This window comes from Chroicocephalus ridibundus, chromosome 1 (genome assembly GCF_963924245.1).
Source record: "Chroicocephalus ridibundus chromosome 1, bChrRid1.1, whole genome shotgun sequence".
Classification (NCBI taxonomy): Eukaryota; Metazoa; Chordata; class Aves; order Charadriiformes; family Laridae; genus Chroicocephalus; species Chroicocephalus ridibundus.
In genome coordinates, this window is record NC_086284.1 from 211,858,035 (window position 1) to 212,132,181 (window position 274,147).

The following is a 274,147-nucleotide window of genomic DNA, read 5'->3' on the forward strand; positions in this document are numbered from 1 at the left end:
TTGGTGTGATCCCGTAACGCAGTTCTTAGAAAGCTATTTCTGTTCCCAGGCCAGGTTCTGATACCTGTCACCACAGGAGGTGCTGCTTCCACACCATAAGAAAGCTTCCAGGGCATAATCCATCTAGAACCCGTGCTTTGGGGATCTTCTTATTCCTCTTTTCTTTTCTCTCCCGAAACCCTTCCTCCACAACAGTCCAAAGACCAGACCTTTTAGAGCAATCTGTAAAGTTAAGCCAGGTGACATAAGGACATACTACGGTGAGAGGGTTTGATGTTGGTTGCCATTTATTACTTGGAAAATTAAGTATTTTTCCTTCATTAAGCCTTTGCATGGAAAATTAGGATGTGTAAATGGAATTACTGTCATGTATCCGCAGTCAGACTACCTGGTACTGATGCAGAGCCAACACTGGCGGCCCCCTCTAATAGGAAGTCTGATCAAAGTCCACCATCTCTAGCAATTATCTGCAGGTGATTTCAGCCTTCCCTTAGCTGTGAAACAGGGAAGAAAGACTCATGGAGATATGTCAGAGATATGTTAATTGTCTGGATGCATAATTTCAAAAAGATTTAGTCACTTACAGTAACGAGTCTAAGAAAACTATATTGCTCTCCTAGACAAACTAGAACCCAGTAAAACCCAACAGCTGGGAGCATGGACGTAAAATAAGGTGAGCAACAGCCATTATCTCAAGGTATAATGTAAACTATTCAGAAAGTGCATACCTCCTACATGTGAAAATCAGACGGTCAGAAGCCACAAACAGTTTCAGGTTGTAATGCTTATGTTCCAGCCATGAAATGGAAATCCAAAGCACCAGCCCTTACTTCAGGAATGTAGTAAAACTAAATGGGGAAAAAAAAAAAAAAAGTTTGCAAAACAGTTGGGTGTTTTGCTGGAGAAGAAATGGACCATTCTCTCTCTAACGCAGGGTAAGGATAGTGCACCGTATACAGGGCAGAGTCACTGAGCAACTCAGAGAAATCAAACTATTGACCAAGTCCTATTTCTTTAGGGTGCTGAATGTGTCAGGATTCTCTGAAAAAGAAAAAAGATAGTATTAAACCAATTAAAGAGTGTACCAACATGCACATGCACAAGGGACCTGAATTAAGATTGCACTGTCAATATTAATTCTCACATTTCCTAAATTTGGTTTGCTTTGCAACCTTAAGTTATTCTCCTAATCACATTTACTGGTGTACAATTTAAATAGAACAAGTTGAAGAAAAACATACAGCTTTCTCAATTTGCGTGTATTTCCTGTCTTTTCTTAAATTAGAGAGGACAACAGCGTTCTGACAAAAAAAAAACCAAACAAAAAATGGCATTCAATAAAAGGCTTTAAACAGCCGAGGTGCTATTTTTTATCACCATCTGCTCAATTATATTTTGTGCTAATAGCAGTTTTCCAAGCACAGGTATGTCTTCCTTGTTGGAAAATGGTTTATCTTTGTTAAGGGAAAGTTGAGATCCTTAGCTTGTGACTGGTCTGGAGTTATTTTTTTTTTTTTTTTTTTTTTCCCCAGTCTCATTTCCAGGAACTCAATTCCTTTTATTTCAACTTTCTAACTCTGGACTGACTGTTCCTTTCAGGAGTGCTAGTAAAATTAAAAGGTTGGGAAAAAGAAAAAATAATAATAAAAAAGCAGCAAAACACCACCAACAAAAATCCCAGCCAAAATAAAATCCAGAATATCTTTCAGCACACAAACACAATAAACTTCCTGTTTATAAATTTAGCCATTCATTTTTAACCAGTGGCAAAGCAGAATCTCAGCAGGAAATTTCAACACTAGTATATCCAGATGGATTCTCAGTGTGAAGGGAGTCTGAAATACACTCACTGACAAAATAAAAACAGAGTTTTCAAGCTCGTGAAGCAGTGGCACAGGGGCTGTGAGTAAATTTATTTCACAGGAAGCCCGTATCTTGAGCTAATGGGAAAATGTAGATCTTTTGCCTTGCTCTGTATGTGGTAGGTCATAGATATGAGAGGATTATAAAGGAAATGGATCTATGTGCCCCAGCCCCTGACAGCACTGTGCTACATTTCTTGGCCCGTGCCCTAATTCAGAGTCGCAAGCAATCCCTTCTATCAGGCAGTCAATGCTTTAAGTGGCTCACAGCTTGACTCTGTCGCATAACCCCCCAGGGGCAAAGCAAACTTGTCAATAATTCCTAAGCACCTTAAACAAAATATGTAAATGCAGTAATTCCTACAGAGAAGAGAGATGGGGGAAGGGAAAGCATTTCAGAAGAGAAGAAGTGTTATTAGGGGATTTTCAGGGAGGAGGAGGGAGTAGTTTGAAGAAGCCAGATTGCTAGCAGCTGAAATACTAATAAAGATAATAATAATGCACAGAAATGTAAAGGTGACTTAAGTCAAAAGCAAGATGTGTTAGATGATTCCGGTATCTGGTACCCAATTATTCACATGGTAGGAAAAAGAGATAACTGTCAGGATTTTGTAGAATGGTATTAATTTAAAGAATATGGCAGAGGCTGGAACGTGCTACTGTGCCATGCCCTCTCCCCTTATGAGGAAGGCGCCTGCTCCTTCTGGGAGAGGCAAGTCTCCTCTCAGAAGACAAATATCACCTCCTGTACCACAGACTTAGGGAAGGATGGAGTGAGAGGAAGCAGGCTGGTGGTGGGCCTCCAGAGTGACGAGCAATGGAAACTGGAGGTGGTTTAAAGTGTGATGCACGTATCGGGCATACATCAGGCAGAGCCTGTGTTATGCTCATCCCTGCACCTGCACAAACTGCAGTAGGATTTTGGTTAGGGAAAAGTTGTGGGGTGCAAGTGCAGTGCGTATACTTGTATATCTGGCAGAGACCTGGGGGGAGATTTGCCTGTTCGTGTATTTTTATGAAGGAGCCCCACTTGGACAACAGCTTGGTGTCATGTGTGTCCCCAGCAGTATGTTGGGAAACCTGATTTCTGAGAAAGAAGCAGAGGGAGAAAGAGGGCAGCTAGTTCCCACAGTGAAGCCAGACCTTTTCCCCTGTTGTAGCTGATGAAGATGAACAACAGCTGCTGGGTTTTTTCCATGGAATGAGGTCTCTTTGCTGAGAAGGGGCAAGGAAATCTTGGGGTTAACTGAAGACATGGCCAACAGGCATGAGCAGGCAGCCAAATATCTAAAGAGTAAAGGAAAAGAAGGTGAGAAAAGCAGAGGGAAACTGAAGGAAATGGCAAGGTTTGCTGGAGACAGGGGAGCTGAGGAGAAGGGGTAGGGTAGAGACACTGATGGTCATGAGAAGTGGAGGCAGAAGGGAGGATGCTGCTGCATGTGCACAGACAGTGTTGAATGCAGTCTTCCTTCCATGTGCTGTATCATACCACGTGAAACCCAGGGCTGTGTTGTGTTGAGCCTTGTAGTCAGAGTTTCTGCTGTCCTTGTGGCTGAGAAAGGCTCAGGCTGCCCAAGAGATGCCTGAGCACATCATGGCATATTCTCCATGTTAATGCTAGGCCAATATCCTGTCATTCAGCCAAAAAAGTCCTCACTGGACATCTGACAGGAAATAACAACGTTGCTGAAGTCCCAATGGGTGCCACACAACTCAGCTGTAAGAGGCTAAGTGTTGTTAGGAGTAATGTACATGGGGACTTTTTGCACTATGTGTGTTGACCTAAAATTTCTTCAAGCCCACTTAACAGCAAGAAAAGAAGGCATTTGATTTTGATGATGAGCTTCATGATGAAGTTAATCAACCATCAGTGTTGTTAAGAGAGAAGAAAGCGCATACGTGTGCCGGGAGAAACTTGCTAGATTGCCACTTCTTGGTACAATGCATAATTTTTCATTGTGATCCATGAGGTCCTTTTGTATGACAGAGTGACATCCCTTCACTTTTCATAGCTGCGGATCTCCCCTTGGAATTACCAAATAGGACACATGTCCCTCTTAAAGCCCTGTGCAGCTGGCTGTTCCTTTGGAGTATGTCAGCGTCGCCTACAATAGGCAGGTAGGGATGACCCGAACAGCGTGGGGCTTTGTAGATCTCTGCATCAGCCACTAGGAACTTTTTGCCTTTTTATCTCCAAAGACGGAGACTGCTATGGTCATAGTATTGTGAGGACACATCTAGACCCCTGTGACTACCCAAAAATGGGAGAGTAGCCCTCCTGCTCCATCAAACAGGTGTTTTGCACCCTGAGATGGGCAGACTCCCAGGAAAACACTGTATCATCTCTAGGTGCTGCTGACGTGTGCCCCAAACCACTGAGATGCGCCAGGCTTGGTCCTGTGGTGATAACCACAACTGTTAGCTCAGGACAACTGCTGCAGAATGGGATTATGCTCAAGTCACACACAAAGGAAGCAGCTGCAGAGCTGTTGGAAATCAGGTGACAGGGAGCAATTTGCTAGAAAAAACTCATTGATCCATGGCCCTATTCCCCGTCCATTTCTATAAGGTCCCCAGGAGAGGTGGAAAGATCATAGGCCTCATGAATTATTCAGGTAGGCTGGACCCAATCCATAGCTCGCTCACTGGCTGTACATGCACACTTGCAATTTTTCTAAAGCATTGCTTTAGGCTTTAATCTGCAAATAACTTGAACGTGTCTCAAAACAGCTGCTTACAGCAAGTCAGGGAACCCTACAAAGTGTTTTGATGGAACAGTGTCTTGCCATCAAATGTGAAATTGGAAAGTTCCCAAGTGTACAATCTTGAAGCTCATGCGAAAATTCCATGTAAGAAAAAGATACTCATCTGTTTATTTGTGGTGGTAAGCCTGTTAATTAATCACATTCACGAATTTTATAAAAACAAATTCTTCTCCTTATCAAAGCTTTCTACAAAATCAGTTTGGTGTGATGTGGGAACTCAGTTTGAAAGGAATCTCTTTTACCTTGCTATAACTAATATTTCACTGACAGATAATTCACAAAGGCAAAATATTCCCATTTCAGAAACTTTTACTGCTGCTTTTATATCTTTGTGTCAGAGACAGAAGATAAATAAATAAACACGTAGTAAGACTCCTTCTTTGGATCCAGGTCAAAGACATTGAACGCTGTTGATTGTTTTCTCAAAGCTGTCCCCTGGCAGAACTTATACTGCCTGGTTGCTGTGTCTAAACATGGGTATATCTACAATCAAGCGTAGCATAAGGTGCACAATTTAGCCTCAAGTGAGTAATTTGCCTAGTAGCACCCAAGCACAGCTTATCACAGAGCTTCACTGAGATCTCTGGATTGCCCTGCACGGTACCACTGTGTGTACCTCTAAGTCTTAGCGTCTGACTGTCTGAAAACAGATGCCCAGTATGGGACTGCATCTTCACAACACCCTCTGGATGTAGCACATGCTATCCCAAAAGGGAATCGAGGCACAGTTGTTTTCCCTGCAAAAGAAAGAATTTCATATTGAAATAAGATCTCCAGGATCCTGCTTTGGCAAGATGGGGGTAATTTTTCTTGTGGCTAAAAAAAGACCCCATTGTGCTAGAAGAACCAGCTGAGGAAGAGCACCTACAGAAAATGGGAATGAAACCCTTGTGCCTTTGCCTACAGCTTGGTCAGCTGGTCAGGTTTGTTTCCCTGCTTCTCAGTAGCCATAAATCAGGTGTAAGTACAAGTAGTAGCAATGTTAGGGACCGCTATCAGACACTGCACAGCAGCAGGCATGGAAAAAGAGAGAACCACTAGTGCCAAGGATGCTTCTCGAAGCAAAGGCATGAATGACCAGGTCACCTCCTTGCCTCTAAGTGGCCTGCTGAAAATCATACAATATGTCTCAGCCAAATTTCACTTGGTGCCTGCGGTGACCAATTTCATACACAGTGGGTTTTATATCCTACACAAACAAAAAGTTACTTTCATACTCACTTTGAGCCATGACGGCTGTGTACAAGGCAATGCAGAATGAGATCCTTCCTTCCACCAGTCTTTCCTGGCAATCAGCCTGCAAGACTCTGAAACAAAACAAAACAAAAAAATTATTCCAGACCTGTTTGTCAAATCGTGCTATGATTTAAAAGACACAGAACTGATTTCCTATCCATTCCAGTTTGCCCTGATGTTATTGCAGTGTCTCGTGTACATTTTAATACAGTTTGCAGTACAGTAACCCTGAGAGGAACTGGGCTTCCTCATTTTGCTCCCTGCTTAACTTTGAAGTCATTAATGAAACACTTTAACATGCACATCTTAGCAAATGTCCTTGGCTTCCAAGGAAAAAACTCTTATAAAATTAGCCAAGTAGCTCCAGTGTAATGGGTAGATCACAAAAGTAAACAGATGTTAAATAACTTAACATAAAACATTAAAAAGCAGAAACAGATTTTTTTTTGTTTTATTTAATTTTAATTTGGCTTAATTCCTAACTGGAACCAGGGCTGCCGAAACAATAGTGGCCCCATGTGAGCTGCCGGATTGCAGCTTCTGACTGCAGTCCCTTTTTCGTTGCTTTACCCAAGCACTGATGGTATGGGAGTGGGGAGCATGGCTGGGGGCAGGTCCAAAGCAGGGGGGAAACATTCAGGGAGAAGTGGATGATGGCTTTCTCCCTGCTGAAGAGTCAGAGGCGAGAAATTCACAGTATCCCAACCGGAGCTATGATGGAAAGGAAGGTATTGGGATTTTATGAACACCCTTTCCATACTATGCTCGACCAGCAGGAAGCAGCTGCTCGCTGTTGCCCGTAGCAGAAAATGAGCAATGAAGCCACATGTAACACCAGCGGTGTCCCACACAGCACAGCTTAAACTCACCCTCTCTGAAGTCAGCGCATCCGCCCTCACTGACTGCTACAGCACACTCACCTCATGGTGTTTAATTCTCTCTTTAGGACCACGACCTCCTGTTAACACTCCAGGTGATGTAAGCCTTTGGTTTTCAGACATATATAACACGAAACATATCTTTCTTTTTCCCTTTTGCATCCAGCTTTGCTGCACTCTGGAGTGATCTTTCCCCAGTAACTAGTTTTCTCCTGCCTTCCCATATGGGAGGGTTAGAATATAGAGAGATAACATAGAGAATACCGATAGCATGTATAGAATATATATGTTTATTTATATACATCTATACATAAATACATATATGTGTATATTTTGTATCTATAGATAGATAGATACATACATACAAAGACATAATTTTTCTAGAAGATGTAGAGCAGAAGCAAATTTATCAAGCCAGCTGGCGGAGAGAAGGCAGGAGGACGGTGATACAACACCCTGAACTGCCTCGGCTCTCCCGTCTGCTCTCAGTCCCCCCTGCCCGCTCCCGGCTTTTTGAGGATGCGACAAGTCGCAGTGCCAGAGCGCAGCATCCTCGGAGAGGCGTCCCCCCCCCACCGGCCCCGTCCAATCAGGGCGCTGGGGGAGGGATGCTCGGGGCAGGGATGCAGGGTTGCCAGGCGACAGCAGCGTCCCCGTGTCCCGTCCCCCCGGCTCCCCGCTTCTCCCTCCCTCCGTGTCCTCCCCCCGGGACCGGGCTGCGCTCCTGCCCGCGCTGCCGGCGCAGTTAAACAGCCGCGGGGAGCTCCGCGGCGCGCAGCCCCGCAGCGTGGGGGACAGGGCTCCCTGCCACAGCCCCGCTCCCGGCCGTGCCAGGAGCAAATAGCCAGGCTTCAAAGTTAGAAGTAGAAACGCTGTAAACGAATAAAACGGTAGGAATTAAGCCTGAGCCAGCCCCGCCGCGCAGCGCCGGCTGCGGAGCCGCCGCAAGCCCCGAGTGCCGGGCGAGGCAGCCTGCAAATGCCAGCCGGCTCCTCGTCTGCAACTCTAGGTCGCCTCCCAATTTAAAGCTTTGCACCAATCCCCTTTGCCCGGAAAGGAGAGGAAATCTAGAAAGATGCCAGGCTGCGAGAGGGGACCCCAATTAACAGCGCTGGTACCAGGCGCTGCCTGGCCAAGGAGAGCCAAAGTTGCTCAGAGGAAAGGGAAGCGGGTGCTCCAGAGGAGAAGGGAAGGGAAAGGGATCATTGTTTGGTGATCGCAGTCTCTCCCTCCCGTTGCCCCCTTCTCCTCCTCCTCCTTCCCAGCATTACCACTGACCGCTTAGGAGGCCTTGACGAGTTTCCATCGGGATCCGATCCAAGGTTGGGGGGGAAAAAGCGTGATTGTTCCTAGAGGAAGCAGCTCAAACAAGTTTGGGGGGTGAGACTCCCCTGTGGATGTTTAAGGAGCATATCGGGAGGCCCGCGATGCCCGGGAGCCGCTGGAGACCCTCGCTGGGACCCACCTTCATTGCACGGTAAGGAGCTGGGCACTGGTATCCCGAGCCCTGGTCCCTGCATCCCACATCCCGGTCTCTGCATCCTACGTCTCGGGTGTGTGCATCCCGGTCCTCCCATCCCTGCATCCCGCATCCTAGTCCTCTCATCCCGGTCCTCGCATCCCACACCCTGCAGCCTTGATCCCTGCATCCCGGGTCCCTGCAAGCCCGCACACCCCCGCCCCCCCGATCCTGCCCTCCCGACGAGCTGCAGCCGCTGCCCGGGGGATTGCGGGTTCTGAAGCCCGGGAAAAAGTTTGCAGTGGGGTTTTGGACGGCAGTCAGGGGCCAGGAGATGTGGCGCGGGGGGGCGAAAGGGCTGTCAAACCTGCGGAGCGCAGGTAGGGTGCAGGAAGACCCCTGTAGTCCACAGCTGGGGGGGCGGGGTGGGAGAGGGGCAGAAAGGGGCTGGCTCGCCCAAGGCAAAGCATCTGCGTCCAGATGTTGCCCAGAGGTTCCTGCTCCCGCAGAGGCAGCTTTGGGGTTGAAGGGAGGAGATCTTGAGCTCATCTTCCTATACCCTTCCTTAAGGTGGGCTGAAAAGTGCCAAGCCAGCAGCTGGGAGAGCCGTGCTGGGTACCCAGCACATCTCCCTGGATCTGCTGCTGGGAGAGAGGGGGAGAGAGGCAGGGAACCTGAAGGGAACTGGAAGTGCTTTGCTCCTCCTGAGGTATCTCCCCTGCAGGGACCTGGCTCACTCCAGGATCCTAAAACCGGAACGCTTCACAAAGAAAGGAGAAATTAACAGGGATGATAGAGCCAATGTAAACTCTCCCTCTTATATGCCTGTATATCTATCTGTCCATGTGAGTATGCATCCAGCTGTATAGGGATATATATATATATATGTGCTTCTAGAGTTGTCTGTGCCTATGTATGTGCCTTGCCTGTGTTCCTGTGTCTCTGGGTGTGTATGTGTGTAGATCTATGCTTGCCTTGGCTCGGATGCATATAGATGTATTATATGTATAGATTTGTAGGGATGTGTTTTCATTCCTAGACAGTGTTTATCTAACTCTGTGTGGACCTAGAGGTGTTTGGGTACATACGTTTCATCTGTGTGTGTGCCAGGCACACGGACCTGCTGAGATACACATGTGGGTGTGAGAAAGTGTATCTCTATGCAAGGTGTACGCAGGATTTGGTGTGGGGGGGCGGGTGTTGTATTTGGGGGGCTTTTACCCCCCAGGTTATCATAGTGTTTCCATGGATCATTTTATGCATACATCCCTGTATTTCATCAATCTTGATAAAAACCAAGCAGTTCTTGAATAACTAGCCATCTTATCAGTACTGCATTGAGCTAAGGATTAGCTGCTAGTTTGTGAGTTCTTTGGCATTTTCTCGGTTTATGCCACCTGCTGAAGATGATTTTAGCTCATTTTTAAAATAATTAATTCAGCTTTAAAAAAATCTCTGTCAGAAGACTGTGAAACAGAACCGCCTGGAACACAGACTGGTACCTATTTCAGCTTGCATAAGTATATGTCTCACATTGATTAAATATGCATGAAAACAATTTAAAAAGCACACAACCCACCTGATCAAATACATATTTTAGGAAAATTACTTTTCTTCATTTTCTTCAAATCCATTTAAATCATTATGACTTCTTCTGCTGTTTATGCTGATAAATGCAAGTATTAGAATAAAATTTAACTTCCCCAGTTATATTGGGGGAAATGGCACATTGAGTTACTTTTATTCACACTTAGGGTAACAGAAAAATTGTACTTTTTTAAGGTTCACTTGGAGTGAATTCGGTAACAACCCATGCAAATCCTCCTTAATAAACTGATTAATTGAAGAGCAATGCAAGCTAATTTGTCCTCTGCTAGGATATTTCATACGTCAATTTTTGTGGCTTTTTGCTTGTTGCTTTCTTTTAAAGATTGATGCCGTCCACTGCTACTCTCAATATTTCTGGAGTCCTACATTATATATAAAACATAAAACACACTTCAAAATAGAAAATCCACCTATCGCTTTACTATTCTGTAACTTAAAAACAAGTAAAATGGCATTGTTAGCAAGTACATTAAAATAAGCCTTTCTTCTCAGAGCTGAGATGCTTTTCTATCACTGTTGGTGTTTGTCTGGGTTCCTTGTGCTGATGACCTACTTATAAGCTTCTACAAATAAAGTTTTTAGGCAAATGTTGACACCTTGTCTAAGAGTAAGATTCTAATTTTGTCACTGAAAGAGCGAATCTAAAGCAAGAAGCAGGGGTAAAGTACCTTTCTGGGTTCACTTAATGTTTTTATACTTAATTAAATTGTGACAAAGCAAAGTACTAAATCAGGCTGGAAAGCCCAAAGAGAAGAAATACATTACAAATAGTGGTAACATTCAGTTCGGTGGTCTGCGTTACATAAGTGGAGCTGAATTTGGAAATGAATAAAGCGTAAGGAGGTGCATTTAAAGAAAGAGCTATTTGGATGTTTTCTGCAAACCCAACTCTCCCGTGGAACTGTCCCATAGAACAGAAATTATTCTGAAGCTCACAGAGTCCCATATAGAAAACTATAAGACCTGAATGACCTGGTCCTAATGTCACTTATGTTGGGGTCACGATGTGTTTTTTCCTTTAAACCTGCTGAGCCAAATTCTCTGTTGGTCTACAGGAATTCAGTAGGGTCATGCGAGGTGTGCACTCACCAGGAGTCCGGTTTGGCAGTGTGATTTGAGTATCCAGCCTAAAGCTTTTGCAGGGTATGAGAACATGCCTATGAGGCTGTTGAACTTGCCAACAGTGTCATGCAGAAGGGGCTTCACTCTCTGTTCAGTTTTTAAAAGCTGTTTCCAAAGCCCTATAAATTTTTTATCATGATTTCTGTACCTTGTTTCTTCCGACTTGTTGTACTATGGTTATTGATCAGTTAGTATGACTTTTTCTGGTTGATAAAATGCTAGGCGTACTATCACTGTCAGGATGCCACAGAGCACAGAGGAGTTTGACACACTCCAGGATCAGGCAGCATTACTCTTCCTGTGTGAATATGTATAACTACAGTAAGCTACATAAGCCCTTGTGAAGAAGATCATGTAATATTGACTGGTTTTTTTTTCTGCTTGATGATATAAAACTGACAGCTGGTTTAGAGCTTAGTCAAGAACTTGGTCCAGGTCAGGGAGTTAAAGAGAAGATTGTCTTCTTGCTCTCTACTAGTGTGGAAAATAAGGTTGTGCTTTAATCCCTGAATGTCTTGCATTTGCAATGGAGGGGTGCCCACAGCCAGCGAGAAGGGGTGACCAGAAGGATGATGAGCCACCCTGCCCCTGCACCCAGCGCTGAATCTCCAAAGCACAGCTGTGGTGGACCTGGGCTCCAAAGGTGGCAGGGAAGGAACGTGGTCTTCAGCTGGTACCATCTTCCTAAATCTCTGCCTGTGACAGTTCCTGACTATGAACTTAATAAAGCCAACTTTCACCGTGATAATCTAGCCCTAAACTGGCAGAAAAATCTGGGACACATTTCGTTTTATGAAACTACAGATTGGCTTGAAAATCATGAGTTTATTTTAGTAGTTGGAGCGAAATGACAAGAAACAAAAAAAAAAAAAAAAAAAAAAAGGAAATGCTCCTGGGCACAATGATGTCTGGGTACAGTCTCAGTGCAGTTGTCAGATATTTCCACCGAGACAAAAACACAGTTCATTGTTAGAAGTGTTTTAACTATTACAGATTAGAGTATTTTTTTTCTTTTTTAAGGTAAGCCCTGAATCCAGCACGTGACCTAAATGAATTTCCTGGTTTATCTATTGTCTTATGAGGGTTTTGGACATTTTATTTAAGGGATGTTCAGTTTTTCAAAAATACTGCAAGGAGTATGCTGTCTTTTTTTCTAGCTGTCCTTCTATAGCAATGCAGCAAATTTTCATAGGGGATAAATCATTATGAATCTATTAAAGTCAAAAAGAAGAGAATTTACTAGAGCTATAGCAAATTACACAAAAAAAAAGGCGGTAGAACTATATTGCTTTTATCTCATATTGTCCCTCTCAAATATAAATGATTTAGTTGGAACTATTATCATGCTATTGTTCATAGCTATGCTGAGATTATGGAAGCATTTATGTAGTTAGCAATTGTACTGCTTATATAGGAACATGTGGGCTCCTCATGTAAATCAATAGGTTGTCTCAAAAACCTAAGTAGCAGTGTAGCAGCTTTTCCAAACCTTCTAAGACCCAACTTTTCCACATGCAAAGGCATGGTCTTAACTCCAATTACTGAGGCACTCCTCCTTCAGAGTGCTTTGAAGTCTAGCAAGTGGCTTGACCTTGATAGTATTGATGACCTTGACCTTGAAAGGTCCTTTTCCCAGCACATCCAAAGGGATACAGGATGATGACCAAGTATATGAACTGTATCAGATATGCATCAGACAAGGTGTGTACGGAGGGAATGGCTGATGAACATTTCACGGATGAAATGCAAACTTGGAGCAAACTTTTGGTGGATGCTGTGAGACCTTGAAGTTCTCGATTAAAAAAGTGAATAGAGAAGACAAAAGGTTGTGAAGACAAAAAAGGGTTGAGGAAAATAGATCTGTAGGAGACAAAATTGGAAAAATAAAGAGAAGAAAATAGCTTGATAGGAAAGGAAAGAAAGAGCAGTAAAGACACTCAGACGAGTATTCAGGCTAGAAGAAAAGTAAATGGAATGGTAAGTCAGTTGAGGGATAAAGAGATTGTAAAGCCGGTGAAGGAGATGAAGACGACGCTCTCATGAAAGAGATTAGAAATTATCCTGTGATCCAACTAGCAGGGCAAAAATATTGCACATATTATGGAAGTGGTAAATGCAGAATTTAGCCAGGCAGAGGATTGCATTCAGGCATACTGGCTAAGAAAGGGAACAACATCAGAGATGTAGGAAAGGGTGAGCTAGTAGAGAAAATGTCGGAGAACTGATTTTTTCCATGGTAATTTGAAGTAATAAGAAAGATAAAGAAGCTAGGTGGAGAGGTGGAATGTCAGAGAATTTTAAAGTCAATTGTGACCAAGAATTCTTACCAGGTATCAGCATACAGTGAGCACAAATGACAAATTAAGCATATCCTTGAGAGAAGGAGGGAGGGGAAATTTGTAATCATGCATGGACTTCTGGTAAAATCCAGAGACAGTGCAGTAAAAACAAAGGAGGCAGAAGCAGATTGATGGGGCCTCTTAGGAAGTCAATGGAGAGATTGTAAGATTCCAGAGGAAAACCAAGCAAGCACACACAAGGGAGAATGAAGTCAAAAACTCAGTGGGTGACCACAAAGTCAGCAAATTCATAGGTCAGAACTGTATTAGGAGAATTAGTGTGTTAAAAGGAAGGTATTTGTGGGAAGAGGGATGAATAAGTTAGCTTAGAGTATCTCTTAAGGAATGGGGCATCTAAGAGGAGGGCCACTGAGAAGGGGAGGTAGAGTACGTTGGTGAGAAGAACCAGGACTGCTCTTGAGAAAATGAGGGGTGCTTGAGGAGAGGACAAAGGGGAGGAAAATGAAAGGGTTTGGACTGAGATGAAATTAGAGGAAAAGCACAGAGAAAAGTGGGAAGCAGGGATTGCCAAAAAAAAAGGGGAAAAAAAAAAACAGAGGAGCAGAAGGGGTGGGTGGTATGGGGAAGTCACCTCCCACTGGTACAGAGGAGGAGGCCGTGCCTGGGCTAGCCGGGAGGAAGGAGTTGAAGGCAACCTGAAAACTGTGAAAAACCTTTTTCTTGAAGATGACAGGCTGGTGGAAAACAGAGCAAAAAGAAAGTGTGCAGGAGGTAGTGACCGTGTGCACCCTCAGCTGAGAAATATAGTAAGACTCATATATTAGCTTCCATTCCCATGGAAAGCTCCGCTAATGAGTCCACATTCAGATCAGAGACAATTTCTGTGTTACCGAAGTGTTGCATCTGGAGAGGTTAACATAACTGCATAATCTAGAGCTCTGCAAAGCCTCAGCCTCTCTGGTTTGTGGTGGCTGGTCCTCAAATGCACATGTTGTTAGACTGACTGAGATATTTGCAGTCTGCGAGGGAGGATGCTGCAGGCAATTTACTGAGCCCGAGGTTTGGCAGCACCGGGACTCTTCTCTGGGATTAGGCCCGCAAAGAAGCTGGCTGAGATAAGCGGCCAACAAGGGGCTGCCTGATTGTATGGTGTGACTCCATAAACATCTCCCAGCAGAACTAGCGTGTGGGATGCCAAATCTAGCACTTTGGGACACCAGCGGTTTACAACAGTCACTGAATACTGTGTGGTCAAACCAGTGACCATTATGCCTACCTACAAGTATAGGATAGGACACCATTTGAAAAGGGTTTGAAAATCTTACAAAATATTACAAAATACAAAAACCCCCCTGCGCTGACAGGGGGGTTGGACTAGACGATCTCCAGAGGTCCCTTCCAACCCTATGATTCTATGATTCTATGATTCTATGAATATTGTTTCCTCCCTAAATTCCTAAAATTTATCCCTAAATTTATTCATAAAATTTTTCATCCCTAAAAATCCCTAAACATTGTTTCACCAGTGGTGTAGCTCCCTGCTCCACTGACGTGTAACCGTGGGGCTGAGGTGGTGCAGGAGCTTTCAGGCAACCCCAGTCCTCTGCTATGGGAATAAAGGGATCCTGCAGGCTAGATATACTCTTCCTTCCTGGTGAGGAATGGAGCCCTGTAGAAAGCTAGTCTGTTCAATGAGAGGCTCCTAGACCTTTCTTGGCCTTGCTGGCCTTGGCCATCTGATGTAGGGTATGCATTGCAGTTCTTCACCGTTTTAAAGCTCCCTAGACCCCACACTGGCTCCAGCTTGTATGTACCATGCCTTCCTGATGGGAGACTTGCAGCTGTGCTTGAGTGAACATTTCTACGTGTATGTTTTATAGGAGGTCTTCAGCTGAGCTGGTTTTTGATCTGGTACTTACTGTGTAGCAATTTCTGTATTATTTATAACTATTATGTATTGATATTGTTATTGTTCATTTCATTCACAGTGGTTGCATCATCCAGGAAAGAAATTATTAGGAAAGCACGAGAAGACATTGTTCTGCTAGGGTTAGAAAATATTACATTACATTTGTGATGCTTAGCAGAAATTGGCTGTCCTGCTGTTAGAATCTCATATCCAAAGAGATCTGATAAAAATCAAGAAGTAAATTTTGGGGGTGTTTCCAGAACTCAGAGGATTTTTATTTTTTTTATCACTTATATGTATTTTTTGTGAGAATAGGAGACAGATAAACAGACAAAAGGATGGAGGTAAAGAGAAAGAAAAAGAGGAGGTAAAGGGAAAGAAAAAGATATTGTGCAGTAAGACACATAGGATACAGTGCTGAAGTGCTAATATTGTTTGATTACTTGGATTGGCTCACATGGCTAAGAAATGACAAAAATTATCTTTATCTGCAAGAACATTTAAAAATTGGTAATTTATGCAAAAATATAATTGGTTTTGCCATGCCAAGGGAGTTTTCAAAAAGCCTCATTATAATTTTTGATGAGATTATGTATTTAATTGAATGTTGAGTGTCACCAGTTGAGAATATGGCCAGAGACTTTCTGGCTTTTTGTCATAGATTTTTAATGGCATTTTTACTAATGTTCAGTTAGTCAGAAAGACGTCTTCACTGTATGTCAACTGACACCAAGTTTGGTTCCATTGTAAAATATTCCAGATATTTCAGTATACAACAGATGAAATATCTTGATTTTACCCTACAGCAGATATATTTTGCCAGTATTTAACTCTTTTCCTTGTAAAAAGCAGGGGGAAAAAACAGCCACATAGGACATCAATGTAGTAATATTGGACTTAACTTTAGCAAAACTGTGTGAAGAGGATACCTTACAATGATGGTCTGTGCAGTATGTTATGTGCATAGACAGCAATAAGGGTCTGCTTTTTGTCATTATGAAATACATGTCCACAAAAATGCTACCACAGAACGACTTTTTACGAGAAAATTTACGAGGTTTGTAGGAATCCTCTTAGCATTTTTTTTCCAAACACTATAGGAACACACTAAAGTACGCTTGTCAAATCTACCTTGCAACTGTTTCCAGTGTATTCCCTTGGGCTACCTTAATTGCGTTTGCTCGCTTTCTTCCTTGCAGCCACCAGGGCTTTAGAAGAGCCTGACGATAACAGACAATGAGATCAACAGACAATGCATTTTCTTAAAAAGGTGCAAGGCCATCCTACCTGGGACTGAGGTACTCCACAAGAAGGCCATCCACAAGATGGTAGGGTTCACCCATCCACAAGAAGGGCCGGAAGGAGGATCCGGGGAACTACAGGCCAGTCAGTCTGACCTCGGTGCCTGGGAAGGTCATGGAACAGATCCTCCTCAGTGCCATTACACGGCACATGCAGGAGAACAGGGTGATCAGGCCCAGTCAGCATGGGTTTGTGAAGGGCAGGTCATGCCTATCAAACCTAATATCCTTCTATGATAAGGCGACCCGCTTAGTGGATGAGGGAAAAGCTGTGGATGTTATCTACTTGGATTTTTGCAAAGCTTTTGACACTGTTTCCCACAGCATTCTCCTGGAGAAACTGGCTGCTCATGGCCTGGACAGGTGTACTCTTCGCTGGGTAAAAAACTGGCTGGATGGCCGTGCCCAGAGAGTGGTGGTAAATGGAGTTAAATCCAGTTGGTGTCCAGTCACAAGTGGTGTCCCCCAGGGTTCGGTGCTGGGGCCGGTTCTCTTTAATATCTTTATCAATGATCTGGATGAAGGGATTGAATGCACCCTCAGTAAGTTCGCAGATGACACTAAACTGGGCGGGCGTGTTGATCTGCTTGAGGGTAGGTTAGCTCTGCAGAGGGATCTGGACAGGCTGGACCGATGGGCTGTGACCAATGGCATGAGGTTCAACAAGGCCAAGTGCCGGGTCCTGCACTTGGGACACAACAACCCCATGCAGCGCTACAGGATTGGGGCAGAATGGCTTGAAAGCAGCTCGACAGAAAAGGACTTGGGAGTGTTGGTTGACAGCCGGCTGAATATGAGCCAGCAGTGTGCCCAGGTGGCCAAGAAGGCCAACAGCATCCTAGCCTGTATCAGGAATAGTGTGGTGAGCTGGACTAGGGAAGTGATCATCCCCCTGTACTCGGCACTGGTGAGGCCCCACCTCGAGTACTGCGTTCAGTTTTGGGCCCCTCGCTACAAGAGGGACATTGAGGTGTTGGAGCGTGTCCAGAGAAGGGCTACAAAGCTGGTGAGGGGCCTGGAGGACAAACCTTATGAAGAACGACTGAGGGAGCTGGGGTTGTTTAGCCTGGAGAAGAGGAGGCTGAGGGGAGACCTTATCACCCTCTACAACTACCTGAAAGGAGGTTGTAGAGAGATGGGGGCTGACCTCTTCTCCCTGGTGACAAGCGATAGGACGAGGGGAAACGGGTTCAAGTTACGTCAGGGGAGGTTTAGATTAGATATTAGGAGACATTTTTTCACTGAAAGGGTTATTAAACATTGGAATAGGCTGCCCAGGGAGGTGGTGGATTCACCATCCCTGGAGATGTTTAAAAAAAGGGTAGATGGGGCACTGAGGGACATGGTTTAGAAGTGGCTCTTGTCAGGGTAGGCTAAAGGTTGGACTCGATGATCTTAAAGGTCCCTTCCAACCTCAACAATTCTATGATTCTATGATTCTATACTCGGCTGAGTTCTCAGGCTAGTCTTTGCTCTCAAAAGTTGAGAAAAGGGTAGCAATTGTCTGTGTGGGAATGGTGGATCAACACTGAAGTCTGTTGAAGACCACAACTCTCAAAGCATCCAGCACACGCTTCTTTATCTTACCATTATTACAGGATACATTTACCTTGAAAAAGAATATTTTCTTCATAAACAAGAAGTAAGCTGTCTGCCTCAGGGTCTTGAAAGCAGAACAAAAACAAGTGCTGTTCCAGCAAAAGCAACATGTAGTCCATGCCCTTTTTCATCCATTCACTTGTCAATGTGCCTGTCAATAAGGATGCATTTACATATGGCCAATCCCACAGTCGATTCATTAAGATGATTTTATGAGTGAAAAGGAAGATGACCTAATGGGGTAGCTCCAGGAATATAAATGAAGTGAGATAACTTTCAGAGAATAATAATTTTGCTTTCTGAAGTGGACTTTAAGTCTCCAAGAAGAGAATAGTCCTGCTTAAAACAACCTTTTCTTCTTCACTCAGAAGTGATCTCCGATTAATTGTGCAGTTTAGCTGAACTTTGCTTTCCTTGGTATCCTAGGAGAAAAGCTCTGACAGACTGGGAATTTTAACTTGTTTGTAATGTAAACTCAGTATACTGGTGGTGCTTTTTAACACTCCAGAAACTGTTTGGGAGAAAAAGAAATAAATAAAAAAGCTTTGATCCTCTAAGCAAACAAAGAGGGGAGAAGGAGGTTAAGAGAACCATCATTTGTGAAAGGCAGAGAAGGAAAATGTGGGAAAGGTGTCTTTATTTTAACAGTTTCAGTGACTATTTGAAAGACTATTGGAAATATCAGGCACTTCAACAGCACTAGAGCCCTCTAATGAGTAGGGAAAGATTGATTTCTTTTCATTGTTTCATTGACATTTTCAATGGTTCTAAGGACTTTGAATTTCTCAATGATAGCAGTCGATATGACCAAGATTTTTCCCAGAAGCTGATTATCCAGGACAAAGCTTAGAGATTAATGTTACTGCCTTGACTATCAAGCTCAGATAAGCATATTCCTAGTGGCATTAGTCAGTATGAGAAAAGAAGGAAGACTCTAGTCTGGAAGTAACGCCAGCTCCTGGGAGCTGGGAGATGACTTGAAGCCCACGTTTCTTGATCAAAGGGTGAAACGTAAATTGAAGCATTGCCAGATGTAGCAGCAGAGAGATGTGTGACACAGCAACGCCCTGGTGCCTGCTTATTTGTGAGAGATGTTCCTGCTCCATAAAATGTCACTGATTCAGGTATTTCGGCCAGTAGGTAAGAAGGTGGAGCCAAGACTCCACATACTCCTTTCAACCTGCCTCTCTGTTCCACATTTGACAGTTTTAAGGAAGGAAGCAGACAAATAAGTCCATTTAGGCCTAGATACCTTAAATCAATGTCCACAGAGCAGTTGCAGAGAATAATGGGGTTTCTTAGTCCCTGTGATTTCCTGGCAAGGGCACAAGGTCCCAATTAGAACTTATCCTGAATGGGTGCAGTATCCATTAGGATAGAAATGGATAGAAAGAGGCCTTTTTGATGTAATCTTCTTCATTTTCAGATTGTATACAGCGTTCCATTTTCCTGCATGCAGCATTTATAGTTCCACAGATAATGACACCCGTATGGACTTCATCTGATCCATCTCCCCCTCCAAAGATGACGTAAACTCTAATCTCTAAATCTTTATTAACTAATATTTGTTGAATGATTCCCTTAAAATCTGCAACAACAGTTTTCACAGCCTCCTGCAACAGCACATGCCTGTGCTTCATTGTTCTTATAGACAGAAGATCTCCAAAAGTTTAACTAAATCCCACTTTTTGCAGCCAAGCTTATCACTCTTGTCCTCTCTGCTATTGAAATTAGAAGCAATTTAGTACTTTCCTTTTCATTCCAGCATTTTATATAGCAAAGGGATTGGATTTTTGCTTTTTAACATTCATTTACGTAATGTTCCCCCCAGTCACCTCCTCTTGACTCAATGAAATAACTGCTTTTCTTTTAGCCGTGTGCTTTTTTCAGAATCTTGTTATTCTTGCTGTTTTCCTTTGGACCTTCTCCAGTTGCCCATTTGGACCCATACCCAAAAGATAAGTACAGCTGATGAATGGCTTGACTTCATTTGTCATGAATACAACTTTCCTCAAAGAAATCCTTTGTGCTAGTTCTTTGTTCTATTCTCCAAGCTTCACTCCAAACCAGCATTTTGCCGAAAGAGCCCTCAGGAGCCTCACAGGACCACAGTGATGTCCTTGTCCCGTCACCTTCCAATTTGCTACATTTTTTTCTTGACTGCTTCTGGTCATTTTTAGTTCACAAATACATATGACTGCAACCAAACAATTGCATTCCTCGAATCCACATTCACATATCAGAAGAAAAATTCTTAGGTAGTTTGAACAACGTGTTACTTTGTCTTTGCCAGAGGGGTCTATACGGGCAATGGCTTCTGTTGGTTCGGTGATTACTAAACAGAGGGATGCTTAATTGCGGCATTGTCTAGCATATATCATGTGTAGCATGAAACATGTTTAGCATGTTTAGCACGAAGTGATCATCATGTTCACTAACTTCAGCTAGCAGCCTGATTGTCCACAAGTCAGAGAAGAGCTCCCTGGGAGCGTTTGTAGAGGGGAAGCCTCCAGGCCAACTCCAAGCGTAAAGTATAGCAGTGAATATTGCGGACCTGAGCGATGGATACAAACATGGGATCAGTATTCATTTGGGTACTCCAGCTATAGGCCTATGAAAAGGCAGAAGCGGCTCATGCTTTCAGGATCATAACTACAGAGCAATGCGGCAGGAAGTCTCAGATGAGAAGTTCGACTTTGCTGCTGGCAAACCCACACAGAGTTCATCTACATTAAGCCTGATGAATGTGGCATTAGGAAAGAATCCAGAACTTCATGCCCCCGGGACACACTTTCTGCCTCTCTTGTTTAATTTCTGTTATTAAGACTCAAACTTTTCCCCGGCCAGCCTAGAACGTCTGGCTATCTGTGCCTTAGCCTATCTGGCAAGGGCACGGATAACAGCAGAGGGGTGCTGATGGAGCTGCCACAGCTACTTGCCCCAAAGGCTCCTTATAGACCCTTTGAAGCTGTTATGTTCATGTATATGAGAGTAATAGTTACTATCGACCCCGAAAGCCTTAGAAAGGAAGAAAAAAATAAAAGGCATTCACTCAAGTATCTGCAGTAATTCATGGATCACCTTAGCATTAGAACCAAAAAAAAAAAAGTTCCCTTTAGCCTTCAAACTAATCAACATGATGTTTTAATATATCTCAGTGACTTAAAACACATCCAGTCCATCTCGTTAGTTCCTGACCATTAACTTCCAAGCATTCAATTCCCACTGAACAGGTAAGCAGCTGCTCTGAAGATCTGACTGGGGCAACTCTATCAGAGTACAAACCACCATTATACACGAGAGTAGTCCCCTTCCTCCACCCTCTGCCTAACCTGGTCAGACCAGGACTTCTAAATAAACACTACTTGGATGCACTGAGAGAAGGGGAAGGTTGGTCTCCATGTAAGAGAGAACTTTTTTACAGTCTGGGGGTACATTCTGAAAATCAGTGCGATGCAGCTTGGTGTTTTTTCCCCCCACTAGTAATACACAGATTCAGAGTTTAGCAATCCCAAATGCTCCTCTGATATGTTGTCTCTTGAACCTAGATCATGCCAAGTAAGTTAAGTATCTAAGATACGCAGTCCGATCATGGTCAGCAGAGCCCAGCATTGTAATGCTACTTTTTAACGATTAACAGTCTGTTTCGAAGGCCTTAAAAAACACCTTCTGTGTAAAAGGTCATCCAGGGTTAATCAACAGGAGTCACCTCAGCTCTATTTTAGTGCTACAAGTTTTTTGCAACGCTTTTTTTTAAAGCATCAAGTGGTAGGTGCTCTAGCTTGTCCCATTTTTGTCCTTTCCCATTTATAACAGTTTCCATGCCAATGATTACAATGTAACACTAATATGAGTAGTTTCAAAAATAAAAGCACATTTGGAATCATGGTGTTTATCTTTAGAGAGTAAGAGCTGCAAGAATGAATGGATCAAGAGGGATTAAACACTAGGCTAATTGTTCATTAGGCAACCTAAGACTGATTAAGTGCGCTAATCCATTTAATATTTTTTCTATTTGTTGCCATTATTATCCCTGCCAAAATTCTTCTGCATGTATTAATTTACCTATGTTTATTTATTAATAAAGGAATTCACTTGAAATGCAGGTCTTGAATCCTATAGTTCTTTCTTAACCAAAACTTCCATGACAGCAGTAGCAGAAGGACTTCAAGGTGTGACTGGAACTCTCTGTACTGCTCGTTTCCTAAAATAAAACTTAAACTCTTTCGATAAGGTTAATGTGAATGTATTCTCCATCTGTATTGATTCCAGATACTCTCCGTGTTTAGTTAAGAGATATTATTCTGGAAAATTATGCATAGTTCTATGTAATGTCCAAGGAAAGTGGTCTTGATCGCACCTGACCCAAAAAAATTGTTCTAAAATTGATTGCTGACTGCTGACTACTATTATGTATTAATTTTTACATTATTTTGATGCGTAATTGACTTTCTGTTTTGCCAGATAAGTAGAGGACAGAGAATTATTGATAGCTAACTTGATTATCATGTCTTCCAAGTTCCAAAAAGCAATGATTTTTTCAGATCAACTACACTTTAATATTGCCAGACTCTGGCTCCCAAAATAACACTTGGAGGAAAGTAGATTTACCATAAAATTATTCACATAGGTGTTACAACAAGTATGGGAAGATGAGCAACAGGCCCAGCAGCAGTTCAGCAAAAATGGATCTAAGGCTACAGAAAGTCAGAAGCAGAGCATGATTCAACACCATGGTATTACATTGTTGTGGAAAAGGGAAATTTCCTACTGGGATTAATAAACAGAAATATTGTCTGCAAGACATGGAATGCCAACTCAACACTAGTAGGGACACATTTGTAGTATGGTGCCCAGTTTTGAGCATTATGTTTTAAGAAGAAATATAAATCATTAAGAGTCCAGAGAATATAATAAAAAAGAATTAGAGGTCTGAAAAAAATGGTTTTATCACAGGTAAGTAACAGGCTTAGATTGTCACCTCAAGAAGACTAGACCTCAGGAAAAGCTTTTAATGGTAAGGGGAGTGAAGCAACAGAATAAACTGCTGGGAAGTCTAGGAAGTTCCTATCACCACCGGTGTTTAAAAACAAGCTAGCCAAGGCATGAGTTAGATAGACACAGGTTAAGTTGATCCTGATTTGGGTAATAGCAAAGGAAGATCAAGATCTTTCAGGGTCCCTTCCAATCCTCTTCCTCTCTAAGTGACCTGAACATCACTCAGGGTTCCTACTCTAGGATCTTACAGCATGACACTCTGTATTGCAAGCATCTACCTCCCTAGGAGGCAGAATAGACTTCTGCCAGCACTTTCACTGCTCCCTCTGTGAGGTGAAGCAGAGGCAGCAAGAGAAGAGAACAACATGCCTCTTCTGGGGAAGAGGGGAAAAAATGGACAAACTTCAGGAGCAAATAAGGTTGCCTTGCAGGAGAGAGCTAAGTTCTGCCATGCAGAGGCTGAGCATGCATGTATGCAGGGAGGGAACACATGACAAGTCTCTGCTTAATTCATGCACAGGCTCATTATGAGTCTCTATTCAGCTCCTGCTCTACCCGAGGAGCAGCAGCACGATAGCAAAATAGTCTGTCGTGTAAAGACCATTAGCATTCCTGCCTCTTATTGTAGGGACTGTGCAGAAGTGTATGTGCCTACAAAAACCAACATCAAATGAGCTCTGATATTAGGGCAACAGAGAAGAAAGAAAGGAAGGAACAGCACAACTTGCACTGTCAACTTTAAAGTCTACTTTGCGTGTTCATAGGCTTTGATACCCTCAAGTGTAGGCAATACGCTATATAAGGTTATAAAGTAATGTATGTTTTTGGAATATTTGCATAAGGAAATGAATGCAGTAAATCTATTGACGTCGTCAATGCAGAACTACTGTAACTCTAATGCTTTCTGCACTGCAGTAATGATTATGAAACTAGTAGGTATTTTGTGTTATTAACTCAAGGCGTCATCTTTAATAAATACTCATAAAACACATTGGCAAAAGCATAAACTGTAGAAATATGAGTAGGAAATTTGTGGCATGTTCCCTATTATAGACAAATTGTTAATACTGTTACCTGGTAATTATTTGATCAAAAGTATACTTAAGGAAAACCTGAAATAACTGGGAGATTTCAGTTGTTAGAAATAAGGGCCCTATCTTCATGTTAATTACTGAAGCAGGGTTAGAGTATATTTTAATAAAAGCGTGAGACAGTATTGAAATTCAAATAACTCCTTGGAGGTTTTATGGCTCATACAAAATGCAAAGAAATTCAGAAAGAAGATTTTTCAAAATTAATAACTTTCTTAAAGAGAGATAAATAATTATATGTTGTCTTCTAAAAGGACATTAAGTTTTGTCGTGAGTTTGCGAAAAAAATGTATTATTCATATTATTGATGGAAAAGATATTTAGCCTAAATTACGCTCTCTCCTTTCTACCCTGAAATTTTTCTTCCATTCAAAAACTACTGTATCTTTCATCATTCAAGGCCCCTCTGTATTGACCCTGGAGAATACTGAAATACTCCTTTTATCCATCCTAAATCAGGTGAACAATAAATAGGTATTGATTTGTCGTACAGTATAAATAGTTCACGAATATATAAAAATTTAATTCAGGATTCTGTGGGTCAAGTCCTAGACTGTGATAAATTAGCAACAAAGTCAATGGAGCCGCCCCATGTTGCACCAACTGGTAATGCTGTTCAATTTGTCAGGTGTACTGCACTTCAATCATTTAATACCTTCCAGAGATCAATAAGATCTGCAGTTTCAGGTTTTCAAATGTCAGCCTGCTTGCTTCCCGTATGCTTACTCAAACAGTAGAGAGGACTTTGCAGTAAAATCCTTGCCTTGCAATAAAGCGTTACCTTTGGGCACGCTCACTAGCCCGTCTAATTGAGACTTGGTACTGAACTCTTGACTCTGAGCTTGGTCGTCACTGTTGGGAAGCTGCTGAGGAGTTGATGGCATGAGAACATGAGTCATGAACACGTTATCCCAGTCCCCCCAACTCGAGTAAACTGGTGTAACTGTAGTGTTAGAAGCTCCAAGGACAGAGACAGCTTGTAAATATGGTAAATATGGGGGTTGTGCAACATATATAAGGCTGTAAGTGACAATAGAAGGTCATTCAGTTTAACTCCTGCCCCAAAGCAGAGTCAGGATTACTGTGTCATTTCTGAAAAAAAGTTTGATTATGTTTTTCTTGAAAATTTCTGATGGCGGAAACTCCATGGCTTTCCCAAGCAGCAGGTCCCAGTGCCACGTTACCTTTATGATCTGAACATTTTCCCTAATAACAAGCATAAACACCTCTTTTTGCTGTTGTGTTCATTTCTGCTTTAGTTAACAACTGCAGTCAAAGTTCTCCTTTCATCCCAATTAATTTCTCACGTCCTGAACCTGCTGCAGCTTTGCTTACAATCTGGTCTGGAACCTGAGACTGTTGATGTGATCTGGAAAACTGTGAGCCTCAGGCTAGTCTGGCTGTGATTTCTCTAGTCTTCTGAAAGTGGCCCACCTCTCAGTCTGAGACAGCTTCCAGTCTGGTGAACTGGCCATCAATCCATGAAACATTTATTGCCACTGGAAAGGCTCAAAATAATGCTTGTGGAAGAACTACAGTCATAAGATTGTTGGGTTTTTGTTTTGGTTTTTTTTTCTAATTTGTCACCTATTACAGGGACATTCTGTTATGGGTTTTAACATAAGAAATAGAAACCAAGACATGTTTTAGACTCTTTGTGCAATTAGTGTGGTGTGTTCCAAGGGAAAGTATCTCTTTCTGGTTTTTGGCACAATCTCATCAGTTGGATAATGTTTCCTTTATAAGTTGTAGCACCAAATAATCTTATGGTCCTTAATGAGATGATAAACTTCAGCCCATGCACTGAGTGTTTTTCAAATGTCACTGAGTTCTTTTTGCATGATGGTTCCAACTAATGATTAACATGATTCATTGTCATCTCTTATGCTCATTAAGGAAAATATTTAGATTCTATTAGAGTAAAGGACTCAGTGTTTGGTGAAGGAAATAATACTGATTTGGAAAGAAAATAGAGTGTAAGTAAAAGAAAAAGCTATTACTGGTGAAAAGGGATTAATGAAAAAGGTATTGAGAATGGCAGAAATGTCTATTTTTCTCTGATAATTTTTTGTCTATCAGTGGACTATTCTGCTATGATCAGTAAAACCTCCCAGGCTGACTCAGATGGTTTAAAAGCCACTGTGCTTCCTAAAATGATTATTGGAAAGAAAACTGATCAGTTCAAAACCTTTTCTGAGTAAACAGTTAACAGGTAGCACTTCATCCTCCTTTTCCATTGTTCTTCGCTAGGGCTTGGTCTTCTCTAGCAAAGCTACTTCGAGGCAAGCAGCCTTGGCCAGCCCTCAGGCTGGTGGGCATTTCTTCACTGAGGAGACTCACTACAGTATTTTCCTGGCCCACGCTCAGGTGCCAGGGCCTCTTCGTTTCCCTTCTGCTGGGAGGGAGGGAAGGATCTTTGCACTGTCTGGTGGCCAGAGATATGCGCACACTTTACAGAGCCTGTTGTCCTCGTTGCTGGCTGTCAGACGTGCTCTAGGACCTGAAGATCTTCCTCTGCCTAATCCTCCTATTTCTCTGCTGAAACCTAGGCACACAGATTAATGACATCCTTCAGATGCTTACAAGGCACTTTTCTCCGCAAAATTTTCTAGGAGACTCCAGACTATGGACAGACTGTCTACTAAGTTCCTTTCAGTCTCCTGCACCTTCAGGAGCTGGTCCTCTCTAGCTTCTAACACCCATGCTGACCTTTTCAGAGTGACAGCAGAGAAGAATACCTGAAATTCCAAAACAGGCTGATTTCCTCAGCTCAGACACATTCTTCTGGAGTGAAACTACAATGTGCTGGAGGACCTTTGGGCCTATAGAGAGTACAATATGATCTGGATCTGTGCCTGGCACGTAAGCAGTTGTCTCCTCGCTCTTGCCCACAAGCCTCCCGCTGTCTGTAGAGCTGGGAACCTTGTGCCCTGAGCCCTTGGGGTCGTGTGTGACTCCGGCCCAACCAAGTGTGTGAAGAGCAACTGCAAAGGCTCAGTTGATTGCACAACTATGCTAATTGCTTTGCCTTTAGGTCTAAGCTTCATATCTTTTAGTCTCCCTGTGAACTCTTTGCAGTTAACCAAATAGTTGCATTTCATAAAAACTTTTTCTAAGCCGGCAAGTAATCCTTCCCCCTTCAAATGAAATAAATGTATTTATTTTGAATCTTTCTGTTTGTAATTAATACCAACAGTGAAGGTAATATGTAATTTGCGTCACATCCTTCACGAAGACCAAAACTGCCTTGACTCCCACTGAGACATCTGGAACAACAGTCTTTCCACTGCCCCTTTCTGTGAGATAATGTTCCTTTCACCAGATCAGGAGGAGTGTGTGGACTTCTTGGTGGAAAAAATAGGGAATATCTGTTATGATCTGTTGCACTTTTCACCACCTCTGTGGCTACCTAGGAACTGAGTCTTCTTTTGGTGATTTTGTTACACAACTTCATTCTTTGTTCAAATCAAGGAAAAGAGTGGGATTTATCCCAGCAGACATAGCGGGAAGACAGAGACAACCACAGTGTGGAGGTCTACATCTTTAGAAAACTGTATTTCATGATAAAAAGAAAAATAACACTTTTAAGGAGTGATTCATGAGACCTATTTTAGACATCTAATACAAGAAGAAAGCAATCATGTCCAAAAAATTACTATTTTTTCCCCTATAAACTGACTATAAAGGGACTTTTCACTAACCTGATCACATGTAGGAAGATATAATCTGGCTTTTTGATTAAAAGAATCTCACCTAAATGTCCAGGGTAGGACTCCAGCAGACCAGGCTTAGTTTTATCTGTGTTTCTTGCATGATTGAAATTTTAGTCATAATTTTACTCAGAGCCTGGTCTGTGACTGACCTCGAACAAAATGCCACGTCAGCAACCAAGGAAAACCTGGTGCTGCTGTTTTTTCCTCTGGTCTTTGCCAGATTGTCCTCCTTCATTTATTTACATAAGACTCTGCATCTCTTTGAAAAAAGAAATCTCTCTGCAACACAAGATCCTCAGTAGGAGGAAGACAAAGTGTGTCTGAGACCCTACCATACCACCTTTAGTATTCAGAGATAAGTTTATCTTGCAAAGAGAATTTTCTCCCTCAGAATTCAGAGTTTGCCTTTCCACTGAGATTTAACTTTTTTACCACACACATAAGCAACAACTTACTTAAGCTGATGGGGAATTTTTGGCACCTGAAACTTTTAGAGACACAAAGTTTTTAAAAAACTTGTCATCAAAGGAAGTTACCAAGAGGATCACTATATATATGGATTGTTATAACTATGCTTCCCTGAGCGCACACTGATGACTTCTGTCAGAAAATGAATATTAACAGACATGGGCTACAGAGGCCTTTGCTTTAACACAGTCCAAAGGTTCTTAAATTCCTAGTGCTAAACTGTTAGACTTGAAGTGGGAATTAATCCAGGGAGGTCCTTTTGCTTGCTTTACATGAGACATCAAGCTTGAAGGTCACTATGGCCCCTATTCCTTTCAAGTCAGTAGATCTGTGAATTAGCTATTCATAATCTTCGGGGATGCCAAATTGAAATTGTGCTAAAGTGAGGAAAAAAATATTAGAAAACCTGGCAAGCATTCAAGCCTAGGCTCACTGTTCATCTTGATCTTGTTGATTCGAAAGGTTTGCATTTCAGACCTTTCTGGTCCAATATTAAAGTATTCAACACTCTGGTCCAATATTAAAGTATTCAAAAATGCAAATTCTTCTCAGTTTATACACCATGCATATGTGATAACTTTCATCTTGGTTATAATAAGGACCGAACCAACAACTTCCTAAGCCAAAAACTTAACATTCTTAAACTAAAACACTGCTTCCTGTTCTTAAAGCTGAATTAGGCTGAGAGGCTGAATTAGGCTCAGAGCTTCTGTGGTTTGAGTGTGGAGGAGGTTGCACTGCACAAATTAAAGAAAATATACTTCCTTCCAAGTGATGCTGTCAAAAAGTGACTTCTGCTAGACTCAAGGTTTTCACATAGAGGCGTTTGCAGTATCATAAATACCTGCTCTTCCTCCTCAAGGCAAGAGTTCCTGAGACCTCGGGTCCCCTGATTTCCTTTTTGAGCACAGATTCCCTGACAGGGTTCACCAGAGTTTAGTTTAGTTTAAATTCAGTGACTGGTGGGTTGAGTACTTTCTTTTCTTTCTTTAGCCTTTGCTGTCTACTCTGTTAAAAACTGTCATGCATTTGGAGCTCTCTGATAAAAGGCTAGACTTTGTCCCTTCTGCATAAAACAGCATGAATCTGAGGCCTATAGCCCCCAGGAGTGGATTCTCATGATTTCCCTCGTGTACTCCTTTCTCCTCCTCAAAGCTACCTTTTAATCCTCCTCCCCTGCTGCACTTTGCAGTGTCTCTCATTTGGATTTTGGCTCAATTAGGGCTGGGGAAAGTCTGTCCTGGGGCTGTCAAAGCTTCCTGGAGATTCCCATGTAGCATAATCTTGCAAAGATTTCCCCACCTGCTTGATTTTCTCCTCTGAAACTAAGTCAGCTGACTTTAAGCCCCCAAAGACAGGACTATTAACAGGATCAGCACAAGGCCATTATAACATCCTTTAGATGAGTCTTCACCGCAGTCAGAAATAGAATTGCTTCCCTGATATGACTTGGGTTAATATGGTTCATTCCTTTACATATTCAAATTGTCCTACTTATTAGTTCAAGATGGTCCTTCTGACTTTGAGTGACATAACCAGGTAATAGCAACAGTTATAAGTACATTCCCCTGCTGAACCTCAAAAGGATGTAGTATCTGCATTGTTCAGTCATAGAATCATGGAATGTTTAGAGTTGGAAGGGACCTTAAAGATCATCTAGTTCCAACCCCTCCCACTAGACCAGGCTGCTCAAAGCCCCATCCAGCCTGGCCTTGAACACCTCCAGAGATGGGGCATCCACAACTTCTCTGGGCAACCTGGGCCAGTGTCTCACCACCCTCACAGTAAAAAATTTCTTCCTGATATCTAACCTATATTTTCCCTCTTTCAGTTTAAAACCATTACCCCTTGTCCTATCACTCCCTGATAAAGAGTCCCTCTCTGCCTTTTCTATAGGTCCCCTTTAGGTACTGCAGCGAGCTAGATCTCCCCAGAGCCTTCTCTTCTCCAGGCTGAGGAACCCTAACTCTCTGTTTGTCTTCATAGAAGAGATGCTCCAGCCTACTGATCATCTTCATGGCCCTCCGCCGGTCTCGCTCCAACAGGTCCATGTCCTTCTTGTGTTGGGGGCCCCAGCGCTGGACGCAGCACTCCAGGTGGGGTCTCACTGGAGTGGAGCAGGGGGGTAGAATCACCTCCCTTGCCCTGCTGTCCACACTTCTTTTGATGTAGCCCAGGATGCAGGTGGTTTTCTGGGCTGCAAGCACACATTGTCAGCTCATGTTGAGTTTCCCATCAACCAACGCCCCCAAGTCTTTTTCCTTGGGGCTGCTTTCAATCCATTCTCCAACCAGCCTGTATTTGTTCTTTGTCCATGTAGCCTGGGTTGTTCCTGTGCTTTGGGGTTCAGGGATTTGGAGACATTTTTTCCCTTTTTACCACTTTATGTCCTGTGCTTGTATTAAAGGTCTATAATCCACCCCACACACCCCCTTCCATCAGTATCTGTTAAAGTGGCAGAAGACTAGTTACAATACAGGCAGCCACTGGACCTACACAGGGACTGCAGGTAGCCCTGCCCCGCTAGTAGTGGTCCCCAGCACTGACCTTCCAGGATGATGCTGTTGCACTGGTGGTTTTGATGATTTGGTTTTCCTTCTCTAGGACTGCATTACAAAAGTTGGAATTTATTGTTAGCACATTCCTGCTGTGTTTAGGAATGTCCATTTTTGATAATGTCTTTACAGCTGAAAATGTCGCTCCAACATAAAATTGAAAGATGTCCACTGATTTTCACTGAATAATTTTTGAGTTACGGCACCATAAACACGAAGGAAACAGACCAAGTTATCCTTTGTAATATTTGCATTAGCAAATCCACCAGCACCAACTTTCTTGTGGTCATAGATGTTGCTAAATAGACTAAGGAGGCTGCTTTGTAAACCTTTGTTTATGTCTCATCAGGCTGCATATTTGCTGCTTAAATCAGTTAAAAAAAACACTAACAGAACAAGGAAACAACTCTCCTTATGACTCATATATTAGGAGGTCCAAACTCTTCTTAAACTGCTCCAGTCCAGATTTAACATACTTTTAAAATAAATCCCAACTGCCAATGGATGACTAGAGGTACAGAACTATGTCTAAAAATTATTCAGTTCCAATGTCATGTCATGTTAAAAAAAATGTGTGATATTAGGCTAGACATTTCATAATACTGGACATCTGTCTTTGACAAATAAATATGTCATATTCAACCAAAACAGCCCTGGGAGAATATTAAGGATGTTACTGATCTTTTTGAAAAGAGAAGAACATAATGAATTGAAAGAGTTAAGGCCAGGTTTTCCACAAATACAGATGAACAAGTGGCTAAAGATTATTAAGATGACATCAAAGACTGTAATTTCATAAAGTTTTATCCGTAGCTTGTATCATACATCTGAGCTCTGCTATTTTGATGCCCCCTCCATGATTTACTCAAAGATGTGGATTTTGCCTAATTGTTCCCACAGACCAGGGGGTTTATCCAGCCAATTAACGTTCTTTTTCCTGGATGATTTTTTGGTTTGGTTCGGTTCAGTTCTGAGAGTTGAAAAATGCCACAGATATTAAGCAGAGCGCACAACCTTTGATCTCCAATCCACCTGCTAATTCTCCATTGGATATCTAACATAAATTTCTTGCACAGAGCTGCCACAGAAAGGAACAGCAGCTCAACTTGCAGCAAGTGAGGAATACAGACAAAGCCGAGGAGAAAGCTGGCTGTTGTTCGCCCCTGACAGGCTATTTTTAGCTCACAGCCTGTTATTCCACTGAGTAAACTCAAGTCAGGTAAAAGAAAATGCACTTTGCAGGCTCATCTGCATAGAACGCTGGATCAATCGGAATTCTCAATACCTTTAATGTGCTCATATTTTTAACACTTGGCTGGCGATGTTGTTGTCTGGCAGATTGCTGTGGCAAATCCAGCAGAACTTCTTCTATAGACTATTCATCCCGCTGTATAATAAAATGTCCCCAAAATTTACATTGTGCTAAAATAGATGCCATGATCATCTAAAAACAGCTGGCCAGCAACTTGCAGGGGCCCATGGTATGTTTAGATTGTTGCAATAAAAATGGCAGTCAGCACTTTCCCCTTCTTAACTGCCTCTTGCCACCCCCCTGGCTTTCTTCCCCTGTCATCAAGGGTGACGATAAGATTTCAGGTCTCCCATATCTCAGAGCAAAGGGCCGTGACTCACGCACCAGGTTGGAGATTTAGGCCACAGCCTAAATCGCCAATTCCCAGTGATCAATTTAGCAAGTGTGACTTCAGTTCAGCACTTTCTGTGCTACTTTCTTTGGGCAATGACACTGTCATTGTCATTGACAGTGTCAATGACTGTTGCCATCTAGCTTCTCTGCCTTTCAGTCTTTCTTGATACAAGTGTAGGTGGTCGTCCATTAACCAGAGTATTTCCATTTTTTAAAAAAAGGCCATGGGAATCGCGATATCTTTTTCCTTGTGTAAACTTAAAAAATGTTCTTTATGTACCAGTGGTTTTCACTCTTTTTCATGTTGCTGAACCCTTCCTATTTCACCCTGTGGATGCAGATTCTGCGCTAAGTGTATTGGCATTAGGGTCGCTTTTCTCAGAAAAGTAGAAAAGCATGGACATTGTGAAATTAGTCCTTGGACCCATGCGGATTCACAGGCTGCAGGCTGAAAACTGAAATTTTACTGTTATTGGGAAGTAGTATTAAAAGTGAAACCAAAAACATTATCTACAAGCAGTCTCTGGTCTATCAGATCACACAGTGAAAACCAGTGTTTCCGATAGATCTCTTGTTAAGGCTTTGGAAGAGCAGACAATTACATGGATTAAGTTTTCTTCACCTAAGTGCTTTTCCACAGTACTTTCTTCTACGTTATCCTATTGAAGTAGGATCTTGCACTCTTGCCTCCCTAGGAATGCGCCCCTAACCCAAGGTTTTAGCCAATTCATCTTTATGCTATCATTCTCAAAAACAACATCAGTATTATTTATGCTGAAATATATTAGAAGAAACGTATCTCACCATGGTGACAAACCCTGCCTGTGTTCTCCGTTCAGCAGGTAGTGCTCATCATTTTCCTGTCACCCTGACAGCTACATCTCCACAATACCAGTGTCCTGACACATAAGGTATTCTGGTTCGTGATAAGTGTATGAGATGTCCTATGCATTTACCCAGTTGATGCTCCAGAGATGGTGTCCAGTTCTTATTCTGTTGGTTCATTACTGGACAAAGTGAAGCAGATCTCCCTTTTCATATCAGTGTGACCACTTCCCACATCACTTCTTTCAGCTCTTTTCAACCTCTTAAAGCAGAATGATATACTGTTCATGAGAGGGCAAGGCTTCTCCGGTTTGTTTACCTGCTTGAAGATTTGTGGCAGCTATTCTCAAACCCCTCGGTGATATTAGCTCACACAGGTAACTTCCCCTTAGGCTCATGCAGGTACACAAAATGTTTACAAAGATGATATATAGGTTTTTGAGCATCTTGAGCATCTGGTACAACTGTGTAGCTCTGCTTCCAACACCTCACATCTGCCAGAGACACTTCCAGTGCATCTAGCAAAATCCATGAGCTGCCTCTTGTTATTAAACAAATAGAAACGGCGTCATCTCCACTTCATTATACCAGAAACCACAAATAACTCTGCTAATCCTGGTTGTGCCATAGTGACCTTAGGCCATTTTCAAAATGTCTCAGAGAAGGACGAAGCTCCAAAGTGGAAGGGTTAGACATCCTGTCTATGTAAGACTGGATTAATTAGTCTTCTCCAGCTAAGGGAGAGGCAGGGTCTTCAGCTCCCTCCTTTTTAAGTATTTTTCTTGGGTTGGAATGAATCTCTCTCTCTTGAGGTCTCTGCATCTCTGCACTGATGAGAGAGGGATCTCTGTTGATATACTTGGCTAGGATCCAGACTTTTGGATGATTAAAATTAAATAGGATTAAATTCACCCATTTTGCTTATTTTTTTTCACCTATTGTAACAACTGGGAATAATTTGCCTAACCTTCTTTCTTCTCAGTAGCAGTTTGGAGGCATTAATTTTTCATCACTTTTAAGTTTCAGCTTTTTTAGCACAAACTACGATGTATATTACCAGTGGAAATATTACGACATAGTAGGGGCTTCACCACATGCTTCAGTTGTTTTTATACCCATTATTGCTGTGTCATCTTAATGTAATTTTCCTCAGACTCCCGTGTTATTAACCTGCATTCATCATTTATATCCCTCTCCTGAGGCTTGTTGTAAGATTCTATAGAAGAAGATAAACAAATTACAGATACAAGAATTAATTGCTGCCTCATTGGAGCACCCCAATCAAGGGATTTTAGGAACATTGGAGTGAAGCAGCCCATAGGCTGTGCTGATGGAAATGGTAGGAAGAAGGGTTGAACAGAACTGGAGAAAACGGTAAAAAAGAAAACACAGATAAAGCAGATATGAAAATGGAAGCCAGGGAAAGTGACAAAATGACTGTAGACCTCCAAGGAATAAGGCTTTGCAAGCCAGATGTTAAATACTTCTTCCAGCAAGGTTTGCTCCCCATTGCTCACACAGCCTTTTCTATAAACCATGTCACCTCTGCTGAGCTCGTTAGACAGCTCTGCTCCTTCTTCCTCTTTATTTCCCTGTACACTTAGGATCAGGCATAGAAATCCCCACTCTTTCCAAAGGGAAAGGGGTCGAAGTAGCTCTACCCTTCCTGGCAGACCCTTGCTGGTCCCTGGCCCTGGCCCCATCTCCACCCCAGGAGGGCTGCCCAAGGCTTGGCAGCACAGCCCTGCAGGAGGGCAAGGGGAGCGTGGGGAAAAGGAGGAAGAACCACAGTGCCGAAAAGGAAAACTGTGATAAAAGAACAGTACAGAGAGGAGGAAGGAGGGACAGAGGGGCAAAGTGAGTTCAGAGAAATCTGAGGGCACATCAAAAATGACTGTGTCTATTAAAGAAACATATGGTGCCTTGAACCACAGGGGAGCTGCGTTGTGCTACAGTGGGTAATGACACAGAGTAACAGTCCGTCCCTTTCCCTGAAAATCATGTGGTTGAAATGGCTAAAATACGTCAGAGGGGAAAGGAGCGACAGGCACAGCGATCCAACAGGAGCTCTGCCTCAGAGCCACCGGCAGCACCCAAGTTAGCCCCAGACAGGTGTGCTGGCAGCGAGGCACTGCTGCCCTTCAGAAGTATGGCAAGACGGGGGAAATCCCAGGAAATGGGACACAGAAAACTGTGAGGAGGCAGAGGGTATGAAAAGGGCAAGGGAAGGATGCAAAGTTTGGCTCCAGAGAGAATCAGGTTGGCTAGCCTGACCTCAAGTGTACACAGAGCCTGTGAGAGGGTGAGAGCATGACTGAGTTCTTTGCTTGGAGCAAAAATAGTGACTGTGAAAGAAATGGGAAAGAGGCAGGCAGACACAAAAGAGAAGAAAGCTGGGGAAGAAAGGAAAAGAACATGAAAACACTATCCTCAAAACCAAGGCAGACATGCCAGCCATATTAATTTCCAGAGCAAATGCCCTTCCTCTGCTGCCGCTCAATGAGGGATCTGATGACAGTTAAGTTTAAGTTCTGTTTTTTTAATAATAATAACAACAAAAAAGCCAATGCCAAGAAATAAAAGTCAAAAACTCAGCTTAATTCTGCAGGAGGAACATAAGGAGAAGCTTTGTATGGAGGTGAATTTGTTCTTCTCTGTCTAGGAGATTTGTGGGTGGTTTCAAGCAATTTCAGTGGTGCAGCTGATAATCCTAAAAAACAATCTCTTCTGTTATGTTCTATGGTTATTTTTTAGCCACAGCTATCAATCAGACCACTTTTCAGAGAAGGCAACTGTCAGTATCTCTGCTCTGTAGAGGCAGCACAGGGAGGGGAAACAACATGCCCATAGGCAGCCAGTATCAGCAAGGATTCCCGTCAACAGGGTCCCAGCCTGGCCCACGCACCCTCTGTGTCGCCTCTTGCAAGGGCTGGGGGGCTTTGGTGTCGATCTGCCAGTGTGACAGTCAGAAAAAGGCCCACACCTCGTTCCAAGCCACAGCACAGATTTCCATTTGCCCTGACTGCTGTGTGGCCAAAGGAAAGTGGTCATTTCTATGCCAGCGAGCTGGAGCAGATTATGGGAATCTATCGGACACATCCACCGGAATAATTAACTGCACGGGTGGAATTCAGGCTTTTTGTCGTGATTATAGTCATTCGGTATACGACAGGGAGGAAGCATTTTATGCTTTGGACAATGATATCAAAAGTCTGAAACAGGTACCTCTCTGACTAATTTTTGTCTTGCAGGCAGAAATTAAATCTACACAAAATAGCAGCCACAGCAATAACTGGAAATTAGGAAGATGTTTCCCCCACTTGTAAAAATGTAAACTCTGCAAATTCTCCTGGACCTTCCCCTGCAGCATCCAGTGCTGGCCACTCTCTGACACAAGATGCTGGGCTAGATTGGACTTGGGTGCAGTCCAGACTACAAATGTCTGTGTTCCTAAATAAGTTGTGAAGCATTCTCACATTCTGCTTCTCAGCCTGTCTCGAGAAGCCCAAATAAAGCATAATCTTCTCCTTCGAGAAATCTCACATTACATACCTTCTTATATTCCGAAGTAAAATTCCTTTCAGTGTTCTCTTCAAAGCACTTGTACTCCCGACAATGGTTTTGTAATGTGCTTATCAAGGCTTCGCTTTCCCAGCGGAGAGCCACAGTTAATTACTACAGTCACAGAGAGTTTGCAGCGGTGGTTTTTAAACACCCTGCCATCCTCAAAGGTGCCCGTTTGGTTCATTCTTGGAATGACAGCCTCGAATAACGGAGTTGGTAGAGATGCTCCACTTGCTTTGCAGATTTTAGTGTGGGATTATTTATCACATTTCCTACTTCCAATGTGCAGCTTGTTAAACCAGAAACACAAAAACAGGAGATGAAAACAGCTTTTGAATCTGAATTCCAGGGTCCCATGGGAAAATGTTTCTTTTTTGTGCTACAAATGGGGAATAGATGAAGAAAAGGTATTTGTTTAGGAACAGATTGGTGTCAGATTGGTGCATGGATGAAAGTGTTCACTTTCATTATCACTTTAAATTCAGATCAGTGTTCTTTTAATATACTTTTTGCAATTACAAAAGGGATCGTGCCTTTTATTACATGCATGTATCTTGCTTTGCAGAAACGGCATGCCTGCGTTCCTTGGCTGGCGCTGTTTCAAACACACTACATAACGAATAATCAGCGCTCACACTCCATTCTGGAGATGCACACTGTCCCAGGGCTCCGGCAGGCAGAATCCAGGATACGAACCACAACATCCAAAGAGCTAATGGGAACAGATGTGGCCACTTATCTTTGAAGGTCAGGCACAGAGCTCCTGCCCTATATAAGAAGCTGGCAGACAATGGACCCAACCTTGCAAACAGTGGTGAGCAGCCTGAGCTTTCAGATAGTTCTGTAGGAATGATGAGGGAAAAATCAAGTCCACGTAGCCAACGGTCTTAAGCACAGATAGCTTTAAGGGAATTCTTGAGCTGTGGATTTCCAGAAGCTGGGAGCTTTTTTAGAAAGAAAAATAAATCAGTAAATGTTTCCCCATTCTTGTATTTTGTGTGCTTCCATGCTGTTTAAGGAATTAGGTAACATACAGAGGAACAGGACAAAGAAAAACAACCAAGCCTCTAAATCCGTATAACAAGACACAGCAGAGAAAGCAATCAGCCAGATTCATCATCTTCAGGTCATCCAATCTACACCTGCTGTAGAGCTGACCCTTGTAGGAGAAGAAATACCCGGCAGCTATTGTCCAGTCACGTTAGGCATTACATTCCCTTCCCACAGACCACCAGTGGCCAATACATTGATTTTACAATCAGTCCAAAAGCAACATCTTTAAGACCGTGCTGGATTATTGCCCCTGCTCTGACTCAGGGAACATTTCCTCTAGCTCTTGTTTTCCTTGGAGGCCTCTCCATCGAAGCACTGACCAAGCTCAACCTCCTTTAGCTTTTGAAATATATCAAGATAATAAATCACAGCTGCAGGCGAACGGGGTGGCCGTGGTGCTGTAGTTCAGCAGGAAGGCTGTCATTACAGTGCCATGACAGCTTCCCACTTTGTGGCCTGTGGGCAGAAGTGTGTATGTCCAAATTATACCCGGAGGTCAATAGACAGCATCCCACCTGCCTGCCTGCACCAGGGTGGTGATGCGGAAGAGATACAGGTAGGAGAGACACAGTTACAATAACAGATTTTCAAAATTAATCTGGATGTTGCAGATTTCTCCAACAGGCCACAGGACTCCATAGACTCCGCCCTCCATGGATAAGCCCTTGTCTCAGGTGTCGGTAACCCATCTCCTGCCCTGCAATCCTCCAGGCTGGAGGCAAGCGGGCCGTAAAGCCCGGTGTTCAACAGCACTGCATTGCAGCAGCGGGCAAGCCCTATGAAACAGTCCCCATGTTCAAAGAGGCTACAGCAGGGGCATCTTGCCGCCCACCCCAGAAGTCTTTCCTCTCCCACATATCCCAGTAGGCATTACACTCCTTCCCAGACTCCTCAGACCATCACACTCTTGTTGAGAAATACGGAACTTTGAAGATCTGGTGCCAACCAACGAAGTCATTGGATGACTTTCAGATCAGTTCAGGGGATTTTTGTACAGTGGATAAGAAGTACCAGGCAGTGGACCTCTGCCCCACAGCTGCTTCACCGCCAGGTTCCTCACAGCAAGGCTGGGGACTCGCTCTCTAGCTGGCAGACCCCTGCTGAAAGGAGGAATCCTCTTCCAGGCACTTGCAGGCAGCACACAGCTGCTGCAACAGTTTTGAGGGAATCTGGCCCTCTACTGCCAGCAGCAATTTATGCACATTTGTGGGTGTGACACATTTGCTTCACATGACCTCTGGGAGGGCAAAAGCGTCGCCGTGAAAGTGTGTCAGTGATACCACTTAGCACTTACGTTTTCTACTTCAAAGTGTTCTACCAACATTAATGAAGTGAGCTTAAAAATAAGAGCTGAAAACACCCTAATAACATGAAAATATTGTCCTGGAACAAGTATATAAGCAAGAAGGCAAAAAAGCCATTATAAAATGAGGCTTTTTTTTTTTTTTCCTTTAATGAGCTGCCTTTGCCTGATCTATTTTAAATGTAGTTCATCTGTTTAGCTGAAACCCTCCAGCCATTTCTTGATAGCATGGTACTGTGGAATATAGCAGCAAGGGATGTAAAAATTCAGTTCCTGTGACCCTGGTGGCCTGGGAGAATATAGTACTCAATTTAGGAAGATCTTAAATTACTTCTCTTATCACTCCAGACTATTTTTCAAGATATATGTAAATGCATGATACAGAGTCCCTCAAAGACATTCAGCCCCTGTTTTGAAGCTCAGGGACTGAGGGACTCAGCTGAGATTTGATCGGGAGCTGTAGACGGTCAGAGGTGCAATTTTCTTCTGAAAGCATCATCAGGACACATGTAACTGTGAACAGATCAGAGGCATTTGAACAAAGCAGGCAAAATTGCCAAATCCAGGCATCTCTTAAACTAGTCTCCCATTGCTTTTAATAGGGTTAGAATTTTGCCTGCTGGACTGAATTCCCAGCTCTACACTGAGTTTGCTGTAGTAGAAATCCCTTAATCTCTCTGTGCTTCCTTCTCCCTGTGCTCTTTCCTATCTCCTCATCTGCGGATAAGGATGATACTAATGTCTGCCTCCATGGGTGTTATGCGAACTAATTAACTGAGCTTTCAGGGAAACTTCAGCAGCAAAGGCAAATTTTTCATCTGGAGATGAAACACATACACACACGTATAGATATAGTTATTTGTGTGTGTGTGTATATATATATCTATATGCATAAAAGACATACCTATCACCTGCCAGACCTTTCTCAACATCAAGGCTCTTCTTCTTTTTGCCATGTCTTTCTGTTATAATCCAGCTATTTTTAAATGCTGGGCTTTATTCCAAGTCAGTGTGGGAATGTCAGGCAGGTAGTTGCTAAAAAAAAAAAAAAAAAAAAAAAAGAAGAAGAAAAGCCTTTGCCTTCTCTTTTTTTAATAGCATTTTTGTTCTGTAACCATTGTTCCTGCCAGTCAAAAAAAAAAACGCTTGGTTTTTAATGAAAAATCCGAACACCAACAAATTGTAACCCTCCCTTTCAACACAGACATGCCCTTTGAATTTAATTATGCCTCAGGCAATGCATTATAATGGGCATGTGATAAGTGACACCAAAAATCTTACAACAAACACAGCAAATATCCCCCACCGGGCAAAATCAACTCAGTACCAGATTGCCTGTTTTGGTACCGAGTCACTCGGGGCCAGAGTCTGCCTGATTTACACCATATGGTAATCGGGTAAATCAGGACCCTGCTGATGCCAGGAGATCTGGACACTTTTAGCCATCAAGGGTCCGTTCGCTGCGCGCCCCTCGATCCCCAGCTCTGGCAGGAGGGGATGGCCGCAGGAAAATATCAATCCCAAGGAAGGGGTGGAGGAACCGACGCTGGGGCAGGGACATTCCTGTTGGGGTGACGGAGAGCAGCCAGCGGGACCCGAGAGGAGCCGGGGGCAAAGGAAGCAGAGGAGTTTGGGAGGTTTCCTTTCCTCCCAGAATAATTTCTCACAAGCTGTGTCAACTATCCGCAGTTAAACAAATACTTGAAATATCAACATTTCCCGTTTGGAGGGAGAGGCAGCACCAGTTACCTTTGGGTTTGTTGTCTTGGGAGCTGCAGCAGTCAGCAAGAGGAGGCTGCCTGGGATTTTTCTGGATGTTCGCAGAATAAAATTTGCTTTGAAAACAAACACCCACAGCCCTGCCTGTAACGCAACACCAGGGTCAAACTCTGTCCTTTGCATCCTTCTGGATGCTAGCATGGGATAATTCAATGCCCCTGCATTATTTAGATCCTCTGTCATGGCCAGCAACTCCCAAGCAGCAGCAGATCTATGTTTGCCACCTCTTTGTCAATGCTGGTGGCACACAGTGGCTGGGTCTGCTTATTATCGGCTTGCAAAGTATTCATATGTATGGGGACATAATAGTCGCAGATGCCTCCTGGCTGCTGGTGGGCAAATATCAAGACAAATTCCGTCTAACCTCAAAAGCCATACGGCTATAAACACAAAATGAAGCAATTGCAATCCTGGCAGGGAGATTCATTCTTTCAAAGTGGCTGCATTTGACCTGGTCGCTGTCTTTCATTCCCCTTCTCTCCTGTACAGGTGCCTTGGCTCACTGACATTTTAAGAGCAGCAATTTTTTTTGTTGTATGTGAGATATAGCTGCTGTGGGTCTGAAGACCCTTGCTCGTGTCAGGGGACTGGTACCCTGCAGTGGTGCAGCTCTCTCATGGGCTTCTGCCACAAGTGTTTTCACTGAAGTCTTAAAGACAAAAAGAGAGATAGTGCTTTCTAGAGGAGGGCTGGGACGCGCAATCAAGTTATTGCAGTTTAACGTGTTTCTGTGCAGCAGCTGAGCCACACCAGCCAGCTGGGTTTGCACCTTCAGCTTGTGGTTAATGCAAGATTTAAGAGACACATGTTACCATGGCCTGAGTATGTCTCTGGTCAGATATTCACAGTAAGTCATTACCTTTCTTGAGCACAATAACTCCATCACATTACTGAGTCCTCCAGGTACTTAAATGTTTAATTCCTGATTTCACCACTAACTTGCTCTGTAACCATGGATCATATCACCTCCTTAGGTTTCAAACTTCAGGTGTAAAATGGATATATCAGGAGTGCTTACTCAAAAGGGTATTGTAAGGACAAATACAATAAAGCCTGTGAGGTGCTGAGATATCCTGAATACCTCAGCTGGCCTAAGGGACATTTTACACACTGCTAAGTGGAATCGGAACAGCAGTGCTTTGCTTTTAGTTGTTCACAGCGCTCCTCGCTATTTATACAGCTGTGGAGCTGACAAATGATTTAGAGTCTTGTCTTTTGCTGCAGTAAATAGAAGCCAACAGGGCTGCGTTGCTCTACAGGAACGGAGAAGCTGGCTCGCTTTGTGGCATGTTTTAATGCGAACCTGCAAGTCACAATTCTCGTACCAAAGTATTTCCACATGTATCTCCTTTGAAAGGTGAAATTTTGGGACCTGCTGTCGTATATCCCCCATAAACAATGTGAAGGATAACATCAAACATTTGGAAAGTGTGCAAGTACACCAAAGGGAAATATGGTGATTTACTGAGCTTTAATCAGTTCAATATAATTCCATGAATTTTACACCTAAAGGACTTGGATTGCTGTAACCGTTACCTGTGAATAAAGCTTGCTTCTGGCAAGCGATAATTAATTCTTAACTCTTGGAAGCTTCTGAGTTTCAGAGACCCCTGAGCACATTTGTATGAAGATTAGACATTGTTTCTTTTCTCCTCTTTTCTTTGAAGTCTTTTCTTCAAAGATTGCAGCCCGCTGTTCAGACTGCATAAACCCTCTCTTGACAGAGACCACTTTTCTCTGTGCTCGCAGAAGCTTTGAGTCTGACTCTGCCCTCTTTTACTCCGCTCCGCACCCCTCCGACGTGTATCGAGAGACGCCAGCATCGCATCGCATCGCTGCACATGGGGAGGAGGATCAAACCCTTTGCCAAACACGTCAAGTGAATTGCTCACCCCCTGTGGGGAAAATTTACCACATAACAACGCAGTAATTGATATTGATGGTGCATGTTGTTCACATTTCATTTTTTCAGACACTTGTTTTCAGGGTTGTGAGAAGCCAGGTTACAGTGATCAAAGGTCGAAGCCCTAAGTTCCCCGTAAAACAACTTCCCCGGGGCTATGCTTAATGTGGGAAGAAATTAGTGGTGAGATTTGTACAAGGCACGTACTTAAGCTAAAAAAGACCAAAGGTGCTAAATTACAAGAGTGAGGTGTTCTTCTTATTTACATCCCTATGAATTGTAAGCAACTGCTCTGATGCTGAAGGAATGACCTCCTCCCCATTTTTAGTCGGAGTAGGAAGTGTGTGGTCCATAGCGAATGCAGATGAACTCTTATGTTCACACCTTAGATGAACTTCTTACTTCTGTCTTCTCAAGCTGTGCTCTTCTTGATCTTGTCACGAAAAAATATTTTGCAACTTCTTTTCTAATGAAAAAAAACACAACCGTGCAGTCAAGAAGTGTTTGGGTTTTGGTGTTCTTTTTTTCTATTCTGGGGAACTACTTTCTGTCAGCTCATTACTGGGGGAAGGGAAGGGAAGGGAAGGGAAGGGAAGGGAAGGGAAGGGAAGGGAAGGGAAGGGAAGGGAAGGGAAGGGAAGGAAAGGAAAGGAAAGGAAAGGAAAGGAAAGGAAAGGAAAGGAAAGGAAAGGAAAGGAAAGGAAAGGAAAGGAAAGGAAAGGAAAGGAAAGGAAAGGATTAATATAATACAAGAATTAATTTTTTTTTACATCTTGGGACAAATGACCCTCATTAGTAAGAAACTAGAAAACCAGGGTTGCACCTTTATAAATGAGAAACTATAAGGATGATTCAGTTATATGTATAGCAAGACTCCAGGATCTTAGTGTTAAACAGTTCAAATCTTCAAGGACTCCTATTGCTGCCAGTACTCTCAGCTGTCCTCCCTCAGGGACCACTTAACCACCACGACTGGTGTGAGGAAGTCACAGCCAAGGTGAATAAAGGTTGCTCTGTCCAGATAAATTCTTGTAGATTAATTTTCTACTCAAGGTAATCACAGTAATGACCCAAGACATTGGGAAAGAGCAATCAATGCTCTATAGGCTTGCCAAAATCGGCACCTTTCCATTCGGCGACAACACAGTTTTAGCCAAGTCACTGCAAGTCACTGCAGATGTGATGATCAGTGATGCAAGTGATAATTAATTCACATAGTGTCTTGCTCATTGGCAGTTGTCTTTTTAAAAAGTTATTAATAATAACAATAATATCAATAAAATAATAATTAATTAATAATTAATAAAAATTAATAATTAATATTATAATAATATAATAACCTTCCAGTACGTGAAGGGGGCCTGGAGGAAAGCTGGGGAGGGGCTGTTTGCAAGGGCATGTAGCGATAGGACGAGGGGCAATGGTTTTAAACTAGAGCAGGGCAGGTTTAGATTAGACATTAGAAAGTTCTTTACAATGAGGGTGGTGAGACACTGGAACAGGTTGCCCAGAGAGGTGGTGGAGGCCCCATCCCTGGAGACATTCAAGGCCAGGCTTGATGAGGCTCTGAGCAACCTGATCTAGTTGAAGACGTCCCTGCCCACTGCAGGGGGGTTGGACTAGATGGCCTTTAAAGGTCCCTTCCAACCCAACACACTCTATGATTTTATGATTAAACCTCTGTTAGGTGTGAGAAAATAGAAGTACCATAGAAGCAAAATGTCTTGCTCAAGACTTCACGGACAATGACAGAATCAGGGGTGGAACCCAGAGTGCTCACACATCCTATCTTCAAACCGTCCCTTATGTTAAATTACTTCCCAATTTATTGTCCTAACTGGTCTATTCATGCTGAGGCCTTCTCAGCGCTCTTGAGAGTTTGCTGTCATGCCATTTCATAGCGCACAGCCTGATGAAGAAAATGCTTCTAACTCTTGTATCTTTTTTCCCAAAAATTCAATGCACAGACCTGAAATTTTTGACCACTTCTTGAAATTGGCACTCCAGGCCCCATATGCCTTCATCACCCACCCTGAGCATGCGCAGCACTGCCCCAAGGTGGACCAACATGCCAAACACGCAAGTGCAGCTGCACCAGGACACTTCTCTCCAGGGGCCACAGGCCAGCTGAAAAAGAGCCAGGAGAGGAGGTTTATAGCTGAATATCTTTGCCCAAGGGAAAGCAGGCCAAAGAATACAAAATGTCGTCAGAGGGCATGTTGCCCTTGATTGAGTAGAGAAGGGCCCTTGCTGGCTGGAAACCCAGAATTAACAAGAACAACAAGAAAATTAGTAAGCCTTGCCAGCTGGGGAGAGACATCTGGCTAGTGATCAGAGGGGCCTGCGAGTCAATTAATCCATCTCTGAGCTGGATTAGCACATTGAAACATACTTCCCTTCACTGCTGCAGAGGGACCTGTTGAATGAGCTGTAAAGATGAATGGAACTAAAGAAATTTCATTTAGATGAAGAAAAATGGCTCTGAAGTAGTGGGTGGGTGGTTTTTACATGCCTTCTGTGCTGCAAGAATTAAGAACAGCTCAGAGAATTTAGGGCATGAAGCAGCCATTTGGATACAAAAGCTCTTGAATTTAAGATCTGATGGATTTAAAATTTGTATTTAGATATCTGCCTATTTATTTGTCATGCCTATAGCCTACCTAGGACAAAAGATACTGCAAACACAGTTAGGATAAATAGCTCTTTCAGACCATTCCTTCCCCAACCGTGCTACATCAAATCACCACGTGTGTCTCCACAGAAGCTATTCCTGAGCTCTTTTGCTATTATATGGAATGGCAGAACTGTTGTTCAAAGACATCATCCTTCATTTACCCTGAAGAGACTGAGACTCAGTTTCCACCTTCTCTGTCATTGCACATCAATGGGACATGGTCTCCCTAGATACTTTTCAGATCATCAGAGACAGATCTTGAAGGGTCTTCTTTGTCACTGACTTCAGTTCCTTCTGTCATGAGCCATCAGGTCATATAATCCCTTCCACGGATTTCTTAAACTCCCTCTTCAATGTTGTTTTTTTGTCTGTTATTTCTGCTGTTGGAAGGCTTTTCCAAAACTTAATTCCTCCGCTGTTTAGAAGCTTCTTCATAATTTCCAGTGTCCATTTATTCAGGACCAGGTTACAGCCATTTGGTCTTGTGCCAGAAATGTCTTTTAGTCTCCTCCCTCCTGAGTACTCAGCCCCTGGGGTATCTATGGATAGCTGGCAAAAAGTTGAGCTTTTCTTTTACTCAACTAAATAAGTGAAGCCGCATGTCTCTCCTCCCCTAAAACAGGCTCACCCGAACTCTGGTTATTGCAGTAGTCCTTTTCTGCACCTATTCCTATTTCAGTTATTATTTTCACAATAGTGCACAGATTATACATAAGTTTTACTGGTATCCTGTTCAACGGCACCAACACTGCATTGCACCTACAGAAAACACCCTCTATGCCCTGGGAGTTGTATTCACTGACCAGGTGCTGCGTGCACCCAAGCAGTCTCCCCTGTTGTTTTCAGCAAAGGACCTTTCAGCTTTAGGAAAGTATGAGGAATTTCTGTTAACACCTGGAATCTTACACTCGAGACCTCTTAGGAAGAGAGACACACGAGTTTTCTCATCCAGGATAGGAGGCCCAGGAACAATCTTGATGCAGCCATTAGCAAAGCAAATTCAGTGCTAGGGTGCATCAGGCAAGATTTCTCTAGCAGAAGTAGTGAGGACTGTCTTTGTGTATTACTAATGAGCTAAACAGTGCCAGTGAAAGGTCCTAGACGATATAATCTGATTGCCCATACTGAGAAATCGTTGGAATGGTCTCTGGCATCACAGAGTCACAGAGTTCCTTTGGGACATGACACTGGCTTGGGAATTAGCACATAGTGGGGATCATTCAGCATATACGTTTTCAATGTGGGCACCCTGTTTTAGAGTCTGACAGAGGTCAGCTGCACGAGTGCACATCACTGTGGGCCTAATGATCTCATTGCCTGAGAACGGTCCCACGTAAATTTAATTTCTGGGACTAGACATAGCTATTGACACCTATGAAGAGCTCCTCATCTGAGGTACTGTGCACAGTTCTGATCATTCGCATTCATGACAGAGGAGCTTGAAGGCTGCAACTACAGCTCTCAAACTGTGACAGACATCAGAATATGATTACCCACATCACTTAATTCCTAACACAGTCCCTGGTCCTTGAGTTTTGGCCAAGATAACACTCCCAAGACAACTTCTGGGAAGAAGCTGGAGACTGTCTCAGCCCCAGCAGCATTCAAAACGGACCCCTGGGATGTGCCCACCCACTTCTGAAGTGCCAGAGATTTCGGCTGTAAGGGTATAGCACAGCTGTGCCAGGTGGTATCTGGACCAGTGAGTGGTCCCTGACCCATCCTGTTTGCTAAAATAATTGTAGCCAAACTAGATGAGATGCAGAGAAGGGCTATTTGGGTGACCAAGAGAACACAAAATTAATTCTACGAGAGCAGGCAAAAGAGATCTTGAATGCTTTTGAAAAATTCCCTTTATACTCAAAGAGAGTTTTATGTACAGAAACTGTCCATAGCCCCTGGAAATTTGGTTCTCGATTCCTTTCACTGGAACATCCCGAATGATTTCAGCTGTCACTTGTCATATCTGAGAGACAGTCAGCTTTGACACAATATGTACCTTCAAATGGATGCAGGACTTCTCTGGGAGGCAATGACAATTGCTGAGCATGATTTCCTTCCCAATAAATATGAAAACTCCACAGGCAGCAGTCAAAAGAAATTTATTCTCCTTTAAGACATTTCATATGAATCCCCTTCTTTCCTCTCTCCCTCTGCTATCTGCCTCTTCTCTCAAGGAAACTGCCAATGTGGATAAATTCAGGGCTTACCCCTCTGAAAAACAAAGGGACCTAGAGCAATGAAAGTCCCAAACCGTGAACATCTGTACTTAACTGGGGTCGTATCAGGTTTGCAGATATCTGGTCCCTATTGCTACTGTGTCAGTCTGTGTTCATTGTCATAGAATCATAGAATTGTTAGGGTTGGAAGGGACCTTAAAGATCTTCTAGTTCCATTGCCAGCTATTGACTGTTATCCAACACAGCCAGTCCCAGAGGCAAAGAGGGAAGGACTTGCTCTTGGCACATGTATAAAGCCTACTGCAGTGAGTGTTTTGCCTTGTTAGAACTTCTAGTTATACTTACACAATGCTTAAACTACAATATTTGTCACAAATTCAGGTATCTCACCTGAGGAACCAGGGAGGGGATCAGAAGCACTTACCTACCTTTTTCTTTAAGTGCAAAGGAAAGATTCAAACCTGGTCCCCAGTTTGGGACATGTTCAGATCAAAAGTCTAACAATACAAAACCCTCTTTTTCTGGGGACCACCATCAGTTCTTCCTCCCCTGATGGTGTCTGAGAAGAAGTAAGTGAAATACAAGCAAGCTTTTTGGAGAGAACACATGCAAAGAGGGATCAATGCCATGGACTACAACGGTGCAGAAGCACCTCCATTCACTTCCTTGCAGCTCTGAGGAAGGTGCCACGGGACTAATCCAGCTGTCGTCTTGTCCCTCCCCACCAGCTGCAGGCACCCCCAGCTCAGTATGCCACCAGTCCAGCTTCTGTTCCAGGGCTCCTTGACTTTTGCTCCATGTGTGTGCAGTGATGTGTTGAGCACTGTGATCCAAGAGCCAGCGGCTTAGGGCTTTTGCTACAGGTGCTTCTCAAACATGTTTATCCACATGTTTCACCCAATTAGCAGCCAAACACTACTAATTTTTACAGTTTTGAGATACCTATATACTCCTCAATTCATCCGTTTCACGGTTGTGTTCTAAGCAGTGTGTCTTCTAAAACCTTTTGATCCATAAATCAAAAGGTAATCTAACGAAACAAGTGGTCATAAATAGATATGCATGCTTGAAAACAAGAATTTTAGCATGAAATGCAGGTAGACATAACTAGGAGAAAAATCTGAATTTATGAACTTTATAAGCATACCTGAATTTACTCTCACAGCTCATCAGCATGATAAAAGGACTCCAACTTGTCTCATATCGCCAGTAGGGAATATGGGATTCACAGGGGTGGAGAAATGTGCCTACAGTCACACTTGACACTGAACTGTGAATTCAGTTGGGATTTCCTGACCATCAGCTCATAAGTGAATCATGATGAGAGAGAAGAGTCAATTAGGACAGCTCTAGGAGCACGAAATAACTCTAAATATCCCTTTATAGCCATTAAGCCATGTTCCTTCAATATGGCACAGCAAGAGACACAGGGAAAGGACAAGGAAGGAAAAACAAGCCTGGTGAAGATGATTGTCACCCACCTAATCTCTGTCAACTGCAACGCTGCAGGTGTTTGCTGCCAGCGAATGCAAACGGCCAGCGTTGGCCATCTCTGAAAGAAGCAGTCCCTCATTCAAGAAGGAAAAGCAAATGGGTGTTTTAAACCTACCTGCAAACCACCCTGACCTTACACTCCTCTATAAGGAAGCTTGTGTATTATAAAAATAAAGAGTTGTTTAAAGAGAGATTATTTGCTTGTTGAAGAGCATGTCCAACAGAAGCTCTGGGAATAATAAGGATGCGTTTAAAGCAGATTGCCTGCCTCATTCAGATGTGTCAAGGAGCTGATCCAAAGACACCCAGGAACTTTAAAAGGCACTGGAGCAGGCCCATAGGTTTCTAGCAGTAATAGGAGCCGCGCTGTTAGTGCTTTTGCTTGACATCCTGTAAGAAAAAGCACTGGCATTTGGCTTACTCAGGAGAGATTTCACCATCTGTTATTGTAGAGACCCAATAATGATACAAAAAACAAATAAGCGAAAAACCCTAACACTCTGTCACCATTTCAAATTTAGTGAGGTCTTAAAATATTCCTACACAGGTAGAGGATTTTGCTGGAGGAGAACCAACACAGCAACGGGCTCAATTACATCCGAGTTTCCTGTGTAAGATCTGTCAAGCAACTCCTAACATCACATCTGTAAGTGAGTGTGAGTAATGGGTTTTATTTAAATTCATGTGGTATTTACTACCTACACTCAGACAGATAACAGACAGATAGCAGAACAATGATCAGCAAGCGGCTACCACTTAATTCCTGTTTTATTCTGAGGCTTGCCTGCCTTCATCTGTCTTCCCTTCTGAAGGAGTAAGCACGTTCCTTCTGTCTCAGATGGAAATGCAATGGCATATTATGAATTCATTGCAAGTTTTCCATTTCCCATCAAAAATCATGACTGTGATAAAAAAATAAAATCCCACAATATTTGTTTCCAAAAGCATTCAACTTCATGCGTACGTGTTTAGCTTTCTGCAATTGGATTTCTTATCCCCCAAAAGACACAGTCAACAAACAAACTTCTAAGTGGCAAATATAACATTTAAGAGCCTGTTTGCCTTTCCGAAAACAATAGGTACTAAGTATGGTGGTAAGGGCAGAGCATCCTAAGAAATATTGAAATAATCTGTTGACTTGCTGCAGTTCTATTGATTCCAGAAACACAAAGAGAATATGCTGAACAGGAGGAAAAAAACCCCGTTAAGTAGCATCACGTGAATGCGGTAGTAAAACATCCTACATACTCTCATTACTGTCAGCTTCCTGCAGGAAGAAAATATGTGTTCAGCCCTGAAAACTACCTCCTTTCAATACGAGTATTGGTACGCATCCATTTGCTCTAGCTATTTGAATTCCTTTGGGTTTAGTGAAGCTGTCAAAACCTTACAAGTGCGAATGCTGTTGTGTAAGTAAAATTAATGACTCCTTTTCTGCTTCCCATATTTTAAAGCTTTAAATGACTCAGTGCTGGGGGGAAAGTTGGGGGGGGGGGGACGGGAAGCGGAGGGGCTGTCAAAACGGAATTGTAAATCTTTTGGCGTTTAAAATCTTAGACCCAATTGACCTCATGACGGTGCTTCAGACGGGCATTTATCTTGGTGTTGTAAAGCAAGCAAACTATCTTTACCCAGGCATGAATCCCACTTCGCAATCTGTTGTAACTAACTAGGGTATGAGGCTCAAGTGGAACGCTCCAGTCAAGCAAGTAAACATCGGAAAACAAACAAAAGCATTTGCATTTGTGGAAGTATTAAATGTATTTATAGTATGCCCTTTGAGTGTGTGTAAGTGTTGGAGTAAGGGGACAGGGATGTGAACACAGATGTGAGTCAGTTATTAAAAAAAATTGAAATATATGAATAATTAATATCAATAATAACTCATACTTGCCAGAAGAGTGTATGCTGAGGTTTTAGTTGACGCTTGTCATGATATGGGGTCACAGACTATGGGTTGTTTGGGGAGAGGGCTTCCTCAGTGTCCAGATGCCCCAGCACATTGCGGGCTGCATCCTGAGCTGTAGTCTGGCTATTTTCAGTACAGCGAGGAGGACTTCCCAGCAGCAACCTGCTTACGGCTGCAAGATGAAGGCTGGCTTCGGAAAGCGCTGTCAGCCTGCCAAGCACCACTGCCTACCAACTGTCCATCTACGCCAGTGGCTCTATCCCAAAGGGAATTTAGACTCAACTCGGTAGAGGTTATGACACCCTCATATTTCTGCTGACCACACTGCACTCCCCCACAGCCATTAGAAGACTCTCCAGAAAGCACTTTGGAGCAGGAGGCAGACCCAGGTGCTCTCAAAATCCTATGAAGGAACATGCATGAGCCCAGAAAGGACAGGGAGCCCAGGAAAAATGGTTGGATTATGAATTTTTCTTTACTTGCAGAGACAACCCCACATGCCTTGTTTAATTGCTCTTCCATCAATCGATTCAGAGGGTGCAGGAGATACAATGCTCTGGAGGGTATCTCCTGTTTAACCAGGGTGTGTGCTTCCAGTTCCTGCTCAACATACCAACATACTCTCTCACAACCCAGAAAAAATCTTTCCTTGCAAGTCACAACGTTGAAGTCAGGTCTGAGACATGTCATCAGCTGAATGAAATCTGGCTGAAACCTGGAGAAGATGGAGTTAATGTTGCTACCCAATGGGGCCAAATTTCTGCTGCCGCTGGAGGCATACCTAATTTACCTCCATGCGAAGAAGAACAGAGGCTACCCACTGACTAGACTACGATTCACTGAAGGTGCATGTAGCACACAACAACCATTAATTGTTAGGACGCAACCGCAAGGTCAGAAAGTAATATTATCCCTATTTATATAGGCACAAAGAGATGGGCCAAAGATAGAGATGAGACTGGAACCAAGTTTCAGTGTACTGTTTTACTTACTGGACTGGAGCCTTTCCAACAAATGGAAGAGGATTTTGTATATTGTATTGTGAGCCCAAAGCCAATAAAAAAATTCTCATGCGTTTTAATGAGTTGACTGCAGTAAATATGGGGTGTACTGTCGGGGCGGCCAGCGGAAAAGTACATGAGTTTCCCAAAGAGATTTGGGGAAGTCAGTGTTTAAATTAGAGATTGTCATAAAGTCAAAAATTGCTGAAGGACACCTTCACAGAAAATGCCAGGATTTTCTCCTCATAAACAAAAAATGAGCATTCAGGGCACTTTGAGTGGTTCTGATCTAATCTTGTAGAGCTCTTTTCTCTTGGTTCTGCTACTGATTATGCAGTCACTTCCCCATTGAAATTCATCACCTTTCTGGACAAAGAGCTTCGTAATGGGTTAGTGCTGTGGCTGTTGTGGTCTAGTTTAAGTGAGTCTTAAGTGAGTCTAGTCTAAAGAGAAATGGAAATTCAATTAATGTTTTTGAGGAGAAATGAATAAGCTTTGGATAATGAAGACCTGAAAAAGAATTTTGGTACTCTAAGTGGCGTCTACTTTTTGCAGCCATATCAGTCTTTTAAGAGGAAACACTTCTTGTGTATGGACTGGGCCGTACTGAAGGTGATACCCCGCTATGCCTCTAGCTGCTTGTTCTCTTCATTGTTCTTAGACACTGATGATCTCTGAAAGTTAGATCCTCACACAAGGAAAGAAGTGATCTTTGCTTCTTCTGCCATTGATTCATGCCATGCTTTTTTTTTCTCCATAGCTTCTTACTAGTAGAGTCCAGGGATAGCACTTATCTCCAATCATAGAGATTTGTATGTGGTGGAGAAGTACAAAATATTCTTGTTTACTAGCTCAGCTAGTGAAAAGGAGAGAGCTGTTCACAACTCCATGAGAAAATATTTCTGAGTGTAAGGGTTAGGTGTTCAAAACAGAGAAGTAGCCAAAAGAAAATGAGGTGTGTTGCAGGTTTACTTCCCTATTGCCTTCCTGAGCCATCCGGGGTACTAACAGTCCCCAAGTGAAGACCGTACCACTACTTTTGACTCATGATATGCATTGAAGCACAACTAATGCTCTCCTGTAATTGTTTCCTGAATGCTGAAAGCAGCCAGAAAGCCCACATGCATGCATACATATATATACTCATTGCTACTCTTAGGCTGATGGAAATTTTATAAATTGCTAACCCTGTCTGGAACTGTATTGCTTCCAACCGAACATCAGCACATTGATTTGAGCAGCAGATCTAGGAGTTGAAAATGGGTTCTCTGAAACAGCAGGCTTAACAGCTGAAAGCATCAGAGCTCTGAGCCTCCATGCTGGCCAGCTGATGAGTTTTTAATTTCTTCTCTGTGGCTCCTGAGATGTAACAAATAAACAGGAACAAATTTGTAAGTTGACCTTTAAGTATCAATGGAGAAAGTTTGCACCTTCTATCAGAAATGAAGATAATCAATTGATGTATTTATACGGACCTCTAATAGTCATGTTAATATGGTCGATGTGCTCATTTCGCAGATCTGTTTGTTCCTATACTCATTATGTTTACAATGAGGACCTACACACGCTTGCAGCAGTCACTCAGGGGCACCAGCATAAATCTGGCAAAATTGATTAGGTCACTTGCATGTGTGTCAGGTAAACTGCTGCCCCAGGCAGTGAATGCAGGTGTGTCTGTATACCTGAGGACAACATCCAGCTCTACATCACACGTAGATATCTATTAAAGCTCTCTGACTTTATTACTACACCTATTCAAATTCCATGTGCTTTGTACCGGATGCATCAAACAAGAGAGGGAAGGAGGGAGGAATTTAATTTTTCCACTTGAAAAATTATAGATCTTTCATTTCTATGCCTTCCCACATAGCACTCATATTTAATTTAAGATCTTAAGGGGTTCTAAATAAGCTCCTAAGATTCAGTTTAAGCACAACATATTCATTCAGGATAAATGAATAATTCTGAATAGCTGGAACAAGAGAACAAAAAAGGTTTTAATATTGACAGTGGGTCAGATCCATCATCGTGGTAACTATGATGACACAAATGGAGTCTCTTTGACAGGTACTTAATTTGTCCAGTGCATTGCACAGTTGTTTATTCCCTTGATTACAGTCCTAGCCTACAACAGTCTGTTGGTACCAGAGAACTCAGAGCTCAATCCTATAATGCTCCTGACTCAATGAACTAGTGGAACCAGTCAAATGTCTTATGTCGAATCCGCAACTGACACAAATTCTTGAAATCAGCTTGAAAAGTGTACGAGTTTTCTCTCAGTGTAAGAGACACTCTCAGTGATGCCTGTTGCTAAAACTGTCAAAACGTTTCCCATCCCGTGGCTCTCTCGAGCCCTAGTTGAATGGGAATGCAGGGTGTGATCAGCTCAAGGCTCAGTTTAAGGTGACCTGGGAGTGGCCTGAGGATGAGAAAGTTTCAGCCTCAAAATTTCTTCACAAATGGAGATGGAAAGACTGCTGCATTGCCTTTAAAAAAAAATTCTAGCTAGCTTTTCTTCAAAAAGCAATTGCAGTTGCTTATGCTCTGAAGCAGGACACTGAGAGTGAGCACAAGAGTTATTTGGTCGAGACTTTTGCTAAACCTCTGAGAATATGCTGAAGCCGGGCTGTTACCAGCCCATCACCATAATCACCGCTTTACACATACTCAGAAAAACCTTCTTAAGAGACCAGTAGCTGAAGCCTTTAAAAAACCTGTCCTGGCTGAAAACATTTGAGCCTCTCAGCGCTTCTAGTGCCATCCAGAATAATCCCGCACAACAGAGAAGGAGGCTACATTGCTTCACTCTGTCTGCCTGGGACTGGCTTATCCATGCAAAGAATGCCAAAAGCACCGAGGCAAAGCCAGGATTTTACTGCAATTGCTCTTCACAGCAGCCAGCCATGGTGGGGCTGACCACCAGAAGAGCATCTTCTCCGTTGTCAGCACAGTCAGGTAGAAGGAAAGGAAAAGAAACATGCTACCGAAATGTTAAGGGCATCCAAAGTGTCTTGCAGTGTCCAAATAACCTGGGAGAATGAGGCTGCCAGCATGAAGGGGAAGGCTTGGAAGAGGAAGACAAGGAGATTGCAACCGGGAACAAGGAGTGGGATACGCAGCAGCCTGAGAGCTGCTGAAGGACTGAACTGAGCAGTGATCGATGAAGGGAAGAGTTCACAGACTGAAGAAATGGGACTTCTAGCATTTGCAATCCTACTGTAAAAAGCAAACCTCCTACAAGCAAGCACCTTAACTGCAGAGTACCAAGTTAACTCACCATGTTTGTGCTGGACTAACTGGGGCATGCTGTAAAGATAATAAGAGCATTTATCCATCATGCATGCAAGCTTATAGATTGATAGATCATTTGATCTGTATGACTGTATTATGGATTTGCCATTAGCTTTCATCTTCAGCCATGCTGACAGAATCAAAAACCATATTTATTACACTTGGTGGGTTTTAATCGACTTTGCATTTTCCTGTGAGCAGAGTTGGAACACGGATAATCTGCAAAAGACACTGACAATCTTCCAGTTTATTTTGGTTTATTCATATTTTTCAAAAATCAACAAACCAAAAAGCATATCACAGATGTATTCCCCTGTAAAAGCTTTACATAAGATTTGAAGGAGAATAAGCTAACATTAGCTGTACAAGAGAGAAAGATACAGAGCAAAAAAAGCTTATCCTCTGGGCTTGATGAAGAAAACAGCTCGAAGCCATCAAATCAATGATCCCAGAATGAAACTGAAACACTGCCCATAGAGAGGATGGATTTGCAAAATGTGAGTTCTTCCTATTTCATATGGTATTGCTCCTACTCACAGAGGGGGGCTTTTTAGTACTAAGGCACAAGTTCTGATGCTATCAAGGTCCGATAGCATACAAAAAATGTGACTGAGGGAGCGGTCTTTAGCTGTATCAAAAAGCTGAGAGTGCATGGAGGGGAATCCATCTTATCTAGACATCTTTGTCGTAGACGTCTGCATGTGCACTAACTGACTTAACATGGATTTTATCAATACGCTCCATAGTGTAGAGTGTGATTCAGCCTAAAACAGATGTCTCTGGCGAAATGAATTGCACGCTGACCTCTTTTGGCTATGCTGACCTCATTGACTAAATGGAAGTCTAAAGAGTTCATTCAGTGCAGAAAAGTCCATTCTCTGGCTCCATGGGCCCTGTTCACTGTCAGTAGAGACAAATAGATACGGTTGGGTGTAAGTTATTTCGTCCTGTTCCAATGTCTAAAGTATATCAGATGAATCACATCCTATAATTGACTAATTCCAGGAGTAAAACCATGCTATTGCCTTGTATAACAATAGGAGAGGTTTAAACATTAGAGCTTGGGACATCACAAGGATAGAGGAGTGCTCAGAGCATGCTCTGATCTTTTGAAGGCTGGTTTCCTAAGGAAACAGGGCTTATACAATTACATTAACTGTCAATTCCAATAAAGTTTGAATGCTAGCCAGTTTCAACGAAGTTGTGGAAAATAAAGACCTCAAAGACATTCATTTGCTACAGGTTTGCTTTTAAGGCAAGGAAGGTGGCTGAGTAAAGGAATGGAGAACAAGACTAAAACGCCACTGAAAAAGAAAGGTTGAAGAGTGAGCTCAGACACAAAAGCAGACACTGGAGAATCCTCCCTGGAGAAAACCACAGGAAAAGAGACTTCCCATACAGTCCTTTGCTTGGATTGGCTATATCACTGCTGTAACCTGTCTTACCATCATCTGGAAACTGCCAGACAATGTGTCTATCTTGGAAAATATAAAATGCCCTGGCCTTACACAATGTCAGAAAGAAAACACCCAAGCTGTGACTCGAGTGTCATCTGGAGATAGCCCACGTTCAGGTGAAATCAGAGGAAGTTTGCCTCTGAATTCAGCAAACCCCCATCTCACACCTTGCAGCCTTGTTTTAAAGAGGCAAGCTACAGGTAGGGCACACTCAAAGCATCCAGTAGCTTACCCAAGCCAGCAAGAAATCCTTAAGTCAGAATGACTGACCATCTCTGACACCTGCTACTTCTGCATGAGATACTTTCGTATTGCGGATGAAGGTGTCTGTTCTGCGACCCACTAGGATGTACTGAAAACATGCAGCCTATGATAAAATGTAGGCTGTTTCTCAAGTATTTTCTCTGTATTATATTTGGGAGAGACCATAAGATTTACCTTTTTAAATATCGTCACCTACTTTCACAGGACTCCAGTGTTTTGGAAGTCTGTTTTTCATTCCTGTGTGTAATAGGAAAAGGCAGAGCATTTTGGCCACACAGATTTTGCTTTCGTGAGAAAAACTGTGCCAGCACCCTCCATAGACGGGCAGCTGGGCCTGAGCCCTGAGGGGGGGATATTTCACTGCTTGTTGCCAAACTGAGTGTGATAGCCCTAAAAGCGCATAAGGTCATTTAATTTAAAACTCTGTGAACTGGAGTTCTATTCCCCTGCAAACCATTGTGTCACATAAAGGTCTAGGATTTTGTCAAAGCTACTACCATTCTGTCCCAGAAAACAAATTTCAGAATTTCCCCTCATAATTGCTTCCCATTTATGGGGTTGTTCTCCTTCTACAATTCCCTCTGCCCAGGTGCTATTAGCGAAACCCCCAGAATTTTTCCCCAGGCAATGGCCTGACCTGACGCTGATCTACTGCTGGAGCAGAGCCACTTCCAGGGCTGCTGTTTGCTTCCTGGTTTCTCTCCTTGCTTGAAGAGACCTCTGCAGTCCATCCCCTGTGATGTAGGGTCCTCCTCCTCTTAGAGCCATGGGGCTGGCACAGGGGGTAACACCACAGCCCGAGCCTCCCCCTGCCCATTTGCTCCCCACACATCTGCACGATGGGAAGAAGAGAAGATCTGCAGAGATGGCTCTTCTCCGTCATCTCCCTGCCCCATGAAACAAGCTGTGGATCTAGAGGCATATGCCCTTGTGGGGAGCGCAGCCTGGATCACAATCTGGCATGTAGGGTTCCTAACCTACTTTCTTCGCGTGCACCTGCTCTTGTGGCTTCTCAGCTGACATTTTTCAATCACTGTACGATAAAAGAAGTTGGGGCAATTGTCACAGAACAACATTCATTGTGCGCCAGCTGCTGCGTGGACATTTCTGCTGGCATTCCTGTGGTCGGTAGAAATGTTGGCAGCCATGGAGCTTCTCCCCAATCAAAGCTGGAAAGTGCAAGCAAAGCAATGAAATCCACACCTCCTGTTCAGTTTTGTTAACAAATACAAGTAGTGACTCTTGGCTGGTTCCTGGATTCTTTAATAGGATTATTATGCATTCACGCTGGCCTCAGTGAAATTTAGGAAACAAGTATTAATTTTAAATTGCGATGAGAATTGTAATAACAGGAAAGCTTGTTATTACAAGGCACACGGGCCACACAGAAAGAATATGCAGCCCTGGCCCTCCCAAAATAAATCAGATCTAACTCCTCCTGGAGTGAGGGAGGAGTACATCCCTAATGTGGACTGTACCTTCCAAGAAATAATAAACCTCTATAAACAGCCATGCAAAACAGTTTTAACTCTTCCTTGACCAAAATTGGCTGGCTGGCTGGCTCCAGTAAGGGATGAAAGGAGCACAGTTAGGACCTAGATTCATCCTGCTTAGCTTTCGGCCTCTGAGGCAGTGAAATCAGGGTGGTTTTCGCCCTAAGCTCCTGCTTTCCGCGGTGGAGGCAGCATGCAACCCACTGCCTCCCCACACACTCCCTCCCTCCTGTAGCAGAGGAGGCAGTGAACGGCCATCACCCACACCTTGCCCAAGTCCACCATGAAAACAGATTATCAGCAGAGCAGCTTTCAGCTCTTGCCAGCCAGCAAGGAATGGTTCACTTCTGCATGCCTGCCTTGTTGCCATTCTAGCTTTCACCCCAGATTAGGGAGCCATCCCACTGGTTTCCTTTTAAAAGCAGGTTTACTCTATTCATCTCCAGATTGCATCTTCTTGTACCATTAACAGGATCCAAAACACGTATAACCTCCACCTTCCCAAGAGTAAATCCACTCCCAGGATGCTCAGCTGCAAACAGAGCCTTTTTTTCTGTCCATAACTGCCCACTCTTCCAGCCTGTTTGAGGTCCTAGTAGGTTTGGCATCCTTATGCACTAGTTGTCTGACTGGATTTCAGGAAACGATTTCCTAAGGACTTTTTATGAGGAAGGAACTTGGTGGCCAAAATGTCTTTCTCTGAATAGTTTTTACCAATTAGTGCGCTTCATCCAAAGAGTGAAGAACGAATAGGGACAGCTTCATCTTGCCTTATATAAGATGTGGCCGTATGTAAGAAGAGAGGACAAAGTTCGCACAGGTTTAGAAAGACGTGAGTCTCCTAAATTCACTAGGAGTTGTTGAGATTATTCATGTTGGCCCTTCCTCAGCTCTATCATCGTGTCTGAGATTTGGCATCGCGGAGCAACTCCTTGCAAGGAGTCACAGGCACGCGGTGTGCTTTGTCCTACAACTCAGCCAGGCCCTTCATCTGCTGCCAGGCATGCTGATGCAGAACAGTAGTACAGTTCAAGAGGCTCTAAATAGGGCCTGTGTCTTTCCTTGCCTTCATTAGGAAGGAATTTCCCCCTTGTGCTATCAGACCATGAAGTATTCTGGCAGAGGTATTGAGGACCAGGCTGGGCAGCCTGCGAATTCAGTCCTGTGGGTGATCAGATGGCTGAAATGCCATTTATCGTCAGCACAGAAAAGAATAAAGACAAATCCAGCATTAGAGAAAGCTGTTTCCTGCACCACGCTGAGCAGAAGGTGCCAGACCACAGGTGGCAAGGTCCCCGGGGTGTCCTGGAGCAATTGGCGACTGGAGCCACGGCGGGCCATCAAACAGTGGCTTTACACAGAACACTGTCGCTTCCCTTCTTTCATAATTTGTGCTAAGTGCCTCTCTAAATTTTGAGTTAAGCAGTTGTTGCCATAGCAATGGCCACTTAGAGCAAGAGAAGGCAGCGAGCGTGTTGGGGATGTGAGGTTCTGGCTCTTCACGTAAATATATATATATATATGTATGTATGCATGTACATACACTGCTGGGGAGCTGCATGACAGGAGCCAAGCAAACAGCTTATACCAGATCTGAGGGATGGACAGAGGATATGGAAAAAAGAGCTGCTTGCTGCAGCTGGAGGTGTTTGTTCCAAGGTTGTTTGTTCCAGGATACACCTTCGCCTACAAAGAGAGAGGTCCAAAATACAAACAAGCCTGAGCAGTGACTGACATAATTGGTTTCTTACCAGTAGAAGACACTCCCTCAGTCAGGATGAGGCAAGTTTCTTACTGCCTTTTTGGGATACATCTTTGCAGAAACAGAAAAAAATGGCTTGTATGGGTTTATTTTTATTTATTAAAAAAAAAAAAAAAAAAACCCAAACCACTAACCCTTACTGCTAGCTCTTTAGCAGGAAATGCTTTTCAGCAATCTAGTCCCAGTGTTTATACTAGTTTATTTGCCAGGGCACAGGCTGCCAAAAAGTCAACAAATAATGCAGGTATTGTATTACCTCATCTTAGGGCCTCTTCTAAGATTTTTCTGCATGCCTAGCGCTAGCGTTTCTGGTGTTCACGGAACTCCTGGGTTTTATTCCTCGCTTTACGCCACCTCTCTGTGGGGTGAGAAAACTCTATGAGCCTAAATACCTACAGCCAGGGCAAGATCCTGCCCACATACCTAAGTGCATTTCGCTGGGGATTTTGGCAGAGTTTGATCTTCCTCTGACCAAATTTGGTTAATAAGTGGAGTTAGGTGTCACCTTGATCAGCAAATGCAGGCAGTGCCTGAAGAGAAGTGCTTTGGGAGTTCTCAGCCTGAGAGTGAGTTTTAGATCCCCGAAGCACTAACTGATGCAGAAGAGCAGGCACTTTGCATCACTGGCTGGGACCCGAATTGTGTCAAAGTCCCAAATTAGACTGATTGTGAATGGCTTTTTTAAAGTCCATAAATCCATTGCAGGGCATCCAAGTTTGAAAAATGTAGCCATAAACTTACTGTGGCATAACTTGTCTGTCCACGAGCCCAGACAGGGTCATGGATCAGAATTAAACATTACCGGGTTCCTATAAGAAAGCTCGATTTAAGGTTTGAGAATAATTTTGGGCCCAAAAGAGGGAAATAAATCTGAGTATTTTCTAAGTATAGCTCTGTATTGTTGCTTGTTTCTCAGCAAATACAAACCACCAGCTCCTCTTCCCTATCGGTGACACTACCTGCTTCTAAGGGCAAGCCAAGTGAATGGCAGGTAGGAGAGATGGAGGATATTGTTTCCATCAAGTTCCCAGTGATACTTTCTGGCCGAGGCAAGGCAGTCTCACACCTTTCTTTGCTGACTGGAAAAGAAAAACACAAAGAGGATCTCTAAGAAGTCAGCAAAACCCACAAGTCTCAGTAGTTTACTGATTTACAACAGCTGCAAATCAAGTTCGGTAAAATTTTAAGAACCCAGTTCCCATAGATAGCTGAGGGCAGCTTTTATTTCCAGTAAACTTCTACAACATTTGTGATTAAAATTATAATGGCATTAAGCACAATTCACAATCAATTATGTTTTATTAATGGTTTTTTAATACACGCCACAGCCCAGTAATCATGAAGCTGTTCAACAGCGTTGTTCTAAAATCAGCTAATAGCAGGATGTAATTTGCAGCCGTCTCTGCTCACTTACAAAACACTTGCTCTGTTAATTGTGATTTCACACTCCGCTGAATGCTGTAGCCTGGAGGTAACATTCATGTGATGGAAGAGTTACCAGTCTGGGCTCTGGGAGAGGGGGGAGAAAGGATAATTGCGAGAGAGGCTACTGTTGTTAAATTTTTAATCCTTTTATGTTAAAAGACAAACCCCCAACAACTCAGCAGCAAAAAGCTACAATCCACTGCTAAAAAATCCTTTCCTTTCTTCATAAACCTGAACAGCCTTTTCCTGGTTTGATCCCTTTCTATTGCTTTGTGTTGTTATCAATAACACAACAAAGCCTATGACCGGCAGGTGAGACCCTGTTCGTGTAGCTGGGTACCTGCCTTGATCTCACCTCGTAGATGTTAGGTGAACTAGTCTTCCTAAAGCAAGTGCCTAAGTTTTCATTAGCAAGATTTTTGTGCCTTTGGGGTCTCCAGAGATACCTTGTGTCTTTCTTAAATCAGAATAGGCCCGAGATAGAGCCTCCCAGGGGGAGGTCAAAGGTGCCTAAAATGTTGCCATATGTTAAGTATGCAAGTTAGGCAGATTGAATCTCATCAGTAAATGGTCAGTGGTGATGAGACACAGTTCAGCACTGAACAGCCATGGGCAAGGCTACAGCTCCTGCTCTGAAGCACCTCCAGTGCATATGTCAGAGAGAGAAACATTGCCTCGTTTGACAAATGATAGAAACTATCTTAGCTTGGAAAATTCCCAGATGAGTGTTTTGTTCTGCTGTGGGAAGCTGGGAGATACAGCTCAGACCGGACAGGGATGGGAGCACCAACCTGGTAAGACTTTTATTTGATTTGTGAATAAGTCACAGGGGGGTGAGAAGGAGCTATGCAGGAGCTGTGCCCTCTGCTGTCCATTGTCTTTGCTATTCCAGTTTCTCTTATTGTGAACAATGAGGTAGAGGGCACCAGGACAGGTTTGAATGCCACTACTTAGGGGTCCAGGCCAGGATTAGATCACATTTGGGCAGATTAGGTGGTAGCAGAAGTCATAGAATCATAGCATGGATTGGGTTGGAAAGGACCTTTAAAGGTCATCTAGTCCACACCCCCTGCAATAAGCAGGGACACCTTCAACTAGATCAGGTTGCTCAGACCCCCGTCCAACCTGGTCTTGAATGTTTCCAGGGATGGGGCATCTACCACCTCTGCGGGCAACCTGGGCCAGTGTCTCACCAACCTCATTGTAGAAAATGTCTTCCTTATATCTAGTCTAAATACACCCTGTTTTAGTTTAAAGCCATTACCTTCTGTCCTATCGCAACAGGCCCTACAAAAAAGTCTTTCCCATCTTCCTTATAAGGTATTGAAAAGCTTATATTTCGGTATAAGCTTTTCAGTATTGAAAGACCACAATAAAGTCTCCCTGGAACCTTCTCTTCTCCAGGTTGGACAACCCCAAGTCTCTTAGCCTGTCCTCACAGGAGAGGTATTCCATCCCTCTTATCATTTTTGTGGCCCTCCTCTGGACCTGCTCCAACAGGTCCGTGTCTTTACTGTGCTGAGGGACCCAGAGCTGGATGCAGTACTCCAGGTGGGTCTCCTGAGAGTGGAGTAGAGGGGGACGATCACCTCCTCTGACCTGCTGGCCATGCTTCTTGTGATGCAGCCCAGGATGCGGTTGGCTTTCTGGGCTGTGAGCACACATTGTCAGCTCATATCCGGCTTTCAAACCACCAGTACCCCCAAGTCCTTCTTGGTGGGGCTGCTCTCAATCCCTTCATCCCCCAGTCTGTATTGATACTGGGGGTTGCCCTGACCCAGGTGCAGGACCCTGCACTTGGCCTTGTTGAACCTCACAAGGTTCACACAGGCCCACTTCTGGAGCTTGTCTAGGTCCCTCTGAATGGCATCCCATCCCTCAGGTGTGTCAACTGCACCACTCAGCTTGCTGTCTTCAAGTTATCCCACATACAGATGGAGAAGAGAAAGGATGCACACTTAGCTGCTTTGCAAGGTCTGTATGACTCCAAGGCCGGCTGTGCTGGCAGCCAAATTGAATCTCAACAGAAGCAATAGTGAGAAAGGACTCTCTGCCCTCCACGTATGCAGAGGCTCAGCCATACTTTGGCCCTGTTGCCACAATGTGAGGGAAATGTTTTGGCAGAGGAGTGATGCGAGTGAAATCTGGCAGCTCATGCCAATGCCATTCAGAGGGAGCCAAGAATGCACAGGCAGAGCACCTCGGCTGAGCACGGGCAGAAACTCACAGAGAGATCTGGGCCCAAGAAAAACCCTGCAGATGTAGCAAAGACCTGAAAAGTGATTATTAGCACAAGACAGAAATGAAGGCAGAAGAAAATAGATGCTTAAGAATCAAGTAGGAAGGAAAGTCCAAAGACCAAATGCGCAGATACTCCTTGGGCGGTATACTTAGGTTTATGTTAACTTCACTTGGCTAAGCTTCGCCTGCATTAAGCACAAGTGTTAAAGCTCCTCTTAGCTAAAAGTTTCATCCCAGGACGTGATGCTGAAAATGCCACGGTTCACTTTGTGCAGGACAAATCTGCACTTATGTCATTACCTCTCTCACCCAGCCTTTGACTCTGCTGACCTTAGCCTGGCGATGGCGTCCCTGCACGACCTAGCAGGAATAGTTGCTGTGACATCCACAGGCCACAGAATTCAGCTGCTTCTTTGTCCCCAAAGTCTTTATACTCCCACTTTTCCTATTCCATGTCTTTCTGGGACCACACAGGGAGACTGAGACTAAAGTCGACTAACACGCAATCAATAAGCAGACAGCACTTGTCTGTTCGTTGCTGTCTCTGCTGGTGTGCTTTCAGCTGCCGCCAATGCCTGGAAGAAATAAGCAGATGGATAAAAAGCAGTAGGATTCAGCTCAATCCAAAAAAGACAGACGGGAAGATGGTGGGACTTTCAAAGGTCTAACCCTGCATTACATCAAGACCATTACACCACAAATTGTCCAGATGGTGCAAAGCCTCAGGCTCATGGCTGGACTTCTCAATATACTTGAATATAGTTATTGTCAAAGTACAGAAGAAACTCTAACGAGTTAGGAGATGGCACAGCCTGACCCAGATCTCTAGCTCTGGTGGTATGCTCATTGCAGCTTTCTCTCCTGAGACCAAACTTACTACAGAAGGACTCAGTGCCAAACACGCTTATTTGATGTAACAAGTAGCAAAGACCCATATTTCTGCACCACACTAGTGTCCGGTAATGTCCAGGGGCTCCTTGTTCCTCACCAGACTAAATTAATAGGTCTTGTTCTAATCTATAGAGTCCTTTAATATCTAGAAACTTCAAGAGTATCACGACAGAGACATCTGTTTTCCTGTGTGATTAATATTTTAAACTCTTTTTGAAACAGGATGAAAATATCATAGATCTCTGAGGAAAGGGCTGGGCATCTGTTTTATGTTGACATTGTAGAAAACATAAAGCATGACTTGTTGACTCTGACAGTACGGACAGCAGTGCAGTGTTCTGGTTTTTCTTCTTATTCTAAAATAAGTTTGTATTTTAAGAGGAATGGTCTCCTTCTGCACTGGCATATCTTGTTTTATATATCATTCTTTACGTTGAAATTGCCAGTAAATTTTTAAGGTTCTCCGAACTCTTCTACAATATGCTATGCATGGGATGAACATCTATGGCTTGTAGTCTCATGCTGCTGCCAGTGGTAATTGTATTAATTAGTGTTTTTCATGTATGGATTTCCAAGTTGAAAGGAAAGGCACAAATTCACCTAGCTGTAAAGCCATTTTTGACATTTTTCCCAAAGAAAGGAAAAAAAATATCTGAGGTACAACAGCCAGCAATTCAAATTTAAAGCACTTCGATTCATTTTCACCAAATTTATGTGTCAGCACCTGATTAACATTTCATGAAGGAAATTTCTCCATTTCCATGGAAGAAATTTACTTGTTTTCTCTAACTCACCACATTTTCTGCAACTTTTTATGCTTTTTTCAGTTCTGATTTAAGCTATCAGATTTCAGCCAGCCGTAATCAAGATGTGAGCAATTTGTGTACGTGGTACCTATCTGTCACCGTAAGGCTTGTGTTCCTTTACAAATATTTCTCTTCCAGAGGTGATGGCATCTCTAATTATAATTGGTAAAAAGCCTCGAGCTTGTCCATCACTTTTTTCCAACGAAGTGAGACATCTTTCAGTGCAGGTCTCATCAGGCATTAAGGTCAAGTTCTGGCAGAACACATATAAATGTGCCAAATGTATTGGATTAGCAAGGCTGCTGTGCAAGTTATCCGTGATCTCTGAGAGAAAGAAATCATGGCATTTAACTTATTACCTCAGTCTTGAAAGATGTGCCAGAATTTTGAGACAAAATTGGAATTGTTTTAGAAATCTGCTTCCCTAGCCTAAGATTTGTAGGGCACAGCAAGGGCTTGGGGAAAGATAAGTCTATGATGGGCTGTCCTTGGAGATGGATATATTGATAGTACTATTAACTTCAATGTTGTAACGTGCCATGAGCACAATTTTGGGGAACCTCCCCTGTGACCTTCCACTAAACACAGGCCTCTTCCAAAGAAAGTTTAGTAAGGGTGGTAGGTGATACCAAGTTGACATATGGCTCCAGGCACCACAATATCACATTATAGTCCTGAATAATGCAGTAAAAATCCATTACTGCCAAGCAGGAGCCACCTACAATAAAGCTAAACATAATCTTCACCAGCACCCACGTCAGCTCCTGTTGCATCCTTTCTCAGGAAGCTGGGTACACAGATGAGCCCTGCAAAATACTGCAAAGGAGAACAAATGTGGGGGAATTTATGATAGCGCAGGGTAGGGTTGAGGGTAAAACTTTCCAGAGTTTTAGCCCAGTCACGTAGATTGTCCCACTTGCTAGTTAATGGTGTTGAAAAATAGCTAGGAGACCTGAGATGCCTCAGCTCTCGATAAAGTTTCCCATTCCATCCTTATAAGTAGAAAACTGGAAAGTCTACCGCTGTTGGATAAACTGCCAATGCCAGCCATTGGTGCTGATATGGTGGAAGGTACCAACAAAATTGACATTGATGTATGAACAATCATACTCCTTTTATAAGTCATCCAGCTAAATGAAAGATTGAACTGCACTTCTTTTCAGAGTTTGACACCTAGAAAAATAGACTGACAAGAGATTTAGCCTGTTAAGAGTTCACCCCTGAACTGATACCACAAGGGGAGCTACTCTGTGAGCTGAAAACAGAAAGCCTGCAGAAGATCAGAGCTGTCGTGTGAATATAGCTCTGGAACAAAGCCAGGAAAGACAGGTTTAGTTTCGGAACGATATCAGTGGGATACCAAATGTGGAAAACCCAGACGTCCTCTTTCTCATTCTTGCTGCTTTCACAAAACTGAGAATGTGCACATCCTTTGTAAATAAGCGAACTCACACCAAGAAATACTGGATTTGTACAATCAACTTTTTAGAGGCACAGAAATAGTCCACTAAAACCGATTGTTCAGATCAAGAGACAAGGGTATTTTCAACAAGAGCAGCACAGCTGCCATTTAACACAAGTGAGTTGTTTTTACTGAGGGAAGTGCTGACAGTGTCCCTCAAGAGCAGATGTAGGTCTCCCTTGTGGACCTTTGCTGGTGGAAAGAGAAGGGGCTCTGGAGTGCTGAGTGATGTTGTTTCACAAGCCAAGTTCTGCTGGATCATAGAATCATAAAAATCATAGAATCATAGAATAGTTTGGGTTAGAAGGGACCTTTAAAGGCAATCTAGTCCAACCCCCCTGCCATCTTCAACTGCACCAGGTTGCTCAGAGCCCCATCCACCCTGACCCTGAATGTTTCCAGGGATGGGGCATCTGCCACTCCTCTGGGCAACCTGTGCTGGTGTTTCACCACCCTCATTGAATAATTCACATAGGAAAGTTCTGGCAGAAGCCTCCTGATCCAGACATGGAAACCTTTCTCCTTGTTCCTGTTTGTTTTTCATTTTGATATTTGGATCACTCCTACACCTAGTTCTGCGTCTATTTCCACCAGGGATCCAAAGCCTATGGAGTTGGAGTGTACATATTTTTAATATTAACAAAGCACCTAGAACAATATAACCTTCCCTGTAGCTGGAGTTAAAAGATTAAATACAAATGAAAAATGGAAGATTTGCAGCTTGATCAACAGGTACTTCTTTGGAAACATCCCAGAAACATGCTTTTAGTAGAAGTAAATTTGGTTCGATTTGTTCAAATTATAGTTCAAATTGTTCAAATAAGTTCAAATCGCAAATTTGGCAAAGCCAAATTGGCGTGGTTGGTGTAGTGAAATCACTTTGTGTAGGAAATGGCAAACCTCGACCCTGGGGTGCTGTCTTCACCACAGTTAATGGGTGTAATACGGGCTGTATTAGCCTGGAATAGGTAAAAAAAAATGTTTGTATATATAGCCATGAGTTATGCAAGCTGCAGAAAAAGCACGTGGGAGGTGCATGGCAGAGTGAACAGGAGAGAAATTGAGTTGCTAGCCCGTCTTCGTGAGCTGCTTTAAAATAACCTCTCTTCTTCACATCAAGCTGTCTCTTCAGTGTCACCATAGTGATGCTGCTCACCGGCCACCCAAATCTGCCTCGCAGCTTCCTTCAGGAGTCCCACCACTGAGAGGCGGTTGCTCCTGGAAGCATCCCTCCCTCACCGCCCTGGAGGGGAAACCTCCTCTGACAAACCAGCCTTTGCGTTAATGCCTCTGCTCACATCCTGTGCATGGCACCCTTATTCTTCTGCAGGACACTGCGATGCCGCTACACGGGTAGCAGTGCACAGGAGTCTACAGGAGAGAAGCACATTTGACACCCAAAGCTGTGTTTTTAGTAACCGTCTCCCATTTGTAAACAAAGGACTTGAACATGTGAAATGGGATGATCATGTTTTCCTGGAAATCAGAACTCTGCATGTGTGGTGTCTCCCTACAGTTTCAAAGACTGTGAGAAACTCAGAGCTTCACAGGAATTGCCAAGTGGGGGAGGCTAGGGTGGTTGGTGTAGGTGGGTGGCTCCCACCCGTGGGCATCCCTTTACCAAGTAGTGTGTCCCCTGATAGAGTGGGAACATAGGACTGAGTCATCACCAACCCAGGTGGGGTTCCCACCATGTCTTCTCTTCATATCCCTGGACACCTTCAGACAGGTACTCCCAACACAAAGCGGCAAGAAAGAAGCAGAGAAATGGTCATGTCTATTCCCAGTCCTCACCTTGTCCAATCACTCCTTGAATTCTGCTGGGACTGATCCTCTACCGTACTCTACTGTTTTGGTTTCCTTCAGCTGGGCCACTGTAACAAGCTTAAGTGATAAAATACAGAAATCCTTTGCATTCTTTGCAGGGAAAACCAGTTCTCTCTATAGCATCATTCATTTTACATATACACTTTTTATGTGCAATGTCGAAATAATTGTCAGTACCTTTCTAGCCTTTATTGCTATGTATCAGAGCCACATAGATCCCTGAGATACAGATGTGATACAAGGTGGAGGGTGATGCCGTTTGCAGGAACTAGCAGCTTTGAAGGAGTCAGGGGGATGAGAACAGCCTCCTTGCTGTTCAGGGTAAACCCACTGTAGCTCTAGGCATGTCCTGGGTAGGTTTTAGAAAACCTTATAGAGGACCTCATTACAAGCCTTTTCTTCAGCAAAGTTAGTTGGTCTTGGTAATGTTGAAGGGCTGTTGAAAACAGGCTGGTTTTAATATGACCTTATAAAAGACTCATATAAAAGGTAGAATGAGCAATGGGAAACAAGGGAGGTTTATTGTTAAGGTATCAGAGGAGCGCTGGAGAAGATCAAAGTCTGATTCTTGGCTGCGCTGATGACCTTAGGTAAATCATTCAGGATCAGGCTTGGAAGAGACACCAGCTTGCTTAGGAAGTTTTTCAGAGTCGGTGCCCCAGTGGGAACCAGGGGATGCAGGGCACGGTTGAAAGCATGTTCTTCAATTCCTAAAGGGAGGCAGAGACCTTTTCAAAGTTGGATAGTGATTGTGAGGGCTGAGCAAATCAAATTCTGAACTTAGACTCTTCTGAGAATCTCATTTCATCTTTCTGTGCCTCTTTTTCCCCAAGCATGAAACAGGGAAAATAAATATTTTACCACTGTTGTAAGGATAAATGTATGAATATTTGCTGAGATACAGTGGTGACAGAAGCTACAGAAATAAATTGGATGGATACTGTATTAAAAATAAAAAATCCCAAATCCTGTTTTAATACAAAACGTGGATTAGTGATGAGAACAATGGAAGTCAGTCCAACTGAATTATTAACCACACAAACATTCATGTGACAAATGTCACCTTTTTTCCTGATAATTATTTTCAATGGGATAGTATCACCATTTTATATGCCCTGTATGTACTTGAATAATATTTGGTAAATTGTAGTATTAAGTCTGACACAGAAAGTACTACTGCATACAGTTACTTCATTATTCCTGCTAACATTACCAGAAAATATGTTTTCTGGACCTGCTTAATAAACCACATGTGAACAGCAAACTTGCTTACTTATAGATCACTGAGAGGCGATGAAGCTTGTTTTCCATTGACATATCACTTATTTCTGAGTGGAAAAATTCTGCTGAGACAGCCTGCAGCTCAGACTACACACATGTTACTAAGACTGCAGAGAAAGACCTTTAACAGTGCATATGACACATTACTGATTTATGAGAGAACAATGTTGGACTAAATATGAATAAAATGCTATGCTTTCACACAATTTGGTAGAGCAACATTGAAATTGAACTGGGATAAACAACTGCCTTTCAATAAGCGTGCTCATCCATCATTCAGTGTTAAATATTAATTGTTGCTTATTCCAATTTCTTTGTGTTAAGTGTTTCTAAATTATAAATAACCCTGCAACTCTAATAATAGCATACACTCTCTTAAGGAAAAAGCAAGTACAGAAATAAATTATTAAAGCCATCTATTTAAATACTACCACATTTGACTTATCTGATGATTTGGAGATCAAGGCAGCCGCTGTCATATTTGAAGAGATAGTGACATGGAGTCTACGGACAAATCATGCATCTACGTTGCATGAATACACTTTTTGTATGCATATTTACTTACAAAATTGTTACTAAGGCTTGATTTTTCTCCTTTTAAGGTCACTGGCAACTGTCTTGACCTTAGTGAGAGTAAAATCATATCCTAAGTACACACATTGCTGTTCTGTTCTCCCCTTGATCTGAGCACTGAACTGTGATTAACATTACAGAGAGCACGTCCAGCCGTAAGCATTTTCATGCCTTTAGAAAGCATCAAGTACTAAGCTCCTCCTTGCCATGTCTCTTTTTTTTTTTCTCTTTCATCTGTCTCTTTTGTTTTTTTGACTTAATTTACTTGCAAGAGAATCTTTTGTGCCTTAAGGACAAATGGTTTTGTGATTAAGGCATTTGATGGAGAGGCAGGTTCGATTTCCAGGACTTCTACATAATAACTAGCCTTGGTAAGTCACTTAGTAAAACTAAACGGACGATGGACCATTCTCCATTGGCGATGCCAACCAGCATGAAATGGCTGAAAACACTGTGGCCACATCAAAAGTGGTCATTGGAAATAATCTCTGGTCTCTGCTTGTCCATGAACCACACCCAGGCGCTGTTTTGTAGAGCACTACTAGGAGCATGCTAACAGCTAAATGGGATGACATGGACTTGATCGCTTTTCTATTATAGACACAGCCTTCAGTTCTCACCTGGTGTAACAGGGCTTCTCCCATGTTTCAAACATTTGTCACAACCCAAAAATAGATGTAAAGCCCCAAGAGGTTTCTCTCATCCTCTCATTGCCTGCACCAGGTGAGCAAGCTAGTAAAAGAAGGCAGGGCGGGTGGACTTCAGCAAGAGACTTTGCATCTGAAGGACAAATGCTGAGTTCAGCAAAAATCAACAGCAAAGAGATAACTCTGTGACAGTGCTATAGCTGAAGGAATAGTAAGCATATTGCAATCAACAAAAAAAAGAGAAAAGTTTATTAAGGGAAGGCTGGAAGCAGCTGGAGACATGGTGAATGAGAATACATAAGACTCCAAGTCCAGAAAGGAGACAACAGAATAAGAGAGGGTGGTGTGAAAAAAATGTCAGAAGTGGTCTCTGTCTTTGGAAAATGTAAAACATTGTTGAGCAGTGGTCAACATCAGATATATTTCCCCATATGTCTGTGGTCTTTGTGCATAGCTGTCATAGTAGATGCTTAGCCTGTAATCAGTTATGAAGCAAATGGAGAAAAGTTCTTCAGGACAATACAAGGCAAATGCATTTCTCACTTTCTATGCTATCCAGCAATCCTTAACACTGCTCTTGAATGTTTTATTGATAAAAGTTTCATAACAGCTCACATCTCCTTTTGCCTTTTCTAATTCCTTCCATCTCTTCTTTAGAGGTCCAGTGGAAAGACTTGTTGGCTTGTTCATCACTGGCTTGTGGGACAGCACTTCAAATTTGGCAATGGATCAGAAGGACTGAACTACACTTTTGTTTCTATCAATGTTTCTTAGAGCTGCTAAAACAGGACCAATGAAGATGTTCACCAGACTCCAAGTCCTTGCGCTAGCTTTATTTTCCAAAGGAGTTTTCCTTTCCCTAAGTGACCACAGCTTTGTAAGGAAGGAAATTAAGATAGAAGGAGACCTGGTCTTAGGTGGCTTGTTCCCAGTCAACGAAAAAGGCACCGGAATAGAAGAATGTGGGAGAATCAATGAAGACCGAGGCATCCAGCGCTTGGAGGCCATGTTGTTTGCCATTGATGAAATCAACAAAGACAACTACTTGCTGCCTGGAATTAAGCTCGGAGTTCACATCTTGGACACATGTTCCAGGGATACGTATGCCTTAGAACAGTCTTTGGAGTTTGTCAGGGCATCTTTAACTAAAGTGGATGAAACAGAGTATATGTGCCCCGATGGCTCATATGCCATTCAAGAGAATTTGCCATTACTCATTGCAGGAGTCATAGGCGGTTCCTATAGCAGCGTCTCCATACAGGTAAGTCACAGAAGCCCCATCAGGTGAGAATCATTAATCTGCAATTCCTGTGAGAGAACCACTGCTTACGTAAGTTTGTCAATAAAGTAAGTCTTAGCTCAATCACTTTACCCTAGGGGTCAATCTAGCATATAATTTTTACTGAATTTATATTAGTTTGAGTTGCTCTTTAAAATGCTTGTTGTAGTTTAAACCTCTGGCAGCTGCCCACTTCCTCTAATTATGGTGTATCCTGAGGCCATATGAAGTTTCCAGAAGTCTTAGCATTTATTTTGAACTTTGGATTCTGTGAGACTTTTACAACCGTAAGTTCAGATCTCTGCTTTCACATCAATAATAAATTATATCACATATATTCTGAATATATATATATGTCTGTCATGCTGCATGTACATAACATTTGTCATTTAAAGAATAGAGATTTAAAATGAAAGAAGTAATCCTTGTCTTACTTCCAAGTTGAAATAAAGTAAAAATGGCAGACCAGCCAGAAACTTAAATTGCACCTGACCAAACACTTGCAGATTTTTAGTGTCTAATTAAGCACACAGAAGGCAATGAAAATTATTCTGCTGACTTCAGTCATTTGAGCGAAGTTTATTTCTGAGTGTATTCTGAGTCTTTCCTTTTGTTTCCATATATAGTTCATACTAAGACAGTTTTTGCCAGGAAGGGTTGCCAGGAAGAGTGCAGTGTAAGTACTGTCACAAGTCCAACATAGAAGACAGATGCACTCAGCATATCTTGCTCCTTTCTTCTTGCACATTGTAAATGCAGTTTTTGGGTTTGCAACATTGGTCTCAACTAGGGTCTCAGTAGGATTTTGGAGAGTACTTAATGACTTGCAAAGGTATAAAGTTGCAGGTGGGTTAAATGCTCCATGTATCCTTCCAACTATGGTTTCATTGCATGCTTGGCTTCAGTTCCAAGGGCTAAACATCACGTTGATTCCTTTTGGTCTTGGTTTCACAGTTTTTATAAATTCATGATAAAACTTCAATTCCTTGCCATTTTTTTTTCCATGAAATGAACATGAAGAACATATATGCCCTCTTTTTTAGCAGAACTTCTTTATTTCTCCTCTCCATGGTAGGTACTCCCGTGGTAGTGCAGCCTTGGATATTCTGAAGTTCCCCACCACTGCCAATGTGCACTGTGCACGAGCAAAAATGCCCCCCAGCTTCACTGAAGCTGCCAAATGTACACATATCTAATTTTTGGAGGTTAAATTAAATAAGCCAGTCCACCCACATCACTCATAACAACAAGTGATTGGTGTCTTAAGCCCAGATTCAGGTAGGATAAGACACTGCATCTAGTATTTCCTAATGGTCAGCTGTAGGTTTCCAAAGGCACCAAGCCTTGACTGTGCTGGACATGACTGAAACAGGCCACTGGAGTCTTACGAGCAATATGGTTTTTCCAGACTGAATACAGGCCCTAATAACTACATTTAGCGTCTAGGGAGAAAAACATTCTTCTGTACTATGGACCATCCCAGCAGTGACAGAAAGCTCAGAGAGCTCCATTTACCTGTTTCTTAAACAGGCCAAGAGTTCATTCAACGTTCATGTCAGTCACAATTACACCGGGGAACTGGCTTCTGCTCTTGACAAGTCATTAAATCCCATCAGCTTGGGAGCAAGTCCAGCTTCCATCAAACGTGCATGAGCACAGGAGCATTTTAACAAATTACATTTTATTCCCTTTTGTGTTCCAGTGTGTGGCTTGTCTGTGTAATCGTAGTGGGAAATATATGGGCAAATGGTTACCCATACCACAGGAGAATAGTTTCTGCAGAACAGAACCTTAGTCATCTCTCATAGTAGGAGTTGTTTTGTCACACTGTAGACCAGCTAGCGTGGCAGGGATGGATCCTTCACCAGGAAGGGTCTGATCACCTGAAGCACAAAGAACGAGGAAGTTCCAGAGCTGGAAAAGAGATATCTGAAGAGCAGAAATGACAGCTACAAAACCTTAGACAACACAAACTGTTAAGGAAATCATGATTCATTATCTCTCCCAATCAGACAAAGGGTACATTGCGTGAAACCAGCAAATGGCAGGTTGTTGTGGATGCTAAAAACTAAATGAGTTCAAGAGCTGTCCAGAAAAAAAATTGGAAATTCTGTATAGATACCACCTCTGTTTCAGCAATTCCTAGAGCTGCAAGCATCTAAAGGCTGGTAAAATATTTGAAACATCATGTGTTTGCCCTATGCCACAGGCGGAGCGGTGGCAGTGGTTTTGCTGTACCTTTGGTGTGGTCGTTTGTGGTCAGTCTGTTTCTCAGTCCACCCTAAACTCAAGTGTATCCAAAGGATATGAAGTAGCCTGAAAAGCACATCCATAAAAGTAATTACAGCTGAGGAAATGGCACAAATATTTCCTTCCCTCCCAGAAACCCTGAGGCAGGGATGCCAAACTCCTAAAATGGCCTGGGGCCTCTTAGTCAACATCTGTCAATCTGTCCCTTTGAAGCCAGTCCCTGGTGCTCACTGCCGTAAGACTAAATGCATATCTGAGGCAGCAGATTGGATGCAGTACACATGGAATATACATAGTGTATACAGATGCCTCACATTGCAAAAGCTTGGGTTTGGAGCAGCTGTCAGACGGAAATTGGAAGTCCTGATAAGAGACTTTCTCATTCAGAACATGAGAAAAATGGCGTTATAGCTGTATGCATATCTGCATGTCGCCCAGTTTGCAAAACTTATGAGGGCTAATGAAACAATAGTTATACCCGATATTTCTCTGTACATCTTCCCTATAGTTGCCAATAATTGTTAAACATAAGATCTTTCTTACACAGTTCTTCAGAAAAATAAAGATATAGGTTCACAAATCATTCAATGTGTCATTGAGCATTTTCCAGCTAGAAAAGTATTCAGTTGATTACTTTCCCTTGTCATAGATTGGGTTGGCCTTCCTTCTGTCTCCCTTTTCCAGCTTTCCTCTAGATTTCACACTATCTAGAAAAGAAGTAATTAAGCCATTCACTCTTCTGCTCATCTTGTTAAGATAGCCCGTCATGACTTCTATTTCAAAAGAAAATCCTTGTCAAGAATAATAGACGTTGCAGACTCAAGCCTGAAGATGTAAGGACTTCAGAGCATTAAAGCCACACATTTTGGTGCCATGCCAGGGGAAGAGACTAGCAGATTTCAGAGACAGTCACCTGTACAGAGTAGCTTCAGTAGCAACTGGAATGGCACCATCCCTGAACGTCAAACCACGTCAGTCAGCACATGTGCGAGGCTGAGCATCCCTGCTCCCCGCGCAGCGCTCAGGCTGCTGGGTGCTTCCAGCTGTAGCCCTGTCAAGCATTTCCCTTGTGCCTGAGAGCTGTAAACATCATGAAGTCCCCAGTGCAGTTTCTTAGCCTTAAAATAAACCATGCCGAGCTCTTCAGACAAGAAATTATTTCTGCCTCTTTTTTTTTTTCCCTCCTGTGAATTTGACGTTGTATTTCGATACTTTTTCTTCCCCTCCTTTCACCCTTCTTCTCCAGATTTTTGTCTGGACAGCTGTCTGCCAAATCACTTCATGATGCTCCTGCTGTCAGATTTCTGCTTCTTTCATTATCCTTCCACCAAGGAAAAAAGAATTTGCTGGTAAATCAGCAATGAACACCTTCCCCACTGAGTCAGTATGCGCAATAGGCTCTTTTTGCAGAGGCTAAAAACAACAAGAGAATGCAGAATGCTTAATTATTTTCTGGTCAGACTAGGCTATTATCGTTAATGATGATCTGGATAATTAGTTTTTGGATGTTGTGTTTAAATTAGCACTGAGCCCAATCTGCACAACATTTGATCCCTCAAAACCCAAGCCAGGATTCTCAGTCAACGGAAGGGCTCATGTAAAAAAAGCTGTTTTCATGAAATAAAATTCTGACCTGAGCTGAATCTAGGATCAGAAGGTGATTTCTCCAAAGTTTGGGGGACTTTATTTTAGGCTCATAGCTTTTCATTTGAGCCAGATTATCCACTCTCTCCTAGTTTACAACGGATATTTCAAACATTTTTTCCTTGGAGATGTTCAATGACATTGTAAAAAGGATAAGAAAAAAGCACTGTTCATTTGCACAGAGGAGAACCTGCACAGCTAATCCAAATGCCATGTTTAAAGTACTTAGATCAGCTTTGTCAGGAATATGCATTTGTAAGCAGTAATACAACTATTCAAGTGCTGGATTTGTTCTTCTCTCTTTCTGAAAACTGGACCCATCTTCTGCAAATGAAGACTGGGGTCCATTCCCTGCAGTCAGCCCTTAGAAACATTGAGACATTCCTTTAGGTGGGCTGGGCTTTGCATTTCCATATCCACTATATTCATGCTGACGTAGGGCTTTAGCCCTGTGTGAAGTTTCCTTTATGTTACCAACCCACAAGACCTCCAGAAAACGGTCATGAAAGTTATTCCCAAATTAGAGCCGCATCCCAAAAATATGGCAGAATAGAAACCAGCACCCAGATGTCTTCTCTTGAATTCCTTGCTGGATCTCAAGTAAACTGTAACAAAGCCAATGGAGAAGGTTTAAAGGTACATTACTGCTATCACAAAAGCTAAAGTCTCTCTCCTAAGGTAGCGACCATCTGGCATGAAATTCGGAATATGTACTCATTTACTGGCAATCTTTTCCTGGCTGTCGTTTCTCCTCAGCCACACAAGTCTGCCAATGGCTCATGGAGCCTGAAAGCTAATCACCTCCATTTCCTTCCTCCAAGAACAAACCATCTTCCGACCACAGTCTTAACAGCTCGTGACTTCCATAACCACAGAAAATAGTGCAAGATCCTTAGAAAAACTGTATGCAAAAAAATCTCCCATAGCATATGGGGCTCTGTCTCCCTGTGCATGGACCCAATGCGGGTATGGGCAGGAGAAACATGTAGGGGGCTTCACGGGGACCCCTGTAGGGGTTCACCGGGGACGACAGACCATGCGTGGCATTTAAGACGTGCTTATAGAGGAGCTTTGCAATCAACTGTGCAATGACAGACTCTGGTGATTTTGTGCTTGTAAAGCTAAACCACATCCTTATTAAAAGATCTATTCTGTGAGACAGACCACCTACCACTAGCGTTTAAGCTACACACACGCTTGCTGACTTCCTGGTGCCTCCTTTAAACTCTTTCCCTCTTTTCTCTCTGTTCTTCCTCTCCCTCCGCTACCACTCAGACAAATCCTTGCTCTTTGTTCCTCTCTCTGTTTCTATTCCACATTCAGAAACTGAACAGCCACTAGGTTGAGATGTTCATAGTGCCCAAACAGCACTGGACATGTCTTTCCTAGAGATTTCAAAGGAATGTGAGTACCTCCCTCTGGCTGGCTTCTTTGAAAATCCCAAGGTAACTGATTCCTTTGCAGACTTTCTGATTTGGGTTTGGGATTATTTTTTTTCTTTGGTGTGAGCATTTTCTCCTTTTACCATGGGGAAATTATATGATTTTACAGGGATGGGTAAGTAACCCATGAGATCACAGGTAAGAAGGAAGGAGCTCTACCATGTTACAAGTGGGAAAGGATGGAACTACAAGAGAAAGAGGCCAAAAATAGGAACTAATTAGGGCCATCTTGGCATCACCCACACTCGTTCTGTCCCTTCTGACTAGGACTTATGCATCAGTTAATAAGTCTCAAATAGCAATAGTTATCAAATAGCACTTTTAACTCCAGAAGCCATTTCATGCTTTTACAACCATCACCCCCAGATTTAGTCCCTTTTCCCATCATGTGTAAATGCGTCATGAGTCACTCACAGTCAGGTTTACCAAGTCTCAGAGAAAAGTTACACTCCTTGTCCAAAGCCAGGTCTTCTGCACAGAGCTCTTCTCATTGTGCCAACTTAGTGCTTAGCTTACTTCACTTCAACGGTTAATGCTGTATGGAGGCAGGGTGCTTATCCGACAGCTCACTCTGCTATCCCCTGCAGGAAAAAAGAAAAAAAAAGATTTCCAACAATTCTTCTCTCCGAGTACAATATTTCTCTGCATGTCCTTCTTGGCTTATTTTTATTACACAGGACACGCATATGAAAAGAGATTCCCGGGTCCTCTGCAGAGATCCTAGATGTTATTCTGACAGTATTCCCTATTTCTGATGTTCATTTCGCAGATGCAATTATTTCACTGTTCAAACACTGCTCCTTTGAATGTGACAGCTATTGAGTCTGCTGCAAATATTTAGCTATATTTTTCTCAGCTTCATTGACAACATTTTCAGGAGAAGAAAAAGGCTAAAAACAATGTTGTCATCTCCCCTCCTCCTGCTAACAAAAAAAGCCAGACATTTTTGTTTGTTTGGTAATGATTTTTTTTTTCCTGAGTTACCTTTTGGAAAGAATTTTGTTAAGGAGCAACACTCACTAACTACTAAATATCCAAAGAGAGAGGAAGCTAATGGAAACCCCTGCTTCAGTCCTGCAATGTTCCAGAAGATTACACAGGAGTACAAGCCAGGCTGGAACTCCTAAATAACTTCACTGCTTCTGGCTTAGTTCCTTGCAACTGACCTTTCACGATTAAAAGGACTGGGATGTTGGCTTTGCCGATACATTCCTGAGGCCAGACCTTGAAGTTCAGCTGAAGCCACATGGGCATTTTCTCTTGCAGGTGCTAACATAGCCCCTGTGTAGAGACTGTCTTCCATAGCGCTTACTATGATATCCCAGACATGACACCCACAGTTTAAAAATGGGCTATGGAAAGAGGAAGTTCCAGACTGATAAAGGTATGCCAGTTCTGGAACCAGTAAGGAACATAAGCTTCTAATTTCCCTTTGAAAACAAATCAGAGTTTGGAGTGGTTTTTTCTTAGGTCCGAGCTGAGGAGCTGCATTTGCAACACTGAGATCTCCTGCTCCCAAATACTCCCAAACTATGTGAGTATGTCAGCAGTGCCCAAGCTCAGTCACACTGTCCCCAAGGTGAGAGCCATGCCTTTGAGCCTACTGAATCCCAAGAGGACAGAGAAAGTTACGGTGGAGCCCATGTCTTCCGTGTTGTTCATATTTATTGCCAATGATGCAATCTGGCAGCACTGTAGGCTCACAACAAGCTGGGCTGTATCTACAGAAACATAGCCAGTAGATAGATGGAAATCATTATTTCTATTTATTCTATTTATTTCTATTTATTCTATTCTCCTTGGACCACATCTATGTCCAGCTTTGGGTCCTCCAATAAAAAAAAAGATTTAATAAATACAAAGATGACTGTGGTAAGGACAGTCTGGAGCACATACCCTACGCAAAGAGATTGAGGGATTGGGTGTGTTTAGCCCAGAGAAGAAAAGGTTTGGGGGGAACTTGATATCAGCTTTTCAGTATGTACAGGTCCATTCTCAAGAAAGCAAAGTCTTTACTGAGATGCATGACAAGAGGACAGAAGAAAATGGTTATAAGTTAAAAGAAGGGAGGTTCTAACTTGACATAAGATGTACAAGCCAGGAGCTGGGAGTGTGGGGAGGGTGTACAGGCCAGTGCAGGCAGTTGACTAGAGAGGTACATCATTTATTCTTTGCATTAGGCTTATGCCCACCACTTATCACACACCCACACTCCAGCCCATTCAGAACCAGTGTTTCTTTCCTGTCTTTCTAAAATGACACTTTCTGCCCAAAATTTGGCAAAATATTTTGGCAAAATATTTGAAAAATTAAAATAAGCAAAAAATAAAAATTATTTATTGGAACAAATGCTCTAGCTGTTTTTTGACCTGCAACCGCCCAGATAATAACAAAAAGCCCACACTGTAGCTTACCATCACTTAGGAACCAGATATAACATACACTGGCATCAGAGCCTTTTTCTTCAAAGCAAGGGCTCAGCCCCTGTGTATATATGTGTATAGCAATGATCTAGGCTTTAGGAAATCCTTGGGACATGGCTTTGCCATGGTCTTGCTGAGGGAATCCGGACAAGCAACTTACCCTCAGGAACAGAAAGACTTTCTCAGGAGACCGAAGGCTGCGACTGAATCTGCGTGAGGACAGATTGCAGTTCAGAGAGACAGGGATTTCTCCAGTTTCTCGGTGGAGACAAACCTCCTGTACCTCAGTCCTATTCTGCTCAGCAGCTTAATTTACTGTCTGTTCAAAACAGCCACAGGAGCTCCTGCCTGTCTCAAAGGAGCTCTGTGAAATTAGATTCATTAAGCCGTGTTAAGTGCCATGTTCTTGCGTGGTAAAATTTTAGAAGTGCAAAGAGCACCGTCATCTAACAAGGGGCCTCTGCCCAACAGATGTGTGATACACACTTGTGTATTGTGCTGAAGGAAACCTATCTGTTCTAACACTTTTGAGACTTTTCTTTTCCAAAGGGTTTCCTGTGCCCCTCAGCCCTGTACACATTCAAACAACCCATGTAACAGACTCTGGGTTGTTAAGAAGGGAAATTTTAACCAAAATCATCAGAATAAATCCTACTGCCAGCAAAGAAAGTCCTACAAAGATGGGCACAATATTTGATGGGATTCAATATATCCATATATGAGTTTGTGACGCATACAGGTGTTACCTACCTGACCCCATCTGTCATCAGCAGTATTGAATGGCCAGAAATACACTCAGAAACCAGATTCACATGTTTGATAGCTGTGCCTAATTCACTACTCCTTGCAGGAAGGTATTAGGAAGCCATTTTCAGTGTTTTAAACTAGATTGGCAATTTCCCACAGGCATTTGTAATGTCCCTCATGCACAGAGAAGTGACAGATGTGGCTCTAGCACCATGAGAGGGACATCAGTCTCCGCTGGCACTGCCTTGGACACTCCATTTGCAGGATTTGCTGGTGCAGCCTTTCCCTAAGGAGGGACACGGCTCACACCGGCCTTTCTGCCATGCTCGTGTTGGGCAGCTCCTTACGGATGATGCCCCATCCAAGCAGCTGGGTGAGAGCCAGGTTTGCTTGGGAAGAGGACACTTTAGCACAGGACAGTGGCTACAGCTAATAAACCCAGCAGCGTGAGGGCAAATAAAGTTTTCCCATCATGCTGGAGGCTGGCTATATCGACACGCTTTGTTCACAGCAAGCTGTGCAAAGTGGTTGTTTTTGGGTTGCAGCAACAGAACATCCAGCCCTATTTTCAAAGGTGCTAAGCATCTGCAAAACCCACTGGTTTTGACAGCAAAAAAAACAGACTACTACTGCTACTTAAGTGCCAACATATGGATTTCAGGCTCTAATTGCATGCACCATGGCTTGATTAAATTGCTGCCTGGAGCTTTGCCAGAATAGATTATTTCACTTAGCAAAAGCTGGATCTACAATGTAATTTTGAAGCTGTACCACACATCCCAAGGCAGCAAGCAATAGGACAAGAGGAAATGGCCTCAAGCTATGCCAGGGGAGGTTTAGATTGGATGTTAGGAAAAATTTCTTCACCAAAAGTGTTGTCAAGCATTGGAATAGGCTGCCCAGGGAAGGGGTGGAATCACCATCCCCGGAGGTATTTTAAAGATGTGTAGGTGTGGTGGTGAGGGACATGGTTTAGTGATGGTTTTGGCTGTGTTAGGCTCATGGTTGGACTTGTTGATCTTAAAGGTCCCTTCCAACCTGAATGATTCTATGATTCTATGGTGTAGGAGTGCCTCAGGTGGTTCAGTCTCGGTGCACATAATGCTGGTTCACATTGCACTGTCCTCTACTACACTGAGACACTGCAGAGTGGACATAACCTTAGCTATCAGCTCCCCTCCAGAACCTGTTACGTCTGCCCTTATCTTGTTACTCATTTAATCAGGATCTGATTTTCATAACCAGGTGTTCAGATCAGCATGGAAATGGCTGGAAAAAGGGACCTGAAGGCAGTTCTGAAACTGGGTGCATCAGCTAAGTACCTGAGACCTGAGCTCTTTTGAACAATGAGTCCCTAAAATCAAGATGTCACAATATTGCAGAAAATCCTCAACTTCAGAATTTCCAGAAGAGTGTCCCGATCTGAATTAATCATAGAATCATAGAATCATAGTGTTGGAAGGGACCTCTGGACATTCTCTAGTCCAACCCCCTGCCAGAGCAGGGTCACCCAGAGCAGGTTGCACAGGAACGCGTCCAGGCGGGGTTTGAATGTCTCCAGAGAAGGAGACTCCACCACCTCTCTGGGCAGCCTGTGCCAGGGCTCTGCCACCCTCAGGGTAAAGAAGTTCCTCCTCATGTTTAGGTGGAACTTCCTGTGTTCAAGTTTGTGCCCGTTACTTCTTGTCCTGTTGCCAGGCACCACTGAAAAGAGCCTGGCCCCATCCTCCTGACACCCACCCTTTAAGTATTTATAAGTGTTGATAAGATCCCCCCTCAGTCACCTTTTTTCCAGACTAAAAAGACCCAAGTCCATCAGCCTTTCTTCATAAGAGAGGTGTTCCAGTCCCCTAGTCAACTTGGTAGCCCTTTGCTGTCCCCTCTCCAGCAGTTCCCTGTCCCTCTTGAACCGGGGAGCCCGGAACTGGACATAGAACAGATACAACTTCACTGAGCTCCATGATCAGTCACAGTTCTTAGGGACGACTGGGTCACTATCCTCTATAATTAATCAGACTTTTTCATATTTTTTGATTTTTGGTCTATGAAAAACCTACCATCTGGAGAGCTTTGCAGTGCAGAGCGTTAGCAGCAAACAGCATTACCAGAGGAAAGCTTTCTTCTCCCTACAGCGCAGAAAGCAGAATTGTAGTGACACTAGAAGTGTAGTGACCTCCAAGGCTCGGGGCATCCTTGTAAAATGGGGATGTAGTTCTGCTTCCCCCCATACGGATACTTTTTCTGCTTAGACTAAAAGAAAAAAAAAAAAACAAACACAATAGAAAAGCTGCTATATTTGTTAGGAATATCATTCTGTGAGCTGAAGGCTCGACTACACCCTGAATAGCACTGTTTTAGCTAGAAAATGGACTTATTTTTTAGACAATTGGGAAATGCAGAATGTTATAAGTGCATATCCTTATTATGGTTTAGCTCAAATAAAATAATTCCTGCTAGAATAAACTGAGATAAGAATAGCAATTCCAGCCCACACCCTTCTGCAAGAAATGTTCCGGAATAGCTATAGGGAGGACATTCTTATTACCAAACCAAAGTGCTGTTTTTGCGTGAGGACATGTGAACCAAACCATGTGGATATGTGGGCATGTAATCAAAAGTTACAAAGCCACAATGCGCAAAGCATCCATTGTGCCGTGGTAACAAAACAAGCCGCTCAGCCCACCTCGTTGCTTTGGAGCTGTTCGTTTAAATCACCACAACGGAAATTAAATCCCGCATTTCCAGTATAAGGCAGTTTAATGCACGTTACCACCTAGCACGGTGGTTAAGAACTCATCGTCTCTTTCCTGAGGGACGGTAATCTGTTCAGCCGCAGCACTTCCCAGCCATGTGCCTACAACCATCGACAAAACCACAGGGCATTAACCAAAGCTCCCTGTCAGGATACTCCTTCCAAGCAAGGTAGAAGAGGCTTTATTTTGGTTTAAACTAAAATAAACTACTGTGAGGGATTTATTTTATGAAGACATGCTTCAGCTCCCCAGGTACAGCTGAGATGCCAGGGCACCCCACCTGCTCTTCCCTGGTGCCGCAGAGGGACAGTAGGACACGGGTCTCCTCAAGTCCCCTGTTTCAGATGGCCCAGGTGGTTGTGAAAGGCACTGTGGACATATGGTTAGGCAGCAGTCTGTCCCAGACAGGAGATTACACCAGTTTACACTGGGAGACAAGCCACAGAGAGACCCTGGTCCAGTGTCTACGTTAAAGAAAAGAGAGAATCTAAATCTGTAAAATCCCCAGAGACAAGGGTTGCCGAAAAGCAATAAAATTCTATTTTGCTATTGACATCTGAGCCTGTAAAATTTGCCCATTTTTTTTTCAAAAGAGTCCTTTGCCCTTGAACTCTCCCAGACGCAGTCGGTGGTCAGAGAAACATTTGGGGAAAATGTGGAAAATTAGTTGATTGGTCAATTTTTAATAAGTTTCCCTTAGGAATCTCAAGTACACTATTGCTTTTCATATGGTTTTGTCAGGCTGTACTCAAAGAGCAGCTTTAAATTTAATTTACTGGACACAACTTCCACTCACCAAGAGCAGAACTCCAAAGTCTTCCCTTTGCCATTTAAGAAGCAATCACAGGAAAAAAATGCCATAACCTTTCTTCATATCTTTCCAGATATTACCAGGAGCTACACTTCTACAAGAGTAACAGAGTAGATTTGGGAATATTTAAGCAAGGGACATAGCAACATATGAAAAAAATAACCACAAAAAATGGGACTCTGGACAATATAAATCACACAAGAAGGGCAATTAGAGATTATTAAAAGTTTTTATTATTTGTGAAAAACTATAGGTCAACATGACATTGTGCAGCACTCAAGGACTACTAACATGCAACAAATATGCCGTCTCAGGAGGACTGCAGTCAGAACAGCTCAGAAAAAAGAGTTTAAAAGTAAAAAGTGGGAGAGGTGGGGCCTCAGAGCTTGAATAAGTGGGGTCAGAAATTTCTATGAAAGGCCTGTACATTTATAGCTGTGATATTTGCATAAAAGAGAAATGTATGTCTTATTATTACCTTTGGTTATCAAATACAATGAGTTTTGGAGAAGGTGAATCACACTACAAAGAGGAAAGGCATGCAAGTCCCCATGCTTGGTAAGGAGCACAGGCTGAGACTGAAGAGTATTGTCCATTTGTGTCAAATTCTCTGTTTAAACTCCCAGTTTGGCAGAAATAAAAGGTCCGTTACAGTCCCAGTAGGACCCTGGGAATTAACTGGGCAGCAGGACAGCTATTCTGCGTATGTACAGTGCACTGTTCTCAACAGCATATGTTATCAACATCCTCTATCACCGCCCTTAATCTGTGATTGTCAGAACACCTCCTATTAAAAAACAATGTTTATGCCTTTCCCTAGACTTTTCTGTTCAGTTTTATAAATTCCACCCTTTAAAAATCTGTGTTCTCCCCCTTCTCTCTAGGTGGCTAATTTGCTCAGACTCTTCCAGATCCCTCAGATAAGCTATGCCTCCACCAGTGCCAAGCTGAGCGACAAATCCCGCTATGACTATTTCGCGCGGACGGTGCCCCCTGACTTCTACCAAGCGAAAGCCATGGCTGAAATCTTACGGTACTTCAACTGGACTTATGTGTCAACAGTTGCTTCAGAAGGAGATTACGGGGAGACAGGGATTGAAGCCTTTGAGCAGGAAGCTCGCCTCCGCAACATCTGCATCGCCACCTCCGAGAAAGTGGGCCGGTCCAACATCAGGAAGTCCTATGATGGCGTGATCAGAGAGCTGCTCCAGAAACCCAATGCCAGAGTGGTGGTGCTCTTCATGCGAGGCGATGACTCTCGGGAGCTCATTGCAGCTGCCAACCGCTTCAACGTTTCCTTTACCTGGATTGCCAGCGATGGATGGGGAGCACAAGAGAGTATTGTGAAGGGAAATGAGCACATTGCTTCTGGGGCAATAACCTTGGAACTTGCTTCCCATCCAGTGAAAGAGTTTGACAAGTATTTCCAAAGCCTCAGCCCTTACAATAACAGACGCAACCCCTGGTTCAAGGACTTCTGGGAGCAAAAATTCCAGTGCAATCTCCAGAACCGAAAACCACATAAAAAGGCTTGTGACAAGCACTTCACCATCAACAGTTCCAACTACGAGCAAGAATCCAAGATCATGTTTGTTGTCAATGCTGTGTATGCAATGGCCCATGCCTTGCACAAAATGCAGCGGACTCTGTGTCCAAACACCACCAAACTCTGTGATGCCATGAAGCATCTGGATGGCAGGAAGCTGTACAAGGATTATCTCCTGAAAGTAAACTTTACAGGTAATAACTTCTCTTTTGGTACATACAGAATGTCACTGTAATTAATGAAATGTTCATCAGTCATAGTAAGAGCCAGATGATTTCCCAGTAGCACCTATCATCAATGTTCAGACCAAGATAGTGCCCAAGCAAGGCAGCTCCTGTCACAGCAGGGGAGGAAGAAGAAGAGGGACAGGGAACGTGGTAAGAACCCTAAAAAATCCAACCTTGATGTTCCTCCTTTTTCCATCAGAAGGAAGAGGTGGAGGGTGGCAACAGCTGGTCTTGGAAATGTTACGTACCTCCACACACCAACTTCCACTTCATTCACAGCCAGTTTGGCTTCAGCTGGGCATCTCTGGGGGCCAATGGTCATTTCACCACCTGCTACACTAGGCAGCAGCCTGCCATGCCCATGCCAAGACTTGGCCTTCTTTCTTGTTTATTTTTATGAATTTACATAATAGCTGGACCCTGGTCAACGGCTAATGTCCCTGCAACAGTAAAGCAATAATTCCTGCCATAGAACCAGATCAGTATAAAATATTTCAATATGTGGGATAGTGCTATTACCTATGTTACAGATCTTTAGGCTTGATAACAAACTATAAAAAGGTAGATTAAACATGTGCGGGAGGCTTGTGGAGAGAGAATGGATGATCTGGCAATGATATAAGTGAACTTCATGGGGGCTGGCTGCGCAGCACATGACATCTCTTTGGTTTTGCCATCACATATGGCTGAGCTTAGGTTTGTTATTAATATTACACCATAGCAAGGCTAAATAGATCTACAGGGGAAACGAGTAAAGTGTAGAGCATCACATCTTTTTGTTGTTACATGTCTAAATTTCTTCTGAAGCATCTAGGTTGAGCTTGCATTTCTATGTATTATTAAACTGATATTCTCAGCTGACTGAGTTGATAGTAAGGAAACATCATGCTGTGCTTTGTATGAGAACTAGTTCCAAGAGGAATTGCAGGATAAATACGTATGTGAGAGAATATGCTCAGTCCCAAGAGACCCTCAGTAATGGCGTAACATAAATAACACTGGAAACTATGTGAAACTGTCATATCGGAGATTGAACTTTTCCCTCCTTCAGAGGTCTTCTCAGCATTGATTCAAACCGTCTCTAGATACGACCGACTACATCCCTAGAGCTTCTCTCACTCCGAGTGGGGTATGGCTGGTGTAGTCAAGCACCCCACTTTCTTGGGTGCATGTAGGCATACCTCCCAGCGCATGCTGCAGAGCTCCTTAGGACCCCTGCTTTCCCAGCATCCTGATAGACGACTTGTTTAGAGCACATCAGGGTCTCCTGCAGCCCACATGCCTGGATTTCTTTACCAAGGAAATCAAGGAGGGGCAGATGGGACCAGTTACGTCCTACATCTTAACTCGTCCACCAGGAAGTGATTCAGCAGGACCCAGGAGCTTGGGCATGCTCTGGTAATAGTGGTTTGGTTATAAAGAAAAAAATAATGCTCTCGACGAGAGCCGCTGACAGTTGAGAAGCTTCAAAACCTTCATCTGAGCATTGCATGCAATGCAGCTGAAGCAACATGCCTGGCCTGAGCGACATGATGCTTGTGCCCATCATGCTGTTTGGTCTCTTCCTAAAGACTGCCACGTCAGTAAAGATAGTCACATATCATGACATGTACAGATGCATAGGCAATGTATATATATCATATGTCATGCTGTAATTGTATTTGATTCCTTTATTAATTTCATGTGTTACAGTCAACAGCACAAGACAGACTGAATCAACTTTTTAGGCTTTAAGCCTGTGGAAAATAAGAACCATCATTTCTCCTCCCCTCCACACAGCACTTAATACGAAGAAACTATTTCCCCATTTGCCTACATTTATCCTTAGAGATACCAGAATGTCTTCAAATTGTTGAAATCAAAAGGTTTTAGGAGCCCAGCACTTCCCAGAAGCTGGGTCCTGGCAGAATGACCACGAGGGATGGCAATGGTGTGCAATGTGCTTCTGCCCCTTCTGTCCCTGCGAGACACTTCTGGACAGTAACAGCCTGCCCAAACGAGTAGGCAGTTCAGTAATTTAAGCTTCAACTATTTTGAAACTTTTTGTGACATTCCAGATATTTTTATGGGCTGAAATGCGTGCACTTTTGTTACACTTTTTGTGTAACAAAACAGTGCTTTACGTGCACTTTAAGTGACAGCTTTAGTCTGTCACTAAACAATCTTGGTTCCGGTACATGATTCCTAATCATCTTTGTATCGTGTAAAGATTTTTTAAGCACCCAAACATTTTTCCTCTCAGCATTTAGACACGTGGTCAAAATAACTATGATTTTTTTTTAACAAAGCCCCAGGAAAATTTTCATTTACATACAGACAGAAAAATTCATTTTCATTTTGATTGAAACATCTTTTATACTTTTTATATATGGGAAGTTGAAGATGTTCAAGCTGAAAAAAGAAAAAAAAAAAAAAACAAAACAAAAAAAAAACCAACCAAGAAAATTAATTCAAAGCCTGTCATTTTGCAATTCTGAGAACAGAAGGCTCTTTTTTGAACCAAATTTATTGGTTTTAAATTCAACATGGAAATCTTTGAAACTCTGAAGACCTTTATTTACAGTTAATTTTCATTTCCAATTTGAAACATTAAAAACACTGTCGAGTTCTTTTCCGATGGCTTTGTTCAGTGTATATTGTTACTAGTTTACAGTATGATTTGCTCATCTCCTCTTTCTTTGTTATCAGTTCTTCCATTATAACGTGAACCCATGTTTTAATGTCAGCGATTTTTTAAGCAGATGAGAGATTTTTATGTAGTGAGAGAAACAGCAAATCTCCCATGCCGCCTTCTTTTCAGAAAGGTGTGAAATTTTAATACATACAAGCCTTGTCATTGATTTCTATGGGACCCAGAATTCACCTTTGCTCTTTTCTGGTTCAAGAAATTCTCTGGGTGTGTTGTTAATACAAGGTCAGGATCCTGCAGCAGGGTACATTTGATCAGCGATGCTCTCATATTTCCAGCTTCAAATGTGAGAACGTATCCCCAGGATGGGGAGGGAGGATGGCATGGAAGCTGCCAGCCCACCAGGTACACCGCAACCAAGGCAGGTTGTGAATTTTCTCTCTTCTTTAGCCTAGGTAGGGATCCACACCCACCGAAAGGAAGCAGGCAAGAAACAGAACAATTATAACCATATTCACGCACACAAACAGCTATTTAAGCAACGCCTCCTCTGCTGAAAGGCAGAGATACAAATAGATGAGCTCTGCATGCATAAACCTTCAGCTTGCTGTGAAAGAAACCTGACAAATGGCCCTGAATGTATTCTCCCAGTTTCCAGGAACTGGTGATGGTGCATTTCAAACACACCAGTCTGAGTAAATGACAAGGTGCATTAATGCAACTGGTGTGGGACTGTGCAATTTCAGGCATTTACCCCACGCACTTGAATTAGTTTTGGTTAGTCTCTGATTACAGTTAATGGAGGGGATCAGCACTTACAGAGCGTGGTTCAGCCCGTGTGAGGTAGCCCACGTGGGATATGATTTGCCCCTAGATCTCTTGCTATTGACTACAGATGGAGCATAGAGCAGCTAAGACTCTCACTCGCCATTTAGCTGAAAGCCTGAAGTGAGACTCTCAGGCACAGCAATAATGGGATCTGTAGGGAAATACTCAGGGATCAGCAGGGTTGGAGTAAAGGACTGGTCAGGATTTGTGCGCTCTTCTGCTGCCACTGCTGCTGGCATGCTGTGTGACAGGTATTTCATTAACATCTCAGGGGTACTACTTATTTCTCCTTTTTCATTAAATTGAAATGACTCCATAGAACTCCAGTGTGGCATGAAGGCAGGGTGAGATTTCATTCCTTATTGTCTGTGAGATACACCAAGCACATAATTTTCTTGCAAATCAGTAAGACATATATGACAAATGTCGTGATATCTTGAATCTTTTCAGTAAGGGAGAAAAGTGGCGCCTATGCCTGATTCCCACTTCCAGCAGCAGGATCTGAGAATGCAAAGCCCAGCCCCTAGATAAACACACTCACTCCATCTCAGTGCTTGTTCGGCCTTTCAAAGAGATATAGGCTGGTTCATCTGCTTGATATTCCCATCCTCTCTGTTCTCTTGTGAGGGCACAAGTGCAGCGCTTGATTTTCTGAATCGTGATGCTCTTCTGCTGATAAAGAGATGCTGGTTCAAAAGGCTGTTAGCTTGTATTAGCAGAACCACAAAGAAGTGATGAACAAAAGTAAAGGGCTCCATGGGAGAGCACACAGAGTAAACTAAACTTCTCGCCAGCACCCAGCCATTGCTTGGTGGAGGGCAGCATGTGGAGAGGACTCTTGGGAGGCCTTTGAATCCAGGGATGAAGCCCAACACAAGGCAGAGCTCCACACGTCCAGAAGCCCCCCGCCCTCAGAGGGATGGAGGGGCCAGTGCTACTAATTGTTTTAAGTGTCTTTAAGCCACCAGGATGACACAGAAAAGCAGAGTTTTCATTGCCCGCAGTGCTATTGCGAGCCTCACGACATTTGACGTGTGCCAGGACGGTCAACATTAGAATGGGCAGTGTGAAAGGGAGTGAAAGTGAAGTCTGAAAGTCCATCATTTGGGATGAAGTGGCAGCATCCTGCACAGCTGTGCCCCACAGGTTGGTACCTGGTGTCGCTGCTCCTCCAGGGCGTTGGGTTCCAGCTTGGCCAGGGGTGAAGAAGGGTAGCAATGACGTTCAACCTCCACCTGGCCCAGGGCTGCTGAGCTGTCTGTGCAGGATGACAGCCTTATCACCCAAGGGCGTGGGACGGGGCTCCAGCTTTTCCCACTGCACAGTTATCAGGGCTGGCGGTATTGCAGGACTAACTGTCCTGAGTCTGGCGTGGGAGCGTATGGGCAGAGGGAGGCTGGATTTAGGGAGGTATGCATGTCCACCTGTATTCTGCAGCTTCCTAAATCTCCACAGTAAACGGTAGGAGGAATTTAGCTAGAGTAGTAGCCCTGGAAAACAGATCATTAAAAATTTTAGGCAACACATGTTTATAGCAGTCAGTGTTCTTTCCTATACCTTTCTTCCTCCACAGCCACAAGAGTCACTGTTGTGTTCCTCCCTGTATTATGTTCAGAAACCCAGCTCTTCTACAGCAAAACATACATCATCAAACCTAGCTTATACTGGGCAAAATCCTCTCCTGTGGCTAACCAGAATGACTACTCAAAATGCCAAAAGGGTTGCAAGTCAGGTCTGATTTGTCCCCTTTCATCCACTGGACTTTATGACAAAACCTTTATTCACAGAATCACAGAATCACTGAGGGGTTTGGGTTGGAAAGGACCTTAAAGATCATCTAGTTCCACCCCCCTGCCATGGGCAGGGACACCTCCCACCAGACCAGGCTGCTCAAAGCCCCATCCAGCCTGGCCTTGAACACCTCCAGGGATGGGACAGCCACAGCTTCTCTGGGCAACCTGGGCCAGTGCCTCACCACCCTCACAGTAAAGAATTTCTTCCTGGGAAAGAATTCCTGCCTGGTCCTAAGTTTGTGTGTAGTTTTTTCTTTCTTTTCTTCCTCCCCACTCTGCCCAAGTCAACGCAAGCAGACTAGGGATGAGGAAACTTCAAAGGCTAGGGAGTACCCATCAGTGGCTAAAGCTAGATCTTGTACCCCAGGGTCTGCAGCAAATGGGCCTTCTACTCCGTCATCTCACCTGATGAGCTCCTGCTCATCAGGCGAGATCCCCTTCATCTCCGGCACTCAAAGAGTCAGCTATAAGGTCCTGCTGGCCTTCCTTGTGATGCTTATTTGTAAAATAAATCAGAACAACTTTTTCAGCTGGAGGTAAAAATTTCATGGCCAGGAGGCATCTAATACCTTGTTAATCATAAATTTTTAAAAGTGCAATTCATGATGGATTTGTAGCCAATAAAACCAAGAAAATAGAGAGTGAATTCCCCAAGATATTCATTAAAAATATACATGAAAAAGATGTCTAGGATTTATAGGAAAAAATACTGCTTTTTTTCCTGGGGCCGCAAATGTGTCATGGCATTTAAAACCTTGAAAGCAGCTAAGGGACAGTCTCTGAAAACACGCTTGAGACTTGCTATTTCGGAGCAGACAAACAGTTAAACCTGCACAGTATTTTCCCATATTTCTCTCTATACTAGAGTTACACTGATATACACACAGCTGTAGTGGGATTTTGACAGCCTGGTCTTTCTGACGACCACCATTTACTTTCTGCTTCCTCCAGCTTCTTTGCAGACCTAGCTGTTTATGTGGATCTGCAGTTCCTTTCCTTTGGATAAATTTACCCCTCCAAGAGGTTCCTGGGCAGAAATTTCTTCTTAGCCCTTCCTGAAGCTTTTAATATGTGTGTATATTAATATATTAATGTACATGCATATTTTCATACACATGTATATTTGATTGCGTATAATATAGATTCATAATATATAGAATCATAAAGTTAAACAGTTTGGAAGGACCCTCAGGAGGTCTCTAGTCCAACCCCTGCAAGCAGGATCAGCTGAGAGATCAGACCAAGTTGCTCAGGGCTTTATAGATGTAAACTGGCTGAAATTAAAACACTATAGAACCTTTCCACCCCCTAGTTTCGGTTTGAGGTATCATGATGGCAAACAATCTGATCTGCACCCTGGATGCGTTGTGTGTCACAGAGTGCACCATGTAAGCTGGATACTTGGGCTGGCAGCAGGACACAGACATTGTCATCTCTGGGGTACAACTTCCAAATAAAAGTTTCTTTAATACTTTTCTCACCATGGTGGCAGGTCAGTGACCTACCTGTTAATGGTGTCTGCTGTCTAGCCAGAGATGATCATAAAATGCTTCTTTCTCATGTTTTCATCTGGTACTAATTAACAGTAATTGGCCTGAGTGAGCAGGAGCAGAGGTTGAATTGTTCTCTTACCTCTTGAGATAAGCTCCATCAGCAGACACCGAGGTGTGCTGGACCATTGTTTCCTGGCTGACTCAGGTACAAGGTACTTCTGCCTGCTGCCACCACTGCCACCACTGCCTGCTGTCACCTGTTTGACCTGGGCGCTGAGCTCCCATAGACAAAAAGATGAGAAATGCAGGACACAGAGCCACAGCAACTTTTCCTCATAGTCCTCAGGAAGGCTCTGGAAGTATGTTGTCCTTGGCCTTCACCCAGCTGGGTGCCATTCCTGGAAAGTCTGCAAAAATCACAGACCAGCCATGGCCCCAAACTTGCCATAGCAGTGTATGTAGGTGAAGGTGCTTTGACATCCCTAACATAGCAAATAGTTTTCCACCTCAGCTTCCTCTGCTTGAATATTTATCCAATCCGCCACTTCAGCTGAACTATGAAAAAGTAGTCTGTGCCTTGTATGTAATTTATAATCACCTGCTTTGGTCATATTAATAATGTAGCCTTCAGGCATCTTATACATCTCTAGACAGTGCAGCGCCCGTGCAGGTGTGTAGATGAGGATAAGATTAAACACGCTGTGTTTATGGGAGAAACACATGACTGGAAAACTGAGCAATGATTTTCTTTCAGATCACATATTTGAGAGACAGAAGGCTCGGTAACCTAATTTCTCTAAATCACGGACTTCTGTGTTTGCCTGCTGCTTGTTTTATAATAGTTATTATTTCATCTTTTGTATCACTGGCAAATGTTATGTGAATCCCAAACACCAGGGGCCTGCACAGTCAAAGTCCTCAGAGGAGCAGAAATAGTCGTTCAGCCTTTTTGTCCCCCAACCGTGGATGCTGAGTTTCCCAGTCCCACTGGTTTCTACCATGGGAGGACAACACAGGACATGCCATGGGGTTATATTATTATTCTTCATGCAGATTTACCTGGGAGAGGCATCCACGCGTAAATGAAAAGATGTCACGTCTGCTTCTTTCTCCTTGTGACCCAGATGAACAAGACACAAGAGAAAAGAGTTTGGTTCAGGATTCCTACCCCTTACATTTTAGCATCTCATTTGGCTCTGAAAAGCCAATGGGAGGGCCAGGTTCTGCTCTATTGCCTCCTATGGAAGAGCACTTTAGCAGTTCCAGAAGTTATCTCAGTTTGTCTCACTCACATGCCGAGGTGCTACTTTAGGGGCTGAAAAAGGCAAGAGGCTGTGCCCAGAACATGACCACGGCGGTGTTAACAAGGATGAGGACGAGGACATGAGGAGATTGCTTTGGGACACACAGGGCCAGCACGACACTTTGGGAAAATAAATTACTCTTTTGAGGAATACGGGTGTGTCCTGGACTTCCAGTGAGTCCCAGAGAAAATGAAGTTTTCAAAAGGTGATGAAGAAAATTACAGAAAGTCACAAACCCAGTTGCCTAATCCCAAAGATGACTAAACACTACATTATATTTTACCAAACCTCTACTTTTGTTGGCAGCTAACAATTATACTAGAAAGGTAGAACTGAAAGCATAACCTGCAGAAAAGTATCTTTTCTCCTGAAATAACCTTAATATCACCACATTCCTGGAAGACATTTGCTTCACTCAATAGAGCACAGTGCAAAGGTATTCCCAGGCTAACGCTGACTAAATGGGATCTGGTACCAAACCAGTACAGCGGCATTAACGTGACACTAACCTTCAGCCCAGCCTGGTGCTGCAAACGAGACATGGATCTTGGTCCGAATCCTACATCGCTCCCACGTAGCACATTTCCAGGCAAACCTGTCACAAGCTGACTGCTGTATTTGTACTTGATAAACTGCAGCCCAGATGAACATCAGAATCTATTTCAGCTTTCTGCAAAGCCTGAACTACTCCTTTCAAGCTTGTCTCTGCCCATTTCTGACTCCCAGTGCAGAAAGAACCTGCTCGGTGACGGTCGTGTTTCTGTCTCAAAGGGAGAAAGGAACTCGACCCAATCTCAGAACACTCCTTGTGTAAATTTTTGCACTAACAGACATTTTTCCCAAATATTCACAACCTTTGTGTAAATGGTCTCATGAATCAAAAGCAGTACTTAGGGCAAAAGTTTCAGAGCAATGCCTGAGAGGATTTGCAGATCCTATCACAAATGTAACTTTCTTATTCATGCAAATGTTAGGGAGTATTTTTACAAAAAAAAAAAAAAAAATTACCCAGGACAGTAGATCACACCTACCTTCTAAAAGATAACTCAAAAAGCAAGCAGCTCTGCACTGTCCTTGGGCAGAAACACCTTTTATGTATGAGTACTCTTCGCAAGCTGACCTTCTACACAATTCCCATCAACCGCAAACTGGATGGACCTGGCAGACAAATGTGTTCTTTCATTTCCTCATCTGTTAGAACCACATTTTTAAACACCTCTAAAAGCATCTCAGAGAATGTCTGCTTTGGCATCACTGCAATATTTATGGCTATTTTGTTAGCAGATACAGAATATAATGTAAAAAAATGTTTCATTGCTGTTATCTGGGTGAGTCATTTCCTTTTGTTTCCTCCTTCCTGCCATGAAAGTGTATTTTGTCTGAGGATATAACCAGCGAACACAAAGAATACTAAAATTCTTCAAGGCGGGGAGAAGAACACACATAGACATGCACAAGGGTATCAGAAGCAGAGAAATTTCTAACAAAAACGTCCACAGAATCCCAGCATGGCTCGGGCACAGGAGTGTCCTCTGATTTGCTTTCTCACCCCTTGCCCCAGCCGTGGAGCAGATCAACATCAACTCACCTGCTCACTATTGGGATGCACTAAGACAGAATGATGATATCTCCAAATATAAGTCCTTAAACTTAAGGCACGTAAATCATAAAATAATTACCAAGATATTTAAGTTGTCTTGTAGGGTCTCCACACCAAAACTCACCATCTCCTTAGTGCATGGGAAGAACAGCATAGAGCCAAAAGCAACGGTGATGGGAATGGTGGTTGCAAACACCCAGAAAACAGAAAGCAGAGGTTAATGTACCTCACACTCTGAAGGCTCCTGCCTCCTCAGTCTTGCATCGATCTTTCATCTCCGACAGTTTTGCTTCGCTTATTACAAGCCCATCTTTCTACTTGCCAATATGTGAATCATCTCATCCCTTCTAGACTAATGGCACATACATATCTAGCACTTTTCCTACAGAAGAAATTCAAGAGTACTTCTGAAGGCTGAGAGACATACACTTTCTAAATGTGTATGTGCAATTGCTCCTAAATTCAATACGGGTTTCATGCAGTACATTTTTCTATTTGCTGCTATACACACATTCCAGACAATTAGATGAACAACAGAATAAGCTAATGCAGCAATTCCTTTGTATGTATGAAATATTTACCACTTCTGTGGCTGAAATATGTGGCTCAGCTAAGAAAACACTGTAGTTTTGGCCAGGGGAGGAGCTGTACTGTGATTAGTGGAAATAGGGAAACTATTAGTGTAGGAAAGCTGCGCAAAGCACAGCCTTGAACAAAGCCCTCACACAGAGTGTACGTGCCACAGAACTCCCGTGTGCCTCTGCAGCTGAGATCGTATGGACTTTCAGGGTGCACCATGATTCCTAATGGCTGCGTCTGACATCAGTTTGACTCCATGACTCAGTATCTTGGGCCACAACAACCCCATGCATGGCTACAGGCTTGGGGAAGTGTGGCTGGAGAGCTGCCTGGCCAAAAAGCACCTGGGGCTTCTAATTGACAAGAGGCTGAACATGAGCCAGCAGTGTGCCCAGGTGGCCAAGAGGGCCAATGGCATCCTGGCTTGTATTAGAAATAGTGGAAGGAGGGAGGTGATTGTCCCCCTGTACTCAGCACTGGTGAGGCCACACCTTGAGGATTGTGTCCAGTTCTGGGCACCTCCATCCGAGAGAGATATCGAGGTGCTGGAGCGAGTGCAGAGGAGGGCAACGAAGATGGTGAAGGGCCTGGAGAATAAATCTTATGAGGAGCGATTGAAGGAGCTGGGACTGTTTAGTTTGAGGAAGAGGAGGCTGAGGGGGGACCTCATCACTCTCTACAACTACTTGAAAGGACATTGTAGAGAGGTTAGGGCTGGTCTCTTCTCACAGGTAATTAGTGATAGAACAAGAGGGAATGGGTTCAAGCTGCAGCAGGGTAGGTTTAGGCTGGACATTAGGAAAAAATTCTTCACAGAAAGAGTGGTCAGACACTGGAATAGGCTGCCCAGGGAGGTGGTGGAGTCACCATCCCTGAATGTGTTTAAGACTCGTTTAGATGTGGTGTTAGGGGATATGGTGTAAGGGAGAACTTTGTAGAGTGGAGATGATGGTTGGACTCGATGATCCCAAGGGTCTTTTCCAATCTAAATGATTCTATGATTCTATGATTCTATCAACCACGCAGTCATACAGGAGGGTTGGATCAGAAAATACACACACAGGCATGCACACACACGCACACTTGTACACACATACACACATACTCACAAGAGCACTGTCTCATTGTTCTTCAAAACTTGAATTTAATTAACCCGATTCTGCAGTAAAAAATATTACTTGATGTATGTTTTTGCAAAAAAAAAACCAAACAGCAAATCAAAAAGCGGCAATCTTTTTCTACCGACGGGGAGGGAGAAGCTCCCGGTGTTTAGATGCTGATGAGTTGCAGCATCCATAACCAGGGGACAGTCCCAGAATGATTCTTCTCTCAGTTTTCCCTTTGTTCCTTTTCTTGCAGGGGCTTTTACTGTCCTTGTGGCTTCTTGTTTATCTCTTTAATCTTTTCACCATCTGTACGATGTTTTGCATAGACTGTATACATGTTCATCTTTCCATTGATTGTGCCCTAAAAACAGTCTTCCCTTGTTGCCAAGGTTGAATTTCTGTAGTGATCAGTAGCAGTTTGTTTGTATGTAGCTCTGGAGCCTCAAGCATCTTCCTGAGCTTCTGCTACAGAACTCTCCCACTCTCTTCCTGTGGGAACACTTTCTCTGTGGCTCTTTGTCTTTTACAGTAGGTATTACATTTGCTACAAAACACTAGAAAATGCTTGATCATATGCAGAAGTGTATGGGATGGGTTTACTAGACTCTTTTAGTCTAAGCAGCAATGACATACTTGCCTGTAACAGCATAAGGTTGTACTCTTGAGGTCCCTTCCAAGTCTGTTCCTGTGGCATAAATAACTATACATCATGTGCCCCTACAAAAAATTTTTACCTATAATTTCCCTGAAAGTAGAGTTTTCCCCTGGTATTTATCTATGGCCCTGATGGATGGAGCAGCTGATCACTGCTCCAAGATCTTGATGTCAGCTTGGTGGGACCGATCTCCACCAGACAGTGGCAAATAAGACACCGTATGAAGCTGCTATTGGGAACTGATAAAAATGCGCTGAAAAAGTTTGTTAAACTTTCTCTACTACATTTGCACATCTATTTGAATAAATAGCTAATGGCTACTTAATGGTCCAATAACTGAAAGAATAAAAATCCCATCTTTAAAGGCTCTTTAGAGAAGAAAATACCTCAAGTCAGATGAAGGTTTGAGGCAGTGCTGTTAATGTCCTTTCTAGATCTCTGAAACACTTTATCAGGCTAAGCCTATCAATGTGTCTCTGCTTCCACCATTAAACAGGCAAATAAATCAACATTTCCTTTTTACATTTTCCCCCTGAGGTCCAGTGATTGCTGTTGCTGTTGCTGAACTGATTCAGTGGAGCAAAACATTAGCAAAAATGATTCTGTGCTCTCAGCTTTATCTTTTCTTCCTGAGAGCAGAAGAACTTGCAAGTGTTAATAGGACATGCAGCTTGCATGTTGTAGGATGATGCGCACCAATGAACGCTGACGGTGCTGCAAGAGGTGACGTGTTACCTTTGTAGCTGGTGTCTGATACACATGAATCACCTTAAAAGCCAGGAGTCCTTATCCTTTATCTCACTATCTTTTTGCTGAAATTCGTTGTGGTGGGTAGCCCACTTTCACCCCTAAATTGGCTGACTCAGCATTTTTTCATTCATGAGATATACTCTATTGAATACTGACTTCACCTGTCATCTTAGTAGATGTGCATTTCTAGCCATCACATTCTTACATGGAAATAAGTAAAAAGAAAATGCAGACTCAAACCTCTACATGAATCACAACTAATACATGTGGTGGGCCTTACTGAAAGCACTACTTTGATGATTTCTCCATCAGTGGTGAAAATTCAAGCCAGCCAGCTTTCATATCCTCTTTGACATACCCATTTTTCTGACGGCAACTCGGTTTAGCCAGAGCCCACCCTTGGATGTGTCCATTTCTTTCCACTGACTACAGGAGCTCTTGAAGAAAACTACACTCCCAATGTAGACACCCTAATTAAGTTAAGATAAAGAAATATAGGCAACTTTTTCATGCACATATTACATTCACAAATTGTGTCTCACACCATAAGATATCTGAAACATTTACATTTCCAGCTGAACTCCAAGTCTTTGTCTTCCACTGACATCACTGGATACCAAGATGATTAGGGGACTGGAACACCTCTCTTATGAAGAAAGACTGAGGGACTAGGGTCTTTTTAGTCTGGAAAAAAGACGACTGAGGGGGGTCTTATCAACACTTATAAATACTTAAAGGGTGGGTGTCAGGAGGATGGGGCCAGGCTCTTTTCAGTGGTGCCCAGTGACAGGACAAGAGGTAACGGGCACAAACTTGAACATAGGAAGTTCCACCTAAACATGAGGAGGAACTTCTTTACCCTGAGGGTGGCAGAGCCCTGGCACAGGCTGCCCAGAGAGGTGGTGGAGTCACTGTTTCTGGAGACATTCAAACCCCACCTGGACGCGTTCCTGTGCAACCTGCTCTAGGTGACCCTGCTCTGGCAGGGGGTTGGACTAGATGATCTCCAGAGGTCCCTTCCAACACCTGTCATTCTGTGATTTTGTGATTCTGTGATTGTGTCAGATATGCCAAATACTATAACAGAGCTGCATAACATGTCTGAGCATAGAAGTTCCTATGTGTGTTTCACCATAGCGTTGTTTCTTTATTCCAGCTCTGAATCATCCTACAACTCCTTTTTTTCCACAAAAGGTTCAATAAATTTGAGCTTCAGTTAATTCAAAAAGATGCTCTCCTTAGAATTCACTACTTATGGTTTTATTTTCCTACTGAAAATACAATATCATTTTGCAAATTACCTCATTATTAGCAATTTGTAGGGTGATTGCTGAGCATTTTCAGTAGCTCTGTAACAAAAATAATAGCATAAAGTCATAAGATTTGTAGGAAGAGGCAATACCTTTATTAGACTGCCCACGTATCTGGAAAAAACAGAGAAGCTTTTGGCATAACATCTCTTTGCCGTATCTTGTCTTGCATCTTGATCAGACCTTGTGTTTCTAAACTATATAGTTTTAAAGAAATGAACAAAAAGCTCTCAGCAATCACTCTGCAAACGGATAGTAATGAGGCTGTTTGCAAAGTGAAATTGTGTTTCCAGCAGGCAATAAAAAAAAAACAAAACTGATACACTGAACTCCAAGAAGAGCTGTTCCTTCACAAAACTGAAGGTCAAATTTATTGATCAATTTTTCTGATGACCTAATGAAGTGACCTTGTGCCTGAAAGCTTGTGCACTTCTTCCTTCCATAGATCAATCTAATAAAAAATATTGCCTTTCTTATGAGCTTGAAATTTCTTGAATCTTAGACCATCACAGCTACGCTATTACTACTAGTATTGCATTATAAGTAATTAAATATGTCAGCCTGCCTGATCTGGGAGTGTCTTCATATCAGGCCAATTAGGAAATAACAGCCAGAGGGTCTATTTCAAGGTTCATTTGGTTCTGATCTCTAAGGGCAAACTATCTAACTAAATTATTCAGAGCACTGTCTGGAAACACCTCTCTAATCCTCAAGTCCCCACAGAGGAGAGAATGTTTTAAGCAACTTCCTTTAATATCTTAATAACTGCATCTATTCATATTTCCTTCAGGCTGACAAAGAAGGACAAAAAATATTATTAGGTATTCAACACTTCCTTAGCCACCAGCTACTATACGCAATCTGGGGGTGGAATTAGCACATCGTGGAATGGTGCCTCCAAAAAGAGAAAGGTTCACGCCTTTGTGAAATAACTGAGTCACTAACTTACTTACTTAGTCCCAAAGTGAATTTTAGCAAAATTAAAAGACAGCTTCAACCTCCTTCAGCTGCACCCCAGACACACTGAGAAGAGAGGAGTAAGGCACGGCACCGGTTCCCAGCACTGAGGCTAAATGAGAACGTCCCTCACCCAGAAGTCCAAATCGGACATGTCCTAACCAAAACCTCAAGCTCTGAAAGCAATTTTAATGTTCAGCAACCGGCAGATAGCTCACTAGGGAACTCATTTTTTTCTCAGACCAGAACACTTCAAGAGATACCAAAGGCCAGTCTAGAACTTATAGTTCAGGCTTCCAGGCTTTTGTGTTGTCACCCCAACAGTGGCCATAATTCTTCGTAATGGGATTGGGTTCCCCTTGCTTCTGTTTACAAAATAGCTAGTTGGCCTGAGGGAGGAGTTAGGTAGTTTAAAGTCATGGTTTAATTTCCTTTGTAATTGCAAGTTGATTGCTAGCATAAATTACCTTGTGTGCATTTTACCTCTTGTGCCAGCCATTTCCTAAAGTGGATAATCTTAAATTAAAAGAACGGTATCAATTGAAAAGCATTGCTATGTTGGAATCTCACAAATCATTCATATCAATTATCAGCCTAGAAGATTTATTAAAATAAGAAAAACACCTTGGATGCTTTTACATGAATGTTTGATTTATTTTAAAGTTGGACTAATGCAACCTTAACCAAAAAAGTTCAAGAAATTTTCTTCATTTCAGAGGATATGTTTTGTATTTTTAAGGAGAAATATAATGCCTGCAAAATATTTACATGCTTTCTGCCTTCCATGTCTCAAAATCGAAATCCCTTATGAAATGAGAAATTCCCTTTTTAGTTCCTTAAATTTCCTTTTAGAAATAAGAGTGATTTCATAATTTCCTTGATGAAGGGAAAGGAAATACTTCCTTTCATATTTCCTTGACGTACCTTAGCATTTAGTTCATTCTCCCCGAATCCTAAAGGCCACACATATGCCCAAGGGCCACACAAGCAAGGGGACAACAGACACCTCAAAATGTAAAACACCATGCTCGGGGCAAGTGTTTCACAGGAAAGGCAGCTAGGGAGTTCTGCATTCAGGCACGACGAGAAGAATGGCAAGCTGAATGAATTCTTCTAGTCTTTTGGATCATTCTTCGCTTACTTTGCCAGTGTCCACATGACTTTTCTCCTGGACTGTTCTCTGCAACGGCCTCCGCAGCAACCACAGCAGCCTGTGCAGACAGCTTGCAAGAGACACCCCTTCGCAGGTGCCTTGCAGAGAGCTTGTACAAGTTGCTGTCACTTGGCACTCCAGCTGTGAGCCTCTCTGTTCCAACCACCTGGGTGATATTCATCTCACCTCACTTCAGATACCTCTGTTGTGGACGTATCTTAGCTAGCCACTGCCGTTGTGGTCAGCAGAAAAAAGCCAGGTACAGTTCAGTTGAACGATCCTAGATACCTACTCTAAGGTGAACCCCAGAAACACCCATTCTTTTTTGTAGGACAGGAGTTCGGGATAACTAATTCATATGCAGATACCCCCGTGATAGACCTTTGCAAGCGGGTATGGGGAAACATTGCTGTCTCTGAGTACTGCAAACCCTGGGGGGGGTCTATGACACATGTTAAAATCCCCTACAGCAAGTGAGTTCCTAACCTGAGAGGAGCCACAGAGCTGAATGGAAAATCTGTACATATAGATAGGAAAATTACATTTGTAGAAGATTAATCAGGGGTGGTTGTAGTCAGGTGTGACCCTGTGCCTCTCTCACAAAATGGCCTTACACCACTCAAGATTCTACACATTTACATGTTCCAGACCAACACCTCTTGCCCGAGCTGTTTTCAAGTAAAGCTGAGCCTAGGGTTATGGCATTCACAGTTTTGTGCATGTTTCTTGAATAAGAAGCAGTAAAACTGCATATGACCCAAACACATCCAGAAGCGGCGGTGCAGAGCTTAACAGTGACTACTTGTCTCTGTGAAAACTGACATTTTAAGCTCATTCATTATTTATTAATTGTGGAGAGGTACAATCTAGTGAAACTTCACTCTGAGCATTCCCTATACTAACTTTTAAATTGCCAAATTTCAGTGTCCCTTCTGACAACCAGGTGTGAAACCAGCTGCGTTATGCTGTGATAAAAAGAAGAGTGGGTGCATCAGGTCTGCATTACTCAGTCTGAATGTTCAGCCAAGCAGAAATAAGTCACTTTGACCTCAACAAACCATATCTAGCTAAAAATAAAATAAAATGAAAAGATATATGCATTCTCAGGGTCCCCTGTGATGCTTTTCCAGATAAGGCACCATACATGCAGATTAGCCCGTTGGACAAACACAGCATATCCTGTTGTTATATTATTATCAAAGCTCTTCCTTACAGTGCTTTAATAAGGCATTGCCCAGGACATGTAACAGGAAGGAGTAGGGGGCATTTAAAAAACTATATTTTTTTCCATTACATAAACAAATGTCTTGTTTTTCAGTCTTAAATCAGAAGTTCAGAGTTTTTGCAGCACCATCTAGTGAGACTAAAGAGGTTTTACTCAACTATTCAGAAATGCCAGGCTGTTCCCTCTTTATACTTGCATTTCTTTTTAATCATGATCTCCTTATAGTCTATTGGCTGAAAGTCTTTGGGGCCAACAAGCTGTTGAAGAAGGTGCCTTTGGTGCACACAATAGTCCTTTTTACGTTTCTTTCTGAACAGCATGAAATCCCACAGCTTTGCAAACTGCCGAGCTGAAAAACTGCAGAGCTTTCATCAAGCCTTGTTATTAATGAATTGCCTCCTAGCTAGTGAGCTGTGCCTCTGATCTGTACCTTGTTTTGAAAGAATACACTCTGCAAGCAAAGAACAGATGTTTTACTGGATACGAAGCATGTTCTCAGATGTAGGCATACCTGTCATCGTTCCTACCAGGAACTGTTGCTGATGATACTTCCTATAAGGCAACATCTATACACTCATCTCTGTGCCAGACACATGCAAGACTCTGTATGCAAAATACCCTTCCTGGCCCAAAGATGTTGCTGGCAAACAAAACTCAGCCTGATTCCAAGCCAGTTAAGATGACGCTCATCTTTTCCTAGGCTGCTCCACCTCTTAAAAATTTTCCTGTGCCTAATTAGGATTAAAAATGCTTTGTTTTCTTCTGCTCATTCCTGGTTAAAAAATCCTGGAGTACTTTCACCCAACGGAGGCAATGTGCAGAATCAGAAGGTTTTCAAAAAATATTTCCCTTACCACCTCTCAAAATAATATTTTTGACCAATAAGAAAACAAACCCCCTTCTCCAGCACTTTTTTTCTTAATTCTTTCCTGTCACGAAGAACCATACATCACTGACACACAAAATACTAAAGATTTCCAAATGAGAGCAACTCATCTGCTTCTTACAGCATATGAGCACATACTAGTAAGTTATGTGATGGCTGGAAAAGATGATTCCACTGTAGGAAGATGGAAATAAAATTACATAATTAACTGTATAAAATTTATGACAGTATTTTATGTTCTTATTGATATCTCCTACTAAAACAGTCATAAAACTGTGCATTTTTAGAACCATAGAATCACAGAATGGTTTGGGTTGGAAGAGACCTTAAAGATCATCTAGTTCCACCCCCCTGCCATGGGCAGGGACACCTCCCACTAGACCAGGCTGCTCAAAGCCCCATCCAGCCTGGCCTTGAACACCTCCAGGGATGGGGCAGCCACAGCTTCTCTGGGCAACCTGGGCCAGTGTCTCACCACCCTCACAGTAAAGAATTTTTGCCTAATATCTCATCTAAATCTCCCTTCTTTCAGTTTGAAACTGTTACCCCTCATGCTATCACTACACTCCCTCATAAAGAGTCCCTCCCCAGCTCTCCTCTCTTATCTGAAGCTGAAGGAGTTTGTCCTCCACTTACACAATGGCATCTTCTCCTCCAATAGGATTCCTTCAGTGAGCTGACAGAGGTGGGCTGCCGGCACCATGGCTCCATAGGTTTCTCTCTTCTGCACTCTGTGTACCTGAGTGTTTCTCCTGTTCTCATAAATGTCACTGCTGCTGCATCTTCGTTGCTGAACTGCTGCAAGCTGGAGGACAAAGCATCGCTGGTTTATCTTTCAGTCACTTTTAATTATCCTTTCTTTTCCTTGATAACTTCTTTTATAGAATTTCTCTTTGATAACTGCTTTGCATAAGGATAATTCACTTCATGAATCATAGAATTCATTAGGTTGGAAAAGACCTTTAAGATCATCAAGTCCAACAGTTAACCTAGCATTGCCAAGGTACTACTAAACCATGTCCCTCAGCACCACATCGAATCATAGAATCTGTTGCGTTGGAAGGGACCTTTAAAGGTCATCTAGTCCAACCCCTCTGCAGTAAGCAGGGACTAGATCACATCTACCCGTCTTTTAATTACCTCCAGGGATGGCAACTCAAACACTTCCCTGGGCAGCCTGTTCCAATGCTTGACAACCCTTTCGGTGAAGAAGTTTTTCCTAATATCCAATCTAAACCTCCCCTGGTGCAACTTGAGGCTACTTCCTCTTGTCCTATCACCTGTTACTTGGGAGAAGAGCACAACCCCCACCTCACTATCCCCTCCTTTCAGAGAGTTGTAGAGAGCGATAAGGTCTCCCCTCAGCCTCCTTTTCTCCAGGCTGAACAACCTCAGCTCCCTCAGCCACTCCTCATAAGACTTGTGCTTCAGACCCTGCACCAGCTCCGTGCAAGGGGAGGAGAAGATTCAAAGAGACTGCTCACAGGAGACAAAGTTTGTGTTGTGATTCAGATAGCCTCTTTGCTAACAGCATGGGTAGACCCAGCGAGTCTTGTCTCCCATCTCCCAAGGAACAAATCCAAAACAGCTTAGCTGCAACTCTGAAAAAGACCTGCCAGAAATACCTGTTATGAAGATTGTAGGTTCACTCTCAAAGCTGAAATTCAACTACAAAAAAATTCCCAGACTGGCTTATGACATGTCCTGACATCATCTCAGCGAAAATCATCTACCAATATGCAAAAATTATTCTTTTTTCTTATGTTATTACATTCCTGCCTATAAGCATCTTATTTTTATGATTATTATTAGATCATATTTTCTAAAAACATGAATTTTTGGAAGTGGTTCTACAGGATCTAGAATATGTTGATAAATATCTGTTAAAATACCTTAGTGATTTTCTATGTAATCAGTGAATATATTAATTGCTGCCACCCAGTGGGCTCATTTGTAGGCTTTGGCTCGCCATACTATAATTTGATACATCGTTGTTTGGTTAAATGATTTCACCCTCTCTATCTGAAGGAGTGTGATTTATTTTCCTCTGTCCGTAGCCACTGAAAACGAATGTTTCAAGCTACAAGCTGTGGTTGACTTAGAACATACCATCCCACAAAAACCTTTTCTTCATATTTTTAGTGTGAGAACAGCCCGTGGAAGGCAGCGTACACACAAGATTCAAGCTAAACTACACGTGAGATTACTTGCTTTGCGTTCTGGACCTGCCTCCAAATCCCAAGGCAAATACTTTGTGCTATTTAAATGATAAATATCCTATCCGAACTAAGAAGTTGTTAAAGATGTTACAGAGGGGGAACTCTTTCCCAAAAAGTGCTGGTGTTTCTGACCCTTCACATCACTTGCACTGGGGTAATCACGCGCTTGAAGTTATGCCCTTGGCAGAAGATAAGCCATGCAACCAGTTTGTGGTTTGTCTTGCTTACCTGCAGCTCCACCAGTGCCGGTACAAGTCACGGGCTCCCAGCACAGCTCAGGAGCTGGCCTGTATAACACTGGAGTGAAAAAATTGGCTCTTCAAAATGGGCTGCTGTGTTAACAGCTTCTACAATCTGCATAGGTGTTATGAATAATGAAATAAGACACTGGCAATGACAACACATTATTGAAGCGCTGTTAAGTAAGTGCTGCATTATGATTTCATTTTAACGCCGCTCCTGGATGAGAGAGCTTGCACGCCTGTGTGCGAGGAGGAGGAGGGAGAAAAGGGAAGCTGCTTAATATTCTTCTTGTTGACCTATATTTTGAACTTAGCTACCTGTTTAATTTAAAGCATGTTATTTCCAGGAGGACTGGCCATTTGAGGGAGTGTTATGCTGCCCTTAATTTTTGTGCACTCAGAGGTCTTGTGGGGCTAGGCAGCGGTGCAACTAGATGCCAACAGTGAAGAAAAAGAAAATAATCCTTTTACACATTCCTGAATTACCCAGACCTAGTCTGTAATGCTGCAAACCAGGGCTGTCCACTACTGTAGATGACACAGGTGAGGTGGTAAAGCACAGGAGAGGGCAGGGATAAGAACAGGCAGAGTCTTGGCTCAAACCCAGAAGGGACTATAGCTGGGCATAAATTATCTTCCAACCTTGCCTTAAGATAAGAAGAAAGTTGGGAAAGAAATACACTGCAAGTCCAACACCTTGGGAGGTGCAGGTTATGCATCAACCCCCCAATCAGGGCTTTTGTGACAAAAATCACTGTCCCTTTTACTGACCTTGGTGGGAGTACTGCAAAATAAGGTAACGCTCTGCAGGGATAACAGTGAAAGAGTTTAGCCTCAGTGCTTTATAGAAGCTAAATAAATTTACTGCAAGAAATTCAAAGTATCTGGAGGTTGAAGTGGAAGAAGATATTACATCCTTATATGATATTGCTCATGCTCAAGCACAGGATGGGCACAGATGAGGGGAAAAAAGATTTATTCCAGCAGTGACAGTGGAACCACTTCTGTAACCAAAGACACTGGGGAACGAAATCACCTTTATTGCTCATCAATGGAAAAAAAACAAAACAAAACAAAACACTTTTGCTTCCTGCCTATAAAGCTGTTCACCTTTGATGCTACAGAAAACGACCAATAAATCACATGGTAAATGCAATTTCCTCCTACATTTTTAATATTTCTTCATTCCCTGCATGAGTCTCAGCTGGAGGAAAAAACAAAAACTCTCCAGAGCTTACCAGTTGGAAGTGTTACAAAATTGATTTCACAGAAGATCACAGATTCAGTTTGTGTTTTTTTTGTCTATTCCCCAAACAAGATATAGGACCAAAGCAGCACATGCTGGGAACCTCAGACCAGACAAGAAATATCAGAAACTGATAAAACTGAAACAAAATAGAAGGGATTCAAAATTTCCTGCAACACAGGGAGAAGCGAAAAAGACATAGTAAGAAATTGTTGAGGACTTCATAGTTACTTGTCCATCATCCTCTAAATGAATCTTCTATTCAACTGCATTCCAGACTGTTGGCCTTAAAATTGATGTTTATTAATCTGACCATTTAAATTTCCTTATATCATGACAGCTAAATTTCACCAAATAATGCTGAGTCTCAGTTAAAAGCAAATATCTTTCTTTTAAGAGAAAATGTGAAAGGTAGCAGTTGTGAATACAGGGGAAAGTAATTGGAGAATTCATTTGTATCCAGGGCAAAAAAAGTAAGGACATTGGTAATCTAACGTAGTTCTCCACATTCACAAATATTTCTCATACTGTAAAGTGAAATAGAGTTCTACTATGTTAGTTCTTTTCTTCTTCCAAGCTCAAACAAGGCAAAAACTTTTCAAAATGAGACAGATACAGACCTCTCGACTTGACTTACCTGTTGGCACTTGAATGGGTTTCTGTAAGCTGTCAGGTGTCTGTGCTTGCCAAAATGGTGAGAAAAGTCGTCTTCTGTGTTGGAAATAACATTCTCTATTTCTTTTTTTTTCTCTCAGCTCCATTCAACCCTCCCAATTCAGCCGACAGTATGGTCAAATTTGATGCCTATGGAGATGGGATAGGACGATACAACGTGTTCAATTTCCAGTACACTGGAGGCAGATATTCCTATGTGAAGGTTGGTCACTGGGCAGAAACTCTGTCACTTGAGGTAGACTCTATCCACTGGTCCAGGAGCTCTGTCCCTGTCTCGCAGTGCAGTGACCCCTGTGCTCCTAACGAGATGAAGAATATGCAACCTGGAGATGTCTGCTGTTGGATTTGTATTCCCTGTGAAACCTACGAGTACCTGGCTGATGAATTTACCTGTGCGGACTGTGGGCCTGGAAAATGGCCCACGGCTGACCTGACTGGCTGTTACGACCTACCCGAAGACTACATCAAGTGGGAAGATGCTTGGGCAATAGGTCCTGTTACGATTGCATGCCTGGGCTTTATTTGTACTTTTATGGTCATTGCAGTGTTCATCAAGCACAACAATACCCCCCTGGTGAAAGCCTCTGGCCGTGAACTGTGCTACATATTGCTCTTTGGGGTCTTCCTGTCTTACAGCATGACTTTCTTCTTCATAGCCAAGCCTTCTCCAGCTATCTGCACTCTGCGTCGTTTGGGGCTAGGAAGTTCCTTTGCTGTCTGCTACTCTGCCCTTCTGACAAAAACAAACTGCATAGCCAGGATATTTGATGGTGTAAAGAACGGTGCTCAAAGGCCTAAGTTCATCAGCCCCAGCTCTCAGGTCTTCATCTGCCTGAGTCTCATTTTGGTACAGATTGTGGTGGTGTCCGTGTGGCTTATCTTGGAGGCCCCTGGCACCAGGCGGTACACTCTTCCTGAGAAGAGAGAGACTGTCATATTGAAATGCAATGTCAAAGATTCCAGTATGTTAATCTCCTTAACATATGATGTAATCCTCGTAGTCTTATGCACTGTATATGCCTTCAAAACAAGGAAATGTCCAGAGAACTTCAACGAAGCCAAGTTTATCGGTTTCACAATGTACACAACGTGCATCATTTGGCTGGCCTTTCTCCCCATATTTTATGTGACATCCAGTGACTACAGAGTAAGTCTTTGGATATCTGTTTCCATAAATCATGTGCATCACGTTAAAGGACCGTGTCGTCATTCACTAAAAGCTTCCTTCACTCCTTTTGTCCCCTGGATCCCTTGCAAACAAGCTCTGCCTCAATGCTATCATCTACCTAAGCATATTACCAAATTTTAGCTTATTTCTAAGAAAGCTGGTCTCCTTTCAAGCCGTGCATGTAGGGTTAGAGGTGGCAGGAATTAGTACTATCAGTCTGACTGTAATAGAGGCATAGAGTATGGATTAAATATTCATACTGGTACATCAGTATGTGAAGTCGTAGTCCCTAACAGAAAAATCTAGGAGATCGTGAGTTAGAATGAGTCATAATGAGTGGAGGTGGGCCTTAAATTAAAAACTGAACTAACTACTCTCCTTCTGCAAAAGAATCTGCCATTCAAATACGGTATATTCTTTCAAAGAAAAAAGATAAGGAAAGAGTTGCAAAATTTTCTATTAAAAAGGATTTTTTTTTAAGAAAACAATCTAACAAAGGTTATGCTTGAATATAGAACTTTTTATTCTTTCTGCACTTTGTAGGAGATAAAACACATATCTCACTGAGCAGAAAATATTGGTCAGCCTTCACCAACAAACTTAAAAAACATTAAATTGCTTAAATTGTCACATAGTGTTGCAAAGCTTCAAGTTCAATAAAATTGTATTTTTGGACAGAAGGAAATTGTCTCAGAAAAAAGATTCAGATCTGCTCCCCTGGAAATCTCACAGTTATTATGATGTGAGAAGTGACTGCTGGAGCTGGCCCTTACAGCGGTTTGCAGTGAATTAATTCAACTTTCTGCCCAGAAGAAAGGTAGATTAGTTTAGGGCGGTATTATTACCAGTAGTATGTACATGAAATAGCATGTAAACCTGTGGAGCTAATAATGTCACTAAACATGCTTTTGGTGTGACCACCCTGGACAGTATATTTAGTATTATTTTTCTCATCTTAGGAAAAGTACAGAAAACCTCAAGAAAACAGGGATACATAACAAACGACGCAGAGTGACAGTAAAAGAGCTAAATATATTTAGTCTAGACAAGAGTAAACCCAGGGAGACGTGATCACAGACTATAAATAATTTCGAGGCAACAAAAAGAGAGAAAGGGATTATTCAGTCTCAGGAGAAGTTAGAATGGCGAGTAATGGATTGAAGGTAATGAAGGGAAAGTTTAAGACAGGCACTGGGGAACAGCTCCGGACACCCAAAGCAATCAGGAAGATAGACATAGAAAGAGGGTAATATCAGTGCAGACAGTCACGTGAGCGGGCAGCACAGACACTAATGGTCAAGAGGAGAATGACTTGATTGCTCAAGCAGAATTTTTCAGCCTTATGGCCTGAGTGGGATTTTCGGAAGCAACCATAGGCATTTAATTTAAATACATAAGCCAACTGCAGTCCTACCAAATTGACAGAAAATGCTTTTGACACCTTATTTGATGCTTTCATGACATGTCAGGAGCTCTTTGAAAACCCCACCCTAGATGTTTAAACTTCTGGGGTTCCTTTGAAAAGCCCATCTTTAATTTCCATGCAGTGTTACATGTTGACTCTGAAGCAACCTGTGCGGTACCAATGTAGACAAATACTGGTGGTATCACCAATAAACAACCTTAGAAACAGAATAGTGACAACAAAAAAAAATAAATGATGACTGGCTTGAGATTTTGATATCAGGCAAAACCATTGCTTAGGATTCATTCTTCTGAAAAAAAAATGAGAGCTCCTGGAAATGTATCCAGAGATTTTGGTGTTGACCTCACTGTAGTATTTAAAAAACAAACAAACAAACAAAGTAGTTGAACATCATATTCCCTACCAATACTGAAGCAGAAATGTCCCTGTATGAACCCTGTATGGCAGGTGCCAGATATGCTGGGTGGCGTAGTACTGTGTGTCTTACAGATTCACCCACCAAATAATCCTGCTATTTGGCTAAGGCCTTGCCTGCTCTGGGGAGGGTTGGTGCTATAGCTATGCCTCCTGAACATACATGGGTTTTTTTTCTGCTAGGCTAAGCTTGCTTATATTGGCACGACTACTCTCTTCTCCCTGAATGGAATAAATTTTAGCAGCAAAAGGAATTCTGGGGGAAGAATGATTCAATCATGAGGTCAGCTGCAGGATTTTTCCATACACAACATGTCTTCACATAATCACAGAGGTTGTAAGAGACCTCTGGGGACTGTCTAGTCCAACCTCCCCTGCGCAAAGCAGGCTCACCTACAGCAGGTCACTCAGGACTGCGTCCAGTCAGGTTTTGAATATTTCCAAGGATGGAAACTCCACAACTTCTGTGGGCAACCTGTACCAGTGTTTGACCGTCTTCATAGCTTTCTTATGTTTAAACAAAATGTCCTGTATTTTGGTTTGTGCCCATGGCCTCTTGTCCTGTCACTGGCCACCAGTAGGTTAAGTCTGGTTCATTTGTAGTACCTTATGAGGTATTTACACGCACTGGTAAGATCCTCCTGAGCCTTCTCTTCACCAGGTTGAACAGCCCCAGCTCTCTCAGCCTCTCCTTATGTGACAGTTGTTCCAGTCCCTTAATCACCTCCATGGTCCTTCATCCAGTATGTTCGTGTTTCTCTTGTACTGGTGAGCCCACAGCTGGGCATAGCACCCCATGTGTGTGTCACCAGTGCTGAGTAGAGGGGAAGGACCACTGTCCTTGACCTGCTGGCAACACTCTGTGTAATGCATCCTAGGAGGCCATTGACCTTCTTTGCTGCAAGGGCACATTGCTGGCTCATGATCTACTTGTCCCACCGGGACCTTCAGGATCTTCTCTGCAGAGCTGCTTTCCAGCTGGGTGGCCCCCAGCATGTGCTAGTACCTGGGGTTGTTCCTCCCAACGTGCAGGACTGTTTTTTCCCTTTGTTGAATTTCATGAGGTTCCCGTCATCCTATTTCTCCAGCTAGTCAAGGTACCTCTGGATGGCAACACAGCTATCTTCTAGTGTATCAGCAGCTCCTCCCAATTCTGTACCATCTTCAAACTCATTGAGGGTTCACTCTGTTACAGCACCCAGGTTGTTAATGAAGATGTTCAGCTGCATTAGTCCTAATATCAACCCCTGGAACAACTAGTGACTGGCCTCTGACTAGACTTTGTGCCACTGATCTCAATCCTTTAAGACCAGTAGTTCAGTCAGTTTTCAGTCCACCTCACTGTCCACTTATCTAGCTTGTACTTCATTACCTTGTCAATAAGGGTATTGTAGGAGGCAGTGTTAAAAGCCCTACTGAAGTCAAAATAAAAAATATCAACTACTCTCTCATCATCCACCAAGCCAGTCATTTCACCGTAGAAGTCCATCGGGTTGGTTAAGCATAATTTCCCCTGTGTAAATCCATACTGACTTGCCAGTCATTGCTCATCCATGCAGGCCTCCTGCCACATTTGCTTGATTTCCTGCCCATTGGGGTGGACCTTTTGTAAGCTTGGTTGAGGTGATTCTTGAAAAACAGCCAGGTCTCCTGGACCCCTCTTCTCTCCAGGGCCATATTCCATGGTATTCTTCAAAGAAGGTGCCTGAACAGGTCAACCTGCTCTGAAGGGTAGCGATCCTACTTTTTGCCTTGTTTCCTCCTCTCCTGGAATTCAGAATCGTGAATTCCACCATTTGCTGGTTGCAGTGGCTAAAGCTTTCCCTTCCTGTCACACACCTGACAACTTACTTGTTTGTAACATGAGATCACGTGGAGCGTCTTCCACTATCGGTTTCTCAGTCACCCTTATTAGGAAGTTGACCTGCATGTGCTTCAGAAACCTCCTGCATTACTTCTGCCCTGCTGTGTCGTACCTCCAGCAGGTATCAGGGTGGTTGAACTGCCCCAAGAAGGCCAGGGCCTGCAAACATGAGACTTCTTCCAGTTGCATGAAAAAAGGCCTCGTCTATTTCTTCCTGATTATGTGGTCTATAGCAGACACCTACCACAGCGTTGTCCACTTCGGTCTGCTCACTAATCCTGACCCATAATCTATCAGCTGGGTCAAGACCCATTGCCAGACAGAATTCCATTCACTCCTGTTGCTCTCTCACACAGAGTCCAACTCCCTCTCCTCTCCCTGCTACCTGGGCAATGACCTGTGCTGTAATTGCAGATCTGTAAGTGGATCAGGAGCCATCTGCCTGCTGCCACAAGTCGCGGACTTCCAGCCTTCATCCTGATGGAAGTCTCCTTTTCCCAACTTAACAAACATAGGCTGCCTAGTTCTTCTTTAGTACAGACCAGGGTCTTGTACCTGCAGAGTGCCAGAGAAGATCTATTCCACCTTTTTCTCATCATGTCTGATGTTGCAGAGTCTGCTGAACTCCTCCTGTAGTTCCTTAACTTGGCAAGAGAGATCCTCCACATCTCACGGAGAAAAGAACAACCCCCCCAGCCCCTGTGAGAGGCCCCAGGCATCCCTGCAACCCCAAAACTGCAGAGCTGAATCGTCCCTTGGGAGCTCAGCCTGGGTCAATCCTGATATACCAGGGACAGTTGCCCTTGTGGGCACTGAGGACCGTGCCCTTTGGCACCCCCATTGCTCTGCACACGAACAAAACATTCAGCAAAATTCTAGCCCTCTTCTGTGCTCATTTCTGCATGCTGCTGAACGTCTTCGCTCTCCAGCACTACAGAGGGCCCAACCTTATCTAATCAAGAGTCAGCTCAGACAAAAGCTCCAGGCTGGTAAATGACAGCTGACAGAGCTCCTTAGGAGATGCTGGAGGTTCCTAGAAGTCACAGCCTCCTGCAGCAATCCTCTCCCAGCAGCAGCAACGCACCCTGACATTCTTTGAAGTGTTCGCAAGAGTCCTCCAATGATCCCAGAAGTTGCTCCCAGAAGACCCAGAAGATCCCAAAGCAGAGGCCAGAAACTGCTGGGCAAACTGCTGTGATTCATGGCTGACTCTGTTAGGTGCCTTGTAAAAAATTTAGAGAGATGCTGGAAAAGACATATTTCTCTGATGCCATTGATTTTCATGCAGAGATCCACATTGATTTCAGAATGAAAGACACAAAGAAAGCTGATATGATTAAATAAGGACACATGACAAATTCACGGCAGCTTCAATATCTGGCACACTTATGGGAATTTTCAACCAGATCACCTTAGACAAAATCTTAAGAAATGCAGTGATAACATAGGAAGGAAAAGTCCAGGTGTTAAACTGGTTATAATGAAATCAGTTGTCAAAATTCCTACTGTTAGATAGTTTCTCCCTACATTTTCTTTAGGGGTAATTCTGGCTGAAGGAGCTTGCCCCCCCTGCCAGTCATTCCTGCCTGGTCTAGCAGCACTGCCCCGGTTCTGCCAGCGCACCCATGTCCATGAGGCCGGGTTACACATCGAACCATTGAAGTGACCTGAGTTAAAAGAAACCCTGTGGGATGGGGCTATTTTTAACCCAAATCTTTTCATTGATTGAGTGCATAATTATGGCGGCACAGCTGAGCTGCTCCAAGAGGCACAGACCGTAAGAAGAGCCGGGGTGGTGGGAGGGCATGGTTAGTGAAGAGGACTTCCCTTGAAACTACTACCTTCATTTGTTCTTAGAATCATAGAATCGCCTAGGTTGGAAGGGACCTTCCAGATCATCTAGTCCAACCATCAACCTAACTCTGACAAAAACCGTCACTAAACTATATCTCTAAGCACTACATCTACCCTTCTTTTAAATACCTCCAGGGATGGTGCCTTAAGCGTTTCCCTGGGCAACCTCTTCCAATGCTTGACAACACTTTCAGTGTAAAAGGTTTTCCAAATATCCAGTCTAAACCTCCCCTGGTGTAACTTAAGGCCATTTCCTCTTGTCCTATCACCTGTTAATTGGGAGAAGACACCTACCCCCGCCTCTCTACACCCTCCTTTAAGGTAGTTGTAGAGAGCGATAAGGTCTCCTCTCAACCTCCTTTTCTCCAGACTAAACAACCCCAGCTCCCTCAGCCGCTCCTCATAAGACTTGTGCTCCAGACCCCTCACCAGCTTCATTGACCTTCTCTGCCCTTCTTGTTCTATAACAAAACTCCCAGTCCTGTTTTGCCAGTTCAAGACCCACCCAGAACCTTCTGTGGAGCCCTGTGGACAAAATGCAGAGAAGAGAAGGAGAAAGTGCACCTAAGGTGTCCATTTCTTGTGTTGTCCCTGTAGGGTCTTCCATGTTCGCTCACCCTGTGAAAGCTGAGAACTTTTTCATGGTGCTTGCCACATCTACCTTGGGTAAAGAGTGATTATTATATGATCACATTAATTATACTCTCTGCTGACAAAGCACTTTGTGCTCTGTCTATATGCATAAAGCAACAAAGTCCATTCCCTACTCTATTTTTCATTTTGCACCAATTATTTCTGACAAGGAGATATGAGAACCATTCCCATGGAAGAAGGCTAATCTCCAAGGACTGCAGGAGTGTAACTAAGGAAAAACGAGCCTTGTATGTATAATCATTCAAATTAAGCAGTAGACTTTAAAGCAATTTAATTCAACATCTTAATTAAGGAATCTGCTTGGAAGAAAAGAATATAAACCGAAAATGAGGCAGTAAACTGGCGCCTAGTTATACCACTGAACAAAAAGGAAGAAAGATAGTGCCAGCAAAGTTGCACTTACAAATTCCCCAAGGCAACTACTCTAAAATCCTGCAGCCTTACAATCAATTAATTTCTCAGCCCAAAAGCTTCTGCCTCCAAGTCAGGGCACCTTTCAGGCCCAGTGTGACAAATGTCCCCAGCTCTTATGTTTACTTGAAATCCCTCCTATGTTCCTGCAAGGCATTGCTCAAGTTCTCTGATTAGGATTGAAGTTGGAAGCTAAACTGATTTTCAAATGGATGATCTACATAAGGTATCAAATGTTAACCCACATAAAGTACAGTACGTGCAAGGTGGTTTCCACTGTAGCCAGCTTTGCCCAGTTGTTGCATGACAGGCGTTCCAGAGGATCTCCTGATCAATCTAGAGATCAAGGGCATAAGAAATGAGAGAAAGAGAGCAGCACTATCCTTTCTGTGCTAAACTGAGGGAGAACACACGCAGTCAAGCTCCCCTTGGTACGCAGAGACACAGGGCACCATCAGCACCGTGTACCTCACTCGTATGATCCTATGATTGTGGAAGATAAGGATGCTGCAGATATTCCAAGCCAGCCTGCATGAGTGCAAACCCCCAGGACTGTGGTTCCTGCTGTTGTATGATAATGCTGCTAACATTCTGCGTTTCAGAGCTTTCCGTACTGAAACACAGCGCTTTGCGCCCACTCTCTCCTAGGTGCAAACCACCACCATGTGCATCTCTGTGAGTCTGAGCGGCTTCGTTGTGCTGGGCTGCTTGTTCGCGCCCAAGGTGCACATCATCCTCTTCCAGCCCCAGAAGAACGTGGTCACTCACAGACTCCATCTCAACAGGTTCAGTGTCAGTGGGACCGGGACCACTTATTCCCAGTGTAAGTAATAAAACTGCCACCTTTCTATGTGGGGTTGTGGTGAGTTTGGGTAAAGACAAAATGGTGTTTTTACCAGCAACAGAAAGACCTCTATAGGCTGGGCTGTGTACTCCATGGAATCATAGAATCATAGAATGGTCTGGGTTGGAAGGGACCTTAAAGATCACCTGGTTCCACCCCCCTGCCATGGGCAGGGACACCTCCCACTAGACCAGGCTGCTCAAAGCCCCATCCAGACTGGCCTTGAACACCTCCAGGGATGGGGTATTGACAGCTTCTCTGGGCAACCTGGGCCAGTGTCTTGCCATCCTCACAGTAAAGAATTTCTCCCTAATATCTCATCCAAATCTCCCCTCTTTCAGTTTAAAACCATTGTGCCTCGTCCTATCACTACACTGCCTGATCAAGAGTCCTTTCCCAACTTTCCTGTAGTCCTTTTAGGTACTGGAAGGGGCTATATGGTCTCCCCGGAGCCTCCTCTTCTCCATCACTTGATTTGTGTCTGGAGAGAAAAACCCATCCCCTCCCAAGGGAATCATCTCGGAGCCCGCTCTGAAGCTCTCTGAAGTCAGCAGAAAGCTTTCGGCGGGCTCTGACTCCAGCCCACTGCACAAAGCCAGCAGAGCCCCTCGCTCCCTGTCACTCTCACAGCATCGACAGGAACAGATTGCCCTGGAGTATTCCTGTCAAAAAGACACGCCGGCAGGGCCTGGGCCACAATGCAGCATGCTCTCAATGGCTCTTATCACCGGCGTGATAAGGAAAGGTTCCAAGTCTGCAGCAAATGCATACAGGGGATGCCACAAGCTGAATCTGTATGCAGAGTGTGAGCAATACCCTTTTTAAGTGCCACAGCCAGGAGAAGCAATCAGTGCTCTATTGCCAGGATGGCTCGTCTGCTCTGCCTCCCTCCTTTCCTTCATCTTTAGTCTCTTCACCCCAAGCAAATTCACATCTGTGGTTTTGATTTGAGGCTGTTGCTCCTCTTCTGGGTGAGTTGCTTAGAGATTTTTTTGTGATTAAAATAATAAATTCACCTGTATGGGTGTTTTTTTTTCCCTTGTCAAGCTTAACTAGTCAAGGATGGGAGCACACCGCATCTTGTTCTTGGAGCTCTGCAGACAGCATGTCTAACCTGGAAAGCTAATTGAAAAAGCGCACTGCAACTAGAAAGAGGCAAGGGATAAGAAGCAGAGGAAAGGGGGGACACAGAGCAAGGCTTGCCAGCAAGTTCACACTAACCTAGCCTCAGGTTTTTGAGTATGATGTAAATTTCAAAATTGGCTAGAAACCTTTGGCACTTCAGATTTCAGAGAGAACATGGAATGAAGTTGGGACCCCACTGTGTATCACATTGGCAGGGATCAGAAGATAAAGAGGTCCCAGCCATCTCTGGCTCACCCATCCCACTCCCAAACCATACTGTGCCATGATTGCCCAGGTCCCTGAGCAAGAGAGCAGCTATGTGGCTCTACACTTCCCCATCTCATCAGTCAGGACTGCATCCAACCCTGACACCAGAAACCAAAATGTCCTAACTGTTTTGGGAAACTTAAACCAAGAGAGATGCGATGGCCCTAAGTGCCTGAAGTGCTGAGCACTACCAAAAGACCTGGATTTGCAAGACCAATGGATTCCCAATAAACTTTGGAAGTTTGGTCTCTTGATGAAATGGTAAGTCCCATGAGATTATTTTCATCCCTATGAATTTTGTATAAGTGGTCTTTCCAAGTTTTTTTATTCTCTCATGCTGTGGAATGAGCTTAGTCAGAAACCATTTTGATTCATGGATACTTTTGTACAGGATTGCATTTTGGAATTCAATATTTTATTATAACAGCTGGATAATACCTGTGTGTGCACAAGCATGCATACAATTGAAAGACATCTTCAGTGCACATCTTTACATTAAAAGCCTACTTTTTCACATCTAAGACATTAAGGAAAGTATAAAAATCCAGACTTACAATCTCTTGCTACTTCACTGTTTAGAAAGGTGGCCCCAGTCATTTCCTTTTCCTGCTTACACCTAACTGAATAAGGGCTGCTCATCTTTGTTGGTCTTTGCAGACCATGGTAAGACATGGACCTGGAAGCAGGACTAAAAGGCCCACCACATACAGTGGAAAAAGCCCTATAGTTTCCATCTAGGACAGTTACTTGGGAAAATAACACTGAGAATTCATTGTCTATCACAGCACCAATATTTGTAAGATGGAAAATTTTCCCTTACTCCCTTCCATTTATTTGTAAATTATTTTAAGTACATTTTCTTTTATTTTTTTAACTGCTTAGTCATTTATAAACCTCTGAAAAGATTGTCATCCAGATTGATTCTAATCCACGTCTAAAATATTCCCCTCATCAGTCTTGGGGCTGTCAGCTTGTTTTCATGTTGGTCTCGATGCTGTTTTCATCAGTCAGAAACTGCTTAATATGAGACTGACCAAAATTAGCTCCAGGGCATTGTAGTAACAGCAACATCCGAAAAGCCAGTTCTTGTTCATTATCACAGCCTTAAGGGACAGGAGTACCCGAGTGGCTCGAAAGGGCAATGTGTTTCCTATCTCCATGGATTCCTACTTCCATTGCATCTCAGGGCTGCCACCAACCTCCTTACTCCATCAGTCCTTAATGCCAAGAGTGTAGTGGGTCATGAACAGCAAATGACTCACACACAGTTCCTGGAACCATGAAAACTGGCCAAACGCTATGAGAAACGGTAAGTGACGCTCATGGTGCTCTGGGGTAGTGTTAAGTGTTAGCTCTAAATGTGTATCGCAGTTACATCCCTAAACAGAGCAGTGGAGGAAGAGCCTGAGTCAATGGTCAACCACATAAGCTGCAGAGCGGTCATGAGAGCTAAACTGAGCACCTCACGTAGTCACCTGAATACAGCTGCTCGTCTTTGCTACATGCTCTGCAGAAAGCAAGTAGAGGTGAATACTTTGCCACTAGGTGAGGAAACTTGTTTTAGAGGCACCAAGCTTTGATCATTTTGACAGCTGAAGTCTGGACTACAAAAGAATATAGGTTTAAGCTGAAAAGAGACAGGATATATGTGTACCTAGGTATATGACGTGTTTTGAAATTTATATATCTGTACACATTTATTTGAATCTAAAAATTCACTTTTGGCAGTGCTGTGTAAGTTCTGCTCCCCCTGAGTGTTTCCCCCATTGGGATGTTTCCCAGTTTTCCTGTGGCCTGTTTTATGGGTTTGGCAGAGGTTTTCTCGTAAGGTAGGAAGTCAGCACTCATAAAACTTCCCAGAGAGTTCAGGACTGATTTAAACACCTACGTGATTCAGGATGAGCTTTTACACACAGAAGGTATCATTCATGCAAGTTATGTCCACATGGAGAGCCACACATGGACTTGAGCTCCTCCAGTTGTCCTCCAAAGGGGTCAGAAAAAGAAATGAAGCTACTGTTTATAGCCAGGCTGGCAAATTTTCTCTTTCAGAATTTGTTTTCCCAGACCTTGTTCCAAACTAGACCTGATATACGGCTTTTATACATGACTAACTCAGAGTTGTCCATCTGTGAGCATGAGTGGAGGAAGTGGCACACAGACGGCAGGTTTGAGTCTGCCGGTTCCTCACCATGTAGGCACGCTGCAAGGTGCCCATGGCACTGCTGGGCTCTTGCATTTTACCTCCTGTTCTTTGCCTTGGATTATCTAAGAAAAATGAGGGACGACCAAGAAAGAGAAGATCAAAAGCATGAATTGCAGCCAGATCAAGACTTCTGGTCATGTCACACATTTTAGCTTGCCCTCAGCGCGAGGCAAAATGGAGGTGAATGGTCTCTAGCAGCTCCAGCAATATTTCAGGAAGCCCTTTGGCTGCTGCTGTAAGACACAACGTGAAACTCAGAACCCTGCAGGGCCAGTGATTAACGGTGCTGAGGCCTGTAAGGAAAAGTAAGATCTTTTGTTCAGTCTCAGAGAGAGCTGGATACTGAGTGTGAACGCTTTACTCCACCCGGCAGAGTTAATAACTGCCTCCCAGCACTACAAGAGAGGTACGTGCTGTGGAGGAAGCCTGGGAACTGAAAACACAAGGCCACTTGTTTCTCGCCTACCACCATATTTCTCTGTCCAACTTTGACATCCTCCCGACCCAGTTACCGTAGTATTTGAGCTATTCATGCTCTTCAATGTGTTGGGACTTCAAAAAAACCCCGAAGCTAAAAACGTTCTGGGTGGGTGACTGATGTTCACAGAAATGAAATGCTTTTGCCTGTACTCATACTGCGGTAGAACAGGGATTTGAATTGGGTCTCCTAAGCAGTACTGTTTTTTCTATTTGCCAACAATAAGTAGAAATAAAAAAATAATAACAATAATCAAAAATTCGGGTCGATGTCCTGCCATATTATACCCAGTTAAAAGTACTGGATACAAAACCTGATGGATAATTTTCACAAAATCGTAGACATGCTGTCCTGTGCCCTTTTAACTCCAAATGATTGCTTTCACATATGTGACTCACAGCACATATCCAGGTTATGAGAGATCAAACTCCATCTACCTAATTCAGAGACCGGTCTCATTTTTGGCTCTCCTGTTTATCAGGAATATGTCCTGCCCTCTGAATAGTAGGTTAGTCCAATAGGTGCCTCTAAATTTCTCTTGTTAAAGCAGTCCTGTTTTCCATGAAATATTTATTCGGTCAATGAAAGAATTAGAAATAGTAGCTGATTTGAATAAATAGTGATCTGCTCTGAAAATGATGCTGAGCATCTTTGGAGAACGAGTCTGCAACGGAGAGCGTAGCCAGCACCAGTTTTGGAAGACTGAGCATGCCCTTGTCAGCTGCATAAATTGCTTTTTACACTGGATGATTGAGTTTACTAAGTCATTGCTCGCTGTGTGTTTTCTTTGATGAAGGCATCACATTTCTCTGGGTCACTGTTATCATTAACCTAATGTATCTTTCAAAAAACGGCTTTGTGGTGCCATAAGCAGAGATGTCACAGAGTATCTGAAAACACATTCCTGATGCCCAATGGATAATTTTAACAAAGACGGACAAACCAGCTTGCTTGTAAATTGAAAACCACAAGGCTTTAGCAGAATGGTAATATATCCTACAGTCAAAATAAAATACATTTAGAAACACATTCTGGTACTCAGATCTAATCTTTTATCACTGAAGCAATGAAAACCTGATGTATAAAATATTAGGCAATGTAGACAAGGATATCAGAATCTGGCCCTCTCCTCTGGCTGCATATTAAACACAGCTCCTAGAAATTAAGGGTATTGTGGCCAGAAAATATTCTGGGATTAGGTGAGAAATAATATTGCTTTCAAATTCAGTTATTCAAAAATTTCGTCTCTCCATCCAACATGTACTTTGAATTCTTATTTTTTTTTATTAAAAGTAAATCAGCACACGGTCCCAATATGCAGAGGTAGATTCTCTCCTGGATTTAAAAATGCCTGTATTTTATTTCAGGAATGTCCACTCCAATTATGTGAAAGCTGAAAGGATCAGACCTGAGCATTTCTTACCAAAACACAGAAAAAACAAAGGTTCACTTTTTATTCTACAGGGATATTTTCGCACCACTCTAGCTATATTAATTCACACTACCATGCAAAGTGCTATAAAGTGAGACCCAGTGGCCCAGAATTATCCAAAAATATTTTCTATATTTTATTCATAGAATCATAGAATGGTTTGGGTTGGAAGGGACCTTAAAGATCATCTAGTTCCACCCCCCTGCCATGGGCAGGGACACCTCCCACCAGACCAGGCTGCTCAAAGCCCCATCAGCCTGACCTTGAACACCTCCAGGGATGAGGCAGCCACAGCTTCTCTGGGCAACCTGGGCCAGTGTCTCACCACCCTCACAGTAAAGAATTTCTTCCTAATATTTAATCTAAATCTACTCTCTTTCAGTTTAAAACTGTTACCCCTCATCCTATTGCTACACTCCCTGATAAAGAGTCCCTCCCCATGCTTCCATTAAGCCTCCTTTAGGGACTGAAAGGCTGCTATAAGGTCTCCCCGGAGCCTTCTCTTCTCTAGGCTGAACAGCCCCAGACACTTCTTGGAGAAGCTTAGTCAGCCTAAGCACTCTCAATGGTCAGCAAAGAGAAACTGGGTTCCTCCAGAGGATGCTTCAGCCTCGGATCTGAATTGCCTTGTAGAGGTGCAAGCAGCATCTCCATCAGCCCCACTGCTGACACAGTCACATACCGTGACTTTTCACTGGGCATGGTTAAGTTGGGTGAGACGGTCCAGATCAACACAAATTCTAATCCTACATGTTGTTGTAATTTTTTTGCTGCCATGAAGGCAGTTAATTATCCTCTCTCTTTCTCTTTCAGCATCTGCTAGTATGTACGTACCGACCGTCTGCAATGGAAGGGAAGTTCTGGACTCCACCACTTCATCTCTGTGATTGTGACTTGCAGTTCAGTTTTTGAGTTTTTAGACTGTTAGGCAAAATTTTGCACACGTTGTGCACTCCGGAAAACACCAGAAAACAAACAAAATCGAAACAAAACTAGTACCTTTTTTTAGAAACAGTGTAATAAATTATTTTTGAGGATTGTACAGTATATAGTGATGTTCTGGAACTTTTTAGACTGATTTTAGCCCTTCTGTTGTTAACGGTTGTAAGGGACATGTAAATAACCATGGTTCACAATGTGCATAGTCCTACAGTAAGGGAGTGATTTGTTGCAAGCACAGTTGCAATGTTAGGTGACTTCTTTCCTACGAAAGTTTTTTGTAGCTCCTTGTTGTAATTAACTTAGACTGCATTTCTATGTTGTATATTACAGTTACCTTACGTGTAACAGATTGGTTTTCTCAGCACAAAACAGCAGTATTAATGTAAAGGCACCAATAATAAAAAGATAAAAGTTTTTCAGCATGTTTTCATTTTTGTTTCTTCCTCCCTCAAGGTCATTACATTTCTCTAGGCACCAGGATAGGTAAAAAGGATTAAAAGCCTGCAGTACTAATGTGTGCACACACATAGCTGTGTATGAGTCTGTACCTGTGTTGCAAAATCCATACCACATAATATGTGCTTACGATGAATGCTTTGTCAGGGTCAAGTATAAATTCCCTCTCCTTAAAAAAAAATGCCTATTATTAAAGCATCTCAGGTGCTCTTTTTGTTCTTAAAATGTACGGTGATCTTCAAAAGTGAAAATGCCTAATTGCATCTCAACGAGATCTTAGCAAAAAATGTTTGATCACTGGTTCACTCATTTGGCACGACTTAATGCTGTCATGCACGCAATAGATTGGTAGCATATAAAAAAAAAACAAAGAGATTTTAGATTAGGTTGGCAAGGAGATGGAAGAAAACCTGTCAGAAAATTAGCTAAGACTGTTATATACCTCCAGCCAAAACAAAGCTGGTTCAGTTTGTCTGCATCAACCACAGAAAGAGAGACCAAAAAAAGTCACAAAAGAGAAATCTAGGAGACATTTACACGTCTCTCGGTGACCTTTGCATTCAAACCAAGCGATTTAAGACACATATACCAGGTACTTAGACAACTGCAAAATACCTTTAAAGTCTGGCTTTTATAACTGCTCTCTTAAAGCTGCCCTCACTCTATTGAAACAATCTCAAATCCTCCCTTCTGCCAGGTCCAAAAAGTCATTAAGGAAACAAACACACCTTTGATTAATGTGTCTGGGCATATTTACCTAAGGGCTTGTTCCCGTTGATCTCATTCCAGCTGAGGTCAATAGCAAAATTCTCATTGACTTCAAAGGCAACACCACTGAGGCTTGAAAGGCAGACACTACAGATACACGCTGTTGGATGAACAAGTTCTCTGGAGCCTAGTTCTCCTGCACTCACAGAGGTTTTTACACATTTCTGTGGAGGTGCAAGTCCTTAGGGCTGAACTGGCAAAGGAAGTAGCTGTTCTTTTGAATTCAAAAATTAAAGATGCAGGGTCTTGAAATTCCTACTCACAGATATATACTTATTTTCTTTGGACATCCATATGTCCACCTGCAAAGACCTCTTGATGTCTACACTTCTGTGACTGGCAACACAGGCAGCTATTTAAGTCTGGGCATCATGGAGCTGTCTAATACAAAAACCCCCGTGACTTTCCCCAAAATAGGCATTGCTCAGCCCCGCATCCCATGCAGAGCCCTGCATTCAGCTTCTTTCTCTCCACAAGCTTTGGAGTGCCTAATGTTTTGGGCTTGATTCCCACGAGGGTCAAGCTTTGACAGGTTGGGAGTCTTGCTTTCTAAACCAAGACCCCTTAAAGCATCTCAAGTTGGGCAGAGGCTACTTTCGTTTGACTTTTGTGTGCACTTTTGTGGATTAAGAGTCTGTTCACAGTATGGCAACAGGTCAGAATATCTGACCGTAATGCTGATGTCCCTGCGCCTACGTTATCTTTATGAAGCTCTTAAAAATGGCTAAGCCAATGTGAATTTCTTCTCAATTTTTATGGAAAGCAGCAATCAGGGTCAAATCCACCCTCACCGGACATTCATTAATATAAATAGCTACATATGAGATTGTCAACCTCTTCTGCCTTTGTATTCAGTGGAGAGAAGTGGGCACAGTTCCCCTGGCTTATCTCAGACTGCTGCTTTGGGCTGAGGTGAATCTCTCCAAACAAAGGCTAGCAGAGCTTGCTCAGATCACAAAGTTTGCACTGAAAATAAAGGCGTTGCGTCAGATGATATTCCACCCCCAGAATCTAAATTGGCGTTACTGAAGCTAATTTATAGCAGGTGAGGATCTTACAGTGCCAGAGTTTTCATTCTTTTTGATAGCACTATTGAGAAAATGACCCAACGTCTGTGTCTGAACAGGCGTTATGAATACTTAGGTAGTTTGAAAGCCACTTGCCTGTGGGTTTTTCATACAAAAAAAAAAAACAAACCACATGTAGCTCTGAAGTTCCAGCCCCACCGAATGTTCACGTCATTTTTGTATTTTACTTGGTTTTGTCTTAAAAGATTTTCACTACTTTCCATCGGATGTCTAAGGATGCAGACTATCTGGTATTGCCTGATGATTCAAGTAATCCAGTTTCAAAACACAGCAAAACAAAAAAGGAAAATGTCAAAGTCTGGCAGAGGCTTTGCACACAATACTAGCATGAAAATCTCTTGAGAAACAGAAATTTATTTATTTATTTATTTATTTATTGCTGTTGTCTCACATCGTCATTTTAGTTTCTCTATTTAGAACAGTTTATAGTTTTTGTTCCCATTTGTGTAAAACTTGGCTTCAGAGCAGAAAACTCTTCTGGTCTCTTCATCGCTCCCACCATATATAAAGACTTGAGTAATTCACCTCAAAGCACAGTGGGTTCTGTCACGGTTCCTTGCATGGTGGAGGGAAGCCTCAGGTACCTTGGCTGGGAGCCTGAAGAGTCGTCACACTGCTCTGAGCCCTGCAGGTAGCCAACGCGGGGAAACGCTGGGGACGAGAGCAAGGCTTAACCCAGAATCTGTGGTGCCTTACTGGAGGCTGCAGAAAAGTTTATTTATTTGTCATCAGAAACCATAACTTCAGAGTACCTGACACAAACCAAGAGTGCAGAAAGGTCTGTGGAAAACTGATCACTTTTTATTTATTGGCTGAGCAGAAAAATAAGACTCAAAAAAATCATCGCCAGTCAATCTGAAGTAAACAAGCTTTGGCGTTTTTTTTTGTCTTTGTTCTTGGTTGATATTTTTTTTTTTTTGTAGGAGAGGTGGGGTTTTTTTAAATCTTGAGTGAAATTTGAAAGCAAAACAAAAATCTACTGTGGCAAACCAAAAGATTTTATTTTGTCTTCAAGTGGTTATTTTTCCTGAATTAATTGAATACAACTGGTTTCAGGCATAGCCAGAGAAATTTCAAAAGGAGTTGTCCTTTCAAAATGAAAAATGGTCAAAACCTATTTTAAAAATGTCATGTTCTACCTAAACAAAACAAATCCCCAAAATGAGCAGAAAATGTCCAAAATATCCTGACTCCACCCAGAAATCTCAGCTGTGGTAAAGAGCTGCAATCCTTCACCCAATTAGTACACTTAGAGTAAGGGAGACGAAAACAAACCCTTAACTCATCACCAAACACAGTCTGATGCCCATGATGTCATTGCCTACTCATTAATGCTTGGGTCCGCAAGATGAAAGGCAGAAGCTGTTTATCCACAGCCACCTCAAAGCTTCTCAGCAACACAGGCAGAGCTGAGCTTTGTCACTGCAAGAAGGAAAGAGGCCAAGGCCAGGCTGGGCTGGTTTTGCAATAGGAAGGGGATGGGTAGGAAGCAAAGGCTGGGGGGGCGGCCTGGAGTGCTCATCTTCTCTCTTCTCCTTCCTCTAAGGAAGTGGCAGGGTCAGGAAAGGTCTTCTCTCGCCCCAGCGGTGCCACTTCCCTACACACACCAACCCCTCCTTTAGAGGCAACAACGGCAAGCAGATAATGACTTTCTAGCACATTGCCATTTTAAATATGGAAGAAGGCAAGGGCCAGAATGGGATGTATATAACATCAAAACTCTCAGAGGTCACTCTTGCACATCTTTTATTCAAGCAAACACACATCCACCCAACCTCGCTTTGGTTTCAGGTGCTGTTAGAGCACCCAGTATATGAGACCTTGGAGTTTTCTTCCTGATGACATCCAACTCTGTACATCCAGAGAAATAACCAAAACACAGTGGCAGCTTATGATCAACTCAATTCTCATGTCTCCCTCGCTCCTCCTGCACGTATTCAGTGTGGGCACATCCAACCAGGTGACTGGGGATGTCACCGTATGTTGTGACACACACTGTGTATTTTAGGATGAGCCTGACCTCGTTTTACGTCTGTTCCTACCTCCTTACATGCTTGCCAAAGAAGCACAGTTCACAAGCATTCAAAAGCAGCAAGAAATAAAAACAAGGGGATTCAGTGAAAGAAGCATACAAGGGGAAAGACTGAGAGAGACGACCAAAGATAAGCAGAACTTCCCAAGATTTCTCTTGAGGTTATCATTCCCTGTTACATTATATAGAATAGATATTTAAGGCCTCCGTGCTTCATGATATGGACCAACGAGCGGCATTCCTTGCTTAGGAAAAATGTCATCCCCGTTGGCATGTCAGCACCAATTGTAGCTGTTTTTACTCTTACATTGAAGCACTTTGTGTTGACCACTGCTGGGGATGAGTCAACAACCGCTGGCTCCTAAATGGCAACATCTGCTGCTATCTTGTCTGATTATAATTAAGTATCTCCATCTTATGGGTACTACTAGCTCTGGCAGGACAGGCAAGCCAAAAACTGCAAACTTTCCCTTACTAATGAAGAGTCTCAGAACCTCTTTTTCAAGAGCAAGTAGTCAAATCCTTTCTTTGAACAAAGATGACAGCTCCTTGAAGCTACTCAGTAACTTCCCTTTATGACTCTAAGACACTTAATTTTCCCCAAGCCTAGACTCTTAATCAATCGTATTATATATTACAAACGTCAACCAACATAATCAGAGCCAAGACAGAATACATTTGCACATTTCCCCCCTAGCAAGCACTGTCAAAGCTGAGACAATAACATTCTGCTAATTTGCCAATAATTTATACAGAGACACCACTAAAATGTGCTTAATCCTCGAAGAGATTCAGTTGCTTGACTCCAGATTTCAAAGAAAAGCGTGCAAATGCAGCAATAAAATGCATTCCGTTTAATCAAGTGAACACATAACAGACTGATCACATTGTTTTATGGCATCAAATAACAGTTTCTGATGTGATTCCATGTGGGAAAAAGGGGGAGGTTGCTGTAAGTATATTTTGGCAGAGTACTAGAAGAGGTCACAGACAGCTGATTTCTTAATGAAGTGTTAAAGGCTTCCAAAATTTGCCTCTTACTGGAAAATGGAAACTGCCCTTCTCTACTATATCTTTAACAGAAAGAAAAGAATAGCAGAAGTCAGCTAAAATATGCCAGTTTTAACTTGCTGAATTGTTGGAAAATTACATTTTCTTATCTTAAGGTAAATAAAGTCTACAGTATTGGTTTGTATCCCACTAAGTTAGCACTGTACCAGATACGCTATTAGATTGTCTGGAAGGATTTTCAACAATATCATAACAAACCATTTGGAAGCAGAGCTGACAAGGGTCGTAGCAAAGTCAGTCAGAGCTGACAAAAAATTTCCACTCTGTACTTTATTTGGAAAATAAAAGGGAAAGAGAAAGGAAGCAAACAAACTCGCTGCGGTATGAAGTCAAAATAAATATAGTTCATAAAAATTAAGGCATTTTGGAGATAAGGGTCCAGCGATGACACAAAAAATTATGTTCTGGAGAATGAGCTGTAATTATGGCTTGGAAAACATATGGAGAGAGAAGGGAAAAAAACAAAGGAGACGTAGACAGATGCAGTTTGATGGCAGTGAAAAGCTCTATCCACCACTGCAGACCTGCAATGTCCAGGAAAGGCTGCAGTTCCACCACACATCTCAAGTCCAAAATTTCAAATATATTTTCACTTTATTTTATGAATGCCCATCAGATATATATCTTTGATGCTACAGCACACTAGTTGAATAAAAATCAACAACATAAAAACCCTCTTCATAAAAGATCCAAGAAGTGAAATCCCAAAGCCATAACCATTTACTCCGTGAGCATATCATCTTTGACAACCATATATAAATGACATCATGACGACAAATACAATGTACAATAATAAGTGTGCAATGGTACAAAATATACAAAAAGGAATGTGTATTTAATATACATTCAACAATACCCCATAAAAATCTTTGTTGGGAAAGTGAAGTGCCTTTTCAAGAACAACAAAAAATGTACACCACTTCAGTTAAGATGCCTGAAGTATCTCCCATCAAAAGAGTAAAGCTTGTGTTCTTTGACTGGAGATATAAAATAACTGAGCTGAATTTTTCCTAACAAAAAAAAAAAAAACAAAAACAAAACAATAAAATCTAAACTTCATAAAATTTTTGTCCACATCTATAGTATAATAAAATATTTAGAGTGCAGAAAACTCAGTTTAATTTAAATTTTAGTTAAAAGTGGGCCCTCTTTTACTGATAGATCTACTCAATCATATAAAATCAAAAATCTGTATTCCTTATAGTAAAAAGACCATTTCTGCCCATGTGTCTTTTCCGGTTTTGATGCATTCAGCAATTCACGTAATTTTGCTATAATGAAAATATGACTCTGACCAGAGGTCAATACAAGAATCATTCCTCATTTTCTCCTGGCTCTATACAAATCTTGCATAATTTTACTCAAATATTTTTTGCCTAAGGTTCAGATTCCTTTGAGTTCAAACTCAATGGGAATTTCAGGAAATTATTACAGTGGATATTATGAAGATCACATGCTTATAATGTGGCTGATTTTATGAAAAAGTCCACCCAGGCTCCAGTTTTTATGACACCATTTTGTGCCCTTCTTCCAAGACAGGTACTTGCACTGACAGCAGAAAGCATTTAGGTGCTGAGCTGCACAAGTACATAACCCATGCTCAGCTCTGCCGGGCATCTGTCCTCGTTCCTTGCGTGGGTCCAGGAATGAGGGTGGCTGAACATTTCTAATAAGCCTCCCAACCGCCAAAGCTCACCCACGATTTCCAGAAGTAGAGATTCTTGCTTTACCTCCGTAGTTCAGGCTTTGTTGGTTTGCAACCCAGGGAAAGGTGACATATTGGCAGCCCAAGGGAGGGTCCTGAAACTGTCAACGACCTCCCTTGAAAGGACAAGATTCCAGAGAGGGACAAGATGCCACAGAGAGGGACAAGTGCAACTTGCACTTTAGATATCACTTTCCTTCTCTTTATAGAGTTTGAGCCTGCTACTCCCTATAAACTCATGGGCCCAGACCTACAATTCATACAAAAGCAGTTAACACACTTAAATTTAAGAGCACCAGGTTTTACCCCAACCATGATGGCCATGACTTAAGCATCAGAATGGGTTCAACTTGCAGGTGCAACACCACACCTCTTGCATTAGGCCAACGCAGACCATCCAACTCTTCAAAGTATTAAAATCAAAAATACTTTCCAAAGCTCAAGACTCACCTGATGTTCATTCCCAGTACCATTTACAATTTTGATTTTAAGAGACACTCACAGTTATGCTACTAAAGGACAATACGCAACCTCTGTGGGAGGTTTCAGGCCTCTCTGAAAATCAATTCTTACGAGTAGAAGGAGTGACAGGAAATGAAAGGTACCTATAAATCATATGGCATGCTTAAGCAATGCCCAGGTGAATGCAAAAAATTCATGTTATTTGCAGTATGTATATCTCTTCCTGAGTTGAATTTCATTCCCAGTATGGAATCCAAGCATCTGCTTTCTTTTTTTGGCAAGGTACTCAATCACATGGTAAGGCAATCCAATTTTCTAGTTTGCTTCCTGTCTTCTTTCCTCCTAAATGGCCAAGCATTTCTCACCAAGATCACCACTACAATGTGTGCCAGAATATGTTTAAAATATGGTCCTGTAAAAATAGAAATTAGGTTTGTTTCTTTGAAGGCAGCATTAATTCTTCATATATTCTGGGATCTTGAAGATTTCAGCTGAACAGATTCAAAATTATCTTCTTTTTCCTGCAATGGAAAAGACAGGTTCCCATCAACTGGGTTTCCTCAAATTCACTCCAACGGTTACTAATGTCACTTCTCTTAATATCTCCAGAGCAGCCTTTGCCAAAGACCTCACTTTATTTCTACCACAGTCATTAAGTGCACAGTTTGACCCTTTATTATTTTACAACGCTACTAATTCTGTAAAAAATTTGGAAAATCAATAAAATTTTGCCAGTTATATTGTCCATGGCACAGGGTACAGGGAAAATTTGCATTTCGTACTCACAGTATAGGAGAGGTATTCAGAGTTGGGGAATTGCAAGGTAATCATATTTATGGTTATTATTACTTATGAATGTGTTTCCTACAATAAATAAAATGTTCGGACCAAAGTCTGTGAATGTGAACGCCATTGCCTCACTCCTGGATTCCCATCCCAACTCGTCCTCTGGGAGACCCACAGAGCAAAAAGGCTCTGCAAATCCTCTGCCATCTTAAAAACCAGGGCTGGGCTAGAGGGTTGAGTTTTCTTTCTGTTGTTATTTGCTGGGCGCCAGCCGGGGCCCTCTGGCATCAGGGCGAGAAGCACGGACGTACGCATTACTGCGTGCGCCAACAACCCAACGGTCCCTGCAGAAACAATGAATGAAGGAGCCCTCATAAAAATACTCACTAGAAAATGCTAGTTCTGGATTCGTGTATCTACCTTTTATACTTGTTGATATACACAGTTTGGAAACTATGTTAAACTAACCTCATGATCTGACCTTTACAGCTGTCTCCCTCAGAGATCAGGACAGCCTAGTGCAGATGTGAGAAAGAGCAGGGGGGGAAATTGTCCCACGCCAGCCTACTGCAGAGTATATATTTCTTGTTCTGAAGGACCTGGTATTGTTATGCTGGAGACAACAGATGGAATGAGAACAGCCTCCAATCTGAAGCAGTTTCATAATTCTTTAACTTCTATATTCTCATTAAAAATAACTGTCACTTCTTTCTGTACTTACAGACCTAGCCCTGAATTCCTTGGGTACTCAAAACCACTAATAGCTTCATGAGATGTTTTGCTTCACAGAAGCGCCATTGCCTGAAGCTTGAACATATAGTTAGGATACTTCAGATTTTTCTTTATCTCTCGGTTTACATTTCTCCTCTTTTTCTCCCGTTTTCCTCTATATATTTTTTCCCGTATTTTACATGCATATGCAGCAGGAGATGATTTCCTCATCTTTTGCATAAATGAAAACTGATGCCTATAACATTTGTTTTGGAGAAATATACATTAAATTCCGGTTATCTGCAGGGACACAGGACACAGATTTCAGTAAGCTAATGAGGTACTGGAAGCTGAGTTTGCCAGCTATGATTATCTAGCAGGAAAAAGGGAATCAGCTTAGAAATGTCTGACAGGCTTGTTTAATAAGGAGAGAATACTCAGTGAACCTGCTACAATAGATATAGGAACTTTAAAAAACTCTGAATACTAAAGTACTAAAGCTTACTTTAAAGAAAGATAAAAAACCAAACACTTCTCCCACACTCTCGTCTCTATACTTCTAATCAGGAAGGAGCCAGTGGTTGGTACCGCAAATAGAGGCAGCAAAGCTTTTATACTTATCAGGCGTTCAGCAAAACACGACCCTCCCCAGCAGCACTGGTCATTACGCTCAGGCACACCCGCCGAGCCATTTCACGGACAAAAAACAGCCATCAGTATTTCAGAGTCAGTCCCTATGAGACTCAAAATAGAATCAACTTGCATTTTTGCAATTCCGCCACAAAAATTGATGTGATTTCACTTCATTTACATTTTCAATATTCCCAATATTGAATTAAGAATCAATATTGAATTTCTGCCCCTTTCCACAAGGAACAATATTGATTTTGCAAGACAAATAGACAGGTTGGGGTCAAGGGGAAGTTCCGCATATTAGCTGTGTAATGGTAACTTCTCCTTGGAGGGAGGTCTGGGGAGCAGGTAAGTGTGGAAAGTGGACAGAAGTCCAATAAAAAAAAAGGAAAATAACAAAGAGAAGAAAAAAATAAGGGAAAAGAAAGGAGGCACACAGATTTTAATTACATTGCACTCAATCACAGAAGGGAAAAAAAGGAATACAAGAAAAAAACCAATCTCAAAATTCAACATTCTGAACGACTATTTTGACAACAAAATGAGAAAGTGACTTTTTAAAATAACTTTTTATTATGGTCCTATTTTGAAACAACCCACTTCAGCAAAACTGTTTGAAAGGGAAAATGGCATCCACCTTTATCATGATCATAATAGATGCCCCAGCTGGACCCCCTTAAAGACAACACTACGCTTCCCATAGACTTCAAGGCACTTGGAATAAAGAGCAAAGTGCTTGCAGGATCTACCATGATGGTCCTCTGTTGTTCCTCTCAGAAATGTTCAAAGCACACCAAAGACCTTTGTGCTATGAAATCAGACATGCAAAACCCCACATCACACGTGCTGCAGAAAAATTGCTTTTTGCTGTTGCTTCCCACTGAAATGGAGGAGGTTGCTGTATTGGGTATCAGGCTGTGGCTGATGCCTCCTCTTCAACTGAGTCCTACAGTACTCAAAATTATGGTTCTCGAGTCAGCCATGAAGCCAGCCCAGGGTAGCTGCAAGGAGCTGGCTGGTGGCTCTCTTCCCAGTGTTAATTTTCTGTATGTATAATCACAGAATCACAGAATGGTAGGGAGTGGAAGGGACCTCTGGAGATCATCTAGTCCAACCCCCTGCCAGAGCAGGGTCACCCAGAGCAGGTTGCACAGGAACGCGTCCAGGCAGGGTTTGAATGTCTCCAGAGAAGGAGACTCCACCACCTCTCTGGGCAGCCTGTGCCAGGGCTCTGCCACCCTCAGGGTAAAGAAGTTCCTCCTCATGTTTAGGTGGAACTTCCTATGCTCAAGTTTGTGCCCATTACTTCTTGTCCTGTCCCCAGACACCACTGAAAAGAGCCCGGCCCCATCCTCCTGACACCCACCCTTTAAGTGTTTTTAAGTGTTGATAAGATCCCCCCGCAGTTGTCTTTTTTCCAGACTGAAAAGACCCTAGTTTTTTCCGCCTCAGCAATGGAGGTATCTGGTAGGAACCCGGGAAGAGAGGTTCCCCCCACCATTAACTGCTTTTTAGGTATCACCCACACAATAAGGAATGCGACTGAAATCCCTCTGCAGAAGACGAAGTGTTTACTCAATACCTGCAACATTTCCTATCATTATCCAGACTGTGGATTTCAGCGGATTGACTATGGACTGGGTGATGTGTGCGTGGGAGGCTGCACAAAGCACTGTGCAAATTAGCATCACAGCCTCATCACGTCCAGTAATAAATAAAGGTAATAATTATTTTTAGTATTAATAGCAGTAATTACTACTCACCTTTGTCGCCAAGGACTTGAGCTTCCCCAGCAGTGACTGCTTATTTGAATATACTATTTCTTCTTCATTATCTTCTCCTTCCATTATAGCACAGCTGTCAGCAGCTGGCAGCTCGCACTCTTTTGAGTTCGCTGTCATCACTAATTTGGAATATTTATACTCCAGCCTGAAAATATAAAGCCAGACAGGCATAGATTTTTTTTATAAATGTCCCATATTCAAGGTATTTGTAATTTAGATTATCTGCAGTCCTTCCACATAGTTACCTCTGAGGTATTTACTGGAAATTAGATATTTTTCAATCATTAAAAACATGTTACCAGAACAGTATTAACAATACACCAAGCTCCTGCTCTCCAGATTAGACCTCTATCCTTATAAAAGAGCCATGTTTTCCCAAAAGACCACAAGTAGGGCAGGAGATTCCCTGCATGAAGAAGTGTGACCTGCGTGCTGGTTGGGGCAACAGCAGGTCTGACTTCAGTCCGTTATCAGAATCTGCATCACACCCTTGTCCAAAGAGGCTATGGGGGAGGGATGTGTAACAGTGTGTGGCAGGAGGCAGCAAGAGGTGGGGACCGTGATACTGGAGTCTGCATTTGGTGAAGACGGATGTGCTATGGGGCGATGAAATCCCACAGAGGTGGAATCACGTTTTGAAAGTTTATGGCATGAGATTTGGGAAGCAGAGGACAATGAGGATGGGGAACAGCCAGTATGTTTAGTCTGAGAAGAGATCTTTTGGGTGTGCACCAGACATGGACCTGCCAAAAGAGACCTAAGCGATATATGGTCAAGAACCTTATTTTAACCCAACCGAAAGGGACTAATCAGACTGAAGAGATATACTTTTGGTATTCAGACCTTTAGAAAGCTGTGTTACTCAGGACCTAAGGTCAACTTCAAACTCTTTGGCATTAAAAAGTCAGTTCCTGTTGGGAAATTATTCCATAACAAATTACTGTGGATTTTCTATGCTTTCCTCACTAGCATTTTTGATAGCCACTGTTGACAGAAGAAACCTCGGCTTGGTGGATTAACAGACTAATCCAAGATGGTATTTCTCATCAACATTGTCATAACATCAGATCCATGAAATGTCTTTCTGTTCACTACATCAAGGTTTTAGCTTACTTTTATATGGAACACAATTTTACTTACTTCTGGTTCTTCTTCCAAAAATAGCAGGTCAAAGCTACGAGCAGAACGGCTGTGAAAGCACCAACACCAGCTCCAACTTTTAGCCAAAAATCCACTGTTTCACAAGCGCTGGTCCTTTTTTCTGGCAAGGGAACCCCTTTAATGCAATGCTTTGGCTCATTCCATACATATAAGGTTTCCTTTCAAGTGGGAAACAAAAAAGACCAAAAAGTGAGCTGTTTATAGGAAAAGAGAGAACTATTTAGAGTTGAAGAAAACAAGTTGTTTTGAGGTAGAACGGCTAGAAAAGGTTCTTTTCAATGAAAGCAAACCAAAACATGTAATTTCAAGTTTTCGGACTCTAGGTGGAGTCATATTATCTACTCAGTTGGCCCCTTGATTGTGCCTGCAGGTTCAGACATGGTAAAAGGCTTTCCTCTTCCATATTGCTCTTCACCAGGCACAACATGGTGAATGTGTTGTGCTTGCATTGGAGCTGTTGATCAACAGGACAGTCAAGAGTCTGTGAAAGGACTTCCTAATATTTGACTAGAGAAGGCAGCAGCAAAAAAATTGCAAGCAAGGATGGATGAATTTCTCAACTGAAATTCTGAATCCTGTCCTAGCCTGTCCCCGATGTTTGTGAGTGTTAAAGGATTTAAGTCCTTTGGGCACTCCATCCTTCACAAATAACTTTCCGGCATGTATGAATGCATCCAAAGTTCATGTCCTTACCCACATATTTGGTCAGCACAAGCCAGCTCTCCTCCAGGAACCACGCTGTCATTGGCACAAATATCCCTGAGTCTCAACACAGCACCTTGCCAATGAGACTTGGACCCAGCCAGCTCAGAGCCTGGGCTGAGATTTCACAACTCTACCTGCACTTGTATCTGAATTTGCACACCAAATTTCAACAGAGTCCAAGTTATACCCAAATGAACCCATCTGACTTGGAGACATGGGTCCTGTACCTGAAATCCTTTTTTGCAGGCTCCCTCGATCTCATGGTAGTCTTGCTCCGTGCAGAGAGGGCAAGCTTCTGCACTTTCCCATACAAAATAGAAAGTGCATCCATCGCAGGTGCCTGCAGGGCAAGAACTAGGAGGAGAGCAAAGCTTAGTTATCAGTTATGAAGCGCTCTGGGATTTGCATCCTCAATCCACATTCTGCTGCTGAAAATTGGTAATGGGAAGTACAACAAATGGGTAGACATCCCTCAAGTCAGCAGATGGTAAAAATCTAGGGGGAAGAATTTTTCCCAGTTTGTAAAATGCTTTCTCAAGTGAAAACAGATGTTAGGCTGTCAAAGGTCTACAATAACAGTTCAGTTCCTGGCAGTGAGTGCTACTCACTCACCTACAATGGAGAGGAGAGGAGAGGAGAGGAGAGGAGAGGAGAGGAGAGGAGAGGAGAGGAGAGGAGAGGAGAGGAGAGGAGAGGAGAGGAGAGGAGAGGAGAGGAGAGGAGAGGAGAGGAGAGGAGAGGAGAGGAGAGGAGAGGAGAGGAGCGGCGGGAAGGGAAGGGAAGGGAAGGGAAGGGAAGGGAAGGGAAGGGAAGGGAAGGGAAGGGAAGGGAAGGGAAGGGAAGGGAAGGGAAGGGAAGGGAAGGGAAGGGAAGGGAAGGGAAGGGAAGGGAAGGGAAGGGAAGGGAAGGGAAGGGAAGGGAAGGGAAGGGAAGGGAAGGGAAGGGAAGGGAAGGGGAGGGAGCGGAGTCTTGGAGACCAGCAGAACTACTCCAGCATTTCACTGACACGAGCTAGCTCAGCATTCACCTCTATTGCTGTTCTGCACTGGGTGACTGTTCCACATGAATGCTGCTATCTGGTTCCTGCTGCTGTTCTAATGATGTCTGAGTGATTTCGTCCGTATGGAATGGATTTGTCCTGTCATGGTTAATTACTAGAAGGATGTTCACCAGTTAATGAAGAGATAACAGCTTCTCTTGGTCTAAGAAAGACGAATGACCCTATTTTGTATTCAGCCTGCAGAAGAAAGTTGTACTGGCAATGGCAGGACATTCACGCAGCTTTTGTTACTGGCAATTACATCACGTCTAACAGCAGCAGTGGCCAAAAGTCCATGCAAGGAGCTAGGTCATGTAAATGTGAAATATATCCATACAGAAAAATGGATTTGAAAATTTTTTCCTATATCATCTGGAAATCTGTTATCCTGATTCAGACTGGAGATGAGAAGGCTCCGGGGAGACCTTAGAGCCCCTTCCAGTCCCTAAAAGGGCTCCAGGAAAGCTGGGGGGCACTCTTGATCAGGGAGTGGAGCGATGGGACGAGGGGGAACAGTTTTAAACTGAAAGAGAGTAGATTTAGATTAAATATTGGGAAGAAATTCTTTACTGTGAGGGTGGTGAGACACTGGAACAGATTGCCCAGAGAAGCTGTGGCTGCCCCATCCCTGGAGGTGTTCAAGGCCAGGCTGGATGGGGCTTTGAGCAGCCTGGTCTAGTGGGAGGTGTCCCTGCCCATGGCAGGGGGGTTGGAACTCGATGATCTTTAGGTCCCTTCTAACCCAAACCTTTCTATGATCTATGATCTATGATCTGAAGGACTGAAAAATTCACAGCCCCAAAAGCCCATTCTGGCTTACCCTGATTTGAGACAACTGACAACTGTTCTCTCTGGATTATGGAACATTTTTTCAATGTACATGGCAAAAGCATTGACAGACCTTTCTCCTCAGCCTCTTTCATCTTATATTGTAACTTCATGTGATACTAAACACCACGTCTGGAGGATCAAGGAGTTACATGCAGTATTATTTGACATGTATCAGATATCTCACTGTTTGAAAATAGCTGTCTGACTGCTGAGCTAATCAAAGGGGGCTAGGAAGGGAGAAGTCAACAAGAACTGAGATAAGGTACATTATGTCAGCTGTGTGCCATTTCTACCCATGCTCACACTTTTACAAGCAAGGTAAGGTTACTCCTCCCTCACTACAGGTGAGTTACCACAGCTCACCTCCCGTTTAATCTATAACACTAGAAGGACACCTGGAGGATTCTCACACGGCAACTGACAGATAATGGCTTGTTGCCCAGCATAATCTGTAGTGTGTCAGGTCCCTAGGAAACTGGGGTAAGCATCTCCAAACGTGTTCAAACACCAATCACTCCTCCATCCTGTGAAGTAGATGCCTATTTGCCTTCATTCAGGTGAGCATGGTTCACCCATCCCAAGAGGGACAGGGATCAAAGAGGATCCCACACTTCTCGCGCTGTTAGCTTTTGAGAAGAGGACTTAACTTTTGGGAAGGAGGATGAATGAGAGGGCTATCAGCAGTTTTATAGTAACGTCCAGACAGACTAAGACAGTGAAAGGGGAGGGTTATCAGAATTGAGGAGAACTGAAGAATCACAGGGTGATGCTAAAGAGTAATAGAATTAATTCTTTTACTGTTTTCTCTGCAACTTTTGATGTGCAGGCATAAACAGGGCTTTGGAAGAAAGAAGCTTTTGGAGTCACTTGAATCAGAGTGAAGGGAACAAAAAGTCAGGTAAATTAAACACCACTGGTAGAAGGGGTCCAGGATACAAACTGGAGTGATGAGAGATGTAAATAAATATATATAGAACTTGAACTAGACAGGGTCAGGGCTAACAAAAGCATTGTGATAGCAGACTTCACAGTTCCTGGGACAGGTTGCTCTTTTTCAAAAAAAAATCACTTTGTCTGCAGCTACTGCTGTAGATCAAAGAAGAAAAACTTCCTTACAAAACCCCAACAAGGCAGTTCTTATCAGGAGACCAAAGATCAAAATAAGGAACTGAAATAGAGAAGTGGAGACAAGAAACATCAAAATATCACTACATTTTGTTTGGGCTTTAAGCTTGGAACAACCTGCCCAAGCTCTAGCCTCTCTCACCACACAGCCTAAATACAGAGCAGTTGGTCTGCTGGGAGGTGATGGACACACCATCCTTTACCGGGGAGAAATGAGTGAGACCTCCTGGGTGGCTGATGAGGGAGACAGCACTTCTCTTTGCTGTTAAGTATACAATTACTAACGAGTTTTGTGAAGATCACCTGAGGAGAAAAGGCTTCTTGGCACTTCTAGGATATGAATACTTAAATACCTGGGCACAGAAAGCTCTCCTTGGTCTGGTTTGTTGGGGTTGCATCTCATTGTCACAACAGTTGCACGGCCATTTTCACAGGAGGTCGTCACTGTTGAAGACCTAACGTCAAACAAAAAGAGAAATAGAATACATTTCCACTACAGTAAATAAGTGTTGCTGTTTCATAGGTCTCTGTCCATTTACACAACTACAGTACTAAAGAAATACCCTTTACCACAGCATTTTTGCCTTTGTCAGCTGGAAGGAAAAAAAAAGGAGCAACAGAAGCAGGGTAGGTTTCGTCACTTCATTTAAATGTCAAAGTGTTTTGAGATGTCACTCATGGAACCGCTCTGTTTTTCTAGCTAGTTTGAATTCTCCCAAGTCAAGAAATAAACCTGCCCTACAAAACAGAATAGAACGGTTAGAAAGGAGAGTCGCAGGTGCTGTGGTTGGCGTGTTACTCTGCTGGAGAGTTTATGATGACTCCTTGCCTAGTAATCTGAGAACCACACTGTCCCAAAATAGCACAAGGCAAAAGGTATTCAAAAAATGGACTTTATTCCAACATGACAGACATAGTACACACAAAGTAGGGTCACTGTTGTGGGGTTCAATTTGCAGAATCAGACACATAATTTAAGTATTTACATATGCATAAAGTGTTGATATCCAAAGTGCTATAGCTAGTTAAGATCTATCGCTAAAGCCAACACAATCTAGAGAGCAAATCAGTAGAACAAATACAGGTATGTGCCTTAAGATAAGCTGAATAGCCCCACAGGCTTCAGAGTCCAAGCTTAGAATATCAGCATGCGGAAATCTTAATAGAGGTGATCTTTCAGCTAATTCCTGCCCAAGCTGAGGTATTCTTTTTACGGAGGAAAGTGAAGAATAGGAAAAGCACACTAGTAACTGCGCAGGTTGGAAAAATTATTTTTAACTTTGATTGGTTCGTTTTTGTAACATCAAAGTAAATGCAAATGAATGTGAAAGAAAATATGCAGCGGGAAGTGGACATATCAAAGCCATATATGAGAAATTATGGAAAAGATCATGACACTGGAAGTGGCACCTGGATGAATCAAAGCTCTGGTACCACTCTCTACATCAAGTGTTATTTAGATTTGAGTAAACAGCGTTTGCTGATTTCAAAAGTTGCTCTTCAACATGCCAGTCAATATCAGCCAGATACTGATTAAAGTGATAAAGACTAAAGGTGGATTAAAGATCTCCCCTCACAGTTTTAGTTTCCTTTAAACAAACGAAGAAATTTGATGTACCAATAAACAGTATTTTGTACTTACTTGTAAAAGAAATGCACGTCAGGTATTTTGCTTGGAGAGGGAGGAAACATATCTGTCTCGATGCTGATATTTTCCAGCGTTGTTTCAACAGTAGCTCCTAAAATTTGAGAAGAAAAAAAAAAAGGAACAGGCTAAGAATGGATTTCTGAGGGGTTCACATATAACGTTTTCTCAGTCTGAAAGGTACGGGTCTCACTTAATAGCATTTAATGACATTATACAGTTTATTCTATTCTAACTAAACTTTGCAGATTTGTATGTTCCTCCTACAGTCTGATTTCCTCACACAGACATAACAAAAAAAATAATAATAAAACAACACCAGTGTAAATAAGTTTTACTCTTTCGTATGAATTTAAAGCAACCATGGTATATTACAGAATCATAAAGTAATTTAGTTTGGGAAAGGACTGATGAAGACATTTGACCCAATCAACTGCTCAAAGCGTATGCCTTCAACGTATAACCCTAACACATCACAAACAGGTTACACCCTGCGCAATCTGCACTGCTGTGGGAGAGACACTGAAAGATCCAATGACAAGACTCAGAAGGATTATGGAGTCTCAAGCAAGCCTTGATGGCACATTTGGGAATAAATGACAGGCTGGTGGGTGGAACAATACAGGTTACACAGATCTGCATGGATTTTGAAGAAGAGATGAAAAAGAGGAAGATTCAAGTAACTGACGTTCTTAGAGATTCTTCCAACCCATGAAGCAAAGAAGACAGAAAATATTGGTGCTGCCCTGGAACACTTCAGAAGAAGAGCGAGCTGTACAAATGAGGCAGGCTGCATCCTTCTAGTGAGGTGAAATATTGCTCAAACAAGAACAAGAGGTAGCAGCAGGCAACTGGTGAGAAGATGGGAAAGACTGTAGAAAAGAAGTTTTCCACTTGCTCTTGCAACAGTGCAGACAGCCTAGCTGAACTCTTAGGACTTTGACTGGACTTTGACTTCACTGGCATTACATTTGGGAGGACGATTCGCACAGCTGGAAAAATCCAGGTCTGGTTATAACCCTTTTAGGTAAACGTAGTAGATAACAAAGATGACAGCTTGCACTAGACACCACTGCCTGGTGTAGGACAAGTCAGAGCCTGGGACTGTGAATGCACATGGATTGATGTGCTCAGTAACATTGCTCAGGAGGGCTTGCAGGTGAGGGATGGCTACAGAGCACCACATCAGCAGACAGACCAAAATGAGTGGTGCTGCAGCAACCATTACAGGCTGCCCAGAGAGGTGGTGGAGTCTCCGTCCCTGGAGACATTCAAAACCTGCCTGGACGTGTTCCTGTGCCACCTGCTCTGGGTGACCCTGCTCTGGCTGGGGGTTGGACTAGATGATCTCCAGAGATCCCTTCCAACCCCGACCATTCTGTGATTCTGTGAACCATCAGGAGCATGTGCAGAAAGATGTCAGGTTATTGTGGAGGGGCCTTCATTCAGAGAACATATGCTGATGTCAGCAAGGGTGATAATTTCCTCTCATCAAAGACATTGCATCAAACACAGGATAACTTAAATTTGTATTGCAACAAAATGGACAGAATTAGTTTCTCACTAGACTGGCAGAATATAGCTCCTAGGGACCCTAATATATTCAACAGAGGCAATTAAAGAATATTCCCATCCAATATGCAGTACTGTAGAGATGGCATCTCAAAGTGCAATTCCTCAAAAATAAGAACACTAGAAGCAAAATCAAGTGTGAAAAAACATATTTCATTCTTCAGAGGATATTAATTATATGGCTAAAAAGCCACAACGACTCTCTCAAGAATGACAGTAGCTTTGACTAAGAGTTCACCTTGTATCAGAACAGCAGTAAAAGAGCAATTAAAATAAAAAAAAACATTGTAACAAGCTTAATGGAGAAGGAATAGAGAATCAAATAAAATCAAAACTTATGAGTTACAGAAAAATGATAATGTATGCTAAAGACTTCAGGGAAAAGCCTGTGTTTGGCAGCACTAGAAAAATTATACATTTGGAGCATTTTTAGAAATAATAGAAATAAAAGTACATCTTATGGATAGGAAAGGCAAACCTCAACCATTTTAAAATGTAACAACTGGGATAAAGAAAAGGCAGCAGAAGAGCTTGACATCTTTTCTCTGTATTAGGAAAAAATAAGGACTATTGCCTCGCTTTCCAAGACAATGACTGAACACCTCATTCCTTTAGTGGCAGGAGAGGATATTGGCACCTACTTGGCATGCATGCTTATAAACTAGCAAAACCATAACTAAGAGTGACCTTTAGTAGAGCTTTTAACGATGGCAAAATGTCAAAAGACTGATGGAGAGGGGAAATGGTGAGCAACTTACAATGTGGCTAACACGATGAGGCAAAATAACAGGAATGGGAAGCGGAAGATGGGTTTCATTTAAGGACAGATACATTATGAGTGGCAGCCAACGTGAATTTATGGAGAACAGCTCTTGTTGAACAAATCTGATTTCATTCTTTGAGCATTGATGAATTTGGTTGCTACAGAAAATTATATAAATTTATCAAGTACTTCACTAATTACCACATGAGACTCTAATTAAAAAGTTATCAGTGTAGTATCAATTAAGTGCACACTCTGGATTAAAAATTATTTAACTAACTAATTATAAAATTATCAGGCCACGGGAAATTGTGATGAAATGTGGTATGTCTCCAGGCTTCTCTAAGCATTGATATTGGAGTCCCAAAACGCAAGATTATCATCAGGGATCTGCAAGTTAAGTGTATAATCACTGTTGGTAAAGTGTGTAGATGAGACAACAATTAAGAGGAACAGAAATGAAATACAGAGCAACTTGGTTCACTTGATAAGCTGGTCCCAATCACACTAAACGTATCTTAGTACAGACAAGTGCAGCAAGGGATTAAGGGCAGTCCTAAGGAAGAGAGATTTTCCCTTGGAAAGTGTAACTCTGAAAAAAGATCCAGACTGGACATCAGACCCAAGAAGCCATCATGAAATCCCATGAGTCTGGAGAAAAAAGCACTCAGAGATTCCATCCTTGCAAGTATATACAAATACAGAAGTGATTTTTATTTTTTTATTGCCATAATAGTGAACTAAATACTGGAATACTATTCCATTCTGATGCCTACGCCTTAAGAAAATATAAGTTACAGAGGCTGCAGAAAGAGCCTCAAATATCACACAGATGCTTGAGAGAATTACATGATAGCAAGAGACTTAGAAGAACTTGGGCCTACTTAGTTTCTCAGAAGAGCAGACTGGGAAGGATGTGATGATTGCAGTATACAAAATATTTCTCCAAGGAGGAAAATGTGGGTGTGAAACGGCGAAAGAACAACAAGAAGCAAGAGCTGAAAACTGAAGTCAGGCAAATTCAAACAGGGAACAAGTCTGCTTTAAAACAAAATACAGAAACCGTGTTTGGCCAGTGGAAAAAAAATACCAATGACCGTGGCAAAGCTTTTATTTCTGCCAGTCTTAAAAGTCCAGGTTGAATGCTCTTCCAAAGACGTGCTTTTGTCAAACAAGAGTTTCTGGGATCAATGCCAGGGAGAAAGTACAAACACTCAGTGCCTGTAATGGATAGGTGAGCAGAATAAAGGACTTCATTGTCTAATCTGGCCTCAGACTCTGGGAACTTGTGAGCCGGAGCAATGAAAGACTTAACGATGTGCATGGCCCCATGCTGCCCTAAGCCTCCTCCTTCCCTGCCCAATTATGTCCCAGCACCAGCTGCTTCTTCTGAAATTGCCCGAGTGGGGACTTGGCATGGGCAGAGACACTTGGACTAATGTGACTACTACAGTCTTGCTCTGCATGAGGTGGGTAGGCAACATGAAAGAAAACCAGTGCTTTTTAATTACATTCTCCAGATTTTTGTGCGGAAATTCTATGCACCATGGGACCCACTAGAACAACCACAGGGAGGAGTGAATAATACGGGCACGGAAAACAAAGAATAAGGCCAGCCCTTGCTCTTCTCCTCCAGCCATGAGCTGGACTGAAGTAGCAGCAAAATGCAATGGCATCTGTCCAGAGATGCTTCTCAGCTCAGGAACAAAGTGGGACTGAATCTTGGGCTGCCCCTTCACTCTTCCCCCAAGGTAATGCAGCACCGCTGGGCTAAGAGGATTTATTCTGCAGCCCTAAATATATGAGAGTACATTCATGACAACAACAAGCAGAAGACAAACCATGTACCTAAGAACCTGTCGGCAAGGCTGTTGGACTGCAGAGCCAGGGCAGTTCGGAAACCCTTGCTGTCCGACGGGATGATGGTGGACTGACAGACAAAAGCTCCCACAAAATTGGAAAAATCTTCTGATTCTGCAACCATGTCCTTCAGAGTAACATCTGTGATATTGTCCGTGCAAATAGCCATCTTCTTCCCCTGTGGACAATCAGAAAAAAGTGGGGAAGCTGTTGGTTGTTGATAAGTTAGGGAAAGAAGAGATTGCAATCTTCCTGACGGCACACTGGATGAGTTTCATTACTGCACCTTAGAAACAACTTGGTCTTTCTATCATGAGAGGGACAGATTGCAACAACAAACTGTGCCATTGTGAAAGCTCCGATTAAAGTCTTGTACAGACCCAGAAACACGGTGTCACCTCTGGTATGTGTCTTATCAGAAACCTGTGCTACGAAGCACTCTTTGTTTATCTTGACAGCACAGTGTTTACTTGCAGAGCATAATAAAATGGCTTGAAAAGGAAGACCATATTTCCCTTGCCTTTAAATTATATACTGTAGAATACCTCTTTATTTGAGATCTAAGCCAGAGAAAATATTTTCAAAGCACAAATACGTGAAATCCTTAAACAGATATACAGCCTTCACAGCTGCATTAATGTCACACTCCAAGACCAGTGCTAGAATCTCAGAGCAACAGCAATGAAAGACAAATCACCAGACTCAGTCGTCCTGACAAAATGCCAAGCGCTCAGGACCTAATGATATGGTTGGTAGTACTGTAGTACCATAGTAGGAGTTTGGGAAAATGAAGACCAGATCCAGAGGGGAGTGAGCACATCTGTACCTTTGTGGATCTAGTCAGCAGCTCTAACCCAGGTGGTACTTAAACACACATTTAAGCCTAAAAGTAGGCAAAACACTGTAAAGAAATGTGACTACTCATTTGCGCCAACTCATGCAAACCCTTTGGTACATGGGAAAGAGACTTCAGATCTTTACAGGGCTGAACATGAATGTAAACTACATGCATTGGCTTTCATGGTACATCACTGGCACTGCTCCGAAACTTCAATTTATGTATGGGACAAAACGCCCTGGTACAGTCCAAGCCCCAGACAGAAAAATCTTCACCCTGGGGCAGAGACTGTTTGCCCTCATGGACTAAACACATTTTTCCACCACGCTAAAAGGCCGCAATCAAAGTCAGCAGCAGGCACCTCAGCCATTGGCAGGCAGTGGGGTGACCAGGGGCTCTGCTGACAGCAACGTCTCCAGCCAAGTCATGAGGGAAACCTATGAAAGACTCTGACTCTTCACTTGAGTTCCTTGGTGGCAGCACAAAAAGGTCAGGGTTGTGACCCAAGTGACTTGAACGCACCAGAACTAAGAAAAGGTAGGGATGTGACAGGGTTTTTCTTCTGAGCATTACTTATGCCTAAAACACTGTCATCTCTGCTGTGGAAAAATCACTTGGCTGCTCAAAAGTCCTCTGGCACTGCCGAGCAAGATCCAGAAGGAAGTGTTTTCACCGTGTCAGTGACAGCTCAGCTGTAGCGGAGTCCTCATCCTGTCACAGTGTGATCCCACAGAGCATCAACTGGGGCAGCAAATTGGTTAATCCCTCCCGACCCTCAACACCAGCTGAGCTCACCTCGTTCCCACACAGGCTGATGTTAAAGAAGTGGAAGAACTTGGTCCCTCGGGAGGTGAAGCTGGGTCCGCTCATCAGCGAGCCCACCTGGCTGAGGTTGCTAAAATCGTAATTCAGGCTCTGGTTATCCTTGACGTACGACACCAGGCAGTCACTGTAGCAGGCAGAGTGGTCCTTCAGAGAGGGAGAGGCAACTATTAAAGAGCAGTTATGGACCAGCAGCAAACCATTCACCAGGGAGTTAAAGCAAGCAGGTGCAGACAGCTTTCTTTGTTAGGGATGAAGGGCAACTTTGTCCTACTCCTGTAATTCACCTTTCCCTTGGGAGATTTCCCTTTCCTCTTTCAGCCCCTTGCAATCACATATCAAGACTTTAATGTTCCCTAAGCCTGGCCTTTTTGCTGTCTGTTGCATTCGCCAAGAAAATGCAGAGTTAGAGTTCTTGCTTTGTTTTGTCGTGGGTGCTTTTAGGAACCCAATGTCCCAGCTTAAAACCCTGTGCATAGACCAGAAGATGCCCTCTCTCGCATCTTGCAAAGGAAACACAAGAAACAGCTCAAGAAACAGGGACAGGATGTAAACCCAGCTGAAAACAGGCAGAATATGAACAAATTGGAGCAGTTCTTCAGGTCCGTGTGCAGCTCCTTGCCAAAAGATGCTGCACTTGATAAATGTTTATCTAGGCTTAAGGGTGACTTCATATAAGAGGAGACTGTTACAGGTTTCTAAAGGCACAGAAACATTATCCAGCTGAGGAAGTCCCTGAGTTTAAAACAGCGGTATTCTGGGAAGTTTTAGTTGGAAATAACGTATATGCTTGCCCTGTTCTTACACTTCTTGAAACGAACCTTTTTTTGAGCCAGTGTGGTCAATTTTATCTTTTTATTGCGTATTTACAAACAGAAATTAGTCTAGGAACATATTTTAGAAGAACAGGATCCTTGGTTATAATTATACTCCAGTGCTCACAAGGCACATACCTGTAGGAAAGGACTAAAACTGGCCCTTTGAGTGCTCGTATCCCAATAAACCCTGTCTGCCCATCGCTCAGACACTTGGTTTCTGTACCTTGGTGCTCTTGCTGCCAGGCCCACAGGGGATGCAGGCCTCCCCGCCGTAGACCTGGTGGATGGACAGGAAGGTGTTGACCGGACACTCCTTGCACTGGCTGGTCTCCTTCTCGATGTAGTGTCCTGCAGGGCAGGGCACACAGGATGAGACGGACTGCTCAGAACCCAGCGCACAGGCCCGGCAAGAAGAGGCGACTCCATCCACTGCGTTGGTCACCGTGATGGAGTAGATCTTTGCCATGTCATTGATGAACTGTCTGCTCTGGAAGGAGAGGCAAGGAAACCACCCTGGTGTCATCACGCCACTGCATTTGGACACTAACCACAGCTCTGTGCACCACTGCACCAATTCAGAGAGCAACTTAGGCATGGATATGTCTTTCAACATGGATGGTTTATCCACAGCTGCCTCCCAAGGGCCGCTATATGGTGACAGCCACTCGCCCCCTACAGGAAGCCTGTGAGCTTCAATGGAGGACAAGAGCTCTAGCAGTGAGCACCCAAGGAAAGCTGTGCTGTAAAGCCCTGTACATAAAGAAGTACTTACATCTTGGCCCTCGTTTATTCTCTGAAAGGCCCAGGTGAACGTGAAGGAAGCGTTTTTGGAGATGATGTGAGTGTAGGATTGTTTCTCTTTACTTCTTTCCCATGATTCCACCACATTAGTATTTTTTCGATTAACATCCTATAAAATGGACACAAATTCTTTTAAAAAACAAAATGTGTGGTCATACTACACTGAACACTAGTGAGCACTAGATTAATATATATATATAGGACTTAAAATTCCACTTAAGATTTAATAAAGGACAGCAAACATATTTATTCTGTTTTCCACTACTGGCAATTTTTCAACTGAGAATGGGTGTCTATTCCAAAAGATGCTCTAGCTCCCACAACTGTTAAGTTCAAAGTCCTTTAGCAGGTTATAAACGTTTTGAGGACAGATTCAGCACAGTGGTTCTCTCAGATTTGAAATTCTCTTTATGTATAAAACATGTGGGTACCAGAGCACAAAAAGGGGAAGGCTAAAATTCAAAGAAAAATTGTAGTTTCTGCCATCTTCGGGTACTCACTTTGCCGGTTTCTCTAGTGAATCAGAACTGAGACCAATAAAACGGTGTCAAAGTTTACATGAGAAAAAACCTGTTCAATCTACATTCATGTTTCTTATTCTCTATCAGCTATGAATGTTCCAGTGAAAGATGCTTTTCCTTTAAAATAGATTCCTTTAAACTACACCTAAAGGCAGATTCCTTTAAATTACCACCTAATTTCAACTTAATTATCTTTAAATTAAGAGAAGCTTCCTGTAAAGTACCACTAAATAACACAAAAAAAAAAATAATAAAAAATGGACCAGCTTCCCTTTGCAATGGCAGGGACCAGGGAGCTGTCGCAGATTCAGTTATATTCCTCAGCTGATGGACTTTCAATAAGGCAAGAAAAGTAAAAAACACGGCACTTTGCTTTATAAACGGGTGTCTGTCTGCTGCCCTACTGATTCCCCAGGTCACTGATGGGATCAAGACTAAAGTTCCAAATTTTCCGTTTCCCATCCCTCTGTCCCACATCTTCTGGAGGCTAACACGACTGCGTGAGAGACACCGAGAACTTTATCAGTCAGTTTAACAGGGGCAAATTTGACTCTTTGGTGACCAATGTTTTGTTTTAAAACAAACAGATAGTCAGGAATGGTTCACAACTCACGTGGTGGAGGAATTTTGCTAGGTCATTCATTAAATCCTTCCTGCAAGGGCACCGCAGATATTAAACTAATGTCATAATCTTAGTCATAATAAACCAAGTGCAACTAATCACGCCTATGTAGAGGTATTGAAGTGACGTGTGGAATACCAGGCTCAGTCAGTCCTCAGTCATGGAGAGAGAGGTCTCACTTACCGCCATGAAGTACAGCACACAATCTGCTGAACAGATGGTCTCAAAAATAAAAGTAATCCGTCCTAGTTCTGACCCAGTTGCTCCTGTCACCGACGTCGGAGGTCTGTTTAACAGAGAAGGAACAAAACATTTACAAGATGCTCTCCAGACAGGCAGCAGTCAATCCGTCAAATTGCTTTTCCTACAGCGGGGAAACCATCAAAGCCCTGTCATATAAAACCTGCCCCTGCAGAACTGCGGAGGCCAGGTTTGCACAGCGGCTCCGCACTGGCTATCGGGCACAGCAGGAGCAGTTTTTAAGTGTCTGACTTCTTTACGGTCCAGTTCCCTCCTTATAATCAACACCCAAATTTGACCATATTGGTAGGGAACCTTATCGCTTAAATGCGTTACATCCTTTAAGTGATTTTATATTGATTTAATTGCATCTGCCCCCCAGTGGTGGGAGACACTTTCAGGAGTTTTGAGCAAACCAGAAGTACTCAGGGTGCTCCCTTGCAAAGTACTAAACAGTGAACAATAAATCGGGACACGCCAAGCTTTTCCACAGATATGTTTCTTGCTTCTCTTTTATTTTAATTGCTGTTTGCCCACACTGTAAAATAAAAAACAGGGTTTGCTCATTGGGTGTAAGAGGTCACAGGCCCCTTCAGCTGAGATACACCAAAGGAGGGTGAGCTTCATTTTGCCATATTAATATTTCGCACCTGGTCTGAGCTAGGAGTCTAAGCTCAGTCTTTTAATAAAGAGGCACAAGCACCTCAAGCAGTTAATTCATCCTGTCTGAGCGTCCAGGAGAGGTGGGATGTCCTGCTCTCCCGCGCTGCCTGCACCTCTCCACTGGCTCCAGGGGAAGCAGAGACTGTGCAGGTTGGCCGAAACCACAGCGCAAAGTAACGTGGGTTTCTGTAAAACACCTTCAGGGCAGGCACCAGTATCCACCCCATGGCAGGTTTAGCTGGTTGCTTTGGGATAATTTGGAAACAGAGGGATAGGAATATCTTCTCTCAGTTTCCAGGACAGCCAGCTTCTCAGACTGAAGCAAACACTGCTGAAACCCAAGGTCTTACAGAATCATCTGCTGCAATGGGCTGACTGGGGACACAGGAATAAAATCCAGGTTTCCCCTTGTCTCTCATTCATGACATTGTTGTACTTCAGAAAGGAAAACTCTGTTCATTCCAGTGAAATAGGTGTAAGAGGCTGAGATAAATGAGAAAGAGATTTAAAAAAATCCTGTTCCTTACTTAAATCCTGGGATGTGCAGGTTCAAGATGAGATAGTCATTGTCAGAGCCTCCTGCCCCACTCTGGATGTGATCACCAGCCACCTCCCAACCTTCACAGGACAAAAAAAAATAAAATTCAAGAAATGGATGGTTTCTGGGTCATATGGCAAAAAAAAATTTTGTTACCATACTTTTTTAAAGGAATTCAGTACTTCAGTACACTTTAAAGATATCTGGTATAAACTATAGAGCAATATAATAATCCTTTTGCATGAAAAATTATAGTAATGGCATTAACTGCTGATTTTATAGCCAAATGTCACCTTGAAATCACCAAAGCAATTGAAATTCCCTGACCTGTGCTGTGCAGCTCAAGGGGGATGATCCATCTGATCTCTTCCAGCCTTAAAACAGATGAATCAATGAACCTATGTGCAACACGTTAAGCATATACCTCTGTGCCCCTCTGCTCAACATGCATAATTCAAAGCTTGAGTTACATCTTTCGGACAGGGCAGAGCAGGCTGAGGAAAATCTCTCAGCGAAGGCTGGAGGTGGGAGAAGCCCTGAACGGGACCGTTTTCACGAGTGAGCTGTGACTGCTCTCTGCTGCAATCTCAGCACACGTGCAGAGAGAAAGCTCTGAGCGCTAAATGAACAAAGATCACAGACTTTAATTAAGTTTTCCAAAAGAATTATGTGTGACCTCAAAGGGCATATTATCACAAAACGTGAAAGGAGATAAACTAGAGGGAAGTCAAATCGTTGCGTTTTTTTCAGTGGGGATATTCAGATGCATCAAAGTCTGTGGTGGAATAGGTCCTTGGCTGAGGGGACTTCACATAGGCTGCAGCTCCTGCCCTTTTCTGGTGTACAAGAGGGGGTTTTATTTTTTTTTTTTTTCGATATTTAGTGACACTGACTCCTACAGGAATTTTCAAGCCTGGTGCAATTACAGCGAAGGAGGGAAACTCTGAGTTGTGACTCACAAAGGAAAGAGCATACTCATTTTGGTGGGTGCTCCACTATCACTGTGATCAGCGCAGAAGAAAGAAAAGCACGTAACAACACAGGGAGTTTGGCTCACCGTTCATCCCATCGCACTTTGAGTTGCCGACATTAAAGCAAGATGTCTTCATGTTGCCTGGCAGGATGTTCCACCACTTGTACTCAAACCCAAGCGCTGGTTCAGTCCCAGCAGGGCAGGCTTTGCACTCTACAGGGCAAGAGGGCAGTAAAGGAAATCACACAGCCAAAGCGCATCTCAAACAGTGCTTTAAAGAACACAGACATTACTTTTTTACTCTCTGGGGCAAGTAATGAGCAAATAAAATAATTTATTTCTTTACAATTAAACTGCCAAAGACTTATCAGGACCAGAAAAGTGGAAAGGAGACCAGCATTTTATAAATTGCAGATCATAACCTCAGGGTAAGTAATTTGCAAGTGATACCCTGATCCCCCTTCCTTTTTTAATGCCTTTAGCAGAAGGTTTGATCATACCGGTAAACATGAGTTTCCACAAAATGCTATAGTTGACCACTGGGTCAATACATTTCAGAATCAACAAGCCAGAGTTTAGGCTAGAGAACGTTGGCAGGGCACTCATCTGTCAGTGCTTAAAATGAGATTTTCACAGGGGAGAACTTGGCATGGACAGGAGAATGGGTGAGGAGGAATTACTGATTGTAAAAGTTCTGATTCCCTTCTCAGAATCCCTTAAAATAATCCTCAGGATGTTTATGTCAGCTAAGAAATGCATCCAGAACACAGCAGGTCAACTTAGAGCAGCAACCCCTGATATGAAAGGACTTCAGAGAGAAAACAGATATCCAGCTCCCTCTCTCCAATGTAATTTCATGAATATTTTATGCAAAATGAACTCTGGATTATCATGATGTGCCATTAAACTAAGTCACATGCAAGCAGACAACTGCTTTTGGGGACACAAGCAATTTTTCTGTGGACTCCTACCCTGTGTCCCATCCGAAAATGTGCCTGGTGGGCAAGGAGTACAGGAAGATGAGGCGTTGTTGTAAAAGCCAGGATTGCAGGGTGGACAATCCTTCCTCTCTCCAGAAGGAGGCAAGGTCAATGCATTGGGGAGATCCTCTCTGCAGATCTTGGGTTCAATCCATTTGTACATGATCTGAGTCTGGAAGGAGAAGACACTGAGCTCATATGGTGTGTTGCAAAGTTTTAGGACTAGATACACCAATCAAAGTCCCCCTTTTAAATGAAATTAGGGTATTTCCAATGTTTCAGGCCAAAAGCAGACCTTGCACACCCAGGAAAATAAAGGGATGGGCAAAGGAGGGAAACAGAAGTGAATGGGTTCAGAGGCGATTCAAAGATTTCAGGCCTTAAGAAAAAAGCAAAAATGTGAAGCTTAAAATAATTACTACTCTTCATTCCTATTTATCTAGTGGGTTTTCCCATGAAAATGTTTCTGAGGAACATCAGATAAATAATTCTAACAAATGCAAAAGCAGTCATTGGATTTTAACCATAGTGACACAAAATATAACTTCTACATTATAAAATTCCTTTATCGGGAAGGCATCTGTTAGCAGAGAACATCACAAGTCCTGTGTTTTCTCCACACTCATCTGTTCTTTGGAAAGTCCTCACTTTCTCTCCAGCCATTTTCACCTACTGAGCAAAAGCCAAATCACACAGGAACTCTTCCAGTTCTGCTCCAGTCCCTCCACATTACACAAGAGCAGCCTACGAACACTAGCATGAGTCAGTCATAGAATTTCATAGAATCTTCATGGTTGGAAAGGACCTTTGAGATCATCGAGTCCAACCAGACACACACAAAAAACCCCTACAATCTCCCTCACTGGAGCATGGCCTGAAGTGCCAAATCTAGACGTTTCTTAAGCACCTCTAGGGATGGTGACTCAACCACCTCCCTGGGCAGGCTGTTCCAGTGCCTGACCACTCTTTCAGCAAAGCAATTATTCCTAATATCTAATCTAAACCTCCCCTGTTGCAACTTCAGACCATTTCCTCTGGTCCTGTCATTATTCACCTGGGAGAAGAGGCCAACACCCACCTCTCTACAACCTCCTTTCAGGGAGTTGTAGAGGACAATGAGGTGTCCCCTTGGTCCTTGGTGTTACTATTTACAATGGCATCACCTCTCTGACATCACCTCTCTTTGACGAGACACAAGTTTTCTGGCTTCAGGAAAAGGCTTAGGTGAGATGCATCACTTGTGGTGTTGGGTTTCAAATTTCATCTGTCTTTGGGTCTATCCCTGAAAAGGTTTAATATCTCAAGAAAAAAATTAGTTGAGTTCCAGAGCTTAGAAATGCAACTGGCAAGACTTTAACCTGGCCACAGCTCCCCCTCTGGGTATGTCCACCCTTTGGTCCCAGAAGTGCAATCAAGGATCCTTGAGGCCAGAGGCACGGGTGCAGAGGTTGACAGGGGAGATTTCACCTTATGAATTTGGTTCAGGGCCCTGAGTGCATACCCCTATCATCCTGGGCATTGAGCTGCTTGCATTCAAGGTTAGCCCTCATAACACAGAAGCTCAAGAAGTATTGACCAGCTTTGAACCAGTTTGAAAAAGAAGCTGGAAGAAGCCTCAGTGCAGGCTCAGGCCTCTGCTCCTGGGAGATGCAATTAAGCTGAGGTTCTGGCCCTTTGTCCCTGCCTGAGCTGTGTTGCAGCCATGCTTGTGCCAGGTCATGTACCCTGGTTGACCCAAATCCTGACTGACCCACGGACTTGATGTCCCAGCTTGACATTGGTCATGCCTTATCACTACAGACTTGTCTGGCAACCTTGGCTGAATGGTGATAGGACAAGAGGACATGGCCTCAAGCTGCACCAGGGGAGGTTTAGATTGGATATCAGGAAAAACTTCTTCACAGAAAGCACTGGAACAGGCTGCCCAGAGAAGTGGTGGAATCACCATCCCTGTAGGTATTTAAAAGATGGGGGGACATGGTGCTGAGGGACATGGTTTAGTGGTGGTTTTGGCAGTGTTAGGTTAATGGCTGGACTCAATGGTCTTAAAGGTCCCTTCCAACCGTGATGATTCTATGATTCTGTAATTCTATGAATCTATGAATTTGTCCGCTGACGCTGGGTCTGCTTTGCTTGCTTTGCTCAGCACTGTGGGACTGCTCCTGCCATCAGTGACATCTGTCCCTTACAGATCAGCCTGCCCTTGCTGTTCCTGAACTCTTAAGAGGATTTTCTGGAGTATCGGTCCGGAAACACTTCAGCAGCATCAGGGTGCACAGCATTTAAAATTAAAAGGCTCAGGAGTACCTGTGTGGTTGCCCAAGTGAGGGTTCCTAAGACTGGGGCTGAAGCAATCAGCCTGGGATTTCTAAAGCAGTAGATAGGTGAAAAGTCAATAGGAATCAAGAGCCTAAATCTCCTAGGGCCCCTTCTACACGTGGAGTGGGGACAGCAGGAGGGAGACAATAACCTAATGTCCAGTGAAAAACCTGGCTGATTTTTGTAAGCCATGGATCAATAGGCCTTTAGGCTGGTTCTTTACAGCCACCGTTCACCTGAAGATGGGCTACAGAGTCAGGCCCTCTCACTGGGCTGCATCATGTGGAGAGATGGCTGGGGAGTACAGGAAACGTGGACTAATTTCCAGAGATGCAGAGCACTAAATGGTGAAAGCAGCCCTGAAAACCCAGCCAGTATCTGCACATCTACGACACGTGTTGTTGTTGCAAGTGGAAGACGAAGGGTGTCTGCAGAAAGACCCACTTTGTATTCTGATGATGGCCATCAGTGAAGGGAAAGGCCATTGAGGAGGCAGGAAGAGTTCAATGTTCAATGCCAGGGAGACTCGAATGGCACAGAGCAGCGACGGGTAATCTGCAGGAGGCTGCAATTAAAGCTGTACCTGGGGGTGTAGCAGCGAACACTGCTGCTAATTCCTCGAGTCATTACAGGCAGTTAGCAGAGCAAGAAGCAGCGAGTCAATACCAGGCTGTAAAGCCTGTCAGCTCTGGGGATAAACTCACTGATGCTTCAGTAGTAAAGCACACGAACTCTCAGCTGCATTTTAGAACTGGCTAACCAGGTGGCTCCAAAATACTCCATCCTGCCAGCAAATATCAGGCCAGCAACTATAGGTGCTACGGATTTTGACTACTTGCCATCCCATTGGGATCTGAGAGATGGGAAAGCGAAGAAGAGACAAAACAGGCCTGACCACATGTCCACACTTCTGTGGGCTCCATATTCCAGAAAGTAGGAGTTCCTTCTCCAAATCCCACCAAAATCCCCACTTGACTGATGGGACAAAGGGCAGGAGATCTCCAAAGCCAAGCTGCTCTACCAGCAGGTCTCTCTATGAGAGACCCAGTGGATCTAAGATCTCTAGATGAAACAATCTACCGAGAGTCCAAGTGTTTCGAGGCATCCCATCGAGGCAAGCACACTATTAGCAGCTAAGCTCTGCTGCTGTACATGAATACTCCCAGGCTATGTGTATACCATTATTTCAACACATCACGGGCTCTTCTTTGATCCTAAAACTAAGGAACATGATACACATCATATCTATACAGCCAAACACTCTTCCACCTGAAATAGGTATGGTCATGTCCAATGCTCCTGTGCCATTGTGGCATTTGAATCATGCCTGGGCATCTGCAGGGACAGGGCAAGTTGTCACAAGCCAAAAGTATGCCAGGAAAGATTGCCAACAACTAAACAGTAGGGTTTATTCTGGGACAGTACTTCACCCTGTGCCCCAACCCTGTTTTTTTATGAGCATGGAGGTAGCATCAGCGACCCAGTCAGACTAATCACAAGTGCAAGGAGCTTAGCATTTCACAACAGCAGATCCCTTAAGCAGACCCATGACTGGCAGATTCTTACAGATGATGAATGCTGGAGAGAAGCCAGCTAAAGGACAAGCCCAAAGCCTCAGACAGATTCAATGCTGGAAGCAAATTGGGAAACCAATTGGGAAAGAGATTCCTGGAAACCCTACCTTGTTTTCAAATGAAGAGATCACAATAAGCTCAATGAGGTGTCCTGATTCCGGTGGGGATAGGGTTAACTTTTCCTGGTATTCCATGCCATGTGAGCCACGCCCACCCTGAGCTGCCGGGGGAGGGGGCAGGAAGTTGCTGCTTAAAAGCGGGCTGGGGCGTCCTGGGTCCGGCGGGTCGGCGAGTGGTGGGGAGCCGGTGGGGAGCGGTGGTTCCGTAATCGCGTTTGTATATTCCCCTATCCGTGTTGTTATTGTTGTTGTTTGCCTGTTCCCTTTGCTGTTCTGTTAAACTGCCTTTGTCCCAACCCAAGAGTCTTGCCTTTTCTTACAATCCTTCCTGTATTAGGAAGGCACGTGCGAGCGGCACGTGGTTCTTTGTTGCCATCTGAGGCTAAACCACGACATGAGGTTAAAAGTAGTATCATGCACTCTACTTACTTTTCCTTCCTTATCACACGGGGTATGGATCTGGAAAAAGTCTTTGTTTGTGCATGGAGGACGCTCTATACACGCACTGGATCCCTCATCTAAAAAGAAAGGGTGAGGAACAGGATGTTAAACTATCAAATGGTCCCTGCAAACAACCATAGTGATCTTAAAATCCGGAGATTAAAATGCGTCAGCAGAAAAATACAAAATAAGAATGAAAAATCAAACTCTTAATGGAGTCTATATGAACCTTCCCCTGAACTGAAGCAGAGGAACAGGGAAAATACCAGCTATGATTGTACTGTCACCCTGAAATTCATTAATTCAGTATAACCAGTGAGTCACCCAAACCCTCTCCTCACCCCTTCACCTTCAAGCAGTAATTTGTGTAGTTTGCCAAGGATGGAAATACGTTCTCACTTGATAAGAAACAAAAACACTCTAATCCATTAGAAACTTCCTTACAACACTGGCCCAGTTTTTTCTCCCCCTAGATATTTTTGCAAAATTCCCATTCCCATCATGAGCACAGGCACAGGTCCCCAAGCATTTGCCACAATCTGTAATAGCAGATTTTATGGTTGATAATTGATTCTTCAAAAACTTTCCATAAAACAATTACAAGTAAGAAAACTGAAGACGTTTTGGCCATGACGAATGGATTTTGCCTGTGTTATTTGATGATCACCGGTTAACCACAGCTGGGAACGCAGAGGACTTTGGGGACTACGGTTTGCAACTAGATCACCACAACTTCAGGGGAGGCAGGGACGGGCCAGGAGAGGATTCGGAAAGGAGATTCCTAGAAACTTGGCATCTAAAGGCAGTGAGGAAGCCAATTTGGTCATCGCCAACCAATAACACAAATTACCAGGAGAGGGCAGAGCACGACTGTTATTGTTCTTAAGAACTGTTCCCTTTGAGGTCAGAAAAGATCTCCGTCCCTTTATGTCAGTGTAGGTGATTCTAGCCGAGATCAAGTGTGGCCCATTATGTCTGTAAGTGCCCTCTGCAGCTTTTGGGAAGCCCCACCTTCATTTCCCCTTTGCATATCAACTGGAGACTAAACTTAATTGTTGGATAAAACCATTCTCACTTCTGCACACAGAAACAGCTTATGACCTTACGTATTCAGACTCTTCTGGTTTTGCTTATCCCATTTGATTTACATACCCGCATAATACATTTCTTCTTTACACTTGGTGCACTCTTTAGCTCCTTTCTCCGAATAAGTATTTCTCGGACACTCCTGGCACCCAGATGAACCTGGTTTGTCACTGAAGGTACCAGGCTTGCATGCGAAGCATTCAGACGTATATGCAACTCCTGTAAGATAAATCACAGGTAAAGCACTGAAATACAGAGTTCCATAACTACTGCCTACCTGCTTATGGGGGAAAGCAAGCCAGTTGCGTAACACAGCTTAAGAATCACAGACTTTCACCATTCACTTTAGACACTTTGGCTTTCCTGGCTCATAATTGAGGTCTTCAATCTTTGCTTCTCAATGCAAGTCTGACCGATGTAAGAACCTTATATGACACTCCAAGTTTGATCACATTTAGAACAGGACCAAAAGAACAATCCCAGATTAATTAAATTATTTAAATATTAATTTAACTGTCACTGTTATGATATATATCTCTTCATTTATCACTGTTGAGAGGCTTACCAATAAGCATGGTCTTTCTATATGACATTAAAGAAAACCTGTTAATTTCTTTTTCTCTCTCTTTGCTAAGCCAGTCTTCTCCAGTAGACGGCATCATTTACCAGCTAAATAAATTTTTCAGCCTTTCCCTGACAGTGTGAAGTTTTGCTGTTCTGTTTCTGCGCTTTAGAGGAGGAGACAGGGGACAAGGGGGGTTAAAAAAGGCCACTTTGGTGCTGTAGGCACACCAGGAGAAATGGCACTTGGCAAACACTGTGATGAAAGGGTGAGATTTAGACCTAAAAGGCAAATATCGCTTACCTTCAATTGTGATGTTTTTCACCAGAACTGGTTTTACTACTTTGGACCCCATGAGAATCCCTGTTGTTCTCCAGTATAATATATTGCTACCTGATTTCAGAGTTACCTGTAACAATACACATAACAGTCAACAGACATTCCCTCACCAAGAAATTGCTGGATTTCTTACTTCCATTACTCAGATTTCTTGCATACAACAGTAGTCTTGGCTTTTCCTAAGCTTTTTCGTGAGTCAGGAATAATGGGGAGACAGCTAGGCAGAGGCTGTAAAGACATCTCTGAGAAGTGCCAAAGTGTGCTTTATAAAAAAGCTTCTCAACGCCCCAGTTTTATGGAAAAACACCAAGAGCTGTTTCTGACCTTGTTGTAAGCAGAACTGGGGAAAAAAAAGTGTTCTTGCCTTTATCCAGCTACCCCTGGCACTCAGGAGCTTTTATCTCTAGCTCTATGTTCAGACACAGTCAATCAGTTTGTTTGTAAAGCCTTGAGATAGATACACTTTTATAAAGAAACCCCAACATGACCCAGAGTTCAAAAATCCAGGCTCACAAGTGCGTTTTGTTTATAGGCTTTAAAAATCAAGCTCTGCCTGCATCTAACACTACAGCATCATGATCCGTAAGCCAGGCACAAACGATGAACGTCCCCAGCAGTAGTCCCAACCCTCCTCCTCATTCCCGACGCTGAACAGCAGATGAAATGCAGAAAACAACCCCGTTTCCAACTGCTTTGACCTACTTGACTTCACAGCGTGGCTCAGCAAGCGGCTGCACAACCCCTGTGCTGGCAGAAGAAGGATGGTGGGTTGGTGGCACCACGGCCATGGGATAACGGGGAGGTGGAAGGCAGGACCACGTCTTTCAGCAGCACTGTTGATGCCTGCTGCCTTCAACTCACCTGTGTAACTACAGTATCACTCTACTTACTCAAGACAGGTGGTTTACCAAGACCCTGCCTGACCTGCAAAGCTCTACCATATATACGACCCCAGTACGAAACGCCTACTGCCAACACAGTGATAATGGCCTGAAGGTGCTATATTTTCACACAGAAAGAGGGATAAACTCTACCAGCATAAAGGTCCAGGATGATGAGATTTACAGCAATGCTGTACAGTCCTGGGTGGACCACAGTTTTTGTTCACCCAGGATAAAAATCCAAAAACTTACCAAAGTGGAGGTACAGCTTATTATATCTCCCACTCCCCAAACACCTACTATCCAGAGGGCCAGAGGAGAGCTGGGTTACCGCAGGTAACAGCAGAACTGGGAATTAACAGCAGAACTATTGAACTAACCATCACGTTGTGTGGTGTAGAGATACCCAACATCACCTCTGGTGCAGCAGAACGAGCATGCTGAAAGCAGAGGCTGCAGCAACTGGAAAACTGTGCTCAGAGAAGCCACCATGACAGGATTTGCAATGCAGACAAAAGCCTCAAGGAGAACCAGAACACTCATCTCGCCTAGCCGGCATGTCTGCACTTCAGCCAGGCTTCCAAGCAACCTTCATGGTCAGTGGAGACACTTGCACATCCTGGACAATGAGCCACCATCTCCCATGCAGACACTGTCTCCATGTCTCAGCTCACCTGATTCAATGCCCTGGCCTTGGATCCACCTCTCAGCCCGTGCCACTCACCCCTCCTCACCCAGCTCTCCTGCCTTTTGACATGAATTGTGTAGGTCTTGCACCTGAGCTAACAGGCACTGCCAACCAGAGCTGGCTCAGGAATACGATTTCTTCTCCAGGAGAATAAGCAGACCATGGAAAACAGAGAGATGGGCTGCTGTCTGTGACAATTAAAATGCTTTTTCTTCTGGCATAACATCACCTATACTGGGCCTTTGCTGGTATGGCTCTGGGAATTAGGGTATGATGGTGTAGCAGAAGCCAGGCATCTCCGTGAGCTAATAAGTTGGTCTACACGTGGTCTGTGCACCGGGCAAACTCAACCAGCTGGGTCACAGGCCAGCCAAAGGGCTGCTGCTCCCAACATGGACATGCTTGTATCAGCGCAGCAGGAGCCACCCTGGTGCTGCCAGCTTGCTTTTCAAGCGGGCACGTCACCAGAGAGCACCAGCTGTGTGCAGTCCAGCTCTTCTGCACACACTTGAGAGTAAAATACCCATCCTGATCCCGCCGCTCTGCTGAGCAATGGGGAATAATCTCGTGCTCTCATGAGCAAACAACTGTTGCAGAAGATTTCAATTACAATCATGCAGAGTGACTGTGGCATGCGGATTTGCGTAAATCTATTTAACCTCGTAAAGCACTTGATTCAAAGCCCAGGGAAATCAATACAAAGTCTTGCATCTATATCATTTGCTTCGGGATCAGCCCCTCAGAGACCTCGGTGGCTTTGCTCTCAGTTCTAGAAAAGCTGTGCTTCTTCAAATGAGTTCACAGGAACTGGCCCTTGTTTGCTGTCTGCTCAGAGGAAATCACAGACATTCATAAATGAAAAAAAAAGCTTCAGGAAGGAATTTTTTGCACACTTACAGAATGAGAGCCCCATTCCCCGTTGTCTGTTAGCTTCACCCACTTGTCTGCCATGGACTCCATCTCTTTGCACTGGTCGTTTTGTATCTGTTAATAAAAACACGAGATCAATGACCACAATCAGACGCATCTCTCTGTTGGCATAATGACTGCTGGCAGGGAATGATAAGATTCAGCTTTGTTCCTGTTGTCTACATATTTAGAACAGCAGCTGTCTTACTTGTCGCCAAAAAAAAAAAGCCCCCCAACTTTCAAAACCTGCTATCAGGCTAACAGTGCCTCCAATGACCACCTCTGATGCAGAAGGAAAAAAAGAGCAGGAGGAAAAGATCTCAGCCTTGTCCTCTTGCTGTCTGGTCAGACACAGGTGCTGAGCATCTTGTCTTGGCTGCCTCCTCGTTCTCCCAAGCCCAGCAAGATCCAGTTCTCTGAAATCCAGAGGCCATGGGCTTCTAAGTCATAGGGGAGGTAGGAGAAGACAGGCCAAAGCTTCGAGACAAACTGCTTTCTCTGCAGCCAATATCTGCTGTCTTTGGCTCCCTGCCACCTGACCTCACTAGGGATGAGAGTAATGTTATCAAGGATAGGCAACATGCCATGAAGAGTCTGCCCTGGCAGAGAGGTCAGGATGATTGTCCCTTGTCCAGGTCTTTGAAGAAAAAAGTATCAAGTCCCTTTGAGGCACGAGTTCAATTACTCAGCTTTTATTCTACCAGGGAGAAAGGCCAGTTGAACACTTTCGGAAGACCTGGGGTCAAGCATCCTCCTCAAAGTTGCTCCACATCAAGTCTGAAATAAGTCGCCAAACGCCACATCCTACAAAGCATCTGTGCACTTAATTCCCACCTAGATCAACAGCACTGAGGAAAAGAGGTGAGAAGAAGCACCTAAGCAGAAGGTAGATCCCCAACTGTCTTGCACAGCCTGAGCTACGGCATCTTTACGCGTCAGTTCCCATCTGCAAAAAGGAGGTAAGAATATATAGTCTCTTCTCACAAGGTGTAAAGGGCTTCATTACGTAAAAAGAGCCTGGGAAGGGCAGGCTGCAGAAGCACTGGGTATATAACAAGAAGTGTCCATGCTTGCTTCTCACATTTGACGACATCTCCTTGCTTACCCTCAGATCATCAGTGCAACTACCTGCGCCTGGAGAGCCCAAAAACTTCACCATTTCCCAGCAGCCTGCAAACCACTGCCACTGAAATGCCACTGTCCAGAGCTAGTGTCATTGTTAAATACATTTAAGCACAAAGACATGTTGGAGAAAAAAAAAAAGGACTTTTAGAGGTGTGTTAAATATGGTTTCTCTGAAATACCACGGCTGACTAGGAATTATTTACATGAGCATTTGTATAAAGGACTGCACCACTCACTGCTTCTTGAACAGGGAATGATAAATTTAAGGATGCGAATGAGTGGGATATGCATAAAAGTAATAATCAAAAAGCCATTTTCAAAGCCAGTGCTCAGAGAAACAATACATTGGCTCCATTGCGGGAGCAGATCAGTCAGTCAGTCAGTCAAGCAATGTGAGCTAGGATTCATAATCCTGGTACATTCATCTGGCAGCAGAAACCATATTTGCTGCTTTCACCCCATGAAGACGGCAGAATAGCCTGATATAAAACTGCAATGGCTAAATAATATTGCCTGTACTGTCTGTTATCAAAGTGCAATAGCAATCTATTGCTCTGACATAGCAGCAAGAAGGTGCCTCCAACAGGTTATTTTCGTCTTCCTTTCATGTCTACTGAGGATAAGGATCCTTTGCGCTTTTCTCCAAGCTTCAAGAAACATTAACCAACACAAACAGCTGGGGACCCTCCAGCTCCCTGGACTCCAACCAGTCCATCCATGTGGGCAGAGCAAGGTTTTCCTTTGCCTTTCCCATTCTGGTCACTGCTGATCAGATTGTTTAGTAATTTGGGTATGGCATGGTGCAAGCCCAGCCAGGTTGCTCCCATTTCAGAGCTAATGACCCCTCCATTTCACAGTGTAGACATGTCCTCAAAGCCTAATTCCTACTGGAAGTCATCTGAATTTTTACTCCTATATCTCTTTGGAGAACTGTTTTCTCTGGATTATTTTTTTTTAAGAATGGTCTTTTGTCTTTTCTCCTGCTTTTCTTTTCATCTCAATTGCTACAACCCAAACTGACCAAAAACTAAAGCTAAGGTTTCCGCGTACTAATGCCTTGGAGCACCTCAGGTTCTGGATGCCCGCCTTGGAAGAAGCCTTTTTTAAATTTCAAGTCCCTTCAAAGGCATCTCAAGTCAAACAGCCCCAGACTGAAGCATCTACCACCAAGAGCTGCCTTGTAAAAGGCTGGACTAACAGAGGCAGTCACAACCCCTAATGGAAAAACCCCAGCACATGGTAGATAGGATCAGTTTAGCCTGAGTTTTGAAGCTGGAAATAATTCCCAAAAGGCAGGATAAGTGGCAGGAAAAAAAAAGATTATTTTTTTTTTAATCTTGTTCAACAGTAACAAGCTATGGACATACGGGAATGTAAAGGGTGGAAAAAGCTGTTTCTGATGGTTTTTATCTGGATTGAATTCTTACAATATAAGGTTGGATTCATCAGATAAAAGGCCTTACAAAAAATTCAAAGAAGATGTTGTTGTCAATATACTGGTATTCAAAGAAGACAGAACCGGATTTCTTCAGGTGCACAGCGTAGATGAGAGAAACTGTACAGTCATCCCTGTTCGACTCTATGTAATTCCCTCGAGGTGTCCATGAAGAGCTGATGAACACAAACAAAACAAGCCTCAGCTGAGATCACAGACACTGGGGAGACTTTTCTTACAGTACTATACAAAAACATGTTACTTTATAAGAAAGAACCCAGAATCCCACAGTAGCTGAATGCGGTGAATTTATAACCTTATTACTGGATTCCCATTTATTTTTCATGTAAAAATAATACTTATCATTAACACTGTGCATGGAAAAAGATACGGCACTAGAAATTTAGGACCCAGCCCACACAGGAAGTTTATTATCCATAGGTCCAACGTACTTTCAATTATACCCAGAAACAGCCTTCTGCAACCACCATGGGTCTCTAAATAGGCTGTGAAAGGACCTTTTAGACACATTTACTATATAATGACCCTGGTACAAATAAGAGCAGCTCCAGGTTGCTGATGAGCCCAAGGAAACCATGATGACAGCAAAGGGATGGCTAAAAATTTCACTTCCCAGACACTCTTGTTTGCCATTACTAGGGCCAGTTGCCCTCTGGAGAGCTTAGGTGAGTCATTAAGCTGGCTTTGCGCTGATGAGCTGTCTCAGGTTCACCCACGGCTGCGTAATCCAGATGCAAACAGAACTTCTTACTTGTTGCAGCTGTCGGCTTTATTCTCAGCCGAGCCAACCGCCGTGTCCATGAACGTCGCCACGTTGGAGAATCCTGCCGGCAGCTCATCCCACTCGTCAAACTTGATCCCGCTGCCCAGTGAGTAGGTCCCCTCTGCACATTTGCTGCATACCTGGTTCTTCATCTCCAAGTATTCACCAGAGGCACAGGAGAAAGCTGGGGAGAAAAACATGTCCACCATATGAATGGAGAAACTAATATTAATTAATTTCCATTAATTTTTTGCCGCTTAGTTAATTAAGAGTGAACTGTCACTAGAGGGATCCAGATGGGAATGTCTCAGCCCCAGGAACACAAAAGCTGAATTCCCAACATTGGCTGCAAAACTGAGATGTTCACCAGTGCCTGGTTTTTCACCTTCATGGAAGTGAAACTTCTTACACCTTGAACTCAATTAAAATCACCAGCACCTGAAAGCCAGGGCAGACTTGTATCACCCACCTGTATGGTAGCTAAGAAGAGTGCACAGCAGCACGCTGCAATATAATATATAATATAATATGTAATATATAATGTAATATAATATATAATGTAATATAACACCACAAACCTCAGCTGAGAGTTGCAGACCTAACGCAGGGCCTTTTAACATTTCTCCTCACATGGACTGCCTACAAAGCCTTGAACATCTTGCCCAATAGACCAGGTGGCCTTGGAAAATATGACCAATGGGCCTGTGTCTTGTAAATGAGGGTCGTTGATGGGGGTGATATTAGCATGCTGAGAAAATAAGCACTGGTTGCCAGCAGAGCAAAGGCAGTACTTAAACATATGTAACTAGGCAAAGTATAACTTAAAAGGAATGTTCTCAAAGTGTTTTTTTTACTGATGTCTTTAAAATTACTTACTCCAAGTAACTATACGTCCCTTGTTCCAGTCTGATCACATCTCTATCTGCTAAGGGAAGAATATTCCCATTCCATAGAGGAAACCTGAAGTCCTGTACGCCAATGGAGCCCTGTGTCCCTGCTGGGAATCATAACTCCTGCCCAGACAGTCATTCCAACATCAGACCATCCCGCTTTCCCCCAGCCCCACGCTGCACCACCTCCTCTCTGAGACTGAACATCCTGGATGGAAAACGAATGAGCGCTTTCTGCAGAACATAATATTTCCTATGTGGCTTCAGGATTCACAGTGATGCACACAACTCACATCCCGAGAAATGATGGGATTTTTTCACTGTTTCACGCACGCCACATTGTGCGGTGACAGATATTTCATACACTTATTTTGAGAGAAATAAACTCACTAGTGTGAGAAACTGTAGGATGAGATCAGACTGCTAGCCGAAGTGGTGAAATTGGCTCAAAACAGCGGATGCCAGATGAAGTCCCAGCATATGTGGTTTTATAGATAGGCTGATGTTTATCTAACTGCAGAAAAACTTGTTTGACTGTGAGAACTTTGATAAAGATGTGGCTCTGTAACACCAATTTCCATGTGAATCCAACTGCAGTGCAGGCTCCTGTTTCTGTGCTGGGTCACCCGGATTCCACAGCATTTCTTTGTGTCATTGTCCTTGATGGGCAACACTGGAATGCAGATAAAAGGTCCATTTTGAAGGAAAGATCTGCTAAAAGATCATTTTTCCCTCTTGGTCATACCAACATACTCTGAATTTAAACCAATGGACTTCAAGCCAACAAATCTGTTTTTCTAACCCCATTGCTCGCTGGTGATGGGCCAAGAAGGAAAGTGGGCAAGAGCCTAGAAGGGACGGGTGCTGGGGTGGGTATATGCAAGTAAAACCTGCCACAATGAATTTCTGTGAAACACTGACAGACAGGCGAAAAATCCACCTTCAGTGGGGGCAAGTGGTTTTCTGTAGGTGGTGGCACCTGATAGAGTGGTATGGCTAGCATCTCGTCTGGCTACCTCTGCGGCCTCAGCTCAAGCCATCGGATGTAACGGCAGCTGGGGTCAGAAGAAACAGCTTTTTTCAGAGACATGGAGAAAAGTAGCGAGCACTTCCCTGTGTGTCTGACCTGAGACCACACATCATACAGCTTTTCACCTTAAATGCATAAAGGTGTCCTGACTCACTGCTTCAGCACTATTAATTAACCCTGCTTTCTTTTTTTTTTCTTTTGAAGGGTGCAGAGAGAAGGCATCAGGAAAGAAAGCAAAAAAAGCGAGCTCTCTCATGACATATTTGAGTGCTTTAACAGTTTCAACCTTTTTTTTAAGGAAGTTAAATAGCAAGAAATGTAGAGCGCTAGTTAACCACGCGTTCCAGATTTGTGAATTTCAAATAAGGAGTCGGTAACTGCGAGCAATTCGCTGACATAACGAAGACGCAGAAGGCAGCAGAGCCTCTTCCATTGCAGTGAGGTTGAGCAGAGATTATTGCTTTAACCGAACTTTCAACTCCTTGAAACTTGATCATTTTAGAGGAAAAAAAAGGGTATAAGAGATCAGCAGGCTGCCACACTTCTTGTTCACCTTCCAGGAGAGAGAAAAGCCTTTTTCTTATTTAGGTGGGGAATTATCTTCTTTCCCTTTTCTAAGAATCATATTTCAGAGGCAGCAGCATTTCTCGTCAAAACACGCGCATCTGCAAGCAAACTAGCTCAGAGCATGCCAGCTGCTTGCCAGGTTCAATTTGGGGCTGAACGTGGCTAATGGCAACACAAACCACTTTCGACATTGGAACAGATGCATCGTTTGGTCTCGTTCCCGGCGGTCGGGAGTGGCTGGAGGGGGATGGGGAGGAAACCCAGTGTGTGATGAGCACAGAGATGGTCTCCTCTCCTAGTGTCGCACAACTTGCTCCTCCAGCAAGGGGGGAGGCCAAAAGCCAGGCCAAACCCTCTTTAATCGAAGCAGCATCAATTTAGGAGTCCGTCCCAGCTGGAGACGGACAGGTTGTGGCTGTGCCCAGAGGGAACCTGCAGAGCAGATGTCCCCCGCGATGGTCCAGGAGGCACTTGCCAGGGTGGGGACAGGGCACAGACAGATGATCCATCCCAGGGCACTGGTGCTTTGCCTCCCTTGTGGCTGCTCCCTCCCACTAAGACGTAGCTGAGCGCAGATCCAGCCCTGACCCACGACCGCTTGTCCACAGAAAGGGTTGACATTACTGCAGCACCGCTGTGTTTGTGGGGCTGACACACGCAAGATGCTGCCAACAGGAAGGACAGCATCACCGCAAAAGAGGTTAAGTTTCAGGAATCTAAATCATATATTCTAGGTACACGCTCTGATGCATCCTCCACCAAACCCTCCCTGTTCCTTCAGATTCCAGAGGGAAAATTAGTCTCCTGGCATAGGGGTAGCCTTTCTGAACACTATCTACCCTCGACCCCAGAGCCCATTTGTTTAAGGATTGGATAATTAATTTTCAGAGGAAACATCTCTATTGAATATTGAATAACTCCATACGTGAACTAAGACAGCTAAATCATGTAGGCAATTCTGAAAATCTTTTCCAGAATCAACACTATTCATCCTGTTTGGACATCACCATTCTTCTCCCTCGCAACTGCAAATCTTCCTATTACATCTTTCAAATATCAGGTTGTGTGTTACACACCAACGTACACGGAGCAATGCACTTTGTGAAGACTGAATTTGGTCATCTTTCTTTCTGTGAAAAGAAGCTGTGAAACGCATTAAAAAGTTTCACGACTTGCCCCACATTTTTAAAACTGAGAGAACATTTTCAGATGCAGTAAGGAACAGCACGACATACTGTGGTGCTGGATACGCTGATGCCTTCAGTAGCTCCGGTGAAGCCCATGCAATTATTAGTGATTTGCAGCTGTAGTTTTCTTAAAATAAATGCAGAAGGAAAAAAAAAGTTGTGGTTTGTACAGGTGACCAGTCTTGGTCACAAAAGATGCTGTAAAGTACTGTTAGACAGACTCTGCCACAGGCAGCCACACAGATTCATACACACATGCAACAAAGCTGACACCAGATTCACTTCATAAAAAATTAACAAGAGCTACAATACTAATACCCACCGAAACCACTGTGTAAGTCTTGTCAAACACACTTCATTTCATTCTTTAAAAGGATTACAAGTTGCTTGCTAAGGGTGACTGAGAGAGTGTAATAGACTTAGGGTTTCTAATACGGTTAACTTAGTTTTGCATGTCATTCTGATGCAGAAGGTACTACCACACAATACCAGTAAGGCACATGGATTAAGAACTGCCTGAGTAACAGATCTCAGATAGGAACATCGGTGGGAAACCATCGCTGAGCAGGGAGGAAGGGGCAGCTCTGCCTGTCCTGGGACTGAGTCTGATGCCTGTCCACATTTTTATCAATGATCTGCAGGCAAATAGAAAAGGAACGGTATTAAAATCGGTGTGTGAGAGACTGACAGAGTGATAAACCCTGAAGTAACACAAACGACTTGGATCTCTTGGCAAGCGCAAGCCCGCTCAAAGTCTGCAGAAGGCAGAAATGCATCAGGGGAGCAGCAAGCCAGAGGGCTCAGAGCAGAACCACCATTCAAGACGTGTAGAGCAGAACCACCATCCACTGTCAAGAGGTGCAAAAGGTGCCAGTGAGATCTGTGGATATATTCAGAGGTGGAGGTAGAGATGCGTAGGATGAATCGTGTGTATTACAGGCAGGAAGATCATTCTAAATACCGAATAGAGTTGTGATTCGGCATTTTTAAGAGGTCCATGCAAAAGAAAAGGACTTCAAATGCTTTTAAAATCAGAGATAACGTCTTTCAGTGAGAGGTCTGAAGTGCTTAGTCTATTTAGTTTATCAAAAGAAGATTGAAAGTCAAGCATCTCCAGGGGGAGAAAACACAGGATCCCACTGGACTCTCTAACCAAGCAGAGAACTGTGTAAGAAGAACTACCTTCTGGAAGGTGCACCCAGACAATTTCAAATTGGAAATAACATACCCATTTTTAACAGGAAGAATGACTGATTGCTGGAACAATCTGTCATGGCATGTGATGGACCCGTTGTCTCTCAAGTGCTTCGTACCGTAACTGGACACCATATGGAAGAAAAGCTCATGCCAAATACAAATTATCAGCCTCAGCATTGGTCCAACTGGATGCATTTTAATGGCCTGTGAGGTCAAATGAGCGAATCTAATTAATCCCCCTCCTCTTAAACTCTTTGAATTGAGAGCAATGGTATCTTACCTCCCTCCTGGGACGCACCACCGATGAGGGGCATCCTGAAACAGGAGCCCTGCCCATTGTGTAACCACTTCCAAGGAGCGCTTGTGCGAGGTTACTCTGCAGATCTGATCGCACTTTACAATCACTTTGCAGACACGGAAACGGCTCTCCAGAGGGCAAAACAGACCATAAACAGGCTTGCCTCTTTTGCCCTTTGACTGCAAGGCTCCAGGATCACGTTCTGCCTTTTAGCACAGCTGTGGCCTTCCCAGTGATTTTGGTGGACTAGGATCAATGTTAGTTGGCACATTTCTCTTTTGGTAACTGACCCTAACAATCTCACGTTGCTTAACTTTCTGAGCTGGGGGACAGGACAGGCTTGTCATGAACCCAGCTGGACTAACAGAGTAGATGCTCACATGTATATGACTGCTCAACTTCCGAGGTCTCAAACCTTCCTTTGAAGTGTTTTCTCATGTCAAATATCTCTCAGATACTGTCACACTGTGAGAGGGATCAGAATATTTGTGATTTCACCAGAAGATTAATCAAAGCTGCCTCAATGCCCTGCATCCTCCAACACCAAACCTATAATATATTCAATCGTTTTCCTCCGTTATGCAGCCCTGGCCACTCAGTCTTACACTTTCCCTCAGCTAGCTTCCCATCCCACACCACTTGGATACACTACTTGGACTCTCTATCACTCTTCTCAGCAGACATTTTTCTCCAAACGTTTCTTATGATACCTAAAACTATTTCAGCTCTTCTGTTTGTTCTGTTGCCACTGAGAATGGGCACATACATGTGTATCCTTCTGTGTCCCCCTGTCTCTCAATACGTTACAATTTCAAAAAAGACAAAGGACTGGATTTTGCCAGAGTATAAGAACATTAGAAGGGGGTAGCAATGGAGCAATTCTAGTCAAACCAGTGAAAATACACAGGAAAAATAATCTCAAACACTGGCTTTCCATCTCTCCCTGCTCCATTCCTATGTTGTTCATCCAAAGCCCCACTGCTTGGGATTCAGGTGAGATGCTGCCATCTCCTCCAGGCAGAGTCTGGGCTGAATTATCTCAGCCTCCTGTGGGCAGAGGTGAAAACCATAGCTCAGAAAGGAAATATGAGGTTGGCAGCATCCTGCAGTTGTCCCTCTGAACAGCTGCTGGGTTCAGCAGACACATACCACAAAGCTGGAGGAGATGATGTGGCCAAGGACGAGTACATAGAGGCATCTGTTCAGTGACACCCTGGGACATTGGGGTCCACACAACATGGAACCAAGGACCAAGCAAAACACAGGATCAGGAGAAAAAAAAAAGCCAAAGGACAAGAGGAAATCATTGCTTCATTATTAATGTTTCCTATAATCTCAGCCAGCTTCAGAATGTCTTCTCTGAATAATTTATATGAGGCTTCTCCAATAGACTGTGAATAATTGATGCTCGTTTTCTTCAGTCATTATATCCCAATGTGTTACCAGGAACCAGACTGAATCTTAATTTAAGAAAAAAAGTCTGTCAAGCCTGTTTAGGCTTGTAATGCGATCACACTGAAAGCTGATATAACCTGGGGAAGATTACCTTCTGTGCAAGAGACCCTCCCTTTTCTTAAGAGTAAATAATTTTTCCTTTTATCCAAGATATTACAAAATAGAGCAATGCTTTTTCCAGTTAATCTCTTTGACAGGAACAATACCGTTTTCCCCAGCTGGCCTGGCACTTTTTTATTATCACTTTTATTTCACCATTTGGACACTGAAAGGTGTGGTTTTTGGAATGGGAACACTCAATAAATTCATGAAATTGTGGCGTAGAGTGGAGGAAGTCAGGCATCACCAAGAGGTTAGCAAGCACATTTGCTGCCAGTGTTACAACCACCATCCTAATGGCTCAGCACTGGAGATGGCAGGAAACGTACCTCGAGGTGAGTGAGTAGCTCTCCAGGCCCCACTGACTCCATCAGGCTCATTTTGATTGCTCACCAACCAAAGTGGTTGGTGCAAATGGCTTCTAGTGCCATTTGAGATGTCCTCTGCACGCACACAAACACACAGTGCTTGCCTCTCATCCCTCTACCAAGCCACAGCAAAGCTCAAGGTCTTGCCATCTGCTTTTCTGTTGAAAGACAAGCCTCTGACTCAGAGGAAGTTGTGTTTAATCTATGCAATTACATCGTGTACACAAATAGGGTGAAGAAACCACCAAAAGATACTAAGGCCAACCTTTCTCCTGGAAGTCTTAATACACACATCAACATGCAGCTCCTGGTAACTCTTCTCCAAGAATTAAACTCTGTGGGTTCAGTGCAAACTCTTCTTCTTCTTCTTTAACTATCTACCTAAAAGAATCTGTGCTTCAAAAAGCTAACAATGGGACGTTTTTCTGCAAAGACAGTGTATTGCTCACGCACACAGGAAAAAATCTGGAAAAATTACTTGTAACGCTGGGGTATCTCTCAAGGTAACAATATGCATTAGGAAAACATCCAGGTAGAAATGCCATGGCAAAACGCAGCCTTGAGCCTCAGTCCAGTTGAGAAACCTAACACCATCTATAGGACTCACCTACCTGACTTGAGTTAGGAACATGCATCAGCAGGCATACTCTAAGAGGAATAGGAATAAAAATCTGCTTGAGTGCTTTGCTAAATCACAGCCTTTTAGTAGTGACTCTCAAACCCTGCCATGCACACCACTGCTGGCCAAACACCTTTGCTACATGACAGACTTGCGTTAATTCCTCAGTTTCATGGTTTTCCTGAGAGCAACCTCCGCTGCTGTGTGCTAATCCTTTCTCCTGTGTGCTCTAGTGGAAAAGCCTTTCCTTTTCCTTTCATAAAAGACATAAAAATTATCCTAGAGATAGATACAAAAGACACTCGGGTAAAAATGAGTTGCCCAGTCCTGCAGGCCGTACACACAAAAGTGCCCCTATAAAGACCATGACTTTGAAATCTACTTCTTGCACATCTTGCTGTTCGTGTCAGAGATTACTGCAGAAACAGTTATATTATGTTCTTCTCTGTCAGACATCCTTAATTGCTAGGTAATACATGACAGGCCAAGGGCCAAATCTATAGCACTTCAAGAAATTCTCAGACTTCATCCCCATTAAGAAGCCACTTTCTTGGTACTTAGGTTTGAGAGAGTAGCCTTCCATATGGGACTTTCCTATGTTGACTGGCAGCTTCATGAGAGCCACACAACTGTTCAAAAGAGAGGGGAGAAGGGAAGGTGTTAGTCAAAACGAGGGAGGAGATCAGCATATACCGTTCGAGTGAGCAACCTCAAGAATGGAGGAATGAAAGGGGAGATCTTCAGAATACACCTTTTGAATAAAAAATAGTACTTTTCCTATCGCTCAGGATACCCAACAGCATCTGCCACCTTATGTAAGCATATCTATGTGCATATGTCAGATCTAAATGACATGGTTAAACACCCGCAGCCATTAATAGCTTGACCTCATTGTTTCTTCCACGGTGAATACCCAAAGAAGCAACGTCTGGATGACATCGAAAATTAAAAAAATACAAGTACATCAAGGTTGATGAAGACAAGATCCAGTGCTTTCAAGCCATGAGGAAAAATGAGAATGGATACATGCCTAGTCCTCAGAGCTACGCTGATTTCAATGTATTTCCTCCCTTTAGTTGAAACAAAGAAATCCCAATCATTTTGAAGCCCATTAATAAGACCAGAAAATAAACCTCAGTGAATGTCAAATAAAAAAAGGGAAAAAGCCTCTCTGATAATTTGTTAGGATTCACGTTTGCTTCAAGAGGCCACAACTCTAACTTATTTAAGCCCTATGAAAATTAGTTCTTACATAGGTTCATATATGAAGACAATGACATTGTGTTGATAATAATATTTTTTTTATTACATAACGAACTATTTTCAGATAACATAAATAAATGTGCCTGTGTAATAAATAACGCCATTCTCATGGGAGTATTTGTATGTACATTCACATCCACATGTGTAATAATGTAAATATCAAAGAAACTACTAAAACTTATCATTGCTGTTTTCAAGTCTTCACCAGCCAAATTTCAAAATTCTAAATAAAACGCTGGAAGAACCAGCTCTTTAGCACAAAGCCTACACAGACTTTGCCTGAATACAAATCTAGTTGACAATGAACAGATGTAAACTCTATGTCAGCAGGCTGTAGGCAAGCCTGCAGTTTTTGCCAGATGTATAACATTCATTTTATATTACCCATCTACACAGATACATATGTGCATACGCCGTATGTTATAAAATTTGCAGATGCACACTGACTTCAAGGGAATTAGGAGCAGACCCACTTCTTACCTGCTTGGATACCCAATCTTACCAGAGACTGAGAGAACACCAAACTCAAAACCTTCTATTTAAGTTTTCCATCATGAAAGCAGCATGTTAAAACGCCTGCAGATCGCTTAAATTGCCCTAACCTGTTATAAAACCTACAAGCCTTTAAAAGGCCTTTTGCCCTAATTGTGTCTGAATTGCACTGCAATTATCAGGAAGATCCATATCTCCTCCTGCGGTATCCTAGGAGCAGATTACACAAATTAGAATAAACTCAACAAACACAGCTCAGTAGCAATAAATCAGGACAATTTTTGCTCCCGGTGAAGTCCATTGCCCCAGTGAAGTCCGTTGTAATTAAGGACAGTCTATTCTCCGAAGTCAGCGGAGCTTTTCACACGCTTACCTTTTGGCACAGGCTCACACGCCTCGCCTCCACACTGAAGCACATTTCTGATTTCAAAGAAGTTGCTCCCGCCTTAGTGCCACCAGGTGAAGGTGGAATTCGCCAAGCAGAGCCATTAGTAACAACACGGCACCGCACTTCATCCAGTCCTTCCATATTATCAATATTTTTTGTGTCTCCCTTCTTAAGAAAGCTTGCGAATTATAACTGGCATTTGGATGCTGACTGTAACAGTGACCCTACCAGCACTTTGTTCCCTCCAACGTGGCAAATTCAACTCCTTTTGAAATTGCTCTATTACTCTCCCTACAGTTTCTTTATCATGCACATAGCGCCACTAACATTAACAGGTATTTATGAGATAAGGTGCAACCTATTCGTGTTTAGGATGGCAAAAAATAAATCATATTCAGTGGAGTAAGAGAGTTAATATTAAAAAAGAATTTGAGGTAAAAATGTGAACCCTTTAAGCCCTTTTTTGTCACAGACTCTGCTGCGAGGAGCGTATCAGTGCACCTGGGCACAGTAAGGGCACACTCTCAGACAGATATTTGGGTTGTACTTGAGCGAAGGGAGACAGAAAAGAGAGGAAGGAAAGGAGACATGGAAGGAAGGCAGGCTCCAAATAAAGACTTTTAATTTGAGTGTAAAACACGCAGCATATGGTCGGGCTGGCAGAAAAGCCTGGCTGTGGCCGCCAAAGCAGACTGCAGCGTAGTGTCAGCAGGAGCGCGATGCCAAGTCCTGCTCCCACCGCCAGGCCCCGAAAGGTCCCCGTTAGACACCCCATACAGCCCCCACACCCAAGTGAAGGGTTTTCAGAGGTATCAGCCATATGGGGGTGCAGGCAAGGGCTTAGCCCCCAAAGCAAACTGCTCCCACTCACTGCCATAAACATCTTCCATTTAAAAAGCCATGCAGACTGCCCTGATGGCAGTGATCCTTATCAGCTAAATGCCCTTCCTGCTACCAGACTCATGAGGAGATCAGAGTGAGATCTGTGGTAATTAAAAATGAAGGAGACTAAATTAGTTAAGGACATTTGAGTTGCAGTGGAGTGATTCAGAGGTCTGGATTTCACCGTCTGCCGCCCCCCAGCACAACGCTCCCTGCCTCCAGGTATGTACCCCACCTCCAAACCAGTACAGAGAAGATGCCTGGAGGGGACATCTTAAATGTGAAGCAGAGGAGAGACACACAGAGTAGCTTTAGGAGTACTAAATATTTGCTTTTTTCCTATCCAAGATCATTGCTGCACTTTTAACGTCTCTCTTTGCAGGATCCCTTGCAACTGTGATGTGCCGGTGTCAAAAATATGACTCGTCTCCAAACAAACATCAGCATAAGAGAGGTGGCAAAGGCCAAGCTGCCTGGCATACCCATGCCATGGCCTGTCCAGAGGCAGCCTTGAGGTCCCACACTGCACCCAGTGACAAAACACAGGCTGATGTCCTGATGTGGGGTCTCAAACTGTCCGCAGCCTCACAGGGCAAGCAAATCAGAAATAAAAGAGAGCAAAATATAGAAATAAAGACATATGTTGACCCAGTGCTTTGCCAGTGAGCTATGGTGCTGCACAGCTGCTCCTGCACCTTCCCTCCCACATCTGGGGTCACTGCATTGCAGGGCCTCCTACAGCATGGCAAATATCTGTCATGGGATGTTCCTTCTCGCTTCCTACCTCCCACCTGGATGGTAAAGATGTTGTGGGGAGGCTGGCAGGGGGGGAAGGTGGTCTCATCACGCTTGAGCGGTCAAAAGATGACAGTCCTTTCTACGTTGAACCCCACGACTAATTCTCAGAAGACCCTGTCTGCAGGTAAACTTCGCCGATTAAGTTTTTGAAGACCCCAAAGGGATAAATCCCGGCATGTTTCAGAGACTACACCCATTTGGGGGAATGCTGGCAGTTATATTCAGCGGGTCACAGTCAGCTGTGCTTTGCAGGTCGGCGTGCACTTCAAAATGCAGCAGAGCACTGAGACATCCAACCTAATTTTAAATGGGTTCATTAGAACGAAAAGCAGTAAAACACGACGCCCTGAAAATGAACACATCTCAAGACACCGACTGAGCTCCGGTGTCACAGTTAGATTGCTCCAGATATACGTGAAGCACCTGAGCTAGTGTATTTTTAGCAGTCTCAAGTGTCTTTCCACTCCACTGGAGACCACAGTCTAGACATATTTACAGAGATGATTGGAGACATTTAACATATTGTTAGACCGTCTTTCGAATTCCTAGTTCAGGGACAATTTAAAGAGAATGACTGCTGAGCATTTGGAAGTGGGAGAGATTGGCGCAGTATTCTCAGGATCCAAAATTAATGACAGCCTGCAAGTCAATTCTGTTTTCAGAGAGCAGTAAAGATCAATAGCAGATATTCTCAAGCATCAGGCATTTCTGAATAGATGAAAACAACTGCAAACAGTACATCATGAAGTCAGCAGCAGTGGCAGATGTTTTCCAAAAAAAATCCACATTCTCACTCAGATTCGTCCATATCCAGTGTCCTAACTGCCACCAAGGACCACTGAGGGCTCTGACAACCTCAAGGAGACAAAAAAAGCCCTAAGAGCTCGTGCTGCTGCTACACATGAAACCCATTTTTAAGAGCAGAGACGTAGCTGGCTCAGTTATATCTCAGGACTAGTAGATACCAAGCAAACCTTCTGCAGACAAGAGATCTCCAAAGCTGGAAATCATCCTGCTTGTGGTGATTGTACTGTGGTTCCCAGCTCTGCAGCTTGAAGGAGTGACAGACATACCTAAAGGAGTCCAGGACTCTACCAAATGTCAGGATGAGCCCCAGTGTCAAGATGCTCTGGTTCAGGGTAGGATCAACAAGATGTAGCAGAATCTGAATAAGTTTGTAGAATGAGCAGAAAGACTCATCTCAAAGGATATGCCACACTTACAGTACTTCTTGATAGGCCTCAGAATAAAATAACTCTAGACCTACAAGAAAATGAAGGCAATCCCATGGAGTCATTAAGTACTTGGTGAGATTTGTATGCAACCCCTGTCCAAGTCTTTAGCACAAATCTCACTCTGTACATGATCCCCTGAGAATCTGCATTGTAGCAGCCCCGAATACAGAAGTTTTCGTTTTCCTGAGGCTATAGCAACTTGTGCTTTTAGTATAAGACATCCTTGGGCCAGCTTCTGTGTTGTCAGATGAGACAGAGGACACCAGCTCGGAGAACACAAGAAGTCAGTGAGGGAGTGTCTTATCTGTCAACATTTTCAATTCAACTCAACATCAGCAATAGACCCCCATCCGCAAACTCTGAAGAATCATAGAATCATAGAATCATAGAATTGTTGAGGTTGGAAGGGACCTCTAAGATCATCAAGTCCAACCTTTAACCTACCCTGACAAAAGCCACTTCTAAACCATGTCCCTAAGTGCCAGGGCACATAATTTTCAACAGCTGCCTCTCCCAATATATCCCACCCATTGAAGAATGGACTGTCAGCCAAACTCTGTCCTGGTTCACATATTTTGCAGTAAGACGCACCACATTAGCCAAGTGGAATGGGAGGGGTGTTCCCTATGCGTTCCAGCAGTGATTGACTGCTGTTGGCAGATTCATGTTTTCTGCCTGAAAGATTGGTTGTTCTTAAAGAAAAAGGTGAAGGACTAAGAGATGAGAAACCTAAAACGACTTTTGCTGTCAGAATATAGCCAGACATCTCCCGAAGCCAGATAATCTACTACAGACAGAAAAAAAAAGACAGAACAACATTAACACCGCTGCACTCCCAAGAGCCCAGAGAGATGAGATCTGAAGGGTTCAGTAAAAGAAGTCAAATAGCCAATTGCTTCTCAAGACAGGGTAATCACCATGGGACTTAACAGCAACACAGCAAGGAGCAGAGATATCAACTGAGATGAGTTTTCCAGTGTATTTAACAGAATCCTGTACCTTGGGGTATAATATCACAGCCAATCTGCTGGGAAAATTTTTCCCCTTGTCTAGCAGGGGGCCAGGTACAGAGAAGCTAGAGACTCATCTATTGTTATAAAACAGTTGAATTTTCATTGGAACTGATTTAAGACCAGAAAGACAAACAGATAAAAGGAGATGAAGAGGGAAGTGCACCATTTGTCGAAATCTGTAGCAGAAAGTTGCGGAGAGTGTAATGTTGCTGGACCTTAAACCATTTACCACAAGGTTTAAGAAGAAATAGTGTATATCAGGAAAACTGAGTTATACCTACGTACTCCAGAGTACACCAGAAGTGGTTGTGCAGCAGAAGGCATAACACCGTCTGCTCCTTTATAGCACAGACAGCAAAAAGTAACAGACTTGAAGTACAACAAGGGAGATTCAACAGCAGAAAAAGCTGTAAGAGGAGGGAAAATGAATAGAAGAAAATAGATGAGCAAATGTCTGGGGAGCTTGTGGGCTCTTCATCACCGGAGGCCCCTGAAAACGATCCAGCCAAACATCAGCCACATATGACAAAGCCATTGCTTCTACAGCTATTTGGGCTGGGGGATGAATTATGGGATCACCTGAGGGGCTTCCCAGCTCTGTATTTCTGTAATTGAAAAACACACCCTAGGGATATACAGAGATTCCACATTTAAAACCTCAGAAAATAAACCCAAACACCAGGAATGACACAGGCAGCTTCTCAAATGATGCTTGCAAGCAGCCAGAAATCTTCCAGTGGTCAATACTGCTACAGAAAACACTTGTGTGCCTTACGCTGGAACATATGCTGTAAAGAAATGAACAATAAACCTTTACAGAAGAGTTAGAATTGAATAAAATCTCACCTCTCCTACACTAGAATGGAAAGGACATTGCCATTATTCATCCCGCTTGTCAGATACAATAATTTATACCCCGTGGTAAAAATTAATGAGAAAGTAAAGCACTGATGGGATCTTTTGTGAAGAGAATTGCTAGACCAAGGAAGTGTGATGGGGAAGAGCATTCAGCTCGGGAAGCTCCAGAACAGCGAGGGAATAGTTCAAATATGTTTGCAGGGCAGCAGTTTGCTTATGTCCCCAGATGCAAAGAAGTGTTTTAACGTGAAAAAAACCCACGTGGGACGAAGTGATATGAGAACATGAGAATACTCAAAGCTGTTAAAAACAAATACATAAATAAATGAAATGCAAAAGCTTCATCATGAGAATAACTCAGTCAAATAAGACATTTACCATTACTTATGCATTCAGCTTATTAATTAGCTAAATAATGCAATTAATGAGAATGTGGACACTCTGCAAATATAATTTGGCCATTCCTGGTCACCACTTTGGCCAATACAGTTCTAAATGAACTGGAGAGCTGCAGAACGTAAGAGTATGGCAGATCAAGACAAGCAACCACATCTCTTAAGGGGTGTTGTAATAGACATGGCTTGTCTGTGAATTAGCATACAGGGGTACCTGTAGCAGATACTGAGTTATACAACTACACTTCAAAGGCAATTCCTGCTCCACAGCTCCAAGAGACAAGAAGGTCTGGAGGAGAAGGACTACCTCAGGGATGCTCAGGGACATCAATGACAGAGCTAAGAAGCCACACAAGGGTAAATAGCAGAAAAAGCTAGTAACACTCTGTTAAATTAAAAGTGACAACATACTGCATTCCTTCCCTTTCACCGGGTCGGGTAGTCCAGAGCACTCCACCGACGGATTTGGGACAGCCACCCTCCATCTGGAGCCACTGCTGTCGCATTCTGTGTACTCGAAGTGGTAATCTGTCTGCAAGAAATTACAAAGAGTTTCAGTTTCATCATAACATTTGCATATTAAACTCATTAATCAAGACTGGGATTAGCAAACGCAGTTATAATTAAACCAGAAAGGAAGTAGCTGGCATGGAACATACTGTGCAGCACTCTCACTGCTTTGATGATCACCGTGTATCACCACAGAGCAAGCAGAAAGCACATCGGATGCTGTGCAGCACAAACGTTGAGGCAGAGGGTGGGATTTGCAAAACCACTTGAGAGACAGGACACAGATGCTACTAGAATTTTTTTTCCCAGTGTCTTAGAGTAGGATTGATCCCAAACTTATGGTCGTCATGGTATCTGATCTACAGTAGCCAACCAGGCTTCCTCTTTGTTCAATGGAGCAAGCCATACCCAGAGCACAAGTCATCCCATGTTAGGGTGGATGTCTAAGATGGATGGGAAGAATCACCTTCTGCGGGTGTCTTTCATCGATTTCAGAGGAAGCCCAGACAAATTAGGGGAGATAAACGCAGTATTGGGATACTCCTGAAAATGCCAACCCAGATCAGCTCTCAGGAGTACCTCAAGGCAGAATGATGATGTGAGGAAAGATCATCCCCATGGTCTCTGTGACTGATTTAAGCCCTGAGTAGTTGTATTGGGTTTGCGTGCAAGGTTTTGATAGCAGGGGGTTACAGAGGTAGTTTCTGTGAGAAGCTACAAGAAGCCTCCCCCATGTCCGATGAGCCGATGCCAGCCGGCTCCAAGACAGAACCGCTGCTGGCCAAGGCTGAGCCCATCATCAATGGTGGTAGTGCCTCTGGGATAACATATTTAAGAAGGGGGGAAAAAAACTGCATGGCAATGTCCAGAAGAGAGGAGTGAGAATATGTGAAAGCAATGACTCTGCAGACACAAAGGTCAGTGAAGGAGGAGGGCAGGAGGTGCCCCAGGCACTGGAGCAGAGATTCCCCTACAGCCTGTTGTGAAGATGATGGTGAGGCAGGCTGTCCCCCTGCAACCCATGGAGCTCCACGGTGGAGCAGTTATCCACCTGCAGACCATGGAGGTGAATGCTGGAGCAGATATCCACCTGCAGCCCATGGAGGACCCCACACTGGAGCAGGTGGATGCCTGAAGGAGGCTGTGACCCTGTGGGAAGCTCACACAGGAGCAGGCTTCTAGCAGGACCTGTGGAGCCATGAAGAGAGGTGCCCACGCTGTAGGAGGTTTTCTGGCAGGGCTTGTGACCCCGTGGGAGGCGCATGCTGGATCAGCCTGTTCCTGAAGGACTGCACCCCGTGGAAAGGACTCACGCTAGAGCAGTTCGTGAAAAACTGCAGCCCGTGGGAAGGACTCACATGGGAGAAGTTCATGGAGGACTGTCTCCTGTGACAGGGATCCCATGTTGGAGCAGGGGAAGAGTGTGAGGAGTCCTCCCACTAAGGAGGAAGGAGCGGCAGAGACAGGGTGTGATGAACCGACTACAGCCCCCATTCCCTGTCCCCTTGCGCTGCTGAAGGAGGAGGTGGAGAAATCGGGAGTGAAATTGAGCCCGGAAAGAAGGGAGGAGTTGGGGCAAGGTGTTTTATGATTTGGTTTTATTTCTCATTGTCCTACTCTGATTTGATTGGTAATAAATTAAACTAATTTCCCCAAGTTGAATCTGTTTTGCCCGTGATGGTAATTGTGGAGTGATCTCCTGTCCTTATCTCGACCCATGAGCCTTTCATTATATTTTCTCACCCCTGTCCAACTGAGGAAGGGGAGCAACAGAGCAGGTTTGGTGGGCACCTGGCATCCAACCAGGGTCAACCCACCACAGCAGTCTAAATGAAAACCAGTAAGAAACTTCCTACTATTATCTCAGAAAGAATACTAGCTATTTATCTTATTAAAAATATTCATTCAGATCCTAGATACAATCTAGACTCACGTCTACTTACATTTTTAGTTTTGTCTTTGTAGCTTTGTTTCCAAATTTATAGTCCAGAATTTTACTATTAAAATAAACCTCAGCAACATCTCATTCTTGAATTGGTTTGGTATCAAGAGAGAGGTTGGGTGAAGCTGGCAGAATTGGTGCATATCTTTCTTCAGAGGGAATAGACCTATATTAAAATGACACATACTGGCAAGCTCCATGAGATGTCTCCACATGGGCAAGACCATCTCCAACTCCCTTTGCAGTCAATAGGAAAGTGTTGGCCACGTGCCTATTTTAGACACCTGCTGCAGAGGGGACAAGGAGCTAACGCACATCCTAAAAATGCCTCTTTCTCTCTGCTGGCTACAGAGGGAGACCAGCCACTTGGTTTGGGTGGAGATTTCTCCATTTCCTCAGGGGAACCCCCGCCTCTGACACTGCATGACCCTGCATGGCCCATAAAAATAACACACAAAATCATGGGACTTAGGAAAACGGGTTCAGAGCTTTAGCCACAGCCTTGAGGTTTATACACCTTTAGGGTAGACAGGTGTGGTGGATCCATAAGATTTGTTGGTTCCTTTCAATTTAGGTGGTTTGTCCTGGCAGGACTGGCCATGAACCCAAGAGGGGGAAGGCAATGGTCATGCCTGCAGTCCAAGGCACAAGCAAAGGAGCTCCTTAGCTGGCATAGCTCGCTCTCACAACAGCAAAACCCATCCATGAGGCAGCATAAATCTGCCTTCCTAAAGATCTGTGCCACCATGACTGCAGACATCAGTCCCTAAGCTACGCTACCCTAGGAGGAGGTACTCTGTTGCACACAAGGATTATTTTGGGGCAATCTTTTCCTGCTCCTTCTATAACCCCTTGCAATGCTTCCCTCTCACATGATGGAGGAGAACATGGCGAATCAGGTGGATGAGGGTAGGTCCATGCTGGATCTAGTATAGATTAGTTAATTCCTGCAAATATTCAACTGACTCACATAGAGAAGACTTGCATTTCTCCTCATTTACTTACAGAAAAACAAACAATACTGAGTTTAATACTTTTCCTACTGTTACCATAGCTCTCCAGAGATATTCAGATGTTAATAAAGTTCTACCTAAACATCATTAAAGCATTTGGTATTTTGCATCCAAGTGCAAATAATATTCTAATTCCTCTGGAATTAATACTTTCATGGTTCAATAAATGTCTTTGTGGCTCAGCCTATGGTTTAGATACGTAACTAACAGCACAGCGGAAAGGCAAACTGTTTGTCTCAAAAATAAATCAAAGCATAAGAAGATACTATCAAAACCAGAACTACACATGAAATATGATATACTACACTCTCAACTCTATGAATAAACTCAATTAAAATACGCATTTTCCTCCTTTCATCTCATTATACAATCTTCAAGGAACATAAAAAAACAATCCTTAACCATCTTGGTATGAAATCTGCCTATGAGGCAACCAGAATATATAAATAACATATCTGTAACAGATCCATCTCATAGTTGATATCATATAAGAAAAAAAATAATCTATTAAATTAAATATGCAAGACTGGAGTGAAGCAAAGAAAAGGATATTGAAACCCTCTGAATCTGACTTATGTTCAGATCTCTCTTCTATTTCATATCAGGTCAAAAAAATTATAGAGAGCAGTTTGGTGTCAACAATCCAGGTTGCTCTCATAGCCACCTTCTCAAAATACACCTCAGGGATGCCTAGCCAGCAATCCCTCTGCAGCCAAGAAGGAGTCAGATGGGGTCTCAGAAGTGGTGCAGGTGGGAGGGACACACCATGCCGTGAAGAAACATCCCCTCTAATGGTGTCTACTATCACCAGAGATTCAAAACTCAGAACAGTAACTAAAATTATAAAGAAAAAAGGATTTCTGCTCTCCTTCCAAATTCAGGCAGAAGAGTCAGGTGTCCATCTCTCCTATTCCATCCCTTCATGGAAATCTCTCCAGATTTAACCAGTCAGAAGAGGTTTCCAGGGGAGATGGACCCAACAGATATCCTTCCCTCTGACCACCTCTGACCCTGTGTGCAGCTAGCTGTGTCCACCATGGAGCCTCAAGACTCACTAGGAAGTTTGTACAGCAAGACTAAGTTCTTACATGATCACTTTCCATGACTTTTACCTCTACTGTGATCAGTTCCCTTATGGAAGAGGGGGATTTCGTTTTGTTTTCTATCTGACTTTCAACTCAACTTGATGTCTGAAAACCACTCCACAGACTTGGTTGTTCCTCTGGTAATTGACTGTAACGAAGACTCTGCACATTAATTTCTGCCCTTGGTCACGCGCGCATAGCTCCAAAATCTCTTCCAGCTACCATCCCTACCATCTTCTCCCCTGTACTATAGTTTTATGAGAAACAACCACTGCAGATCCAGTTGTATCACTCTTTTAAAACCAGAATGTCTCTGTGTTGCATCACAGGCATGACAGCAGCTCACAACTTTGGCTGCACCACTGGCCAGCTTCAAATTAACCACCTTGGCTACTTATAGCGGGTGAATACAACTGCGTGGAGCTCTGGTTCAGCTAGATGATCCAGCGTCTCAAGCTGATTTAGCAGCCATGGTGATGCTGTCCCCAGCGCCCAGCGTAGCTCAGGTCTGTGCCTATGAGCTGGAAGCACGCCTTGACTGCAGCCCCAACACCCTCGGAGCACACGTGATATGTGCAAGCACTGGAAATCGCCCATTAACGCTGGCTTACCGGGCTCAGCGCTTCTAATCTGCCTCAGCAATTTGAACTTCCAAAGATAGAAGGCTGACAGAGGAGCCTCTGCAGCACCATGGGACGCTTATAACGCCTTTGCATCTCACTGAAAAATGCTGTTCTGTTATGCTGGGACTTCTCCTCCTCCCTGACAGAGAAATTTCTTCCCCCACCAGTTCTCTGAAGTGAATTTCATGGCAATCACATTGCCAGATGTTATCTGTTGCCAGCTATTACTCTGGTTTTGCCTCCAATGTTTTTTCCCTACTATCATCCAAACATATAGTATCTTTAAATTTGGCTATGCGCCTGTTTTAATTTTAACTGTAATTCTGACTCTGTTTTATTACTTTTCTGGGCTTGGCCTTGATGTTCTAAACTTGTCCCTCCCCCAGTTCAGCTGTTATTTCCTATAACATTTCCTATTTTATTGCTCATAATTCCTAGGCTTTGGCAAAACTGGTTTGAATTTCAGATCCAAAGAGCAGGTTTCCATAGGAAAGTGTCTCTGAGGAAAAATCGAACAACACCCCATATAGGGTTAAGCTAAAAAAAAAAAAGCAATTTTCTAAATGGAAAATTGATGCTGTTCCAAAAAGCTGCTCAGAATCAATGTGTAGCCCTCAGCATTAAGTTTCAAATGAAAGGTTAATAGTAACCTGAAAAATGCCGCCAAAAATAGGCAAGTGCATTTGTTTCACCTTATGTTGAATTTTGCGTTATTGTTCTCGGAGAATTAGTGAAATCACATCTACATTACCATGCAAAGCTGCTACAAGAAACTCTCTGACGTAAGTACTCTCTCTTTGAAGGACACCGTGTACAAAAAAGATGCCCTCATGCATGTACGTGACGTCGAAGAGATGGTGCACTGGTCACAGCTCTGCCAGGGGGAGAAAAAAATGACAGAATTTGTCCCACGTCCTGTGTTTAGAAAGCGTCGATATGGGATCAATGGTGTGGGGCAGCCACCCTTGCACGCACCCTGTGCAAAACTCCAGCAAACATCTCCTGGCTCTCTGGGGGCACCCGCACCTCCTGCTCACCATGAACTGACTGAGCAACACTTCAGCGAGGCACGTCCCCCCCAGCGTGTCCTCCAGCTCCACTGCCCCTCTTCTCACACAATCCTTGGCTTGACTTCAAGTGGCACCGAGTGCTCCTCCTTGCCCAGGTCCCCCCGACCCGGTGCGTGTAGGGTTAGATGTCTCCGGTGCAGACCCCTACTTCTGAGCTAGTCATCTCACAGTCCTTTGCAACAGTTGACAGACACAGGCATTTCCAGGGCACAGCTCCTCTCGTTTTAAAGTAAATGCCTATTTCAGGGCATTTCTGAAGCTCTAGAAGTATCAGTTTCTTCTCCATTCACTGGAGAGCTTTCTCCCAGACAACCCCCTGTAGAACTGAGCTTTCTCCATGACAAAGATCCCACTTCAATGCCTTTCTGATTTTTCTGCACCAATCTTTTCATTCCCTCCTTTCACCTAGATGGGAGATGCCCTATAGCCCTTCCCACTTAAACTACAACTGAAGGGCAGAGAGGGCACAAGCCCTTACAACAAGTTCCCTGAACTGAACACTTGGTCTGGGCAGAAAACAGTGGATGAAGCCCAGCAGCAATAAACATTTACCAGATCTGTTACGAAATATAATAGCAAAAGTCTCTTGCAATTTAACAGCTTGCTCTGCTCATGCTGTTTTTCAACCACAGACACTGCTGAGACAAAAAAAAAAGAAGAAAAAAAAAAAAGCTTCTACCCTACCTGCCACAATATTACTAAACAACAGCTCTCGAGAGGTTTGTCACTTACTCCTTCCCTGAACTTGCGCTGCTCGTTCCACTGATACTTTTGCCTAAACCGATTAACTGCACACAATGCTATTAAAAGATATTGTTTGCCAAAAGGGGCATCCATAATCTTTACAGACCCATGTGCTATCTATATTTACATGTGCAGCAGGGATTAGCTGTGTATTTATTAAAAAAAAAAAAAAAAGACCCCCACACAAATAAAAGCCTCTTTAAGGAACAAATGAATACAGGAGGAGATAAGAAGGGAGTCCAGCACCACCGAGCAGCCTTGTGATCCCCCCAGACTAATTGCAGTGAAAAGAAGACAACACTTTCACTTCCCTGGTACATCGGGGTGTGATTAGAATCATAGAATCATAGAATCATAGAACCATAGAACCATAGGGTTGGAAGGGACCTCTGGAGATCATCTAGTCCAACCCCCCTGCCAGAGCAGGGTCACCTAGAGTAGGTCACACAGGAACGCGTCCAGGCGGGGTTTGAATGTCTCCAGAGAAGGAGACTCCACCATCTCTCTGGGCAGCCTGTGCCAGGGCTCTGCCACCCTCAGGGTAAAGAAGTTCCTCCTCATGTTTAGGTGTAACTTCCTGTGTTCAAGTTTGTGCCCGTTACCTCTTGTCCTGTTGCCAGACACCACTGAAAAGAGCCTGGCCCCATCCTCCTGACACCCCCCTTTAAGTATTTATAAGTGTTGATAAGATCCCCCCTCAGTTGTCTTTTTTCCAGACTGAAAAGACTCAAATCCCTCAGCCTTTCTTCATAAGAGAGGTGTTCGAGTCCCCTAATCATCTTGGTAGCTCTCTGCTGCACCCTCTCCAGCAGTTCCCTGTCCCTCTTGAACCGGGGAGCCCAGAACTGGACACAGGACTCCAGGTGCGGCCTCACCAAGGCAGAGTAGAGGGGGAGGATGACCTCCCTCGACCTGCTGGCCACACTCTTTTTGATGCACCCCAGGCTGCCATTGGCCTTCTTGGCCACAAGGCTCATGGTCATCCTGTTGTCCACCAGGACTCCCAGGTCTCTTTCAGCTGAGCTGCTCTCCAGCAGGTCAGCCCCCAACCTGTCCTGGTGCATGGGGTTATTCCTCCCCAGGTGCAGGACCCTACACTTGCCCTTATTGAATTTCATACGGTTCCTCTCTGCCCAAATCTCCAACCTGTCCAGGTCTCTCTGGATGGCGGCACAGCCTTCCGGTGTGTCAGCCACCCCCCCCAGCTTTGTGTCATCAGTGAACTTGCTGAGGGTGCACTCTATTCCCTCATCCAGGTCATTGATGAATATATTGAAGAGGACTGGGCCCAGTACTGACCCCTGGGGAACACCACTCGTCACTGACCTCCAAAAGACCTCCATATCCCAAAAGACAGCAGATGTAGAAACACGGCAGCCTCTCTGCGTGGCTGAGTTTCCCCATGTCTGGTCTCTGGAGCATTAGCACACTAAGGGACTATGTTTTCAACACTTTGAGACTACTCCGGTACTTTCAAGGGCTGCCTATCTGTCACTTCTCCTAATTCACGCTTTGAAAAAGGAGATGCAAGTTCTCATTTCTTATTAGTTTCAGGCTTCTGGCCCATCCTCCTCTTTTACTGCACTCATTATTTCTAATTATATCCTCTGGCATCAGTAAATATTCCTGCTCCCCCTCTGTGCTCCCATCATCCCCAGCCCACGAGTGAGCAGCACACCCATCCATCAGCAGGGCTCCGTCACATCACTCGTTCAGACCCAATGCCCAGCTCTACGCTTCTCCTGAATGTGAACACGTTCCTCTTTAATCTCCTTTGAAGCTACTTATATTAGTGCTTTTCAGCTAAAAACTTAAGCCAGGCCTTCCATTATTTCCATCCTTATTCCTAAATCCCCAAATTCCTCAAGACATTTATGTGTATTCTGTCACATTTCTCTTTCTAGACTCCTAATTCATTTGCAGGTTTTTTGGCACTGAGAAACCCATCCCTAATTGCACTACTTCGAATCCCACAAAGCAGCTGCATATATTCAGACTTTCTGAAAATCAGGCTATTTTCATCTTGAGCCTAATTCATGCACCAGGTTTCAACCAGCAGAAGCTGAGGTTGAAACACTGCCAAAGCCATCTGCAAATTAAAGACGAACCGAAGAGGTTTACTGAATGAAAGCCAAAATTCAGCAAAAATATATCATCAATATTTGTGAGGAATCAGAATAAATGTCATTTTATGTAAGTTTTTATATAACCTGTTTAAACATAATTCCCAGGATTCTAACCCAAATGTGTTAAAATAAATGTCTAGTCCTAGGCCAGTGAGCAGAGTGACCTGCAGTGGACAGATCTCTGCAGAACGATGGGGTAATTTCAGAGAGCCATGAGCAGCTCCATCAGCAGGAGGAGGACAGAGACAACCCTTATCAATGTTTAGAAACAAACTGCTGATAGAAAAGTGTTTGGATGAATATTATGTCCCAGTGGAAATGAGAAAGGTACTGAGCTCTCATACCAACCAGATCAAAGGATTTCATTTGCCCTTGGTCAGCATACTGCAGCATGGGGAGATGAGGTGAAGCAGAGAGAGGAGGTGTTCCCAGCACATCTCAGATGTCCAGAGCAGGACATGTGAACTGTACTCATTTCTCCCTCCAGAGCTGGAGGAGCTAGCTAGCCTAGCTTGGACATGTGTTTCCATGCTAGCATCTGAGGTTATCTGAGGGACAAGTCTTTCCCTGTGTACCTCTTCACCCAGCTGTGACATGGGGCTGTGCGGCTTTTGCTTTACTTATTAAGCTGTCTTTATCTCAACCCACAAGTTTTCTCACTTTTACTCTTCTGATTCTCTCCCCCATCCCACCAGTGAGCGAGCGGCTGCGTGGCGCTTGGTTGCCGACTGGGGATAAACCACAACACTATGGCAGAGCTTTAAAGTAAGAGATAGCAGGGCTAGAAGAGCACTTCAGAAGCCCTTTAGTCCATCTCCTTGTCTCCCATACCTAAACCATTCCTGACAGAAGTTTGTCTACCCTCTTTGAAAACTGACAGTTTTGGATGTAGCTTCCCAAAGTAAAGCTCATAGTTATCGGCTAGATAAAATGATGCTAATGTGCATGGACCATTCATCAGGCAGCTAATGAAGCAGTTATCATCACCCAGGAACCTGAGCACAAGAGCCAGGAGAAATACGTGGGGGTGAAGGGTTTATTTGTTGAAAAGCGCAGCCCTTTTCAATCCATAAACAGATTGAGAGAGCGGGCTGGCACCAAAGGCTGGCTGTCTCCTTCCAAGAAACTGCATGTACTATACTATACATTTACTATACATTTCCTACAGGGTTTGTTAAGGACAGTGCATTCCCATGTAACACAGCATCACCTGCACGAAACTTCAGGGCTGTGCTCTGAGCAGTGTCTTCTCTTGGCCGTCAGCCACCCTCCCTCTGGCTGAAATCAGCGGGGACTTCACCAGCCTCACCGGGCACCGGACGGGGCCAGACACAATCATCTTTCAGCAGCGACGGTGCGCTTCTTCACTCTGACAGTTCTTCAGCCTTTGCCAAATCCCTTTCAGCAGTGGTCCAGTAATGACTAGGAGAGATTTTATTGTCATTATCTTATTTATCCTTTCAGTGACCATTTTGAGTCTGAAAAGGTCAGGTCAGCCAGCAGCCCTTTCACTGTGAGAAATTTATTTTTCTTTTAAATAAAACTTCACAAACAAGCTGTGTGCAGCCCTAGCCCAGCCATCTCTGAAAGTGTCTGGGATTATTTATTTTTGCAACCTATGGAGACAAGTAGTCCTTAGTAAAACAGTGTCTCTTTCACCCAGGGCCTCATCTGTTGCTCAGCTAAGTCAATAAAAGATATCCATTGACTTCAAAGGACAACAGGATGAGCCACAGTCAACCAGGTCATGTACTCATCACCCTAAGTACTAAATAACAGGCAATGGGCATTGCCATCCTTGCAAGTAAAACTCTAGAGAAAGCAAAGACCTTTCTGCCTTTTAAGATCATCCCATTGAATTTCATGGGTGGAGATACCAAATACAGAATTCTACAGGACAGTGCAAAATTATTTTCAGCCATAGAAACTGTATGTGTGGAGGCATCTCCAGTGATGGCTTAATAAATTAATAAGGGATATTGGGCAGTTTGCCTGTGCCAAACCACATTTTTCTTCTTTCCTTGCGTCAGCACTACAGCTGAGAAGAACCCGATCCATCAGAAAGTCAAGTTTTTTCACTAGTTTTCAGCCAGAATAGCTTCCTGATCCTGTTCGTCACACGCTGTGTGAGCGCTGCTGTTGACACGGTGGGGAAAGTGGCAACGGTGGCCAAGGTGGAAAGATGGAGAGGGGAAGAAGAGCAGGGAAGAGGACTGACCTAGTGGCTGTGCAAACTTAGATTGGGGTAAACTGATGGTGAAAGTGCACCTTGATCCTGATGTCTCCTCTCCCAGCTTTCACGGCTGTGTTATTCAAGGGTTTGGGTCTCTCTCAGGCACCACAGAAGAGTTTAATGAATATGGAAATTAAAATAGTATCTAGGGATACACATCTCCACAGCCACTCAACAGAACTACGAAATGCATATTCTGGTTCATAGCAACAAAATCTTACAAATCTTCATCAAGGAGAGATGTTTTAATGCCATTCAGGTCGTAAAAAAATAGAGAGTTAAAGAATAAACTTTGTGTTTTAACTGCATCTTTGTTGAAACGCTGACTCCTGTTTTAATACTTCTCCCCCCGCCCCGCTTTATATAAAGCAACTTGCAGGAAAGCCATCAGCAAGAAATTCAAACATGACGATATATGGAAGCATGAAGCAATAAAATACTTTTTTCCTAAAGGAGAAAGTAGGAGTTAAACCCTCCCATCCTGCTTCACTGCCTTCCCATAACTTGACTTGGGTAGTTTGGAGATGAAGGCGTGAGGGCTGTAGGTACATCTCAGACAAAGCACGTGAGACAGAAATAGTAAATGGCACCTTGTTAAAACGGTAGCAGATCTCAAATCCCTTAGCAAACAGGAGTTTTAGGGCCCTTTTATAATGCACAGGCAGGTTAGTTTGGACGAGAGGCACAAGTCCTACTCCTCGATCAACTGCTGGCTTGCTGTGGAATCTCAATGAAGCCTTCACTCATTTGCCCCACAAGTGTAATCTCATCTTGCATACCTGGAGATGGTGCACTTCTCTGCAGATTATTTTGGGAACCAGGCCATTTTTGAGTGTCTTACCTAAAGTCAAATTATGAGACAAGTCAGGAGTGGAATCCAGAAGCTGAGTCCTTAAACAGATAGTATTTTTTTTTATATATTATATTGCTCTACAGGCAAAGGACAAAACCACAAAACAGACCTAAATTAACTAATGTAATTCCACAGCATTTCTCCAAAGGTTGAGAAGAATGAAAGACTCGGAGCACTTATTTTCTTTGCATTTAGGACTCTGTAATAGGCCAGTTACAGGAGCCTCAAAGATAACACTTCTGTCAGGATAGAACTTGTAAAAACAGCAGGTCACTAACCTGTCACTGTGTCTCTGGCAGGTCAGTCCACAAACTACAGCCACCAAAACACCCACCAGACAGAAGGCACAAGCTGTCAAATAGTATGGCACAGAACGCAGCAGATGTTTCCCCCTCTGTGTCTCCACCAACACATCCCTGTCGTCATCGGGCACAAGAAGTCTCCTCTCTAGGCTGAAGGGATTCTCCCTGCAATCATTTGCTTTTGGCTTCCACTCCCCAGGATGATGAAAAACTGTGCTGGTTAATACCTTTGGAGTATGTTGGCTTTATAATAAGATGCCAGTCAAATAAGAGTAGTTCAAAGATCAGGAAAAACATTTCAAGACAGCTCTCAGGTGGGACCTGCTGACACAGGACTGGATTGAGGAGTTCCACCTTCTTATCAGAAAACTTTTTATAATATCCATCCCTGTAGCTCCTACAACGTCACCAAACTTTTTAGCTGAAAGTTATCTGTCTCAAGGGTGACACAACTTTCTCAGGTCACAAATAAATTTAAATGATGGGATGAAACTGTCTGGCGTGTTTCCAACAGCAAGGATAGAACAGAAATGAGAGAGACAGGTTCAATACCCAGAGCTTCCGCTGGGAGGAAAATCTGCTAGATGTGATCAATTAATTCATTGTAATAAAAAGCACTGTAACCTGCTATCGACCGGTTTTGTCCCGTGCTTTGTATCAGATGGATTTCTAATATATGCACATGTCAGGGGACTGGAAAGAATATTACTCAGTGAGTCTTTTGATTGGCTTTTTTAACTCCAAATCATGTAATTATTTTGTTAACAAGTCGGGGACGTGTTAACGATCTGATGACATTTCACTTATGACTGTTGTCTAGGTAGGGCCTCCGAGGTGCACTAACGCAAACAAATAAAAAAGCAGTCACCTTTAACTAGTGTGCGGGCACGCACGCGCCTGCATGTGCGTTTTCATGCGCTCACACAAAAACTCACACAAGGATAATTCTGTCATCGTTTAACCCACAGGGTGCATCTCTCCTCGGCTGATAAAACTTGGTAGAGGTCCACTGTCTCCAGCAGAGCTGCACTGATTTACACCCACGGAGACCCAAGCCTCTTGTTTATCTTTTAACAGAAAGACAAAAGGTCGTTACAGGTAACACGTAGGTCTCAGATTTGGGGTATCCCACCGCCGCTCCATGAGACCCATCCTGATTGTGCAGCCGGAACCGCAACTTTTTGTCTCTGCTTTCAAACCCTTCCAGCAATGACAGCTAATTACGTGCTGCAGAATTAACTTTGATCTTCCACCTGTGCACCGGTGGTGACTAATTGCATTCACAGAACGAGTCAGAAAGCAATTCCAAGCACACCAGTAAATCCCACCATGGACCAGCGTGAGGGGACTCTGCAAGGAGCCAGATAGGATGGGATTGACCTCGCCAGGACATGCACAGCAAGGACAACAGGGCAGAAGCTTGATGTCTTTCCCTATCTTGGAATAAAAAAAAAAGGTCGGAGAAAGTGTTCCTTTCACGATGCAACATCCCCCTGCCGTCGGGGCACTGGGCACCAACGCTGCTCCCTCCCAGGGTCCCATCGCGGTTCCTCGGGGTCTGTGGCTCGGGCCTGTGAAGGCGATGCCCGCAGTGCTCCGAAGGAAGTTTGTAGTTAACTTCTGCCTTCTCTGCTTGCTCACACTCACCAAAACCCTGCAGCAAAGTCCACGGCTGGATTTCTGTCCGGGATCGAACAAAGCCGTTTCCCTTATCCCCTCTCTCCCCAGATGCTTTTATGCTGTGTTACACATCACTCAAGTGCTGTTGCTCCAGGAGGAATATTAACATTAAATATAACTACAGGCATTACAACCAAAGCCATCTGTTCCTTTCTGTTGGTTACAAATCTCTTCTCCTCGCCCCGCACTACCCCAGGCTCGTGCTTTCTCCTGCAGCCTCTCCCTGTGGCACCCCCACACATGTGCACATACACAAATTTCACTCCAATTACCTCGGCACAGGGATTCGGATCAGCCTGACAAGGGATTACCAACAGCAAGGAAACAAGTGTCTGGGCTCCTGAGGTCTGTACAGCTGGATAGAAAATATCCTGATAGACACTGAGAGGGAAACACATCACGGGGGTGATGCAACTGCCCATTCATGGCACCCCAAGTGCTTCAGCATGGGCTTCACGTCAGCTACGTGCAGAGGAACCTGTGACTCCAATAAGATAAAAATCACACTTCAAGTGAAGCACACGCCGCTCTGAATTCGGGCGGTTGCCAGCAGAATGACACCTTAACGTGGCCTGAGACAAGCGCGGGTCTTTGGAGAGCTCGAAAGGGATACAGCTGCCCCAGAAATACAGGAGGGCAGGAATGTAACTTGGGACCAAGCAGAAAGGCATTCAGTCCTACGTGGTAAACCAGGAGTGAAGGAAGCAAGGAGCAAACAAAGGCTCTTCCCTTTCCTTTAACAACTGTGACCTAAAGCTCCAGCTCAAACAGCTGCAGTAACGCTTCCCTGCAAGCTCCACATAATCGCCTTTCCCCCTTTCATTACTTCTGTTTCCTATTTCTATGCAAAACTCTCATGGGAAAAGATCACAAAAGATTTGGACAGAGATAGTCTTCAGCAAGCGGAGCAGAAAAAACAATTTACTACCCCTTTCCGGGGGCGGTGACAACCCTTTTCCCTCTCTCTCTCTCGACACTGGAGATGCCGATGAGGATTTTCCTAGCCTTGTGTCCTTGCCAAGCCAGACCAGCATCAAAGAGTTGATGTCAGAGTCCCCATCTTGTCCCTGTCCCCTTGGCCACCCCTCAGGATCGCTGCTCACGCCTGCGTGGGGTGGACAAGCTGCTCAGATCTGCCCCGGGCCGTAACAATAGCTCAGGAAAGCCGTCTGCTCCCTCAGTTCCTCTTCAGGTAGCACGGAGCAACGGAGCCAAAACCCAGCAAACAACAGTTCAATCAGTCGAGGCTCGAAATAGAAACAAGACCGTGCTGAGTGTCACCACAGAGCGCAGAAGAGAGTTGCACAGGCTTGATTGCGCGCAGAGCTAAAAGAGGCGTAAGAGAATTTGCATGCGACTCCCTCAGTTTATTAGGCGTTTTTCCCTGCGTAAGGAAGAAAATAAGCACTACTAATTCTGAGCCAAAAGCAGAAGAAACTCCTCATCAAATAGGAATTTATATAGCTCAGGCTCTCTGCGCTGCTCCACGGTCACCAGCGGCAGATTGTCAGGCCCCATGTCTTCGCCACGCAGCTGGGGAAGGAGTTGCAGCTGACACCCTAACACTAAAATGTAGAAGAATCAATCCAAAAAAGCACCAAAGGTGAAATTCAGTGCAAGCCTGAAATTGTAAGAGCAGAGCAAACCCACGCCTCCCCCCAAAGCTGCAGCATCGCCTGAGGCACGGGTACGAGGAAAGGCCGCAGTACACGCTGAAGTCAGCCTCTAAGTGAAGGTTTTCCGCGCATGCTGGAAGTTCAGCGTCTGAGCTCTCGACCAGCTCACGACTCACACAGCTCACGACGTTCACCTAGCTGCCTGCAAAGTGCCGCCCGAAGCAGGATCTGTCTGCAGGGGTTCGTGTTCCCACAAACACGAGCGTTACATTTACATTGGAAAATGTGAAATTCTGAGGCAGTGGTGGCACCGTGCCCGAGTATTTGAAATGGGTGAGAATAGCTCTGATGTCAATACCTGCTCTGTACTGCTCCTCTCAGCTTCTAGATCTGGGATCCGAAATGAGCGCCTATGAAAGATCTTATAATTCAGTCTTTAGCTTACATCTGCTTCTTTATGACACAGACTATCAAAGCTCACCTTGGGCGATCCGGTGTGCTTATCCTCATAGCATCTTCTTATGGAAGAGGAGTGTCGTTATCCCCAATTTAATTCTGCACAGGAGCTCAATCCCAGGATATTTAGGTCCATATTTAAGAGCCTTGCTCCTGTCCAGGCAACTATTGCCACAGCAGCTGGCCTCCTGACTAGCTTTGAGGCGTGCCCCAAGCGCTGTGACAAAGTGGCACCCAAGAAAATCAAATGCTGGTCTCCTGAGGGTCTAGAGACTGGATCAATCTCCTTAATAGCATCCTAAACCTGTAGTGTTGCTCCTGCCTGAGGGACTGGTGGAAGCGAGGTGCTTTCACGGCCGGAGGAGATCACCTTGCAGCAGCCCCCACCACGGCAGTACCAACCAGCACCTCAGCAGAGCTCCAAGAAGCGGCAAAACAGGAACATTTTGCCCTGTTTCTGGCGTTCTGCAAAGCTTTCCTGATAATCCATCTGTTTGCTTGCCAAGGAGAGCTCATCACCTAAAATCAGGGGCATGGGCTTCTCCAGCCAATTAGGCAGATCGCGCTGCTAAACGTGCTTTTATTGAGCAAACAGGCTTCCCCCCTTTGAAGGCAGCAGGTGCCGTTCGAAGGCACTTGGCATGCGGGCTGTTATGCCAGGCCACCGACATCATCCATCTTATGTCAGCCCGCATGATGGAGCCAGCACAAGGTTAACGTGGTCTAGATGTAAAAATAAAATTAAAAAAAAAAAAAATACACTGAAAGGCAATGTGAAAATAAAGCAGCTGATCTCCAAATACTGTTAACTCGGCATTTCTCAGGGTAACGTCGGCACAGGTTTCCACAGCACCTTCCCACCGCTGACCACACTGCACTTTCCAAGCAGTTTTAAGCAGGACTCAACATTTAAGGAGGGACAAGTGGAAATTAAGAGATGTCATACGGGCATGACATGTTTGTACCTTGCAGTGGGCAGCCAAATGTATTCTTAATTGGCTCTGAAAATCAGAATTAAGCACAGGAATAGCATGATTATATTTCCATTTTTCTCCACAAATTGTACCTATTTCTGCAGTATGAAATCTGCCCCGCGCTGGGATTTTGCTGTCCTTATTTAAATGAGGCTAAATGTCTCCCTTCACTGTCCAAGGAGAGAGGCAGGGCCTCCAGAGGATGGTCTCTGCCACCTGAGGGTCTTTAAGATGAAACCACTCGGGATGTCAAAGTCATTCGCTCTGAAGGCTGGAAGGAGGGAAGGGAGGAGGGATGTGGGAGGACTGAGTTGTGGGGTTTCCTCAGTTGAACAGCAAAGGATATTTCATTCTGAAATGTCAATTCAGCAGAAGATGGCTTGGTTTCCAGGTAAAAGCACCCTGCATTCTTGTCAAAATGCAGTAGAAAACATTCCTTTTAATGTAGAAGGCTTCAAATCCACCACCAGAATATTTTCTTGCAAGGAAAAACCCACAAAACCAACCCAGTGGACATTTTCTCTCATTTCACTCATTTAAAGTACTGCAGACTTAAAATTTTGTCAGGACTCAGAATATAACCACAGCACAACCCGTACGGCAGTTACACTTCCGCCTGAGCCGGGGAGAACCCAGGCAAAGCTTTGTTGTGTCCAACGGAGACACCGCCAGTACTAATTCGTCGTAACACCCGATGCAGAGATGACCCCAATCCATTTGGTTTAAGGGTCTCCTGCAGCACTTAGGGAGACTCCAGGGACGGAGTAGCCCAGCCAAGTCAGCCAGAGCCACTCCATGCCTTTCCAACCCGCGACCTTCCACCTGCCTCTCTCCGTGCAACGTCCTATCCTATGTATTCACAATTTGTCACGCACCAAACAACTGTCTGCCTAATGCCATAATTCAGTGTTCGTAATGAAACGTCGTAATTAGTCTGCTCATCTCGACTACAGCAAATCAATACACAACTATGCACTGCTAGGCACGGAGATAGAGAAATAATTATGAATCCTCCGCCACTGGCTGAGTATTTCGCACATATACGCACAGGCATCCAACCGAATGCAGCAAATCTCAATTACAGCCTTTCTACCTGCCTGACACCTCAGATGGCACTGGAAAATCCAACACAAGAGATGACAAGATCAGTGAAGCTCCTGGGGATTTTCTGCAGAAAAAATAGCTTTACATCTATGGGATTCATAAAGAGAAGGAATAAAGTGCTAAAGCAAATACTACATTAGCAACCTCTCTAATTCACCATTGCCTCTGCATTGGTCTGTTATGAAGATCTGTGACCATGTGAAGCTGTTTTGCTTTTGTAGGCTTTCATCTCCAGCCTCTGCGAAAGTCTCCCAACGCCACAATTTAAAGGCTGAGACCCTTTTTTAAAAATACATAAGCACAGGCAGAGAGCAAAAGTCACCTGCCGGCAGATTCTCCCGATGGGAATGAGGATGCTTCCCTTTCCAAAAGAGTAACTCCCTCTTCTGTGATGTTCTTTTGTGTGAGACATGCTGGAGTGAAGCAAACTGCTACGGCCGAGTTTCATATCCCAGGAAAACTGTTGTCTCTGGTGGAAAACCCTGATTAGCAGCGAACCACAGCTGCTCTGTCAGGAGCCATTACGATGAAGGATTACCAGCACAGGCCATCTGCCCGAGCTTGGGGGTTTGCTATGCCTTTTTTTTTTTTTTTACTGTGTGATGCTGCAGTAAATCACTACAAAATTAAACCCAGGAGTGACTGATCCCTTTGGGGCTGAGCTGCCCGCAGCGCACTGCTATCCCCATGCCGCCGGACCGGGAGATTAAAATAAAAAACCAACCTGACGTGGTGATTTATGAATGATGATTCAGCACAATATGAACGGCGTGGATGACATGTCCTCGTTAAAAAACATAAACAGTGTCAGGCAGAAAGGAGGGCTAAATCAATAGCCATGATTTGGGCCACATTAATTCCAAATCCTTTTTGCTGTGCGAATACATTACAGTGATTCACGGAGACAGCCTCAAAGAAATAAGTGCCTCTGCGTTATTACGCAGCAAAATGTTAGGTGCTTGGGAGTCATCCCAGGCAGACAGATGATGGCATTAGTGATTTAATTGACCCTTATGGATAAAAACGCATATGAGGAATGGCAGGGCCATCAAGCAGCGGCAGTGCAGAAGTCAGGCCAGTGGAGAGCAGGGGAGGAGGTAAGATGTTTTCCCGGCCCTGGCAGAGCAACATGGCTGTTTGCTTGGCATGAAAGCCGAGGCCAGGGAGCAGTGTTGCTGAGGGATGCAGATGGGTTCAGGCATAGTAAGGCGTGAGCATCCCCTGGGAACAGCCCGGTCCTGTCCATGGCAAGGGCCACGTCCTCCTCATGGAGACCATGGGGCCATGTGATAGCAATGGTGGCTGATGGATGCCCTGTAGAGTGGAGGAAGAAAGTGTAATCCCAGGATTATCTTTGTCTTTAAAGCAAGGAAGCGCTTTGCAGAAGGTACTTGGTGAAGAGGCATGTCCTGACAGTGCACATCATGGAGGCGCAACCAAAACCACCACCCTCATGGTGCTGGGAGGTGCCTCACCAAACCTTACCATTGCAATGGAGTGGGAGATGTCCTCGTCCACTCACAGAAAGGACAGAGAAAAGGTTCTTCATTGCCTGAGGTTGGTGATAAGTGCACATTGGAGGATAATGGTGCACATCCAGACCCCTCTTCTTCTCCTCCATTCGCCGTGGCTATGCAACGAGACGTGGCACACCACGGACAGACAGACAATTCCCATCCTCATAAACCCCTGCCCACAAGCAATTTATAAGCACCAGTGCCTCGGTCCTGTCCGCAGCCCTTCAGCTACCGGGAGCCACGCACACACACGCCACCTCCCACCATAAGCGATCCCAAATGGTGGAACACTCGGAAGAGACAGGACTTAAATTTTGTAGACAGAGGTGGGTGTAACTGGACCATTAAATGCCATTCCCGCATCCTGCACAGGGAACAAGCCTCTATATTTTGTAATAGCAACAATATAGCTGACTAACAGCTGTTTGTACAGGGCCATCGCACTTACACACTCAGCGTGGTTTTTAAGGAAGGAAAAATGGTGTGAATGATGCTACCATGTGCAAAATCAGGTTCTAATGATTTTTTTCTCCTCCAACCACACGCTACACAAATGAGAAGCTCTATCATGTTAGATGACGGTAGACAGAAGCAGAAAGCAGGTTTTCAGTGTCTTTCTTCACCCATAGGAAATTCATCACTTCGCAGAAGGTCCTGCCTTCAGATTAGCAGTGAGAAACCCACAGCAGGTGAGACACAGCCGGCCGCCCAGCTGATTTAGGATATTTCCACTCACAGATGCTTCACCCTCCTGGGTTCTGGGCTGTAGCTGCAACAGGGCTTCCACAGGGGTAAACCATGCAAGGATACCTCACGTAATGCAGAATGTGAATTATATCATAGAATGGTTTGGGTTGGAAGGGACCTTAAAGATCATCTAGTTCCATGCAAGAGCACGCAGCGATAGGACAAGGGGCAATGGTTTTAAACTAGAGCAGGGCAGGTTTAGATTAGACATTAGGAAGAAGTTCTTTCCAATGAGGGTGGTGAGACACTGGCACAGGTTGAGGGTGGGGGAGGCCCCGTCTCTGGAGACATTCAAGGCCAGGCTTGATGAGGCTCCGAGCAACCTGATCTAGTTGAAGATGTCCCTGCTTACTGCAGGGGGGTTGGACTAGATGACCTTTAAAGGTCCCTTCCAACCCAACACATTCTATGATTCTAACACCCCTGCCATGGGCAGGGACACCTCCCACTAGACCAGGTTGCTCAAAGTCCCATCCAACCTGGCTTTGAACACTTCACTTAGCAGCTGAACACCTAAATCTCTGCAACATGCTTGGGAAAACCAGACAAAACTGACATTGTGGGCTGTGCCTCGGTGTAGGGGGTAGGATAGTTTGAAGGCCTGGAGGCAGACACACGTGGGGCTGGGGAGGGTGAACCATGAGGCTATACGCAGAGCTGAAAGGGAAGAAGTTGCCCACAGAGCTGTATCTGGGGTAAGAAAAAGGACTGTAGGGTTATACAGGCTCTCTAGGGGAAGGGTGCTCACACATTTGCTTACGCAATTGGGGTGTTTGCCATGTAATTACTTGCTGCTGGAGCTCATGGATTTAATGCAGCACCAACTGGGTGGCTCAGAGAGGAAAATTTCTGATCTAATTGGGTAATCATAAAAGTACAAAGGTTTCCTAGTACTTGCATGCAAGCAAAGTTTGTCCTTTTACCTAGAAGGATCTCATACATAATTCTTCCTGCTACAAATGGTCTCATTATTCAATATTGCAGTTCACATAACCATAATCCTTTCATCCCAAGAAAAAAAAAAGTGCTCTTTTATAAGCACGTTCAGTCACATTTAACCAGCCTCCCCGTGAAGTCCTGATGAACCAGGGTGAAATCATCGAAATGAATGTAAAGCTAAAAATTATTTTTCATGAGCAGAATTTCAGGCAAGAAAGAGAGAGAGGCACAGATTTATTGGCATATGAAACCCTACTAAAAGTCAGGGAATGCATAATAATTCTTATCCACTGGAGCTCATGTCGGGAGGTAGATGCAGGAAGATCAGGGAGGGGAGTCTGTGCTCACTGTTTCAGAGAGAATCACATTTCCAGCAATTAAACAAAATAATTTTCCAAAGCTAAAATGGGGATGGGTCTAAATTAAGGTTATGACAGATAAGGAAGATGTTAAAGGCAGCAGCACTGGTGGTCTCTTCTTTGCGTGAATAATGTATTTTCCTTATCAGAAAGCCATCAGTTTCTAAAGAAAACCCTCCTGGATTTAGACCTTGCTTTCATGAATACCCATGCATGTGAGAGAGAAAAGACTTGTCTTAGAAAGGATTAACTCCTCAGGCCGAACAAGCTTTAACACATGACTAAGGATCCTCTGAAGACTTATGCAGCCAGGGGGAAAAAAAAAAAACAACAAAAAAAACGCAAAACAACTGGCTTTTGTAGGCCAATAGGCACCGTGGCTGAGTTAGGTCTGCCTAACTTAGTTAAGAGATGCAGCCTCAGGCAATCATTTCCTATTAAACAGATTATATTCAGCACAAACACAGCACATTTGTAAGCTTAATGCTAAGAGGCTACACATGAAAAGTCAGAAAATAAATTGCTCTGGGAATAGGAGCAGGGGGAGAACTATAGGAAAAATAACCAGTTTTAAACTTATGAGAGGAGGTGCTTAGTATTTACCAGAGACAATTATCACCCCTCAAAGAACATCATCTTACTCCATAAATACAGCCAGGATACACAGACCCTCTGTTCAGCCAGGAGAAGACAAGGCTTCGGGGAGACCTTAGAGCCCCTTCCAGTACCAAAAGGACTACAGGAGAGATGGGGAGGGACTTTTGATCAGGGAGTGTAATGATAGGATGAGGGGTAAAGGTTTCAAACTGAAGGAGGGTAGATTTAGATTGGATATCAGGAAGAAATTCTTTACTGTAAGGGTGGTGAGGCACTGGCCCAGGTTGCCCAGAGAAGCTGTGGCTGCCCCATCCCTGGAGGTGTTCAAGGCCAGGCTGGATGGGGCTTTGAGCAGCCTGGTCTGGTGGGAGGTGTCCCTGCCCAAGGCAGGGGGGTGCAACTGGATGATCTTTAAGGTCCCTTCCAATCCGACCATTCTATGATTCTATTTTGGTCAACTTCTCAAATGAAACCATTTTAGAAAATCGGTATTGTCCACATGTCCTTATTAGTCATTTTATATACAGATTATCCACTTTTTCACTCAAACGGTACTTTAACCTCCAAGTAAGCAAACTCTTAACATCTTAAAGTTTTGTCTTTTCCAGATTTCTTTTTCACTTTTTTAGCTAAAAAATTAAGCTCGACTTCCATAATGAATTGGAGAGTGCTTCTTCTGAGCTTACGGTGCTTTTGCTGAGCAGGGAAACTGCTGCCTGCAGAGAACTTCAGCTTTTAACTGACTCAGAAAAGGGCCACCATCCAAATCCACTAAGTCAGTAACAATCTTTTTAGACAATTTCAAGCAGGCCAACAAAAAAAAAAAAAAAGCAAACCAAAATCACTGAGGACCAAACCACACAATACACCAAACTCTCTTCACTTCCACGGCATAAGCAAGCTGCACCCTTTAAAGGCTGAAGCTCTGAAAGGGCGCCTGGGGTTTGATGCACAGGTCCTCCTGCCAGTGGGGATTTGGCAGCACCATCAATTAGCAAGAAAAAAAGGTAATATGACCTCTCAACAGAAAAACAGTGTTTAGCGAAATCTGTGTTATCTGTTTCTCAGGTGGCTGGAAGAGTCCTCTACTCTGCTGGAGAAGCAGCTCATGCTTTGCTATTTTCTGTCTGACCACATTTGCCACGTTTTTGGACTCCTAAGTAAGCCAAAGCGAGCAGAGCAAAGCTGACAGCAGCACCCCCGCTCTGTGAACCTATAAATCTAGCGTGGACAAAGAAATTAAATGAGAGATGGAAAAATCTCTGAAAAGGAAAGTTCTCCACACAGAAAAAATATTTCAGAATTAGATCTGAAGAAGACAAACCACCCAGCCCAGATTTCAGTTGGACTTCCGACAGAGCTGGAACCACAAAGAAAAGAAAAGCAGATTGCCCTGAGAAGTGGCAGCCATTGTCTGCTGACAGGGAAATAGGTAATTAATAGCCATTTGTATCTGTCACTTTGGTGCTCTGTATCCCAGCAACCCGGAGTGGAGAGAAAGGTTACGGCATCCAACCATCGGAGGGGCTCGTACCTGCTGTGCGCACTCACACACCGTGAGGACATCATTCCTTACGAGCCCTTTGGTTGGCATATATTGCTATTAACGTCAAAAGGAGTCTATGTGAACATATGGGGTCCAAGATGTAGCTGCAACGACCATCGGCGGTAAAGTGACAAGTATGGGAAAGGTTGTCCAGACATTTATAGCAACCCCCCAGCCCTGGCATCCACAGGGAACCATCTTCAGGTGCAAAAGGGAAAGGGCTGGATCATCAGTAACTCTGTGCGATGCTGAGTGCCCTGCACCCACCAAGAAACCAGAAGTCCTGCCACACCACAGCAACCCACAGTCTACAGCAACCTCCTTCCCACTGAAACACGGAGTGAAGACTCGGTGTATGTGGCATTAGCAAGGGACAAGAGGAATATGAGCCCCAAGAGATTATCATTACTGTGTCTGGTGCAGGGGTGTCCACACCCCTAGAGGGCAAGAGAAAAGGGACCAGTGGGACCTGTTTCTCCCCACCTCACCCCAGAAGAAGAGATCCCTCTGGGACAGGAACCAGCTCCAAGGGGAATCACACAACTGGGGCAAGAAGGGTGAAGAGGAGGAGAGAAAGCTCCATCCCTACTCACCGTTCCTGAAATGCCCCGGTGAAAAGGTTTAATAGCAACATGACCTTCATTGATTTCACGGTATTTTTGTGCTATCCAACTTACAAAGTCTTCAGGTCTATCACCCACCATAACTTCTGTATCTAGCTGGGAATACGCAGCATGACTAGACATATAAGGACAGACTGAAGACAAGGTTTATTATAGCCTGGAACTGCTCCCACATCCTCATAATTTTAATGTATTTTGGTCTTACAGCGTCTTATGACACTGTTGCAAAGCCAGCTATAAAAAGAGCAGCTCTGTGTTTTCATCGTGAAGAAGCTACAACACAGACACAGAAATGAGAGCACGGGCTGCAAGTGAGAGATGGAGGGAGAGAGGGAGGGGAGGACACAGAGCAGTTCAGGAAACCCCTGAATTCAGTGGACAAACTTCCCCTGCCTTCAGCATACTTCGAATCCATCCTCCTTCAGTATAAATTAAGGGCAATTTGCATTTCAGACTTTTTTTTTTTTTTAAATAAAAACCTAAAAATGTTTGCTTCAGAGCTCAAAACTGTCCTGGAGTTCAGCTGAGGGGAGAAGCTTTCTCATTGCTTATCAACTTCAAAGACAACTTCAATGCTTTTCAGGATTGCCACACTGCAATTTGCAAATATCTACGAATTTCCAGGCTCCTACTCCAACTTGGCTTCACTTGAGGTTTCTTATCAGTTTCCTGTTAGTAGTAAGAGTTTCCTTCCTTGGAGTTCCCCAATGTGATTTTTTAAAAAGTCCAAAGCATGATTCAATAAGCAAATGATAATTCTGTTCCTTTAGCTTGACTTTAATAAAGTCTTGTAAAAGCTAAAGAGAAAGAAAAAATTATAAATTCAGTACAATTTCCAACTTGTAGCTTGTCAGACTTGAGATCTTGTTTAAACTGGTGAAAGTGTTCTCTAAAACAAGAGTCAATTGTTTACTGAAACCAAGGGTATCTATATATAGAACATTTGTACATTAAAAAAAATGTAAATTCTCTATAAATGCAATGCTATAAGAAAGCACTGAGAGCTTCCAATGTATATCATAGCTTGAGTATAAATGTAAAGCCCACATCTAGAAACCACTTTTCATTTAAATCTTTGGTCTTATCACCAAGCTATCCTTCAGCAGAACAGAATCTGGTTGCCAATATTTGTCCTTCTCTATCTTCGTTGACTGTGTTCTTGTTCTTTAAACAAATGACTCGCTCTATTTTGATAGCTCCTATCTACAGTAACGGTCTGTAAAATGACCCCTGGTACATTTACATCCAACTTCACAAAACTAAATTTCTGCTCCGAAGAGCAAGCAGTGAAAAATGTTAAATCGCAAAGATTTCTGCAACTCTCTTGCTTAAAAGAAATTTCTTTGGTCCAAAGTCACCCCGCTATGTCTTTACTGAAGCTACAACTTGTCGCAGTGCTTTTGTCCTAGAACATGCATTCTTCAAAGGAAACTACTGAGTCAAACTCAGTGTCAAAAGGCAATTTCATTTGCACCACTGAAGTCAATGGAGTTCCCTTACAGCTTGATCCAACGGCACATTTCAAAGAAAAGAGGAGGAAAAAAAAAATAAAACCCCATAGGCTTATGAATAGCAGAAATCTTCCCCAGCTTCCTTCAGGATTGATTCTCAAGGTTAATTGGTCTTTTATGTACAGATGACTTGCAGGAGCTGGCTCTTTATCTCTGTAAAGTTCAATTCATAAAATCATTTCTAAACCCGACTGTGCTATAGCAGAGGAGGAAACACAAGGCTAGGAGAGAAAGGAGCTAAATGGAAGGATTATAAGGAGAAAGAAGAAATAAGAACTAATAAGATGGAGGCAGAAGGCAAGGTCTTCGCTGCCAAAGAGGAGGTAGGGGGCCATTTCAACGGTAAGGAATACATTAGAAAGAAGGAGAAATATATTAGCTATCGTATTATACATTCACAGTGTAAACTAGGCACAGGCAGATAATATTGCAGCATGGTTATATGAAGTCAACAGAACAGCTCACGTTTATGGTTGGCTTCATCTTACAATACTGAATTTTACATTGAACTGTTTTTCCTGCAACAGGATTTTTTTCTTGTTTTAGCTTTTCTCGCTGTTTCTGGGCAGCGGACAAAGGCAGCAGGTAGAACAGGCTCTTTGGCTGCAAAACACAACATCCTCAGTGGAACTAGGATGCATTTTCCTGATTAATTTAATGAGCCTGAAACCTAAACACTGCCTATAATTGGGCCTTCATCTCCACTGTTGTGAGAGGCAGACTCATTAAAGTCTTTCTGGCTTCAGACACCAGCGGGAGCTGTATGTCAGGTGGGGACGAAGCTTTCAGCCCTCGAGCAGCCTCAGCAACACGGGGTGCCATTGTAGCTGGACCTAAATGGATGCACACTTCATGCCAGCCACAACAGGCTGCCGGATGCCTGGATCCACCGCGGCACATACAGGTGCTTTGACAAGACAACATGAAAAAGAGTTAAAAGCCATGTCGAGATTGTTTCACTAATTGTTTGTTTCAGTAATTGTCTCACCTGCATTGGTGAGAGTTTTTAAAAGACAGCAGTTCCATCAGCAGCGTCCCTCAGGACACTTGTATCTGATTTAGAAAGTATAAATCATAGAATCATAGAATCATAGAATGGTTTGGGTTGGAAGGGACCTTAAAGCTCACCTAGTTCCACCCCCCTGCCATGGGCAGGGACACCTCCCACTAGACCAGGCTGCTCAAAGCCCCATCCAGCCTGGCCTTGAACACCTCCAGGGATGGAGCAGCCACAGCTTCTCTGGGCAACCTGGGCCAGTGTCTCACCACCCTCACAGTAAGGAATTTCTTCCTGATATCCAATCTAAATCTCCCCTCTTTCAGTTTAAAACTGTTACCCCTCATCCTATCATTACACTCCCTGATAAAGAGTCCCTCCCCATCCTTCCTGTAGGACCCCTTTAGGTACTGGAAGGGGCTCTGAGGTCTCCCCGGAGCCTTCTCTTCTCCAGGCTGAACACCCAGAGCTCTCTCAGCCTGTCCTCACAGCAGAGGTGCTCCAGCCCTCTGAGCATCTTCGTGGCCTCCTCTGGACCCATTCCAACAGGTCCATGTCCTTCTTGTACTGAAAACTCCAAGCTGGACCCAGTACTTCAGGTGCGGTCTCACCAGAGCAGAGTAGAGGGGTAACCACTAAACTAAGTAGAGTGGCAAATCCACCCTAGCTTCCCAGAAAAATATTTTTATGCCATGCCTTTACTCCTCAGGAGGAAAGAAGAGCCTTGGAAAGCCTCCATTGTTGTCACCACAGAATGCAGAGATGGCCCCGGGAGTCCAGCAACCAGTCCCAATCAGCCTGGTCCTCTCAAATGGGTCACCCTGTTAGAAGTGAGATGTCCTCATCTCACGCTCTCAGTATTTCAGGTGGTTCAGCTTCAACTCAGCACTCAGGGGGCCATAAACAGCAGAACAAAACTAACGTCGCATTTTCCGTCTCCATTACAACCACTTGCAGTATATTTGAATCTGAATTGAATTTCTGAATTTAATTTGAATGGAGTTTAAATCAAATTTGAATTTGAATTGAATTTTTCCCTAAGCTATTTATTTACACCCTTCATCACTGGTATCTTTTATTATTCCTTCAGGAAAAGCCACCAGGAGACAGACTGGCACTTTCTGTCACCAAACTGATCTTTTCCACTGTGCTACTTGACAAATTTAGTCTGTTGTGTTGTCACTCTATATCCCTGGATCTCTTTAGACATTCCTTATTTCCAGGTTTCTGCTTTCCACTGAACATGTCTTTTAGATTATTTTTACTACAGATACTTGAATTATTCACTGGAAGTCATTTTTTCTGGTTAATATAATCCTCCCTTCTCCTGCAAGTCATTAGAAAGTCCTTTTTTTTATTATCGGTAGATATGAGCTAGCGTGCAGGAACAGAGTCATTTGGGAGAGCATTTTCACTTGCAGTTACACAGACGAGCTCTCCAGAATGTGTCAACATTTCCACATCCCCCATTTAAATCCAAAATAGAGAGTCTTATTCTAGCATCCAGCCCAACCTCAGACCTAAGCATGTATCTGTAGGGGCACGATCGACTGGGGGCTAGGATCTGTATACTCTCTTACCAGTTGCCTGCCCTGGTACGTGTCGTATCAAATCCTTTACAGGAAAGATGTAAATTTTAAAATTAAAATGATGAAACATGCATATGAACAAAAAGCTGTCTAAATGTCCAGGAACAGCCTTTGAAAGGGATGTAAGAAAGAAATGGATTTCCTTTGCAAATTTGGCCCGCGCTGGCTCAGTCTCCTTCTGAGTAAAGAAATGCAGTTCTGCTGTTAAGACCCATCCAGTCGATTCACTGCATATGGCCAACTCTTTCTTTCACATACAAACAAGGAAGAGCTTCATGTCTTTTTTCTGCATGTACACCTAAAATCCTAAACAAAAAATAAAGCAAACACTGAGGACGTAAAAATAATTTATCGAATGGTCTGTCAGTGTTACACATTTAGTAATCACACATCTCCATACCATGAATTATTCCTTTCTCCTCAGTGTTTCCTGTACCTACCAGTTTAGTACCGTCTACACATTTTGCGTAGTAAGTAACTTACCCTTATCAAAGGAAATGTTAAATAGAAATGTTTTTTCGCTCTGCGAACTAGTTACCCTGCTATGAATCTCTGCCTGGACGTGTCATTGCTTTGTTTATAGCTCCTCAGACACTTATCAATCCATGCGATAGGATTCAAAGCACAGGCTGAATTTGTTTTATGAGCAGGTTTCAATGCAATACGATAGCAAGTGCTTTATCACAGGACAGGCATAAATAGCGTGAGCCGTAGTGACCCTCATCTACTGATTTGTCTCTATCAGAAAAAGCAATGAAATTTGTCTGACATCATTTGTTCCAGTGAAATCCAGGATTTTGCTATTTGCTAGATAACGATTTTCTCTCCTCCGTTATTTGTTACACTGTTTTAGTCAGGCTGATGGGACAGTAACAACCAAAACTGACTTTTTTTTGAAAAACAGTACAGCACTACTTTTTTTCCATTTCTTAGAATTTTCCGTTACTCATTATTGTACCAAATTCTTCATATACATTAATTGAATGTTGTTTTTGTCTGGATTCAAATCAGCCTTACAATGGTTGTACAAGCTCTTCGCCGCTTTCTAATTATTTTCCGTAAAGGTATTTTTGCAGCTGAGTATCCCTTCATCATAAAATACTTACAACATTATCAGTAATATAGTTAGTGTTAAGTAAACATTTTCTCTTCTCTAGAAATCTAAAAGCTGTCTCCATTTCCTTGACATATTTTGGCCAGTGTCACCAGCCAACACCACCTATTTTATATAATATATATAATTCCTCATTTTTGTTTGCTATTTTTCCCGCATTAGTCAGAGATGCCTCTTTCTATCTTCATCTGGTTGTTTACTTTTCTCAGCGCAGATATTTTTATCCCCACTGTTCTGATAATATCATTGCTTTTATTTCATTTTCTGAAGAGCTGTGGTTAGCTGGTCCGTAATATGTTAAGAAAAACCTTACGCCCTTTACTGCCGCTGGATTTTTTCAGCCACTTCCCAGTAGTCCCAGTCCCAACAAGAGCACAGGCTTGCTGTAGAGAAATCCCCCACGCTCTGCCCTCGGCACTACTGCCCGCAGAGCGCTGCTTATCAGCCCAGCAGAGGACTCCACCCGTGCTCAGGTACCACCACAATCATCATCAGCCGATCAGGCGCTGCAATCCAGTTTTGCTCTGATCAATCCTTTTGTTTTGTTTCGTTTAAGAAGAATTTCCAGGTCTTGCTGCATACACAGCTCATAGGAAAGCATCCTTTTGGAGCTATCAACCGCATGTTGCAACACCCCGTATCAAAAAGTCCATTGAATTAGATCACCAGAGAAAAAATACTAAATGATAAAAGCAGCACAACGCAGACTCCAGACTCTTTTCCAGCCATTCCCACCCTGTGCTTCACCATGGAAAATGCATTGCAGCTTGAAGAAAATTAATGTGCAGCTGTCTGGGAAAATTTGGAAACATTAATATGAGGCTTTGAGCAACCTGGTCTAGTGGGAGGTGTCCCTGCCCATAGCAGGGGGGTTGGAACTTGATGATCTTTAAGGTTCCTTCTAACCCGATTCACTCTATGATTCTATGATTACTTGAACTGGGTGGCTTTCTTACCCCTGGTTTTCATTTTAGACACCTGTAGGTAAACAGTTTCACTATATCCCAGTCTGTCTGCATTATTTTAACCTGCCAAAGAAATTATGACTTCTGAAATCTGTGGAGTTAGCCTATCAAATCCATTAAAGACTGGCCACTGGCTTACAAATGAATATGGCAGGAATTATTATTCATGGCAACAACGTACATAGCTTCTAGGCTAACAGAGACTCTCTTCCCACTGATACAATAGCATCTAACCTAATCCAAATGAAAATATAATGGGAATTTTTGACGGAAACGATTTCTTGAGCCATGTTTCCTAACATGATGAAACTACTGAGCAGCGATGATTGCCCACAACACCATCTACTCAGTAAGTCTGAATCTGTGCCTTCCTCTTAGAAGCAGCAGCCTCCCTATAGCAACACGCGCTTCATTAAGGACGTACAGAGCCAGACACAATGACTAATGGCCTCTACTCAACCAAGTCATCCCACTGACTTCAGAGAAATTAGCCATGTGAGCCAGAGTTGCGGAAAACACCATTTCTCATCAACTGATGCTTTCAAACATATTAATCTTACTACAGCTGCTCCCTTTTTAAAATTGTTAAAAGATTTACTGATGGTGAAACCGAGTTATCTGGCAAATATTGACAACTTCAAAGCTGTGGACTCCCCTTTGGCCGTGTAAAAGAATGGGAAGCCCTGTGGTAAGGCCTTTCTATGGCACAAGTGGGTCTGAGCATCCTCAGGTTAATATGAATTGTCAAATCCTTCCTTAAGTGATATCGTCCCCAGATGACATTCATCACTAAAAGCTGCATTCCTTTTGTTAGTGCCCTGCTCCAGTACTTCTGCCATGGAATTAAACATTCGGCATCCACAGCATCCACTGTCCCAGAAGCTGGAGAAAGGGAATGGACAAAGAGAGAGAAGCCTTTTCCACTAATTCTGGAGTGTTTTTCTTAAGGTCTTTAGGACTGGCAGGACTAATCCTTACCCACTCCGTGCTTCCCTCCTCGACTCCTCCTACTAGAGACACTTGACATTTTTTGCCTGCTGCCTTGCTTTTCTCTGCAATACCACCAAGAAGATGCAGGAAGAACATGCTCAACCCCACACCCATTCAGAAACTGAATTTGCTGCTGAGAATTTAATTATGGATAGTAATCAACGTAGCATACTGGGATGCGACCAAACGTGAGACAGGGGTAAGCACAAATGATACAGCAGCACGTCTCTTCCTACACATTACACTTCATGTGCATCCACAACTGACGCACTTTATGACACACAGGGATGATATTATACCACATAAAAAGAATGTGCTTTAATTACCAATAAACAACCACTTAGGTTGACCAAGAATAATGGGGTTTTTTCAAGCAAATTTTATCATGTCCTCCAAAACATCATTCCTACAAAGTTCGGTGCAGCACGCTAGTTTTAACATGATTTTCCCTAATTAAAATGTATTAACGTTTTTGAAGCACACATTACCCTTTACGTACAACAGCCATTTCTATTCCCAGAAAAGATCATTTTACCTTGACATGTCTAATTAAATGAAAAACGTTGCTCATAGATAAATAATAAATGAGAGTGCAGATGCTCTTTTCTGCATGGCAGAAGGGAATCGGGAATTACTCATAACTATGTATCCAAATGAAACTACTAGACCTGTCCACGACATGCACATCTGGGTACCATAACAACTAGAGAGTCACTGGCTCATTTTCCACCCACTTTTCTCCAATACCCCATCTAATTGTATGCTTTTCTTTTTCTTCCTGAGCAGTCCTGTGGTGAGTAAGTACGATGAAAATGCACATCTAAGAATGAATGCTGTTGCGCTTTGTGCTGCAGATGGTTTTGGTAGTTGAACCTTAAGTTCAACATAAGTTATAGGTTTTTCCCTGAATACAGGAAACTGCTATCAGTAATCAGAAATATTTCCATCATTTCACCAGCTCGATCACTCATAATGGTACAGAAGACCGAGTCAGGACTGTGACTCTCTATTAAACGTCTGGGAGGGTTGAAGATAACTGGCTTACAAACATCCTGAGTTTCACTGTCCTGGAGATTTCACTAGACAGACCTTAGGCTTTGGCTTTGCATTAGGAAAAGGCACGTTCATTAGTGTTTAGAGCAAGCACTGGGAATAGGGCGCTTACAGCTCCTGATCCTCCTTCTGCCACCAGCTTGAGCTGTTGTGTGGCTTTGAGAGAACCACTGGGCCTCCCACTTAAATCTCTGCATCTCTAATACCTTAAAAGCGTACTCTTTCAAAGCTCTTTTTCACAGGACACAGGTATTACAAGATACAGGTCTATATGCACACACAGGTTTGTTAATATCCTAACATGACAGAATCGTAGAATGGTTCCATTTGGAAGGGACCTTAAAGATCACCTAGTTCCCACCCCTCTGCCTTGGGCAGGGACACCTCCCACTAGACCAGGCTGCTCAAAGCCCCATCCAGCCTGGCCTGGAACACCTCCAGGGATGGGGCAGCCACAGCTTCTCTGGGCAACCTGGGCCAGTGGCTCACCACCCTCACGGTAAAGAATTTCTTCCTGATGTCCAATCTAAATCTACCTTCCTTCAGTTTGAAACCTTTACCCCTCGTCCCATCATTACACTCCCTGATAAAGAGTCCCTCCCCTTCCTTCCTGGAGCCCCTTTAGGGACTGGAAGGCCGCTATAAGGTCTCCCCGGAGCCTTCTCTTCTCCAGGCTGAACACCCCCAGCTCTCTCAGCCTGTCAATGCTCGTGGTTAAGGGCTCGTATGCCCGTGGTTAAGGGCTGCAGCATACTGTGCTATGCCTTACTGCTGGAAACACGGAAAACTCAGAAGCAAGGCACAATTATTTATCGGCTGCTTAACTTCCATACATGGAATGCAGGTTTCATCCCTGTCCATAAGCCTATACAGTCAGAGAATAGCCGCCAAACCTAAACAATGCACCTATAATAAAAAAATTCACCTATAATAAAAAAACGTAAACAATGCACCTATAATAAAAAAATTCACCTATAATAAAAAAAAAAAATCAGCTGTCCTGATTGTGTTGGGAGCTTGCATCAGGAGCGGGACATCCAATGGCCCGAATCGACTCCTCTGCTCTGGAAATCATGATGGCAGCTCTCGTGCCCACCGTGGCTGCAGCCGCCTGCCCCCGGCACAGAGCCAGCTCCCGCTCCAGCGGGCAAACCCCTTCTGACGGCATCAAAGGGAGATGAAGCAAAGAGGAAAATGACAGAGTGTGCTTCTCATGGAAAATTAAGAGAGAGCAGCCTCGTTCCTATGAAATGTTAGTAATAAACTGCTAACATTATTTAACGGCATTTCATCTAGCCTTACTGATTGGAAAGTTGTTAAGGCAGTAATTTAGGCTTAGTCACAAAAGGGCATAATTAAAATTTCACTATGGATTCATAGTGAATGGATTCACTAAGTATCCGAAGCACTTCTTATCTGAATGTTCGGATTATGGAGTTCAACACTCCTATCAGCAATTCCAGCTCCTTCTTAACTTACTCAGACAGGGTCAGCGTTTATATTGGACTTTGTGTAAGTCCTTTCCCTCCTCGCAGGCCATATCAGCATGGGGGAAGGGAGGGAACACTTCCGCACCATCGTGTCTCCTCCAAATAATTAGCTCAAAGACCTGAAGATTGATTCAAAAGGCAACATCCAATAACGGAAAGAGAATGAGCCATCGTTAAGTCTCCAGTTTCAGTAGCACATCGCTTTATCCTAAAGGCAAAATAACAACAAACGAGGAAACAATTTCCTCTATCATTTTGTTTTTATTACTTCTGCAGTAACAGAGAACAGGACCAGATTTTACCACTGCTAACTCACTCTGCTACTCTGGGAATAAAAGGCAAATACTGTGCTACCTGCGTAGGAGGCTGAGAAACTGAGATGCCAATTTTCCTCTTTTGTAGAATTGGAGGAAGAAATTATATCAGGCCATAACGCTGAGTGAAAATAACAGTTTTGACGCTGAAATTGCTCAAAGGCGGGAAAATGCTGCCCAGTTCTAGAGGTGAAACATTTGAGATAAAACAGTGAGGTCATAATAATTAGAGGCGTCAAGGCCTCAAGATATATCTTTAAAAGCACAGCTAATTAATCCCCTAATGAGGAGGTGCGAGGTACAAAGTTACTACCTCTCCCCTTAGCTGGAGGGCTCAGGGGACACTAGGATTATTTTACAGCAGATATTCCAAACATCTTCCATCCAAGTGAGATGTTTAGGTTGACCCCAAGCACATAAGCCCTCATGTGCTTTGCTTAACCACCCCCACGTGGTGATGGGGCTGCCCAGACCTTGGGGACCGAGGGGGAAGGGCACAAAACTGCTCCTCCACAGCTCAGAGATGCTGATGGTGCCTGAGGCACAGCACATCTCCAGAGAGGCAATAACCATGGCACAGCATCCAGGATGGTGGGGAGAGCGGTGAGGAGACACCACCCATCAGGGTCCAGCACTGGGGTCAATGTTAATCATGGGGACACTTGCATGGCTAAAGCTAAAAATCAGCCATGCAAAGAAATGTAACTAAAACCAAAACTCTGAAGAAGCTTCAGTCGTTCGGGATTTTCCTAGAAACTCCATTTGGGTTTATTTCCCTCACTCTGAATGTGAAAAGGAAAATCTATCTGAATTGAAAAGAGATATACCCTGAAAGAGTTCAGAATCTGTCCTAAAAATGGACAGGATTAGGATAGAAGTTCAGGGGTTTGTCCAAATGAAAAAATAACATGGTAATATTTTAACAGGACTCAAGCTTCTTGTGAAAACGCAAACTTGCCCTAAGATGCTTGGTTTAGACCTACAAGCCAAAAGTTGACCATCTTTGCCTGTACCTCTTGGCTCGTATCTGTCCATTGGGTGTAGGCAGCTCCAGCACATTGGGGAATGCAGTGCTCAGTCACATTGCCACCAGAGAACCCCATCTTTAAGGCCCGGATTTATAGCTCCAAGCCAGGTTCTCACCTGGGTGCAGACCTTCACACTACAGTCTTGGAAACCTTAAGGACACACCGTAACAACAGATGAAAAACCAAGGACAAGGCTTTCAGAGACCAGTCTAAATCCACTCTCATTTCAATCAGCAGCAGAAATTTCACCCATTTCAATGGAAACTAAACCAGACCAACACCAAATCCTTTGTAAAACCCTTCCGCTCCACCTACCCAGGACTCAAGACATGGGTCAGGAAATCCCAAGCACAAATACAGGCTGAGTGGAGAATGCATTGAGAGCAGCAGACTTGGGGGTGTTGGTTGATGAGAAGCTCAACATGAGCAGGCAATGTGCACTCACAGCCCAGAAAGCCACCCGCATCCTGGGCTGCATCCCCACAGCATGGCCAGCAGGGCCAGGGAGGGGATTCTGCCCCTCTGCTCCACTCTGGTGAGACCCCCCTGCAGTGCCACCTCCAGCTCTGGGGCCACCAATATAAGAAGGACATGGGCATGTTGGAACGGGTCCAGAGGAGGCCATGGAGATAATCAGAGGGCTGGAGCACCTCTGCTATGGGTTTGTTCAGCCTGGAGAAGAGAAGGCTCCAGGGAGACCTTACAGCCCCTTCCAGTACCTAAAGGGGCTACAGGAGAGATGGGGAGGGACTCTTTATCAGGGAATGGAGCAATAGGATGATAGGTAACAGTTTTAAACTGAAAGAGGGGAGATTTAGATGAGATATCAGGAAGAAATTCTTTACTGTGAGGGTGGTGGGGCACTGGCCCAGGTTGCCCAGAGAAGCTGTGGCTGCCCCATCCCTGGAGGTGTTCAAGGCCAGGCTGGATGGGGCTTTGAGCAGCCTGGTCTAGTGGGAGATGTCCCTGCCCATGGCAGAGGGGTGGAACTAGATGAGCTTTAAGGTCCCTTCCAACCCAAACCATTCTGTGATTTTTCTCCATCATTAAAAAATCCACCATATTCACACTAAATAAAAGGTCCTGAGGAAACTCCAAACCTTGTTTTGACAACATGCCAAGAAGATGCATCTTTGCAGTAGAAGTAGGAGTTTGGAGTAGGAGAGGGGCCTGGACTGGTACAGCTCTCCATCATATATGCCGGGATCTCAACTGTGAGCAGGAACCCTGTAGTACCACATAGCATCAGCTCAGCCCAGGAACATGGAAATATCATTTTGCAGAGGGCTCGAATGGCCATTTTTCAGAACCAAATGGGAACGATCCTCTCTGAACTGCGACTGGATATGCATAAACATCTCACATCTGGCATTATTTTTCGTTTGTAAAATAAGGCTAAAAGATACTTGCTCTGCTAAAGAGGCTCTGCTAGAGAATTTGTACAGCTTACTGCGGGGCATTGGAATATTGCAGGATGGGGTCCCCATATCTGTACCACAGACAGTCAAGAACTAGTTTCCCACGAAGTCTACATTCATTTAAGTTTTTTCTCCAATAGCACCAAAATTAATTGATATTTTCTTTTTAATTAATTTTGAATCCAACTCAATGACTATTGGTCAGCAGCAATAACATGGATCCTCCTTTTGCATGAATGATAAAGACTTTCTGCTCTTAAACACTGCGATCACACCCTGTGTTTCGGATGCCACTGTTGTAAATGAACAGGGTTATACCCTCCCCACCTGCTACTCGCCCCAGCTCCTCCCCTTCCACCTCTCTCCCACCCACAGGATGACCGGCTCGTGTAATCCCTCCTTAACCTCCATCACTGAAGATGAGCCAACACACCTCTCACACATTTTTAAACTCAGCCGGGAGAGGGGTTGTCAGAGAGATGGAGATGCCCTTTCCAGGCAGTACAACTGCAGCCAGCAACCCTTGTCACAACCCTTTCTACAAATAACTAGTGCCTTGGAATCCAGCAGTATTCATTGGATGAATCCAGAGAAAGTTTGCAAGCAGCAAAGCATAACGAGCTGCCAAGTTAGGAGAACATATAATATGGTATAATATAACTTAGTTCATAATATAAATTTATATAATTTTGGTGCAAAAAACAGCCCAGCCAACCTCCAGCCAGCCAGTCTCCAGGACGAGGGAGCAGTTCAAATGCTGCAATGGGCTGCATCGCCCCACCTCCCCCTTTCCTACAGCCCCTGCTCCTGCCAGGACAGGAGGTACCCAGCTCTCACCTGTCAGTGTTTCGCCACGCACTTAACTGTTGCTCTTCTCAATCCCTGGACCACATCTAATATTTTGCTAACCTTTGCTAACACTGCTATATGTCAATTTGCCTTTCAGGATTCCCAGCACCAAGCCTATGTGTTTCTAATACACACTGATCCAGCTATAATGCTTAAACTGCTTGCGGTACTGCTCGTCTCATCCATAGGACCTTTCTCAAAGGGTTTTGCAGTCAAAATACCACATTGGATTTGATTGTAAGGCCAGATTTTACCATTTCTGGCCTTAAATAACAACTGTTTTGGAGGAGGTCAGCTACTTTGACACCAGCATTGTCTTTGGTGCAAAGAAATTGGTGTGATCATTTTGTCACAGCTTTCCCACAGAATTCTTTAAAACACTCTACCCTTTGTAAAAAAGATGCCAAATGCAATAAGCCAGAGATAGACCTTACTCATAATAGACTTGTCAGTGGCATATTGGCTTACTACAGGGTAGCAGCATGTCATCTTCTGTCTCTGTGAACTGTAACACCGAGCACTTACACAGCCTTTCATCCTCATAAAGCTCTACAAATATTAAAAGAGCCCAAAGGAGAGTTCAGAGCCTTCCCTCTTGAACATTAACCTCAATGAAAATGAATTCGCTGAGGCTAAGTCCCTCTCACTTCTGCGTTTTCTTCCCAGGAGTGTGTCAGTGGAAGTCACTGGCACCAGGGCTCTTGGAAAGCAAATATTAAATCCTTCAACACGGGCTGGCAACTCCACCACCCAGTGAGAGCACAGAGCCAGAGGGCAAACCTCATGTCCATTCACACCACACCAAGTTTCCGTTTCGGCTCCCCAGGAGTCAAAGCATGCTCTTGAACGCATACACACAGTGTCCACACTATCACACCCCTCGTACGCCTTCAAGGCACAACTTCCCCAGCTCTCTAACTCTGCTGCTGTCCACCATCGTTGCTGGACAAATGACAACAGAAGAGGGATGGATCCATCTCATCCAATTTCAGCCATCTACATGGTGGGATTTCTCGTGTGGTCAACAAGCACATGCAGAGGGTGGACTTAGGACAAGACAGGGTGGGGTGCAGGTTGGAGATGGCAGTTTTGCCCACTGGAGAAGCACCTCTTAGAGAGATGAATCCCACTCCATTTCACACACTAGAAGAAGCCCAACAACTCAGATTCTAAAACAACTTGCTGTTTTCACATGTTCATTCAGACTGGGCTTTTCTTTAACAGAAAACCTGACCATTACATTCTGAACGGGCAGAAGTGGTTGACCTTTTCAAACACCGCTTTGAAAGCTTGCTTCACACCTTAATTACCCAGTAACATTGTGGTTCCATCTCAATTGACCAGTCTTTCTTCTCAGGGAGTTCTTCAGTGTCATTAACGCAGGCTGAAATTAAGCCCACAACGAAAGCAAATCCTAATCCTATTCATCGTAATGATTCCCGTTATCACATCACTCCCCTTTCTTCACCACCGCCATCATGTCCCTTTCTCACAAGAGGAGGAAGAGGAGGCGTTTGAGACTGCTGAATGTTACGGGGTAACGAAACACAAGACTGTCCTAAAGAGCTTCTGTATAAAGCTTCATGAGTTACAACAGAGCCCAGAAAGTGGGCAAATTTGAACATGACTATGTTCATGTTCAGACCTGGGTCCAGCCTTCAGAAGCAAGGGCTGCAGTGAAGCGTGTCCATCCAGTTGGGCTCCACAGCTTGGAGGGAGGACTCCGCACTCTTCAGTGGTTCCCCACTATGAGAGCTGTTTCCTACACAGCCTGTAGCAGAGACTAATAATACAGAAATTAAGATTTAAATCATGGTAAGAAAGGTGGAGAATCCCCCTTTGACCCAGGCATCCCTCCAGACTGCCAGGCTCTCCTGGCGATCAGGAGGACATTTCTGATGAACCCAGAAATTCGGGGTTTGGGTTGTGGGGTTTTTAACTCTTCAGTCTCAAAACTTAACAAATTCACCTGCCGATCTCTACTTTTTCTCAAAAAGATTTTAGACAAGGGTGATCAGGAAACCGTATTTTTTTTCAGTGAGCTCCTAAATCTTCTGACAAAAACAGTCAGATTAAAGAAAAAACTGAAGTGAAGAACATGGTGGTAAAGGATGTTTATAAATATATTTATCTTCGTTGTCCTAATGTTATTGACTCATCCAGTCTTTTAGTCACCCAGCAGTAATATTTGGAGAGGTCTGATCCAGTTCCATGAAGTGAATATTATTCCATTAACTGCAATAAGGTTTCTATGATTTTTTACCATTTTCCCCTTATATTGACAAACTATATTTATTTGGCTGTAAAAGTGAGAATGACTTTTATTACTACCAATCTATACGTGACATACCACTTTCCTTCTGCCCAGTAAGAATCAACTTTTCCAGGACTTATCAGATACCACAGTTTCCAGCCTTTTCGATGATGATGCCTTTTTCTGAGGTTATCTCTTCCAAAGTAGAAAGCCCTTTTTCAATATGCAATAGAAGTATTTCAAAACAATAATTTTTTTCACTTGTTATTCTTTGTGAGAAGAGTTTTTCAGGTCACTTACTGCACGTGCAAGTTTGTGGCGGAGAACAGGGTCACAGTGGTACTGGGCACATCTCATATAAGATTCACATAAGACCAATCCCTTAAAAGCTGAAGTGGGCTCTCAGGGCTTAAACCTGCAATATTGAAGCCAACTAGCTTGAAAGATCAAGCATTAACAGAGATGTTAGGCTTAAGGAAAAAACGTCAGGTTTAATTCCAATATTCATGATCCCATAGAGGCCCATCAAAAGTAGAATTAATGGGCTACAGCTTTTTAACTATCGATATTTAAGCATCCTACTCCTAGCTTAAGTACTTGCTTTGTTAACTACTGGGGATCTACACCTTATTCACTCTTTTATATCTATAAAAAAGGTAAAAGGTAAAAAGAGGTGTAGTGTCTCACACTTTTGATTTGATAGTATTTTCCCTCCCCTACTGTCATAAATTTCTACCTACGAAACTGTAAAGGAGAAAACTCACTAAATCCTCATGTTCTGTTGTTTGGTATTCAACTGTCAGAGCACAAAGCAAATAAGCAACCTTGCAGAGAAAATGATGACACACTGACTCCATGTGCCACATTAAGCATTGGAACAGGCTGCCCAGGGAAGCAGCTGAGTCACCATCCCTGGAGGTATTTAAAAGATGAGTAGACATAGTGCTTAGAGATATGCTTTAGTGATAGTTTTTGTCAGTGTTAGGTTGATGGTTGGACTAGATGATCTGAACGGTCCCTTCCAACCTAGATGATTCTATGATTCTATGATTTGCGAGGAGTTTTCACATCCTGCTCTAGACAAGAGCTGCAGGTGATGTCCCTGCTGACTACTGAAGGGTCTTCCAAGACCACCGACATGATGACACTCGTCTTTCTTCCCTATGGCAAGGAAAGCTTTGGGTAGAGGTGGAAGATGTTCCCCAGAGTGCTCCAAGACACCAGGTGTTCAGGCACAGCCCATGTGCCATGGTGCCATCAGGGTGGAAGGTCCCCAGCTTGCCGGGTGCCCCTCGCCTACTGCCTACCACACTAACAGAGCAGCGTCCAGACACATCGGCAGAGAACTGTTTGCACAAGGTCACTCCCATACACACAAACCAGCTTTTGTTTCCAGCAAAGTAAATTTCAGTGCCTATTATTCACAAACATCAACTATACGGTACGTCTTATGCAAACATTGTGTGCATATGGACACTAGATAAAGCCACCCACAGGATCTCAGTACAGCACACTCTATTTCGCACACACTGGCACGGTGTAATAAGCCAAAACATTCTCCAAGAACAAGATTCATGTTTCACTGCAAATATGGTTAGGCTTTTTATTCAGAGCTACACAGTTATTACAGTTGAGAAGGCCTGACAGTATCAAAGTTGATCAGAGTTCTAATTATAACTTTTAATATGCTGGATTTTATTCATTCCTCCTCCTTTTCAACCTTGATGTTTTATTCCCAGCTTTTCAAGGCTTAAGACTTATAAATGAAAAGAGAAGCTTCTGGTTTTTTGAGTATAGATGTTGCTGACTATTGCCTATTCAGAAGGCAATCTGCACAAAAAGAGTTCAGGGTACAACTATTTAATAGCCCAGAAACAAATCCCAAGAAGGCAATCACCTAAGGTACCTGCAGCATCCCAACAGGTGCATTAAAGCCACGGGGAAAACTGCTGAGCTTTTGTTTGTGAAGGAGCCAAGGCCATCAGGAGGTTCCAGACCCGAGATGGACATCAACCAGATGCGTCAACTGCTTCAAGGTAAGTGAGCAGATCTTGGCCCCAGGTGGCCTCTGCTCAACAAATGTGCAAGTTTTCCCTAGGATTCCCCTGGGCACTCAGCTTTCCCTCTTCCAAGATAACTTTTTCCTTTTTATTTCTGTCCCTTGCACTCCTTCTGAACCCCCTACACCAATGCTGTGCCCAATTTCAGCATTTCCTTAAGCACCAGCCAAGTGAACCCACTTCTTGTCACACCTTGTCACATCCATTCTTTATCAGATGTAAGACAGGATGATAAATTTGGGTCCATTTTTATATTCTCAAAATAAGGGACACGGCAAAATCCTCACTCCTGGTGCTCCTGAGATGGTGCAAAGTCAACAAACTAGAACCACATTACATGTGAAACAGCTGAGCAGGGCAAAAATAATTTACCTCAGATGAGGAACTGAGCTGATAATTTCAGTGGGAAAAATACATCTATGTACTCAAGAAAAATGAGACAGAGCAAACGTTAAGGTAAATATTACAGCATATTTATCTATGAGGCTCCTCCAATCTGAGTGAACCATTAAGTGCAAGAGAAACAGTTTTGGGGCACGTGCAGGTGCATCCCAGAGCCTGTGCCTCTCCTTCCGTGGGGCCACTACCTCACTAAGCCACTGCTCTGAACCAAATTTAACTTCTGCAGTTACAGTATCCATAGGGAAAATATATCTTCAAGGATTCGGTTCACAAACTATCACCAAACTGCCTGTCTCATCCTCACAGGGCTCCCGGCACATTCATGCGGAGCAGTATAAAGGTAATACAATTTTACAAGTTGTCCGCTTCAACCCAGTGAGGACCTGAACTATGTCCAGATTTAATCATCTGAGCAATCAATGTGGCCCGTTTCATTGCGTTTCCTCTCCAGTAGCAGAGTCCCACCGCAGCATCCTGTCCAATCTGCTACACCAATTAAATTTTAAAAAGCATATAAAAGGACATCACCAGTTAGTCCTAAAAAGTCTGCTGAATGTATACAGAACAAAAGAAGTGCTTTTACAAAAACCCACAAAAGACAACATGAAATGAGCACCAAACTGATTTAACATTTAAATATTTTTAAAGAACACCACTCAATGCATTTTTTTCAACACTGTGCCTAAAGGAAAGCCTTTGGATTACTGGAAGTAAAAGGTTTAAATTCAGTAATATATCTCAGTTATATCACGGTATCGACTCTGCAGTTCACAGAATTCCCTGACCGTAATCCAGCACGGTATTTAAGCATGAACGTAACATGAACGGCATTGGTTTCTCCAACTTCAGTGGAATTATTCATGTGCTTAAAACCAGGCACGTGCACGAGTGTTTTGCAAAGCTTCCGCTCCTGCCCCTCTGCTGTCGGTTATCAGTTTCCATCAGGTGTGCGAGACTGTCATACCGCATCAGGCAGCAGAAAAATATTAGAAAAGGAACAACGCTGTTATTAGAGGGAAGTCTGGGTGATGCTCGCCCATCTGATCTTGTATCGTTTTTCTGCCTTGTCACCTCCTCTACAATTTCCTACCAACTGCATTTGCTCCACATTTCCTTTTCTCTCTTGAGAGATGTCACTATATGAAAAAATCTCCTCCAGCTCTTTGTCTGGGACAGGTCAGGAGCTGGGGACAGCTGTGAAGAGCCCAGCCCTCATTTCCTCATCACCATTGACCCAAGTCTGCGCACTCTTGGCGTCTTCCTCACCCAAGCCGTGGGGGTGGACGAGTCTGGCGCACTTCTGAGCTCAGCTTTTCCCTTTCAGACCCTGACACCCTCCGAGACTGAGTTTTCTGTACAGCTGGGGAGCGATATAATGTAATGAACCTTCAGCGTGGAAGGGATTACCCCAATACTAACTCAACACAAAGGCTCCTCTACCAATATATATAGTCCCCAAAAGAAGAGGGAGAAGAGCTACAGGTATTAGTCACTTCCGTGTCAATACGAATGATTTGCACTCGAACTTGAATGCACGTAATTTCTTCAATACAGGATGTTAACCAAAGAGGTCACATTGACAGACAACATAGAATCACAGAATCACTAGAGTGGTTCGGGTTGGAAGGGACCTTAAAGATCATCTAGTTCCACCCCCCTGCCATGGGCAGGGACACCTCCCACCAGACCAGGCTGCTCAAAGCCCCATCCAGCCTGGCCTTGAACACCTCCAGGGATGGGGCAGCCACAGCTTCTCTGGGCAACCTGGGCCAGTGCCTCACCACCCTCACAGTAAAGGATTTCTTCCTGATATCCAATCTAAATCTACCCTCCTTCAGTCTGAAGCTGTTACCCCTTGTCCTGTCATTACACTCCCTGATAAAGAGTCTCTCATGTTTATAACCAGGACTTTAATTGTTACACTTACTTACATATAACATTGCAAAGTAAGGAGTCTGATAATGAAGAAAAGGTGTGCTTCTTTCACTAAGCCTAATTAATCCTTGGGGGGAAGTAAAAACAGAAATATTTTTATTTTTAGGCTTTGCCAAAGCTGCATTCACTCATATGAAAATCATGACCAGATTCTGCTTTTTGCAAATACAAATTCAACTCAGGAGTCATCCTGAGGGGGGAAAAAAATACAAAACCAAAACCCCCCAGACTACAGAGAGGCTGTGAACTGTTTCCTTCTCCCATTAGTTGTTTTTCAGTGTGTTCTTTGCTGCCAATATCATGCAGCATTTTATTTGTTTGCTTACCAGATGGCTGAATATTTTCAAACAGGGAAAAAAAAAAAAAAGCAACCCACAGCAAATAAGACTTTTTTTACAACTTGTAGCTGAATCTTCATCACTACTCAACTTTGGGAATGTTGAAATTTTTTTTTATTAATATTCCATTAACACAAAAAAGACAAAAAGGAGACTGATGACACCTGTAACATCAGAGGGAGGTCACGTTTGGGAGATTTAGCTCAGGAACTTCTGCCTGACTTGCAACCACTTGTCTCAGGATAGGACCATGCCCTTCGTGAGTGTTTAAATGTATTATATGTCTGAAATAACCCTGGTCATTGAACAAAGCAAGATCTTAAATCACAGCCTGACAAGAAAAACATGTAACTGTATATTTTTATGAGGAAGCCTCATCCAGGGTTGCCCTCTTGGGTTACCTCCAAGCCCACAGAGCCAATTTCCACTGCAAGAATAATTAATAAATAAAACCAAGGACAAGCTAGCAGCCCAAGGCAGCCTGAGCTAAGCAAATGATGGAGAAAACGTGTCTTAGATTTAACTCGGCCATCATCTGTGTCCAGCTTCTAGACTTTTCTTGGTATTCATGCCGCTAACCCCAGTCAAAATGATCTCCAGTAGCAGGGTCTAGCCAAGCCCTGCTCAGAGCACACCTTTTTTGAAGTCCAGATTTACCCACAGGGCTAAGGCAGCTTTTTAGGCAGCTACAAATCCGAATTTGTTAACATTTCCATCAGCCAGATGGTGCCTGGAGCTACAAGCTTCCCTCTCGCGTGGGACCACAGCTGGGTTGAGGTAGGAGCCGGGGGGTGACAGCAGTAGGCAGAGCTTTGGCTGCAGCACCATTAAACCCTCTTCAAGGGGCAGGGTAATGCGTTATCGCAAGGGCTGTATCAGTCAAATCAATCAGCACTGACTCATCAGCCCACGGAGCGGGGGAAGGGCAGGACAAGGAAAAGATGAGTTTTGCTCAGGCACGACTCCCGAGCTGTCCCTTGCTATTGATTGCGCCCACCAGATATCATCCAGTCTACGATATGAAGAAAAGAAATGCACCCATAGCTGGTTTTCCTGCCTGGGTAATGCAGTCAGCCTGGAATCACGCACACTGTAAGCAATCATAAATTGAACACCCGACTTTTTGCACTGGGAAATTAAATCCAAACACAAGGTCTAGCCTATTTGACAAACAGTTGCAATAAATTACAAGGCTGATCATTACATGCAAGCTTACATGTTAGGTTTAATCCTGCATATATCATAGACAGAAATTTATACTGTCATGAGCTTGGTGTTAATTATTCCCTGGATAGGAAGGGACTCTGCGGTGCGATAACGCGCCTTTGGTAGGAAGGTGCTACAAGGCAAAACAATAAAACTCTTTACTCACAAATATCTCTCCAGAACTCAGGACCAAGGCTGTGCCCCTGCTGCGCTTCCACTTTAATTCAGCAGCTCAGAGGCAAAGATTTAGGTCCCTTCTCCAGTGTAATTAGGTCATTGCAGAGACCCAGCTCCACCGCTGCCATGTCCCGGCCTTATCAAAACACCTTCACCCCTGCGGCTTACAGAGCGCTGCAGAGCAGCCTCATCACTTGTGTAACAGCTAATGGAATTCAGTTACAGTGGAGATTAATTCTACCGATGGGTCCGGGTTCATTTTATTTTGCTTTAGATAACTGAGAGTTGAACATCCAACTGACATGAGCCAGAGTCTCTCTGTAGCAAGTGGAAAGAGATGGGCACATTCAGCAGAAAAATCACACCATGCTTCCAGGATGGGAAAAATTAGTCTCAAAGGGTGATTGTCTCTGTCTTGGCAACTGGACATTTAGGTCAGACTAGCTGCCTAACTGGTACAGTTAAAAGCGAGATAAGTCCTTTTCATGGTATGAAATGCTGGTTCTGCCCAGTGCTCACCTACTTCCACAACTCCAGGACCTCATGCTTGGACTATGCACGGATCACTGGAGCAAGGCTTCTGTCCACCCTGATTTTCTGCTGTCCTGAAGAACTACGAGGGTACTCCATGCCCTCCTACCATGGTAGGTATTCAAGTGACCATATCCAGTTATAGTCATCCCATGACAAGACTGCCTTCATTCATCTCTGTTGTCAAACTGGAGGACTACTGTGGGAGTTCATCCACAGCTTCTACTGCAATGTCCCATCCCGTGCTGGCTTTCATGGGCAAATCCATGCCAGGGAGCATGCTAAAAAACGTTGGTGTGATCTGGACAGTTGGAGGACCAGAGCTCTTTGGGCCTGACGTGTATGGCAGGCTAAAGACTGCCTATGAAAGCAGGATAATCGCCCCAATAATTTACTTTTATTTCCAGCATGCATGGTGCCCAATGAGGTGTCACTGGGTCTCCCCTTCAGACTATCTACAGTGTAAATGCTAAAGTTGAATAATGGCAAGGTTTGTTAATGAAACTGTACTTTCAGTAACAGTCACATAAAACCTCCCAAAACCTCGTGTCAGGCATCATTGCTTCCACACCATCAAATTCATACGACTTATTTAAGTGCCACAGGACCTTAGAACACCATGCAACTTAGCTCCAGTTCATTTAACTTTCCAGGTTTTGGCTTTTCAAGGTTCACATTTTCCAACTCTTCTCTGCAATACCGAGGAACTGACTTACCTTTTCTTTTCCCCCCTTTTTCAATGAAAGACGCAATTCCTGCATAACCACATGATGAGGCTTTAAGGAAATCTTTTCCCTTGTTTAGCAAAGCAGTTCATCAAGCGAGCGATTAGCAGGTCAGTATCGCAATGGGCAATGCTGCAAATCAGCTTTTTTTTTTTTTTAATTTAAAAGCTGGAACTAAAATACGATGACTCTTCAGAGATGCCAGCAAACATTTAAGTAGGGTTGGCTTTAAGTGCAGTTAAAAATACTGCAAAATAAAAAGCCAGGGGAATTGATTCTTTTTTACATTATGGCTCCTCTTAGCTAGGCTGAATGGGAATCTGATCATTGATTACAGCTATTTCAGTAGCAGTGCAGGGCTCAGTGCCGAACTATCTGTGATACCTGGTCTGTGCATCCCTAAAAGGATGCCTTGACACTACCAGGGTGTGTTGCTCTGGTGCAGGATTGAGCAACGCCTCTGGATCCCCTGCCTCTTGCTGTGCAGAGGCTAATGCAGAGCACAGTGGGCTTCCAGCCAAAAAATGGAGAATTTAGAGTCCTGGTGAATCCTATATTCAGCGTGAAAAACAGGCATTAATCAACCAAATCATCCTGTCTGGTCTTCTGGAAGAGGAGACAGTTGGCCTGGGTTCAGCCGTTACTTGAGGAGCTCTAGGGGAGACAGCCATTACCTTACTAACCAGGACACTTGACATTTACCACAAGGCAAGACAAGCTGCTCATCAGCAGGTCTGCAGGGCAGGTGATTGCCATGAAAGGTGCAGCGTGAAGAGCTGAATCATTTCTCCACTCCAATTCTACTGAGCAGCCTCCTCCCAGCATCCCTGAGATGCACATCAGCTCATAGTCCCCCCGTGCAAGCATAAATCCTGCTGTAAAGGAGCCTGGGTAGGGCCCCTGTTTCTTTCCGTTCAAGAGAAGTCTGAATTTTTAAAGAATTAGATTAAATAAGACCAAACAAAAGAGAGAAGAAAAGAACTGTCTTGGGAAATCTTTCTTTTTCTTCATTTGCTTTAAGGAACCACTGAGCCGGAGATAAAAAGCAGCTAACCAGAAACAAGCAGCATTTGATCAGCGCTGTTGACCTGCCAGCAGGAGGGAGCCATGGATATAAAAGCTTGGGAAAAATCAGAAGTCATCCATTTCTGACGTACGTCTCTCAAAAGACGCAGCGCCCCTCCCCTACATCTGTATAAATCACGGCCGGCCCGTGTGAAGATCTTCCTTTGAGAAACTTCAGAGATTAAGTACAAAACCAGAAGGATCTCCCATGCCACAAGAAATGCTACGGGAAATTAACACTTTAAGAGTCAACAGCTGAGGTCAACATCACCTTTACCCTCGAGTTTGCTGCCAACAGTCACCACCTCTATGCGTTTTAGTTTTCTGGGACAGTATGACCTATTGAGACACTGATTTATCTATTATTACATGTACACTGTACTTTATCAAGCCAACAGCAATTATGTTAATGGCATCTTCAGGTTTTGCACTCCCCATCGCTTCTACTTCTAGCTTGGTTATCTGATGCATTTCAATTTTCTGACCATATTCATCACATCAAAAATAGCTCTGTTCAGGTCAGTTCCAACCTCAGAGGGAAAGTTCACCCTTTCCCCAAAGCAGGGGGTTTTCATCAAATTGGATTATAAAATTAGCATTAGTAATTATTAGTAGTATTGGTAATTATTAAATAGAAAATAGCTCTTCTGGCTGTGTCTACCCTGGTAACTAGAAGAGGGACAAGGATCTGGCCAGTGTCGTGGACTGGGTTCCCCTGCTTACGTGAATCTCCTCTCCTGATGCTCCTGTACTTGGCAGGGTGGGAATGTCCTTTTAAACAATCCCGAACACCCTGAGACACTTTCCTGTGGGTTATCCCCGTAAAATATTTGCACCTGTAAGGTGGAACGACATCTAAACAAATGTAAATTGATCTTCCCAGCATTTTTACCACCAAATTGTAGAGCCCTTATCATTTTTTCTAGGTACTTTCCAATAATCTTCAAATACCACCATAAACCACCTCTGTTATGTGTTTTATTTCTTGACCATAAAGCACTAAGATAAGAGAGGTTAATGCCATATCAGCAACAGAAAATGGGATGAGTGATTTGCCCTCTCTTTGTAGCAGTAAAAATTCTCTGTGAAATAAATTTTCTAGTTGAGAATAGCCCATCATCTGAATTTTTTTTATTTTTTTTCATTGAAAACATATCTTACAGGCAGCAAATCCCCTTTTCCTTGCAGGGAGGGCACTTGCATCTCTGAAGCCAGAGCACAGCCCTCCACAAGGGAGGGCAGCCATCCAGTTCTTTCACACCTTCAACACACGCACATCGCTCATTTTCTTCTTCCTACACCGGCAAATACAGCCCCCTCGCCATTGGCTCAGTGTAAATCCAGGCCAGCTCTATCCGACCAAAATTTTACGTTCTAGAACTAAAACAAGAGGGACCCAACCTTGTGCCTGGTGGGTCCCAAAGCCTCCTGCACTGCTCCAACCCCCCAGAGAATAAACACTGACTCATCTCCGCCATCCACCCAGATAAACGCTCACCCGTTTCCTTTTTTTTTTCTTTTTTTTTTTTTTTTTTTTTGGCAGGTTAGTTTTCAGCCGAATCAGCGTTTGCTCTGACTCAGCACACAGTGCCGGGACCATCAGGACCAAGTCAGGGGAGCCGGCAGCTCGGCCGCACGTGTCGTCTTCGATCACCTTAAACCAGCCGGGAGCCCCTGTCCCAAGCGCACAGCCAGTACTGACCGGCACTATTTATTAAAGTGAGTATCACAATACTTGTGAAATAAGGTCATTATTAGACTCGACTAATGTTTTGTAACTGAAAGTTTGTTTAGCTTTGGTTTTTTTTTTAGAGGAAGTTGTCAAGAAAAGAGTTTTTAACTATTCCTCTTCTTCAAAAACAGAGATTTTTCTCTTTCAAAAGACTGAAAACCAAAACGTTTCCGCTACCAGCAGCCGAAACCTAAACAGATTTTCAGGTCTAGGATAACAGCTAAAATATTACCAAGGGGGAGTGGGAGGGACACTCTTTTCCAAGTAGGTGTAAGAGTTAGGAAAGACACAGCCACGCTGGACACCAGCACAGGACCTTTGCAGTAGCAGCCCCTAGAAAGACCTCAGCAATGTCTGGGAGACACGTGGGGCCTGTTCGCTGATCTCTTCCCAAACAGTTTCTTTCCTACCTTAAGCACGAGGGGTTCAAGGCTGCCTTTCTTGTTACCACCCCTTACCTTTCTTCACTTTTTTTAGTTTTTTTCTCCTTCACTGGTCCTTAACTCTTTCTTCAGCAAGTGTCGATAGCGACTTACGCACATGACTTGAGGGAAGCCAGCTCTGATGGTGTCTCCCCGTTGTATTCCCTGCAAGTCCCGATAACCACTGGCTCTGCCCCACCACCGCGGCAGTCAGCGGGAGCCCTGCCAATGTCTTCGCTGAGCTCGGGGTCAGACTTGCAGGCAAGGCTTTTCCTTCAAGCGATTCCAGCGTTTCCGACCCAGGTCATCAGCCAGCATAAAGCAATGCCCAGTCCTGCTAAAGCTTTCCCAACCAACACCTGGTGGAAAACGTGGCCCGAAAGGGGCAGCTGACAACCCAAATCACTGCGTACACCCATCCCGGCACCCGGCTCACTGATCGTCCCCACCGGTGCCATGCATGGATGTGTCGGGAATCCCAGCAGAGCTCCTGCTCTCCCTCGCCCTCTCTAAATCTGCACAAGCTATGAGGAGCAAAGGAGGAGAAAAAGAAGGAAATAAAATCACGGGCACAAATAATAGATGATAAATACTCATCCTGAATGATCAAGTGGTGTTTGATGGTGGAAGTAATGCAATCTTGTGTTGGCTCAATGTCTACTACTCTTTCGAATTTATGGTCTGTTACAGCACTTTCCACCGTGCCTAATTTTCTCATTCTTGCATTGTTACGACCATGGCTCACTTTCCATTTTTTATACTGGCATCTGTCCTCCTTCTCAGGTTTCAAGCTCTGACACCTCGCTGGTTTCTCCTGTGTTTCCTCCCCACCTCCCGCCTTGGTCTGCCTACGTGCTGCGGTGGCCATGCTCTCTGCCGCGGTGCCTGTGCCTCGGCATCTGTCTTCTCACCACCTGTGCACCTGTTTCCACTCCATCGACTTCATTGTCCGCAGTTTTATAGCATGGATTTTGCTCCTCTTTCCCCATCTTTACGACCTTCCATCACCGTGGCAAATGGAAGCTGTATGTTTCTCTTTTCACCTCAAAGACACAAAGTCTGAGTAGCAAGAGGCGATAAAAATAATATGAGCTGTCTAGGAATCGTTCCACAGCCTCTTCTGCTGACTATGAACTGTTCATAAATTAAGAGTCTAAGATCTTTCAGGGTGTTTAGAGCAGCTGATACAGATAGCTCCTGCTTTGTTGCCAAAATAGCCAGTGCAGATGCTTCAGAGAAAGGGACAAGGGTACCGACAAGGGACAATGAGGGAACAGACTAAGGAGGAGAATTCCTTCCTAAATGTTTAGCAATGAGCTAATCCCTTCAGAGATTTGAAGGCCACCAGAGACTAAATGAATCCCAGAGATCGAGAACTCTCACAGCTTGTTCACAGTTACATGAAAATAAAAAAGTATCACCTTTTAACAGTGATAACATTTAGCCTCGCAAGTGCACAGAAGGCCTTTTTATTTCTACCTTATTCTAAAGATTCGCATCTTATTCATTTTCTCTACCCCGTGCATTAATGCTTGTGCTTCTTTCTCTTCCTCCCTTAAGTTATTCCCTTCGTCCTCAGGCAGCACCACCCTCTGTTGTGATCACTGTGTGCTTATTAACCAGTTCTAGAACAAACACAACGTTCACGGTTCCTGCGTACTAATAATAAGACACAAAAACACTCTTCCATCTTTTATCCTCCTTTTTTTTTTTCTTGTCATCCACCCAACCTATTTCACCATGAGCACAGGGGCTGTCTCCACAGAGCCACCCATAATGACCCCAACCCTTTTCCCAAGCAGGTGCAGTTCACTGACAACACAGGAAAGTTTCAGATACTCAGATTCCCTCCGGCAGACATCCCTGTTACTCCTGACACGTATATTTGGTGACAGGCATGCTGACTTTTATCTAGCTTTCTTACATAATGTCCACCCAAGACCGACATGTATCTCCTCTCCATCCTTTACATGGAAAGACAGGACTTCACCTTGCTTCCCAGGCTGCTTAGCTTAGTACCTAGTACCTCGATTTAATATGCAAATATACTTAAAATACTTCACACTTAACTTAGACACACACCATTTTTTTAACTTTTTCCCATAACGAAAATTGACATTATTTCAACATACACTTTATGCTGTACCTGACCTAGTTTCAAGTCCATGCTTCCCCTCCGTAAGACTTCCTTGGCTTTGTCTTGCAAGTGATTTTATAAAAGTGGGTTTTTTTAATGTCCAAATAAATTTCTTGTATCATTTTTGACTCCTCCAGAAGTATTCCACCTTACTAGTATAAAAATACTTTCCCTTATAGAAGGCATTTAGCATTACCCTTTCCATTCACTTAGTCACTTTATAATTCTATATTTGGTTTATCAGATAAACTACCCAATGTAGCAGAATCACATTTATTATCCGTATCAAAAACATATGTGTTTGCTCGCAATCTGCATAGTATCTGAAAGTCAAACAGGGTAGAAGAAAGGAAACATTTTTGTCAGCAGCTCGGACACTCCGCACCTCTCTTTGCAAACAATTTGCCTGAATGGGAAGTAAGAGAAGAGTCACTCAGTGATTTTATTTTTTGTTATGGTTGCAAAAAGAATAGAGGGAAGGGAATGATGGAATAAAGAGAAGATGCATTTAGGCTGAGTATCAGTTAAAATGTCCTAAAAGCAAAATCTGTTCAGATTTGGGCAAATCTCTAAGGGGAAGCCGAGGAAGAGTCATTCAGCTGGAAAGTTTTTCCAGTTCAAACACTGGAAAATAAGATGTAACAAAGATGCTCCCTGCAGTGGCAGGGGGATGGGCACGAATATCTCATCGTTTCCAACATAAATAGCTGAACGCGGATTTAACGCCAGTGAAAAACACGGGTGTCATCAACTCCACTCAAAGTCATAATTTATGCAGCGCATGAAACATTTGCATTAGCATGCCATTCATCACTGGCATAAGCAGGAAGAGTTCACCAAGCAGTTACTCTTCTACCACCCTCCTAACGTGAGTTACCAAGTCAGCAGAAGCACAGCATACAGCCGGGGGGTCTCCCCAGGTTCTGCACCCCGGCCGTACCCCGGCCATCCCAGCCGAGCCTGCCCCCATCTCTTGGAGACGAACTTCGCTCACCTTCAAACTGGCTGCTGGCATCGCAGAGCTCAGCCAAAGCTCATGATGCGAATGGCCATCACCGCCCCGACTGAACGCTACTATGCCAGAAGCTGACGGCTGTATCAATTTACTCCAAAAACTCACGGGGAACATCCATTCCAGCTCCTCCTACATTTGGTTTGCAGCACAGACACACCTGTCCTAAATCCCGTGTGCTCAACTACTACAGTCCCTGATGAAAGACGCCAATGACAAAAAGGTTTCTGGAAAGTGACATTGCTATACGTTATTATTTTTACTATCTATGTAATCAGAGCACCACGGAGCCCCAGGCGTAGCCAGAGATCCCACTGCTCCAAATGCTGTACCAACGCAGAAATCTCACAAACTGGCAGATAAAACGTATTTCTCATAACAGTGAGGAAACAGAAAAACAAGCTGTCAAGAAAAGAGGAGAAAAAAAAAAAGAAGTGCCACTAAAGCAAAGATCCCCTATAGATTCACAATGAACTACCTGCCAGTGCATTAAGCCTTGTGCTTCTCAGGCCTTTTGGGTATAGAGCAATAAGACCTTTACCGAGTCTTCAAAGGACCGCAATAGCCTCTCACAGGCTGCGCTTTCTCGTTGTGCGACTTCGTCCCTGCCAGAGCCAGCCCAAACCAGAGTCAGTCACAACGGCAGCTGTTGTGACTTTAATGGCGATACACCCAGATCACTCCAGCCAGCCTGAATTAGGGCAAATGGCAAAGTTTTGAGACCGACACGTAACAGCCAGGTATTAGCCACGTTTTACACAACCTATTAACTTTTGTTCTTCCCTTTTGTAAATCAGCTGATCTGCTACCCCATTTCTTCGCAAGCTTTGTTTTTTTCCCCCCTCTCCATCCAGACATGTTTGTAATTACATTCCCTGGGACATATGGTTGCATGGATGCACACACACACACCAGCACAAGTTACGTACAGCTTTTTAACCACGTGAGTGAGAGATGTCTCTGTCTCAAAGAGTATTCAAGTGAAACTAAAGAAAAACAACATCGTCCATCCTCCTGAAAAGAAAGCAAAAGCATTAAGGTCCCCATCCAAAGGGGCACAGAAGTGGGGCTCGGGAGAGAATGTGCACACCTAAAGCCCAGTATGCAATGCCCAAAATACCAGCTCTGTGCCTTTGGTACCTCTGCTGAGATTCAGCCGTCACCTTTAACCATCTGCAGAGGTTTATTTTTTTTAAAGCAAAGACTTTAGGATGAGATGAGCTCTAGAAGGGCCTGTTTCCCTTCACTAGCTGAAAAGGGAGACAGGTACTTCAAAGCAGGAGGCTACATAATTCCTTCTCTCTGAGGATGACCAATATTTAGGAGAAACATGCCCAAAACAGCCACTGATTTGGGTATCCCACATGTCCCTCTGCTGCAAGATTTCCCACGCTAGACTAACACCGAGCTGAGGCTCTGCTACCTGGAAGACAAAATGCAGATTCAACAGGCAAATAGGGAATATTCCCTGGGTCAGGGATGCCTTCTTTCACCACCGGGAGGAGACATGGGCTTCTGCACCCCCAGCCGAGGAGGTCCCATACTGCAATAGACCCCAGCATGGACCAGGACCCTTCACCAGCTGAACTGCAGCCACCCACACCCAATCCAGTCTGAGGATTTACAAATTATTTCTTGCTAAACAGTGCAACTGCAGTAGGAGAGGTAAGGAAGCTCTGTTCCCGGAGCATCCTCGGAGCGATAGGAGAAAGGGGACTGACCACTGTCAACCCACTTGCAGGTTTCTGCTTGCCAGAGCAGCGCCCCAGCCACCGAGACCTGTTTGGGAAGGTGGTACCTAGCCTCCTCACCCCCACACCTAAATTTAAATCACAGGAAAGACCCACTTGCTCTTTAGAATTAGCAGAGAGGATGTCCCTGCATGTAGGAGTGAGGATGGAGCAGAGGTTCAGCCTTGGTCCCCTCTATCGGGGCTCCTTCTGGGCCACCTGGGGCTGGGCATCCCTGTCCGGCAGCCTCAGCTCCCGCATCCTGCGCAGCCCCGCAGAGCGGTCCCCGCTCCGAAGACACCGAGTCCCTCCTGCTTCGGGTTTTTATAGTAGGAGAGAGGCAGAAAGTTTCTCTCCCCATGTCACACGCTGGGCTCGGCCTAGGACACCCCGGGCTGACACAGGGGGGGTCGGTGCAGCTCCACACCCCCCTTCCACTCCCCCTTTTGCACTGATTTAACACGGTATTTAGAAAAGCAGCGAGGCCAGCCGAGTCCCCCTCGTTCGGAGGGGGGCTGTGATATTTCCACGCACCGGAGGCAACAGCAACAACCGGGGGGGCTGGGGGGGGGGGGGGGGGGGGGCGCTTCGCGACCGACGGCTCCACGCGTGATGCGGGGCGGGGGTGGGGGGGCTCGGCCGCCAGCACCGCGGCGGAGGGTCCTTCTCCGCGGGTCCGACCCCTCTCTGGTCCCACGAACAGCCCGGGGAGGGCAGCAACACCCAGCAACACCCCCCTCCCGGGGTGCCACCCTCTACCGACCTGGTGCATCCCCCCCGCCACCCCACCCCTGTGGATGGGGAAAAGCCCAGAGGAGGAGGAAAATCTCACCTCTTCGCAGGGCGGCAGCTGCAGGGCGGCCGCCTGCCAGCCCAGGAGCCAGCAGCACACCCAGGCGCTGCCCGGGTACCCCCGCTCCGCTCCGGCCCGCCGCATCTTCATCCTCATCATCCTCATCCTCCGCCGCCGAGCCCCTGCGCACCCCTTCCCCGCGCCGCAGCCGGGGGAGGCGGGCAAGGAGGGAGGGAGGGAGGGAGGGAGGGAGGAGATCACCGTCCCCTGCCCCCGCCGGAGACCTCCCTGGGTCGGGCTGCCCCTGGCCCCGCTCCCCGCCTGCAGCCGGGCATAACCCCGGGGGCTGGCACGGACGGCAGCGGCCCCGCCGGCCGCCCGCTCCCGGCAGCCGGCACCGCCAAAGCCGGGAGGAGGGGCCGGGAGGGGGGGGAGGAGGAGGAGGAGGAGGAGGAGGAAGGAGGAGGAAGGCAGGCAGGCAGGCAGGCAGCGCAGGCGCATGCTGCCGGGGCTCGTCCAGCCCCGACGTGGCAAGCGGGAGGACGGCAGCACCCTCCTGGTGGTACCCACCCCCGACCCCCGGCAGCGGGGGGGTGAAATCCCGCAGGCATCGCCCGGGGCTCCCGGCCCTGCTGGGGGAGCTTGGGCTTCCCTGGCCCCAAAAGGGGAGGGAGCAGCGCCGTGGCGGGGTGGGGGGGAGGCTGGTGCGTGAAATCCTCCCTCCCCGTGCCGTCCCGCAGCCCCCCCGCGTCGCCCCCCGCTTGGCTGCTGGCCCCTCATCCTTGTGGATGGCAGCGCCAGGCGATGCGGGGGTGCTTGCGCCCGTCTCCCTTGCTCCTCCAGCGCGAAGGATGTCCCTGTCCCCCTTCAGGTGGGATGCTGCCAGGTGGGATGTGCTTGGGACCACTCGCCTCCGCGCCAGAGCATGCCAGCCACCCTCCCTCCAGGGGATGGGGAGAGACGCTTATTCGTGGCCTGACCCAAACGCATCCCCAAAATTAGGCAGACTTCTCCCTCAGGGCTTGCCTTTCAGTCCGCATTTCGTCTCCTCTTCCCCAGCAATGCCCGGCTACGCGTTCCTAATGAAGTGTTTCACTGCCGCAGGCACCGAGGGCCCTCTGCCTCCCTGGCATCTCTGCCAAAGCTGCTCACTTCCCTGCTCCCTCCTGCCTCTTCCCTCCTTTCTGCCTCCTTTTATCCAACCAGCAACTCCCAGCACAGACACAGCGTTCCTCACCGCTAGCACAGGATGTTCCTGTCCCTATTGATCTATCTTTACAAACTCCAATACATAGCCCTTTTTTATTTTGACTTATAATTTGTTGAGTGACCTTTTTTTGGCAATTTTACTGCCATTCCTGCTCACCGTGACAAAGGTTTGACTCAGCCTTTATTCATCTCTTGAGAAAAGATGAGGAATCTGAGGGCAGAGTCAGATCTTTGCCTGTGTCGTGTAACCCCTCTCACCATCCCCAGCTGGTGTCATCACTGCGACTATACGCCAGCACCAAAATGGTGTAATTTGTTCATTTTATGTCATTTGAGGGCCTTGCTGGAGCAGTCTGGAGGGAGCTCTGTGCTGCTCTGCTAACGGAGACAGTTTGAAATTTCTCTGTGCCCTCCTTGCTCCGCTTTTAACTCCAGCTGGAGGAAGGAAAATGGGTTATAGGTTCTTCCACTGACGGTCCCCATCCCTCACCAGGGTGTCAAATGAAGCAGTTTGTGTAAACCGTTACACGAAAAAGTCGAATCATCTTTCCAGAAAAAGTGGAGAACAGGATAGAAACTGTGACGCTGCTTTGTTTTGTGCTCCTGGACCAGGTAGATCACAAAGTCGGTCCCAAGGATTCGTTGCTCACCTTAACTGTGGGATAAAATCCAATGTTTGAGGAACACTGATTTCAGCTGGAGCAGCCGTTCTCTTTACATTTGTTAAAATAAACCACGCAGAGCTGCAGGCACTCCTAGACACGCAGCAAGGGATGCACCCTGAAAATACATGGAAAAAAATTATATTCATAGAATCATAGAATTGTTAGGGTTGGAAGGGACCTTAAAGATCATCTAGTTCCAACCCCCCTGCCATGGGCAGGGACACCTCCCACTAGATCAGGTTGCTCAAAGCCCCCTCCAGCCTGGCCTTGAACACCTCCAGGGATGGGGCTTCCACCACCTCTCTGGGCAACCTGGGCCAGTGTCTCACCACCCTCATGGTGAAGAACTTCTTCCTAACGTCCAGTCTGAATCGACCCATCTCTAGTTTTAATCCATTCCCTCCAGTCGTACCATTACGATATTGGCTGGATTCAGCACGTCTTTCACACAAGGAAAATGGGTACAAGGTCAACTTCCAGAAAAGTGCACTTCTTGCGGCCGTTGCTGGCCTTGAATAAAAATTCTGGGTGGGAAGCAGAATTGCTTTCTGCAAGAGGAGGGTTTCTGCCCCCAGAGTACCACTGGCTCCCAGGGACCCTCCAGAAGGCAACAGGGCCACTATCACGGCAATGGCAGGAGCCGGTTCAAGTGAGCAGACCTCCCATATGGCACAGGGATGCGCCAGGAAAGGGGGTACCAGAGTGTGCTTTGGCAGCTGCTCTGTCACACTTTTGTCTCTGTAAAATATTTCATTTTAAAACTCAGAATGGGAAGAACTCAATTTACAAATAAAATGCTCACTGTACGTTACCAAAAATTATTTACTGTCCTCTGTGGGACTTGCTGTCTTCCCAGCAAGAAAAATCACTAAGATCTGAGACTTTTTTTGTCTTACTTCATGTTTCCAAATGACAGAAGGTCCAGAAATTTCTCAGGCTTTAATAGCAATGTTGTCACTTCGGTTGCTGTGCTATTTGAACAGGATCTGAAATGCCTGTGATATTAAATCCTGCAAATCTTACCTGAAGGCAGCATGGCAAAAATTCTGCAGTGCACAGTAAGCACGAGGTCAGCAGGAAAAAAAAAAAAAAGTGTACTATTTAAAAAATTAATCAGCTTAGATAGACGTCAACAAATGAGGTAGAGGAAAGCAGTGCTGGATTTGAGAAGCACCATGTAACTAACACCAAAAAAAAAAAAGGTAACACCTATATTTAAGGCAGCAGCGTTAAAGGATTTTTAAATCTGGTAAAAGCAGACAGCAGTCAGTGAACCTGGGAGGTTTGGGACCTGTATCTGAAATCTTGACCTAATATTTTGATTCAAGTGAGAGGGTACAAAAGTAATTCAGAAGAATCATGCAATCTGAGCTAAAAGCAATTGCCCCGCTCTACTACATTAAAGTACAAAAGAAAAGGAAAGGAAGAAAGCTAAGTAGTAAGTAATAATTTATGCTGCAACAACTGTGAGATGTGTTTCAAGCTACATCTCCCCAATTTCCCACGTTTTATTGTTCCTCTCCATTAATCTGGTGTAAGTTAAAGATGCCCTTAGAAGTCTACATTTGTACTGTTGTCATAAGCTGTGCCCGGAAAGACCCAACAGCTTCCAAGCATTTAGGATCCAGGTCTGTAAACGGTTCTTCCCGACACCGGTGAGATGTTTAATGTTAATCATGGACTTCGATGTTTGCAGAGCTCGAGCCATAGGTTTCTCCAGTAGCCATTTAGCCGTGGCAGGGAAGCAGCCATATGTCGCTAATGTTAATGACACCAAGTGAAAGGGAAAATTAAGTGGCTGCCAGCGACTGTTTGGATGACAGCAATTAGTAACCACACTTGGGATTAGTCAGGCCTGTAGGCTGACATTGGCTTGCGTGGGAATACATCATAAGGTAAGTGAAACTATTAACTCTTTTTCGCTCTGCCTGCTTCTGATGAAAACTCCTTAAAGACCTTGCCTGCGCTCGCATTTCGCTGCAGCTTTTGGAAAAGGTAATCGATATAAAGCAATTTCATGGAGTTTCTTCCTTGGAACTCATTTTCCAACATTGGTGACTCTCCATGTGGTTAAATGACATGATCCCTATACAAGGGAAACTGGTTTTCCCACAGAAGGTAACGTGTTCTTTCAATTTTCTAACACGTCTGTCTGTGGGCTCTACCACAGTGTGCTTTGCTCAGACATCTCCTTTTTCTTATGGACTGTATATTTTCCCATATAACCCAGTCATCTGTGTGCTCTCCACCAGGGTATGCTTTACCTGAGATAAAAATTAACGTTCTTTCAAGATGTTGTGTCATCCTGGTGCTCTGCTAAGTGCGGTTCAAGATAGACTTAAGACACTCAAACACACATTCTTACTTTTGGATTCCCAAACTCTTCAAGTTCTTTGAAAATTCAAGATACATAGCAATAGCAAACAGATGTTTGATACCCGCGCCTCTCTTTCTGCTCTGACCTACTTAGACACCACTTTTACTTTCAAGTTATTCAAGGACCGTCGTGATCCCATCCTAGGATAGTCTGGAGAGCCATGCTGAGAAAGCTGACGCGTCAGGGCAGAGGCTAAGCACTCACACTCACTACAAAAAAGGGTAACATTTGCAGTGGGCTCCCTCTCTAAGGTTCTCCTGCAGCCCACGGAAGAGGCAGATGCTGGGATTCAGCTCACTTAACTTTGTCACCCACAGCCTGGTGTACTTTGGGAGTACCATTCACCCTTTCCTAAAAAAGAAGTTATAAACATATCAGAAACACGTTTTAAAGGGTATCCCAAAGTGTCCAGAGCTGAAAGTAATGGTAGCGCTCATCGGACATGTTTTAATCACCTATTCTAGGAGGAGCTGAATGTCTTTTCTCTCCATTAGCTGCATAGGTAGCTCAGATATAGACACCTACACTTGGTCAAATGAAGCCCACCCTAGATAATTTTCTGCTGCCTAGTGTCCTCTTTAGACAAGGTTCATGTCCTCCAGCTCTAGGTGCGTACTAAGTGGAACATGTCTGGTCTATACAGCACACTCTACAGCCCCCTTTGCATCCAAACCAGAGCGCAGCACAGTGAAACGGACCTGGGACAATGGCTGATGGATTACGTGATCTGGGCTCTGCAGGCTTCATCACGTAGCCGTAGCCTCCTTACGTAAACCCCCACCTGCAAACCCCTGGAAAAATGCTTTCGGACTAGAGAAGAGCCAAGATCAGCTTGTACTGCCTTTTCCTAATTCTCACTCCTATATGTAACACTCAGCATTTATCCCTTTTCCTCCTTTCTTAATATCCTTGTTTCTAAATGCTGTATTTTCTATGTTTAGAGTGCCTGTATTTTGCTTTTCTAGCAAACTTCATCTTTTGGATCCCCTTTAAGCTTCTGGGAGCCTTCCAGTTGTGGTCTCTTTGTTCCTCCTTTCTCTCGTTGTGACTTTAGCTGAATTTTCCTGTAAATCTTGCTCGTGGTTTGGCGCTAGAGGCGCTCCTTGAATACATACAATTTAATATTGGCTGTGCAAAGGTTAGACATAAAAAGACCCAGAGAGCTCCTGCACGGCTTTAATCTGTGGACCTGGAGAAGAGAGGTTAGAGAGCTCAGCTGCCTTGCTTGAATCTGTATCATAAGACGTTCAGCCATAAAAGAAGAATTTCTCTGCTTTTGAGATCGCCACGTGGTTTGACAGCTCCTTCTTTGCTTTTCAGACTAAGGGGAAAATATTCCTTTTCAGTTTTAAAATGTATAGGCCAGCTGATTTTTTTCCCCCCGTGCATATAGAATAAAAAGTGGCAATCACTGCATCAAAATCAGCATGTTTGTTTTGAGCAAGGAGGAACAGCAGTGGTAAATATTTCCAAGATAATTGCTGACAGACAGCAGGATCCGTATCCGAAGCCTTTTACTGTTGCTATTAGGGTTTCTTAGCCGTTCATCCACAGGTGCCTTTTCCCAGCAGACCTATTTATCTGCTATCGGGTAGCAAGAGTGTGTTGAGTAATGATGATCCTCTTGACTTTGCGTGTGAAACCCAGCCTCGTTAGATGACTCTCAGGGACCCGTCGTGACATGGTCATGTCCAAAGAGGACGCGCCGTCTGGGGGAGGCCGGGTGAGCAATCTGAAAAGTAACGTAGCGCTATTAATACAGCACTAAGTGCAAACTATTGGAAAGCTAAAATCTATACGCCCTGGCTGTGTGATTTGGTGTGTGAACGAAGTTAGGACGAATGACACTGAATAAACAGCTTTCTGCAGTAAAGAAAGGTTTTTTAGGCTAATCCTGTATTCATTTCTGTTGTGATGCCGGCCATATCAAGGCCGATCATCTTCACTGTAGGTTAGCAAGGCCTCTGCAGATGCACATCCTTGGCTCTGTGAAAAAGCAGGAGGCAGAGCGGCCTCCACCCTGCCCAAAGGCTCCCCACATTGCCCAACTTCTCCAGCCACCATTTGTCCCTCGCACCATCACCCAAGTGTCCGGGGCCACCACCCCACAGTGTGGTGGAGAGAACTCCCTCTCCCATCCACCCCAGCAGAAGCATATTGCTTCTCCAGAAAAAAAGAAACAACAATCAAAATGTCACAAGGCTTTTGCATAGTTGGACTAGATGACCTTTAAAGGTCCCTTCCAACCCAAACCATTCTGTGATAGTGTCCCCTGGAAGGAAAAGGGACTCGTATTTTCTATTGACCAGCTTGATCTTGATGAAAGCTTTTGGGATTAAAAGGCTGCTTTTTCAAGGGTCTTCTCAAAGGTCTTTCTGCTTCACCTAAATCAATGACAACATCTCCTCACTCTTCAAAAGCTTCAAAGAAAGCAATGCCGGGCTGTCCCAGGGAAACTGGTGGGAGCCATATTGAGCCAACATTAAAATGCTTAGTAAGTCCCACCTGTTTGATAACCAGGAACTTTTGTAGATATGACGTAGTTTATTACCATATGGTTGCTATGGTTGGTAGCAAAATTAATTGAGCTGACACTGACAATAGTGTTGACACACACAACTGCAGCAAATGACTGTAATTCAGTATTAACAACAGTATTGATTTTCTGCTCCTGGGAGGGCCTTCGTAAACTTTCAAACACAAGTTTTTCTAAATAAAAAGCACCCAACTAAATGTCAGAGATTGTAACAAAGTCATTTTAGAAGAAGGCAGAGATGTAATTTATCACGTGAGAAGACTGATCTCACATATGTGGGTATGAAATTGCAATGGCCCTACCCTAGCATGTGGCTGAAATAGATCTTTTCAAGGTGACTCCAAGGTGATGCCATGACCAAGCTGCTTGATCTATCCTGGTAGGCTGACCTCCAAGTAGACCTAAAGGCCTAACTATATTTGCGGGTCTTCAGCTGGAAGGAGGCTACAGTCATGCACGTTGTGCCTGACTCCTAATACTGCAAAAGTGTGCTCCTGTGGGTAAGGATCTACCTTAAAATTAAAGCAGAGCACATCGTGTTAGGTGGGTTTGCAACTATGACAGGGAAAGCTTAAAATGCACAGTGCTGTTAGCAGCTCTCTCAGTATCTGGGAGGCTTTCACCTCCATCATTACCAGTCCCGGAAGCAATAAATACCATCAAACGTGTGCGCTAATGCAAAACCTTCGTAACGACTTCTTCTCTCTGTTGGTTATTGCAATTAGATGAGTACATCTAACTGTCACACGCATCATGTATTTGAGAAGTTATTTTGTCCTAACACTGCGACAGTCGCCGTTCGGGTTTTCTCTAGTTCAGCTCTGGATGAGTCACAGAGAATTTACCCAGCGCGTTGGGCTCGGTTACGTTTAATTTCTGAAAACAATTTCTGCAGCCATTCAGGTGCCACAGGCAGACGCCTGCAGGCTCAAAAATAAAGACTGCATAAACTCTTTGCCTGTCTTGCTGAGTTTCCAGCCTTCCTCTCCTGAAACTCCCATGCTTCTTCATTCATTAAATCCAGCTCTCTCTATTGATCTTCAGGGCAAGAGAGCGGTTTGGGGCCAAACCCAGCAGAGGAGCAGCCTCCCCCAGACTGGGGGCTTTCACCCCTTTCCAAAAGGAAGAACCACTCGTCTGGAGGAAAGGATACATGGATCTGGAAGACGGCTGGGCTTCGCATGGTTTTCCGCAGGAGGAGGGAGCAGATGTGTACGTACCCCAGCAGCCCTCTCCCCACCTTCAGGAGATGCTCAGAGTCCACCCTGGGTGCTCCACATGCGTTTTCAGGGTGAATTGTCCCTTAAACTCTGAGTCCTATAGATTAAAGAATATTATGATGTCTTTAGGAGTATAAACTGTTTTACTCCCAGGGAATACAGCAGTACGTGAATGAGGAATATACCTTTGGCTGCACATGTTTACTTCTCCATCTCCCGCAGGATGATGTTGTTTTGACACAAAGTCTCAGTTTGATTTGCTCCATAAAACACCGATTGCTCTGTCAGCACCTTTAAATTTGGTAACACATCACAGCCTTCAAAACACACAAATGTAAATTCGCAATTTAAGGGGTGATTTATTGCACTATAAATAGCCTACCGTATTAACATACTAGTGCTCAAGTGGCACTAAGCTAAGTAGAATACTTGTAAATGTAATTTTGATGCTTTATTAATTGTCCCCTCATGGATACACTTTCCTTTTTACCATTTTTCGTCATGTCTGATTTTTCCCCCTCTTTAAACTGCTGCTAAACATACTACTTTACCCAAAGATGCGTTTTCCCCAACGTCTTTCCCAATGCCCCATTTCCCTACAAACTCACTTGAAAGAAACTATTTTGAATTAAAAGTCTGCGAGGCAGTCCAGTTGATTTTTAACCCCGCTTTCTCAATAGAGATTCAGCTCATGTGCCAGCCCCGCTGGTTACGAGATGTAGAGCAGCGTGGCGAGGATGAGTCCCTGCAAGAGAGCTGTGTCTGGTGGGTAAAACAAGCACTCCAGGGACATATTTTCCGTTCCCGTCACTGACACTGACTCATTCCGGGTAAAATTTATTCTTTCGCAGACATCAACCTGAAACTTACACCTTACTCAGGCTCCAGTTAAAGGCTCAAGGTGGGATTTCAATAGACTCGAGAGATGAATGATCCTTTTATGGGTCTTCCTCCCCATGAACTGTGGCTTCTGCTCTCTCAGGGAAACCACTTTATACTTCTTTATTTCAATTTCTTTCTCTGTAAATTAGTATTTACTCAGCCTTTGAGACACTTGGATGAGAAGGATTTACAGCAGGGCAGCAGGGGTTTGTCTGCCAGCAGATTATGGCCAAAACAGCACAGTATCTAGCAAGTGAAGTTGGAGTGCAAGTCTCCTTGATCCAAGCTTCTATAGGACCACAGACACTCATGTTGGAGCACCTGTCTGCTTGTTCTTGGTCCACGGATGCCCATTCCAGCCCAGACATGCCCAAGGAGAGATACAGGATGACCCATGAGGAGCCTGGTCCTGGCACAAGCTCCACAGGGCTCTAGAGGAGGACCACACATCTCAGGATGGGACCAAAACAGCCAACACATTGCCATTCCATACTGAGAAGATGGCAGAGCTGTGCCTCTGTTCTACCTGTATTTCATTACCTGCTGAGGGTTGGAAAGATATTTTTAAACCCCTTTGTGAGGCTATGAATTAACTCATCCCTAGATATTTCCGAGAAATAGTGAAGGTGAGGGCAAGGTGAATCTTTAGTACCTCTGGCTTTAAAAAATACAAACATTAACGTCATTAGAAACCCACAGACGTGCAAGAGATCAGCCTGAGTGAATTCGAAATTAACCTTGCAAAGAGAATAGTGTGTTTGAATTACTCTCTAAAAACGTGCTTTACAGTGGATGTAAGGTAAAATGCCAGCCTGAAGTTAAAAGCTTTGTCGAAGCAATCTCTGTTTTAAGATGCAAGATGACCCTTGATATTTATCAAGGTAATGAAAATACTACAGCCCTTTTCAAAAGCCGATGAGAGGCTGTACTCAGCTCACCCATCGTCACAACTAGGTGTTCTTGTCATGGCTGGACAACTCACTTCTCTACCACTTTCCCACATACGGGGAGAAATCCTGATTCCTCTAATTTCCCAGCATATTTCTGCTAAACTTCGGTATTGATGAAATATACATATATTTATTTTATATTTATATTTAATTAAAGTGTGACTGAAGTGACCAAACAGAGGTAACCCGTCTGACCCCCAAAATGCTCCAGACAACCCGGCAGGCAGAGATGCTTTAAGCAGCAGGGACAGCAGGGGTGACTCAGCCCTCTTCCCGCTGTGTCACAAGCAGCTGAACAGAGACAGACGTCACCTCCACGCAAGCGGGCAGAGGCGCTGAGCGGGCCGGCTGAATGTGCAGGCTGCTGTTGTACAGGTAATCCATTAATGCCCGAGGCCGACGACAATAGGTCTTTCATTTGCTGAGCACAATGCAAACACAGAAGACAAAAACTCGTGAAGCCAAAGTCCCACAAAGAAGTCCCATGTCAAAAATATCAAATGAGTAAACTATAATTTCTTTCAGAACACAACACTTCCCTGTCTAGCCAATGCAGCTGGCTTATGCTTTCCTTTTCTTCTCACCAGGAAATCACAGGAAAACGTTCAACCCCCATTTGGAAGAAAACAAGGAAAACCAACCACATGCTTCTGTCCCTGATGGTGAGGCAAATATAGATGTTTTCATAGATCATAGAATCATAGAATGGATTGGGTTGGAAGGGACCTTAAAGATCACCTACTTCCAACCCCCTGCCATGGGCAGGGACACCTCCCACTAGACCAGGCTGCTCAAAGCCCCATCCAGCCTGGCCTTGAACACCTCCAGGGATGGGGCAGCCACAGCTTCTCTGGGCAACCTGGGCCACTGTCTCACCACTCGCACAGTAAAGAATTTCTTCCTGAAATCCAATCTAAATCTCCCCTTTTTCAGTTTGAAGCCATTACCTCTCATCCTATCACCACATGCGCATTGTAAAAAGTCCCTCTCCAGCTTTCCTGTAGGCCCCTTTCAGATACTGCTATAAGGTGTCCCCAGAGCCTTCTCCAGGCTGAACAGCCCCAACTTTCTCAGCCTGTTTTGTGGCTCTTGTGTGAGATGAATTGGGTGCTTCACCCTGCGCCAGCTGCAGCTGGGCTATTTGAAGCCGTCCTCTCCACACGGGCACCTACACGAAGGTCCAGCTTCTCAAAAGGTTTCTCTCCGTGGGTACCCCTTTGCATGCCTCCAGCAAACAGAGGTGACTGGGACTTCACGAATAAAGTATCAACCAAAAGCAAATCATCTGGAAGCAGCGAAAGTACAAATCCCCCAAATCCTGAAGGTTTAAATAACACAGCACAAGAGAGCTCACAGCCGCTGTGAAGCCTGATTCCACTTTTTGCCACCCGTCACACTTGGGTTTTGTGCCAATGGACTGTGAGCCTGGATCAAGCCAGTTCACCAGGACCATCTCCATCTGTAATAGATTTACCACCTACTTTTCAGACATCCCATTGCCAGCGCAGAGGTTACTATAAGATATATTATCATTTATCTTTTGACACGTCACTCTAAATCTAATAACTGATCTCTTATAACTGATCTCTTATTTTGCATTTTAGTAAGTGATGCTCGTTTTACTCTCACCTTAAAGCTTCCTTAATCATTTCAGAGATTCAAAAAATTCTTGGCGGAGTGTCACCCAAGGAAGAGCAGTATTAAAACAAAGCCAGCTTGCCGTGCCAAACATCCCGAAGCGGTGTCAGGAGTCCCTAAAGCTGGCAACTGCAAAGCTGCTGGGAAACTGGCAACCGAGATTATGGAGAAGGGACTCTCCCCAGCAAGTGTTAACCAAAGCCGCTGTAACATTCACCAAGGCTGCGAGGGGAGAGAACCCGGGGTCTCCATGCAACTGTAGCATTGAGTTTACGACACATATTTAGTAAGCGAGCTACGAATAGGAATGTTTTGTACCAACCGCAGTTTTGACTGAAAAAGATTGTGGGATGATTGTTACGCATTGAGTTATCAAAGGATTTTGTCCCGTTACACTGATTTGCTAAAAATAGACTAAAGCGCTCTCTGATTTTTAAGGTGGAGCAGACAGAATATCAAACATTTCAGAGCCATCTGCTGCACATTTGGATTCACATGGCTTATTTCAGACATCTGCGCTAAAATAGGATGAATGATGTCCAATAGGTACCTATTTCTCTCCACTGGCTAGAATGGTCTAGGCAGCTTGTTGAGATGCAGGTGCCTGTGCTGTAGACAGACACTTGCTCAGGGGCATCCCGATCTAGTGCTAGTTTCAGAGGATAATTAAAAATCACTGACATTGCTCAGAATATTTCCACTTGTTACAATAAGGATTAAATGTGACCCTAAAAAGCTCCTACAAAGTATTTAAATGACTAAGCCCATATCAAGACTGTTGTTTTCACTGAGATTGTGTCCAAACACGAGGTTATTTCCCCAAGACAGGGTCCACAAGTCACAGCAGGGTAACGTCAGAGAAGCTGAACTGCCCCAGGTCCAGCTCCAGGTGGAATTCCTCATTCTCCACAACTGTAAAACCCTGCATCTTTTCGCACCATAAAACGGAATTTTAAATGCTTTACAAGTTTTAGCAGTGCTTTGATTTTTGGCCAGGAAGTAGGGTCCATTTTTTTGAAAAGAAATACAAAGCGATCATGTACGATTTATATTAAACTGACACGCCCGACTGACGTGATACCATTATGCAGGATAACCAAAAGCAGAGACCTTGCTAATCTTAGAAACACAGGTCTGGAAGCAATCTCCAGGGCAGTGGATACCTCATCCACATTCCAGGCACTGAAACTCCCGGCCTCGTGCAGCGACTCTGGGAGCCGCTTTTATGAAGATCATTATCTTTCTTAACCTCGATGCAAAATTCATAGAAATGGAGAGCGCTGAGAGCCAGGATTCACTTTACATCAGTCATGGTAATAGTCTGACACTCCTGGAGTCCTTATTATTCCATGCAGCAAAGAAAAATATATATATTCAGTTTTCATTGTGATTTAGACCAGACAGGCCAAATCCTGGCTGACAGAACCAGTCCTACCTGCTTAATGCATAAAATCATCCCCTGAGAATCCACTTTTGTCACCTAAAGAAGTTCTGCCTTTAATCACGTCATTAGGAGAAGCACCTCTCAGATCTGCTGTAATGCAGAACTGGCCGGGATTGCCTCGGAGAGCAGCTTTGGACAGAGGGCAGCATAAACTAGTCTCTTAGTCTTCATTGTAACCCTGGAGCATAACGACGACATTCCTTCATGAAATAAACCAGAGGCAAATGCACAGATTTATACAGTTATTGAGTTGTAATTCTGGGGCAAAGAATAAATAAAGCAGAAGCAAAGATGATGGGGAGGGAGCAATGTCCCACTTGTGTTTGTTCGATAAAAGACGGTGTTTTTCAGGAGAAAAATAACAGAAACATTGATCTTAGGTCCTTTCCCAGCCAGCTGATTGCATGGGCAGAGCTTTAAATTTGGGTGGAACCCAGCTGTCATTTTCACGGGAGAATTCAGCTTATACATATTATACATAATTTCATTTTATTATTAAAATTATAAGAGAAAGGACTTCAGTGTGACCCTACTCACTGGGATTTGCTTCCCAGCTAAGCCCTGTCTATACTGATGCTTAAGGACAGTCATGATTTCCTGCTCCAATTTTATTGTAAAAGGGGATATTGATGAACCAAAAGAGATAAATCACATGAAATCTGCTTACGTGCCAGTGTTTTAATCACAGGGAATCGGAGGATTCCAAGTTCTGTCTTGGGAGGTGCAATAGGGAGTGACACAGAGATGGACAAGTTGCCTCATTAGGAAGAGTTCTGTGAATCAAGCTAGGTTTTTATTTCTTTGTTGTTTTTTTTTTTTTTTAGGAATTACATACGAATTCATATGAATAGTATTCCCCCTAGATAAAACTAAAAGGAAAGAAATCTCAATGCTTTCACACAGTAAAATACCATCTGCTTCTATTTAAGAAATCCACGATAATGGAACCCAAAACACTTTGATCAGATGTTTAATGTGACTTTAAGAGTTTCGAATTAGTATTCCAGCTCAGCCTCGCAAAAAGTTGTCAGCTCCAAAATTGCTGCTCAGCTCCTTCTCATGGAGACCGAGAAAGAAAAAACAATATTTCACTCTCTGAGAACAATAAAAAAAGACTTCCCCACAAATTTGATGAGTTTGTTATAAGCACAGAAAACCCTGACATGTACTCAGAGTGTACACAGTCATAAACATCACATTTGGGTCAGAGCAAATGAAATGGCTCTTACTCTGAATCATCTATTTAAGGAGCATTTAAGAGTCTCTTCCTATAGACTGTAAATGGGAATTTTAATATCCCAACACATTAAGACTGCAAAATGAATACCCCACAAAATGAAGACTGGGTAGAAAGTTAAAATGACAGAACGATCTCTCTAACCTACAAAAAAAGATTAGGAACCTCAGATACAATTTCATGCATTTCAAAATAAAAAGCTATGCTCCACTGCAGAGGCACTGACTGCTGTGACCTTTCAGGGATTTCTCCGATGGTGGTAGGACATGGCATGGGGAATGAAGAACAAAATCTGGTGTTGCTATAGGCTGGGTCAGGACACTAAACACACTCAGGATTAACTCAGAAAGCTGGAACGAGACTCAATCAGACACAGGAGGGTGAGGCAGTCCACCCTGAAGGATCTGAATTAGAAGTGAAGCAGCTTCAGAAACCAACGGGCTGAGAGCTGCAACAAGGAGCCAAGGCAGGGTCACACTAGCAGGGCTGACACCAGCAAAGGCAAAGGCAGGGAAGAGGAGACACTTTAAGAAGACATGGTCCGTAGGTAAGGACTCAGCAGGACCTTGTTTTCGGTGAAGCTCTCCCTCCTAAGCTTCACCAGCACATGCTGTTGCCCTTGGACTGCTGTTGTGGCCCAGCCTTGCCCTTCTGTAAAAGGACTATGCTCTTATTGGAGGTGTCCAAGCTTCTACAGATCTTCAAGATGGGAAGTCTCTATACAGTGTGGGCAGGCATATAGAGTCATAGCATCATAGAGTCATAGAATGGTTTAGGTTGGAAGGGACCTTAAAGATCATCTAGTTGCAACCCCCCTGCCATGGGCAGGAACACCTCCCACTAGACCAGGCTGCTCAAAGCCCCATCCAGCCTGGCCTTGAACACCTCCAGGGATGGGGCAGCCACAGCTTCTCTGGGCAACATGTTCCAGTGTCTCACCACCCCCACATTAAAGAATTTCTTCCTAATATCTAATCTAAATCTGCCCTCTTTCATCTTAAAACCACTACCCCTCATCCTATCACTGTGGTCCCTGATCAAGAATCCCTCCCCATCTTTCCTGTAGGCCCCCTTTCAGTACCAGAAGGCTGCTCTAAAGTCCTCCCAGAGTCTTCTCTTTTCTAGACTAAACAACCTCAACTCTCATCCTGTTTTCACAGGGCAGGTGTTCCAGCCCCCTGGTTGTGTCCCTCCTCTGGACCCTTTCAAGCAGGTCCATGTCATTCTTATGTTGGGGGCCCCAGAGCTGAACACGGTACTGCAGGTGGGGTCTCGCGAGAGAGGAGTAGAAACAAGCAGATTTCCTTGACCTGTCTGGTGGGGAGTAAGAGCCCCTTCATAGGCAACCCACAGATTTTCTTGTATTCAAATATTCCATGGTTAGTTCTTTGTGGTCAACTCTGGTGGTCACAGAGGTCACAGCAAGCTTTCCAAAGCTTGTGAAATATGGGCTGGGCTGGGTAGATAAGAGTGGTCAATGGCTGTGTCAAGGAATGGTGAAGGATCCAGGAGAGAGCATCAGATACTGTGAGAGCGTGGGCGATTCCTGGAGGCCCCACTGCATTTGGGACTGTTGGTTTCTCTAACTTTTTCCTGGTAGTATGGATGGATTTGACTTGGGGTCCGCATTATGGCAGAAATGTTTGCTGTTCCCTAGGATTCCTACGGGAATGAGAGATAAAACAGTGATAAAATCCATTACTTGCACCCCCCAAAAAAGAAAAGACCAATGGACGAAAAGGCTAAAAAAATTGCAAAATACCAAAAAGTATTCCAGAGCAATTCATGGCACACACTCCTTGTGAACTTGTTTATCTCAAATCTACTGGCAAGATACATTTGTGCCCTGTTAAAAATACTCAGTAAAACCTGCAAGACTAGTACGTGTTCACGTTTCCCAGTATATATCAAAACATATCAAAAAGTGTAGTGTAATGTAGAAGCTGGCAAAGTCCTCATCCCTTTCTGTAAAAACAATTAATTCCTTGCTATTATTGTCAAAACCGTGTTTTTTCCTTCAGTAAATTATGTAAATTCTAGTTATATCAGTCTTTATTCTCTGAAATTCAAAAGTGCTTCAGAAAACATATTCTAAATTACTAAAATCCCAGGTTCTCAAAACCTGGGGATTATTCAGATTTCATATATTTTTCTTGTTTTGGCTGGAAAATAAGGAGTTAAGATCAAACATTTGTGCCTACCCAACTCTGGGACAAATAAACCTTTTAAAGGAAAAGAGCAGTTAATACAATTTATTGCCTTTACTTGGTTATGGAAAAGCTAAATTAAATTCATTTTCTGGATAAGTTACAGTGAAAGGCAAATGCCATATGGTTTTCCCTAGGATTTGTTAACCTATATTGAGCGATAACTGAAATCAGATGACTTTTAGATTATTCAGGCTAAGATATTTTAAAAGCATATGTATACGAGTAGGTTTTAAATCTTCGAAGACATTAGCAGCCCTGCCCTTTCGCCTATACGTGATGTGCATGATGAGGAAGAAATGGCCACTCCTTTAGATTACAATGGAAATGAGATGTCCAGCTCCTACCTTCAAATCTCATCTCCAGTACCATTTCCACCCTAAATACAGGCATTTTCGGTCATACTCATTAATGGGATGCTCATAAACTAGCAAAAGCCAAAAAAAACCACTCTCTGAACCATCCAGCTGCTGCTGCATTTAATACTCGGATATCAAAATATCACAGACCAGACCAGACTAGGTTTATTCCAATTCCTTCTGTCTTTCCCATTTAATTTGTACACTTGGCAGTCTCTCAGTGTTGCCCACTTTGCAGCTAGTTTGTACAGGAAAAATTACACGAGGTGTGTGTATCAGTGAACCGAGGCGCCTGGATTGAGAAAAGCCTGTACCCTCGCCAAGACAAATAAGCTGATCAGGTGTAATCACGAGGAAATTTTTAAGAATGTCATCTTTAATTCCTGTGAAATATACCTTTGGGTTTCCCGATACAGTGAACACCTTCCTATAAAAGCCTCAAGGAACAAATAGAAATTGCTGAGGTTATTTCAGTCTGTAAGTGACTGCAGCCTCATGAAGACAAACTCCCTCTTTTCATTTGTGCCGGCTGCAGAATTGCTTCTAAATCTGCCTAGGATCTAATAAATCATTCACATCACCTTTTTCCCTTTTTTTTTTTATACATGAATATTCATGGTAATGGTTTGCAATTATAATTTGCAGGATGCTAAACTTCTGGTAAAGTTTGCACAGAAATAACCAATTCCTTTTTTGTTTTAACGATCACACAGCTTTAAGGCACTTGTCGGAACTGCCCTGAGGAATTCCGAAGGGCACTGCCAGGTAGTGAAACTCCAAGTATGCAGAGCGTGCTGCTAAGACGCAGGTGAAAGCTTTGATAGGAGAGAGAGAAAGGGTTAGAGGGGAACTCCCTCTTCAGTTCCTCATTTCTTTTTGTCTTGCCTTTCGGATGTCCAGAGAAATCAGAGTTTGGGAGTAGGCAGAGCTGAATTGCCATCTCTGGCTTTTTCGTGTGTCCTTCTGGCGCTCCTGGCTGGGCAAGATTTCCCCCCATTCGGCAAAATAAAGCCATTTTCTCTTCTGGGAATAAAGCACAAAGCTGAACACCAGGCTTGAAATAGCATCACACCAGGCATGAAATTTCTCTTTGGTAGGAAAGCTGATCTGTGTAGAGGGAGCATCTGTTCAGAAAGCCGTTCTGCCCGTCTCTACTCACGGGAGTATTGACAGTGTGAGTTGGGTGATTCAGTCCTTTGCAGACACGGTCTGCAGCGGGGGGCTGGCTCTAGACATAACCAACAGCTTCCTCGAGGGCAGCTCTGCCGCAATCCTGTTGGACTTAGTGGGGATGCACAACACTGAAAATGACCGTCTGGTGACCTGGTCCCATCTTGTTCTTATGTACTCTTATTTAAGCATAATTACTTTTATTACACTGGAAACTTCCTGCTTAAAAATTAAAATAATGCAATGGTACAACAAGCCCCTGTGCTTTTATTTAGGGCTGTTTTTTTAAATCTCAGGTCTCTCTTTACAGAGCTGAAGTACCACAGGGCTTTTCATGTCAGCTCAGGTTCTCCGTGATTTTCTGAGAGACACTGAGATTTTATTAATATTTTGACCATGTAAAACATCCCAGTGGCATTAAAATGGCCATGAAACTTAAAAACAAGTAGTGAGTGAGTTTTCTTCCATTTATCCAGTATTGCCCCTTTGGGTATGTCAGGGCTTTTGCAGGATCCAGATGGCTCGTACTCAAAGATCAGGTTCAAACACAAACCTGCCTTTTTCTTCCCCCTCCTTCCCTCCCCCTCCTTCCTCCCTTTATTTCCTTCTGAATTGCTAATACTCTAAATAGGATATAAATGCCTGGACGATAAGTGAGCGTTCACTTGAGGGTTTGACAGGGAATTAAGCTATTTTGTCTCCTAGCAATAGAGTGACAATCCAGCCATCTTTGTGCGGCTGCTGTGGACTGAGCCCATCTCCCTCCCTCTGAAGCCAGCCCTGCTGGGGCAGGGGAGAGGAGAGGAGAGGAGAGGAGAGGAGAGGAGAGGAGAGGAGAGGAGAGGAGAGGAGAGGAGAGGAGAAAGAGAAGGAGAAGGAGAAGGAGAAGGAGAAGGAGAAGGAGAAGGAGAAGGAGAAGGAGAAGGAGAAGGAGAAGGAGAAGGAGAAGGAGAAGGAGAAGGAGAAGGAGAAGGGAGGGGAAGAGGAGAGGAGAGGAGAGGAGAGGAGAGGAGAGGAGAGGAGAGGAGAGGAGAGGAGAGGAGAGGAGAGGAGAGGTGGAATCATGTCATTAACTAACATCAGCATGCAGAGGTATTGTGGGCTAGGAAAGCATTTTTTAACACCTAAAATTTTGAAAGTTGAAGGAAGATGATGCATTACCGCAAGGCAGCTTGCAGGAGCTCATGACCATCTTTGCTTCAGATTCACAAGAAAAGACTTTGTATTTTTGATAGAAATCCCTTGCTGGATATGTGTCCTGGAAATGGAAACCAAATCACTGTCCTTCAGCCAGCAGGTAGGACTGGGTCGGGTCAGGATTGCCTGTGACTGTAAAGAAACAGAGGCAACTGTGCATGAAAGACTGCCAGGGCAGAAATAAGCAGGGTATAGACAAAGCGCTAAAGAGGCTTTGCAACTGCTTGTTTCCCATTTCTTTTTCCTGGCTATTTAATGCTTTTCTGAAAGCCTACAATGACAGCACATTGAGCTGTTTAGCTATTAACTATTTACTTGACAAATGTATTAACTTAATACATTCTTAATACGTTGGTGCAAGCTCTTTTACAGTCCCGAGTCAAACCATGGGCTGCTTGGCACAAAAAGAGATCCTGCAGGTCTCTTCAGATCTGCCGAAGAAAATGGAAATGTGCAATTACTCTCTAGCAAGGATACTCCTGATGAGGTTGGTTTCTCCATATACAATTAACATAACTCTAATAAAAAAGGAGTGGCTTTCTGCAGCTCCTGAAATCACAGCTCTTCAAGTGGATTCTGATTCAGCATGGAGATTCCTTCCTTAATCAAGATGATAACTATTTCATTCAACGCATGGGAGCTGCAGTGCCGGGTGTCCCAGATTCTTCATGGCTATAAAAGATGTATGTGTAATGGTTTGTACCTTTCCACAGAATATTTATAGGGCGAGACTGTCAGCTCAGCCGTAGACGGATATTTTCTGAGGTTGTGAAATGGGGGAACCAAAATGCCGGCACCTAAGATTGTAATCCTATGTGCAACTGAAAAAAATTAGACGTGTAATCAATATAAATAAGTCTGGAAAGCATGGCTTGCAGCAAGAGGGAAAAGATACCCCTTTTCCTCCATTTATTCAAAGAAGGTTAAAGGTGCTTTGTTTGGAGATGCCTCATTCACAGCCTGTACAAGAAATGTATTTTGGATTCTAGGTGGCTCCTTCCCCCTAAAAAGACACAATGAGAATCATCTCCAGCTGGAGGCTGTTGCTAAATAATTTCACATTAAAAATAAGATAAGAAAGGTGACAGGAAAGGGGAGTCATGGAACAACGTGTGTAGGGTTGTGTGGGTCATATATTACCAGAAATCTTTAAGTCATGGGCAGATATTAGTCTGAAAGGTCTGCTCCAGCTGAAACAGAATTTCCCACTCCATGAAGAAATAACTAAGTGGGATTCGCAGGTTGTGCTACGCGAGGTGAGTGAGTCAGAGGCAACAACGGACCCTTGTAGCTAAAACCTGATTTTGTGAAACTGCTGAAAGTAAATGTGAAAGCAAAATGATATCACTAACAAAAGGCACATGAAGCCTGAAAATTTTATTCGTAAACTCTCATTGAGCAGAAGATGATACTCAGCACAGCATTCAGCATTCAAAGGTTTGACGGGGAGAACATGAAACCTGCCAGCAAAGGTTGTTTTCAGCACACTGGATACTGGATGTTATGGTGACTGTTTGCCTACATCCACTTTTTAAGTTGAGAAATTCTTTGTCTCTGCCCCTCTCTCCGAGCACTATGGAAAGGGGAAGTCGATAAAAGCTCCATTGCAACTATAACAGAAAAAGAGCAAACAAGAGCCAAAGCAAACAGCAGCTGGCTCAACAAATATGAATTTCAGGTAACGGTCATAAACAACAGGCTGGAACTGTGGACGCTAATAAAGTGAAAGCAAAGGTCAAATCTGGCTTTTTAGCAACATGGTTTGGTTCAAAACGACAAAAAAAAAATCTTGGTTCACAAAAAAACCCCCTGTGATTCTGTGAGTAACGCAGACAACTCTTCCCCAGCAGTCCCTCAGATCCCAGCATTTACGGGAGTGGTGCCTCCAAACAAACCCGCAACGAAAACACACCTGGGAGACTGAAATTGCTGCCGATCCTCCTGACCAAACTCCCTGTGTCGTAGCATTCCTTAAGCTGTTGATTTGCATCCGCCTACCATTTCTTCGCTGATAAACAGACTGTAAACTGTTGGGAGCAAAACCACCTTTTTTATTCTTTCTGTGTGTGGTGGGTCACACAAGGGGGTTCAGGTCTTGGCTTTGACACTCTGGATCTATGGAAGCAGTTGTAAAAGTAGTAGATAATATTTCATCCTTAATCACTAGCATTTGCAGAGACCCTGGAAACAAACAGAACTCACACCGGTATCCAAGCACTGATGTTTAGGGAAGAGATTCAGCATTTACACAGTATCGAGGATACTAATTCATAGCAGGTCAAAACCCAGGGAAGGTGAGCCTTGGTGAGGTCATTGCTGGAGTTGGATTCTTCCCCACCTGGTTGTGGGATATTTCGGATGCAGCTGTGCTGACATGCCGGGGGCAGGATGCTGAGCCACACAGATGTCGACGCAGATCTAGACTCTCAGCTCCTGTGAGAAGCACTAGCCCCCAGATAGCTGTAAGTAATAATAATCAGATTTCATGCTTATCACAAGGAAAAAAAAATGCCATAATTGTCCTAATAGCTCTATAAACAGTTTATCCCACTATTTCTGTGTTTGCCAGTGCAGTAACCCAAAGACGAACAGCCAGGAAATACTTTTTCCATCGTGTGACATTTGGGGTCTATTGTCAGCTTGCTTTCTGCACCACGGAGCAAGCTCATTTGTGAAAAGGTAGAGGAAAAAAAACCCTCATCGGAATAGCCAAGAACTTTGTACTAAATGTATTCAGTTGGGCTGGGGGAATGTACTTCTGAGTCCGAACCATCTTGAAACTGGCTACTTCCACGGCAGAGAAATCTCTGACTGACCCGAGGACTATTTAACTGATTAGAGAAAGCATAAAAGATCTGAGAGGAGAAATTAAGAATCACGCCAGGAAGCCAACAGCCGTGATGCCTGGGGTATTCAGGAGGCAGGCTGAGGTCCAGGTCACTGCCCCGGGTCAGGACTAAAGCCTGGTGCTGTCACACACCTACTTCTTCATTTTGCGTTTTCATCCTGCCACAAGGAAGTTCTGCTTTTGAAACTCAGAAGCAAAGACAGCTGGAGGTAAAGAAGCTCTTCTACAGCTTCCCATGCTCTAATGAGGAATGTGGCTCCCAAATTATGACGGGCAAATGGCTGAACAAGACACACAACCTCCGCACAGTAACCCACGTGTCACGGAGGCCTGAAAATGATCCCAAACTGGCAATGGCTATCTAAGTGGCCATGTTAGAAGGCAAAATTAAAGAGGCAATTTCAAATTCAAGAGACAAATGAATACAAATGTTTGCCAATTATGTCATCTGGGGATACCAAAACTGCATCAAAAGAAGCGTGGCCAGCAGGGCGAGGGAGGTGATTCTGTCCCTCTGCTCCGCTCTGGTGAGACCCCACTTGGAGTACTGCATCCAGCTCTGGGGCCCCCAACATAAAAAGACATGGACCTGTTGGAGCAGGTCCAGAGGAGGCCACAAAAAAGATCCGGGGGCTGGAGCACCTCTCCTATGAAGACAGGCTGAGAGAGTTGGGGTTGTTCAGCCTGGAGAAGAGAAGGCTCCGGGAAGACCTTATAGCAGCCTTCCAGTATCTGAAAGGGGCCTGCAGGAAAGCTGGAGAGGGACTTTTTACAAGGGCTTGTAGTGATAGGACGAGGGGTAATGGCTTCAAACTGGAAGACGGTAGGTTTAGGCTAGATATCAGGATGAAATTCTTTACTGTGAGGGTGGTGAGGCACTGGCCCAGGTTGCCCAGAGACGCTGTGGCTGCCCCATCCCTGGAAGTGTTCAAGGCCAGGCTGGATGGGGCTTTGAGCAGCCTGGTCTAGTGGGAGGTGTCCCTGCCCATGGCAGGGGGTTGGAACTAGATGATCTTTAAGGTCTCTTACAATCTAAACCATTCTATGATATTGTTAATCTAACTTCACAGCATTTTTAGACAGTAAATAATGTTCTCCTTAACTCAGCAATGGAAAACCTGCCAGACTCATGATGATGAGAGAGAGAGGGAACAAGCTGCAAAAACACACTGGAATATGGTAGTGCTTGGACTGGCATTTAAAATTGCTCTTGCACATTTGAGTGGAACAAAACTCTGCTATAACCATGTTATGAAACTGAAAACCTGTACAGGAGTCCAAACTAGGATATGTCACACCACGAGAACAGCTGTGTTACAGATGATGCCCCAGAGCCTAATGTATTTTAAAAGCACAGCTCAGACGTCTCCTTCTTAGAGAAAGGAAAATAATAATACATATTTTTTAAAGGATATTTTTGTTTAGCATTTTCTTATTGAAAATAGAGCTTAAAGCTTTTTTTTTTTTTTGTGATCAAAACCAAATATTGCTACCAATAATGGTATTATCAACAACTGTTTTAGAGAAAATTCTCATTTTTGGAAAAGGGGTGAATTGAAAATCGAGTAGTTCTAATTTCCAAGCAGGAAAAGGCGTAAGTACTTCATGCGAGGTTGAGCAGCAATGCAGAAGCTTAGTGAGGAGACAGAACTCCTGGCACCCTGCCGTGCGTGTCACCCTACCACTGTACCACTCTTCCTTCCATATATTTACAGTAGTCAGGGATTTCCTATATACAGATGCGGGACAACATGAGTTTGCACAGAGCTGTTCAAATCAAAAGGTAATGATTACCCGCAATGAGCAAACAGAAAATAGAGACTTTTTTAAAGAAATCTGTCTGTCTCTCACATATGCTGCTGGTGAAATGTTTTTTCAGGGTGTTTTTTTTTCTCCTCGTGATAAACTTGACTCACCTTTTTCCTATTGCCAAAGCACAAAACAGACATTTTTGTTAATTTACTAAGAAGTTAACTCTCTTTGCAATTTTTTGAGACTAACCAATGTAATGAGGTTGCATAGAAATAATTTCTGGGAAAATACATCATGCTTTCGTCACTTCTTCGGTGCTGTATTCACATCTCCCTCAGCTCTTCGTGCACATAATGGAGCTATTACACACAGCGAGGTTAAAAAATATCTGCGAAGAAAAAACAGAACTTGACTGGCACACTCCATGAAGGTCACAGAGCGAGAGGGACTTCACACAATTTCACACAAAGGGCAAACATCTTATTCTACTGAATTTTGACAGGCGTCCACATCCAAATCCCTTCCTCTGAATGCTACCAAAACTGGGAGAAGGCTGGATGTAGATACAACCTCCACAAGTGGCCTTTGCTGCCTCTCGGCCTTCACTTCAGAGATGAGCAGCTTCAAATTCAGGAAAAATTCAGAGCCGGGTTTGAAGCACATTGGAAATCTGCACCCGAAACCTACTTTTTAATGATGGAGTCCGACTTTCTCGCTACCGATGAAGAGCATCTTAGAGCTAAGGCAATTCCATCAGCCTGAAAGAGGAGGAGATAAAAGGCTAGATCCTCCCTAAAGTCAATTAGAAGGGCTTCTATGGTCAAATCATCATTAGAAAGGGAAAGAAAGAGGAAGAAGCCAGGACTCAGTGCGCAGCATCCTGCATCAGAGCTGAAAGCCTAACTGGCGTGGCTCACAGCTGCTGCCGCAGCAGGCAACAAACAGCTCCAACATTAAAGGCACAGTACAGAAAAGCAAAAAAAAAAAAAAAAAAACCAACAAAAAAACTCAAAACCCAAACAACAATTAAATCACTGATTTCAGCCACATCACTGTATATATATCAACAGTACTTATTTGTTCTTTTATTGAATGAAGAACTTCAATATTTACTCTCAATTGAAATGTACTTCTCTTGGCTGTTTCCCTACCTTCCCCTCTACTCTTCACAACTGTGTGTGACGTCTAATACACTCTAGGGATACATGAATTATTAAAAGCTATCTTTTCAAGCACTTTTTCAGGTGCTATGAAATGCCTGAGACGGCTGACGTTACAACTGACATTCTTTCAACCATGCATTTGGGCTGGGTATTTATCAAGATTTTTTTTCATATATGTAACCAGAACTGATTTTTTTTTTCCAAAAAAAATTAGGAGTTGCTAGGCCTTCTAACCATAGGGCTGTTTGCCATATCTGTCAATATTTCTGATATTACATTTGGACAATATTTCTATTTGCCATAGCTGACACTATTTCTCAGCAGGGGATTTGCAAAGAAAAGCCTAAAAGGGATTTGCAATACTTGTGCAAGGACCTCAAAGTCAGGCTCTTTAAATTCTGTGACTCCTTGGATTTCAGCTCTAAATACCCAAATATCAATTACAAAAATTGTATAGCATTGGCTCCCAACATGGATGTTCCTGATGTAAATTCATAGAAACAGTCATGATCGAAGTTAAGAATATACTGAAGTATTTACACGCTGTGAATCCCGAGCACCGATATTTTTCATTTCTCAGCAGGACTGTGCTGAAAAAGGTGAAGATCCTGTAGATGTTAAATGCACATTTCCTCCGGCTCATATGGATGCTCACATTGTCTTAAAGGGAAGAACACGCAGGGAATGGATCTTAGGACTACGATCTTAACACTGATGACTTGAGACCTTCTTTCCAAACTAGCTTATTGATGACAGAATAATTAATTGGCATCTTGGTCACTTGAGGGAAAAAAAAGTGATTTTGTAATTCTTTTTTCTCCTTGTTAGTCCTCTAAGCAGAGACGCTTTTTTTCCCCTGTACATAGATTTTTCTGCTCACCAGTGACATGCCTCATCCGCTGCAGAGATAAAACAGAATTTCCTACACAGATAATTCAGACTCACCTGTTAGAGGCAGGCCAGGTGTCCTTTCACTGCTCGTTAGACTGATGGCTAAAACTGCTTTTTTAATGATATAATGCCTCAATTCATTTTCTGCCTGTAGATTTCCCTTGTTATCAATGTTAGAAAAGGCCGTGTTTCTGAGTTCCAGACACATTTTTGATTTAGTGAGAGACGGAGATGGAAATACAGATTCTGCTTCTAGCTGAAATGTCCCTTCCAAATTTCTTATTGTCACCGAGTGACCTCTGCCATCACCAGCATCTCCCTCTCCTGCGTCCTGTTCCTTCTAGATAACGAGTTGCCCTGAAAGGTGCCCTGCCAGCAACCACACACCATAGGTAAGGATTTGTGCTGATTTAATCTGAGAACAAATTTGTCTCAAAAACAAGAGCACAGATGAAAAGAGAAATTATAATGGGAACCAGGATGCAGGTTGCAGTATAGCAGTCACTGCTACAATACAGGAAAGCAGCCATATGTTCGCGAGTGTAATATTTTGTGCTTTATTTTAATTCTGGTTGGCTCGAGATGGTTAGAAAGCTTTTACAAATGAGTTGAAGGAATGAGTCTGATATCTGAAATGTAAATCCTGCTCGCTTCATTAGTAAGAGTGGTCCCATTGGCTAACTCCATCAGTTTAAACCAAGAATATGCTGAGAAATACTGGACAGATTCTGACAAGAGTCAGCCAGGTGGGATAAATCCCGATTTACAGCAATACAAATCAGGAGGATATGACCCACCTGGCATGAAAAAAAAAGCACATAGGAAAAAGATCTTCCAGATGCATTCAAATCCCTAAGAGGATCACTCCTTTTCACTCATAAAAGTGAGAGAATAATGTGTTTCGGTCCTACAGAGAGAAACTGCCACTATCAAAATTATCGTAATGAAGAAACTCAGAATAACACGCATCATTTTCATACTTGAAGCAAAGTTTTCTGCTTGGATGTAATTCGATTTCCACCGCAGACAACGTACTGACATTTACTGAGGGCTTAGCACATCGTTCTGCATCACGTCAAATATAGCGCAGCAGTATAACCTCTGCCCCCACACATATGGTTGCCGTTTGATACCAATGTGACTTGCATGAACGCTGCAGCAGTGTCAGCCCTAGGTGAGTGGACGTGTTTATTAATGCCTACCAGAGAAAGCTGCCCTGTAACTCGGACCAGGGAGGGGAAAGGGAATCTCAGCCAATGGAAAAAGCCTGATAATAAATCTAGGATTTATTAGTTCGATCCATTTTTGAGCTGGTTGTGAGCTGAATCCTGCAGCTCCCAGGGTGAGGAGCCTTGCCATGACTCTGGGAAGGCATTTTAGCTTCTGCTCAGCACTTGCTTCTGAGCTGACCCCACCAAGAGGTGAGTGGTGACTGCACGCCTTTCAGCATAACCACATGGGTTCCCAAATCACTAAAAACATACATCACTGAGTTTAAAAACCAACCCAAACCCTATAGGGTCAATGTGCCAGACAGGGAAGCACATCTACAGGTACAGACCAGGCTGGGAACTAAAGGATAACCTGGGATTAGGACAGTCCTCAAGCAGTATGTCATCTAGCTGAGGTTGAGTGAGGTTGGAGTATCCACCATGTCTTTGGTGAACAAATCCCTAAAGTTGGTTTCATCTCCCAGGGCTAGAGTAGCCCGGAGGTTGCTCTCAGCAACCAAGCTGGATAAATTGGCTCCTCGGGAATGAGGAACTTCTCTTGCAGCCTGAAGTCATTTGCACAACCCTTTACCAGAGCTGGGGGATCGTTGCTGGAGCACAACCAAAGGGCAGGACTGAGATGTATTAAAAGAGCTGAAAGGCTTTTTATTGCTGACAGTTGAATTCACGGACCAGTTTCTCATTTGATAAATCCATAGCTGTCGGCTACAGACGCTTCTGGGCAGATTCGTTGCATAAGAGCACAACGTGCTGTAACCCCAACTCTGATCTTGGCAGATATAAACAGAAGAATCAATTTCTCGCTCCTTTGTTCAAAACGTGGCTGTTTGTAAATGCTGACTGTAAACTCATTTTCCATGAGATCCGTGTCTTCATCCTTTCCCTCCACTATGTAGAAGAAAAGTATCCAAAATGCAAGACAGGAAAACTGGTTATGTGGTAAAGGTTGTACAATGCATGGTGATGGTACATGGGCAGTTCCTGCTCCACCGGAGCACAATCTGAGCAACTTGGAACTGAGGTTTGCAGTAAACCAGAAAAGACAGACCAACAGATAGCCTGCATCTGGACGGGACAATCTCCGTACTCTTTCACCCTCCAGAGTCGCATTCTTAGTTGGTCTGAATCTGCACAGCTCAACTGACTGCAGTGGAGCGCGTTTACAGCAGGTAATTATTCATGCCTAGAAAGGTAAGGGTTGTTGGGACCACAGAAGAGCACGTCCATCTGTAGCTTGAAGAATTCCATTTATTAGAGAAGTTGTGGATGCCCCATCCCTGGAGGTGTTCAAGGTTGGATGGGGCTTTGAGCAGCCTGGTCTAGTGGGAGGTGTCCCTGCCCATGGCAGGGGGCTGGAACTAGGTGATCTTTAAGGTCTCTTCTAACCTGAACCATTCTATTCCATCCTTCTGACTTCTGCAGAAACTGCTAAAGCAAAGGGCTTAATGAAGGTGAAAGCATTGAGTAAGTGTGGGGAAAAGACTTGTTGCATCATGTATCCCACCAAGGCAGGGATAGGTACCGAAAGCCATTAGTTTTCCAGAAAATTAATTTTTCACCTTTAATTCAGAGAGTGGACAGCAGGGTGCAGACTAAGGGACTGAACCGCTCACAACCAACAGCAAAGGATTTAGATCTGGTGAGTCTTGAATCATCCTTTAAATGCGCCGGAACACACGCTGTCAGCTGTAGGATTCTGGAGACTGTGCTACAGATTCAAGAGAGGGGCTCCTGAAGATGCAGATGTGGAAGCCCCGTCTGCATTTTCACATTGGGCTCAGGGCTCCCACTGGCGACTGAAAGTACCGATGGCAGTTTCACTGGTGGAACAAATTCAGGAATCGTGCCCCCAGCAAGTAGCTTTAAATTAACCTGATTATTTCATCCCAGCTCTTTGACAAATGAGTCTGATTTATTTAGCTCATTTGAAACAAGTTCATTTTAATGAAGTTATTTATATAGCTCCTTGATGCCATTAGCCAGATTACATGCTGTCCAAAGGGCATAATACATGATCTCATTTCCAACTTAACCCCCTTCTATTTCTTTCATCCTCTAACTTAAGTAGCAGGAGTTCACAACTTATGTTCTTCCATTTTCTCTCTAGACGGCAAAAAGTCATTTGACAGCTGCCAGGTAGTATTATCAGCTCATTTACTCACTTTTTCTCTAGCCTAGGAAATCAGATTAAAATGTGAAATATATTTCTGCTAAATCACATGGAAATACAGGCCTCTCTAATCCAGAAACATAACACTTTGTCACTTTTGGAAATGGAGAGTGTTATCCTGGCCACTGCCCTGTAAAATGCCAAATTTGATTTACCGCTTTCATTGCTTCTGAAGATTATTCTCACCAGTTTTTGCACATCTCTGATAGGAAAAAAACAGATCGACTGTGGCTCGGGTTTCAAGCCCTACCCTGCAATGAATCTTCCAAGAGATGAACTCCTTGCACTTGTACTCAACCTCCCTGACATCAGGGGGACAGGCATATGGGCACAGAAGTCCACTTCATGGAGCACTTGGCATGGCTGAGCCTTGCCTTGAACACGTGAGAGAACCTCAGATGAGGGACACGGGTGCTTCAAATCACCACTGAAACTGGGCACTGGGTACAATCTTGCACACAGAATCCTCCATTCTTTGTGACTTCAAGTGGAATTGCAATCAGGAAGATAAATGCACCTGAAGAACTCAGTCGTGCAGGATACGACTGTCATTATTGATGTTATTTATGAATTGTTGACTTTGGAAACTGCTGCCTGAGGCCCGGATATGCTTGTACTTCAGAGGCCTGTCCTTGGTCCTTCTGATGTAAATGCAGACGTTTCTCAAGGTGTCAGAAAGAGAAAAGTGCCTCTGGACATTTCTGATCTTGTCTGCCTAAATTAGCTTCTGTCTCTTCTTCTTGAGTGTAAGGCATTCACAGGAAGTGTTAGGCACCTACACCCTAAGAAGACCCATGCACCTGGCCATCACCTCAGAACAGATCTCCAATGGACTGGTTTATTAAAAGGGAAAAACGTGAGAGGAGCACTGGTGCTCACTTCTTTTTGCATGAGAGCTGCTGGCACAATCCCTGTCCCGGGAGTTGGCGGGCTTGTGTCCCGGCTCCTCCTCAACATGGGGCATGGGTCCATGGGCATGTTGTCCTCAACAGTGAAGCCATCTAAAGAGCTTTCTAAGGTACTCCTCCTGCAACCACTTCTGCTCACACGTCCTGCAGCCCTCTCCCATGGCTTTGTAACAGCTTTGTGGGTTTGTGCTGAAAACAGGGTCACTGAAAAGATCCAGGGCAAAGCAGAAAACCAACAAAAAATACTTATTTTCTTAACCCAGATCATTTCAGTCACGTTGCATTCTGGCAGGGATGGTGAAGGTTGGGGCGGGGGCAGGGGCTGCTCTTCTTACACAGAGCCTGACGGTGAGCCCAGGGCAGGAATCCTGATGCCCAGCTGAGCAGGACAAAACAGGGGTCTCACACCCAGCTCCCTGGAGTGTGTGAGATTTTTACATTACACCCTCACTGGAGAAATCTGAGGCTAGTGACAGAAATCCTTGTTTGGCTCCAAGTGTGCTGGCTGCAGAAATAGGGTCTTTCTTTTTCTTGGTGCTTCTGGCCTTCAGCTCCAGCATTTTCAGCCGCTCTCCAAGAATATGGGTGAGGGCCTCCAGGGACCTCTCAAGCAAAGCAAGGAGACGTGTGAAGAGTTTAAGCACCTCTAGCAGTTCTAGAAAGCAGATGAGGTCTATCCCTGACTTTTCAGCAGCTTTTTAGACCTTTAAATTTAGAGATTAAATAGGCTGATCCCACCCTTCACTAATTCCTCCAAATATTCTTTTTTTCAACAGGAAATGGTTTGGGCTTGTTTTCTGTTGTTTCCCAGAAAGAAATCACTGAGAAAAACCTTTAATCACACTGTATGTTGCAAGAAAAACAATCAGAAATGGGCCACAGTATCAAGCAAATGAGATAAAATAAAAAGAAACATTAAAAACTGGAGCAGAGGTGACTCTCAGAGGTTGTTTAGGTTGAGTCTCCAGTGCATCTACTGACACAAACTCCAGACTACCATTAAAAGGAGGCTGCAAGACCAGCATGGGCCCAAAAGGCAGGTTTTGTAAACACAAGGAAATCCTACATTGAGGGGAATAATGCCATGAATAGCTTTTCTTCCAATGGAAAGATTTAGGTTTGGAGTTGAGTTCTGCCTGCCAGCTCTGTGCTAATCCAAGGAGACAAAAATAAAACTGGCCAACCTGCTTCAATAGCTGAAGTTGGAAGCAGAACAACGAAGAGAAGAATTTCATTTCGTAGTAAAACAAATTGAGGAGCAAACCAGAATGGTAGATGCTGCTTCCTGACATCCCCTCTGAGTTGAAGCTGGTTCCCAGCTCCTGGATATATCGCAGCACCACCTGCCAGCACAGAGTAGAATTACACGACAAATGGTACATTTTGCCTGAAGAAAACACTTTTTCCCTTTCAAATGCACGGGAGCTTTGTCATTGCTTTCATGGTAACCAGCATTTGGCAAACACTGCCAAAATGCTGAACCTAGGTGAAAGATAAATCAACCTGCGGCTCCAGAACAGGATGCCTTTTTCCAACGTGGAATACATCACTCTCCTCCCACAGCTCCTCCAAGAGTTCAAGACCATGACCGTACAGCTCCAATTACTGGAATTTTATGGGTAACATAGGCCAAAGAACCAGCTCTTGTCTCCTGTGTCGTCCCTCCCTCCCTGGCACAGCTGCCGCTCCCCTGCCCACCCATAGCCCCTGCCCACGCAATCCGCGTACGATGCCACGCAGAAAGCACCTGTCCGCTTTTGCCTGTCCCTCCTACAGCAAGAACTACATTTTGCCACCCTCTCCTCATGCCTCCCCCTGCCATCAGCGCCTTCGATTTCGGTGGCACACAGAAAGTCGCTTCCCAACTGGGATCCATCTGCTCTTCCCATCTGCTCTGTCCTTTTCTCTCCCTTCTCTTCCGCTACTGATTCTGTAAAGACTCTTTCCTTCTCCTCTTCTACTGTCCATACACCCATCCTACAGAAACCGGTTCCTCCTTCCTGTTCTCTTGGTATCCCCTGCAGCTCTCCTGGGTATTCGCTGCAGCCACCAAATCCTTTATGGATCCTGTGAATTGCACAGCTCCCTTCCTGATATACTCACTAGCAGGAAGGACGCATCATCCCAAAGCCACTGGCAGCTCAGACCCATGTAGACCTTGATGGCAACTTGCCCTCTTCTTACTGTTTATGGGACTCTGTTCCTTTTTCTTCTTCATATTTAGCTATATCAACCAAACATGTTCATTGGGATAGCTACTGCTGTGGCCCAGTCTGCGGGGAGAGCTGGGCACCTCTAGATGGCAACCCAGGTGGTAAGTGTGCTTGCCCATGCAGCCTAGGCTGACTGTGATCGTAACTTATGTGTCTCAGAAGAGGTTTCCGGAAAAAAAAGAAAGGAAAATGTCCTCCTTCCCAGCTTCACAGGCTGTCTATAGAGGTTCCTGAATACATTGACATTCTGTAATATTTGCCAGGACTCTGAGAGAGGGTAGGTGACACAGCAGGCATTCAAAACGTCTCACCAGAGGCTTTCAAGGTGGGTCAGTCCATTACAGCCTCACGCAGGCGCAAGTGAAGAAATATATGAGATTGTCACCAAAGACAAGGTCTCAAAATGAGCGACCACTCTCTACAGGATCTTTCCCAGGCCAGGCCCCAGAGTAATAACTTTTTGTACAGGAGATTCACTCTGCAGTGGAGAAGCCACACAAGCTCATGCCATGCTCTGTTACTCTTTCTCAGGCATCTCCCTTTCATGGCAGCTCTTCAGAGCCTGAGCAATCCTCCAGAGCCAGCACCTACCAAACTGCGAGCATATGAATGGACAAGTGTTATATAAATGCTAGATTTTTTTATACATAAAAATATTTTATTCTATAAATAAGTAATAAATATATTTGCCATGCCCATATGTAATTAGATACATATCCATGCAGACAGAAATATATGTAAAGATGAACAAACTCATAAACAAACAGGAATCAGACTGGTTGCAGGATAGCGCAGTGAGGAGAGGTGTCTTTCCCTCTAGGTTAGCTCCCTCCAGCTTGTGCCAACTGCCACCTCCCCTCAGAGAGTAACATCTCTGCGTCTGCAACAGCAAGATAGAGTTCCTCATGAAACGATGGAAAAACACACATACAAAGGCTTAGTCAGGGGATAATCCGCAAGGGACAGTCCAGCTCTTCTCTGTGGACTTGCCTTTTGCTTGGAGCAAAATTTTTATGACTGACATGAAGATGCATTTTTGGAATGTGAATCCCAAACTGCTGCTCAGCTCTCCGACGCCTGTCAGTGCAACTGGGAATGGTTGGAGTTACAGCAGTGGACATTTGATGGGTCAAATCACTGGTTCAGTTCTACCAGCCCAAAGCAACAGAGGGAGAGGCTCACGATAAGTGGGTACAACCAGTAAATACATGCAGCCAAATGAGGAGAACCTCCAGAGCTGCTAATTCCAACAGCCTGGGGAAAAAGGCACAGCTTGTGACAGCATCTTTCCACGAAACCACAGACAAGAGTAAACCAGTTCAGGGTCTGAATTGGGACCAGTGCACCAGACTGCATTAAGCAAGGCACATCTTACATACCAAAGCAGAGCTGAAGGGCCATTTTTGTTCCCCTGTGAGCATCAAAGCTCCTTCTGCTGCCAGTGCAGAGACATACAACCGAAGATCCTACTGAACTGAAATTAGTAGTTCCTTCTGCACTTAATCATTTCATGCATAACACGAACTTCCAGAAGTCAAAACCCTTGAGATTCCCACTCTTTCTGCAGCACAGGGAGTGGAAAGCCCATCTTGCCTCAGAAGCAGGAGGCACAACAGGGCCGGCTTTGAGCAGCCGAGGTCTGCGTGTGCCCTGCATGGGGGGAGGGTATGGCCTGCCCTGGGACACTCACAGTAGCTCCAACCAGCTCTGAAACCGCTGAAAATGAGCCATTGTGTGCCAAAACACCAGCCAGTCAGGTGAGTGCGTGGAGCCCCTGCTCAGGCAGATTTAAAGCAGAGAGGCAAATGGAGGAGGTACATGTAAAGAGACAGGCAAAGGGAGAGACAGCGGAGGAGACATGTGGCTGGAGATGCGCTCTTGGAAGGAGATGCGCTCTTGGAAGGAGGTGCGCTCTTGGAAGGAGATGCGCTCTTGGAAGGAGATGCTCCATGCCAAAAGGGTGCACTCCCAAGGGACGCCCCACACTGGGGCAGGGACACCCCTGAGGGACTGCAGCCCATCAGTGACCCAGGCTAGAGCAGAGGAATATCATTAAGAAGCAAAAAGCAGCAGAAAGAGACTGTTACACACCCCGTAAGAGCCTGCTGCATTGTCACCTTACCAAATGCACTGGGATGGCCTAAACATAAACCCACCAGGCATCTAAGGGAAGCTGAATCTGCAGAAGGGGGAGAAAAAGTGTTTAATTCAGTGTTTGATTGTTTATGTTCTTTTTTGATACCCAAATCAGGGATCAGAAGTTGGTGCCAACTGGTAATAAATTAAAGGTAAGTAAAAACTCCTCCAAATTCAGGACTCTCTTTCCCACAACAACTACGTCCTCTGAAGCTCCAGGGAATGGTCCTGTACCTGTCCATAGCAGGAGAGGGCTTACCTACTGGGATGTTGGCGCTCTCTACGCCAAAGGAAAGGAACAGCTTCACCCCAAATGTTTGTCTGAAAGTGCATCTCAGGGGAGCTGAGGACAGGAGGTGGCTGTTATCTCAGAACAGAAATACTTAACATATCCCTGGGAAACTAAAGTTAGGAGCCTAAGGGACTTCCCAGACAGGGGTGCTCTAAGTGGTTAGGTTGATCTGAAGCATTAGCAGTTTGGACTGCCTGCTGGGATCTGCAGGACTTCAATGTTTAAAGCAATTTTGGTAGGTTTTAGGCATGTTGATGCCAGCCAGTTAACATGAGGGAGAAAGACAGAAATAAAAGAGTTGTGCAAAGTGTCTCCTGCACCTTTGCTAATTGCTCTGACTTGACATCGGGGAGATCCCTGTGTCAGTTCATCCGTGCTACCTGCCAAGCCCTGTGACAGCTCCACCAGCCTTTTCTGCCCCGAGCCCTGAGCTGCACGTCACCTGCGATGCCGAGAGGCATAAGGCAGTGAGCGATGTGTTCATACTCCAGCCCATGGATTTGATAATATAAACAAGATCTATGATTTTCTCTTCCAGCTGCATCAAAATCTGCACCAGGGTTTCCTATACTGATTACTGTTCCTCTCTGTCACCTACTTCATATTTACACCATATAGTCTTACGGGTCAGTCCAAAAGCAAGCTGCTAAGGCCAGCCACACTGCTTGTCATCTTGTACATGATCCACTCTGCCCACCTCCCAGTGCTTAATACATACGATTTAAGGGCTTCTCTAACTTCTACTTTTTGCTTTTCTTCTCTTGAATCTTACAGAATAAAACTTTTTTTCTTCTATTAGGAAAAATTATCTATACCACACTTTCAGTCTTCTGTACTTCCTCTCACCATCCATGTAATCAGATTTAGGATTATTAAATTTATGCTTTGCCTTCGGGATTTACGGTGAGTCATCAGCATGTTGATGACCCTTCATCTCACATCTTCTTCTTATCAAGCAGTGTCACAGTCTCACTTTCCCCCTAATGCCTGATGAGGAGTGAACACACTGCACCTCCAGAGCAATGCTAATTTAGCTTTAACTTCATCCCAGCAGAGAACAGTTCCATCTCCGGGACGCAACTGGTGGGTCCAGAACACATTGCAGTAGAGACACCTGGTGGCTAGCAGGAACATAGGTCCTCCGGAAGAAAACTGTATAGACGGCTAAAAAACTA

General features: G+C 43.8%; 2 protein-coding genes across 7 annotated transcripts; one reads left to right on the forward strand and one right to left on the reverse strand.

Moving 5' to 3' along the window:
- The first annotated feature begins 7,432 nt into the window (after positions 1-7,432).
- Positions 7,433-124,890, forward strand: GRM3 (glutamate metabotropic receptor 3). 6 transcript variants are annotated; one of them, XM_063323569.1, is made up of 7 exons: positions 7,433-8,218; positions 49,832-49,940; positions 72,272-72,875; positions 85,848-86,703; positions 109,467-110,533; positions 117,826-118,000; positions 124,343-124,890. In XM_063323569.1, exons 3-7 carry the CDS (start codon positions 72,378-72,380, stop codon positions 124,414-124,416), a joined length of 2,670 nt encoding a protein of 889 aa, XP_063179639.1. In that variant the 5' UTR covers positions 7,433-8,218; positions 49,832-49,940; positions 72,272-72,377; the 3' UTR covers positions 124,417-124,890. The 6 variants fall into 6 exon arrangements, with proteins under 6 accessions (XP_063179639.1, XP_063179638.1, XP_063179637.1 ...); XM_063323568.1 differs by having other exon boundaries at positions 49,832-49,930; XM_063323571.1 differs by lacking the exon at positions 7,433-8,218 and adding an exon at positions 8,724-9,045.
- A 2,338-nt stretch (positions 124,891-127,228) lies between these two features.
- On the reverse strand, positions 127,229-238,902 carry ELAPOR2 (endosome-lysosome associated apoptosis and autophagy regulator family member 2). The gene is made up of 22 exons (XM_063323566.1): positions 238,316-238,902; positions 182,192-182,312; positions 166,735-166,930; positions 165,991-166,138; positions 163,391-163,477; positions 160,889-160,994; positions 160,090-160,242; positions 158,926-159,014; positions 154,476-154,656; positions 153,589-153,717; positions 152,521-152,611; positions 151,274-151,376; positions 149,919-150,056; positions 149,370-149,633; positions 148,302-148,475; positions 146,657-146,846; positions 142,471-142,567; positions 141,182-141,283; positions 138,061-138,187; positions 137,108-137,286; positions 135,947-136,112; positions 127,229-132,574 (listed from the first exon to the last, which is right to left on the reverse strand). The coding sequence occupies exons 1-22, from the start codon at positions 238,775-238,777 to the stop codon at positions 132,515-132,517; spliced, it is 3,363 nt and encodes a 1,120-aa protein (XP_063179636.1). The 5' UTR covers positions 238,778-238,902; the 3' UTR covers positions 127,229-132,514.
- Positions 238,903-274,147: the final 35,245 nt, after the last annotated feature.

Coding starts and splice junctions, on each gene's coding strand:
- GRM3 (XM_063323569.1), top strand. CDS start 72,378: ATGTTTCTTAGAGCTGCTAAAACAGGACCAATGAAGATGTTCACCAGA. Junction 86,704..109,466: donor CCTGAAAGTAAACTTTACAG/GTAATAACTTCT, acceptor TTTTTCTCTCAG/CTCCATTCAACCCTCCCAAT. Junction 118,001..124,342: donor CGGGACCACTTATTCCCAGT/GTAAGTAATAAA, acceptor TTTCTCTTTCAG/CATCTGCTAGTATGTACGTA.
- ELAPOR2 (XM_063323566.1), bottom strand. CDS start 238,777: ATGCGCCTGCGCTGCCTGCCTGCCTGCCTGCCTTCCTCCTCCTTCCTC. Junction 159,015..160,089: donor AGAAGAAATGTATTATGCGG/GTATGTAAATCA, acceptor CTTTCTTTTTAG/ATGAGGGATCCAGTGCGTGT. Junction 152,612..153,588: donor AAAGTGCGATGGGATGAACG/GTGAGCCAAACT, acceptor TGTCCTGTGAAG/GTTGGGAGGTGGCTGGTGAT.